This window comes from Cyprinus carpio, chromosome B2 (genome assembly GCF_018340385.1).
Source record: "Cyprinus carpio isolate SPL01 chromosome B2, ASM1834038v1, whole genome shotgun sequence".
NCBI classification, from domain to species: domain Eukaryota; kingdom Metazoa; phylum Chordata; class Actinopteri; order Cypriniformes; family Cyprinidae; genus Cyprinus; species Cyprinus carpio.
This window is the reverse complement of record NC_056598.1, coordinates 5945178-6156792: the sequence shown is the minus strand read 5'-3', so window position 1 is coordinate 6156792 and position 211615 is coordinate 5945178. Positions and strand designations below refer to the sequence as shown.

At 39.6% G+C, this 211615-nt stretch overlaps 1 protein-coding gene and 1 long non-coding RNA gene across 3 annotated transcripts; one reads left to right on the top strand and one right to left on the bottom strand.

Annotated features, from left to right (window-relative positions):
• Window positions 1-80756: 80756 nt before the first annotated feature.
• On the bottom strand, window positions 80757-189204 carry LOC109063045 (fibroblast growth factor 12-like). Of its 2 annotated transcripts, XM_042717858.1 has the most exons (5): window positions 188756-189203; window positions 188190-188623; window positions 187233-187280; window positions 182797-182907; window positions 80759-81231 (listed from the first exon to the last, which is right to left on the bottom strand). In XM_042717858.1, the coding sequence occupies exons 2-5, from the start codon at window positions 188383-188385 to the stop codon at window positions 81017-81019; spliced, it is 570 nt and encodes a 189-aa protein (XP_042573792.1). In that variant the 5' UTR covers window positions 188386-188623; window positions 188756-189203; the 3' UTR covers window positions 80759-81016. The 2 variants fall into 2 exon arrangements, with proteins under 2 accessions (XP_042573793.1, XP_042573792.1); XM_042717859.1 differs by lacking the exon at window positions 187233-187280 and having other exon boundaries at window positions 80757-81231; window positions 188756-189204.
• Window positions 114932-118268, top strand: LOC122136156. The gene is made up of 3 exons (XR_006153961.1): window positions 114932-116821; window positions 116901-117090; window positions 117907-118268. It is a non-coding gene; the product is annotated as an uncharacterized LOC122136156 (long non-coding RNA).
• Window positions 189205-211615: the final 22411 nt, after the last annotated feature.

Here is a 211615-nt window from a genome sequence, read left to right as displayed (position 1 = left end):
AAGGGGGGCCCCAAAAATTTTTGTTTTTTGGGCCCAAAAGGTCTTTGAGGGGGATTTCAAAACTGAAAAACCCGTTTAAAAAAAGCGATTTCTTTTTCATTGGGGGGGGGGGGGGCTTTTTGGGGGGGGGGCAGAAAGGTTTAAATCCCTCTTTTCATATGGCATTTTTTGGGGTATAAACTTAAAATTTTAAAAGGGAGTTGCCTCTTTTTTTAAAAAAAAATTTTAAAAAATTTTATAAATTCAATGTTGTTGAAGGTATTTTTTTTTTAAAATTTTTGGGAAAACTAATAAAAAAAAAATCAAAAAAAAATTAATTTTAAAAAAAATTAAAAAAATTTTTGGGTTATTTTTTTTTTTTCCAAAATTTTTTTGATTAAAAATAAATTCCCCCAAAAATTTAACTTTTTTTTAAAATTTGAAACCATTTTTTTTTTTTTTCAAAAAAATGAGTAGACATATTTTATTTTAAAATTTTAAGGTTTTAATTTTTTGGGAATACAATGCACAACAGACAAAAACTTTGGAGGGGGGGGAAAATTTTTAAATAATTATATTTTTAAATTATTTTTTTTGGTTTCAAGAAAACCAGGCAAAAATTTTCTGAGAGGGGGTTTGCCTTAAAACTAAATTCAAATTTCCGGGTTTTAAGGTCTGTTTTCCCCTTAAGATTTTTCAAAAGAAAAGGAAAATTTTGAAAAGGTATTCAAAATTTTAACGGGCAGGGTTTATATTTTTACAAATTTTTCTATTACTATCGTTCATTTTCTTTATTCAAAACAAGCAGGTTTTTTAAAAGACATTTTAAAATTTAAAAATTTATTTTAAACAATTTTTTGGCCAAAAAGCCAGGCGATCCTTAAAAAAAAACAAAAAAAAAAATTTTTTTTCCCAAAACAAAAGGGGAAGAACGCGCCTTTAAGAGAAAAAACCCCTTCCAGTTACATAATGCTTTCTTCTGATTGTTCGTTTAAAAAAGACATTTAAAAGCTTCTGTAGATATATTTCTCATGAGTGAGACACCACAATTTTAAATTTAAACCATCATCAGAAAAAATTAAAAGTGTCTAGAGGGGCCTCCCTTTAGCATGGCATTAAAAATTTTCGCACAAAACTTGATATGAAAAATAATTCCATTTTGATAGCATTAAAAAGGGAAATTTCCCCAAAAATAAAACCAAACAAGATTTTAAAAAGATAAAAAAAAAAGAATAAATCGGCCGTCACTCAGATCCCCGCGCCGCGAAAATCTTGCACACAGACTTTTTTACACCCTGCATTTAAATGGGGCTGAAATTTTTTTTTTTACTTAAATTATATGAAAGCAAGTAAAGAGGCCCCTTTTAAAAAAATCAATAAAGTTGTCATTTAATGAACTTTTTTACATCATGTGTATTTTGGATTATATAGAAACTTGTTTTTAATCGTGAGGACGTTTTTTAATCAGCCCTTTTTTAGAATTTCATGATTTGCTAAATGTCGGTTTTAATTTTTCGTTTCTTGTTTTAATTAGGCAAATAAGGGGGAACAAAATTATACGTGCCTCACTTTTACTAAAAAAAAAAAAATAATTTATAAAATACGAAAACAATTTCTTAATCAGTAAAAAAAATATTTTTTCCCAAAAAGTTGTCTGTAAAAAATAGGGGACGGGAAACAAATAAAAAAATGCTTTTGTTTTTTTAAAGGAATTTAAAATATAAATTAAAATATGGCCTAATATAGGGAATATGAATTTGCATTTTAACCATCCTAGCTAAATTTAAATAGCTACCACTTTAATTCTGACAAAGTAAACCAAAATTTTCTTTTTTTGAATAATCACATAATTATTTATAAAAATATACTGCCCCCTTTATGTTAAAATCAAAAATATGGTGTAAAAGGTAGCTTAAAAAAATGTAACCAGGCTCGCCAGGCTTGAATTTACCCCTTTTGTTCGTTTAAGAAATGCCAACTTATAAGTACCAAACTTTCTCTGTGAATTTTAAATATTTAACTACAGTTTTTTTTTCTTTAATTTCCCCTACTGCAGCCGCAATGGAACACATCACGAGGCAAAACTGAGTCATTTGTGAAAAGTGCTTTGATGCGCTTTTTTGATAATTTGTGATTAAAGGGCGCCATCACGGTAAAAAGCTGCAAATGCACTTCAGACCCGCGGCGGAGGTACAGCGCGGTAGAAGCAACGTTTTGGGGGCCCACCTCTGTATTGATATCTAAGCTTTTATCTATTTTGTTAATCGGTTCTTTATTTCTGGGACAATTAAGGGTTTAGCCTGCTTAGCTAGCCTTAGGTTGCTCTGTAAAAAAATACTGGCCTCTTCGTTGGGGGCTTTAAAAGTATTCCACTTGGAACTTGCACTCTTTAAAGGCCTTCTATAGTCGTGTTTTTATGTATTCCTATCAAATTTTACCCTCTCCGGTTTTCCTCTTAAAACTTTGTAAAATTTTGGCCCGGGAAATTTTAAATTAACTTTCTTTTTAATTAGTTTGTGCTCCGTGTTTTTAATGTCCGGGACAGACTCTCCTCATAACCTGCTTTAAAGTTAACAAAATCTTTGTGAAAGGGCTTTTTTTAGCTTTCGGATTCAAAGCTAAATTTTAATCGTTTTAAGGACATTGTTAAATTTATGCATTTTATCCTTCTGAAAAGGGTTCACTCAGGGGTTCCCGGTTTAAAATGGAGTTAAAAGCTTTGGGGAATTCCATGGTTTCGATGCAGAGTTTTGGCCCCCAAAAACCCTTCTTTTTCACAGGTTTTTGGACTGGCCTTAGAACCAGGTTCTATCAATGATGTATATGGTCACTTCCTTGAGTTCTAGGTAATTTTGGTCATTTTTAAAAGCCCAGGGAAACCGAAGTCGTGCACTTTATTTCGGTGGTGAGTTTCCACTGAAGGGAATATTCAATAGAGGGAAGGGTTTTTTTTGTTTCGCCCCGGTCAGTTTTTCATTATCGCAAATAATGGCTGGAGGGGCATTTAAGGATATTTGCCCATGCCTTTCCAAACTGAAAACTTAAAAAAGAATGCCATCCAAAGGGGGGAAAAATGTTAAATTTTTGATTAAGGATCAAAGACGATTTTTTTTTCTTTTTCATTTGTTATTTGCACAGATTGTTTACATAAATACTCCTGGCGCAAGTAAGTAAATTTTTGTTTTACCGGATAATTAAAACGAGGCTTTTTTTGGTTTACCGGGGTTTTGTTGCCTTCAATTACAGGACTTTTGGGCCTTTTTGCATAACTCTGCAGGGGGGTCATCGGTAGTTTGTCCTTAAAAAACCTAGTATAAAAAAAAGTAGCTTTTTAAAATTTTTTAAATAAGAAGTCAAGTTGTTTTCATAGGTAAACGGGGGACTCAAGCTTCCCGGGGGTTTTTATTAACACAAAGTTCCTTTTGCCCCTCTTAAAGTTCTTTGCAAAGCAATTTTGTTGAATTGTAATTTTTAATACTGCTAAAAAAACCTTTTTATTCAGAAACAGAGGAATATTTAAAAATGTCCCACCTAAATGTATTTGTTTTTCTTCTATTAAAGTTAAAATGTTTTTATAATGAAAATTTTTATGGTTACTGAACTTTTTTTTTTTTTTTTTTGCCGTAAATGCCTGATGCTATCGGGGCGAAAAAACTATAAAAAAAACAAATTTTTGTCTTACTTTTTAAAGTTTGGCCTATTGGGGCCCTTCACACAGCTAAGGTAATTTAATATTTACAAACTAGGTGGTGACATTTCCCACAGCTCCCATGTCCTTTAAATCAGGGTTTTTTTCTCATAAAATGGCCTTGTGGTCATTCCCAAAAAGGGTTTTTCACACACATTTTAAAAATTTTTGTTGCTATCAGCGTATTAATGCGTGTTTTTAAGAAAATAAAGAAATACTGGGGGTGGTGTCCACTAAAATTACCTACCTTTCCCCCCCTCTGAGGCTTCCTTCATGGCCTTAGCCTATACCCTTAGGGCCTTTGTGGGTTTTTTCCCCGGGCCTATCGGGGGCTTTCTCTGCGGTTTGGGGAAAATATCTCAGGAACAGGGTGTTAGTTTTCCTTTTAGCGAGATCCAGCTCTATTTTTTTTCGCGGCCCGGGCGAAACCCCATACCTTTTTGAAAAAAACAAATGCATGTCAATAAAAAAAAACGGGTGGGGGTAATTTCTTACTGCAAAATTCGAAAAAAAGGGGTGTTAATTATGGACCTAAAAGTCTGCATTAATAACCTAAAACACGTCAAGACTTGATGGCTGCTCTGTCAATTTTTTCGGCACAGTTAGGAATGGGTGTGTTTTTTGTAGCAATTTTTCCCTTTAAAAACCCACATTTCTACATTTGAAACTGCTTTTTTCCACTCAAAAATATATCAAATTCGCCAGCCTCGGTCAAATGCAAAAATTTTAAACCAGCTTTTATGACCTCAGGTTAGCTTTTGTATGCTCTATTGTGTGGTTTTTTGTCCTTGTAAAAAACTCCAGTTAGCCCCAAAAATGCAGCACCTAGAGTTTTTAAACCCGGGAAATTGATAATTAGCCCTCCTGTCACACGCACGGCTCCCTTTCAAAAATCATAAGTTTTTTAAATTTTTCTTTTTATTTTAAAAGCCCTGAGGGTTTTAGCACCTCAGTATTGAACGAGTGTTACTTTATAGTCCCCCAAACCTGCATTTTAAAAAACTCTTCATTTGATAACCTAGAAATCAAAATAAACGGGGGCGGCAGATCCTTCTCCTATTTATCCCCAAAAATCGGGAATAACCTCCCTAAATTGTTCGGGAGGCAGACACCTTTTGCGTTTAAATCAAATTTAAAAACCCTCTCTTTAACCGGGCTTCAAAAACATAATACACTTCTAATACCAAAATCCTTTAAGGATTTTTAGGCGCATTAAATTAGGTAAACCAAAACCGGGAACATTCCCAACACCCATGTATTGTAATCGTGAAGAAGGGCTTTAGCCCTACGTCTGTTTCCCTCTTTTTCCGGCACCGTACCACCAATCCAGCCCCGTATGAAATCGGTCCTGCAGTCAACCGGATCCAGTATGTTCCTGCCCGATGGGGGATCCCCACCTATGGGCCCTCTACAGCCCTAAAAACAGGGGAGACCAGGACAAAGAGCCCCAGACAACCCCCATGTAAGACCTTTTCTAGACACCAGGACAGACCAATAAAAAACGATATTCTTTGCCAATCTGACTTTGCTGCAGCGTAATTGACTCGGGTTTTCGCTGGCCAAGGCAAGGGGCCCCCCGACTGACCCCGGTTTCTCCAAGGGGTTTTTTCTCCATTTGTCATTGAGGGGTTTTTTGGTTTCCTTTGCCGTGTGCCTCTGGCTTCTTATTTGGGGGGCACTTCTTTCACGATATCTTTGATTGTTTTCAAATTTTTGCACAGAACTTTTTAAACTAAACTGAGCTCATGATACATCATAAATTCAATGATAAAGCCTTTTAACTGTCATTTTGCATTATTGACACCCTTTTTCCAAATTTAAATGTTTTTCAGTTGCTTTGACGCAATTTTTTTTTGTTTAAAGCGCTATATAAAAAAAGGGACTTGATTGCGGGGGTTCGCCCATCAGTCCTTTTAAAAGCTGGGCTGTCTTTTTCTAAAACCCCCGGCCACAAATCCCTTTAAAACTTGAGTAAAAACATCAGATTAAAGCTTTTGGGGAAGATGGCATCCCTGCATTTGAATCCACATTAGACCTGAACCACAAACTCTCAAGAATATAAAAGTGCCCCAAAGGGAAACTTATGAAATTTAATGGTGGGGGACAATCCCTCTTATTTACTCCCAACAGCCTCTGATTTACGTGGTTAAAATTGGGCCCTTTCTTTCTGTGGCCTTTTTTTCGGGCCCCTGTTTGGGGCCCTTTCCCCCTCTGCCCTTCCGTGGGTTTCCCCACCTTGGCTAATACTGGCCTTCCCTCTCTGTGTATACTGAGGAATTTTCTACCCCCTCTTGGTTTTCACTAGGGCCCTTTTGGATCTCCATCGGGCCCTAGAAAAGCATTTTCTCTGGGGCCCTTCGGGTTTTTCTTTAGGTCCGGGGGGGTTCCCATGGGGCCCCACCCTCAGCCTCAGACATTCCCAGGGACCTTTGGGGCAAAAACGTTGTCATATGGGAAATTTCGTAGTGTTGAAGTCGTCTCGGTTTGGGTTTAAAATTTCACAGGTCTAGGAGACCTGTTACATGTTCGTGGAAAAAAGTTTTACCGGGTCCAAACCCCCCTTAAAAAAAGGCCCCCGTGTTTAAAACTGTGGGGTTATCGGGACATAAACGCGGTTTTTAAAAGTAGTGAATAAAGTTCACGGCATAAACTTTATGAAGTTTTCACCCAAAATCATTGTGGGACTTTCCACGCCCCCGAAACTGACTATAACAAAAAAGAACGTGATTGGTTTTTTGGCATTTGGTCAACTTTTCCTGGGGGGGGCCTCACCAATGAAAGTTTCCCGAATTCCAGACCCTTTATTGAAGTCTGGCTACGGGGAAAACGTGGCAAATCTCATTATGGCCTATTGGCCTCTTCATGTCTGGCCTATCTGGGCCCTATCCCGCCTTTGTGCTCTATCTGGCCTTCCGGCTCTATCAATATCCCGGCCTTTTTTGGGCCCCTTTTCCGCGGCCCATCGTGGCCCCTATCTAGCCTATTTTGGCCTACTGGGCCATCGTTCTCATAATATCCGCATTTTTTTGGCCTCTATGACACCCGGCCCATGGTGGGCCCCGACATGTCTGGTATTTTAAATCTTTACACTTTAAATTTGACTATATTTTTCCTTTTCTAGGATTGAAGAAGTACTTATTGGGGGGTAGTTGGTGGTCTTCGGCAGGAAAAGCTGGGTTACAACGTCTGATTCAAACTACGAGGGGGCCCACCCAAAAAAAATTTGTTCTTTTGTATTGGTTTTTTTAAAAAAATTTTGCATTTTATCTTTTCCCCCCTGAGCATTTGGGGGATACAGAACGTCATTAAAGGGGGGCCCCGGGGAATATGAGGGGGGTCGGGTTTTTTAAACTTATACACGGGTTCCCCCCTCCGTATTTAGGGGGGTTTCCACTGCCGCGGAGCGGGCCCCCGGGGCGATCCTCCCTGTTCGGTGCATGCAAGACGTTTCCACACCCGAATCTATTTCTGTGTGCTGCCGGTGAATTAAAGGACAGGCGACAGTGAAAGGTTCGGGTCAAAAGAAAACAGATTGCAAAGAAAAAAATAATAATCTCACCATAAAGCGTTTTTAAAAAAAAAAAAAATCCAAAAAAAATAAATTTTTTTATAATTTTTAAAATTTTTTTTTTAATAAAAAAAAAATAAAATTTTTTAAAAAAAAAAAAAAAAAAAAAAAAAAATAAAAAAAAAAAATAAAAAAAAAAAAATAAATTAAAAAAAAAATAAAAAAAAAATAAAAATAAAACAAAAACAAAAAAAAAAACAAAAAAAAAAACAAAAAAAAAAAAAAATTGAATAAAAAAAAAAATAAAAAAAAAAAAAAAAGTAAAAAAAAAAAAAATAAAAAAATAAACCCGGAATATAAAATAAAAAATTTTAAAAAAAAAATAAAATTTTAAAAAAAATTTAACCCAAAAAAAAAAAAAAAAAACCCCAAAAAAACCCAAAAAAAAAAAGGGGGGGGAAAAAAAAAATTTTACAAAATTTTTTAAAAAAAATAAAAAAATTAAACAAATATTTTTTTTAAAAATAAAAAATTGAAAAAATAAAAAAATTTTTAAAAAAATTAATTTTTCCCAAAATAAAAAAAAAAAATTATGGAGGGAAAACCCCCCAAGCTTTTTTTTTAAACGGGGTACGGGGTCTTTTTTTTTAAAGGGGGGGGTAAGCGGGGAAAAAAAAAATTTTTAACCGGAATTTGAAAGACCCAAAAACTTCTATTTTTTCTGAAATAAATTTCCTAATTCAAAATTTGTTTTTGGCCAACACCCGGAGCATTCCAAGTTTCCCGGGGGAGGAAGGGGGACATTTTTTAAATGGAGGAAAACAAAAAAACCCCTTTAAAATGAACCCCCAATAAAAATTTGAACAGGGGGGGGGTTTTTTTTAAATTGGGGAAAAGGTTTTTTCACCCCAAAAAACCGCCCCTTTTTTATCCCCCCTTTTTTAGCCCCCCCTTAATTAAATACCCCCGAAAAAAATTTAACCACCCTTTCAGAACAGCAGTAATGCCCCGGGCGGGGCCGTAAAAAAACACAGTGTACCACTCTAAAAAGCGGGGTTTTGGGTTTTGATTGAAAACAAGTCTCATAAAATGTAAAAAGTTCTCCCCAAAGACAATAAATTTTCAGGGGAGTCAAGTGACCCAGGCGCCTTTGGTTGTTTTTTCGGAAAAAGTTTCACCTGCCTGGGAAAGGGGTTTTTTGATCCCTCAAAAAATTTTCCCTCCTTTTAATTTTTTAAGGATTTATTTTATAATGTTTTAGGGTTTATTTTTTATTTGACTCCGTTTAAAAAAACAAAAAATATAAAATTTCAGCCAGTTTGAAAAATGCCGCGGTAGTTCCGTGAAAAAAACCTTTTCAAAAAACGTGACGATGCAGTAAAAAGGCGTGGCCCTGCGGCGGGGGAAAGGGATTTTGGTTGGGGGACCCCACGTATACAGTTTCAAATGCCCATTTGGGGGTTTTTTTACATTCAGCAGTTTACTCGGTGCTCAGTTACGTGTTTAAACTGGAAGATGAAGCCCCCGGAACGAACCCCCGTGAATTTTTTCGGTTTTGACAAAAAGCTCAAATACGAAAAGGAAAGTAAAAAAACACGGCTGCATCAACAAATTCGTTTATACACCTTTGCATTTGTTTTAAAAATCGGGTAAATTTTTTTGGGTTTGGGTTTTTGGGTGGGGGTATTTCCAAAATGAGAGCATTAAACCCTTCAACTCCCCGTTTTTTTTTTAATTTGAACAGGCATAATACCTAAGTACCAACCACAAAAAAAAATGTGTTGCAAAAATGTATTTATAGGCACAATTTCCATGAGCCTGGGTTGCATTAATTTAAAAATACATGCATTTGAAGTATAAAAGAGTTTCGGTTACCGCTGTATTGTCAATAGGGCCAGGAAACGTGATAAAAGGGGAATACTCCCTTTCAAGATAGACCCCAAAACCCCCCACAGTGGCGGGCGGGGCAAAAAATCGCCCCGGCCTGTTCCACACCGCCCCCATTACCCACCACAAAACCCCCCCGGACAGGGCATTCATACTTACTTTGTGTACGAGGGGGAAAAATAAAAGCCTCCATATTTAACAGATATTTAAAAATTTAAAGTTTGGTCTGGCAAACAATGCTTTTTATTTTTAAAAACACACTTTATAAAAAAATTTCACATACGTAAAAACAAAAAAAAAAGAATTTTGCATCTGCTTATCCATTTGTCTGCTGTTACTCATTCTTTACGCATGGTGCCCCCCCAGTTCCTGGGGGAAACACCCCCTCAAAATTTAGCTCCCAACCCCGATCAAACATGGTTAACCACAATTAAGATCACGGGGGCACTTGTAATTACAGGCGTGTGTTAAAGCTGGGGTTTGGGAAAGAATTTTTGGTAGGTAACTCCGGAAAAAGTTAGGCACCACTGCTCTACATTGTTGTTCTTTTGTTTTCCTGTTGGTCTTTGGATTTTCCCACCTTAACACCTCCTCCCTGTCTCTACTAACCTACCATGATCCTTCCTCACACACTGGTATTGGTAGACTAGGGGTCCTGGCTGTACTGATTTTAGCAACCCTATAAATGAAACATATGGCGTAAACATTACAGCAAAATATTTTCTCACGTGCTCTCAGATTGGAATACACATGAATACATCAAAAATATTAAACGGGAAAAAATATAAAAGCAAAAAATATAAATGTCAGCGGTGTGTGTGTGTGGTTACCAAAAAATTTTTACGTTTTTTTTTTTAATACAATTTAAATTAAAAAGTTAAATTTGAGCCACATTTTTAAGAAAGGGGGCATTTGTTCTGGTTTGGGCCTCTCATGCTTTTTCCCTACTCCGTCTGGGGTTCGCAAAATTGTTTGAATAATAACACACAATTCAGACAAGGGAAACATACTAAGCCTGGTTTAATCCTCTAACTTTTGCTAGGGTATGTTCCACCCCCACCTAAGGTTAATTCATACTGTAATTTATTCTTATGCGGTATTTAGTGTTTTATTTAATATAAATATCTAAAAACAAAGAAGTTTCCCCCAAATGTCTATAGTACTATGGCTATTGCTATGGTTTTTGATTTTAAAATATTTCAATTAGCCTATACTGTGGTTCCCCCAAAACCCCAAATTTTCGCTGATATTTCAAAAGCAATTCTTAAAAGGGCAACACTTGTAGCCAAAAATAAGAAGCAAGCCCTTTTTTAAATATATGGAGTTTTTACCCAAGCTTAAAATATTTAATACAATGTAGGTACTGCAAAAACAAAAAACAAACAAAAAAAGCAACAAAACAAAAACACAAAAAAAAAACACTGGAGCTAACTGGGAGAATATTGTGAAAATGACTTTTGCTAGCTCTATTTTCTGTTTTTTTTCTTACCCCCCGCGGGACACGTCCTCCGCGAGCACCCAATTTAAAAATTTTTGAAAAAAGTTTTGTTAATTTTTCCTTAAATTTAAAACCTTTTTTTTTTGGTTTTCGAAAGGGTTTCCCCGCCCCGCCTTTTTTTTTCTTTTTTTTTTTTCGTCCATTAGTAGCTTTTACTGACTTTTTTTTTTGCTTTTTCGGAAATTTTTCTAGTGTTGCACTCTCTGTGATGTACTTGATTTTTTACTGAAATCCGACCCTCTTTTCGGTTCAGTCGGCCCATCTGGGGCCTGCCGCCATTGTGACTGGGCCAAATGCTTTCCATGTTTATTTTATTTTAAACCCTTAGAGCAAACATGCAAGCCATACCTTTAAAATCTGAATTGATTAGTTGGGCTGAAAAATTTTGGAAAAAACTTTTTTTTTTTTTTTTTAAAAATTGCGTATTTAATATGAATTTTTTAACCTTTTGGGCTTTATTATTTAAAAAAGACAAACTAAAAAACTTTTTATTTTGTGAGACAAGGGTGAGCAGTTGATCCATTGCAGCAGTTTATTGATACCCGAACCAAACAATAACAGCGACAAAACCAGGCAGGCATCAAGGGAACTCAGGCAGATTTTTGAGAATCAGATAGTAAAAACAGAGGGGGGAGCAAAAAAATAATAAAAAGGATTTAGAGATAAAATACTATGTGCGACTAGACCGGGAGCAAGCAATCTTCATAAAAACCCGAGGGGGCGTCCCTATAAGGGGGAAACAAGGGGCAGGGGAGAACTAATTGTAATCAAAATAATAGGAGGGTTGACGGGGGGATTTCAAGAGGGAAAACGGGGAAAGAAGTCCTAATATTCCAAGGGGTCTGATGCAGCCCCCGGGGGGCGTAGCAGCCCCTCCCATGACAAGCCCCTCCCCCGCGGCGCTCCGGAAGGGGACCCGAAGTCGGCGGGGGTCTTCCTCTGAACGGGGGGCACTCAGGATGGTCACAGGAAGCGGTAAGCAGAGAGGGATCCAGATGCCTGAACCGACCCCGGACGTTCCTAGGACCGACCCCCCCATCAATGGGTCTTAGAGCCCCGCCCCACGTCAGAGTCCGTACCTCCGCACCCATAGGCCCCCTCCCGTCAACCTCATAGGAAAAGGTTTCCCCCCTTTTTCCTCCTCCCCTGGGGGGGGGGAGGGGTCTGAAAAGGAAAATGAAAGGTGTAGATTTTGTAAAGAAAGGGAAAAGGCCCAAACCCAAAAAGAGAGGGGGGGCTGGCGCAGAAATTTTAAAGGACCAATGAAGCGGGGGGATTTTTCTTGCGGGTAGTTTTTAGACGGAAAACTCGGGGTAAAACCACCCCATGTCCGGGGCCGTACCGGGTCCCCCCCCGTTCCTCCCTCCGCATAGTGGGGTGATATTGGTGGGGTCGTGTAAAACACGAGCGGCATTCATAGCCCCCACGCGACGAAGCCAGAATCTACCGCAGGGAGATCTAGGGCCGCCTGCCCAGGGAAAAAGCGGGGGCTGAAACCCAGGGCACACTGGAAAGGGTTTTAGTCCATGGCGGGTTAACCGGAATTTGACGTATTCGCCCTACAAGGTAAGCTCCATTCCTGCTGATTTTTTGGCAGTAGGTCCGAGGGAAACGTTAATCCTGTTCAACCCCTCAACCTCCCTTGGCCTGAGGATGGTATCCCGAGGGGAGGCTAACTTAATACTGAGTTTTTTGGCAAAATTTCCCCCACCATGAGAAAAAACTGAGGCCTTGGTCTTACAAAGTCCTAGGAAGGGAAAAAAACCGAAAACATGATTGAGGAGGCCCGGCGGTTGTAGGGGTGTGGGAAGCCAAAAAGGGATAACGGCTGACTTTGAAAACCGGTCAAAATTTCGAGAGGATGGGGTGAAACCCCGGGCCCGGGGAAAATCCGTAACAAAAATCCACAGCGATGTGGGACCAAGGGCGCGTGGGACCGCAGTGGGGTAGAGACAGCGGGTTTTCCCGGGTTGGAAGATTTTGACATTTTTACGGGTTGGAACCCGGGTTGAAAAAAACTTGATCACTTCAGCCCAAAGGGGGAATCCACCAAAACGATTGGGACAAACTGAGTGGTGGCTGTGATACCGGGTGCCCCGCCGGGGAGTACAATGAACCCTTTCGGAGGACCGGTCGCGGAGCTGGGAGGAAAAAAGAGGCGGTCCCCGGGAAACACTCCGGTGGTGCTGGAGGCCCCTTTTGGCTGACTGCAAAAATCTTTGATGATACCCACTGCACTGCGAAACCTTAAAAGAGGAGGGCAAAGGGGGGGGGACTGGTTCTGATCGGGGTTGAGGGAAAAGGGGTGCTGTGGTGAATCTCCCTTTAGTTTTTTAAAACGCTCCGTGAAATTTACGAAGCCCCGCTAAATTTTCCCCTCCCCCTTTGGGAGGAAAAAGGGGAAGGACCAAAATCATGCTGAAATTTCGAAAAAACCCTGCGAAAAAAATTTGGGCGAACCCAGGAACTTTTGTAGCCCCTTTCCACTTTTTGGTTTGGGCCAGTTAACCACCGTTTGTACCTTGTTGTCACCATCCCACTCCGTCGCACTATGATGTAACCCAGAAACAGATCCGAGTCTGATGAAACTCGCATTTCTGTATTTTAAAGGCATACCAACTGGTCCCTCGATAAAACGTTTTAAAACCCCTTTCCCCCTGAACTGCGTTTAAAGGGTTTTTTGAATAAATCAGGATGTCGCCCAATGTTACATTACCTCCGTTTGAGCTGTCTCTAAAAAAAGATTTTCATTGAAAAACCTTGAAAACGGTTTACTTTGGGGGGGCCCGAACGGCACGACCCAATTGTAAGGGCCCCAGGGCCATTTTTAAAAACGCCGTTTTCCATTCTTTCAACCTTCCCGAATTCGAAAAAGGGTTTGTATAAATTTCTGGGCCGAGTTTTGTGAATAGCGACCCCTTGGGGACTTTCCCAGGGCAGGGGGCCCAAAGGGGCAGCGGGTAGGTATTTACAGTTTTTTCTCTTGAACCCCCCATGTCTATGCACGGGCCGGAGACCCCCATCCTTCTTTTTAACAAAAAAGAAACCGCGGAACAGGAAGTTGAAAGGGGGGAAAAACCCTTTGCAGCTGCTCATCAATATACAAATTCATGGCGTCCGGGCTCAGGGTGAGATCCCCCGGCCAAAGGGATTTTAAGGGGGAGGCTTTTACGCTCGCTGAAAGCCTGGCAAAACATTGGGAAACCCCCGGGGAAATTTTCCCCAGATTTAAAGTCCAGGGGGGCTTGGGAAATCGTTTTTGACCCGGGGCGGGGACATGCTCCATTCGACAAAACAAAACCACTGGATAACCCCTCCCGACCAGGAAAATTTTCGGTTTTGGGCTCTCCAGCCAAGGAAACCCCAGAATCATGATAAGTGGCGAATGAATAATGTAAACTGGGTTTGGCCCTTTTTATGGTTTCGGGGCCCATCTGAGAGTGAGAGGGGGCGTTTGTACTGCCGCTCCCCCGTCCCCCGGGGGACCGCCAATGCTGTACTGTCACATGGGTTCACAGATTTGGGGAGAATACTTGGTTTTTGGGAAAAAATTTCATCCCAAAGAAATTTCCAGCAGCCCCCCAGTCGATAAAAACCCTCGATTTTACAACCTCCCCATTAAAAAACAGCGAAAAATCCACAGTGGGAAAAATTTAGAAAAGATAAAAGGGAACTCACCCAGCGGGGGTTTTTTGAAGTGGGGGTTTTACTGGCAGGAAGCCCTCAAATTACCGGCCCACCGCCGTACATGCCCAAATGATTTTGCCCTTTTCCTCCCCCCGCGTTCAGCCCGGAGAGGGGTGATCCGTCTGCATGGGGTTTAGCCCCCTTTAAAATTGCCCCCCGGGTTGAAACTCGACTGGGCCTATGGGGAAAGCGGCGAGCCCGGATGAATGATCGAGCCGGAGGCAACCCATGATCTGACTAAGGGGCCCTTTTCCCTCAAACACGACAAGCCGTTCTCCCTGGGGGCCCCTGCATTCAGACCCTTCCGATACCTAGTTTTTTGGGGGGCCTCCCCCCCCCCGGTTTTAGCTTTCGGGGAAGGAAAAGGGGGTAATCCGCTTTCAGTGGAATTTCCCCTTTACGCAAGGCGAGCCCCGGGTTTCCCGGATCCCCTTTTCCCCCCCGCTGGGGCTCAAACACCCCCTTAACAAAGGGGGACAAATGCATCATAAGTATGGACGGGACGGGCCTCCTGAAACCAAAAGTGCCATTTCCGACTCCAGCGCTTTTTCCCTAAGCGGGGGCAGATGAGGAAATGCACCCCCCCATCGTGCGATGTTCCCCGGACCGGGTGGCTGAGATAAAGCTCTCAAAGCAACAAAAAGCCTTGCCAAATGGAGTGACTGCATATTTTTCAGGTAGGGGTAATCTTGGAAAGATTTTAGGTCGTACCCAACCGGGAGCGGGGGGACCGGTACAGTTGGGGACTTGGGGCCCGGGCGCTGCCATCTGCCCGGGCAATGCCCCCGAACTACCCTACATTTTTGCTGTTGGGGAGGTAGTTTAACCAGCCTTCCCCTGTTGAAGCGAGCACCGAAGCCTGGGGAAAAGGAAAACCTCCCCTTTGGGGAGGCGATGAACTCGCTGGATCTTGGGTTGGTGAATATTCTGTGAGGGCAAGGCTGATCCGTTAGATCCATCTTCAGCTTTATTGATACACTTCCAAACAGATAACAGCAAAATAAAACCCCAAGGGAGGCAAACAAAAAGGGGAAATCAGGCAGAAATTTTTTTAGAGAAATCAAAATTTAAAAAAGAGGGGGAAAAAAAATAAAAGAACAGGATTCAAGTTAAAACTACTTTGCGACATAGGGCCGGGAAACAAAGCCCAACTTCCCCCAAAAAAAACCAAGAGGGGGGGGATCCCCCTATAAAGGGGGAAGACCAAGGTTGGGAGGTGATGTACTAATTTTTACAAAATAACTAAGGGAAAAGGGGGTTTTTTTTCGGGATGATTTCACAGAGAACCCAGGGAAATTAAATCCTTATTTTAGGGGAAGGGGTCCCGATGCAGCCAGAGGGGGTGTAGCAACCGTCCCATGAACCCGTATTACCCCAAAACAATATTAGATAGATTAAACAGAAAATTTTTTTTGGGGGGAGGGCCCGACCCGTGTTTCGATGAAATTTGGTGAGGGATGAATTGATAGGGAAAGACATTTATTTAAAAAACTACAACCCGTAGTAATTGACTTTTTTTTGAACTTCCACCTTGTAAGCATGGAATAAATTTTGACCCCATAAAGCACTACCCTAACCGGTGAAACATTAATATACAATTTACACAAACCCAAAGGAAAAATTTCAGAAAAATAAAAAAAAATCTTTCTTTCCCCCACCCACTTTAGGTAATCAAAGTCACTGTAATAACTAAGTAGACCCTTTTTAACTAAACTTTTTAAAAACTGTATTTTAAATTTAACCAGTGGTTTTTCAAAATTTTTGGGGCCCAAAAAATTTTACCAAAAATTTTGAAAAATCAATTGCTTTTTAAATTTTAAAAAAACCCACCGAGACAAAGGGACCTGCCTCCCTTTGAAAAATTGAAAAATACCCTAGAAAGAATAACTGTTTTTATTATTTTTTCCTCCTATTTTTTTTTTATTTATTTTTTTTTCAGTGCCACTAAGGGGTTTTGGGCACACCAGGCTTTGCTCCTCACCCAACACGAAAACCCATGTCTACAGTGGCAAAATACAGGAAAACCCTCAATGACCTGTCTACACTGATACAGCGGGGGTTTACAAAAACCCAAAATTAACTGATCCTTGTTTTATTTATGAAAACAAAATTAAAATTTTTTCAACAGCCCTTTTGTTGCCGAGGCAAAATATGGGCCCCGGCATATTTTTTTTGCATTTAGCTTTTTAATGATTACATTTTTGCCTGAGTGTTTTGCGAACCCCCCATCTAAAGGGTTTTTTCTTTCCCCTTTTACAAACCACCCATCTCCCTTCTAATTACTCCCCTTTTGGGTCTGTCCCGGTTTTTTTTTCTTTTTCTCTGATGGGGCCCCCAAATTTGAGAACCCTGTTAGAAACTTGAAAAAAATAAAACCCTTAAAAAAATAACGGATTAATATTTATATATATATTTTTATATATAATAAAACCCCTATTTTATCCGGGTAAATTTTTTTAAGGTTGAATTCTTCAGTAATGAAAAGCAAAACCCAACACTGTTACGCTTTAAATAATTTCATGTGCCGTTTTGAAGTATTTTTCCCTATTTAAAATAGGGTTCAAACATTTCCCCTTGGGCCCGTGGGCCCGGTTTTCCATTTTTCACAATAAAACCTGCCGGAAAACCCGCCCTTTTTAATTTGGGGGTTTCCCCTTTTGTAGGGGGGGGGCCGCGGCTTGGGAACACGTAGCGTGCCAACTGGGGGCTTCCTCTGAAAACTGCTTAGGGTGTGTTTTGCCCTTTAAGCAGTAAAGTTTTGACTGATCGGGGCATGTCACAAAGTACTGTGAAGCTATAAAGGTCAGTGTCCTTTCCCTTTTCTTTCTTTTTTCCCTACTTTGATGTCAAAACCCCCCCGATCGTCAAAGTCCAGCGAACACCCTTTTTTATCTCGGGGTCACCTTTCCAAGTATAATCGCACCCCCTGCGTTGAAAAACTTTTTTTTTTTGTTCATTCGCGATTTATCGCAAATGCAATTAATCGTTCGCCCCAATTCGATACATTTTTAAAAAAATATTCATACTTAATCGAACCCCGGGCCCCTCAGAATCTCCAAGAAAAACTGTTCTACTTAAAAGACTATAGATAGTTTTTGGCTTAGCTTTAAAAGGGGGCATATGATGTGATTTCAAGTTTTTCTTTTCCTTTTTGGAGTGTTCCCCAAACTCTTTGGGGCATAAAGAAGACGTTAAAATTGCAAATCTCAAAACCCAAAAAAGAAAATTCTTTATAAAAGTTAAGCTCTTTCCCTTCCCCTTTCCCAAAACCATGGAAACTCCCCCCATTCTACTCTGATTTGGGAAGATTTGCATAACCCCCCAATGTTTCCCCGCAAGATTGTACCAAGAAGGCCCTAACCTTTGATTTTCGCTGTTTCCGCCCAAAAAACGTTTTTATAGTAAAAGATTTGCCATGAAAGATTCAAAAAAAATTTTTAAACAGTGTAAGCAGCGGTTCTCAATTTCCCGCCCTCTACCCCCTTTCCCTGCCATTTTGTATGTTTCTCTTTTCGGTTTCCCCCGCCTTTGTTCTATTCGAACGTAATTTCCCTGCAGAGTAGACATCACAGAATATTCTGCCATGATTCCAGTTCGAAGCGAATGTATATGTTCCATTCAAAGTGCATTGAAGTGTGCAAGACGTGAATTTAAATTGTACTTATTTACAGAGGTATATGATGTCACACTTGTCCGTGTGTGAAGATGCGCAAATCCGTGAATGAATGTTCCGAAGTGAGGTAAACGTCAACAGATTTCCCCTGCTCAGGGAGAAGGAAGCAATGCACACTTTGTAGGGACCATGTCAATGGGAACAAAGTTCATGCACAGAGCTCACTTCTAACGAGCTGATTATCTGAATTAGGTGTGTTAACAAAGAAAGACATGAAAAATATGCATAGCCGGGGGGCGCGAGGACTGGAATTGAGAACCACTGGTGTAGAGTAGCGCTTGTTGTTTGTCGTTTCTCCGATCACAAATGCAGAGATGGTTTTGTTTATGCAGCGCAATCCAACACAGCGCGTTAAAACACAGTATAAGTCATTATAGCCCGTAAATATGTCCCCACTGGATGCAACAAATGGCTTGTTTGTAATGGGTTTTATTGTTATTGTCTTGTCACACCGGTGTTCTGATTGGGACATGCATCACAGTATGGCAAGGGGCGTAACATTTCCGTCACACACTTGAGGCATTCGGCCAATCACAAAGCACTGGATAGCTGGCCAATCAGAGCACACCTCGCTTTTAAGTACGATGAGCTTTGTAAAAAACAACGCATTTCAAAAAGGTGGGATAGAGAGGAGAAACAATAATGTACAGTATGTGGAAAGTAATGGTTTTTTTTAACCTTAAACCGCATAAACACATTTCATTACACCAAATACCCAAATTAATGTTCTTTTTAGCAACATCATATGATCCCTTTAATCCTCATTAAACAGCTAATCCAGCGTCTTCAGGTCTTCAACATTGCTAGGAACTCATTGGGCCTCCAGGAGCAGGATTAGACACCACTGCTGTATGAGCCTGTTTTAAGGTGCTAAAAAATAATTAAAAAAATTGTAGATTATATTTACTAAAAGGTTTGACTATCCAAGCCTCACATCAGTGAGAGTCAGTGTGGAGTAACCAGATTTATCTTAACTAGGGATACACCAACATCATTTTTTAAAGACTGAGTACAAGAACTGATATATTTGGGGAAGTCATGGCCTAGTGGTTAGAGCCTTTGACTCCTAACCCTAAGGTGTTGTGGGTTCGAGTTTGGTCCTGCAATCACCACGCGATGTGCCCTTGAGCAAGGCACCGACCCCCAACTGCTCCAGGGCACTCCAGCATAAATGGCTGTCCACTTGCTCCGGTGTGTGTTCACCAGGTGGTGTGTGTGTTTCACTGCTGTGTGTGCACTTTGGATGGGTTAAATGCAGAGCACAATTCGGAGTATGGGGTCCCATACTGGCTGTAGGATCACTTCACTTTCACTTTCAAATTTTTTGGTACCGCCAATATGACTGGACCTTACCTGGCTTTTTGTATGTGGCAGTTGTCCAACTACAACACATTGAGACTAATGTATTTGAAGGGTTTGTCTAAACAATGCACAGTGGTCTCTTCAAGGTATGCTTTCCAGCTACTGGTATATAACAGCAGTTGTTGGAGTTCTGTTCTCAGATGCAGATACATCTGCAATGTCTTCAAAAAAAAAACACTGTCCAGAATGTGGTGTCGGAGCTGGTCAATGTGAGACCTTTAAAAACCTGGTTTCTCCATGCTCCTCAGATATTTTATGCAGCTCCCATTATCAATATTTCTTTGAGCTGCCTAGCACTCCAACATTTAATTATATATATATATATATATATATATATATATATAATATATATATACAGGTCTTTTATTGTTTTAAATACTGATGATTTTGGCATACAGCTCATGAAAACCCAAAATTCCTATCTCAAAGAAATTAGCATATTTCATCCGACCAATAAAAGAAAAGTGTTTTTAATACAAAAAAAGTCAACCTTTCAAATAATTATGTTCAGTTATGCACTCAATACCTGGTCGGGAATCCTTTTGCAGAAATGACTGCTTCCAATTGCGGCGTGGCATGGAGGCATCAGCCTGTTGGCACTGCTGAGTGTTTTATGGAGGCCCAGGATGCTTCGATAGCGCCTTAAGCTCAGCCAGAGTGTTGGGTCTTGTGTCTCCTCAACTTCTCTTGCACATACCCACAGATTCTCTAAATGTGGTTCAGGTCAGGAGAGGTGGCCAAGGGCCAGGCAGCCATGAGCACAGGTATATAACACATGGTCAAGTAAACCTATTTAACCAGTGGTTTTGGGCACTGTGAGCAGGTGCCAGGTCGTGCGTGAAAAAACGAAATCTTCATCATCTCCATAAAGCTTTTCCAGCAGAATGTGGAAGCATGAAGTGCTTGTGGGTTGTGGTGTGGTTGGTTGGAGGGGGTGGTCTCCAAAATCTCCTGATAGCGTATGCCTGCAGAGTGCGCGCTTTGACCGTTGATAAACACAGTGAACCAAAACACCAGCATGCTTGACAATGGCACAAACCGGCCCGCAGCCCTATGCACTGACTTTGTGGTACTTGACCCACTGTGGACTTCAGGCATTTTGGCATTTCCTCTCACCCATCTCTTCCTCCAACTCACATGGCACCTTGATTGCCGAATGACATGCAAAATTGGCTTTCCAATCCAAAAAAATACTTTGGACCACTTGAGCAACAGTCCCATGCTGCTGCGTCCTCTGGAGCCATTTCCTCACAACACCCGCTTTCCTGTAAGGCACGGTGGCTCTGGATGTTTACTCCAGACTCAGTCCACTGCTTCCCGCAGGTCCCCCAAGGTCTTGAATCTTTCTCTCCACAATCTTCTCAAGGGTCCGGTCACCTCTTCTCGTTGTGTCAGTCATTCTTGTTGGCCATACAACTTTTTCCTTCCCACAGAGCTTCCCCACTGAGGTGCCTTTGATACCGCACTACTGGGGAACAGCCTATTTCAGTCAGAAGTTCTTTCTGTGTCTATACCTTCCTCATCCGGCTTGAGGAGTTTGTAATGATCGGCTTCTGGACAGCATTCAGGTCGGCAGCTTATCCGCATGAAATGCGCCGTTTATGATTAATGAACCAGGGCTAGGGAGTTTTTAAAAGCCTCAGAATCTTTTGCAGGTTGATTTTAATAGTTATTAGTTGATTCAGAGGATTAGGTTATAGCTCGTTTCCGAGGAACCTTTTCATGATATGCGTAATTTTTTTGAGATTTAGGAATTTTGGGTTTTCATGAGGCTGTATGCCTAAATCATCAGGTTTATTAAAACACATAAAAAGACACTTACATATTTCAGTTGGTGTGCAATGAATCTAAATATATATGAAAGTTTAGGTTTTTTATCATTGCAATTATGGAAAAGTAATGAACTTTTTCACAATATGCACATTTTTTGGAGAAGGACCTGTATATAATTCATTATTATTTTTGTATCATTTTTATAACTCTATCTGAGGCTAATGCACTGAAAGAACTTCACAAGCGAAGCCAAGACATTGTACAGATCTTTGTCCAAAAGATTCCACTGGTTTGTCAGTTTGGACTGGCATGGGACCATGTAAAAGTGGCAGCCCCTATAGGAATCTGCCTGTTCCACGCTTCTGTCTGTCTGCACATCTTGTTGGAGCGCTTTTAATTGGTTGAACTGAGACTGTATCTGACGTATTCTATAAATGGAAAGTATGACAGGTTGGAATGTTTGGGTTGGAATGTTGGAAAGGGTCTGAACGGTAGATGTAAACAAGCAGGCCGAATGGCATGGCTGAGGGGACGTAGCGTCTCGATCGGCCCTCTCGGGGAACCCATGGGAACATGTGTAATCTCGCTACATTTCCCCTTCCAAGGGAACTTAATGCCTGTGTCCCTCTTGTGGACACAATGTGGGAAGGACAGAAATCCAAAGTCATGGGCCTAACTGAGCCGAGGTGCATGGCCTTTCACCTGGTGAGAGGTTTTTCACCTGGTGCGATTGCCTACTAACAATCCCAGGGATGGTAAAAGCGAGAGGGACGCTGCTCTGAGCTAGAACACCAGGCTGTCCTCAGCGATGAGCTATATCCGTAAGGGTCCTTATGGAGGGCTTGGTAGACCAAGAATAAGGGGTGAGAAATACATAGCTAGCCTAGATAGCCAGTTAGATGGCCTTCCTACAAAGCTACCCAGACCACACGATGGGGAGGGAGCTACTAATTTACAAAACCTAGCAGGGGAGTTAGCAACTCTCTTAGGCAAGGCTCAAGGAGGCACACTTCTTAAAGCCCCTAAGATAGCAGGAAGCGTGCGCTGAGGCTTAGCAATGTAGGGTATGTCGGGACCCAACCAGAGATAAGGGCTATTACTGGGCGTGCTGCAGAGGCCACCAAGGAGAATTAAACGAGCAACGCGTCAGCGGCCGTGTCGTTAAACCTGTCAAGTTCACACAACTCACCCCCAAGGTGTGTGCACAAGGAGACAGATTGCAAAACTAGACTGTAATTATGAAATTTTGTTTTGTAAACACATGAAATCACATGTAGATCATACAAAATAAGGACCAACGCAATAATAACAGCGTAATAAAATATAACATTATGACATCCTACAAATTTACTAGTGAGGGTTAATTTAAAAGTGGCATTCAACGGCTAGACAGGACATCCTACCAACATCAAAAAAGAAAAAAAAAAAGGCTTGGTTGCAATTTTATGGTTATTAAACAGTTTCATTATGAAACACCATTCAGTTTGCACAATTTCCTTATGCTGTAAATTATTATTAAAGGAGCTTTCATTTCAATCTTCAGGGTAATGAAAATTTTTGAACGAAAAATCCTGATCTTGGCCGATGGCATGCATGTTCATGGATACTACCTGTAATTTGAGTCGGTACAATGACAGACTCACACCAAAAATAAATAAATTAATAAATATGAACAAAAGAAGATGTGAGGAATCAAGGAATTAATGGCCTAAAACTCTGCGACACTGAAAAAACGCCTAGAAATCCTACAAAAAGTTAGGGCTATTACCTAGGAAATGTTTCGATTACATTTAAGGAGGTGTGCCTTAAGGCCATAAAAAAAAAAAAAAAAAAAAACCCCAGAAAGAACAAAGGTGGCTTAATTGTGAGTGTTATGGCTAAGCTAGGCCTATCGCAAACACATACAGTATTTTTTGACACTATAGTCACATTGTCACAATGAAAAAATCTTGAAACTTACTTTTAATAATCTCTGAATGTATTCAGCAGGTAGACCATACTTATTCGTTATCTGGCCTTTTTTTAACACATTTATTTCCGTGTAGAGAGCCCATGACATGCCAAAAATTATTGGACATGAGTTAAAAAATTGGTCACTTTCTATGATTCGTTCCTTGTTTTAATTAAAACGTATTTAAATAATAATTAAATCATATTTTAAAAAACAACAACAACAACACAACAACAATAATAACAATAATACGGTTTCGTATTTTCAATTTTATAATATGAATGTTGTTCAATATAGCCTCCTCAGATAATCACGACTTACTTAAAATAAAATCGCTAGTTAGAAAAACCACTCAAACAGATTACATGTTTAGTTTAAATAGGCCTTAGATAAAGATCCTCATCCCCACTCTCCGCACCTTTATACATTCAGAATACTTATTGCATGACTACGGACAAATTTACAAATCACCATACAATCTCATTGACATAAAAAATTGACCTAAAATTGGAAAAGTGTATATATTTTTTGGTGTTTTAATGTTTATATATTTATAAATATATATTTTTTGTAATTTAAACATTTGGAAAGAATAATAATTTATTTTATCAAGGCTAGGAACACAAATTTACCCTATGAACACTTCTGAAAAGTCATGTGTGTATTGTGTCAGGTATTGTTTTATGGCGACTGTAATAGTGTTCATTTTCGTTAAACAAAGACTATGATGAAAAATGTTCGTTGGCGAGCTTTTTACCCATGACTAAAGGCCGTTTCACACTTGAGCGCAATGCGAAAAAAAAAAAAAGCGAGGAGAATCACAGACGAACGTTGTTTTCACACCAAAGCACGAAACGATTGATCGCCTTCTGCTAATTCCACGCCTGCACGCTAGGTGGTGCCGACCCAGCAATGCATTTTAACTCAGATACGCATCTCATATATGGATTTAACATCGTCCACTGCTCAATATACAGCATTAAATATAGCTAAATAAAGTTTGGTTCTACGCCAGAAACGACAAACTATCTATAATGCTTACAAGAAAACATCTTAAAATATAAAATATAAGTACAGTTAGCATCAAGCCACATTTGAAAATGTATGTGATTATTAATGTGTTTTTGCTAAAAACCCACTATAAACCCACTATAAACCATCATTGAGTGCTTGTAATAACTAACGAATGTGATCTGTAGTTGATTTTGATTCTATAATAGGCAGACATGCACTCTTTGTAGGCTATGTTTAATAACGCCACACTGCTTATTGTCATAAACATCCTTTATTGTTATAAAATTACCATGAGCTGGATACAAAACACATACAGAAAATATATCATCATAATCATATATCTATTTGCTTTCATATTTTCATGTGTAGAGGGAAAATGTTTCACTCGTTTTTTTTTTTTTTTTAAACACTGAAGATCTAGACAGTTAAAAAGTTAATCAATACAGGACAAAGGAAATCAGGAGAACACAGGGCTTAAATGAAAGGAGACAAAAGAGATAATAAACAGGTGGGGAACGAATGAACTAATCAGAACATAGAAAAACTAAGTCACAGACAGGTAGAAACAGAAACACAAATGAAAACTGACTATACATGTTACAGTACACTGCTTGGCCAAAAAAAAAAAAAAAAAAGACAAAAAAAAACATGTTGCCTGTCTGGATTTAAATAAGTAAATACATAAGATTTTGGGATTTATATCATTATTGCAGTATTTTATATGCTTCTGGGCAGTTGTATGTTTCACAACAATTCTTTTAATCCTAAATGATGCATTCTATTTTAGATTTTTATTCTCAAACAACCACGTTGGAAGCCAACCTCATTTCCATATTCCAGGATGACAATCCAAAATTCATCAGGCTCAAATTGTGAAAGGACTGGCTGCCACAGAGTCCTGAACCATAAAGAGGTCATGAACTGAGAATCATGGATGGGGTCCAAAACAGGACAGAAAAGGGACCTATTACTTCTAAATTATGATGACTTTTTTATGTACATTTTTTTAACGTTACAGGTCGACCTCAGAAAACAGTACAAAGCAATGAAAAAAGCAGTTCATGACCCTTTAACCACACTGAAAGTCTTTGGGATGTGCTGCAGTTGACACTGCCTGTCTAAAAAAAAAAAAAAAAAAAATGAGTGTTGCACACTCTTATTTAGTTGGATCGCCTTTAGCTTTGATAACATTTGTGCATTCATTGTTGGCATTGTTTCGACCACCCTAATGCAATGTCACAACATTTATTTCCATCAAGAATTGCCATTCGTCGAGATCTTGTATTGACAATGGGAGTGTCAACAATATTCTGTAAAGTCGATTCCAGCACATCCCAAAGGCTTTCAGTGGGGTTAAGGTCACAACTCTGTTGGTGGCCAGTTGAATGTGTGAAAATGGAGTCCTCAATGCTCCCTGAATCATTCTTTCACAATTTGAGCCTAATGAATCCTGGTCTATTGTCAATCTGAAACGTGGACATGGGATATTACATATATTCCAACATGGTATCAGTTTGCATCAGTTAGGAGTTTGAAATACACATGATACCAAACATACAGTATGCCAGAAACATATTAATCACTGAAAAATTATTAAAATCCTAAAATTTTTTAACTATATTAAATCCAAAACTGGAACAAGGGCGAATAACATGTTCCACTTGTAGCCTGCGTATGTGAGACTTACCCTGTAGCCACATGGAACAAGAAGGTATTTTTGCCCAGTAAATTACAAAGAAAATTGTTGCAATAGTGTTAGTTTTACTTGGCATGAAACACAGATGACCACAGAACTAAATCACCTGCACTTTTTCTATCAAAACAACATACAGTATCAGTTACATTCGGTATTGCACTGAGGTCAAAGTGCTGCATTTTATTTTTGCATGTTATTTTTGTATTTTACTTCCTGGAAATATCTGACAAAAGATAAGCTTTTTCCACTGCACCTCGATGGGCTGCAATGCTATTCAAACTGATTTGTTGCTAAGTAATTTCCATTATGTATCCAGTAATAATAGAATATGTACCCCACCAATACATACAATAGTCTATATGTATACTGTAGATACACTTTTATTACAAAAACATAAGCAGTGTATGATTAAATTGTGCTCCCAAATGTAATTTTGTTGGGTTCCTCATCCACTGTGGGAATTTCAGATGAGGACATCAACAAATCCCACAGTACAACAGAAGGGATTCATCTTTGTCCTCTAACAACACAGGCCCCCACGCCAGAGTCCCCCCACATCATGGCCACCATGCCAGATTCCTCCTATGTCATAGCTGCTCTATACTAGAGTTCTCGTATATCATAGCTGCCACACCAGAGTCATCATGTCTTTGTCAGACCCTGTGACTACAAATTTTAAGACCAGGACACACCAAAACTGAACAATCGACTGCCGCTGAGTGTCTGTTGGGCTAGTTTGTTGGTGTGGATGGCAGTTTGCCCCGATTCAACATATTCAACTTGTTGAATCGGCGTTGGGGCTGTCGCCGCGAATGAGAACTCCGATTTGGATGCTCAGTTTAGTAAACAAGTCAGTGCCCAAGAATTAAAATGTAAGTGATGAAAACCAGTAAGTAAATGAAGGCAGCACAGACAGAGGGCTGTTCTAATGTTACATGATCTTACCCAAGCATTCCAATATGCAAATATTTTCATAACAAGCTGCTTAAAATGAAGAAGAAAAACATAACTGATATTCTAGATGGAAAGCAAGTGCTTGCTTTGTTCACGTTTCGATTATCTGAGTATACGTTGTATATCATTGTTTCGGTTTCTCCTCTTAAATGACGAACATATACTATTGATAGCCTCTGATATAGACAGCTAATTTTTCTCATGCAGACGCAGAACAGTTTGCAGTCAACTGTAGTCTGTGCGGTGTGTTCTAACATAGGGTTTTTATAGTTTTATGAGTCCCGGCCTTTATAGGCCACAAGCCGAGATGCCGCATCCTTAGCCCCAAAGTGGTGGTAAGTCCCAGTGAATACTGCCATCTTGTGTGTTTGGACTGCATACACGTCCCTGCGGCCACTCCTCTTCTGCTACAGCCACAGAAGTCACCTACTGTGCTCTGACACAGCCATGAATGCTGTCCATGCATCCTCTGTCACAGCCAGGAAGGTAATGCATGTTTCTGCTCCGCCATGGTCTCCTGATCCCCAGTGGTCACCTGACCCCTCCCACAGTCTTAACCATGATCAGGTCTGCACGTTTATGAGAATCAACATAAAAAAAAAAAAAAAGTTAAAAAAAATCTTGAATAAAATAAGTTGTGAAAAATCAAGAACAATAGGCTAAAACTGCAACATGAAAAACTAGAAATTGTATAAAAAGTAGGATATTAACTTGGAATGTTTAGATTAAATGTAAGAGGTGTGCATTATGCCATAAAAAAAAATTATTCAAGAGGTAAAATGTAAAAAAACCTCAGAACTCAGCCATATGTGCCACATTTGGCCCGGAAGTGTATGCTATCAGGTTTAAGTTTTGTTGTATTTTGAGTGATGACCAAGCAGATAGCAGCAGACAGCTGAGTTGATCACATCTGATCAATTTAGCCTCCTCAAATCACGACTTGCTTAAAATAAAATCTGCAGAGATATAACATTTCAAGTTGTCACACTACACTGCTGTAAGGAACACGGAGCCGAGGATAATCGAAAGATTCTTTATTAATCCAACACAGGGGTAAATCCAACATGGAGAACAGGAGGAAGACACGTACTTGACTGGAAGCACGGACAAAACTGAACTGAAAAGCACATGGGTTATAAAGGCAGGATAATGAGGAAACACAGGTTTAGGGAATCAATTAATAATCGACCTAAACAAGGTCAGGAAAACAGACCAAATAAGGAAAAACAGGAACTGACACACATGACAACAGGTCCAATCCTGACATTTCGTCCCCCTCCCGGAAGGTGCATCCTCTCACTGTAGGCAACAACAGGAGGAGGCATAGGTAGAAGCTTGGGAGAAGGCTGAGGTGGAGGATGGACCCCCGGGAAGGGGCTGGCAGACAGAGACGACAGAGGGAGGAGCCAGGGAGGAGAGGACGTAGGGAGGAGCCAGGAGGAGCTTGGAGCAGGAGGAGCCCAGCAGGACCCAGGCCACAGCTATAATGATGGGGCAAGGTGGAGCTGACGGTGGGAGGAGCCATGGAGGAGGAATGGCCACCGACTCCAGGGGATTGACCAACGGCGGCGGAGCAGGAGCCCGAGGCGGAGACGGAGATTCAACAAGCCAGGGGGATGCTGAGGATCCGGATAGCCAGGGTGGAGCCGAGGGCTTTGGCGACCGAGGCGGAGGTGGAGATCCAGAGATCCATGGCAGAGCAAGAGCAAGTGAGGACCAAGAGGAGCTGGCGGGAGGAAGGAGCCCGGTGGAGCTGATGGATCGATGGTTGACGTTGGAGGCGAGGGATCTAGGAGCTGAGGTGGAGCTGCTGACTATGGGCTGAGGAGGAGTCTGGGCCTCGGAGGCTGGAGGTGAGGGAGACTCAGACCATGGCATAGCTGGAGGATGGCAGTCCCATGGGGCTCACACTGCATAGATGGAGGGTGTAGGGTGAGCAGAGGGGCTGCCAGATGACAGCAGTGGAGGAGGCAAGAGTGGGTGGGAGGGCAGGCACTTGGGAGCAGCGGCCAGTGGAGGGCACATTCTAGGAACTGGCACTGGAGGACACATTCTAGGAGAAGGCACTGGAGGACACATTCTAGGAGAAGGCACTGGAGGACACATTCTAGGAGAAGGCACTGGAGGTTCAGAAGCCCCCTCAGGGCTGGACGAGGAAACCAAGGACGAAGGAGGGCTGGATGGGACCAGCGAAGACGAAAGAGAGAGGAGAGGGGGCAGTTCAATCTCCAGTTCCGATTCCCAATCAATAAGATCCTCCTCCTCATTTTGACTCTTTTGGTGTTCCATATTTTTGCTGACCCTCAGCCACTGTGCATTGGGGCGGTGCTCCTCTCCACACTCACACTGTCCACGGCTTGCTCCCTTGCGGTGGGCACTGTAGCTGGCTCTTGCACCTGGTCTGATGGGTTAGGCTCTGGCTCTCCATCATCGGTGGGCACAGGCATTCGCTCTGCACATCTGGCCCATTCTCTATGGGGCAGATGGTAAGGGGCAACCCGTTTCTCACCAGAGTCCACTCCATGAAGGCAGTGAATTCCTCCTGAGGACCATTTTCGGACGACAACACTCTGCTTGCATCATAGAAAGCACAGAGCGCATTGTCCATGTAGCTGGTGATGTGAACTAACAACAGAACCTGTCTGGTACGGTCCCCAAGAGATCGTCCTTCCTGCTTCAGGACGGATGGGATCCATAAACACAACTGAAAGAAAAAGGACTGCAGAAAACCAGAAAACAAACAGAGGGTTAGACACACAATTTACACTGTTTCTGAAACGACATGGGTTATAAAGGCAGGATAATGAGGAAAACACAGGTGTGGGGAAATCAATTAATAATCAACCTAAACAAGGAAAGGAAACAGACCAAATAAGGAAAAACAGGAACTGACACACAGGTCCAATCCTGACAAAAGCATATTAAAATATTATTTTAAACATTTAAATTGCGCTGTTAGTCATATATCTAAGCGTTTGTGTGGAGAGTGGAAGCTGAAGCACGCTTAATGCACAGAGGCGCCAGCACAATCACTTCATTTTGTTCTTCATAACAGTGGAAACAACTTGAAGTATGGCTTAAGTTTTGCTCATACAGATAAGACTAATATTTCATTCGGAACTGTAAATGGTGTACCCTTATTTTTGTGTGCACTCACAATATCAACAAAACGCTGTGCATTTGTAAAAGTCGTAGTTATCATCACAGCAAAAATGTGTTTTTGTTCCATTAATAATTTTTATGTGAGGTGGAAAAATAAATAGTGCTATTATCATCGGTGCTATAGTCAGTTTTGCTGTAGGCTGTTCATCAAAAGCAGCATCAAAAAGCAGCGTGCTCACTGGCAGTCCAGTTCATTATGAAAGAAAAAAAAATAATAATTTATATATTAGGCCTAAGATCAGCATTTGAACACTATAACACACAATAAATATCTACATGATGACACTGCAATTTTTATTATTGCAAAGTGAGATGAATGAAGAGGTTTATCAAGTTAAAAAAAAAGAAATAAAAAATAACCAGAAAAATCATTAAAAAAATTTTCAAATACCTTATTTCACTTTAAATTACAAAAAAACTTATTAAATTATAAAATTTCATAAAAAAAAAACAATAAATAAAATGATTAATACAGATGTGTGTATTCTGCAGTTGGCTGGTTTATGTTACACCATTTGAAATAAAGGTGTGAATCTCTTGCTCTTTCATATGGAGATCTGGGAAGGCGAATATCATAGTTAGCTTCAGTACTCAGAAAAGCAAAAGTGGGATTGCTAAAGGAAAGAAATTGTCTGGAACTGGAGTGTATATAAATGAACATTTTAACTAAAAGAATGCTGATATAGCATGACAAGCGTGTATTCTCAGATGACAAAACAAAATATATGCAACCTGGACAATTAATTGCAAAGATATGATTCGCCAAATTGGTCCTCCAGAATCCGCCAAAGTCATATGGATAAAAGAGCTCCAGTACTTGGACCCATACAGGAATTAAAACTCAAAACGAACTAGGAAAGAGACGACGTGGAACATGACCAAGTCGAAACATCTAACAGCACAGCGATGAATAATATATGCAACATGAACGTGAAATGCTTTGAGTTTACTGATCACAAAAATTATGATATGGAAAATGAAATATATCCAGAGAACCACTTTTATACAACGATAATTGCCACTGTGAGTATTATACGAACGACCAATTCAAATCAAGTGTAAGAATGAACAATGCTCTAACAATATTACACTTCAACAGTCGAAGCCTGTATACCAACTTTGAAGAAATTAAGGACTATTTAAGACAGTTTCAAAAACTTTCACATTATTGCCTTATCAGAGACTTGGCTAAATGTGAATAGAGAATGTGACACCAAACTTGAAGGGTATGACTTTGTTTAATGTGAATAGAACTAAAAAAAAAGGAGGTGGTGTAGCTTTATATGTAAGTAGTGGGCTTAACTGTGAATTATTAAAAAAAAAGGGAAAAAAAAAGATAATATGATGGAATGTGTTACAGTGGAAATAATGGTTAAAAAATCGCAAAAGATCCTGGTAAGCTGCATATATAGGGCTCCTGGGTCATGTATTGACACATTTAACAACATAATAATGGAAATGTTTGATATGTCAAAGATAACTTTTGTTTGTGGAGATTTTAACATTGACCTACTGAATGTGTACAATATACAAAAGCATAGAGACTTTATAGATACTATGTTTAGTTTACAGTAGGTCTTTTTCCCACTATCATAAATCCATCAAGAATTACAGCCAATAGTTATACATTAATCAACAATATTTTAACAGTTGACAGCAGAATAGAAACTGGCCTCCTTATAAATGATATAAGTGATCATTTACCTGTCTTTATTACACTGAAACATTTTTTTCAGAATCAAGGTACAAAGAAACAAGGAGATTATAGTCTAAAACAACTCAAAACCGCAGCATCCATAAAAGCCTTTAGACAAGAATTAAATATACAGACCTGGAATGAAGTCTACTTAAAGGGATAGTTCACCCAAAAATCAAAATTATGTCATTAATGACTCACCCTCATGTCGTTCCAAACCCGTGAGACCTCCGTTCATCTTCGGAACACAGTATAAGATATTTTAGATTTAGTCCGAGAGCTTTCTGTCCCTCCATTGAGAATGTATGTACGGTATACTGTCCACGTCCAGAAAGGTAATAAAAACATCTTCAAAGTAGTCCATGTGACATCATAGGGTCCGTTAGAATTTTTTTGAAGCATCGAAAATACATTTTGGTCCAAAAATATCAAAAACTACGACTTTATTCAGCATTGACTTCTCTCCCGGGGTCTGTTAGGAGCGCGTTCACAACACTGCAGTTTAGTGATATCCGGTTCACGAACGAATCACTCGATGTAACCGGATCTTCTTGAACCAGTTCACCAAAGCTGTTAAAAAAAGCTCTAAAATGTCCGTTTCTCCACTTTTACCATCTGGTGGTATTTTAATGTTTGCACTTGTTGCATTTACAGTTAAAGCAAAAACACTGATGAAAGTCCATTTGAATGTCAGCAATGTTTTATCGGCTAGGGTGTTGTGCCAAGGCACTCATTGCCGCCAGGATTTGCATCCCCTGGCCGCGAGAGCACGCAGAGAAGCGGAGTTTAAATGCTGCACTACGAATTCACCTCTTAAATGGAACAAATAGCGACGTGGAAGGGTTTTCCATAGTAATAAGGGACTAATTTATCTAAATAAATATGTTTATTTGTCTGTTACATTAAGGCGACGTGTGAATTGTTTAATGCGTCGTTTAATATTGTGGATTAATTGACAGTGTTTTCCAAAGTTCCATATTGCCATGCACGTTAGCTACATAGGCCGACTGATACAGGGGTTTTCCTACATTTTTTCGCGGCCGCCATAGCAAAAAAATTTGTCCCTCCATTTGATCGGTGAATGACTGGGCGAATATAAAAACGAGCAGAGAGAGAGAGAGCCACGCGCGCACTCTCGCCGTCTTCAAACAGCACTAGCGCTCGCGCATATTAATCAAAATCAATTGAAACACGATAGTAAAGGGTTAACAGAGAGATAAATGCTATCTTTCAAAGAGTTTACTTATCAAATTGAAGGCTACTAGAAGAACAGATGGTAAAATCAGCCACATTAATACCAGCTTCACCAAACTATATGATCCTCCAGTGCAATTGTACTCTAGAGTTTGTCATTCCCAATCCCCTGTAATCATAGCTGAAAACTAAAATGCTTTTTTTTATTTTCTATTTTTTTATAGAAATAATGGAGTGTTCAGAAAGAACTAAAAGGAGGAAAATATCAGCGAAAGTGGAGGAACATTTGCGTCTCCTTGAAAAGGAGTCTATGATTGATGATTTGTTGGCACATGATTCTGAAAAGGAATACCCACTGGATGATTTGTTAGAGCATAGTGAAAGCGAAGATTCCACGGACACTTTCTACGATCCTTGTGATCAGAACTGTTTTGAGAATTCATCAAATGATTTAGAAGATGAAAATTCCTCAGATTCTTTTTATGATTTTAACATTTCCTCATTTGATGATTTGGATTCTGAAAACCGGGTGCCAGGTGATATGCCTGGTTGTGATAGTGACTGTGATTTGCATGGAGATGTATGTTCTGACTTGGAAGATGATAATGATGATGATTCGCATGGGCTTGCAGAGTGGGCTGCAGAATTCAACATACCACAAACAGCGCTGTCTGCACTTCTTAAAATCCTAAGGAGAAAGGGTCTTGATATCCCAATGGATGGCAGAACTCTTATGTCAACTGACAGATCTTGCAGTGTGGCGAATATGGCTGGGGGGTCCTACTACCACTTTGGAATCGAAAATGCTCTCATAGCTGAACTAACATCTTTAGGACATTTAGCAAATGTGACTGATACTCTCACACTTCGAATTAACATCGATGGATTTCCCTTATTCCGTAGCTCCAGTATGAGTCTGTGGCCTATTCTGGGTATGATTAAGGAAATTCCAGAGTGTAGTGTCTTTGTAATTGGAATGTACTCTGGTGCGTCCAAACCCGCAAATGTGCAAGAGTATTTACAAGAATTCATTGTAGATATGAAAGCCGTTTCTCAGAGTGGTATTGTGTACAATGGTGTACATTTCAGGGTACCATTACCCGATGCTTTTATTTGTGATGCACCTGCTCGTGCCTTTCTTAAATGCTCCAAAGGCCATACGGGCTATTATGGGTGTGAGAGGTGCACTCAAAAAGGCCAGTACATTAATGGGAAGGTGGCTTATCCTGAAATATCAGCAGAGCTCAGGACAGATGAGCAATTGAGGCAAGGCTATCAACAGCACCAGCTGTCAGCCTCTCCCCCTAAATGATCTGGTATAGGTTTAGTTACCAGTTTTGTGTTAGATTATATGCACCTTGTCTGCTTGGGGGCAATGCGTAAGTTAATATTTCTTTGGTTGAAGGGGCTGCTGAAATGCAGGCAATCTATGAAGTTTTTTGTTGTAATGTCAGCATATATGGTTTCTATCAGGCAATATTTACCTAGCAATTTTGCAAGGAAACCACGATCCTTGTTTGAATTCAGCACATGGAAAGCTACAGAGCTTCGGCAATTTTTACTTTACACTGGGCCTGTTGTTCTCCTCAATAATATACCCAGTATAATGTACAGAAACTTTTTACTTCTATCGGTATCTATGAGAATTCTTCTGACTCCTGCCTTATGTTCTCCTGACAATTGTGACTATGCTGAGGAGATTTTGAAACTCTTTGTAACAGATTTTGCTGCAATTTATGGCGCTGAATTTGTCAGCTATAACATGCATTCATTGATCCACCTAGCTCAAGATGCACGAAAATTCGGCCCGTTAGATAGTGTTTCAGCTTTTCCCTTTGAGACATTTTTAGGTAAACTGAAAAAAAAACTTGTCCGTCGGCCTCAAAACCCTGTCCAACAACTCGTCAGGCGAATCCATGAGAAGCAGAAAGTGGCAAGCCAAAAGACCACATCAGTTTTCAGCCCACTTAAACAGCTCCACTTTTCTGGACCATTGATTAATTCAATTGCAACATGGGAACAATACAGGAGTTACAATGATGGACAGACACTGATCTCCTCCTCTCGTGGCGATGACTGTTTTTCTGTAGGGGGAAGGATTCTTATTGTGCGGAACATTTTGTCACATTCTGGAACTGTTAAAGTCCTGTGTAATTTCTTTGAAACTGCCAAATCCTTTTTCACCTATCCAATGGACTCATCATGTCTTGGAATTCTTTTTGTTTTTAATTTATCTGAAGACTTGCAGCTGTTACCTGTGGAGGAGTTAAAAAACAAAATGGTGTTATTGCCACTCAAGACTGGATACGTGGCATTGCCACTCCTGCACTAGTGTGCTATTTATTATTATTATTTTTTATTGTTTGTTTTAATTTTTTTTTGTATGTATTTGTTTTTCTTTAAGCATGTTACCTTTCGCGATAGTTGAATTTATAAATAGTGGAGGATTGGCAGTTATACCAACCAAGTGGTTTATCGGGCCTGAGGAGGATGAATGCTACTGGCCACCAGCAAGGATGAACATGGCAAAGGCGGTCATAGAGCAACAGGACCCTCACACTGACTGGGCGACATACAAGTTGACTGTCAAGAGAAAAGTCGGTAGGTTGTCCATTTGTATGAGATTATCTGACATGATGAGTTCACTGTTGGTTCGGTTTAAATTAGCTCTGAATGAAACTAATTGCCACTCATTTGTCTGTCTCCCAAAGCAACGTATGAAATTGCCCTGCACAAAATTAGTCGAGTATGAACAGAACACAGATGTACCAACCGAATCTGATTCTACAGAGAATATGGGAAGGGGGAAGCACAAAAAGAGGTGAGGGTATTTGAACTACTACTACTAAATGGATGATGAAAATTTGAATTTCCCAATGACACAGGAAGGACAAGTTTGTGGGAGTTTTGTTAAGTGTACCGTATTTTCCGGACTATAAGTCACACTTTTTTTCATAGTTTGGCTGGTCCTGCGACTTATAGTCAGGTGTGACTTATTTAACAAAATAATTTGACATGAACCAAGAGAAATGACCCAAGAGAAAACATTGCCGTCTACAGCCGCGAGAGGGCGCTCTATGCTGCTCAGTGCTCCTGTAGCATACCCCTGAAAACATTAACTGAAAACAACTGAAAACTGTTAACTGAAATATTAACTTTAAAGACAACTGAAAAAGACTGAATGCAAACAAAATGCCCCCAAAAGAAAATCCTATTCTGCAGATTACAAACTGCAGGTACAGGGAACTACACTTATCTTTTCCACTGGTGGCACTTGTGCTACTAACTTTTTCAGTTACTGGCGCAAAACATGATTTGGTCGCACAAATTATTTATAATAATTACTTGGATAATAATGAAAAAATAATGAAACTGTATTGCATACAGATGTGCTTTGTTTTACTTGCCATCTTTTAAACCACCATGCCTTGTACTATTTCTTACAGTACACACAGTGCATTGCTCCGTCTTGTAGCTGGGGTTAGAGGGGCCCTGGTGCAGGTTGTACCAGTGGGCCCTGTTTAAAATGGTTTAATTTGTACTGTATGTTCATTCTATTGATTTATTTGTGCTATTTACACAATGGTTTACATTTAAGTTTGTTTTTTTGTTAATTTCAAATAGCACTGCATAGTCTTCACTGTAAAATAAAATACACAATCAAACCAAAATGTATTCAGACACCTTCAACATTTCTCACATTATCACAGTTTATTTGCTATAGTTTAGAAATTGGTAATACAACTGTGTCAGAACAAATTCCTCTTGATAATGTCGGATAACTTTGATAAAAAGATATGTAATGGAATCAACCAAAACTTCAGGCAACTGTCAGTATGACAATATTTACACAACTATCAATACTTTGTTGAACAGTTACCAAGCAAGCAGTGCTTAATTTGGTTCAGTCTGTGGTGTGAAAAGGTTGCATAAGCAATTAAAGAAAGAAACACTTAAGCAAAACATGGTCAGGTCCCTAATTTTTTTTTTTTTTATCAATTTCATTGGTAGTCTACAGTATGAAGAATTTTTGGGTATAATATCATCACAGATCCTGTATTTTGCCAAACTCACTTACATAAATGAACTAGTGCCCTGCACCCACTAGTAAAAACAATATAATCAATTCTATCTGATTTTTGGATTGACTTGGATAAATTCTTGTTAAAACCTAGTAATTCAGTCAAGAGCAGTGAGTGATTTACTTTCATTTTCATACATGAAAGACTCTGACAGCAGAGCTAGTAAATTGAGGCGCGGTCACCTTAAGAGACAAACGCATCCATTATAATGATATACACATCGATTTTTTTGCAACTCTTTACTTTCACTTGTAAGACATAACCACAGACTTTTTCAAAACACCACTTTCCAAGACGGGTATTTCGACATATTTTGTATGTATTTGTTGTCGGTACATAAGCAAGAAGACTTTGAGACGCGTCTCTGCATGCTCCCTGAACACCAGAACACCGCGGTGCTGAATTAGCTCTTTCGCTTTCGCTCTTTTTTTTTCTGTTTATTTAAACTGCGATTTGTATTTGTTCCGTTCAGGTGGCAGGAGGCTGCGAACTGTCCTGAAGGAGAGCTCGGTTTCAGTGTTGCGTTTCGCGAGACGCGGCTCTCTCATGCGCACCGAACACAGCGCGAGTAAACCAGCTGCTCAGTTCAGCTTTCCCGCATCGCGGGGCTGAAGCCAACTTATGTTGAATGCTCGGAGCACGTTATAAAACGTATTTCTGTTTTAATAAATGCTCATATTAAATCATAGCATAACACATAAGTAGGTACAAAAACAATCAGTGATACATTTGCGACCCCATAAAAATTTGGGTCGCAATGGCATTTCAAAGGGTCGCATATGCGACCATTTTGGGTCGCAGCAGTGTAGTTCCCTGAGGTAGATAAATATGCAGCCAATCTGATAGGTTACAGGAGCACTGAGCAGCATAGAGCGCCCCGTCTCGCGGCGTGTAGACGGTAAGTTTTTCTCTTGGTTCTTAGTTCTAAATCAATGCAACTTATAGTCCAGTGCGACTTATATATGTTTTTTTCCTCGTCATGAAATATTTTTGGACTGATGCGACTTATACTTAGGTGCGACTAATAGTCCCGAAACATACGGTATTTGGCTCAAAGCTGTCAAAACGAGGGAGGTTAGACAACCGATATACAATTAACCAATAAATAAAATTAAATGTAATCAATTAATAAAAGTAACAATCACATGTTTAGAGGGTTAAAAGAGATGTATACAAATTGATGTGTGCATGCCTGAATGGGGAATGGGGTGTTGGAACAGATGCTAAGGATCAAGTGTGAGTGTCTCTCTTGGTACCCAGAGTGTTGTCATACTGTATATAGATCAGTCATGGAAATTCTCTGGTGGAAATGTGTACGAACCCTGTGTATAGTGGTATCATCTGTTGTCCAAAATGTATATACATTTTTTTTAACCAACTGTTTTTTTTTAAAGTGCTTTAAACTCTTTGATTGTGCTTGTATATTATAAATTTCTAGACGAGTGATTTTGTCCAGTGAGGATGAGGATGATGACAATTGGTCCGGCAGCCAAATCAGGCCTACACCTCCATCCACCCTCAGGTAAATCACCTCCACACTGTAAATTTTTTTTTACCATTTTGGTGATGATCATTTCCTTTGATTGGGTGGTTTTTGATTCTTGGCTTTTTTTTTGTGCGAGTTTGGGGTCTTTGAACAGTGTTTAGCAAAACACATAATTTGTTGCTTAGAAAGAAAGAAACCAAGATGATCAAGTTTCCAGCCTCATAAACTAGAATAAATCACTAATTTTATTTCTGACAAAAAAAGATTAGAACATCTGAACCTGTTTATTCTAATAAGAACTTTGTTTCCGAATAGACACAAATGTTGAATTGCCTCAACTTCAAAAGATTTGTTACAGAATAGTGGCACATCGTCCAGAAAACAAATAATGTCAAGTTGACTCAACTAAACTTTTTTTTTTTTTTTTTGTATCACAGACTTATTTTCAGTTTCGTACTGTTTATTTACAAAAGTTGAGTCAAAAAGAAATAGCTAGATGAAAATTAGTACTAAGATTTTTTTGTTGTTGTTGTTGTACGAGATTTTTACAGTGTTGATTTTTGTACAGTGCATCCACCCTCAGGTCTGTGCTGACACCTCCACTGCCTCCATCACCCTCAGGTCTGTGCTGACACCTACTGCCTCATCCACCCTCAGGTCTGTGGCAGACACCTGCATCGCCTCCATCCACCCTCAGTTCTTCACCATCATCTGCTAGGCCGACACTTCCACCACCTCTGGGTAACCTTAGATGGCCTGATGTTTTCAACCCATCACCACGTCACCATGTCACCAGAAACCTCTCAAAGACAAATCAGGGGCAAAGCATGTTGTTCGCATCTTAACACTGATTGAGGAGATGAAAGAGACACAAAAAAATCCAGGGGAGGATGTTACAAACGCTTCTACAACAGCGTGGCAACATTGGCACCACCTTCTCTTCTACCCCCGAGGGTTTCCCCCTAAAGACAGTTAGGGATGTGGAAATCATGGAAGAAAAACTGGCAAACCCAACTTCCTGTCCGAATGGTTATGTATGTTAAGTCTAGGGGTAGTGCAACTCAATTAAATTTTCTTGGGGGGGCTTGCAGTTGAGGGAATTTGATCTGAAACTTCCCGAGTGTGCTCACACTAGGGGTGGAACGGAACACAGAAGTCACGGTCGGTTTCATACCTTGGTTCAGGCATCACGGTTCCCAGTACGAGTTCGGTACAAGTGGAAGGAAAAGCAAAAAAAAAAAAAATGGCTGTACAGGGCTGTACCAGGCTGTACCACCAAAGTAAAATAATATGTCTTAAAACCTTGTATTTTTTAAATAAGTTTTATTAATAAAGGCATAGAACCAGTTATTTGTAGTGCACTGACAATTTGTGACACGTTTTAAGATTAATTAGTTATTATAAATTAATTTAAAGAGACAAAAAAATACCTTGAGATATGTTTGGTAATGGTAATCTGAATGAATTTAAAATTAATTGGCTATATTTCAGATCAATATATTTGTTTTCCTTCCATTTAATTAACACTAACTTTATTCTCATGTGAATTATAAATACTTTCTTTCTGTATAAAATAATACTAACCATTACAAAACATTTGATTTTATTTTTTTAATCAATGTAGTGATGCCCCTACCATTTCGATTCAATACGAAATACATGTACCGTTCCACGCCCTAGCTCACACCCATGTTCTGGCAGTTCTTTCATGTTGAGTGGTTTACTCCAGTGAGCAATATACTGTAGGATAAATTTGCTTTGTATGCCTTTGGTCCCCTAAGGTTGCAGCTGTGACTGACATGGGGGGGGTGGGGACTGTTGCCGAGGCCACAAATATGTGATGACTTTTCTCCTAGACCCATGGCCTATCCAGGCAGTATAACTTTGTGGGCCAAAATGGGAAGAGAGAGTTCAAGGCTTTTAAAAACATGTACCACTGAAAAGTAATATATGGTAGGTGTGCATGTGGATAATGTTTTAAGTTGTACCCATAATAGAAAGGTGTCACAATACGCTAAACGCTATAAACAGGTCGATTTTTAAATATTGTTGAATATGAAGCGTTTGTTGTACTGACTGAGCAGTGTGGTTCCTCACATGTCTCTCAGTTGCTTAGCTTGTGTGTTCAAGAGAATGTCGTATATTTCTAATCACTAATCTTACTTTATATAGCTCTTTTTTAACATAGTTGTCTTTTACAAGTCCTGGCTGAGAGTTGGTGTTGGACACTCTGAAGTAAGTCACCGTTATATTTGTTTCTTGGAAGGAAGGCTTAAAGAAAAAACGCCATGACCAGCCAAAATCCCGTAAAGATGCGAGGAAGCGCGGTCTCCAAAGTGGCTCATTAGTGTTAGGGACCGGGGGCACCGGGGTAATAGCCAGGACCGACAGGCAACCCCGCAAACAAGGACCCTTCCGGACTTCAGGCTCATTTGAGGTGGGAAAGAACACTCGTTTCGTTTGTGGGACAGTGAGGGCACACACTGTGCAACAGCAATGTTGTCATAAATTTTTACTAAAATTAAATCGTACTTTAATTGTAATTACTGGTATACTTGTTATTGTAACTTGCTGTAACCACAAAGGTTGTTCGGGTCTGTGAGACCCATTTTCAATGTTTGCTAAAAGAAAACGTTACGCTCATTTATTAACTGTGTCCTCCTCCTAAAAGGGCGCCTGCGTGTATTGTCTGTTGTGCGTGAATGTGTTTTTTTTCTGCACCTGCTCTTCACACACCAAAGTTTACAAAATTGGTTACAATTCAAGCACTTTCACCGGATTTTAAATTAAAGTTCTAAGAAGAATGAGCACAATAATGATAAAACACTCTTGTTTCTCATGTTGTTATTTTTATTTTTACTTTTTGTATAATGGATTGGTTCCCAAAATGTTTTCTCACAAAACAACAAAAAAAAAAAAAAAAAAAACGATTCATTCTGCTCATAATTGTTAGCTTCACAGGGGTTTAATGGCAAAATAGACACATAACTTATGTAGTAATACCATTCGTAATATGAGCTTAAAGTAAACATCTGTTAAGTCTTTTTACATACATTGTTATGCTGTTATTGATTCTAAAAGACTAATAAATTGGTGGGTCACCAGACTGCGGGGATATTGGGCTGTGTAACAAACATATTAACATCTTACAATTGTTTAAAAGAACTGTATGGATGACTGATAAAATAAGGAATGAACATTTGCATTTGTTCAAATTCCAATTTCAACAAACAAATGAAGTTGTTAGACCATAGCATAATAATGGTTATCCCCCATATGGGTTATAATTAGCAGGGGACCCATAATCAGCCCACATGGGGCCCAGCTAGTTGGGCCCCAGATGGAGCAACCTGGGTTTGCCCAAGTGGGTTTTTAGCTAGGGCCCCCATGTGACAGCCACAACCTGCAGCCCATCTGGGCTTGCACACATGGGGGGCAACTGGAACCCCCGGACCAACAATAACTGGGCCCCATCTGGGCAGCACAGATGGGGCCACACACTCACCAGCACCATATCAATCCTTATGGGCCCACAAATGGCGCTGTGTTGACAGGGGAACTGAATCGTTTTAAAAAGGTTCGTGTTAACAATAAGCAATTTAATCCACCAAATGACTAAAGCGGGGTAACGTTTTTAAACCTGGGGACATCTCCCTCATGAGTTCAAATAAACCAATATACGGAGTCATTTCATATACGCACCCAGTTACACTGACGGAAACGAGCAGTGATAACCGAACGCAACAGTGACTCGTTCTCGAGTCAAGAAACCGTATGCCTGGGTTTCGGATCCACCGGTAGTGATGGGAAGTTCTGTTCTTCTCCGCGAACCGGTTCTTTCGGACAGTTTGATTCAACTAAACGTGGTGCCGGAAAAACGGTTTCACCAGTTCTTTGTGCGCTAGCACAATAATGACTTCATTGGCGATGATTGCCATTGATTCAAGCATTCGGTTTACCCGCGCTCATAAACATTAGCACAGAATCGGTTCAGAATCAATCACCAAAAAGAACCAGTTCGGTTTCGCTGTGTGTCAGTCTGAAATCACGCATGCGCAGTATCATCAGCTCCTTGGTTCTCGAACCGGACGCGTCCGACAGAAACGGTTCTTGACTCGAGAACGAGTCAATGTTTCGTTCGTGATCTGGCTCGGTTCAGTTCACAGTTGTACTGTTTGAGTAAATTAATTACTCCGGGATATTGGTTTATTGAACTCAGAGGGAGTGTCAGCCATGTTAAAAAAGTTAACAGCTTAAGTCTTTGTGGATTAATGCTTATCGTTGACGCGAACCGTTCAAACGATTCAGTTCGATTGGTGTGAACTGGTTCAAGAAGATCCGGTTACATCGAGTGATTCGTTCGCGAACCGGATATCACTAAACTGCAGTGTTGTGAACGCGCTCCTAACAGACCCGGGAGAGAAGTCACATGCTGAATAAAGTCGTAGTTTTTTGATATTTTTGGACCAAAATGTATTTTCGATGCTTCAAAAAATTTCTAACGGACCCTCTGATTAGTCACATGGACTACTTTTGAAGATGTTTTTATTACCTTTCTGGACGTGGACAGTATACCGTACATACATTCTCAATGGAGGGACAGGAAAGCTCTCGGACTAAATCTAAAAATATCTTTATACTGTGTTCGAAGATGAACGGGCGGTCTCACGGGTTTGGAACGACATGAGGGTGAGTCATTAATGAAATAATTTAGATTTTTGGGGTGAACTATCCCTTTAACTGACGATCCCAAATGAATCTTATGATAAATTTTTGTCTATTTTTACTTATTCAAACAAACATTGTCCTATTAGCGTGCAAAAAAAACAATCAAAGTACAAGCCAAACCATGGATTACTAAAGACTTCAAAATGCATGTAAAAAGAAAAATCTCCATATGTAAACATTTTCTAGAAAGAGAACAAAGGAAGCTGAACTTAAATATAAATTATATAAAAATAAGCTAGTAAATATAATTAAGGAAAACAAAAAAAGGATTATTATAATAAAACTCTTAGAGCAAACATAGAGAAGCATATAAAAGAGACTTGGAAGGTTATTAAATAGTGTAATTAAAGGAAAAGTCAAGAAAAGTGAATATCCAAAGTATTTTACAAACCAATTGACAACCTATTAACCAATCCAAAATGATGTTGCTAAGGAATTTCACCAATTATTTTCGTTAAATGTAGGAGTCAATCTAGCAAAATAATATTGTGCAACCAGAATTAAAAGTAGGTGGGGATGTTGACATTATTAAATAAATACAAGTTTCCAATATTTCTAAAGGCAGTAGCAAAAAAATGAAATAATAAACCTAATTAATACATTTAAAAATAAAAAAATCAACGGATTTAAATGATATAGACATGGTGAGAGCACTAGTTAAGGATGTTATGATATCTGTGGTTAAACCATTAACTCATATCTTTAAACTTATCTTTCCAATATGGTTTTTTTTTAAATCGGAGTATTAACATGAAAATAGCTAAAGTCATTTGCCATCTACAAAAAATGGTGACAGCCATTACTCTCAAAATTATAGACCAATTTCTCTCCTTACCACAATTTTCAAAAATAATAGAAAAATTATTTGGCAATAAGACTAAGCAGTTTCATCAAAAAAACATAAACTAATAAAGGGAACCATCAATATGGTTCCAAGAAAATCGATTCTACAGAAATGGGCGTAATAGGGGGGGAGTGAGTTGAAAACTTGACCTCTGCAATAGAAAATAAGAATTATTCAATTGGGATTTCCATAGACTTGAAAAAAGCATTTGATACTACTGATCATAAAACTCTAGTTAAAAAAACTTGAAATGTATGGTATCAGGGGGGTTGCCCAAAGATGGGATTATTGACTATCTCAGGAATAGATTTTCCAGTTTTGTTCAATTTTACCAATGGAAGGTCTAAGCTACAGAGAGCTACTGTGTGGGTTCCGCAAGGATCAGTCCTCGGGACCTAAGCTATTCTTATTTATAATTAAACGATATTGCTAACGTGTTGACTCGATTAAACTGTGTCTTATTTGCAGATCATACAAAGTTATTTTGTTCAATCAAAATTGGGGAAAGCTTTTGGACACGGTTGGAAGCAGAAAATGAAAACATTAAAAAAACATGGTTTGAAACTCTCACTAAACATAAATAAAACACAAATTTTTTTTATTGGCAATAAACAAATAAATACAAATGTGTAAGATCAGAATTGATAATGTTTGAACTGGAAATGGTAAATGAAATGGAAATGTTTAGGGGTGTATTATTGTCCACAAGATCAGTTGGAAATCTCATATAAACTATATAAAGTCAAAAATATCGAAAACTCTGGGCTATCATGTCTAAAACAAAATACATCCTTGATTCAAAGGCCCTAAATATACTTGTACCAATCTCTAATAGTGCCATACATGACTATTGCGTAGAGATCTGGGGAAAATACAAATAAAACAATAGTAAAACCAATTGTTATTCTGCAAAAACGTGCAATAGGATTATAAATAAAAACTGATTATTATCATCCAACAAACAAGTTATTTATAAATTCCACCTATTAAAATTTACTGACTTAGTGGAATTTAACATAGCTAAAATAATGTTTAAAGTAATAAATAAATATAGTCCCAGATTGGTCCAGACTTGTTTCAGATGAGGAGATATATCATATATGACCTTAGAGGAAACACTTATGTAAACCCTCAAATTAGAACCAAGTTAAACAAAGACAGTTGTGCGGTTCAGGGGGTGTAAAAGCAATGGAATAGTCTTGATGATGACCTGAAACCAAGTAAATCCATTAGAATTTTTAAGAAAATTATTAAAAAAAAAAATATTATCCAATATAAATGCGAATGAATTTAGTCCTTTCTTTTAGTTTTATTGTATGTAAGATGGACTTTGGGTCTGTGTTGTGGTTAAAACAACTAAGGTGTTAAAAGGATCGGCAATAAAGCGTAAGCTTCAGCCGAACACCTTTTCGTCGAAATTTCTTTTCTTTTTTTTTCCCCAATTTGTTTGCTTGTAAATTGTTTTTTACTTTATTTCGAAAGTTGACCGAAATAAACTAATCAATCAATCAATCAATCAATCAATCTGCTGAGTAAAAACTTGCAGAGCAGGTTTAGGCAAAGTGTCTGTTTTAGGACAAATGCCTTGTTTGGTTTGGCTTTTGCGATTTTTGCAATGGCATACAGAGTATTACATACAATATAATATGGATTTGTTTTTTTCTCAGGAGTGATGAGGTGCTTACCTCATGAAAGAGACATATCAAAGAAAACTGGCCTAAGGCAGACGCGCGTCTGCCAGAGAGACAAAAAATTTTGTTCATTTATATGCCCTGCTTATTATATTTCTTCTATTAGAAAATTTAATTCGTTTCAATCGTACGCGGCAACGCCTGTGCAGTCGTTTTCGGCAATACAAATATATTGCAGTAAAAAGAAACTGTCTCCAGACATCATGTAGGCCTAAAATTTTAGTGTCATATGGCCAATTCCTGCTGTGTTACTGACGTGACGTTTGCAGTCAAAATCTGAAATATACATTCTCATCAGAATGTATTCATTACCAATACATTGACCCATCTCTTTATGTTTTTCTAACTCCACAAATAGAATCCCAGACATCAGAAAAGGTATGTGTTTATGAACGAGAAACAAGATTTTTGTGGGAGACAACATATTTGTGAGACTTCTGTGATTTACAAGGACAAACCAGTCGCAACATTTCTGCAGAATGGAGAGGGGTTGACCATTCACAAAACATTATCAATTTTATTTCAATTTCGTTTTTTGTTTCAGAGGAAAAATCAATGTTAAGTCGACATCTCTAAGTTCGGTCCGTCTGAAAGAGCAGAATTTATGCAAACGCGTATTATAAAATGCTTTAAAAACTTTAACAGAGGGTATTTAATAGGGCTGCTCCTCACGTAATGGTTTTTCTAGTTACTAGTAGTATTCACACGCATTAAGTTTACCACAAAGCACAGGCAGCAAAGTAGCCTCATAATTGTGAAAAGAATAACATTTTAATGAATATATACTAAACTTTTTTTGTCGGATGTGCTCTTTGCACTAGAAATTCATGGTGCTGACTCTCAGTAAGCCTACTGGATGCAAGAGACCGAGGATGAACTAAATCAATTCTCTTTCCGGCTCAAGACTGCATAGTTTAAAGTCTTACGGGGGCTGTCAAGTGATATGAACGAATGACTCGATAAACCGGAAGACTCGAGAGATGAACTAATCAATTTTCTTTCCAGCTCAGACTGCATTGACATGAAACAGGGGAACTACTACTACCAGTCCAGAACTATAGAATATGTGCGCATGCGCGATTCTGAACGAAATCACTCCCCGAGATGACGTTCTTCCCGAGTCACATTAATATATTCATTCAAAATGATTGAAATCGGAAACGAAACGACACAAATCACTAGTTCATGGTGAGAAAAGTTTGGAGAATGGTCTTAAAGTAGCTCAGTTTAAATGTATTGTATGAATTGAGGCTTACTGTGGAATAAAACATACGGAGTGTCTATTTACACTTTGTGCAAATAACCCTCTTCCTTATTGGCAGGAATTCTGCTCTGTAACTGTGCGATCAAGCTAGTCAACACTTTCAATAGCAGCCTCAAGTCACAAGCTTCAATAATGCAGATGGTTAAGTATGTGCCATTGGACATTTTGACGCGATCGACCAGGTATCGATCCGCCTTTGCCGATTTTTTTTTCCCCTCCCTTTTGAAAATCTCGTATAGCAATCGATTCTATTTACACTAAGTGAAAAAAAAGCAGCATTTTTAGCAATGTATTTATTATACACTAAGTGCAAACAAGACCTATTTACATATGTTAAATAGCAGGATTTTCTGCTATGTAACTACTTGTTGCAAATAGTGGCAATATCGGCACTTCAGTAATGTAGTACATTATTAAAAACAGTATGCAATAATAATGTATGAGTGTAAATATAATCATTTAATTCAAATTATTGAATGGATGCCACCTTATTGGTACAATAAAGCCCTCCCTACACTCTACCCTAACCTCTACTTTATTTTCACCTTTTTGATTATTTCACTTAATTTTTGAGTGTAAATAAATGCCTTACGATGTGATACGAGATTGGAAAAAGAAGAGAAAATAAATTAGGCAAAATAGGGGGGATTGAACACGGGTCAATCACGTCAAAAAGCCAAAGGTACATGCTTAACCACCCGCACCACGTGGAGTGATCAAGTTCAGTTGTATTAAAGTGTTGAACAACACGTTGGAGAGTGGAGTTACTGCCAATAAGAAGGTTATTTGCACAAAGTATAAACAGACACTCGTTATGTTTATCCACAGTATGTCTTAAAACTATACCTACCTCTTCCAGTTTGTCTGATTTATCGTTTGTGTTTTCTGACTTGTTATTTTGTTTTCGGATTTTGTCGTTGTTGATTTCTGACTTGTTATTTTGTTTTCGGATTTGTCGTTATGTTTTTTATGACTTGTTAATTTTTATTTTTTTTTATTGTTTTTTTTTGTCGTGTTTTCGTGACGTCGTTATAATGTTATTTTGAATTGTTATGTTGTTACAAAATTACCAAACAAGATTGTAATGAAGAAAAAATATGTAGACAAATAAGAAATAATTGATGTAACCTCACAGCACATCTCCTGTGCGTCGCACTCAACAGGTAATGAATAACAAAGTATGTGCGTGACAAAAATGGCATGCTGTTTTTAAAATATAAATTAAAATTGTACTTGTAACAAATATAAAGTAATGTGAGAATATTGACATTTTTGCATATAAATTCCTGTATGTACTCCTAGCTCACTAAAATAGGCTACCACTTTTTAATGCTCCGATAGCAAATTAAAGCCAATTTCTTTTAGGATAAATATAACAAATTATTCATATTTTATAAATAATACTGCACACCTAAATGTTTCAAATCTAAAATATGTTGTAATACTGTGTAGCTTATAAGCACAGGCTAATGGGACTTGACATTTACCCCTGATTGAAGTCGTTCAATAAGAAACACACACTAACTTCAAAAAGTACTACATTTTCATCTCAGTGAATATTAAATATTTTAACTACAAATGTTTTTCTTTCATATTCCACTGCTGCAGGCGTCAAATGTACGATCGTTTGTAAGGCAAGGATAACTTGTGGTTAAAGTGCCACTCCCAGCAGTTAAAAGTTCAAATGAAATTTGCAGGACGTGGCAGCGGCGGCGACCCACGGCGGTAAAAAGTTCATTCTGGTGGCCACCTACTGATACGCATTGATAGAGGAAGAAAAGAGAGGCCAAGGATTCACATCTCCAAGAGACCAGAGATAACGAGGCAGGGGAAACTTCCTCTAGTAATTGCAACCCCTGGAGAAAGCTAAAATGGCCTCTCAGCAGTGATAAAATCGATTCATTAAATTTCTAAGCAAAAAAAAAAGAAAAAAAAAGCCTCTTCTCAATCGGGACATTACCACTTTTGCTTATGAGACTTAAAAGTTGATGACAATGTCACTGGTGGACTCTGTACTTTTTACCTTTTAATTAGCCAGGAAACATTAGGGGCCTTAATGTGTGATGGGGTTTAATGTGTGCATGAACATATTTGCACTCTGAATTGTAGTGGTTGATTCACCGTGTGTGTGCATCAAATTTGTAGTGGGTTTTGTTTTGTTGCTATTAATCTGCCCTTACTTGACTCTTTTTAGACACCCACTCAGGGACAAACCTGGGAACCCACGTCTGTTGTTAGTGTTATGCCCATATTTGGACTGTGCTTCCTCCCCTGCTAATGTGAACTTAATTGGTTATTTAGAATCTCTTCATCATGGCACCTCCTTTGCTGCCCATATTTGGGCGATACTTCCTGTCATTGAGTAACTTCATTATTGCCTTCTGCCTTGCTTGATGATGATTGCAATTAGCGACTAATTGTCTAACAGCTGGCCATGCCGGGGTTGAAGGAGATAAAACTTGGTTTCTTTGGAAAGAGAGAGAGGGGGGGACTTTTTGGGCAACACGAGTACGCAGGAAAGTGTGGGGACGCCGGTGGTGAACTAGAGCAGTTTTGCCTGGGCGGCAGTGAACATTGCGGAAGACGGAAAGTTGCGCTTGTTTTAAAGTTTTTTTCTGTTTCAATATGTTTATATAGTGTTTTTTTTGCAGCGTGGTTCATGGCATAATCTGATTTGTGAACTGGATCAAAATGGCGGGAGAAAGAAACGAGGTATAGGAGTAGTCAGATGACAAATAAAAAGGAGCATTAGAAGAGGAGGAAGACAAGCCGAGAAGGGAGGACAAAAAGATTATGATGGACATGGAATTAAGATCATCATTTAAATTTAGAGTGGGGAATGAAAATTGCATCAGTTAGCCCAATCACTCTTGACAACCTGGATTGAAGAAAGTGATTGGGGGAGAGATCGAAATGGTGAAAGGTGTTACGTGATGGGAGTCTAACCCCAATTGGTGAAATGCAAAAAAGCTGAGCAGAAAAATAAAAACTATGAATTTGCAAAACACTATGTAAAAAAGAAAATAGTGGACGAAAAGAATAATTGGTGAGAAGAGAGGAACTAAGGGAGTGAATAACAGGTAATCCCCATAGAAAGAGAATCTGGAAGAACTAAGAAAAAGTGATTGAAAGGAGGAAGTGAAATCCACAGACGATCCAACTGTGGAGAAAAAAACTGATAGTGAGTCTGTACTGCTACCAGTTTGAAAGATGAGGTGTTCCGTATGAAAGTGATGTAGGATATATGAGCTTTAACGTTAGAGAATATACCTCCTCCCTTAAGATGTCCACAAATGTCAGCGGTATGGACATACTTGCACATGTCATGTAAGGGGGATGGAAGCAGAGATGTGGAAGATGTGGAGGAGATCACGCATGCATGGAGAAGGGGGAGTAAGTTACAATAAAGCGTTGTGAACTGTTGGAGGAAACCCCATACTGCAGCATACAGGGGATGTGAAGTCTGAAACAAGGCATGTAGAAGGTTCAAAAAGTAACAATCAAATCAGAAAATAATCATATCCAGAGGTGCACTCCCCCCCTCGTGAAAATACCTATTGTCAGACCCCCCCGAAACGAGGAATAGGAAGGCATTGCTATGACTAAAGAAGGAACGGGGTCAGGGCAGGAAAACACAGGAAATAGTTACATGGATAGGATAGTGCTGTTCTTAGCATATGTCATAAATTGCTCAGAACAAGCAAAAAACAAAAACAGAAAAATTAAGAAATCATAGTTAAGGCAGCAAGCTAGGTTTCTTAACATGAAAGATTTGTCCTGCGGAAAAGATACCTGCTGATCTAAAACCAGGGAACACAGATACAGCCTTCTCAAAGCATAACTTAATGTTGGTAATCCACATGGAAGGCCAGAAGTTTATTAGCAAATGGATATGAGTTTAAGGGATATATATGATAAATAAGGGAATAAACAGAAAGAAAATCATATGCATTCAGGAAACATGGCGTAAACCTTAATCTGGATTTCATTATTAAAGGATTATAAACCATACGTGAAGATAGAAGAAATGAATTGTGGGGAGGGTGTGCAATATTTCATTAAAGAGGGTTATAGTATATAGGAGGTTAAAAAACAATACAGAGAATTAGAGGTGTGATAGTTATAGACAATATGGAACAAGAAGAAAAAGAATTAAAGTGATTAAACTGTCTATAACCCAATGTAAAAAAACTTAGAGAGAGAGTCAAACTTAGAGATTATACTGGAAGGAGTGGAGAGGGAAAATTATTTGGTGATGGGGATTTTAAAACTCGCATAGTAAGGTATGGGGTTGAAAAAAGAAGATTTGAATGGGATACATTTTAGAAGAGATAATGGATTGAAAAGGAATTAGTATGTCTAATGATGGATCTGGTACAAAGGATACATTCTAAATAAGGGTTGACAGAAACTGCAATAGATCTTACGTTGGTGATCCAGACTTTGGTAGGGTTATTAGTAGTTGGGAAGTAAAGTAAGGAAAGCACAATAGGAGTGATCATTACCCTATATTTACCAGAATAGGAATAGAAAAGGAAAACTGCAATAGAAAAGGAAATGCAAAGAAAGAGAGTAAGCAGGTAGAACCCTTTGAAGATCCAGATTGGAACAAGTTTAGAATATTCTCCAAAGGAAACTTAAAGGAGGTTAGTATTTAATCACGGAATTGAAGATTTGAATGAAGAAAAGAAAGGATAAGGCAGTATATTTTAGGTGCAGCAAAACAGTCGATGTACCAAAAAGAGGGAGGCCAGTAACAGAAAGAAAAGAAAAGTGTTTCGTGGTGGACAGAAAGAATGCACAAAGGTAATTAAAGAAAGGAATAAGACCATTTAAAATCCTGAAAAGAAAACACATAACTTTCAGAATTTAATTGAATATAAGAGGGAGAACAGGCTGTAGTAAGGAAGACAATAAAGGAGCAGTGTTAAGAAAAAACTTCCGGGGGATAGTATTGTGAATCTCTAGGAAAGAAGCACACCATTAGATAGGTATGGGGGTATGATTAAGAGAATGTCAGGGAAATAAAAGAGAGAGTATGGTGTAGCCTATAATGAAAGAAGGAGAGAAAATAATAGTAGGCGAGTAAAGGTTAAAGGCAGAGTTACTTGCCCGAGGACATTGTTTTATAAAATAACATAGTAATGGTAATTGAGTAATGAGGAAAAGATACAGAGGGGAGAATACAATAAAGAGATAGTGTCAAAAAAACGTAAGACAGAATGATGGGGACAACTGAAAGTACCATAAATGTGATGTTTCAACTGGTGTGAATTGAATAATGTCTTTAAAATGACTTGGGAAACAAAACACACGCCAGTTCTTTTTGAATGACAAATATAAGCTTTATTGTATGATAAAAAAAAATTTAAGTTATGAAAGTAAAGAAATCGCTTATTAAAGTTTTAGATAAGGTTTCGGGCAAAAGTGGGGTGTTTGCCAAAAACAAGTGGAAAGGAATCAGTTATTGTCCCCACTATGTAAACCAGGTAAGCGATCCCGCTAGTGTTTGGCAAAGATAGTTCATAGACAGAATTCGCTCGTACGTCACCATGGTGGTGAAAAATTAAAAATTATGGGAAAAACAATGATAAATGGAAAGATTTTAAAGTATTATTGGAGAACAAAGGACAAACTAATAAAAGGATTACCAGCAGCGGGCATTTAGAAGCAGAAAGGGACGACAGAAACAATAGATCCAGCTATAGTTTAGAGAAGTGCAAATTAGAAAAGCCCAAACTTAATAAAGACAGTACTATGTATCGGTATTTTTTGATGTTGTTTGAAAAGGTGCTACCGATATGTTGTGGGAAACAAGGATTAATGATGTAAGATTTTCAGATGGGGATAAGAGGGGAGGAATGTATAGGCTTGATCAAAAACACTTGTTTAGAACCAGCACTAGGTGACGCATTGCAGTAAGAATAGGGACAGAAATAAGTTACCACACAGTATTTAGTGGAAAATAGGAACTCCTTAAGGGAGTATAGTTTGTAGTCCAGTTTTGGTTCTCAATTATGATAAACAAAGTGGTATTAGTCCAGTGGAGACGATCAGTATAAGGTGTTGGATTATTTGCAGATGACGGAGTTATGTGGAGAAAAGGGAAGAAATGTCTGACATATATAGGAGGAAGATGCAAAGAGGCAATTGGAAAAGTAGGAGTGTTGCGGGAAGGGAATGGGGTTTTTAGGTTTTTCTGTGGCAAAGACAAACGTAGTCATGTTTGCACAAAGGAAAACATCAAGAAACAGATTTAACTTAAACTTTATGACACAAAAATCTAGAGAAAAGGGGTAATGTTGGCTAAATATTCTCGGGATATGGTTTGACAAAAAAGCTAAAAATGGAAAAATACATATTGAGAATGTTGTTAAAAATAAATGTAAACAGAATATAAATGTAGTTAAGATGTCTGAGAGGTAGAAGAGTGGGGAGCAAGTAGGGACTTCATTGAAAGCAGTATAAATTGGATTAATTAGGTCAGTTATTGATTATGGATGTACAATTTTACCAGTCTGTATCAAGAACTATTATTAAAAAAAGTTGGATGTGATTCAAAGTCAGGCGTTGAGACTCTGTTGTGGTGCTTTTAAAACAACTCCAGTAGCAGCATTACAAGTAGAGATGAATGAGATGCCTTTGGATATTAGAAGAAATCAGATAGCACTTAACGTTTGGGCAAAAATCTAACAGGGCATAAAGAAAAGTCATCCGACTCAGAAGGGTTACAACCTTGTCAAGAAAAAGAAAGGACGACTGAGTGAAGCTTTGGTTGGGTAATAGGAGATGCATAGTCAATGAGATAGGGATAGGAGGATATATTGATGGTAAGCCCCATTGTGCCTTTATAGCAATGTTCCTCCTTGGCTATTAGGGGGAATTAGAGGGTAGATATGACCATTTTAGAGTTTAAAAAAAACAGAGTAGTATTGACAGGAGTCAAGTTAGTAGATACCTAGGGGAGAAGTATTCCGATGTTTATTTAAGGATATATACAGATGCATCAAAAAACAGATGATAATTCGAGTAGGAGTGGCATGTCATTATACCAGAAATAAATGTTATGCTAAAACAAGATAGTAAATGATAAATTGTCAGTGTTTACAGGAGCAAATGCTGCGCCTATTCTCTTAGCCCTTGAGTGGGTAGAAAATAGTAAAAACAAAGAAAGTGTTGATTGGGTCAGATTCAGCAGTGCATTAAGATAGTTTTAAAGAACATGCAATTGGATGCGAGACAGGATCATTATGTTGGAAAATAGCCTGCAAACTGTTTACAGAATTAAGTAGAGTCCTCTGAGTAGGAGTAATAAGAAAACGTAATATGGATTCCAGGCTCATATATAGGGGGGGTAGACGGAAATGAGTTGGCAGACAAAAAATGCAAAAAAATGCAACCAAAAAAAAACAGAGATAGATATGGTAATAAGTTATAGTAAGGAGGAGGTTAAAAGTATAATCAAAGAAGAAATGAGGAGAAAAGTGGCAGGGAGAGTGGAATATGGAAACAAAAGCGAGAATGTACTACAATGTCCAGAAGAAGGTAGGAGGAAAGAGAGAAAATAATAGGAATAAAAAGGAAGAGGACATTATACCGAGGATGAGATTTGGACATACTGGATTAAATAGTACGCTTAAAATAATAGGGAAACATGAAAATGGGATGTGTGAGGTCTGTAATATTAGTGAAACCATAGAACATGTAATTATTAATTGTGACGGGTATAAGGAGGAAAGGTTGAGGTTGAAAGAAAGGTTAAGTAAAGAAAAAATTAGATTTGAAATGAATGAAATTTTACAACTGAATTCAGGGCATGTGGGGTATACTGCAATATTTGATTATTTGAATAAAACAGGGCTCATTAGAAAGATATGAGTTTAGTTGTCTTAAAATATTAGAGTTAATAATATGTGAATGGTAAGGTATTAAAATTTATATTTTTATTTAGTAGGCTATTTATGTAGTTTATTGGATTTATCTATTTATGTATTTATCTATTTCTTTATTTAAAGAGTAGTGAGTGAAGACTATTAGGATCCACACTCCATTTCAGAAAGTGGCGGTAATGCACACTTAAAAGTTGTTTGCCAACCGCCAATTTAAAAAGAAGAAGAGGAAGAAGAAGGAGGAGAAGAATGAGTGAGGGGAACTTGCCTGGTGGCTGCTGATCTGTTGCCATTGTGTTTAATGCACTCTCCTGCTCTGCAAATGAAGCCTAGTTTCCCAGGCGTCTCTGTTTGAGCACCGGTGTACTGCAGCTGGATTTTATTCAATGCTCACTATTGTTACCTGAAGAGCCATAACTATATTTTACTACCACAGTGTGAATGTGTGTCCCTTTGCTATCTGTGGTGTTGGTGTTCATTGTGGTTGCTTGCTTCTAGCCTCAGCAATACCCATCCTGTGGTTCCAGTGTCTGGCACTGTCCTGAAGACTGTGTGGCTATCTTTGAACTGCACTCAATGCTCGCTATTGTTGCCTGAAGGGCTGTAACTATATATTATTGTATTACAATGTGTGTGTGACCTCTGCTATTTGAGATGCTGGTGGTCATTCTTGGTGCTTTTTTTCTAGCCTCTGGCTTATCCATTTTTGGGGTTCTGGGCCCAGTGCTGCTGTGAAGACTGCCTTGGTTACACCAGAATCTCCCTCAATGCTTGCTGTTTGCTGCCTAGAGTACTGTAACTTTCTCCTGTGGGTCTGACGGCTGCTGTGACCCCCCGGATGTGTCCGCTAGGCTTTTTGAGGGAGGACAGCTGGAGTGAACTACTGAGAAGCCACGCAATCACTGAACCTTAACCTCTCTCTAAAGGGTTTCAGTGACTTGATTTTGGTAAACTTTTCCCTACGTATCAGTATTTTCTATTTAGTGCTTACTGGCCCATTAATAAAGTGTAATTTGTATTCAACCTTGACTGTCTGTTGGGTTTCTGTGGCTGGGACCTGAGTCAATTAATATTTAATGTTGGTCACTAGGTGACAGCCTTTTTTCTGGTGTAATCGGCAGGGTCCCAGCAGCGGAACACAACAGCCATGTCTGACCCTCCTGGTAGTGCAGCTAACCAAGGAGCAGAAGGAAATGTGGCCCATTTGTTAGTACCAGTAGGGTTATGGGGGGGCCATGGGTACCCCGTTTTAGTGGGGAGAGGGGAAAATTTAGCTCATGGAGGTCTCAGGTAGAAGCTTTGCTGAGGACCCAAAGGTTAACCACTTGTAATAGCCAGGCTTATAATAACCCCACCCATGGTTCCACTGGTATGACCCCTTATTTCATCATCTTCGGCCGACATGCACGCCTCCCAGTGGACTGGGTCGTAACCTCATCCCCTCCCATACCAAGATATTCCCTGTTGGATTGGGTGAAGCAACACTACAGAACTCTGACACAAGCCTTCGACATGGTAAATGCTGAGAAGCAGCAACAGAAGGACCAGCAAAGGTACAATCAACGGGCCAAAGTGGATTCGCTTCTGCCAGGGGAACGAGTCCTTCCAAGGAATTTCCGCAGGTGTGCAAAGGGCAAGCTGGCACCGCGTTGGGGTCCGGATCTTTGGGTGGTGGTAGCCCGACCTCGAGCCGATCGACCGGTCTATGTAATTCGTCCAGAAGGTCATGAAGGCCCCACTAAGACCATTCATCGCAATAACCTGCGCTGTTGCCCCGTGAACATGTCAAGAGAGGAGCCTTCAGAAGGGGAACAGTCTACAAGCTGACCACAGGCCATGTCCTGGTATCCGGTCAGTCACTCCACTCGTCCATCAGCACCAGCTCACTGGCCATACTCCTGCCACCACTTCAGTCATACCGAACCCAGAGAGAGATCTGCTGACTGCAGCTAGGAGTAGACCCAACGGCACAGACCCCAAGCCCATTGACAGAAGAACTGACAGATGAATTGGAGCATATAATAGAGCCTGAAACCGTGCCCTGTCCGCCAAGCCTCCCTATAATGAGTCCAACATGTGGGGCAGTAAGTCGGTCACAAAGATATGGGCACATATAGATAGTGGTCGGGACGACCACTGGAAAAGTGGGGGGGAAATGTCACTGGTGGACTTGGTACTTTTTACCTTTTAATTAGCAGAGACATTAGGGCCTTAATGTGTGATGGTGTTTACTGTGTGCATGAACATTTGCACTCTGAATTGTAGTGGTTATTCACCGTGTGTGTGTGCATCAAATTTGTAGTGGGTTTTGTTGTTGCTATTTAATCTGCCCTACTTGACTCTTTTTAGACCCCTGCTCATGGACAAACCTGGCAACCCGCTTCCTGTTTTGTTATGCCCATATTTGGACTGTGCTTCCTCCCCTGCTAATGTGACTTAATTGGTTATTAGAACTCGTCGTCATGCACATCCTTTCTGCCCATATTTGGGCGATACTTCCTGTCATTGAGTAACTTTATTATTGCTTCTGCCTTGTTACTGATGATTGCAATTAGCGACTAATTGTCTAACAGCTGGCCATGCCTGGGTTGAAAGATAAAAACTGGTTCTTTGGAAGAGAGAGGGGGACTTGCCTGGTGGCTGCTGATCTGTTGCCATTGTGTTTAATGCACTCTCCTGCTCTGCAAATGAAGACCAGGCCTCTGTTTGAGCACTGGTGTACTACAGCTGGATTTTATTCAATGCTCACTATTGTTACCTGAAGGGCCGTAACTACAGTCGTGGCCAAAAGTTTTGAGAATTACATAAATATTGGAAATTGGAAAAGTTGCTGCTTAAGTTTTTATAATAGCAATTTGCATATACTCCAGAATGTTATGAAGAGTGATCAGATTAATTGCATAGTCCTTCTTTGCCATGAAAATTAACTTTAATCCCAAAAAAAAACCTTTCCACTGCATTTCATTGCTGTCATTAAATGACCTGCTGAGATCATTTCAGTAATCATCTTGTTAACTCAGGTGAGAATGTTGATGAGCACAAGGCTGGAGATCATTATGTCAGGCTGATTGGGTTAGAAAGACTTGACATGTTAAAAGGAGGGTGATGCTTGAAATCATTGTTCTTCCATTGTTAACCATGGTGACCTGCAAAGAAATGCGTGCAGCCATCATTGGGTTGCATAAAAATGGCTTCACAGGCAAGGATATTGTGGCTACTAAGATTGCACCCTAAATCAACAAATTTAAAGGTTCATCAAGAACTTCAAGGAAAGACGTTCAATTCTTGTAAAGAAGGCTTCAGGGCATCCAAGAAAGTCCAACAAGCGCCAGGATCGTCTCCTAAAGAGGATTCAGCTGCGGGATCGGAGTGCCACCAGTGCAGAGCTTGCTCAGGAATGGCAGCAGGCAGGTGTGAGCGCATCTGAACACACAGTGAGGCCAAGACTTTTGGAAGATGGCCTGGTGTCAAGAAGGGCAGCAAAGAAGCCACTTCTCTCAAAAAAAAACATCAGGGACAGATTGATCTTTCTGCAGAAAGTATAGTGAATGGACTGCTGAGGACTGGGGCAAAGTCATATTCTCCGATGAAGCCCCTTTCCGATTGTTTGGGGCATCTGGAAAAAGGCTTGTCCGGAGAAAAAGTGAGCGCTACCATCAGTCCTGTGTCATCCCAACAGTAAAGCATCCTGACACCATTCATGTGTGGGGCTGCTTCTCATCCAAGGAGTGGGCTCACTCACAATTCAGCCCAAAAAAACCACAGCCATGAATAAAGAATGGTACCAAAAACACCCTCCAACAGCAACTTCTTCCAAACAAATCCATCAACAGTTTGGTGAAGAACAATGCATTTTCCAGCACGATGGAGCACAGTGCCATAAGGCAAAAGTGATAACTAAGTGGCTCGGGGACCAGAATGTTGAAATTTTGGGTCCATGGCCTGGAAACTCCCCAGATCTTAATCCCATTGAGAACTTGTGGTCTATCCTCAAGAGGCGGGTGGACACAACAAAAACCCACTAATTCTGACAACAAACTCCAAGAAGTTATTATGAAAGAATGGGTTGCTATCAGTCAGGACTTGGCCCAGAAGTTGATTGAGTGCATGCCCAGTCGAATTGTAGAGGTCCTAAAAAAAAGAAGGGCTAACACTGCAAATACTGACTCTTAGCATAAATGTCATGTAATTGTCGATAAAAAGCCTTTGAAACGTATGAAGTGCTTGTTATTATATTTCAGTACATCACAGAAACAACTGAAACAAAGATCTAAAAGCAGTTTAGCAGCAAACTTTTTGAAAACTAATATTTATGTAATTCTCAAAACTTTTGTCCACGACTGTATATTTTACTACCACACACTGTGAATGTGTGTCCCTTTGCTATCTGTGGTGTCGGTGTTCATTGTGGTTGCTTGCTTCTAGCCTCAGCTAGTGGCTATCTTTGAACTGCACTCAACGCTCACTATTTTTGCCTGAAGGGCCGTAACTATATTTTATCGTATTAGTGTGTGTGACCTCTACTATTTGAGATGCTGGTGGTCATTCTTGGTGCTTTTTCTAGCCTCTGGCTTATCCATTTTTGGGGTTCTGGGCCCAGTGCTGCTGTAAAGACTGCCTTGGTTACACCGGAATATCCCTCAACGCTTGCTGTTTGCTGCCTAGAGTACCGTAACTTTCTCCTGTGGGTCTGACGACTGCCGTGACCCCCTGGACGTGTCCGCTTGACTGAGGGAGGACAGCTGGAGTGAACTACCAAGAAGCCACGCAATCACTGAACCTTAACCTCTCTCTAAAGGGTTTCAGCCATTTGATTTTAGTAAACTTTTTCCTACGTATCAGTATTTTCTATTTAGTGCTTACTGGCCCATTAATAAAGTGTAATTTGTATTCAGCCTTGAGTGTCTGTTGGGTTACTGTGGCTGGGACCTGAGTCAATTGATATTTAACGTTGGTCACTAGGTGACAGTCTGCCAAGTTGTTAGTGGGGAATAAAGAACATTAACCTTCACATACGTCATAGTATAACATGTTCAAACACATGCTTTAAACAGAGATGAACAACTATAAGGATTTAAATGTCACAAAATAATCTTTAACAAATAATTTCCATGCACCATAATCTTAAATCCTATGAGAATCCATTTTATCCAACATCATTATAACTGCGCAAATCAGCAAAAGGAAACTAACCATGCAAGAAAGTGGTCAGACTGAATAAACTCATCAGAGGACATGTAAAAATAAATTATATCTTGTTTTAAATACAAGACAGCATCCTGGGTATACTGCTAGTGTGGAAGTAGTGTTGTTTTTGTCACACCCTTTCAAAATTATACTCATAGTATACTCTTTGTGAAAATCTCACATTATATTTTATAATATTTTAATCAACTTCAAACACTCATACATATAGTACAAGTACCTAGAAGTATAGATGAAACCAAAATTTTCTTTTAGCCTAACCCATTTCAAACAAGGTTATCTTATTATATTATTGTTACCTTATAGACTCAAGAATACATCCATTCCAGACACGGAAGACTCTCTTATTTGAATTTACATTTATTTTACCAACCAAACTTGTTAGAAGTACACACATAAATTTAAATAAAAAAAAAACAATGATAATAATCTGCTAATTTTTCTCCCAAAGACGAACCCCGGCTGGCTGGCCATCGGTCCCTTTCTCTGTGTCAAGGCTGATTTATACTCAACCCGTCCGCAATTTCGCTTGGGTGAGCGCGGAAAATATGACGTCATTGCGGTGTTGCTGGAAGTTCACTTTGAGTAAACGCGAACTATCCACGTGGCGGAGTGCACGACTTTTTTGAACTTTCCTCATAGCTCCGCATCCGAACATGCACGAGTTCAGGGCAATTCTAGCCGAACATGCATGTCTGTGTCGGCATTTGTGTGAAACAGAAGCAGTTTAATGTTAAGTTCAAACTCCATCAGGTGCTTTCTGACGGAAAATGTTTTTTTTTTGTTTTTTTTTAAATGTTTGCATAGTTTGTCCAAGTCTTCTTATTTGAAGTACGTTTTATTTTTATTGTATAAAATAGAATTAGAATTCATTTAGATATTAATTATACACTATTTGCTTAAAGTTGTCTTGTGTTTGATGTGAAATACAGCCAATAGTTTAAGATTGTTTGTACATAAAGAAATGATTAATTCATCAACTCATTCATCACAAGACTTGTACTGGCCAAACTGGCAAATGACTTCTTCTCACCGGTGATTCCCGACAGTTTTAGAGGACAATTACTCCTCGTCGCGCCCCTGTCGTTTCAAAGAATAGTACAACGGCGAACGCGACAAGTATAAAAGCCTTGTCCTTTTGGGAAGGTGCGCTCGCAGTCAGCAGAGCCAGGCGAAAGTATAAATCCCGCTTAACTCTGTTTGTTGTCGTCTTCTAATGCAGTGAGTGGGGCTTGAGGAAGTGACGCCAGTCGCGTCCTTTTCTATGAGACACAGGAAACAGAAATACTGCAAAATAATAATAATAACAACTAAACGAGACGAAATAACGTTAAAACATTTCGTTTAGTCTCATTTTGGTCAACGAAAATGAACAGACATTTAACCCTCTGGAGTCTTAGGGGTATTTTTGGGGCCTGGAGAAGTTTTGTCATGCCCTGACATTTGTGCTTTTTTCAGTTTCTTATAAATATCTAAATGGCTAAAGTCTAATCTCACTGTAATCAGCACAAACTGGGCTATAATAATATGTGAGCAGCATGTATGTACATGATTGTGTTTTTGAGAAAAAAAATGTTATGCGTGGTTAGTGAAAAACTAAAAATGTTAAATCAATTTTTTTTTCTAAATGATGTTAAAATCATCTTGTTTACTCACTTACAGAAAACAATATATTGATTTAAATTTTCTAAGACACTTTTTGTTGGTAAAAGTCATATGCGAGTAGGCGTCAACTATCATGAATTCACACCTGAGAAGACAAAGGCCTGCATAATGAGCTGCATAATGAGCCATTTAGTCAGCTGTGTCACTGAGAGGGGTGAGTTACAAGAAAGAATGTGAGGACAAAAATAAATGTATATAATTTTATGTTTGTAGTTTATTTAGAATATATTTATTTATCCCACAACATAATTTAATATTCACTTGTGAGTGCAGTTAAACAGTTTATTAGGAACAATCAAAGCTGACTTTCAAACTCCAGTCACACAATCCTTCAGAAATCCTTTTAACAATCTTATTTCCTACAAAAAAAAAAAAAAAACATTTATTGTTATTATTATCATTATTATTATTATTATTATTATTATTATTATTATTATTATTATATTATTAATGTTGAAAAGAGCTGATAATATTTTTTTTCAGGTTTTTTAGGGGGGATAAATTAAAAGAAAAGCATTGTTTATTACATTTGTTACAGTTATATTTATTGGTACATTTATATTATTTACAACAAGCTTTTGAATGGTATAGTAGTGTATATTGTTATTGAAACTTCATAATATTTCACTTTGATTATACATTTAGTCAGGAATTATAGTTTGGAAAAAGTCTTTGGAAAAAGTCTAACTAGTAAAATGTTTACACATTATGTAAAAACTAGTACAAGTATATAAATAAATAAAAAGAGACTTACTCATGTTTATGATCTCTGCTTCATTCTTTTTTTCTGAGGAAATCCAAATCTCTAATCCTCAACCACATCACATCTTTTTGGGGTGAATTATATCTTATTCCTCTCATCGCGAAGCAAACAGTAAAATAAAAAAAAAAACTTGAAGAACAATCTCGCTGCGTTGTCTTCTGTTGTGTGGGCGTATTCAAGCCGCGCGCTTCAGTGAAACATTAGGTCGCATTAGAAGATAATGAAGGGAGACGTGAAAAACGGACATCCCGTTGTTTTCATATGGATTACTTTAACACAGAATATTTGTTTTCGGCAGCACTTGTTTAGTTTAAAAGTAGACATATCAGGCTTTCTATAGATATCTCTCTCATGTCTCTGTGTTGAGTATTCACTGAGTTACAGTTAATTTTAATGACGCGTTTGTAACTGAAGATCAGCGCAGACAAAGGCTGCAGACAGCACTCCTGGTTTGTTATCTTTATTTTATAAATGCACAAAGTTTTGTGGTTATTATGTCTGTATACAAAAAAAAAGTAGACCCTTTACAGATTCGATTGATGTATTGCTCTTATCTGTACGATCAAAACTGAAAGTGTAATTTAAGTTCTTTTCGGGGTTATCAGGAGAAAATACCCCAAAACGCATATACGCGTTAATCGACTTCGGAGGGTAGTTTTTATTTTGTAAACCACATTTAGTCTCGTTTTTATTCATCAATGATATTGCATTATACATTTAATTATAGTCATCGTCACATGACCAGCATTTACGTTGCATCTCATCTCGTTTTCATCACATGATAAAGGTTCGTTGACGACGATATTTAGTCATAATTTTCGTTGACGAAAGCAACACTATGTGGAAGCCACCTGGAACACGATGGGTTAAAAGGCCTTTATTCAAATCTTGTAATCTTATTAATGTTAGGGTTTCTAACAACCTCCAGGACAATCACATCTCATTAAACAAACATATTTACAAGATTACATATTTTATTTATTAAGAATATTATATTTATAGTGCTCCTGTAGCTCAAGTGGGAGAGCATTGCGTTAACAAGCGCAAGGTTGGGGTTTCGATTCCCCGGGAACACATGATAGGTAAAAATTGATAGCCTGAATGCACTGTAAGTCGCTTTGGATAAAAGCGTCTGCTAAATGCATAAATTTAATTTAATTTTAATTTAATTTAATTTATAAGAATATACAAGTATATGTCTGCTGTAAATCTAATTTTAAGAATCAGTGCTCTATTGCAAAACCCAAAGAGCTGCTATGAGACATGAATTTTTTTTTTTGTTTTAAATAAACATTTCACATTGTTCAGAGTAATTAAGAACTGATTATATTACCGTTAGATTAGCAACAAGCTAAAGTCAAACTATCTATATAGAGCTAGAGTTATATCTAGTCAGAACTAATGACAATCCGTCAGAGTTGGTATTGATTTTGATGAAGTACTTCTTTGCCATTAAAAAAAGTGTAGCTTTACAAAATATATGGCTGAGATTCAGCCATTACAGCAGAAAAGGTAGATAGCAATTGCACAAAGTACAAAAAGAATAAAACAGAGCAGAGTGTAAAATGTGTACAATACATCATATCAAAATGCAATATAACATAATAGCATTTAAATGATGAACAATGATGATAAATAAGGGCCAGCTGCTCACTGCTTGGTAACATTCTGTTTGGCTTTTCTTTATTATATAAATCCGAGTCATATCTTTAAATACTATTTTAAATCCAGTCAGTTTAGTTTTCCAAAAAAAAAAAAAAAAAGTTTAAGTTTAATATACAGTTTATACACAATGAAGAGTTCATCATTAGGTTAATAATGGAATTGATTGTTTTTGATGCCATATAGAGGCTTGCAATTGAATTAATCTTGCCAAAAGATCAAACAAAGAATCAAATCCATGCCAACTTACCACATGAAACAAACAAAAAAAAAATAATTGGTAACACTTTACAATACTAGTGCACAAATATGCATCAATTCATGCTTAACTAATCCACAGATAATCACGAGTTAATGTATAACTCAAGAAGCGCTAAACCATTTATTAATGATTACTACACCAGCAACTAATGAACATTCTATATGATTCATGGTTTAATAATAAATAAATAGTTATTAGTAAAATGTGTCATAATATATTCGTTCCCTAGTAACATATTACATTAACTTTTGATGTAAATACATATGTTAATTACCACAGTGGTCAAAGCTATGTACTTCAACTTTCAGTTGTCTGCTTTAATAAATCATTAGCTAATGATTTGCAAAAGTATCATAGAGAGGATTAAGTGCGGCTTGTCTCCAAAAGTTTGATTGATGAGGGTCATAAAAGACATCTGGTTTGTACACCTGTTTGGACCCCCACCCCACCCCCCTCCCTCCCCTCCCTGTACACCCCCGTGTGTGACCTTTTAATGAACCTCAATTTATGATTCGGAGGGAAAAAGTGTTTTTGTGTGTGTGTGTGGTGGGCCATTTGAAAACTGTTCAAAACTATGTGCTTTAAACTTTAAAATGTGAAAAGGTGAAAATGGAATAAGGGAAGTTTTTATTAAGGTTTTACATACACAATGTATTTCAAGAAAAAGGTTAAAACATAGACGTAATAGAAACAGTGTAATGATTGTTTTTTGTACTCGGAAAAGAGTAAAAAAAGGTTCAAGGTATTTAAGAGCTGTTAAAACAATTTTAAAAAGGTGTTAAAGTTTGTTACAAATTAAATAAAAAAGAAAACTAGGTTATTGATTATGTATCTATCTATCTATCTATCTAAAATAAAAACAACACGTGAGAGTCAAACCTTGTAACATTACAATTTAAAAAGATGTTAGAGTTTGTTAGGAGTTAGAAAAGAAAAGAAAAGAAAAGGAAAACTAGGTTACAGAGTTTTATAGCATTTGTATCTTACCTCAAACTAAAACAAAAAAGAAGCGAACGTAAAGCAAACGGTAGTTTTTCAATGTCACAAATCAGGAAAAGAGTAGCGTTTTGTCACGCCGGCAGAAAAAAGTTAAACAAAAGAAATAACACCACACAGCAGAGCTTATCTGTCGAATCAACCTCACGCGCCGCTGTCAAACTCAGAATGAACTCAGGAGAGCTTCGGTCAAGCCACACCTACAGTCCTGCCCCCTCTAACGATAGAGAAGAAATCAGCGTGAAATAAATTTAAATATATGTTAAAAGAATTAAAGTAACGTTTTTAATAAATATACACCATTTCTTAATTGGTGAAAACGTTCTACCTGTTTAAACATTAGACCAATGTTTTTTTCCTTTAAAATGAGGTTAGTCTATACGATTTTTTTTTGTCTAAACAAAAGTTATTGTCGAAAAAAAAAAAAAAAAAGTGTTGTTTGTTTTTATTTTATTTTAATTAACCACTCACACTAATCTAAGTCTAGTCTAAATCTAGACTAAATCCTTCAATATGTCTTTTATTTTGCCAATATTAACTTCTGTAACGCTTGTGAAGTGTTATCTAGCAAATAAAACAGACGTATGTTATTAAAAGCCTGAGGTTTTACAACACGGTACGAAATGAAAATATTTTGTCTCACGTGTTGCATCGAAACGCGTCTGGTGTCTGGGGACTGTGTGATTACTGGTGCGACCATATCAGCGAAAGGTATTTTTAAAAAGACTGTAAAACATCTAAAGGTTTTCGGGGGTTTTGTAACTCATTAGCAAACTAATGAGTTTTGGGGGTTCTGGCCCTGTGGTGCCGAGGGTCAGCTAAAGCTCAGCATTTCGTGCTCACTGATCAAAGGATGACAATTTAAACTTTATGACGTAGAACTGTGAGCGTAAGGTTAGCCAAAAGTGTGACGACAGGTCAAAAGGATGTGAGATGATTGTGACCTATGATTGTTTTTTAACAAGACAGACTGTGGTATAGGAAATTTTGCATAATTTTGTTTATTTCAGTTACATTTATTATTTTATTCACAACTTATTTTTTCAACTCTCAACACAAACATAGGCTATAAATACAAACACACACACACACACACACACACACACACACACATACATATACGTGAATATACAAATAGCATAAACATACACGTAAATATACACAAACATACATATGCAAACACGTGTACAAGCAAACATACAGAATGTGACTTACAAACAATCACACACACACACACACACACACACACACACACTTATGAGACATACCTAATACAAACAGATATCATAGCTTTTGATTTTGGAGTTGTTAAAAATCCATGCGTGCAATCAGTCGAAGCTGCTATATCTACCCCCGTCGAGATGAAAGGTCGTGTCTATGCGCCAGGATATGTGATAAAGGCCAGACGGTCTCTGGCGTAGATCACGACACCCTCAGTTAAGTTGTAAAAGAAAAAAAATAATCTAAAAGATGTGCATCTGTTGTTGCATACGTTATATATGTATTAAAGATTTATGTTATCAGGGTACCCTCTACTGATGGTTATCGGCTTTTACGGTGTTCTCAAGAGCCGCCCACGCAACGAACTCTGTTAAAAACCAAAAGTTTTGTTACGCTCATTACCTGTAAAATCTATCTGCAAGTCGTGCTACGCCGCTATCTACAAGTCGCTGCTATCTCAACAATACACGGAACAATGGCTGACAATTACCAGGGTAAGTGTTTTTCATCTGAGTTATTTAAATATATTTTAACGTGAATATTTGTTTAATGTCTCGTGGTTATAATCTCTAGGCGGTTTTGAGAATCAGGATTTCGACGATGGTTTGGAACAGCTCCTTGAAGAGCTATGTGAGTATTTCCCCCCTTTTATTCTATTAACTATTCAATGTCTAATAATACCACCAATAACTTTGTTGTCATTTTACCCAGTCGATGAGGCAGAGCTATTTGCTTGTGATGATGACGGCGCTGTTAATAACGGTAGATCACATATGCAAACAATCTTTTCTCACCAAGTTAAAAGTGTCAGTTTCACATAAAGTGCTTACCAAAAATAAATAGATAATAATAATGATGTTATATGGTTTTTGTTTTGTTTTTGTTTTGGTAGGTGAGCACGTTGATTCCAGCAGTCACGTGGTAATGTTACCTACAGAGGACGTTTTACAAGAGGTTGTGGTTAGCTCGGACGTCACAAATCCCGCCCCCGTCCCCGTTCCGTCTTCAGAGGAACGGTCTCACATGCCCCCAGACTGTTCAAGTGCTCACATACCAGGTGCTTCCAGGCCGCGTCACTCACAGGGTCAGGGGGTAAAACGTTTGAGGTTACCGGAGCACGAAACGGATGATGCTCCGACCACCAGTCGTTTAAGGACTTCGGAGAATAACGGTATGTATTAAAGCAGAAAACCTTGTTATTACTTTTATGTTATGCCTTTCATTCAATAAATTAATAAACTGTTGTCATTATTTTACAGAACAAGGGTACGACGAAGGCGGCCTAACAGCGTGGACTGATTCGCAGATACATGCGTGGGATCAAGTGTCTTTCAGTGCTTCAGAAAGCGAGGAGGAGGACGAGGAATTACCTCACGAAATTCCTCAGGAATTGTTCCGTGAGCGTGATTTAAACAGAAGGCTAGATTATGATATGCTGCGCCGTGTTAATCGGAACTTTGAGACACTTTTCGACTTGAACGGACAAAATTTATCCTATCGGGAAGCAGAAGACATCGTTGTTAACGCACAAAGTGATGTGGTATCGATTTTGAGAAACATCATATCCTGTCAGCAGCAGAATCCTTACATCACGCGGCCGAATTTTGGAGAAGCTGTCACGAACAGCTGTATGGTGAATTTCGGGAGTTTCAACAGCGCATGAGCAGTGTACCCGCAGAAATCCATCAGGTACAAGTCGAGCAAAATCTCTCTGTTAACGCCCTTACGCTGATTACAGAACGTTTAACCCTCATTCAAAGAATGCTGTCGGATTTGTTTAATCGTATTATAAGAGGTTGATATGTATTGAATTGTTGGTTGTTTTTGTTTTGTTACTGACATCGATTCGTTATTATCATTGGGTATTTCTTACATTTATTATTGTTTGTTATTAACAACGAATCATTATTATCATTAGCTATTTCTTAATTTTATTAATATTGTTTGTTATTCCTTACATTATTGTATGTTATTGTCCCTGCCATTTAGTGTTGTTTTACTTACGGAGAAACGGTGGTTTTGAATTTATATATGTTTCTGTTTTGTTATATCTGGTTATGAACACTGTGAATCGGCGTTGGTGTTTTCAGGAGTGTACACGCTTGTCTTTAAACTTGAAAAAAGGTGTATTTCTGATTTAAAAATAAAAAATAAATAAATAAAAAACAATAATAATTCAAAATGAGCAGTGAAAGATGTCACGATAATTTACACCCCCACACTTCAGAAGATGATCAGAGGTCATCAAGACCCAGATATGATTTTCAAAACAATAGCGAACAGTTATGTGAAATTATTAACAATCATTTACAGATGTTACCGTCTGATCCGCTTAACATGGTGGATAGATTACATGAGCTTATAGATGAACAACACGAATGGTTGGGTGCTGATATAAACAGCGATGAACAGGTCGGCGCAGGGCCGTCTAATAATGAATCCTCAGGTTACGATCCCTCAGCTCCAGATATGGGTCTCAGTCAGGATTGCATAGCTAGACTAGTAAGAGAAGGAGGTCGTGTGGGTGATTTTACGATTGTCCCAAGACCCCGATTTAATGGTTTAGAAATTCGCAGAACTTTAAATTTTCGTGAAATAGTCACAGATGACTATGCTGCCTATAATATCTTTTTGCAGGATATTCTGAATGAGATTGTGGCGTTTTCCAGATTGTTGTCGGGTGAAGATGGTTTTCTGAATATATCTCTGCAAGGTGCAAGTCTCCCCACAGATATTAACGCAGTTCTAACACCTGATAACAATCACGACATTAATGTATTTGTTGACCAAATCGAACGGACAGTTCAAAGCAATACGGATGTGAGTTTTTGATACCGCTTTAGAGTTATGTTTCTCTGTAGCGCGAAACAAACAAGGTGGCGGTGGCGCACGTAGGAAGTTGACCGACCTAGCTCATAATCAGGTCATACAGAAAAACAGAATGCATTTGTTTAGCCCGAAAAATTTCGCAGACAATATGTGTTTTAGTATGTGCATAGCTCACTTTTTAAATCCTCAAAGTCCCGACTACAAATTGATGAGAATAGCCAGAAATATACATACTGCTCTGGGAAACGATCCCCGAGATAAAATTGCATTGCATGATGTTTCTAAATTTGAAGCATTTCTGGGGCTGAAAATAGTTATCTTTCACAGATCGCATTCAGGTAAATTGGAAGTGTATAAAAATACAGATGAGATACATCACAAGACGGTGCATTTGTATTTGCATGAAGATCATTATTATGGTATAAAAAACATGAAAGGTTTCTTAGGCTACTCGTATGTTTGTGAGCACTGCTGTCACGGGTTTAATGATCGTACTTTACATTATTGTAAATTTACATGCAATGTATGCACAAACAATGAGTGCTACACGCATCCTAAGAAATCGGTGCAATGTGACGATTGTTTGAGATATTGTAGATCTGATTTCTGTTATGAAGTGCATAAACAAGCACAAAGTGACGGTTCGAGGTCTCAGTGCGATCTCATAAAATACTGTGACCAAATGTTACAGACAGTACAGAGCAAAATGGTCTGGTGATAAACTATTTACGCACAAATGTGCACCATCGAGATGTGTACATTGCGCTGAAGTTCTGATGGATGAAGGTCACCATTGTTGCTATATTCAGCCTGTCAAGCCTAGCGAACATAGCCAAGACTATGTTTATTTTTTTACTTTGAAACGATGTATGAAAACGGCAGGCATACGGCAAATTATATTTGTGCAGCCACGCAAGCTGGGGATGAATTTACGGCAGAAGGTTGTAGACTGTGTAGATCAGATGGTCAAGCATTTCAGACGAACAAAATTTGAGGGTTTCACATTTATCGCACACAATTCTTCGGGTTTCGACTCTTTTATATTGCTCGAGTATTTCACTAGTCAGGGACTAACGCCAAAAATTATACTCCAAGGCTGTAGACTTGTTTACATGTACGACCAAGTCTTTAAACAGAGATACATTGACAGCTATAGCTTCTTGCCGATGAAACTGTCAAAAATGACGTCTGCTTTAAACCTAAACCACCCAGCGAAAAAGGATTCTTTCCACATCATTTTAATCGCTTGCAGAATGCAGATTATATAGGCCCGTATCCTTAGGAGAATATTATGGATATCAGACGATGTCTGACACTGAACGCGTGAAATTTGATTTGTGGTACGAGAGCGTAGCAGGAGAGGTGTTTGACTTCAAAAAGCAACTAGCCTTGTACTGCAAGAATGACGTTGTTTTGCTACGAGAGGCTTGTATGAAATACAGAAAAGAGTTTATAGAGTGTACAAACGTAGACCCTTTCGGTTGTATAACGTTAGCCGGATGTGCTATGAAAGTGTTCAAAACACTTTTTTTTAACCAAAGACACAATTGCCCTAACGCACAAAAATGCTTACATCAATCAGTACAAATCTTACTCAAACCCCTCCATCCAATGGTTGGAATACATTAAAGCAAGCAGAAATGTCGATGTTCATCACGCATTAAATCATGGCGAAGCCAAATTTGGACCGTATCATGTGGACGGCTATTATGAGACTGATAACGGCGATAGAATAGCTTTGGAGTTTTTAGGGTGTTTCTGGCACGGACATTGCTGCCGTTTTAATCCTAACGAATTGAATCCGGTATCAAAAATACCATTTGGCGTACTCAGAAGACAATCTGACAATAAGATGAAGGTTTTGCGTAATACCTATAATCTCAAAGTGCACAAGATTTGGGAATGTCAGTGGGAGGAAGCTAAACAAAGCAATCCTGATGTCATTGCTTTTATGAGTAATTATAATGCGCCAGCGAGACTGAACCCCGGAGAAGCGCTTTTTGGGGGGAGAACGAATGCCCTCCGCTTGTACCACGAGACCACCATGGGTGAATGCGTGTCATATCTGGATTTCACGTCTCTCTATCCTTACGTACAGTCATGTAAAACTTACCCTATCGGACATCCCGAGATAATTTTAAAAGATTTTGACCCGGTCGAATCGTATTTCGGCCTTATTAAATGCAGCGTACTCCCCCCACGTAAACTACTGCACCTGTTATTGCCTGTCAGATCTTCTCAGGGGAAATTATTATTTGCGCTGTGTCGTACCTGTGCTGAGGCACAGTATCAGGGTCTGTGTCAGCACGGTGACGAAGAAAGAGTCATTTCAGGCGTTTGGACCTCTGTCGAGCTCTCCAGAGCTATTGATAAAGGTTATTCGGTAGTCAGAATTGTGGAAGTCTGGCATTTTCCACAGACATCAGACACTTTATTCAGCGGTTATGTTAAGACGTTTCTCAAATTCAAACAGGAGCTTCAGGTTTCCCGTCGCACGTAGTGACAGACGCTGACAAGGAGTCTTACGTCAGAGGTTATTTTGAGAAGGAGGGAGTTCAGCTTGACGTTGACAAAATCGCCCTCAACCCTGCACGCAGATCTATAAATAAATATTTATTGAATTCGCTTTGGGGTAGGTTTGGACTTAGGTGTAATCAAGCTACAGCGGAGCTTTTAACAGATCCTGAAGATTTTCCCCGCCATATCTTTGGAAATGGCCATATCATTAAACGCTTCTCATTTGTGTCAGACACAGTAGCATTAGTGCAGTGGTGTTGCGCGGACGAAGATCCAGCCCCAGCGCGGGATGTTAATGTGTTTATTGCTGCGTTTACAACCACTTACGGGCGTTTGGAGCTATACAATCTTATGGATCAGTTAGGTCCCCGTGTTTTTTACGTAGATACAGACAGTGTTATCTTTATATCGAAAGATGGAGATTGGACCCCAAAAACAGGTGCATATCTTGGTGAGCTGACGGACGAACTCGACGAAGCAGATTTTATCACGGCTTTCGCATCGACTGGGCCGAAATCTTACAGCTTTAGAACGGCGAAAAATAAAGTCACTCTTAAAGCTAAAGGTGTCACGATGCATTCTACTAATGCAAAGGTTGTCACCTTAGAAAGTATGGCATGTCTGATACAGGGGTATGTAACATCACGTGACACTAGCCACCTGCTCACTCGCACAGAGACCATTGTGCGGAATAAAAAGAAGTTCACACTGCATAATAGAGCAGTATTGAAAAGATTCAAAGTGGTATACGACAAGCGAGTGCTACTACCTGACTACACCACACTTCCTTATGGCTACTAATGTTATTTCTAGCTCACAAAATGTGTATGTTGAAGAGGATTTTGACTTTCGTTTGCAATTCCCATTTTCAACCGTAGTCTCTGGTCCTTCCGGAAGCGGGAAGATGGTCTTTGTAAAAAATTTATTGTGTAATGCACACAAGTTGATCAATGTAAAAATTGACAGTATTGTATTTTTATACAGTTGTTGGCAGCCTTTGTATGACGAACTGTTGTCATTGTATGATATAAAATTTATTGAAGGTATTCCAAACTCTTTAACGGATGAAACTTTATTGCCTCCTAATGTCAACGTATTATTTATCTGTGACGACTTGATGGATTTGGCATTTTCAAACGATGAACTCTCGCGAGCTTTCACACAATATGTTCATCATAAATCATTTTCCATCATATTGATAACCCAGAATCTGTTTTTTCACGGTAAAACCAGCAGGACTATCATGCTCAATACTCACTACCTCGTTTTGTACAAGAGTCCAAGAGACTCGATGCAAATAATGACTTTAGGACGTCAGATTTACCCTGGAAATACAAAATTCTTTATGGAATGTTATAAGGACGCTACCAATCAACCTTTTGGTTTCCTTTTGATTGACTTTAAAGCTAAAACACCCGAGCGTTTTCGCCTCAGATCAGGGTTGTTTTCAGATCAACAGGTGGTGTACGTGCAGAAAAGACTACGGTGAAAACTGTTGCTGAAAATGAGTGATAGGCTCTGTAAAAACTTACCTCTTTTAAAACTGTTATATAAGGCTTCACCGAAGCAACGTCGCGTTATTTTACAGTCTGTGTCAGATCAGCTGATTCTATCCCTGTGTGAGATAGCTCTTAATGTACTCCACGGTAACATACCTCTAAACACCAACCAGCTCCGGAGGTTAAAAAAGAAGAAAGAGGAGATCAAATACACTGCTAATAAAAAGATTAACATCAAAAGAAAAAAGCGGTTGATTAATCAACGAGGCGGTTTACTTGTACCTCTGCTAAGTGTGGCCATACCATTTATCAGTAGTTTAATAACCTCCAGACAGCATTAGAAATGGAATACGCTGAAAAGCTTTACCTAATTCCTCAGAATCAGGTGAATAAATTAAGATCGGGTGGTGTTCGTGAGACAATTCAGCAAACTGTGGAGAACGATTTAGATACAGCTATAAGAAATGTATTGCAGAGGACTGATTTAGATTCACACGGGAAGGCTAAACTTTATTCCAGCATCTTACAGAGGTTTTTAACTATAGTAAAACAAGGTGATTTGGAGAGTAGTACTTTAACTCTAACACTACCGAAACCGGAAACTATTCATGCCGATGCATCTGCTAATGCATCTGTTAGTGCACCTGCTACTGCACCTGCCAATGGGAGAGCCCCATTGTCTGATGAAAGCGAGGATCAGATTGTCAACGAAATCTTAAACAATGTACCACAAAGGAGTTTAAAAAACATCAAACTCATTCTGAATAAAATGTCTAATGCTAAACAAGTGTCTTCATGGACAGCTTCTGGCGAGTTTGTATTTAAAGGGGAATGTAATCGCAGGTTCGCACATGTTGGATTTGGTTAAAAGTATAACAGTGCCTCACACGATCCGCGATGAATACAGACCGCGTGGTTGGAGTGAATTTCTGGATGCTTTTGCAGCTTTAAATATACCATTTTCCACTATCACGAACCCGCAGGTTAAACGTACAGTTGAGACGCTTAAAAGGAAATCGCCTACCCCCTTGAAAAAATGGGGTCGTAAAAAGCACAAAGACTACGTCACAATCTACTAACACTGGCGGCCCGGTGTTTAATTCACCCTCTCTTGATACTAGTGCATGGTTGTCTTTTTAATTTTTTGTAAATATGTTTGAAATAATAATTGTTATGTTACGTGTGAAGTTCTTGATGTTAATAAAAAGAAAGACGGAAAAAGATACCTGGCTATACGTTGTCTTTATTTATACAGTACATCCATATTATTAATACATTCATAATTACATTCATTTATTACACATGAAATAATAGGACGGTTATAGGTGTACTACAGACACCTTTTACAATTTTGTACACACTGAATACAATTAAATGTATCACAGAGAGAAGGTTTCAGTCTCTTTACAAATCGAGCAACCATGTTATCATTTTAATCAGGTCGTCATGGTACAGTTTAACAACATTTTCATAATCATAACCCTTTGACATGTGGTACAGAAAAAACACACAATGTTGTCCGCAAGTATCTGATGTGAAGTCTTGAACCTGTTTGTTAGAGTATTGCACACAGATAGAATTGTTTTTTAAAAAGGTTTGTACGGTCTTTGGAAAACGGGGGTCTTTTGGAGAGCCTCCAAAGGTATCAAAAAAGCAGCCCACACCATCCTTGGTTATGTAAATTGCTAACCAATGCAACCCCGGTTTTGTGGAGGGGTCCGAATTAAAAATAAGCATAGATGGGGTATTCTTTATCGTCACTTTGGGTAGATAATCGCTCGGAAGCACTCCTAAAAAACATGTGTTGTGAGCAATTTTATGCATAACAGACGTTAGTTGAACCGTGTTCATTTTGACCCCCTCTCAGTAATAATCCACTAACACCTGTCTTCGATTGGATATCTCCACAACTGAATCAAAAATCGGCATATACGATAATGGTTATGGATTGTCTGAGAGGTTGTCTGAATCGGGCTTCTAGTCTAATATTTCCCGATCTAATTAGTGAAACATGATTCGAACAATCTTCATCGGGGGCTAAATTAAAGGCGTAGAGCGTGTATCCATTTAGAAAGTCCTGCCGATCTATTGCAAGAGGTTGATTTTTAAGATGTCTTCCGGTAGCTAGCACGAGTTGATAAAAGTCCCTAACGGCTGATCCGCTCTCATATTCCGGCTGAAACGGTTTGGACAGAATCTGGATACCATCTTGATATAAAGCCGGAAACTCCAGGTTAAAATGTTTAAAAGCAAAGGGGTTTTTATCATACGCCCCTGAAAAGGCAGAATTTTCTGTCATTGCTAAAATTATTGATTTTGGTAGTGTCCCGAGAAAAAGATTTTCTTGATTAGACACACGAGATCCAGCGGGGATAGAAAAATTCTTCAGACACACACGGTCTATGGGGTATTTGGCAGTGGTTGATAGAAGCGCCTGCGTGTGTCCCAACCGGATGCCGGGTGAAACAGTAACTTTTTTCACAAAAAGAGATGCTGATACAATATTGAGTTTATAACCAACATCGTCATCTCGCATTAGACAGAACTCATCTTTAGCTCTTGTCATTCTTATTTTTATATCTACACCATTCAACATTAATTTTTTATTGAAAGAAAATATCACTATGAATGGGTGCTAGTAATTCTATCACATTGCTAGCGTTGGTAAATGCAGCTCTCTTCATTAACCCCGTATTTTCTCCCGCGGGGTCAGTAGCATCCATGTGACCCGGTGTATATTTGTAGAACAGACCTGCTGAAAAGACACTTTCGAGTGTATCTTTTCCAAAATTATTCAGAGCTTCGATCAAACACCTGTAGGGGTAGGTACTGGAACTCTGGGTTATCAGACGATCGCCTAGAGAGACATCCACCTGTGAGAATATACACGCTCCTGGATAGTTTATTAAACCAACAGGTGATCCATCTGGTATATTAGAACCATCGGGTCTGGTTATTTTGAGTCTGGTGTATAAAAAGACAGTTGTTAAGGTCCAAATAATCCTCCCCTGTGCCCGCGATAAAAAATTCTAATGGTGATGAATCAGTTATTGCAGATAGAGGTGGTATTTCAACGTAAAGTATTTTTTTTCGATGGACGTCTGTGTCATGGGGATCGTGAATAAATCTAACTCTGATTTAATACACTCCTCGGACATGTTGTGGAATAGAGCCATGTTTAGAAAATAGTGTTCAACGGTCTTTTGGCGCGGACGGTTTTCTTTACACGTTTAGTGCGGGGCCGCTGGGTACGTTTTAGTGACTGTGCGCTTGTTACTGCGACGTTTAGCTTTCTTCTTCACACGGCCACTCCCCCTACATAGTCTCGCTCACACCGGGGGTTTTAAAAGATCCTCGTGACATCACCATTAAGCCATTGCCATTTTGTCCATTATTATTATTGTCGTTATACGATCTTGATAGAGCGCGGGGCACAACATCGCTAGCTATATTTCTAGCAGCTGGTTTTTAGATGTGATTTCGCTATACTAAAACCTCTTTTCAACAGAGGTAGGGCCGTCCTGAAAAGAGATCTAAAAATGCCCCCATACCTGATCCGTACATTACCGGACCGCCAGCGTAACCTGGTAGCCCGTTACCTGCTTGGTTCCGGTAGTATGTGACATATCGTTCGGGGTCCATAGCTGCGTAATAGTTTTGCTAAAACTAAAACTTATTTCACCGGTCTGAAGTGAAGTTTAGCCACAACTTTACCGTAAGTGAAACGCACGTGTTTGTTCTGATCGTCTTTAACCTTGTGCAAATATCTGTAATATTAGATTTATTCACAGGTACGTAAATGCGGCTTGTCGAATCTAACACTGATGCTGTCATTAGATGATCCGTCTATATGTACAGTTCTCAGTAGAGGTACATACGAATCACCTACTGATTGATATTCAATCATATCGCTATATATATACATGCTATAAAAGGCTCCTCTTATGTCAGCTTGGTGCGGTGAATACGTCACGACAGGTGCACCGTCAGAATGATCTCCGTGTTGTTGTTGTTTTAACAGATCCTAGAGACACACCAGACTTTAATCCTAGAATAATAGCCAACTTCCCATAAAATATCAAAGATGTATTCGCCGGTGCTTTTAGAAATATCCTGTTTTTGATGTGTTCAACACAAGAAGCTTTTACATCACTCGCTGTAGCAAAATGATGTATGTTATACTTTTTCAAGAGTTGTTGGAAATGTTTGTTAAAAAACTCTGTGTCTTTATCAGTCTGTAATTTTTGAGGTATACGATCGGTTTCTTTGAGTATAGAGGCGAATGCTTTTCGTAACCTCTACACCTGTCTTATTCTTCAACGCCGTACCCAAGCATACTTGCTAAAAACATCTATGCAAGTCAGTAAAAACTTGATACCGTCGTTTTCTTTCGAATAAGCAGTCATGTCAACCAGATCTGCTTGAAACTGTACATCTTTTCCGTACACTACAACTCTATTCCGTTTGTATTTGATAGGCGCGGTCTTGTGTAATGTATAAGCGTCCTGAGATGATAACCAATCTGATATTTCTTTATCCTTCAGAGTTACCCCATATTCCTGTAGCACACCCCGTTTTAATCGTTCTTTACCTCCCAAAGACCCGGGGTGCGATGGGTCATAGTACACTTTTTTCATTAATTCAGACATCTAACCACTACTACTGTTTACACAAAATAATGACATAGTTATTAGAGTCAAAAGGTTTTTATTTGCAATCGTTGCAGAAGACGCATACACGTTCAATATGATTGGTTGTACATTATCTAATTATACATCATCTAGATATTGAAGGAATTTCACACACATTACAAAATTTTTCTCAATCACACATTCAACTAGTATGTCAATAATTTTATATACATCCATCGGATCGTTTCTTGACAACAACATTACACACACAACGGTTACATAAGTACAGAGACATAAAATGTTACCAATTTTAAGACTTTCTTCACATTCAGGCATAAGTTCAAGAATGTTTTTAACAGTCATGCGAGGATTATACCCGCTTGTGAGGCATTGGGTTGTCATAACACACCAATCCTTCGACATACCCCTCACAACAACCATTTGCTTTTTTAATTTCATTAAACGTTTGTTATCCACATAACATTCACTCTCATCATCTACAAACAAAAACAATAAAAAAGCCATCTCACACTTAACACCCACAATAAACATCAGTATTCCCAGACAGTTTGTGTTGCAGAGGTTACCCATACCCCTGGTTAATCAGAATCAGCAGGTGTACTCTTCTTCCAGTTCTCAACAGCGTTGTAAATGGCCTGCTCGCAGGTTTCATCCACAAGTTTCGTCCGGAGTTCTGCCAGACCTTCCACTATGTACATCTCATCTCTGAGCTCACACAGAACGCCATTGACAACACCCTGAATTCTTTGGTGATGCGGTGTTAAACCAAACAGTTTCAAGGTTTGGGCCAGAATGAGTTTCAGATCAGGTACTACACAATTTATGCGACAGTTGTTCAAAACACCCCAGAAATAGTACGCGGGTGCCTCATAGAGACATGAATGTTGTGTTTGCGAAGGATGATCGACCTGACATCCGTAACAATCTTTCTTCAGCTGTCTGTCAACCAGATGTTCCAGAATTATGGCGACAACGGCTTTAATGATTTTATGCCCGGTCACCCCGATGCAGCCGTCGATGGTGTCTGATACGTCTTCAGAAATTGCGGTGTCAGACGGACCGGCGTGAGGAGGTGGACTGTACTTTGCTAGGAAGGCGAGGTTATGGTATCCGAGCTCTGTACAGAATTTGTTCAGCCAGGCGTCATGGTCCGTCGCTGGCCACGGTGAGGATGCGTTGTCATCGCATACAAAGTGAGGAGCTGTCGAAGTATTTTCTTGGGTCATGTTGGTGGTGATGTCGCCTGAAGTCTATTTCCACAGGGACCCCTGATGTGCATATTTAATGATTATAGAAGGTAGGCGGAGCCACATGAACCCCTCTCCGGCTGGACACACACCATTCAGGGTGAAACAATTTCACTTTTATGTTGTTGTATCTGTCAAAAGCTTCGCACCACTTAAACATTTTGTCTATCTTTCTGAATATTTCCTCTAACGCTGGCACGTCTTTCCACTGAAACAAAAATTTAATGGTATAGTATTTGAGATGATCCTCTTCAGATATTGGCCATGAGCGTTCAGGTAAGTCCGAGATGCGGTCACTACAAAGTATGTATATGTAATCATCGGCATACTTGTTAATGTGATCCCCGAGCACTCTGTAGCGCATTCCTGGAGTGACGCCATTCCATTCCCCTATGAATAGAGGATCATCGCCTCCATCTTTTAGATCACGCCACACGCAATTGTAAAATAAACACCAATCTTTTTTGTTACGGTGAAAAACAGTTCAGGATCCTCGCTTGTGTCATACGTGACCCTTTCATCATTGTCCACAGTGCTCAGTCTGACCTCGCGGTTGGTCTTGTAAAAATCGTAACTGCAAATACGATTACCGGATAGATGAAACTCATACTTAACATTATCCAAAGGTTCGTGGAGGAAATTGGCCAGACACGGTCCATGTTTTATCTTCCTCGGGGCCAGCATAAGATCCCCCATAGCGAACTCAACACTCTTCTCAGGAGTTTTAGGTGATGATGTCGCGGCCATTGTTACAGAATAGTTCGCCAATTTTTCCAATTCACAAAATCTCCGTTTGTATTTTACGTCTAGGTAAGGGTAATTAGCGTAAACAAAACCACCCCGTTTTTAAACACTCGTTACAACCAATTTTGGGGCGAATATCACACCTCCAGGGTTAGAGGGGGGCAGGACTGTAGGCGTGGCTTGACCGAAGCTCTCCTGAGTTCATTCTGAGTTTGACAGCGGCGCGTGAGGTTGATTCGACGGATAAGCTCTGCTGTGTGGTGTTATTTCTTTTGTTTAACTTTTTTCTGCCGGCGTGACAAAACGCTAACTTTTCCTGATTTGTGACATTGTGGTCCAAACAGGTGTACAAACCAGATGTCTTTTATGACCCTCATCAATCAAACTTTTGGAGACAAGCCACACTTAATCCTCTCTTATCATTATATTATGACTTTATTTGTTGATGCACATAGCTATTAACTAATTTTTAAGTAATATATCATTGTGATTATGGATTTAGAATTAGTTCGTTAGTCATGCACCTCAACAAGTAAAGTCATAACATAATTATATCTTTGCAAATCATTAGCTAATGATTAATTAAAGCAGACAACTGGAATGTGAAACGCATTGCTTCGACCCATTGTGGTAATTAGCACATGAATTTACACTATTACTTAATATAATATGTTATTAGGGAATCAATACAATATGACACATTAATTAATCTATGAATCATATAGAATGTCCATTAATTGCTGATGTAATAATAATCAATAAATGATTTAGTTCTTCATGAGTTATATATTAAGTACGTGGAAGTCGGTAACTCACTCCAACACTTTTCCACAAACCTGTTTTTAACTTCTGGCTGAGTGGGGGTAAAAAAAAACATATGTCTGTCAATTCAGCATAGCTGAAGCCCACAGGGAACACAGCCTTACACTGTGCTCTTACACTGTAACCCATGCTATACGAAGCAACTTCTTTGGATTTTACAATGCAAAACTTTAACCACTGAATCAAGATGGTAAAGGCAAGATTTTCTGCAGGAATGCAGTACTTTTCACTTTTTATGCAAATGAGGCTGAGCTCGAAAAATAAACGAGTTCCAAGAAAACAGCATTATGCCACATATACACACACATACATGCAAACTGAGAAAGGAGACTCTTACTGAGCTGTAGAGGAAGCCCTCCGCATTCATGCTGATGTAGAAACCTGCTTTGACTCCCTGAATGGCCACCACCCTTAAGCCGACCGGGATGAGATTGAAAAGAGCTAGGGAAAACAAAGAGTAAACATTACAAAACAATAGGTTTGGCACTGCTTGAACCACACTGGGAAAAGTGATACACTATGAACTAATCTAGCATTTCTGATAGAAACTATGGGATCAATAAAAGGTGTTAACTGGGTTACTGAGTAATGGTGAAGGTAAAGAGTATGGATGAGAGTGGGGTAGGTAATCTGTGCAGTGTTTTACCTAGGCTGTCTTCTAATCAAGGAGAACAGAGATAAAAGATAATATCTATAATTATACATTAATACATACATATTAATATGTCTACAACATACAGTTAGGTCCATATATATTTGGACACAGGCAAAATTTTTATTATTTTAGCTGTAGACCGAAACATATTCAAATTACAGTTATATAATGAATATGTACTTAATGTGCACACTCTGAGCTTTAATTGGAGGGTACTCTCAAAGTTTACAGAATTACAGCTCTTTAATATGTACCTAACCCTTTTTCAAGGGACCATAATTAATTGACTCAAAAGCTGTTTCAATAAAAGGGATACTCCACCCCAAAATGAAAATTTTGTCATTAATCACTTACCCCCATGTCGTTCCAAACCCATAAAAGCTTTGTTCGTCTTCGGAACACAATTTAAGATATTTTGGATGAAAACCAGGAGGCCTGTGACCATTCCATAGACTGCCAAGTAAATAACAGTGTCAAGGTCCATAAAAGGTATGAAAGTCGTCGCCAGAATACACCATCTGCCATCAGACGTGCTATCTGGGTTATATGAATGGGAACACTTTTTGTAAGGATGCGCTGTTTTCTTTCAAATCAAAGCTAAATACACATAAAAACAGTGCATCCTTGTGGTGCGGATGATACAGAAGAGCATACGCAGCATACAGTGATATGGAGAGACACAGAGGAGACTGTTGACAAAGGAATTGTTGAATAAAGTCGTTATTTTTGTTTTCTTCGCTTACAAAAAGTGTTCCCATCGCTATATATAACCAAGATTGCAAATTTTCATTTTGGGGTGGAGTATCCCTTTAACAGGCGTGGGCTATTCCTTCATTATTTCTGCATAATTTAAGCAGGTAAAAGTTCTGGAGTTGATTCTGATAGTGCCATTTGCATTTGGAAGCTGTTGTTGTGAATCCACATCATGTGGTCAAAGGAGATCTCCATGCAAGTGAAACAGACAATTGTAAGGCTTCAAAATCAAAACAAATCCATCAGAGAGACATTAGCAGGGGTCAAATCAACAGTTTGGTACATTCTGAGAGAGAGAGAAAAAACAACGCATTGGTGAGCCCAGAAACATAAAAGGCCCGAATGTCCATGGAGGACAGCAGTGGATAATCGGATGATCCTCTCCATGGTAAAGAAAAACCCTTTCACAACATCCAGCCAAGTGAAGAACACTCTCCAGGTAGCTGTCACTGTTAAAGTCTACAATCAAGAGAAGACTTCACAAGAGCAAATACGGAAGGTTCACCACAAGGTGCAAACAAGGCAGATTTGACTTTGCCCAAAAAAAAAAAAAAAAAAAAAAAAAAAAAAAAATTATAAAAAAGCCAGACCACTTCTGGAAGAGAATTCTTTGGATGGCTGAAATTAAGATCAACCTGTACCGGAATGACAGGAAGAAAAAGTATGGAGAAGGCTTGGAACAGCTCATGATCCAAAGCATACAAGATCATCTGTGAAACATGGAGGAGAAGTGTGATGGCATGAGGACGCATGGCTTCCAGAGACACTGGGTTACTGATGTTTATTGATTACGTGACAGAGGACAGAAGCAGCCGGAGGAATTCTGAAGTGTACACAGATATACTCTCTGCCCTGATTCGGCCAAATACCAATGTACGATGACCCAAAAAACACAGCAAAAGCATTCCAGGAGTTTTTGAAGGTAAAAAGTGGAATATTCTAAAATGGCCAAGTCAATCTCCTGATCTCAACCCAACTGAACATGCATTTCACTTGCTAAAGACAAAACTAAAGGCAGAAAGACCCACAAACAAATAACAACTGAAGTCAGCTGCAGTAAAGGCCTGGCAAAGCACAAAGGAGGAAACCCAGTCTCTGGTGAGGTCCATGATTTCCACACTTAAGGCAGTCATTGCCTGCAAAAGATTTCCAATAAAATATAAAAAATTAACATTTATTTATGATTATATTTATTTGTCCAATTACATTTGAGCCCCTGAAAATGGGGGGACTGTGTATAAAAAATGGTTGTAATTCCTAAGCATTTTGTTATATTTTTGCTTGACTCCTTGAATTATAACAAAATATGCACTTCAATTTCATCTTGTTTGTTTTATTTTAAAACCATTTTTTTAAACAAAAGCCAAAATTATGAAAATTGCATCAGTGTCTAAATATATATAAATCAGTGATGCGCGGGTTGATCCAAAATGAGCGGGTGCCTGCGGTCACCCGCGGTTACGAGTCATCCAAAAATATTTTTAATGATATTCGGGTTGCGCCCGGGGTCGTTTGAAAATAAAGATGCCAATTAAACCTTTGTAATTTATATAGTACTAGACACAATTTTGAAATACATAGGCCTACACTTTATTGGCTGAATAACTGGTGCGAAGATGACACATGAGCTCAGTCTAGTGATGGGAAATTCGGTTCTTTTCCGTGAACAGATTTCTTTCGGACAGTTCGATTCAATAAACCGGTTGAAAAAAAAATTAGGGACACGCCCCCCCCCTAATTCTACGTCCCTGCGCTACGATGAGCATTTACTACTTTTAAAAAATGCTGGTCAGGAAGCGGGTCGGGTACAATATTTTCTTTTTTTGTGGTCCAAATTGCGGGCAGGTTAGTTGAAAACGTTGGTCGGTTGCGGGTTGTTTATACATTGACCCGCGCATCACTGATACCCGGGACCCGCAGGAATAGCAGTAGAGCACCGATGCATGATATCCAGCTGCTGTCAGTCGCTCACCAACAGATGAAGACAAAAGCTACCGGTAGCGCAAGTCATTCATTGATTCATAAAAACTGATTTGAAGGAATGAAGCAAGTGGTAAGTAGAAGTTATGATAATCAGGGCCAGTACATGTATCCAGAAAAGCTGATTGTGTTTACGTTTGTGCAAAGTTTCCGTAACTTTGTATGGCTTGTGTGACGCTGGGTTTTACCCATAGACTGTATAAAAACAGGGTTTACCTCATATGTCACACCAGGATTCCCCAACAACGCATAACGCACCGCAATTAACTAATACAGTGATATAAAAAGACCAAACTCAGTATACACCTTACTGATGATGCAAACTATATACAGGCAAGCAAATGAGTTGAGGAGAACGCAATGTGCTGCCTTTTCTTTATAATCGCCACTTTTCTATTCCCGTTAGTTTTAGGTTCGATATTCGTAGGACATTAGTTCACCCTTGCCACACTGATATTGTCACGAACCGCACACAGACAGGTAGATCCAAATGCAGAATGTTTATTGAGGCAATCCAAAATCAGAAAACATCCAGGCAAAGGTCAACATCCAGGTAATCAGTCCAAAACAAACATAACTCAGGCCAGGAAACACGAACTAGAAGGTGACATACGACAAGGACTCCGTAACAAAGACAGAAACAAACCAGGTATTTATAGACAGGTGATTACAATACTAACGGGGAATTGGCTGAGTGCAATGATTAATGACCAGGGACAGCTGAGTGCAATGAGCAGTGATGAAACAAACAAGACTAAGGGAAATGTAGTTCTGAGGTGGGGTGACGCTAAGGGGAAGTGAGACCTCTAGTGGACACCCAGGGATACACAAACCAGACACTGTGACACTACCCCCCCCTCTAAGGAGCAGCTTCCAGATGCTCCCCAGAACAAAACACCAAAAACAAAACAACGAGACCAGGAGGGAGGTGGATTGGTGGAGGCAGAACAGGGGGAGGGATGGCGGGCCAGGCCCGTGTAGGGGAACTGGGACCGGCAGCGATGGCTCCCCTGGCAGCCAAGGTGGCTCGGTCAGATCAGGGGGCCATGGTGGACCCGAAAGTTCAGGGGACCACAAGGGGCCAGGCAGTTCAGGTGGCCACGGTGGATCAGTCCATTCTCGTTGTGCAGACGGCCAGGGAGGAATTCGCCATTTGAGTGGCCCGAACGGAACCTGCCATTCGGGGAGCCAGTGAGGAGCAGACTGTGGCGATGGCCAGGTCACAGCATTGGACACCGCCTCGGGAACGGCCTTGGACAAGGGCACCGCCTCGGGAACGGCCTTGGACACGGGTATCGCCTCGGGAACGACCTCGGGTTCGGGCACCGCCTCGGGAACGACCTCGGGCACGACCTCGGGCTCGGGCACCGCCTCGGGAGCGGCCTCAGGAACGGCATGGGACAAGGACACCGCCTCGGGAACGGCCCTGGACACGGGCATCGCCTCGGCCTGCGCATCGGGCACCGCCTCGGCCTCCGGAACAGCATCGGGCACCGCCTCGGCGTCCGGAACGGCATTGGGCACCGCCTCGGCCTCCGGAACCGCCTCAGCCTCCGGAACCATCTCGGGCACCGCCTCGGCCTCCGGAACAGCATCGGGCACCGCTTCGGCATCGGGCACCGCCTCGGTCTCCGGAACAACATCGGGCACCGCCTCGGCGTCCGGAACGGCATTGGGCACCGCCTCGGCCTCCGGAACCGCCTCAGCCTCCGGAACCATCTCGGGCACCGCCTCGGCCTCCGGAAACAGCATCGGGCACCGCTTCGGCATCGGGCACCGCCTCGGCATCGGGCACGGCATCGGGCACCGCCTCGACCTCCGGAACAACATCGGGCACACGCCTCGGGCACCGCCTCGGCATCGGGCACCGCCTCGACCTCCGGAACAGCCTCGGGCACCGCCTCGGCATCGGGCACCGCCTCGACCTCCGGAACAGCATCGGTCACTGCCTCGGCATCGGGAACAACATTGGGCACCGCCTCGGCCTCGGGCATCGCCTCGGCCTCCAGAACCACCTCGAGCCCCGCCTCGGGAACCTAGGGCACGTCCACCTGGACGACAGCGGCCTGCTCGGGAACGTCCTCCTGGATGGCAGCGGCCCGCTCGGGAACCCCCTCCGGGCTTTGAGGAAACGGCAGACACGCCTGTCTCCTCCTCCTCCGCCCTCTATGATGGCGAGTCGGTGGCTCCTTGACGGAAGACTCAGGCGTTGAGTCAGCCATCTTGTGCTGTGGCGCTGGGCTGGCGGCCATCTTGTGCTGTGGCAATGGGCTGGCGGCCATCTTGTGCTGTGGCAATGGGCTGGCGGCCATCTTGTGCTGTGGCAATGGGCTGGCGGCCATCTTGTGCTGTGGCAATGGGCTGGCGGCCATCTTGTGCTGTGGCACTGGCTCAGCCGATGTGACGGTAACACCCTTGGGAACATCTAGGATTTTGGACAGCATAGCAAAATAATCCAAAAACGTTTCCGACGCCCTCTTCTCCGCAGACACAGTCTCGGCGGACGTGTGCTTCCTCCCCCTTCTCCGTTCGTGATGGAGAGACGGCGGCTCCGATCCGTCCCTCACGAGCCCAGGGTCGACGGGTGGCCATGGTGGAGAGTGATGCCGGACCTCCTCTCGACCACTCACTCCTCTGCGACCTCCCCGGGTCCCCACGGAAAACAACCAGGCGGGTTCCTTCAAAACTCACTCCCTCTCGATGGCTGGGGAAGAATCCTCAAAAAACATATCGCTGGATCTACGTTTGACGGAGTCCTTCTGTCACGTACCGCACACAGACAGGTAGATCCAAATGCAGTATGTTTATTGAGGCAATCCAAAATCAGAAAACATCCAGGCAAAGGTCAACATCCAGGTAATCAGTCCAAAACAAGAAACATAACTCAGGCCAGGAAACACGAACTAGAAGGTGACATACAACAAGGACTCCGTAACAAAGACAGAAACAAACCAGGTATTTATAGACAGGTGATTACAATACTAACGGGGAATTGGCTGAGTGCAATGATTAATGACCAGGGACAGCTGAGTGCAATGAGCAGTGATGAAACAAACAAGACTAAGGGAAATGTAGTTCTGAGGTGGGGTGACGCTAAGGGGAAGTGAGACCTCTAGTGGACACCCAGGGATACACAAACCAGACACTGTGACACTACCCCCCCTCTAAGGAGCAGCTTCCAGATGCTCCCCAGAACAAAACACCAAAAACAAAACAACGAGACCAGGAGGGAGGTGGACTGGTGGAGGCAGAACAGGAGAAGGGATGGTGGGCCAGGCCCGTGTAGGGGAACTGGGACCGGCAGCGATGGCTCCCCTGGCAGCCAAGGTGGCTCGGTCAGATCAGGGGGCCATGGTGGACCCGAAAGTTCAGGGGACCACAAGGGGCCAGGCAGTTCAGGTGGCCACGGTGGATCAGTCCATTCTCGTTGTGCAGACGGCCAGGGAGGAATTCGCCATTTGAGTGGCCCGAACGGAACCTGCCATTCGGGGAGCCAGTGAGGAGCAGACTGTGGCGATGGCCAGGTCACAGCATTGGACACCGCCTCGGGGAACGGCCTTGGACAAGGGCACCGCCTCGGGAACGGCCTAGGACACGGGTATCGCCTCGGGAACGACCTCGGGTTCGGGCACCGCCTCGGGAACGACCTCGGGCACGACCTCGGGCTCGGGCACCGCCTCGGGAGCGGCCTCAGGAACGGCATGGGACAAGGACACCGCCTCGGGAACGGCCCTGGACACGGGCATCGCCTCGGCCTGCGCATCGGGCACCGCCTCGGCCTCCGGAACGGCATCGGGCCACCGCGCCTCGGCCTCCGGAACCGCATTGGGCACCGCCTCGGCCTCCGGAACCGCCTCAGCCTCCGGAACCATCTCGGGCACCGCCTCGGCCTCCGGAACAGCATCGGGCACCGCTTCGGCATCGGGCACCGCCTCGGTCTCCGGAACAACATCGGGCACCGCCTCGGCGTCCGGAACGGCATTGGGCACCGCCTCGGCCTCCGGAACCGCCTCAGCCTCCGGACAACCATCTCGGGCACCGCCTCGGCCTCCGGAAACAGCATCGGGCACCGCTTCGGCATCGGGCACCGCCTCGGCATCGGGCACGGCATCGGGCACCGCCTCGACCTCCGGAACAACATCGGGCACCGCCTCGGGCACCGCCTCGGCATCGGGCACCGCCTCGACCTCCGGAACAGCCTCGGGCACCGCCTCGGCAGCGGGCACCGCCTCGACCTCCGGAACGGCATCGGGCACCGCCTCGACATCGGGAACAACATCGGACACCGCCTCGGCCTCGGGCACCGCCTCGGCCTCCAGAACCACCTCGAGCCCCGCCTCGGGAACCTCGGGCACGTCCACCTGGACGACAGCGGCCTGCTCGGGAACGTCCTCCTGGATGGCAGCGGCCCGCTCGGGAACCCCCTCCGGGCTTTGAGGAACGGCAGACGCCTGTCTCCTCCTCCTCCGCCCTCTATGATGGCGAGTCGGTGGCTCCTTGACGAAAGACTCAGGCGTTGAGTCAGCCATCTTGTGCTGTGGTGCTGGGCTGGCGGCCATCTTGTGCTGTGGCAATGGGCTGGCGGCCATCTTGTGCTGTGGCAATGGGCTGGCGGCCATCTTGTGCTGTGGCAATGGGCCTGGCGGCCATCTTGTGCTGTGGCAATGGGCTGGCGGCCATCTTGTGCTGTGGCACTGGCTCAGCCGATGTGACGGTAACACCCTTGGGAACATCTAGGATTTTGGACAGCATAGCAAAATAATCCAAAAACGTTTCCGTCGCCCTCTTCTCCGCAGACACAGTCTCGGCGGACGTGTGCTTCCTCCCCCTTCTCCGTTCGTGATGGAGAGACTGACGGCGTCTCCGATCCGTCCCTCACGAGCCCAGGGTCGACGGGTGGCCATGGTGGAGAGCGATGCCGGACCTCCTCTCGACCACTCACTCCTCTGCGACCTCCCCGGGTCCCACGGAAAACAACTAGGCGGGTTCCCTCAAACTCACTCCCTCTCGATGGCTGGGGGAGAATCCTCAAAAAACATATCGCTGGATCTAGGTTTGACGGAGTCCTTCTGTCACGTACCGCACACAGACAGGTAGATCCAAATGCAGTATGTTTATTGAGGCAAATCCAAAATCAGAAAACATCCAGGCAAAGGTCAACATCCAGGTAATCAGTCCAAAACAGAACCATAACTCAGGCCAGGAAACACGAACTAGAAGGTTACATACAACAAGGACTCCGTAACAAAGACAGAAACAAACCAGGTATTTATAGACAGGTGATTACAATACTAACGGGGAATTGGCTGAGTGCAATGATTAATGACCAGGGACAGCTGAGTGCAATGAGCAGTGATGAACACAAACAAGACTAAGGGAAATGTAGTTCTGAGGTGGGGTGAATAAAAAACTAACTCACACCTATAGAGAACACCCACAGTATATGTGGCCTTGAGTTCTCTTCATTATAAAGTCGACAGTCCTACAAATATATCACTACCACGATTAATTTTAACAATATGCAACCCCTTTACATCGACATAAAAATAATTAATTAAACCCGCCTATGTGTATTGTAGCTTCAAATTAAAACAGGAGACAGCTTTGACACGCCATCTAACAAGCCATGCCCAAGGGACCATCTGACAAAATTCCACCCACTGTGTTAAAACGTTCAATGTATTGTAATTAAAGTGACTTTTAACATTTAAAATTACACATTGTCATTGTATTAATCATAGTATAATATGCACAAATATATATATAGCCCTATACACAGTGAACGTGATTTCACCAAGTGCAACATGCTCCTGAATCAACATCTTTGTTGATCCTGGAACAAAACATCCTATCAACCATCAGAATTGATGGATAACTTTTCAGGAAATATCTGTTTTAAGTAGCTTACAATCAGGGTTAGGTGCTTCTACACCCTTGTAATCATCTATCATTTCACACTGATTTTAGGAATAAATTATGGGTCGGGTTAGGTTTAGGGATAGGGATTGGGTTAAAGTCTATATTTTATTGGGCAGTTATGTTTGATCCAGGAACATGTCTTACTTGGCAAAATCATGGCGACCCCCTATACACAAACACAGTACACAATTATGGTCATAAAAGTCCCCAAATTTTTTGTTTTCAAAATGTTGTAGAATGTTCCTAGTGTCCAGATTGACTTACTACATGGTGAGATTTAATGCTGTATTTTGAGACAGTTACTGTAAATCCCATGAAAGGTTTTTTTTTTTTTTTTTTCATGTTCCAAGTATTTAGTACAATGCTAGATACAAGACAACTTACTGCAGTGAGAGATGTTGCCAATAACCTCCCTTACTGTTATGTACAGTACACAATTATTAAAAAATACTGCAAGTCCCAAGAGTTTTTTTTTTTTTTTTTCTCCTGTTTACAAAGGTTGTAGTGTGAAATATCTGTACGTACTGTGCATACAGTAAGGGAGGTAGTCGCGAAAATTCACCTATAGTAATTCATTCTAGCTTTGAACTTGGTTAGAAAAAACTTTAGGTGAATAAGTATATACTGTATGTACTGTAAAGAAGTAGATATTGGCAAAGTTTGTAACTGTAGTCAGTCAGTCGGTCACTTGGAACATACAACATTTGGAAAAGACACACACACAAAAAAAAATCAATTTTGGTGAATTTCTATTTTTGTTTTCTTAAAAATACACTGTACACACTTAGGCAAAGTATTGTCTGATATTGGCAATATATATTTAGTTATGTTTGGGGGGCCCTCTTTACTATACCCTTGTAACATTAATTTGAATGCATTATGTAGATATTGTTTTGTACTGTGTAAACTGGTACTGTGTAAATTTAATGCAAACGCAGTCTAGAAGAATATGCAGCGAAATATCAAACCCAAATCTAAAACACACTTTGTTTTCTATGAGAAAAAGGATTAGGTAAAACTTTGTGGGTTGTGTAATATTGGCTCATCTGCGTTAACTACCCATATTATATTTTTTATTAATTCGATACTGAATCGGAATTTGGTCTATTATTATCACTGTCTTGAGGCAATAAACCATGTTAGTGTTTTCTTTATGGAAAATATTAAAAGTGCAGTTTTGCGCATTGCGTAACTTGCATTCATATTCTGGGCTCATCTGCTTGTATATAGTTTGCATCATTAGTAAGATGTATTCTAAGTTTGGTCTTTAAATAGCTATCCTTGTGTTAGTCCAGTGAGTCACGTGAAGCATTTATTTAACTTACGACGGAAACCTTGGATGTTACATTCATTTTCTACATAACTGTATATAGTTTGCATCACCAGTAAGGTGTATGCTGAGTTTGGTCTTTTTATATCACTGTATTAGTTAATTAAAGAAACTAAACACAAACTTACAAAAACCTTTACCGCAAATATACTAGCCCCCACCAAAAAAAAACAAGCAAAATAAAAACAAACGAAAAAAAACACAAACCTAATATATACTGGCCCTGATTATACATATGTGCCCTGATTATCATAACTTCTACTTACCACTTTGCTCCATTCCCTTCAAAGCAAGTTTTATGAATGAATGAATGACTTGCGCTACCAGTAACTTTTGTCTTCATCAACAGCCGCTTGCGCCATCTGCTGGTGAGCGACTGACAGCAGCTGTAGATTATGCATCAGTGCTCCACTGCTATTCCTGTGGGTCCCGGATGTGCAACGCCAACTTTTCTGGTGAATTTGAACACTGAATTTGTGGAAGCGAATTTGTAAAGTAAAATAAATGGAACCGAAAACAGTTTTGTTTTTCATTTGATATAATCTTGAAAGGGAAAAAGTTAACAAAACATGCATGTTTTAGACTGGACAAATCCCAAATATTATCATACATTCAGTTTGCCTTTGTGATGACGAGGTACTGTAGCTTCTTCAACAAATAACCTTGTGGGGAAAAAATCCTGGATCATTTTCATTGAATTATGAGTTTGTTTGTTTTTCTGCATTCTCTAAGATTGTTTATAGAAATTTGGCAAACATTTTGGCTCATTAAAGCGTAGTAGCATTTCCAGCATTTGGATGCACAACTGGTTGAATCACTGGCACACCTTAGAAGCCAAGAATCATCTTGCACAATTTACCTTCAAGCTACCATTTTGGGAAAATTCATGGATAATACCGTGGATCTTGGGTTTACAAAGCTGACATAGGTTATACATAGACATAAACTCAATTTAATGCTCAAGCAGTCTGTAATTTTATAGATAAGACAAGAAATGTGCATTATCCTAGATAAAAATGGCAACACACTCCTCTTTCCTCTAAATAGTTCTCAAGTGAAGGAATGAGCCCAGTCTGCTGATGCTTGGTATCGTAACTTGAAAAGTTCCATGCCCTTGTCCACTGAGCTGATCTCACTTGATAAATATCTGTGCCTGCTACTCTGTGGCGTAAATTTGCCTAAAAACCATGGATACAACAGTGGGAGGAAAGAGATATGTTCCAACTGCCAACTGCATAAGATTTTTTTTTTTTTTTTTGGTAATGCAGTCACAACTGGATTTAGCTTTGTTTAGTTCAATAAGAGTTTCTCAGATTTTCCTTGTGCTGAGGCTAATTTGAATCTAAAGCTATTAGTTCAATACAACCCATATATATTCCTATAATATAGGAAAACGGCCACATGTCACATATATTAAAAACCTATATCAAAACCTATATTAAAACAAATAAATATTATATATGTTTATATAGGTTATTTCCATGTGGGTGGACTTTTCTTTACTGGAGTGCTGAACCTCAGAGTTCGTGCAAACATCCACATCTCTGTAATCAAATGTGTCCTTAAGTGCTGCTTTTACATCACAGTCAGTTTTTGTTGTGTTTTATTTAGTTATTTGAGAGGAAGGCGCGCAGTATATATTTTACATATTTAGCCGCACAGCAGCCTCAGGTTCTCGACTGTCTTCTTCTTTTGAACTTCTTCTTCTTCCTTCCGTTTTATGGCCGTTCACTCCCTTGCATACATGAATAATGGATCTGAATTGCTGGAAGAAAATACCAAGCTTCAGCTGATGCTGCGTGTTCAGCTCCTCCAGCTTCCACACTGATCTCCTCAACCTCCAGGATGATCAGAGCTACTTGCTCCTTCTCCTCAGGCTCTAGATCCAGTGATCTAGTCCTGTAACTCTAAAAATGTTATCACGTCCTTAAACCTCTGTCTATCACTCAAACCCGTTTCCCAATAAATCCATTATACTCACTGACCTGTTCTTTATATTTTTTAAAAAGCTCACTACGCTATTCTTCATATATACTACACTTAAAAAACACATGTTCTACTGTTATCAACCACACCACATTCATCACACATACCATTTCCATGTTTTCCCATTAATGCCAGAATGTTGATTTTAATCCTGTATTTTTTTGCCCCATCCTTAGTCTAGAGATCATTACTTCTTCTTTTCTATGGCTTCCATAGCACGATTCTTTTTTCCCTACTGAGCTTAACAATACTATAATACCACCTACTGTACTGCTACTTTCCCATCTTTCTGTGTGCCATATTTTTGTTATTTCTCATATTAATTATTGATCTAACTTCATTTCTTCCTAAAGGTATCTTAATATCTATCAAGTCTTTCCTTAACGTTTCTTTTGCTAATTTATCCCGCTATTTCATTTCCTACTATCCCAATATGTGCCGGCACCCAACAAAAGTATACAATTTATAGGGGGACCCCTCTATGTTCAACCTATATAATAATGTAAATAAATTTACTACTAGCAGATCTTCTCTGTCAGTTTTTTGCTGACAATATACTTTTAAGTGCTGATGCAGAATCTGAGCAAATTACAGTTGGCATCCTATTTGTTTTGAGTCCCTCTAACCACTGCAATTCTACTGTTATAAGCATAGTTTAGTTCTGTTAAATATACAGACATTTTATCACTCAAAACCTTAAACTTTATTTTTTGTCTCAAATTTTTGGAATATATCCGTCCTACTCCCACTTTTTGTTCAAATGGGTCCCTTCTTTTGAACTGAATCATTAGAGCTGCAATACAGTCTTTGCGCTACAGCGCCACACTGGTCAAACCACATTATTGCAGGCTCTTACATTAGGGTATATAAGAGATCAAACCACTACTCAAAAACATTTGCCGACAATTTGTTTTTGTGTTCGTCGATAAATGTCGACTTATTGTTTCAGCCCTAGTATAGTATAAACTAAAGTCAATACGTTACAGAAGAGTCATGGCACTATCACATCCTCCCAAGCCGCTCAAAAATCATCTATTAACGGTGCAATATAAACCGATTACACAATACTAGAATGCAAAACAAAAAGCACCCCAAAACAGAAACTCAAAGAGAAAATTAAAGACTTTGACTTAACACAAGGAAAACTTTAGATTTTCCTTACCTGACTGCGTAATTCTTGCTCTGACTGACAGCATTATGTGGCATATATACGCATATATTGCAGCATATATATCTATCATATCACTGTGCATATATGCCTGTGTATATGCAGCTATATGTGCATATAAACTGCATATAGGTTTCATGTATGCGCATATATATTATCATATATGCTGCATATATGCGTGTATATATGCAGCATATATGTTGATATAAACTGCCATATAGCCACCAGGTTTTCATATATGTGCATATATCCTAATATAGGTTCTTTCCACCTGTGGGAAGTAGTCCTACCCTTTTTAACAGTACCTACACTACAATGATACTATTTGCATAAGGCAGCTTATTCTAAAGTTGTATTAATCTAGTACAAAAACTATGACAATCTTAAAAGGAATAATGCTATGCTGATTTTGAAAAACAATGCCTCATCTATACTAATCTCTACCCTTACTGATGCCATTACAAAACATTAGCATTTACATTCCATAACATTTTTTATTTCATTTTATCAATTTATTTTTTTGTATTTTGAAAGTTTAAGTAGGCAATATGACATGCAAAGAGCACAGCCCCCTATTCTGGAAAAGGGGTAGTGGTGAGCAGCAGGTTAATTTGCATTTAAATAGACGTACAACAACAGTGTGTTTTCTGCTTTCACTCAAAATATGCATTTTGCAAACTTCATATCATAATGATCAAGAGGACACCGTGGCGCGAGACTAGGCCATCTGGCGAAGCACCACGAGTTGTCCCCGGTAGGGGCACTGCTACAATTTATATTCAATGGGGCACTGGCCCACTGACCGTAATTGTTTAAAGAATGAATTATAGTAAATGCCCTTGTTAATAGCCTCTTCTCTCTACCATCAGCCCAGATGAAATGAGCCTAGATGCCCGAGGTCCATGAGTACGCTAAAAATTCTAATAATTTTAGCATGCTTTAGTTCAGTTGCACGGCTGTCAGAAGTGCTCATCAATGTCAAACTGTCTTTTTTCAAAACAGTTTGTTATGTAAAAAGTTTGCAACATATGCCCTACCAAACGTTGACTTGTAATGTGGGAGTCATGACACATGGAGTTGGGAATCCAAATGCAAGGCTTTTATTAACAAACATGGACAAAACAGAACCAGGGTTTGAGCACCTGCAAATAGCTAATAATCCAAGGCCAGAGGCAAAAGAGTAATCCAATATACACGACTATGGTCATGGGCAGGCAGCAATCAATCAAAAAGAAAACAGTCCAAGTGTTAAAAAACACAGGTAAACGTTTGAACATGGAAAGGGTAAACACAGAAACTAGGAACAAGGAAATGGTCTATTTCATAATCAGTGCTCACTTCTTCTTCTTCTTTCTATCTTCTTCTTCTTCTTCTTCTAGGATTTTATGGCGGGGGATGGCAAACCAACTTTAAAAGGTCACATTCCCACCACCTACTGAAATGGAACTGGCGTGTGAAGTCGGCATATTGGCAAGAAAGTTTAAGCTAGAGCTACTCTTTAAAAAAAAAAAACAGTCATATATAAGAATATTGACACATAAGGGAGTTTTACATCCCTATTAAACTAACTCCTGTTTCCTTTAAAAAAAATATAAATAACTCATGATAATTCTGATTGTTTTTTGGTACCTTCTCCTAGGTAAACCTGAAGAGGTCAGCTCATGGATTTCTATATTTCTTAAAGCGTGTCTTTAGCTGGGAGCTGCTCTCTTTCATAAGCTTTGCATTCTATAATGCACCTGTTCTACAGTTTCAGCTAAACCCACTTTATCACAATTTCCATCCTCATGTTTACCAATGCTTTTGTAAGCATTGATTTAACTAAACAACAGTCCAATCCGCATTCTTGTGACTAAACGTCCTTCGTTTCCTGTTTCCGAATCTTCTTCTTCTCTGAACCAACATTTTCTTGAATGCAGTAAAAACTGTCTGGACCTTTTGTTCCTTCATTCCATTCCTTCTGCCCAAATTTCCTGTAGTTGTTTTGCTATTATCACTTTAATTTCTGCCTTTTACTTAATGCCACTTCAACGTCAATTTGTGAATGATTAATGCCTGTTTAGCAACAGTATTGTCAGCCTCCTCATTTCCTTTCACACCCATAGGCATGGAACCCATACAGATTACCCAGAATTCCATACTGTCTTTGTTCTTAAGAGTCTGAGATTTCCAATGTATGCTACCCCCACCTTTGATTAACTCCAAAATGGTGCAAAGTTATTTGCCTGAATAAATGACCAAAAAAAAAAAACAAATTTTACAATTTTTTTTTTTTTTTTTTTTTTTGCTGCCAGTTTTCCTTTAGGTCCATGTATTCTAAAATGTCAAAAAAAAAAAAAAAAAAGATCCATACAAAAAAAAAAAAAAGCTCAGATAATCATGTGTCATGTCATTTGAAAGGTCTCATCCAGTAGAATAAATCACCTAGCATAATTGTTTGGGGTTCATAGTGAATAAACCCAGACCCCTATGAAAATAATATATTGGATCATTATTCGACTCTTTAGATCTAAAGATATGCTTATGATGTTATCACACACATAAACCATTAAATTAAGAAAATATGAGGTTTACGTTTTCAATTCATAACTTCCTGAAACATGCAGAGTTGTGAAAAAATGGCACAACATGGTTATTTTCAGAAAATTCTCTCAAGTCAAAATAGCAGCCCAATCATACAATAATCTATCATTTAGATATAAAGATATTCGTCATTGAATTATAACACATAAAATCTCCAATGGGACACGTTGCAATATTCTCATGTTTTTTTTTTTTATACACTTATCATTTCATCGAAACATGCATAGATAATGGAAATGTGGCATGCACCATTAATTTACAGGAGATTCTCACGATTGAAATGAGTCCAAAATAAAAAACAATCCATGCATCTGTTGTGTGTAAATAATACCTAAACCAACCCATGACTGAAGAAAATCGGTTGGAGGGCTCCATTGACCCCATTTTGGCAAGCAGAATGTAAAACCTAGAATATTTTCTGTGTATTTTTTTTTTTTTTTTTTTGAATAATTTAGGTCTCATTTTAAATGCTTTGAAATTCAGCTGTCACTCATGTGCATCATACCCTTTTTTTGAGCACAACTCCTAAACCAGTGCTGCCGAGCTCCGTTCTAAACCTGAGTGGACAATGTCATTTGAAACGATCGGGCTCTGACCTTTGAAGAACTGCATGTGGCCACTTTAAATTAACTTCCTAGGTGCTGAGTTATTTAGTGCGTCACAGGAGTTATTTGACGAATAAATAGAAAAATGATGTTTGCATCATTGTATGAACAATGTTTGGTTGCCTTACTGGTCCTCTTGCTATGTGGAGACACCTTCGAGAATACAGCTCAGAGAGTTTAGGGGTAATATGTCATTTTGAAAGGTCTCATGAGTAGAATTAAAACAAGCCTATAAATTGTTTGGGGCTTAGGATATCAAACGTGGGTGGCCTCAGGACCCTTCCAACCATTCTCCAAAAAATCAATTTTCAAAACTGTAAAGGAGCGAATAGGAAAGGCTACCTTGGTTTCACACCCATGCCCTGTAACTTGATAGGACGTTCATGTCATCACCCACAAAATTGAATTCAACCATATTGAAAGAGCTGTATCCGGACAATCACACCATGGTGGTTCCTTCTTTAGTGACAGCACATAATTTTTATTATTTGTACATAGAAACTGGATATAAAACACCCCCATGGTCCTGTACAAAGGTTTACTAAATAGCTTTGTTTATTCAAATAACTTATGCCGTCCTATGAGCAAATGTGGAAACCAGTCAAAATAATGTGAATGAAATTCAATAGACATAATTAACCTTTTTTAAATGTGTAAAAAATTCTTTTTATTGTTGTGGGTGTCATACTCCGCATTCGCATGATACATAATCAAGAGGGAATGCACAAAATAACAACACAAATAAAGGTTTGTTGTAAAGGTTTACATTTACAGATAATGACAAAAAAGAATGAAAATCTCAAACCACTGTACCATCAGTGGAATTATGACCGCAATCTTCTCTTTAGTGTGTGACTTAACTCGCCCGTTCTTTTTTTTTGGCTTTATCAACTTTGATCCACCCTAGGAAAACCCGGTTAAAAAAAATCTCCGCGTCTTCACGCTCCCAAAACGCCGCTCCGTGTGTGAAAGAAACACAAATATACGATACAAAATGTATGCGTATCCAGCGAAACGCGTCTCCTGTGGGGTGGACTGGGGCCCCTAGTACAACTCTGCTCTGCAGCCTACCGCCCCCCTGGCGAGGACAATCGCTGTGTCTTGAGCTTCTTTGAGCGCACACTTTCGAGATTAACAAAGATGCCATGAGAGCAAAACCGCGGAGAAAATAACGTGGGCATTGCGGTTAATTGGAACCTTAAATTAAAAAGATATAGTCGAAAATTGTACGCTCGCCAAGTTAGCGTAAATTGAGCGCATAGCTACACCAACTTACTGTTTTGTGCCGTGCTTTGTTTTATGTGTCCCCCCACATATTGTAACAGATTGGTCCGTTTAACTGCGATGTTGTTTTGTAAAACTCTTTGGTTTCGTATGCATGTTGGTGTATATGTATTAACGCGTTGTAACATTCTACCTTTACAGGAAGCTGTAAGGCACCTCATAATTTCCGAAAACAAGCCACAAATAATTCAATTCAGTCCAGAAACTAGGGTGAGACTGCTGTTTTCCTTACATGCCCTTATGGGCTTTTGCGTAATAATTTAACATGGAATTAATTGACACAAACAACTCGCTGACCCACACAGGGGGGGGGGGGGGGGAAAAAAAATAAATTCACCTGAGACTCGGCAGTGCTTCCTTAGCTGCTGGGAGGGAATATACCAGGACGTCTTTGCGCCGTTGGGCAATGAGCTTGACTCATGTTTTTTTCTGTAAGTAAGTGTACAATGCTAACTGAACGTGCATTTCTCAACTAAAACAACACATGCTAGTGGGGCATAGAACATCATTTTATTTCAATATTTTGATTTTGGGACAATAACAATGTATTTTGATGTTTGTGCATATTTTCCAGGTGAATAGCAAAATGTCCTGCGGGGTGACTAACATTGATGAATCCATGCAAAAGTAAATATTAGTAAAATAAAGCATATATGTTTGGAGCAGCTAATCAAATGTCGTGGCATTATTTTGTATGTATTTATTTAATGACCTTAAGTTTCAAAATGCTAAAAAAAGTACTACAAATTAATATTCCCTACAGTAAGTCTTCAGTTTTTGAAACACAATGGCTGTTTTCTGCAGTGTTGACCCAAGGGGGGGGGGGGGGGGGGGGGGGGGGGGGGTTGATTTTAGATTTTTGTTACTGGCAGTTACACGGGATGGCCAATATGGTGCCCTTTAATCAAGCCCCTACCAGGAAAATCCCCCAGATTGTTTGATGTGGCTAAGGGAGGGTTAAAAGGTGAGTGTTTTTAATCTCTTATTACATTTGATAAAGTTATTAATTTCTGTCAGCACCAGGAAATGTGTCCCATTTTTGGGATGAAGTCCCCCTGGGGTGTGACTGATCTAACCGGTAGTTTCGAGGAAAAAATAAAAATATTGTAGCATGGTCAAAATGTTGTTGTGTTGTATATAAACAATGTGGCTTAATGCTTAAATGTTGAACTTTATGATTTTTTGAGTTGCGAACTGTTATTGGAATATTCGATTGGGATCTGAAAAGAGGCCTCCGCCCCGTGTGTGTGTAAGGGGAAAACGGAAAGAGGAGGGGGAGAAGAGTGTCCCTCGCTGGTTTCCAGTGCGAGGTTCTCTTGGAACTTCAGGGTTGTGTCCGTCGTTGGGTTGTGTGCACGACAAAAAGCCCAAAATAAACACCCCTATTGTTTCGTAAAATGCTCGTCCTTATCTGCGAACAACTAACAACTGGTGTCAGAGAAGTAAAGAAGCTAAGACAGCGGCGGAAGGGCTGTCGCTGATTGAGTCCTGACTGAGCGGTGAATTATTAAGTCCGAGTAGCTTCTATACGGCCGATGTTGAGGAGTATCATACAGTTTTTCGTATTCAGATGGAGCGGAAGACTACATTCCCATGCTGGATCTGTGCCAGTGGCGATGTTTGGTGTGCGCACAACGGTGATTTCCAATCAGCACATGGCAAAATCAGTGAAAAAGGAACCGTGTGAAGCCGCGGCTGTGAGGGAGAAAGCGAGCTGCCATTACCCGCCGCGTGTCCAATGCCGATTGACGTCATCACGTTGTTGGCACCCGGTGCGTCGATCTCGGGCGAGAGGTGACGGGATTAAGGTAAACACTAATTTCCGGCGCCTGGTGAACTGAATCAGGTTGCTTTGGAATAAAAACACACCAAAATACTCTGGCAGATCGGACTGGGAGGCTTTTCATGCCGCATTTGAGATTATTAGCTAATGCATTTGCTTGGTCAGAGGAACAGAAAGCCCTTCAGCTTGCTCTTTGTCTGACAGATGATGCACTTCCAGGTTTGTTGCTGCTTGACACTAGTGAGAGGGCTGATAATAGTGCATTGGTTGGTGTTTCCGATCTGAACTTCTCCGGTCTGAGTTACACAGCCGTCAGAGGATTCCAGGAGAACCATTACGGGCTCTGGCCAATGATATTGAATCCCTAGCAAAGCGGGCTTATGCACATATTCCACCGTCAGTGCAGAGCGAGCTGGCCCGTGATCAGTTCATTAGAGCTCTTTCTCCAGCAGAGCTGCACATACATACACCGCTTGCACGCCCACGTGATTTGGCAGAGGCCTTGTAGTTGGCACTGGAGAGAGAAATGGCAGTTGAAGTAGCAATGCAAGGGTCAACAATTGGCCCCTCCCCCACCATCAGGGCTGCTGGAGGGGGTGATGTAGCATCTCCAAAACCTGAGTGCCTGAAATGAGATTACAGAGATGATTCGTGGGTTGGCGTTTGCCTCCACCCAATGCGACAGACACAGGCCCGTCTTTTGCTGGGGGTGTGGTCAGCCGGGACATCTGGGTTAAGGAATGCCCTACGTTGACTAAGAATCGGAGGAACAGGAAGGGGGCGCAGTAGGCGGGATGCTGCAGACCCCCAGGCCCATGTCCCGCTCATCACCAGAACAGACAGACTGACCCACAATGAATAATGGAATGAAAGAACATGGGGTGGTGGTGGTGGTGGTGGGCAGAACAGCCATATCAGCTTTTTGCCATATCCCCATTTGCATTGATAGCATTGAATGCACTGCCCTTGTTGACACAGGGTCTACAGTGACTGTGGTTTGTGACCTGAGGTGGTGCCAGATGGAACACAGCTGGAAGACACAGCAGTTCAGCTCCGCACGGTAACTGGTGACCTGGCACCAATGAAAGGGAAGGGGCTGTTAACCCTGACTTTGGGGGGCATGAACATGCAGCATCCAGTGTGGGTGGCTAATGTGCAGGACAGCTGTATCCTGGGATTGGACTTTTTGAGGGATCATGGCTGTCAGTTAGACCTGTCCAAGGCCACGTTAAGTTTTGGCAATGGTCACGTGGTAAAAATGAGGCCACCAGGTAGCGTTTTTTTGTCACAACTGATGGACTTGCGGTTTACACGGGTTTTGGCATGGTCACCTAGATGACGAGGATGACCCCTGCTGCACAGCGCCACCCAGTGCATCCCTGCAGGAGCCCCTGTTACTACACTCCATGGCCTTGGCTCCTGCTATCTGCTTCCTGGGAGAGACGGTGAAACGATGGGAGTGCTGCGAAAGATAATGATAGAGGAAGCCATCAACAGTTGGGTACGCAACAACAGAACATTGTGGGAGCTGTTATTGGAGTTCCGTGACTGTTTTGCCTGTGATGACAGGGACCTGGGTCAAACTTCCCGGTACAACACAATATCGACCACAAGGGGACGCGGCTACCCATACGTGCAGCGACCGATAGACGCATGCCCTTAGGACGGCAGGAGGCAGCAGAGCAGGCCTTGGTGAAGATGCAGCGCGCCGGCATAATAGAACCTTCTGAGAGTCCCTGGGCATCTCCAGTAGTCATGGTCCCGAAGAAAGGGGGAGTGTCACAAAATCCTTAAATAAATCTGAAAAAAGCCCTTTCACGTGCACCCATCCTGGCACCCCCTGACCCCCAACTGCCCTTCGTGTTGGACACAGACGCAAGTGGGAAGTTGGACCAGACGCCGCAAGTGGGTGCAACAATGGAATAGGGCAGTCTTATCCCAGGCGTTGGCCAGATGGAGAGATAATAAAAGCCTAAAACAGAAATATTCTCACAAAACCAGAAAAGATATATGCCATCTCTGCCATCAGGCATTTTAACCCTCTGAAGTCGATTAACGCGTATACGCGTTTTGAGGTATTTTCTCCACCGCTTAAAAGCGTTTTGAGGTATTTTCCTTTCCTGAGAAGCCCGAAACGAACTTTTCTAAATTACACTTTTCAGTTTTTGATCGTACAGATAAGAGCAATACAGTCAATCGAATCTGTAAAGGGTCTCGACTTTTTTTTTTGTATACTGAGACATAATAACAACAAAACTTTGTGCACTTATAGAAAATAAAGATCCACACAAACAAGGAGGGCTGTCTGCAGCCTTTGTCTGCGCTGATCTTCATTTACAAACCGGTGCTCCAAGGGGGGGGGGTAAAAGGACCTGTAGCTCGTGAATACTCAAAACGAAGAGACATGAGAGAGTTATCTATAGAAAGCCTGACATGTCTACTTTTAAACTAAAACAAGTGCTGCCACAAAAACAAATATTCGGTGATAAAGTAATCCATAGAAAACAGACGCGATGTCCGTTTTTCACATCTCCCTTCATTATCTTCTAATGCGACCACGCCCCCCGCGCTGAACGCGCTTATTGAGATGATAATGTTTTCACTGAAGCGTGTGTGGCTGAATACGCCCACACAACAGAAGACAACGCCAGCGAGATTGTTCTTCAGTTTTTTTTTTATTTTACTGTTTTGCTTCGCGATGAGAGGAATATAGACATAATTCACCCCCAAAAAGATGTGATGTGGTTTAGGATTTGAGAGTTTGGATTTCCTCAGAAAAAAGAATGAAGCACTTTATTCAGCAGAGATCACAAACATGAGTACAGTCTCTTTTTTTTTATGTTTATATTATATCCTTGTACTAGTTTCACACATAACGTGTTTAAAAAGACTTTTCCTCTAACTTTAATTCCTGACTAAATGTATAATCAGTGAAATATTTATGAAGTTTCAATAACAATATACACTATCTAGACCCTTCAAAACGCTTGATGTCAAATAATATAATGTCCACTAAATGTAACTGTAACAATGTAACAACAATGCTGTTCTTTTAATTGTATCCCCACCTAAAAAAACCTGAAAAAAATATTCTCAGCTCTTTTCAACATTAAATAATAATAATAATAATAATAGAATAATTGAGAATAATAATAACAATAAATGTTTTTTTTTTGTAGAAAACGCACAGATTGCTACTCAAGGATTTCTGAAGGATTGTGTGACTGGAGTAATGATGCAAAAAATTCAGTTTGAAAGTCAGCTTTGATAGTTCCTAATGAACTGTTTAAACTGCCCTCCCCAAGTGAATATTAAATTATGTTGTGGGATAATTAAATATATTCTAAATAAACTACAAACATAAAATTATATACATTTATTTTGTCCTCACATTCTTTGTCTTCTCAGGTGTGAATTCATGATAGTTGACGCCTACTCGCATATGACACGTTTAACCAACAAAAAAGTGTCTTAGAAAATTTAAAATCAATATATTGTTTTCTGTAAGTGAGTAACCACATGATGACTTTTCACATCAAGTTTAGAAAAAAAAATTCTAGGCTACCAGCTCCAGTTCTCAAAAGTCCCGGGGAACCAATTTTCTGTATGTGTTTGATCTTGGGCCTTATTTCAAGTGATTTAACATTTTTAGGTTTTTCACTAACCACCCATAACATTTTTTTTCTCAAAAACACAATCATGTACATACATGCTGCTCACATATTATAATAGCCCAGTTTGTGCTGATTACAGTGAGAGTAGCCATTTAGATATTTATAAGAAACTGAAAAAAGCACAAATGTCAGGGCATGACAAAACTTCTCCAGGCCCCCAAAAATACCCTTAGACAGAGGGTTAAGTACTACCTGTGTGGTCGGCATGCGGTTAACCCTCAGTATAATAATATTATTTTTGCCTCCACAAGACGGTTAACCCTCTGGAGTCTAAGGGTATTTTTGGGGCCTGGAGAAGTTTTTGTCATGCCCTGACATTTGTGCTGTTTTTTATATCAGTTTAATTACTGTAAATAACATATCTAATGGCTAAGGTCTAATCTCACTGTAATCGCACAAACTAGGCTATAATAATATGTGAGCAGCATGTAATGTACATGATTGTGTTTTTTTGAGAAAAAAAATGTTATGCATGGTTAGTGAAAAACTAAAATGTTACAATCACTTGAAAAAGGCAATAAAACACATACAGAAAATTGGTTCCCAGGAATTTTGAGAACTGGAGCTTGTAGCCTAGAATTTTTTTTTTTCTAAATGATGTGAAAATCATCTTGTTTACACACTACAGAAAACAATATATTGATTTAAATTTTCTAAGAACACTTTTTGTTGGTAAAAATCATATGCGAGTAGCGTCACCTATCATGAAATTCATCACCTGAGAGACAAAGGCCTGCATAATGAGCTGCATAATGAGCCATTCAGTCAGCTGTGTCACTGAGAGGGGATGAGTTTACAAGAAAGTATGTGAGGACAAAATAAATGTATATAATTTTTATGTTTGTAGTTTATTTAGAATATAGTTAATTATCCCACACATAATTTATATTCACTTGTGAGTGCAGTTAAACAGTTTTATTAGGGAAACAATCAAAGCTGACTTTCAACTGAATTTTTTGCATCATTACTCCAGTCACACAATCCTTCAGAAATCCTTTTAACAATCTTATTTTCTACAAAAAACACATTTATTGTTATTATTACCATCATCATGCATTATTATTATTATTATTATTATTATTTAATGTTGAAAAGAGCTGAGAATATTTTTTTTTTAGGTTTTTTAGGGGGGATAAATTGAAAAGAACAGCAATGATTGTTACATTTGTTACAGTTTACATTTATGGACATTTATATTATTTACATCAAGCTTTTGAATGGTATAATAGTAGTGTATATTGTTAAGTGAAACTTCATAATATTTCACTTGATTATACATTTAGTCAGGAATTATAGTTTGGAAAAAGTCTTTGGAAAAAGTCTAACTACTAAAATGTTTACACGTTATGTGAAAACTAGTACAAGTATATAAATAAAAATAAAAAAAGACTTACTCATGTTTATGATCTCTGCTGCATAAAGTGCTTCATTCTTTTTTTCTGAGGAAAATCCAAATCTCAAATCCTCAACCACATCACATCTTTTTGGGGTGAATAATTATGTCTTATTCCTCTCATCGCGAAGCAACAGTAAAATAATAAAAAAACTTGAGAACAGTCTCGCTGCGTTGTCTTCTGTTTGTGTGGGCGTATTCAAAAAGCCGCGCGCTTCAGTGAAACATTTGAATCTCAAAGAGCGCGGCTCGGCGCGGGGCGTGGTCGCATTAGAAGATAATGAAGGGAGACGTGAAAAACGGACCTCGCGTTGTTTTCATATGGATTACTTTTATCACATAATATTTGTTTTCAGCAGCACTTGTTTTAGTTAAAAAGTAGACATGTCAGGCTTTCTATAGATAATCTCTCTCATGTCTCTTCGTTTGAGTATTCACTGAGTTACAGTTCATTTTAATGACGCATTTGTATCTGAAGATCAGCGCAGACAAAGGCTGCAGACAGCACTCCTTGTTTTTTATCTTTATTTTTATAAGTGCACAAAGTTTTGTTGTTATTATGTCTGTATACAAAAAAAAAATAGACCCTTTACAGATTCGATTGATGTACTGCACTTATCGGTACGATCAAAACTGAAAGCGTAATTGAAGTTCTTTTGGGGTTATCAGGAGAAAATACCCCAAAACGCGTATACGCGTTAATCGACTCCAGAGGGTTAAGGAACCAGAGGGCCAGGTGGCTCGTTGGCTGGAGGAATTGCAGAGTTATGAGTTCACTGTAACACATCGTGCTGGGGAACGGCATGGCAATGCCGACGCTCTATCGAGACGGCCATGTAGCATGCAGGAATGCAAGTATTGTGAGCGCAGAGAAGCCAGAGAGCTGGAGCTTAGCCTGAAGGTGGATGGAAGCTGTGGGGCTGAACTGGTCTGCCGGGAGCTACAAGATGTGGATGTCACTCAATAGATGGAGAATCAGAGGCAAGATCCAGACCTGCAGCCGGTGATACTGTGGGTAGAGACACAGCTGCGGCCACCATGGGAGGAGGTAGCGGCCCTCTCCCCATTCATCAAGGGATTGTGGGCCAAGTTCAAATGTCTACGGCTGGTAGAGGGGGTTCTCCAGCGGGCATGGGTGGTGCCAGCAACAGGAGAGAAGAGATGGCAGGTCGTCGTGCCTCGGGACATGAAAGAAGCAGTGTTAAAGGCCATGCATGGCTCTGCTGGATTGGGCCATTTTGGGGTGACAAAGATACTTCGACGTCTATGTCAGGCCTTCTACTGTGGATGGCTGAGGCTGGATGTGGAGGACTTCTGCAGGCGCAGTGATCTTTGTACAGCACGCAAAGGGCCTCAGGGTCAGTCTAGGGCCCAACTATAGCAGTTTCCAGTGGGGGAGCCGATGCAGAGGGTGGGGGTGGACATCATGGGGCCATTTCCTCGCACCAAGATGGGAAATTCGCTTTGACCTCAACGCAATACATTACTAAACGAAATGACCCCATTCCCACTCGCTGCCTGACCAGGAGGCTGAGACTGTTGCCAACGCCTTAGTGGAGGGCATGTTTAGTAGGTTTGGGGCTCCCCAGAGTATCCATAGTGATCAAGGCAGAAACTTTGAGTCCAAGATGTTCTCTTCCATGTGTGAGCATTTGGGGATCAACAAGACCCGCACCACCCCACTCCACCCCCAAAGCGACGGGCTTGTGGAGCGATTCAACAGGACGCTAGCTGAACAGTTGTCCATCTTAACATCCACTCATCAACACGATTGGGACACCCATCTGCCGCTGGTCTTAATGGCATGTCGCTCTCCTATTCAGGACTCTACCTCAGCCCTGCTCATGTTGGGGAGGGAGATTAGGACCCCTGCGGAGTTGGTCTTTGGTCGACCCCCGGATGCTCCACCTGTTCATGCTGGACCCGAATATGCTAGACAGCTCCAGGACCGCTTGGACTCTGCCCATGCATATGCCAGGAGGCAGCTGGTGACTGCAGGTATGCGGCAAAAGAGGGCTTATGACTTGCATGCCCGGGGGCGTGACTTTGGGGTGGGGGAGCTAGTTTGGGTTTACAACCCAGTGAGGAAAAAAGGGAGGGGCCCGAAGCTAGACAGCCACTGGGTGGGACCATGCCCAGTATTGGAAAAGCTGGGGGAGGTTGTGTATCATGTACAGTTGCCTCCTAGGGGGCGAAAAGTGGTACTGCATCGAGATAGGCTGGCTCCTTACCGGGGCGCTGCAACACCGCAGGGCAGCATAGTACTTCTGTCACAAAACGCTGGGACTCCAAGGGGGTCAGAGGGGGTTATCGGCTCAGTTGATATGGCTAGTAGCGGCCAGCAGGTGACATCGCTGTCCAACACCCCTTAGATTGATCGTTTACAGGGTGCAGAGGAATCATTACCGGAAAGCAAAGCACACACACTCCCCAGGGGGCGTCCAAGGAGACAGAGGAGACCCCCAGTCAGAATTAGAGACTTTGTCCTCGGGGTCGAGGACTTCAGTAAGAGGGGGGTAGTGTAGCATGTTCAAAATGTTGTTGTGTTGTAGATAACAATGTGCTTAATGTTAATGTTGCACTTTATTCTTTTTTGAGTTGCAAACTGTTATTGGATGTTCGAGTTGGATCTAAAAAGAGGCTCCGCCCCTGTGTGTTTAAGGGAAAACGGAAAAGAGGAGGGGGAGAAGAGTGCCTCGCTGGTTCAAGTGGGGTTCTCTTGGAAGTCGGGGTGTGTACGGCGTGGGTTGTGGCCGACAACAGCCCAAATAAACACCCCTTGTTCATTAAAATGCCTCGTCCTTGTCTGAGAATGCTACAATATATTTTTTAAAAGAATCATATTCAGGTTTAAAACAATGAACTTATTCAGTTACTGTAAGGCCCAAGGTCAGTCTTCTATAGCAATGACTCAAAATGGCTGCAAAGGTGAAAGAGTCCTGTGGTGTGACAGCCCGTCCTGTAGTGTGACATAATTAAGGCCCCATTTACACTGCATGGTTCAAGTGACCCAATTCCGATTTTTTCCTCTCATGTGGCACAGATCGGATATGACCGGTGAACGTGTAAGCAGGAAAAAAAACGCATGGATTCCGATTTTCTCAGATCGGATTCAGGCCTCATTCATATGTGGTAATAAATCGGAAATGAATCAGATACATGCATTTGCGTGTGCCATGTAAGCAGACAAATCAGATATTCCCCAGTAAATGCGAGTCGTATGTCATAAAAAAAAGTGACGTCAACTGAGATCAAATGACTTATTATAGGCGCGATGGTGGACGAAGGATACACACAGTGGAGCAATGTAGAGGTTTCATGTCTTTTAAGTCCTCTTTTTTTCTCCGCCGTACAAGACCAATGTTTTGCTGATTTTTTTGTTGACTTTTCAAAATATTGTGGAAAGCAAAACACTGTATAATATTATTTGCATCTGCATCCATTGTCTTTCGTGCTGTTTTACTTCCTTTTCCGGGTCAGAACGTCTACGTTTGGTAGTTTCAGCAGTGTATAGTGTAAATGCAAAAATCGGATACGGGTCACTTTTAAAAGATGATGTAAGCGGGTCGGATATAGTAGAAAATCGGATTTGGGCATCAAGACCTGCGGTGTAAATGCAGCCTAAGTCAGATGTCTAGCTAGATTCTCGTCTGTTATGTTTGCAATATTAAACATAAATATAAATATATCTCTGTCTCTCTATATATATTAAACAAATATTGTAAATATTATATATAATATACCTATATTATACATATATTAAACATAAATATATATATCTGTCTTCATTATACATAATATACCTATATTATACATATATTAAACATAAATATATATCTTTCTTCATTTGTTTGTTGTATGTGTATGTTAACAGTCACTGATCATTGTTTTTAAAGTGATTTTTGTCAGTTTTTAGGCATGAGCAAAGAAAGGACAAGGAGGTACTAAAGGTTAGCGCAGGATGAAACCAGGCATGAGGAGATCCTTAGGGAGAGAAGGAGAAAGTAAATAATAGGGATATAGGGAATATAATAGGGAAATTGAGTTGGTGAAACATTCTCTAAGACGTACACTTGTATAGAAAACATGTAACAACTGTCTCTGTTCCATAAACAGATATCAAGAAAAGAAAGCTAAAGGAGAAATTACAACCATGAAATATAACCAGCCTCCCAAAACATAAGCGAGCAAAGCTTCATGAGGAATGGAAGAAGACAAAGGCAAGGAACAGGAAGGAGGAGGATCTGGCAGCCATTTTGGATATTACTCCCCCATCACCCGAAGCACTTGATATGTCACTCTTTTGTTAATGACGACTCCAGAATGTCAAATTTCTCTTGTTCACTGGAATCTGTGTTCAGAGAGCTGAATTGATGATTTTAACTTGCTTTTAATTATTTTAGCATGATTTTAATTACTTTCTCCTGAGAAACAAGATATTTGTTTAGTCTTTTAAGTTAAAAATAGAAATGAATGGTCTTTATGACTGGGTCTAATTTGACACCTCCAAAATGTTTATTATTCAGTATGTCTTGTTCACTATGTTTTTAGTTCAAATTCATACACTAAGTAATAAGATTAATGAAAATGCAACATATCAGTACAATGTTCAAATAGAGATTTCACCATAAATGTTCATACAGTGTCTCATTTCGTCCTGTGGTGTGACGGGATGTCCTGTGGTTTGACATCACTTCAAACACAATGAAACGACTTTTACTATGTTAACTAGCTTAATTATATGCATTTGAAAACATTGCATAATATTACTATAAAAAAACAAACAAACACATTTTCAAATTTTTTTTCTCACTTTACACAATATTTCCACTGGAGTCAGTGGTAAAAGATAGGCACAACCAAAGAATATAATCCAAAAAAAAAAAAAAAACAGCTGTGAAAAAAAAAATATATGCAGAATTTTAATGATCATTCTTTAAGAATACTTGTTAAACTTAAAACATACCTGATTTGTATAAAAAAATAATACAACAATATAATAATATAATAATAACATTTCACACCGCAGGACATATTTTGCCTGGAGCTGTGAGAAAAGCTTAATAAATTACATAATGAGAAAAAAAAATCTGCTAACCTCTAACAGTTAAAAAAAAACAGTATTTGAACTTTACAAATTCATACAATTTTCAAGCAATTTAGAACTTTGTTTTTTAAAAAATGCTGTTTCACCCTTATTTGTCATCTGGCCAGATGCAGACTATGAGTCTATAAAAGGTAATCATATGTTATTGTAATTATTTGCCTTAGTTTGTCCTTATTCTAATTTGAATTGTTTCTGTCACTTATCTGAATAATTTTTTATTCAGCATGTTGCTGGACTTACTATGAAACTGCGGAGGAAATACACTTTGTCTCTGCCAGAAAAGTTACAGATTAGGGACTCCATTAAGGCAGTGGCTAAACTGTCATGACTTCGGTCTGATCAGCAGGATGTTGATGTTGTTGTGTTTTGACAGTTCACCATGTGCTCGTTGTCTTCGTGGTTCCCTCCCCATTGTTATCTTAATTACTACTTCAGCTGCCGTCACACCTGTAACTTGTTAATTCCTTAATTCTCCCTCTTTTTTAGTTCCCCTCATGTGTAGTCTTGTGTCCGGACCATTGTGGTGTTTATGTACTACACTTTGTGACCATCATCTAGTCTTGTCCTGCCGTGGTTGTTTAGGCTCCTGATGCAGTCTTGTGTTTTCAGTTTGTCTTCTCTTCCGTTTGTGCTCAGCCTCTTGTTTCACCAGACTTCTCTGACGTTGTGTCAGTACCGACGCTTGGACTCTGTGAGCTGCTCTCTCTACCCTGACGTTGCGTTGGCTCCGACGCTGGGACTGTGCACTGGTCTTCATTTTCTACTCTGCCTAGTGGAGGGGCTGTAGGCTCATGTTGACTGTTCTCCTCATCCTTCCTCTAGTTTCCGCCACGGCCGAGTGGAGTTGAGATTTAAATAAATTTGAGTTGTACCTGCAAATTGAATCCGTGTGTTTCCCTGACAGAACGGTCGGACCAAAAGATGGATTCAGCAGGAGCAGACCAAGTCAGGACCGCTGTGACACAACAGGGCATTCTCCTTGGCCAGCATTCCTCCCAGTTAACAGCCACCTCCAGGGAAGTTGACCTACTGACAGCCCAGGTAGCTGAACTCAATGTCCGGGTGCAGGAACTCCAGCAGGAGGCCCTGGCCAGCCGATCTGCTTCCTCGGTTATCCGTTCCCCACCTTGGGCCGAGCCAGAACCCCACGCCAACAGTCCTCCTCCCTACGACGGAGATCCGAATTCATGCCGAGCCTTCCTGTCCCAGTGCTCCTTGGTCTTCGCACTCCAGCCCCGCCGTTATGTCACAGAGGAGTCTCAGGTGGCGTTTGTGATCACCCTGCTGAAAGGGAGGGCCCGTGAATGGGCAACTGCTGTGTGGGATGCTTGTGCCCCATTCTGCGCCACGTTTCAGGATTTCCGAGCTGAGATGATTAAGCTGTTTGATCGATCTGCCAACTGTCACGATTCAACCACGCAGCTGTCACGACTGAATCAGAACGGTCGCTCAGTCACAGACTATTCCATCCAGTTTAGAACACTGGCAGCCACCTGCCACTGGAATGAAGCTGCTTTGCGCGCCCGGGAGGGGCTGAAGGATGAGATCCAAGATGAGATTGTTACTCATGAGCTGCCTCATGATTTTGACTCCCTAATGGAACTGGCACTGCACGCAGAGGGGCGTCTTCAGCGTCGCCGTCAGCGGTGGACTGCACGATCCTCCTGGACGTTGGGCGAGGGAGTTTCCAATTCTACCCTCAACGCCTCACCTTCTGTAGTCAACCCGGAGCCCATGCAGGTGGGACACCTTCGTCTCACAGTCAAGGAGAAGCAGGATCGTCTGGTTCGAGGTCTTTGCCTATATTGTGGGAAACCTGGACACAGAGCCATCCGGTGTCCTTTAAAAGCCGGGGCCCATCAGTAAGCCGGGGGATCCTGATGGGCGCTTCTCCGTGTCTCGAGTCCCCCAAGTCTCGTACCCTACTTCCTGTCTCCGTTCAATATAAGGACACCATTCACTCGTGTCCAGCTCTGGTTGATTCAGGAGCTGAGGGAAATTTCTTGGATGTGTCCGTTGCAGCACAGTGGGGCATCCCTGCCCTTCCTCTCCCTTCTCCCATCTCTGTCCGGTCCCTCAATGGCCTTCTCCTCTCCTCCATCACCCACTCCACTCCTTCAGTAAGTCTGGTGGTCTCTGGTAATCACCGTGAGGTAATTGAGCTGTACCTCCTTGACTCCCCAGGTGCTCCTGTTGTCCTGGGTTACCCTTGGTTGGTGCAGCACAACCCTCACGTGGATTGGTCAGGGAACTGTTATCTTGGAGTCAGTCTTGTCTTGCTTCGTGTTTAGGTGCTGCCTCGTCTCCTGTCTCCTTGTCTTCTGTGTTTCAGGTGGAGGCTGCTGATCTCTCCGGAGTCCCGGCGGAGTACCACGATCTTTGCCAAGTCTTCAGTAAGTCCCGGGCCACGTCCTTGCCTCCTCACCGGCCGTACGACTGTGCCATCGATCTCCTCCCAGGCACTTCTCCGCCCCAAGGGGCGTTTGTACTCCCTGTCTGGTCCTGAGAGAGAGGCCATGGACAAATATATTAAGGAATCCTTAAATGCCGGCCTCATCCGTCCCTCTTCCTCACCTGCTGGCGCTTGGTTCTTCTTTGTTAAGAAGGATGGCTCCCTGCGTCCTTGCATTGATTACCGGGGACTTAATGACATCACCGTTAGAAACAGGTATCCTCTGCCTCTGATGTCATCTGCTTTTGAATTATTACAGGGAGCCAAGGTCTTTACTAAATTAGACCTCCGCAATGCCTACCAATTGGTCCGTATCCATGAGGGGGATGAGTGGAAGACAGCCTTCAATACCCCTACGGGACACTTTGAATACTGGGTCTTACCCTTCGGGCTTACCAATGCCCCAGCTGTCTTCCAGACCCTGATCAATATTGTGTTGAGAGACATGGTAAACAGATTTGTCTTTGTGTATCTTGATGATATCCTCATCTTCTCCCTCTCCTTGCAGGAACACACTCAACACGTTCGTCAGGTGCTACAACGGCTGCTGGAGAACCAGCTTTATGTCAAGGCGGAGAAGTGTGTGTTCGACACCAAGTCAGTTTCGTTCTTGGGGCATATTATTTCAGTGGAGGGGGTTAAAGCCTAACCTAATAACCTAAGCCCAATAGCCAAACCCCCAACCCCTGAATCCCTTAAAGCGTTTCATCGGTTTCCCCAACTTCGACAACCACTATAGGCGATTCATCCGGAACTTTAGCCTGGTTGCTGCACCCTTAACAGCACTCACCTCACCCAAGGTACCGTTCAGGTGGAATTCTCAGGCTCAGGAGGCCTTTAATGTTTTTAAGTCCCGTTTCATCTCTGCTCCTGTTCTTATTCTTCCAGATCCTGAACGGCAGTTTATTGTTGAGGTGGATGCCTCGGAGGTCGGGGTAGGTGCGGTTCTGTCCCAGCGGTCCCCCAGAGATGAGAAGGTGCACCCCTGTGCCTTTTTCTCTTACCGCATGAGCCCTGCTGAACGAAATTATGACATAGGTAACAGGGAGCTGCTGGCAGTCAGGCTGGCTCTGGGGGAGTGGCGCCATTGGTTGGAGGGAGCAGCGCAGCCCTTCCTAATCATAAACGCCAGGACCACTGGGCACTCTTCTTTGTTCGGCCAAGAGGATGAATGCTCGCCAGGACCGCTGGGCACTCTTCTTTGGGCGGTTTAACTTCTCCCTCTCGTATCGGCCAGGTTTCAAGAACACCAAGCCTGATGCCCTTTCTTGTCTATTCGAGAGTCCTGTGAGGGATGTGGCTCCTGACACCATTCTCCCCAAGAGGGTGGTGGTGGAATCCCTCTTTTGGGATATTGAGCAGCGAGTGGGGAGGGCTGTGCAGGAGGGGTAGGTCCCAAGGGGGTGTCTGGAGGGTTGGTTGTTTGTGCCAGCTGTGCTGCGTCCTGAGGTCCTAGGTGGGGTCACGAATCCAGAATAGCCTGTCATCCAGGGGTTCGGAGATCACTGGCCGCCATCCATCAGCGATTCTGGTGGCCATCCATGGCCCATGATGTCAGGCAGTTTGTGTTGGCTTGCTCAGTGTGTGCTCAGAATAAGACCTCTAACCAGTCTCCTGTTGGTCTGTTGCAGCCTTTACCCATTCCCTCTCGTCCTTGGTCACACTTGGCCCTTGATTTTGTTTCTGGCCTTCCCCCATCGAGAGGCAACACCGTGATTCTGACGGTGGTGGATCGCTTCTCCAAGGCGGCCCATTTCATTCCATTGCCCAAACTCCCCTCCGCCAAGGAGACCGCACAAGTGGTGGTGGACCATGTCTTCCGGATTCATGGTCTTCCGGTGGATGTGGTCTCCGACAGAGGGCCACAATTTGTCTCCCGGTTTTGGAAAGAGTTCTGAAGACAGATCGGGGCCTCAACGAGTCTGTCTTCAGGCTTTCACCCGCAGACCAATGGGCAGTCCGAGCGAGCCAACCAGGATCTCGAGAGAGCTCTCCGTTGTCTGGCATCACATAGTCCGAGCTCCTGGAGTCAGCAGCTACCGTGGGTTGAATATTCCCACAATTCCCTTCCTGTAGCGTCCACAGGTATGTCTCCCTTTCAATGTTCCATGGGTTATCAACCACCTCTCTTCCCTGCTCAGGAACCCGAAGCTGCGGTCCCGTCTGCCTTGGCCTTCGTCCGTCGGTGTCGCCGCACCTGGAGGAGGGCTAAGGAGGTCTTGGCCCAGGCTTCCAGACGGACCAAAGCAGCGGCTGATCGTCACAGGACTCCTGCTCCTCAGTATGTGTGTGTGGTCAGAAAGTATGGATCTCCACCAAGGACCTGCCTCTCCGGGTGCCTTCTCGTAAGCTGGCACCCAGTTTCATTGGGCCATATCGTATCACCAAGGTTCTAAGTCCAGTGGCAGTGCGGCTCAAGCTTCCTTACATGCTTGGTCGGGTTCACCCTGTCTTCCATGTGTCCAGGGTTAAACCTGTGTTTCGTTCCCCTCTAAATCCTGTTGTTTCTTCCCCGACCCCCCCTCCCCCTCGTATAGTGGATGGTACTCCAGTATATACTGTGAGAAAGATCTTGGATGTTAGACGCCGTGGTCGGGGTTTCCAGTTTCTGGTGGACTGGGAGGGTTACGGTCCGGAGGAGAGGAGTTGGATACCAGGCCGGGACATTCTGGATAAGACTCTTGTCGAGGACTTCCGTCGGCGACGAGGTGACCCTCTCCTTGGTGCGCCAGGTGGCATCCCTGGGGGGGGAGGTACTGTCATGACTTCGGTCTGATCAGCAGGTTGTTGTTGTTGTGTTTTGACAGTTCACCATGTGCTCGTTGTCTTCGTGGTTCCCTCCCCATTGTTATCTTAATTACTACTTCAGCTGCCGTCACACCTGTAACTTGTTAATTCCTTAATTCTCCCTCTTTAAGTTTTCCTCGTGTGTAGTCTTGTGTCCGACCGTTGTGGTGTTTATGTACTACACTTTGTGACCATCATCTAGTCTTGTCCTGCCGTGGTTGTTTAGGCTCCTGATGCAGTCTTGTGTTTTCACTTTGTCTTCTCTTCCGTTTGTGCTCAGCCTCTTGTTTCACCAGACTTCTCTGACGTTGTGTCAGTACCGACGCTTGGACTCTGTGAGCTGCTCTCTCTACCCTGACGTTGCGTTGGCTCCGACGCTGGGACTGTGCACCGGTCTTCATTTTCTACTCTGCCTAGTGGAGGGGCTGTAGGCTCATGTTGACTGTTCTTCTCATCCTTCCTCTAGTTTCCGCCACGGCCGAGTGGAGTTGAGATTTAAATAAATTTGAGTTGTACCTGCAAATTGAATCCGTGTGTTTCCCTGACATAAACTCAGACAAAGGAAAAGACGAGTGAGTGTAGAAATTCATCTCTGTATTAAGTTTGGTACATCTCTGGGTGTTTTTCCAGATTAACTTGTTTGTTTTGCAGTTGCTGGAGTCCAGGTCCAGGGTCATCCAAACAGATGCAATGAGAGACAGCACTGAAAACTGGCAGACAGCAACGCTGGAACTGATGTCTGATGAGGAGGATGCCATTGCCGATGTGGGTTGTGGGATCTCCATCTCACAGGAGCCCACAGTTGTCAGACCTTTGCCACCAACTTCAGCGCAGATGTGAGGTAGATGCGCGCTACGTTCTTGCACACCATCAGCATGTAAGACCTAATGAAACTGAGCCAGAACGACATTCATTTTTGGAACTCTAAAGCCCTATTCGCACGGGATTAGTATTATCTTGGGACCTTGAGTGCTTTTGAAATTACCCCCCCCCCACATCTGAATTTCGTGTGGTGCATTCACACGGTATAAGCAAAGCCTGTGATTTTACTTGAATTTACTGACTTACCTGCCGGATACCCGGATGTCAAGGATTTGAGAGTCCCATTCTATGGTCCGGTTAGATGGATTAAAAAAAAATAAACAAATATAGTCTCGTGTGCTGTGTCATTTACATTTCACCAGTTTAAAATAATATCTCAAGCTTTATGCTTGATTTATTTGTAATAAATTAACTTCAAAACCTTTTCAGCTTTCTCTTTCTGCAAATTGTATGGTGTAGCGATATGACAGCACCCAAAATACTATCAAACACTACAACGCAGCTCCATTCTTCGCGAAATATGAATAAAAAAGCACACAGGAAACAAACCTCGAAAAATTATATACTACCTGCCAAATACTGGCCAAATCACAGAGATGCCGATTCGCACGGGACTGATATTATCACAGGACCTCGGTGTTCAGTGAAAAATGGTACATCATTTGTGGGGGAATTTTTAATTTACAAATTACAGACAGGGCCGATTCGCACGGGATTCAAATTACAGACAACCTCTGCAATTATTACAAATGACTGGAGGTCACTAGGTAATACTAATCCTGTGCGAATAGGGCTTAAGAAACACTGGTTCATTTGTGACCCTATTGCTTCTCAGGTGCTACAGTGATGGCTGCCCACTGCTTCAAGTGTCACTGGATGGCTTAAATGCAGAGGTCACATTCCAAGTATGGGTTACCATACATTGGTCATTGTCACTTTCACTTCACTTTTATATTGTGTTTTAGTATTTAGTGTTTAATATTTTAGCTTTTATAATTTTATAAGTATAATTGCACCTTTTATAATTGCACATTTGTTCTTTTTCTTATTTTCTGTTTGTTTCCTAATTCTTACCTATTTTGCTTTATATATTTATTAAATTAGCACTGTTCCATATTCTGTAACTTTGTTAATATTGCTTTGTGTTTGGTTGCTTTGTTTGTGTGTGGTTTGATTTTAGTTTCGGTACAGTTCCATATTCTAGAACATTTAAAAAATACATATTTTTAATTGCTTTGTTTTGTTTATTAAAAGAAGTTTTACTAAAAAAAAAGTATAGTTTCATGTCCTATTACCTTGTAATATTGCTTTGAGAAGTGTTTGGTTTAATTTTAATTTAAAAAAAAATAAATCTGATTCAATTCTATTCTCATTTTTTGAGGGTGTGGGGGATGTATAGTATGGAGGGGGTTACGGTCTATCTACATAGCTGGCCAGTAACCAATCAAGTCACACAAACCCCTTTCACAGAGACAGCGCTCATTAAGATAATAAATTATATTCGCTTTAATTCTGATTCTGGCAAAATATCAGTTCTGGTACTACTAGACCTTAGTGCTGCGTTTGACACTGTCGATCATAACATACTTCTAGAGAGACTGGAAAACTGGGTCGGGTTTTCTGGGATGGTACTCATTTCTAACTGGGGCACTTATCTGCTCATTTCTAACAATTGGAAATACTCAAACCACTCTCCCCTATGCAGTTATAACTCATTTGAATCTCTGTAACACCGCCTATAAAACTCCAGGTTGTGGTAATTTACCGCCCTCCTGGGCAAATTCTATCCACCTTCCTAGAGGAGCTGGATTGGCTGCTCTCCTCATTCCAGGAGGATGGCAGTCCACTTTTAGTCTTTGACGACTTCAGCATTCATCTGGACAAGCCTTATGCTACATATTTCCATTCAGTCCTTGGTTCATTTGTTCTCAAACAACTTACCACTGCAAGCACGCACAAATCAGGCAACCAGCTTGACTTAATTTACACACGCAATTGCATTGCAGACAACATTCTGGTAAAACCCCTACATATCTCTGATCATTTCTTCATTATATTTAAACTACAATTTGCCACCTGTGTGCCACCAACCCCATACCATTTACTTTTAGATGAAACCTATGCTCTCTTTCCCCCTCCCATCTTTCCTCCGTCGTATCCTCCTCTCTTCCCTCACCTACCCATTTCTCATCTCTGGATGTGAATGCAGCAACTGACACTTTATGCTCTACTTTAAACTCTTGTCTAGATGACATTTGTCCTCTCTCCTCCAGGCCAGCACGGGCTGCCCCTTCTAACCCCTGGTTATTTGATGTTCTTCATGAATATCGGACCAAACTCAGGGCAACAAAGAGAAAATGGTGCAAATCAAAAGATCCGTCAGACCTGAGGATGTATCAGTCTTTGCTTTCATCTTTCTCTGCTGAAGTCCATACTGCCAAATCTTCATACTTCCACAACAAGATCAACAGCGCCCAAGACACATGTAATCTCTTCAAAACATTTAATTCTCTCCTCTGTCCCCCTCCACCACCTCCCACCACTTCTTTTACAGCCGATGATTTCGCCACATTCTTCACAGACAAAACCAGAACAATCAGTAGTCAATTTTCAGCCCAACACACACAGGACCTCAAACCAACCACACCCACCACTAAAACTCCCATCTTCCCCTTCTGTCTCCTCACTGAGGCAGAAGTATCAAAACTTCTCCTCTCCAGCCACCTTACAACATGCCCTCTAGACCCAATCCCCTCACATCTCCTCCAAGCAATCTCTCCTAAACTTTTACCAGCACTCATACACATTATCAACACGTCTCTTCTCACAGGCAACTTCCCCACTGCATTCAAGCAGGCTCGGGTAACCCCACTGCTCAAGAAACCTACATTAAACACTTTACTTACAGAGAGCTACAAACCTGTTTCTCTCCTTCCATACATAGCGAAAACCCTCGAAAGAGTTGTTTTCAACCAGACATTGTTTCTCTCACAGAACAACAAACTGGATGCTAACCAGTCTGGTTTCAGGAGTGGCCATTCAACTGAGATTGCGCTACTGTCTGTCACGGAAGCCCTGCAGATTACAAAAGCTGATTCCAAATCATCAGTTCTTATTCTGCTGGATCTATCTGCTGCTTTTGACACTGTCAATCATCAGATCCTCCTGTCTGCCCTCTTATCACTAGGCATCACAGGGATTCCACTTCGCTTGTTTGAATCCTATCTCACTGGTAGGTCTTTCAGGGTGGCTTGGGGAGGGGAGGTATCCAAAGCACATCAACTTCAGAACACATCACATCGCATCCGTTCTTGGACCCCTCCTCTTCTCCATATACACAACATCACTGGGTCCCATCATACAGGCAACATGGCTTCTCCTACCATTGCTATGCTGATGATACACAGCTCTTTCATTTCAACCAGAAGATCCAACAGTAGCTGCACGGATCTCAGGCTGCCTGGTGGACATCTCGCTATGGATGAAAGAATATCACTTACAGCTCAACCTGGCAAAGACTGAGCTTCTTGTCTTCCCTGCCACTCCAACTCTACAGCATGATTTCTCCATCCAGCTAGGTTCTTCTGCAATTACCCCATCAACTTCAGTCAGAAATCTTGGTGTAACCTTTGATGACCAGCTGACCTTCAAAGATCACATTGCAAGGACTGCTCAATCTTGCAGGTTTCATTGCACAACATCAGAAAGATCAGGCCCTTTCTAACGGAGCATGCGGCACAATTTCTTGTCCAGGCGCTTGTCATTTCTAGGCTGGACTACTGCAATGCTCTTCTGGTTGGACTTCCATCAAGCACAATCAAACCTCTACAAATGATTCAGAATGCAGCGGCACGACTGGTCTTCAACAAGCCCAAAAAGAGCCCATGTTACACCTCTCTTTATCTCCTTGCACTGGCTACCGGTTGGGGCTCGCATCAAGTTCAAGACATTGATGCTTGCATATAGAACAGCCACAGGCTCAGCACCCGTCTACTTCCACTCACTACTATGAATCTACATCCCCTCCAGAAGTCTGAGATCCGCAAGTGAGCGACGCCTCGTGGTACCATCACAGAGAGGCTCAAAATCACTTTTCAGAACATTCTCGTTCACCATTCCTGGCTGGTGGAATGATCTTCCTACCCCTATCCAGAATCTAGAATCCCTGAGAATTTTCAAATGACAGCTGAAAATTCATCTCTTCCGAAGCTACTTGATTTCATCATCATGAAAAAAAAAAAGAATTGTCTTTCTCTTTGTTCATTCCTTCTCTTTCTTGCTTGTACTTATTTGAACAATGTCTAAAATTTGGTATTACAAGCACTTCCTGTGTCTGTTTGCCTCTTTAAGAAGAATGGCTTTATGGGTATCCCCCAATTGTAAGTTGCTTTGGATAAAAGCGTCTGCAAAATGACTAAATGTAAATGTACTCAAACGATTCAGGTCATACTTAGAAGGGAGAGGTTATTATGCTATTATAGGAGAGCATAAGTCAAAGTGGACGTCCATGACATGCGGAGTCCCACAAGTCTCAATTCTTGCACTGCTACTGTTTAGCCTGTATATGCTCCCACGGAGTCAAATAATGAGAAAGAACCAAATTACCTATCATATACCCAGATTTACCTAGCCTTATCCCCAAATGACTACAGCCCCATTGACTTCTTCTGACAATGCACTGATGAAATTAAAACCTGTTAGCCTGCACCCAGATGCCAGCATCCTCAACTCGCCTTGTTTGCACGTGTCAATATTTATGAATAGATTAAATGAAAGGGGAAAATTTAATCTTGACAAACTATATATCATTATAAAGATCTAAGCCTCAAGCATCGACGACAGATCGCTGTTTTTCAATGGAAAGCTTATAAATAATGTATTTGCTAAATTTGTGTAAGCAGTACACATCAAAACATGAAGGATGAAAATGCAGTACATACCAGATTCGTCGTAATTACGAGTCATAAACTAGAGCTGTAGTCAAGTCCAGCTTTGTCGAGTCCAAGTCAAGTCCAAGTCCAAAAGTTTCGAGTCCAAGTCAAGACTGAGTCCAAAGAGGTTCGAGTCCAAGTCAAGTCCAAGTCCAAAAGTTTTGAGTCTAAGTCAAGACCGAGTCCAAATGAGAGAAAAAAAGGATCCTCTTCAAGACCAAATACTTAACTATTGATGATGTATGTGATGCGAGAGACAGCATATTTCCTATTCTAAGAAAATAATTTTACATTATTATTTGTAATGATCAAAAAGCATGTGCAAAGTAACAACTCTGTAGGACAGGGGTCTCCAGACTAGATCCTGGAGGGCCAGTGCCCTGCAGAGTTTAGCTCCAACTGGCCTTAACACTATCTGCATGTTTCTAGTGTGTCTAGTAAGAGCTTGATTAGCTGGTTCATGTGTGTTTAATTAGGGTTGGAGCTAAACTCTAAAGGACACCGGCCCTCTAGGACCCAGTTTGGAGCTGTAGGGTCAAATAATTTTTTATGTACTAACGGACTAGGAATAATTTTGCCTGAATATTCAGCTGAGGCTGGCACAGTCCGGTGTTTGCTAGATAACAGCTGAGTCAAGGGATCAGTGCAATAGTATACACAGACCTCTTAAGTCACGAGTGTGAAGTGAATAAAGAGCGCAAATCAAACACCGCATTAGTGTTTCCTCTCCGTGCATCTCTCAGAAATCAGAGCTTGGCAGGAGTAATATCACCTATAATAATACATCCTACACGTTATATTATTTGTATATATTTAAGAGGCAATAATTTAAACCTTAGGCTACGATATGAAACGAATGAATTAAACAAGCACAGCGCGCTCACCAATCAAACAGCCGCATTGCGCGTCTCAATCTCTCAAAAACAAAAAGTTCTCTCTCAAAAGTAGGCTAATAATCAGCGTAGATACGGATACATTTTCTACTTGCCCTACATGTTTGCATCTTTATCTTTTGCTGGTTTGCGCGGCACACGCACATTTGTTAGGTGAAGTTCACTTAACATTAAGACTCGCTAAAAGAGTTCTGCGTAATGAAAATGTGCGCATTTAACATAACAAGTCCATTAAAAAAAAAAACAAAACATTTTAAAACAAAACTGCTTGCATGATAAATATTATTTTAGAAATTAATAATTATTTTAGTTTAACACGACATACTTGTTCAGTGATAACTATGAAAAAAAAAAGATAAAAAGTCATAACGGTCTTGTCAAATAACTGTAGGACTTTGTATCCGGATGCAGATACGAAAAATGTTGTGATTGTTACAGATAAAAATACTGGCTGATACATGAAAATTTAAACATGTAATGTCATAATTATAAAGTTTTGCAAATTTACATATGTAATTGTTGCATAAGGCTATAAATTAATAAGCGTTTATTGATAAAAAAAAAAAAACTATTTAATGTGTTTTCATTTACAATAGCATGAACCACGAGTAGTAACTCAAGTTTTTTATAAATAAAAAATCGACTAGTAGAAATCAGTAGTCTTGCAACCCCTATACTGTACAACATTAATAAGTATTTCATTATTGGTAAGTTTAAGGCTACCTAGGTGCAGACGTAAATAAAACACAATCTAACAGGTAGAAAATTAAATTAGAAACATCTAAACTTTTCAGAACACAGCAAGTGCGCCGCTGGTCATGCACATCCTTTTCTGTAACAAAATTGAAAGCTAAGCCAAGATGGAGAAACAGCTGATCATAGATGTACAAGGATAGCCATTTTTAAAATGAATTTATTAGCAGAGCTACTGCAAGGGATTTTAAGTGCTGGAAATCCATTTATTTTTTGCTGAAACTTCTGCGTTTTCATGGAGAGCAGGTAATGGTTTCATAGCAGCAGCAGACGCCACTGGAGCGCAAGCATAGAGCGCAGGCTACAGAGTGCTTTGGAAAAAAGAAGAAAGCGGTGCACCTAGCATTTTCCACATGTTTTCAGTCGCGACATGCAAATGTGGTTTTGTTTTGAAGGAGAATATTTTTTATTTTTTTTGCTGGACTCGGTCGAGACCAACGAGAACATTTGGCGAGTCCAATGACCAAGTCCGAGACAAGTCCGAGTGCAAACACCAACGAGTCCGAGACAAGTCCGAGACGATAGAAAAATGTCTCGAGTCCGGACTCGAGTACTACAGCCCTATCATAAACACATCCACAGCTGTAAATGCCGGTTTAGTTAGAAAGGTAAGGGTCCATTAAACGACATCTCATGGAGCACATTTAGTGCAACGAAGCAATAATATGGATGATAATTCCTTTGTTTATGTTTCAGTTCTTCAGGGACAGAATTGTTTGTGTCCGTTATGGAATAACTCACGCTCAGAAACTGCGTCTGGTAATAAAAAAACGGCATGGTTTTGGAGCGTACAGTGTCACAAACAGAATGAGATGATCCACTTAAAAAAAAGTAAAAGGCGGAAGATTGTTTATTTGAATTCTGGCGCTCTCTCGTGACGGCTCGTGACGCATGTCTGACGCACCTGTCATCTGATGGAGGCGGAACTTAACGATCGCCTTTTTCTTTGTTTTTTTTATTTTTCAACATTTTTTATATATGTGTGAGTGTGTTTTATGTTGAATGTGCCTGTATCTGCATGATAACCATCTGTTTGAGTGCAAATCAGCTTGCTATTACTGTGTAATCACGGCTATCAATGGGAACGGCATCTATATGAATAGAGTGCGATTTATTGACTTTATGTCGCATTTGTATTATTACCATCTCTATAACTGGCCAACAGCACATCAGCACGTATTTTCATTGTAATTCATTGTAAATGCTGCATTTCTAGTAGTCTCAGGATGTTCTGTAATTGGCATACAAAGTTAAATCTTTTTTATTTTTCTTATTTTTCTTACTCAAATTATTCTTATTGTATTTTCCTAGTGCTCAAATAAATCACTTATTTGATGTCTAAGTTTCTGTCTAGTGTTTTATAATTGAAAAAAAAATATGCAGTGGTATGTTCAGTGACTAAAATAGTTTGTAGAACCCTTCAATACAGTTAAAGGTAATGGTAAATATTTTTTATATTTGTGGGGGTGGGGGCTAGACATAGTCTCAGAAAAATGGTTGCAGGAATCTCATTTTTCATGGTATCTCCTTCAGATTTGAAATAGAAACTCATGAGACATGTGACTTTCAACCCATTACTTTTCTAGATTGCTCCAGGACTGATTTCATGTATTTTATATACAGGATTCTGACTAGAACCAGAAAATCTGAGCATATCACACCAGTCTTTAGGTCCTTACACTGGCTTCCAGTTACATTTAGGATTGATAAAAAAAAAAAAAAAAAAACATTTACTCGTTTATAAATCACTCAATGACCTAGGACCTAAATACACTGCAGATATGCTCACTGAGCAAAGACCACTCAGATCATTAGGATCAAGTCAGTTAGAAATACCAAGGGTTCACACAAAACAAGGGGAGTCTGCTTTTAGCTATTATGCCGCCCGCCCGCAGTTGGAATCGACTTCCAAAAGAGATCAAATGTGCTAAAACATTAGCCACATTTAAATCCAGACTCAAAACTCATCTGTTTAACATTTCTTCTACAAAATTATCACTTTTCTAAATAAAAACTCATTACACTAAAATTCATCAATAATCATAAATATATATATATATATATACATTCATTTTAAATATATATATATATATATATACATATATATATATATATATATATATATATATATATATATATATATATATATTAATAATTTTAGAATATTTTAAATTCCTTGTTTTATTGTTGTGATTATTATTTTATTTATTTATTTATTTTGATTATTTTAATTCCTTTTATGTAAAGCATGTTGAATTACCATTGTGTATGAAATGTGCCATATAAATAAACTTGCCTTGCCTTGCTAAAACTGCTCCTGCTCCTGGCTTCCCCTTGGTTCCTCCCACCCTCCACTCCTCCATGGACTTATTAGGTGCGTTCTACTTCATGCAGCGCTGTGCAGACCGATCATGACTTGAAGCAGTACATGTCGGTTAGAAATTTTGTCCGACTCGAACCGGCGCCGACACCATGTCACTGTCATGTGTGGTATCAAAGTAAAGCAATAGCGTTTCGAGAGCAGCCAGCTGACTTTGCTGGTGCAGCATTTTCAGATCAACTGCAGGAGCACTGATGATGACACAGCTGTTTCACGACTCCAAGGAGGCCGTCCACAAACTCTGCCCGTCCTGTCATGGCCACGGAGGCCATCTACGAACTCTCTGCCCATCCTGTCATGGCCAAGGAGGTCGTCCACAAACTCACTGTCTGCCCTGTCACGGCCACAAATGCCGTTCACGAACTCACTGTCTGTCCTGCCACGGAGGCCGTTCACGGACTCACTGTCTGTCCTGTCATGACCAAGTGGTCTGTCCTTGTGTCTGCTCCACCATGGCCTCCTGCTCTGCGGGCACCACCTAGCCACCCCGCTCTGCCTGCCCCGTCAGGGCTCGCCGCTAGGCCTGCTCCGCCATGGCTCCATACTGCTCTGGAACTGCTCCACGGCCCAGGTCCCCCTCTATTCCATGGTCTGTCACTGCTCCACGGCCCAGGTCCCTCTTTGCTCCATTTTCTGTTCCTCCTCCATTCCACTACCCTCCTAAACATTTTCCTTCCTGAGCAGTTACTCACTTAAAGGTGAGGAGGTGTTTCGGTTCTTCCTGGAATAAAATGGCTGAGCAAAAGGGCGTGTATTGACACCTTGACAGGATCAATGTTTGTTTGATCTATATGGTATATGTTAATACCTAGACACCAACAGTGTGGCTACCGACTGGTCTACATCTAGCCCTAAGCAAGGAGGTTGTCTAGGCCTCTGGCTTCCGTGTTTGTGTTTTAGGTCAACACCTTTGGTGGATTGGTTTCTAGACACCAGAACCCAAAGCTTCTCCCCTGTCTGTTTTCCTCCTGTGATGTAGTCTGTGTCCAATATAATGTTTTAGTATGTTTGTTAATGGGAATGTGATTTGTTTTAGGTTGGAGGATATCCAGACACGTGACGATCTCAAACCTCTAAACGATTCGGTTCTACTTGATAGGCTCAACATTGATAGCTAAGCCATCACTGATTTGATTGTTTGCAACAATACTGGAATGCTCTGGCAATACAAATGTACAACATATTTTTCATGTCAATAAAGCACCTAAAAATTTAAAACTGAAAAATATAATTAAAGAGTTCACCAAGAACATTACCCATCACACTTTTTATATGCTTCTGAAAAGGTGTTATGTTTGGCCATGTTCTTTCTACCTCATCTGTATGTGTGTATGCTAACACCTCTGTAGGATCAGTACAACATAATCTGTAGATTGAATAGATAAACTTATGAGGAGTCTTAAGTTAAAAATGAAAACAAATTTTAAATAAGTTCCAATATTTTAAATAAAACCTGCTTATGAAGAATCAACGAATCAACACTTTAGCTAATTCTTTGGGCTCTCTCTCTCTTTCTCTCTCTCTCTCTCTCTCTCTCTCTCTCTCTCTCTCTCTCTCTCTCTCTCACACACACACACACACACACACACACACATACACACACACACACTCGTTGGATTTCTATGTTTTATGGGACATCCCATAGACGTAATGGTTTTTTCAGAGGTGGAAAGAGTACAAAAATATTCTACTCAAGTAAAAGTACCATTACATTAATGAAATTTTACTTAAGTACAAGTAAAAGTACCAGTCTAAAAATATACTCAAGTAAAAGTAAAAAGTAGCTCATTTAAAATTTACTCAGAGTAAAAATTTACTTAGTTACATTTTAACAGTGGGAGGGAGGCAAAAATGGGACAGGCCAAGGGTGTCAAACTCAGTTCCTGGAGGGCCACAGTCCTGCACAGTTTAGATGTAACCTTAATTAAACAAACCTGATCCAGCTAATCTAATCATTTAGGCTTATTTGAAAACTACATGGTATGTGTGCTGGAGCAGGGATAGAACTAAACCTTGCAGGGCTACGGCCCTCCAGGAACTGAGTTTGACACCCCTGGGATAGGCCTATTAATCTCAAACTAGTTGTTTTTTAATTAAAGGAATCAGTTATTTAGAATAATAAGACATTTGGGCTGTTACCAGGCAAAGCAGTATCAACAAAGTCATCTTTTCAATGCAGAGGAAATGCAGAAGCTTCATTGGAAGTGGCATTTAGATGTATTTACACACTGTTTAGTGCAGGACAAGAATGCATTTAACCTGCGGTTACAAATGCATGAATAATGTTTTGATATACAAGACAAAAAATGTTGAATACTCATTTGAAATAAGAAATTATAAAAACAAACAATAAAAAAAAATAAAAAAAAACAAACAAACAAAAAAAAGATACTTTAAATGTGAAATTAAAAAGGCCAGTATGTGTCAGCAAGTCACTTAATAAGTGAGTCATTGCGACTGAACCGAATCATTTAAACAGTTGATTAATTCAGGAACGAAACACTGTCATGTTGCTCAGAGACACAAAACTGTGCTTTGGTGGCTGTGTTTGGAATTATTATTAGAATTATTTTTTTGTTGTTTACTGGCCTGTTGTAAATATATATATATATATATATATATATATATATATATATATATATATATATAAATATATATATATATATATAATCATGATGAATGTTTTTTGGAGGGAAAAGACGGCATTCTTTTGTGTGATTTTGATTTACTTTATGAAATGAAATAAAATATGTAAATTTTCTGCCCCTATATCTTCAATTTTGTGATCATTTTAAATCACACAGTGAAAGAAGGCACTCTAAATGCGCGCGCACATCATTAAAACAATTATGACATTATCGCAGACGATATATATCGCACACTCCGCACCACTGTCTTTTTGGCTAATTTGTGCAAAACCTCTTGCTAAAATGTCAAAGCTTCATTTTAACCACCAATGTAACGATGCAATTATTTAGCTTACCTCTACATGCTTGCGAAGGGTTGATGTCTTGTTGAGATTTTATAAGCTGCTAGTTTGGTCTCCCTAGGCAAGCACATCTTACACTGCGTAACAGAGCATAAATATGGCCAGGGGTTCACTTCATTTCCTTCGAGTTCAACTTCAGAATATGACGGGTTTCGTTTTCAGCGGTGTCTCCACCACTAACGCCTGTTTTGTCCATCTGCATCTTTCTTGTGATTTTAGCGCCAGTTTGCTCTCCTGCCCATTATTTACTGACGTAGTTTCCAGGGAACGATTTATTTTTTTTCACTCAGTAATTAATGTGTTTTAAAATGTATAAAAAAAAGTACAATACTTCAAACAAAATATACTTAAGTAAAAGTAAAATTACAGATTTTAAAAATTACTTTAAAAAGTAGAAGTACACAAAAAAGCTACTCAATTACAGTAACGCGAGTACATGTAATTCGTTACTTTCCACCTCTGGGTTTTTTTATACTGTATAAATTATATTTTCAATCACCAAACACCAACCTTACACATAAACCTACCCCTGACAGAAAACTTTGTTCATTTTAAGATTTTCAAAAATACTTCATTCTGTATGATTTATAAGCTTGTTTCTTCACGGGATATACCCGATACACACACACACACGCTCAATCTGAGTACAGGTCCTTCTCAAAAAATTAGCATATTGTGAAAAAGTTCATTATTTTCCATAATGTAATGATAAAAATTAAACTTTCATATATTTTAGATTCATTGCACACCAACTGAAATACAACAGGTCTTTTTCAGGTCTTTTATTGTTTTAATACTGATGATTTTGGCATACAGCTCATGAAAACCCAAAATTCCTATCTCAAAAAATTAGCATATTTCATCCGACCAATAAAAGAAAAGTGTTTTTAATACGAAAAAAGTCAACCTTCAAATAATTATGTTCAGTAATGCACCTCAATACTTGGTCGGGAATCCTTTTGCAGAAATGACTGCTTCAATGCGGCGTGGCATGGAGGCAATCAGCCTGTGGCACTGCTGAGGTGTTATGGAGGCCCAGGATGCTTCGATAGCGGCCTTAAGCTCATCCAGAGTGTTGGGTCTTGCGTCTCTCAACTTTCTCTTCACAATATCCCACAGATTCTCTATGGGGTTCAGGTCAGGAGAGTTGGCAGGCCAATTGAGCACAGTAATACCATGGTCAGTAAACCATTTACCAGTGGTTTTGGCACTGTGAGCAGGTGCCAGGTCATGCTGAAAAAACAAAATCTTCATCTCCATAAAGCTTTTCAGCAGATGGAAGCATGAAGTGCTCCAAAATCTCCTGATAGCTAGCTGCATTGACCCTGCCCTTGATAAAACACAGTGGACCAACACCAGCAGCTGACATGGCACCCCAGACCATCACTGACTGTGGGTACTTGACACTGGACTTCAGGCATTTTGGCATTTCCTTCTCCCCAGTCTTCCTCCAGACTCTGGCACCTTGATTTCCGAATGACATGCAAAATTTGCTTTCATCCGAAAAAAGTACTTTGGACCACTGAGCAACAGTCCAGTGCTGCTTCTCTGTAGCCCAGGTCAGGCGCTTCTGCCGCTGTTTCTGGTTCAAAAGCACACGCCTGTGCACGGTGGCTCTGGATGTTTCTACTCCAGACTCAGTCCACTGCTTCCGCAGGGTCCCCCAAGGTCTGGAATCGGTCCTTCTCCACAATCTTCCTCAGGGTCCGGTCACCTCTTCTCGTTGTGCAGCGTTTTTTGCCACACTTTTTCCTTCCCACATACTTCCCACTGAGGTGCCTTGATACAGCACTCTGGGAACAGCCTATTCGTTCAGAAATCTCTTTCTATGTCTTACCCTCTCGCTTGAGGGTGTCAATGATGGCCTTCTGGACAGCAGTCTTACCCATGATTGCGGTTTTGAGTAATGAACCAGGCTGGGAGTTTTTAAAAAGCCTCAGGAATCTTTTGCAGATGTTTAGAGTTAATTAGTTGATTCAGATGATTAGGTTAATAGCTCGGTTTAGAGAACCTTTTCATGATATGCTAATTTTTTGAGATAGGAATTTTGGGTTTTCATGAGCTGTATGCCAAAATCATCAGTATTAAAACAATAAAACACCCTGAAATATTTCAGTTGGTGTGCAATGAATCTAAAATATATGAAAGTTTATTTTTTATCATTACATTATGGAAAATAATGAACTTTTTCACAATATGCTATTTTTTTGAGAAGGACCTGTATACTAAATTTAAAGTATGAGCAAAATAATATTCGTTTTTTTTACTTTTTTTTTGTCTCTCTCTCTCTCTATATATATATAGAGGCCTATATATTTTTTCACAAAAAAATAATAAATAAAAAAACTGCTGCATGTTATCGCCAAAACGGAAATGAATTTATTTACTGATATTTTAATTTTACTGCATGCGATCTACAACGACATGAAATATGATAGGCTAGTCTACTGATTTTTTAGCCTACTCATTTTATGCCTGTTTAAGAAAAACCGCAAAGGTAACATGTTTTCATTTGCTATTACAGCAACAGCAGCAGTAGCTAGGCTATATCTTGTAGAGACTGCTGTAAAATAAAGAAAATCAGGATGTGCTTTCTGCCATCTCGGTCTACATGAACTTCTTTCTGAAACATCAGAAATGAACCAGCCTCATGCATCACAGACCAACCATGTATATAAAAGGACATGTCTACTTTTAAAATAAGCATTTTAAATAGAAAAATAACAATAATAATTTTATGTTTAGGCTTATGTAATTCATATGAAACCAACAAGAGGTTTTTCCCGTCTGAACTCATTATCTGTAATGTTCTCACACCATCACTCTATTCATATGGTCATCTACGGAATTCGTAAATTCAGTTCATAATTCCAAAGTAGGCTATAGCCTATAATTTAAATAATTATTATAGTATTTTATTATAAATATTATTATAAATATAGCCTATTTATGTGGGGTTGGGTTTTTCCCACGAAACTGTGTTATGATGTAAAAAAAAAAAAAAATGAGAAGGCTAAAAATTAGTAGTATCATATTTTATTCCATGTTGTTGATCACAGGCTAAAGAAAAATTCAAATGGAGTTGTATTGGTTATGAACAGGGCCGGATTAACGTGGGTGCTATTGATGCTGCAGCATTAGGCCCAGACCCAGATGAAAATGGACGAGAATTTTCCGGAAGCTGAACAGTTTTCCTTTGCTATAACCTCAAAATAATTCTTATAATGAAATTTGGAGTCCGACTTTCGGACGCATAAACAGTGTTACTTATTATACAGATGCTATTATTCTATATTTTTTTGCACCGTGATGTTACTGACGTTACTAGGGATGTTAATTTCATTATTTTTTTTCCTAACCGACTGATTATTTACCGTTAACCGACAAGATTATTTTAAATTAGAATTGAATTAAATTAGAAAGGTATCTGTGACCCATTAAAAATACTAACAGAAAAAAAATAAAGTTAGGATATATATAGGCCTATATAAATATAACGAATAAATAGGCCTACACCAGAAATATATTTTTACTAAATCATAAATTAAGAAAATGAAAGAAAAACTGTGCAACGAGTAGCTGAGTTTCGGTTAATTTTTTTGCTTTTCTTTAGGCTTATTTTACAAAATCACAGAGATTTGTTTTTATTGCAAATGTACACAAATAAAGGCAAACCTTTTACAATTCGGATTATATTTATGACTAAAAGGAGTTCTAAAAAATCAAGTGATTGCAGCCGTGCAGCATGCACACACACAGTTGACAATGCAGCCTGTTTATCATAATAAAATACAGTCAGTCTTAAATGAAGGAAAAAAACACACACACACACACACACACACACACACACACACACATACTGCTCAGTTTAAATACTAAAATCTGTTCCATTAAGTGTTATCACCATACAGCCGTGATGTTAGGCCTATGCAAAACATTTAGTTTTACATGGATATCGGAACGTGAGTGAAGTACATCATAAATAATAATTTGGCATTCAAATACATCGCAAATACGGATGTAGTTTCGTTTTAGCCTAAATGAATGTTTTTGGCTTGTCGTTAATATTGCTATAGCTTCTTATATTTTTAATTCTTGTTCTTTTCTAAATACTGTTAATTGAAAGGATTTGTTGTGGAGTGAGGGGAACTAAATAGCCTAGCTATGTTTACATTGTTTATTAGCCTATTGTAAACATTTTGTGTCTGCATTAGGTCTATTTCTGAATTAAATAATAATCTTTTTATACGCGTAGCGTATTTTAACCATTCAGGAAACCTTTTTAAACCGTTTAATTGATTATTAATCAGTCAAAATTAGCTGATACAGTCTGCTGCATTTATTCACACTCAGAAACCGGTGACTGTGAACGAATCAGCAGAGCTGGTACAAGCTTTCATCATCGTTGAATCGTTCTCAGACATTTCCAAACATCAAAATTGGGTTGTGCATCTATCTGTGCATGATGGTGTCCAATGCCTCCGGTGAGCGATGTAGAGTTAAGTGGGACTAACTTAACTAATAAACACAAAGATACATGTCCAAAGTGTGCTCTCTAAGCATGACTTTATTGAAGTACCTGGTTTACCACTTCCCCCACCTAACCACAATGGGGCAACGTCACATCATGTGTCCTATAAAATCCCTTAACACTACATCCCCCTTTCTAAGATCAGTTGTACTGATATATAACTCAAGATTACACGTACCCCTCTGTACTGTAACAGACTATATCAAAAGTTAACTGTTCCCAATTCAAACTGTTGCACTTTGCATAAGGCAACATAACCCATTGTCTTTTTCTCAAATAAACCTGTAGAACTGTAAATCAAATGGTATCTTAAGAACAATAAGCAAGTGAACATTAACTGAAAATCTGAACTAAGAAGGTGGGGTAGACTGCACAATCCTTCTACTGAGTGTGGGGGTTTATTCTGCCCCGTAGAAATCACTCAGTCTCACCAGGGGTACCCGCTATTTAGCCACAAAATCCTTCAGGTTCCCCTGGAGGTCGTCTCTCTCTTGCAGGGTAACGTGCCAGAGGCTCAGGACTGCATGGTTGAACTGGGCCCTGCTCTGCATGATCTGACCTCACTGGCTGACCAGTAGATTGCTCTGGCTCTGGTAGGATGGTCTGCACTGCTGGCAACACTGGCGTAGAGACGAGGTGGTTTCGGTTTCGGCGCAGGTTCCCTCTGGGAGTATCAATGACGTATGACCTTGGTGCTTCCGCCTGTTTTATCACTGTCCCCTTCTTCTTTGTGTCCTTTACACAGACATGGTCGCCTGGTGTCAGTCTTGTGAGATGTTGAGCTCTGTGTCTTTTGTTGAAGTTCCAGCTCAATCTCAGTCTCTTTTTCCGTTCCTCCTCTTTGAATTTGGTTATGTCAGTCCAGCCTGGGTCGAGAGATGACAGAGTGACCGGAACTGTTGTTCTGAGCTGCCGGCCCATTGACAGCTGTGCTGGACTGTACCCGTTGGCGAGTGGTGTGGCTCTGTAAGCCATGAGTGACAGATATGGGTCTTTTTCTTTCTGGAGGAGGCCTTTAACTGTCCGCACAGCTCGCTCTGCCTCTCCATTGCTCTGAGCGTATCTGGGGCTGGAGGTTGTGTGTGTGAACCCCCACTGTGTTGCGAACTGAGTGAAGCATTCAGACGAGAACTGGGGTCCATTATCTGTCATAACCTCAGACGGTATGCCATGCCTGGCGAAGATAGACTTGCAGTGTTCCACTACTGCTAATGAGGTTGTAGATGTGAGTTTAGCTACCTCAATGAAACGGGAAAAGTAGTCTACCACCAGTAGATACTGGTTTTCATTCCACTGAAACAAGTCAGCACCCACCTTTGCCCATGGTCTATCAGGGAATTCTGTAGGCAGCAGTGGCTCTTTGGGGTTGATTCTTTCTTTTGCACATGTGTCACAGCCCTCGACCACTTTCTGAAGCTGTGTACACAGTCCCGGCCACCAGACAGATTGCTTGGCTCTTTCATGACACTTTGCTATACCTTGGTATCCTGCGTGCAGTTTCTGAAGGATGTCTCTCTGTAGCAGCTTGGGAATAACTAGTCTACATCCTTTCAGTAATAAGCCGTTCTCCACTGATAGCTCTTCCACAACATGTGCGTACGATAGGTAAGCTCTGTCTATTGTGGATCTGTCTGGCCAGCCCTCAGTACAGTACCTTTTCACTTGGCTCAGTATTTCATCACAATCTTGATGTTCCCTTATTTCTTGTAGCCTCTTTTCTGTAGCTGAGAGGGTTGACATGATCATGTTTACATACAGGTTGACTTCCTCTTCCTGCTCCGGCTGCCCTCTGTCTCACAACGGCGCCCTAGATAGCACGTCCGCCGTGGCCAACTTCTTGCCGACCACATGGGAGATGGAGAAACTGAAAGCCATCAATCTCATTCTGAGTCTCTGAATGCGTGGCGGGAGCTCATCCAGGCTCCTGGAGCCTAGTAACGGAACCAGAGGCTTGTGGTCCGTCTCAACGTGGAATGTGATGCCCACCAGGAAGTCTGAGAAACGCTCGCATGCCCATGTGATTGCCAAAGCCTCTTTCTCAATCTGTGTGTACCTTTTCTCAGTGTCTGTGAGTGCTCTGGAGCTATACGCAACTGGCTTGAGGTGGCCATCCTCCTGTCTCTGGAGTAGCACAGCTCCCAGTCCAAATGATGATGCATCAGCTGAGACGACCGTCTCCGCTTTTGCACTGTAGAGCGCCAGCCCAGGTGGCGTGCTCAGATCCTCTTTGATGCAGTTGAATGCTCTTTGTTGATCATGCCCCCACTGAAACACGTTTTGCTTCTTTAACAGGTCCCGGAGTGGCTGTGTCTTTTCTGCCAGATGAGGTAAGTATTTTCCCGGGTGATTCACCATCCCGAGGAATCGTCTCACTCTGCTCGCGTCCTCAGACTCCTCCATGTCGGTCACTTCCTTCACTTTGTTAGAATCTGCTCTCACGCCGGCTGCATCTATGATCTGTCCGAGAAATTTGACATGGCCTTTTGAGAATTCACATTTCTCACCTCTCAGCATGACGCCTGCCTCCTGCAGCCTCCCCAGCACCGCAAGCAGTCGTGTGTCGTGCTGGGTCTGTGTGTCTCCGTACACGAGCACGTCGTCCATTTGGCACAGGACACCATCGAGTCCCTCCAGTATCTGAGACATTCTCTTCTGGTAGTGTTCAGGTGCTGAGGATATGCCGAAGCAGAGGCGGTTAAAGCAAAACCTCCCAAAGGGAGTGAGGAACGTTGTGAGGAAAGCGGACTCCTTGGCAAGGGGAATTTGCCAAAACCCTGAGTTTACATCAATTTTTGAGAATACTTTGACGCCCTCTAGCTGTCCAAGTGTGTGTTCGACTGATGGGAGCATATGTCTCTCCCTCTTGTCTGACTCGTTCAATTTGGTCAGATCCACCCAAATGCTCACCTCATCTTTGCCTGGTTTTGGGACAGTGACCATACCGGCGTACCAGTCTGTGGGTTGTTCAACCCTTGAGATCACCTCTATCTCTTCCATGTGCGGGATTCGTCGTGAGGTTGATATGGAGAATGGTTTGGTGTCTGCTTTAAGCTCTATCTTGTATTCACCCTCCATCTTGCCTAGCCCTTTGAACATTGTGGGGAACTGCTCCTTGACTCTCTCGACTGAATCCAGTGCCACTGTGTCTACTCTAGCCACTAGCCCTAATGCCTGGATAGCTGGACGTCCCAGTAGGCTAAACTTCAGACCCGGGACTACATACACTTCCTGTGTGGTGCTTTTACTGTCTGTTCCTATAGTGGCTTGGAACTTCCCCTTCACCGTGATGGGTGTCAGACCTGGACCCTGCAGCACTTTCTTTGCTCTCTCTAGCTCTAGAAACTGCCCTTTCTGAAATACATCTTCAGATAGCACTGTTACATCTATACATCTATATCTATTTTGAATAAAGCTGTGTGCTCATTCACTTTAATGTTGATTAGCCATGGTTCATCATCTGAACTGACTGTGCCTAGGAAAGCTATTTCCTCCTCATCTGACTCTGCTGTGTTAAATTCGTTGAGAGCCCCTGACCTGCACACTTTTGCGTAGTGACCCTTTTTCTGACACCGGTTACATGCTACTTCTCTAGCTGGGCACTGATTTTTGCTTTGTGCTGGCGTTCTACCACACCACATGCATCGTGTCTGGTTACCTGGCTGTGTCTGATAACTGCTTTAATCATTTGTTCCAGCCTGCATTTTCTGCTGTCTTCCTTTGCCTTTGTCAGATTTGTGTCTTGTTTGAATGCTGTCCACGTCTGTGGACTCTGCCTTAAAGTTACTCTTCAACAGATCCTGTTGTTTTTTCACACTTTTGCTGTGACGCACGCGCGTCACCGCTCTCTCCAGCATTAGCTCCGAGTCCAGCTGCAGTTGCTCCGACAGCTTTTTATCGCGCAAGCCTACAACAAGTCTGTCACGGACCATTTCGTCGTGCAGCTGTCCATAGCCGCAGTGCTCTGACAAGCAGTGGAGTGCGGTGATAAAACTGTCCACAGTCTCTCCTTGTTCCTGCTGTCTCTGGTTGAATTTGGCTCGCTCAAAAATAACATTTCTCCTCACTACGAAATGTCCCTCAAGCTTCTCTTTGACAGTGTTGTACAAGCTTGCCTCCTCCTCCGTCATACGAAGTGAAGTCACGATATCTTCTGCCTCGTCCCCCATAGTACAGATTAAAGTGTTCACCTGGTTTTCATCAGGCTGTAGCTCTAGACCCGATGCAATCCAGAATCTCTCAAACCGTCGAATCCACTTGGGCCACTCTTCTGGCTTTGTGAAGTCAAACTTGGGTGGTGGGGGAATCTGGAATCGCTCCATTTTCTTTCCTTCTCGTCCGCCGCGAACGTTAACTACGAGTCACGTTAGTTTTGCAAGCTAGCTAAACTTCAGACTTACTAACTAAAGTTAACGTGAGTTCTCTCCAGTTAAATCGGCAAAACCACATCTCATGTTTACCCGACTCGAGAAACTGAAGTCTTCTGACACCATGTAGAGTTAAGTGGGACTAACTTAACTAATAAACACAGAGATACATGTCCAACGTGTGCTCTCTAAGCATGACTTAAAGTGCTTGGTTTACCACTTTCCCCACCTAACCACAAGGGGGCAACGTCACATCATGTGTCCTATAAAATCCCTTAACACTACAAGTGTAGCTTCTCAAAGTTGGGAATAGTCAAAGGAGAGCTGCAGTCCTCATTGGGGCAGGAAAGGTTAAGCTTATGAGCATTGAGCATGAGCTGCTGCGCAGCCTTGACTTCACTGAAACGATTGAAGAATTTGCGCTTGCTAAGGCTCGAAAAACAGCAATAGGCTGTAAGTAAGCAGTTACAGTAGTACAGTAGTACAGTAGTAAGAGTTACAATATGCTTAGGATAAGTTTATCTGGTTTAGATTTAGTTTCATTTTTCAGACAATTGCTATTGAATGTTGATATTACATAGCTTGATGTTAATCTAGAGTTATTTCAATAATAAGTCATTTCTATTATTCATGTTCAATAAAAGCTGGCTGGTTGCGTCACTTCTTGGTCGGTCTGAGTGCGTGTGTATGTTGAGTGTCGAACGCACATGCACCAATGCCGAGAAAAAATAGGCCCTTTTTGCGCTGCAGCATCATACCCAATTTGGTCTTAATCCGGCCCTGGTTATGAATAAAGTAATTTCTGTTTTGTCAGGAACATGCAGCAGCTGTGAAAATATAAGATTATTTTATTTATTTTTATTATTATTAGCTATTATTTTATCTTGTAAGCACCGCTAGCAAATAATCTACAGGATTAACAACCCGATCTCACAGCAATTCGTACATATATTACGAGGTAGCTAATTTGTACGAATTCGTATGACCACACTCGTTTTGCCAAATCGTACGTATTTTACGAGTTGCACAATTCGTATGAATTGGTACGGAATGACCTACACCTAACCCCGCCCCTAAACCTAACCGACACTGGGGTTTAGACAAATCGTATAAAATCGTACAAGTGATGACGTACAAATTCATATGAATTAGCCACCTCGTAAAATACATACGAATTGGTCGTGAGATAGCGTTGCGTTGGGATTAATCAACTCTGCCGCTTCTCTCCTGTTGAAAATTAACTGAGCTCACGGTTGCCATGTATCAGTGCAGTACAGAAGGGATGAAAGGGGCGTTTCACCGCCGCCCACACATTCAAACAAATATTAAAGCATAATCTAATTTTTTACCCAAAAACAAAAATATGAAAAATCCAGCTAAAATTTTGTTTTTTTGTTTTGTTTAAGCTGCTACACCGACAAGCGGCAACCACGAGCTCAGTTCATTTTCAACAGGAGAGAAGCGGCAGACGAGCCGAGTTGATTAATCCTGCGGATTCTTTGCTAGCGGTGCTTACAAGATAAAATAATAATAATAATAATAATAATAATAATAATAATAATAATAATAAATAAAATTATATAAAACAATTTCACGGCTGCTGCATGTTATTGACAAAACAGACTTGACAACTTTATTCATAACCAATAAAACGCCATTTGAATTTTACTTAAGGCTGTGATCTACAATGACATGGAATAAAATATGATACTACAAAATTTTTGCCTACTTATTTTATTCTAGGCCTTTCAGAAAAAAATTTGTGGGAAAAACATGTATGATAAAATACTATAATAATTATTTATAATAAATTTTTACTTAAGTTTTCACCATAATTAGTCTACTTGAATTGTTTTTTAATTATAGGCTATAGCCTACTTAGAATTATGAACTGAATTCACGAATTCCGTAGATGACCATGTGATTAGAGTGATGGTGTGACAACATTACAGATAATGAGTTCAGATGGGAAACACTGCACCTCTCGTTGGTTTCATATGAATTACATAGGCCTAAACATAAAATTATTATATATTTTTTTCTATTTAAATTGCTTATTTTAAAAGTAGACATGTCCTTTTATAGACATGGTTGGTCTGTGATGCATGAGCCTGGTTCATTTCTGTAAATTTCATTTCATTTCATTTCATTCAGAAAGAAGTTCATGTAGACCGAGATGGGAGAAAGCACATCCTGTTGAGTTTTGTAACGTTTTCATGTTGTTGAGGGTGTCTTACGACCAAAACTGACGGAGCTGAAGCTCTTTTCTCTGTTATCGGGATGGAGAGTGTGGATCGGCATCCGCCGATCGGAAAAGTGCAGCAGACTCTACAAGATATGGCTTCAGTTGCTGTTGTTTGTAATGTCTGTGGCATCCTTGACTTCTAATGTCTAACTTTAAGTGTAATAGATGGGTTTGTATTAAGTGAAACAGTCATAACAGAAGATGGCAAGACTCATTTTCAAGTTGAGCTAGGGGCTATTATGTGTCTTTGTGACACAGGTAAACAGCATCATAGACAGACCAGAAAAAGCTCTAAAGTGCATCACAATCTCGGTTTAAATACTCTCTTGACATTCATGTAATTATCTTATACTGTATTTGTTCATATTTTCCTGTGAACACTCGCAGGCATGTTTGACCAAACTCTGAGAATAGTCTTCATCTAAAAACTGTACAAAAACAATGAAAACGATACACAGCTAGTGGGGCAGACAATCAAAACCAACATTAAGGCTTTCACAATAGTTTAGAAGAGAAGATTTCAGTATTAGTTATTTGTTATACTGATACATATTTCTGTTGTGCAAACATATTTCCTGTAAAAAAGAGTATGTCTTTAACCTTTTTCAAGGGCTTGTAGTGTAATGTTATGCTTCTTAACTGTAATCACATTACAACAAGGTGACATAGTCCCTCTAGCAAATTCGCCAAAAGTGGACAAAACAGAAATATCTTAGCACTCTGTAGATGCTTCTGACCGAAGTGGGGTACACAAAGGCCTACTCTTTAATGTACAAGTGGAAATGTTGAAAGAAACGTGTACGACAAATAAAATTTGAACGTCGTCATCAGCTATATGAACAAGAGCTCTAGATGTAGTGGCATTATTTTTATGCTGTAGTTGTTCATAAATTCCTATGAACATGCACTGCATGTTTGATTACAATCAGAAAGAACTCATCACCTGAAAACTATGCAAAAACAAAATGTAAACAGACTCATCGATTATCTCTGGTGGAAAAAAGATAAGTCTTAAAACTATACAGCCAAACAAACGATACATGAATGGTCATCTGCTATCTGAACAAGATGACTAAATCTAGTGGAGTAATAAAAATATCATTAACAAATCTGCATTTAAAGACTTTCACAATTGTTTATGGAACAGATTTTCTGAATTCTAATTGCATTATAAGCATTTATTTTCTGGCTTGACTTTCTTAGTGATTTGGTCTCTTGAATGCACGAAAGGTTATGGATGAAATGTATCCATACTCTTTACAAGAGCGCAGAAACTTTAACATGCTCAAACTTTAATGAATATGCGGCTTTCAGTGCGATAGTTTGATTTGTTTCAGTTGTAATAGTTTTAAGGGGGAAACAGCTAGACTTAATTTTTGTATTGATGCTTCATGTGATCGCACTTTGTGGACAGACACAAATTTGCACTAAAAGAAATATCTCAAAGAGAAAAACTGTAACTTCATTTCTTAATTTTCATTTATTCCTATTATGATGACAGCTCACAAAGAGATGTCTTCACTTAAAAACATACACAGTCCAACAAACAAATTGTGAACGGCCATCCAAAATCTTGATATGGCTAAATCTAGTGATGTAAGAAAAATGTCATTTACAAAACATTGTGATTCTTAGATGTGACACATCCTTGACACAATCTGTTGGCATGCAAAAATAGTCATAAATGTTTTAGCACAGCTATTTACACACATAGTATGAGAACTTTATATTGTGTGACTTGAATAGAAAATTCATTAACAGTTTATCAGGGTCAAAAGGAAATGATGATAATAGTTGAAACATCCTTAGCTTGTACATTTCTTTCATGTTGAAAATCACAGCTGCTGGTGCTTTAATTTTTTAGTAAACCATTTAATGTTACATGATACCTACAAAATAGTTAAATAGTCAAAATGTACAACTCTTGTGTTCTAGGCGAGAAATTTACACCAATAAAGGTGTCATAAACTTTCAAAAAAAAGTTTATAAAAGTTCAATCATTTAAAAAGTTTTCTGATGTAAAAATTGTGTGTTTGTCAAACACATCCAAAGAGTTTTCTACTCACATGAGAAAAGCACTTGGGTGCATAAATGATCTAAAGAAACAATGCTGGTCATCCGGTTATATAAAAAAAAAAAAAAAGAAGAAGAAAGACAATAGACAGTGTGCCTTGCTTTAGTGACACACAATGTGTTTAACCTTTTAAACATGTTTAAAATTGTAGGTGTAATTATTTTACTGAGTTAAAGCAAAATGTATATTTGTTCTTTTACAGTACACATACTTTCTACAGGCTAGATTAAAATGAAAACATTTCTTAACAACAAAAAGTAAAAATTAAAAACAACAAATACGATTTTGCTCATACTTAAAATTTAGTTTACTCAGATGTGTTTGTGTGTGTGTGTGTGTGTGCGCGCGTGTGTGTGCTCGTGTGTGCTCGTGTGTTTGTGTGTGGTTCAGGTATACCCTACGTTATGGGGGACAATGATGGCAATATCCAAAATCCTTGTCCTTGTGGATTTTTGTTGTCCCCGTGAGAAAACAAGCTTATAAATCATACAGAATTAAGTTTTTTGAAAATCTTAAAATTAACAAAGTTTTCTGTAAGGGGTAGGTTTATGTGTAAGGTTGGTGTAGGGTGATGGAAAATACAGTTTGTACAGTATAAAAACCATTACGTCTATGGAATGTCCCATAAAACATGGAAACCCAATGTGTGTATGTATGCGTGTGTGTGTGTGTGAGAGAGAGAGAGAGAGACAGAGAGAGAGAGCCCAAAGAATGAGCCAAAGTGTTGATTCATTGTCTAAAGCAGGGCTTATTTAAAATGTTGGGGCTTATTTAAAATTTGTTTGTCTTGTCACTAGGGCTGGGGGATATATCGCATGTGATTGTCACGCGCATTTCGTCAGTAAAGTCGGTTTCCTGATTACCGCTAAATCGTCATCACCTGCTTTCAAATGGAGCGACATTTAATAGACAGAGCCGTAGATCACTGACAAGCTACGCAATATCGTGTTCATTATCGCAGATGAAGCGCCTTCGATAACGAACGCGATATTGCGTATCTTGTCAGTGATCTACGGCTCTGTCTATTAAATGTGTATGAGTAATTGATGACAGAATTTTCATTTTTGGGTGAACTATCCCTTTAAGAGAGTCACTCGTGTGCACATCAAACATAGAGCAACAGCAGAAAACTGAGAGAGATCCTGCATCTCAATGTGCCTACTTATACTATGCCCTTAAAGTATGTACTCTTTTGGTGAAGAAAAAGTACACACTTTTGAGTGTGTAGTAGAAGAGTAGGCAAGCTTTGGGACATACTATCACGTCACACAACTGTGTCTTAAAGGGCCGCTCCATCGCACCTGTTACACTCACCCTGTCACTGTAAACTGGCCTGTCAATCATCTCGTCACAGTTAACATCCTCCACATTTCATTTAATTTAACTTCCTACCGTGCTGGATAGAAAAGAAGTAGCTTGTTGATCTGCCAGTCGCGGTCTTTCATGCAGAGAACTCTAGCTCATATTTTCTGCATAATGATGCATTTAAAAGTTAACGACCAAATGGATGTTTATATAAGTTCACATTGCTGTTGCAGATGAAATATAACACTGATAACAATAAACAAATATTTTTTACCAGGTTAAATGTTGATTATTAGTTACTCAAACCCCTTTTTGTAAGCATCTCTACCTAACCGTAGATTGCACGCATCTGCCACAACGCGTTTTATTCGTGTTTGTAATTCTGGACCGAATCCTTCGCCAAAGCGCAATGGATTGTGGGCAATTTTAGCCATTAGAGTGTGCATTGATCCACACTTCAAAAATCAACCTCAAATTGTAGACCATCCGGGGACTTTTGGCATACTCTTTTCAACATACTATGCTTTGGGACACACTTATTCTAATCTCACATACTATTTAGGATGGATAGTATGAACACTGAGACACAGGGAGAGACACAGCAGAAGAATAAAAGAGATTAACAAGTGAACTAAGTAATTACTTGATTTTAACTCATAAAAGAGAGGGAGGATAATACTTATCTGGTCGGGGACCGAAAGGAAATGTAATTGAGTGAGAAACAGCAGTTTTGGCGAGTTTTAACTCGTTATGTTGTATTTCACTGATGATCAATTACGTTTCATAATAACAAAGAAAAGCTAACGGTAAATAGCGTAAGCCATAAAATACACTATTTAATGGGTAATTTTAACATGGTGTGAGTATCTATTGTGCATTGTGTGAATAGTTGAAAGTTATTGAATAAAAGATTAAGCTCAAAGTGACAGCTGAGTTAAATGTACAATGTATCTGTGATGCTACAGCTCAAAAGGGAAATGTATATAAATAATTATGATTAATTACAATTATTTATATGAGTTGCCAGTAGTAACTGTACCAGAATTAAATTACCATCAACTAATCTTTTCGTCCAGCGAACATTTAGTGTAATTTCATATCAACTCTAAGAAAGGCAGGGGCAGATTTAGTGAATTGGGGGCCCTATACATTTGCACACATTTACCTACAGTAGATCAACCTTGAGGTTCCTTTTTTGTCATGATGCCTGCTTCTGCACAATGTTTCCACATTGTTGTGTCCAATGTTTTTTACATTTTTTTATTTACATGTTATTATGGGATTCTTTCATTTACATTTACATTTGCATTTATTCATTTAGCAGACACTTTTATTATTTCATGTTGTAGACCATGAAATAGCAATTTATTTACTATTGAGATAAAAAAAAACAAGTATTGAGATAAAAAAAATAAATAAATTATAAAATGATAAACCTCACAATTGAATCTTTAAAACCATTTTTTAAGAAAAGGGATGAGTCAGAAGTATAAATTATTACATTATTTAAAACCGATTTATGTAGCTGAATTTTCGCATTGGTCTGAACAAAAACTGCAGACTGAATTATTGAAAATGCACATTCATTTTCTGCCAGTAAGGGAGCGTCTTGCAAAGTCAGAAATATAGTTATTTCTCTGGTAACGGCTGTAAACAAAGCAGCTCTCAGCTCATAAATTATACTTTATCAGGTAAAAGGAAACTGATATTGAAACTTTTCTGAAGACAATCGGTTCCCTTCAGAGGTTCATTCGTATAAAAAATTAGTGAGAATTAGAAAAGTAAAAAAAAAATATAGCCTATATTGATGAGAAAGTCCACTGATGAGTTACCAGCGTAAGCCTACTATTACTATTGCCTCTCTGTGGCACATACTGTATTTTGATGCAGCTAAATTCTCAAAACTGTTTTCAGACAACGGGATGAATATGAAATAATGACTGAAACACGACCCATTAAGACATAACCAGCTCTCCCTTCCAAGATGTTAATCTGCACAAAAATCCTGATTTATAATCGTGCCGTCGCCTGATAAAATCAAATAGGCTACACATAAGATAAAGACAATAGCTGTGCTGTGATTTCGGCTATACTTGCATGTAAAACTAGAGAAGCAACATATGTTTTTTTTTAACTGAAAGTGCAGCTCCTTTCAACCACTCGCTGAACAGAGTGGATTCAGAGAGAGAGGTGTGTGCATGTGCTGGGAAAGAGAGACCTTGCGGCAGTCAGCTTCAGATGCATAATATTTTCATTTGCTACAAGCAGGATACACAAGAAGCATGTTTAACTCGGACACACAGACGGTTGTCGTGGTAATAAACAATGTTAACAGCAACTGTTCGCGTGTCCGCACTTAATGCGCATCTCCTATATGAAAAGCATTTTAGGGGGCCCAAGGCAGTCACCTACCTTTGCCTAATGGGTAAGTCCGCCCCTGAAGAAAGGATATTTTCGTGGCCACAGAAAACAACCTTCTTACAGTAGCCTAATAATGCATTAGAGCATGTAGCAAGGATCAAAATAGTAAAGGGACAATTAATTTTGCAAGGCAGAATCAGAAACTCATGTAATTTGTGCACAAGAGTTTTATTAACTAAACACTAACACAAACTAGTCTAACAAACAAACAAACGAACAATCACTCATACAAGGGAAAGGGCAAATGAGATTTGATGGATGATACCATCAGGAAAACCAGAGAATGAAGCAATGAAAAGAGTCAATTAACCACCTTAGTAAAACAATCAGCGTGTTTTATAACTGGGTCTATAACTTATACTAAACCTCGGTTTCGTTTAGATAAATGTAAAATACTTGCATTGCCTTAGCCTGGAATGAGCATCAGGATGCAGCCTCGGATGAAAGTTTTGATGGTTTGGAGGTTCGGTGGTTTAGGAGTCACGATCACCTTCTTCTGGGTTTGAAAAGTGATGAATGTTCTGACTCGATGGTGTTGGGAGTTTCTTCCCAGTGGGAAGTGAAAAAGAGCTAAGAGAGACATCGGCTTAGATCCTAGGATCTTTGGTGAATGGAAAGTCAAGGCACGAGGCCTGGTACAAACTAAGGGTGTCCTTATTAGGATTCTAGCTCACATCCTCATCTTCTCAGCATCTAACAGAACCTCAGACTGAAGGCGAGTCACTAGTGTGAGGTCTTTAAGGTCTGAGAAGATTCACGCCTCTCAGGATGGGCTTGTCCAATGAGAAAGGCTGAAATTCCAAGCGGGAGGTTGGAAATACTGGAGAGTTTTACGGCCCTTTGTCTTAGAGCAAAGTAATTTGTATATGGAACTCAATTGCATCTTGATGCAAAATTACTAAAGATTCTTAAAATGCTAATATATTGCCTATGTACCAACATATAATATACACTCTCATTTAGATCATCAGAAGACGAATTCATAGATACTAAATATGGTAAGATTACATATAGGTAAGATTACATGATTGAGTGGTTGTATCATAAGCATGCATAAAACAGTATGCAATACAAAAGACAATATACAAGAACAGTAACAACATACACAATGACCTGAAGTATATGTGTGTTCATAATAAGGTTGGTTTTCCTATGAATTAATTAGAGAAGAGTCCATTTTGCTGTGCATTATGTGTCTTTCCTATGGGAAATGTTGAGAGTTCTCCCTCTCACTACATGCCATTTGGTCATAAAGGTCTATCTGATCTGTCTGAGGGGTCCTGGTTACCATGGTAACCAGGAGCCTGGTGTCGTTCCCAGATATGTTGGCACCCAGTATGTTTACTGAGTGAGGGGTATGTGATTATTTGTTAATCTAATGAATAATTGATTTGTTAAATCAAATGAAAAATGGTGTGTCTAATAGGTCCAGATGCTACAAATATCCCCCCTTTCGAACGTTGTTGTCCATAGAGTAGACAACAACGAGTGACGTCAAAGGTGCAGAACAATCGGGGACACACCTGCCACTCATGGCTGGGAGACAGTGGTGGCTCTCTGGCTGTTAGTGCCTCCAGGAGTGGTTGTGGTGCTGTGGTGGATGCTGTCAGGTCGTGTGCTGTAGTGATGTAGGCTGTAGCAAGGTGCGGGTCCTCAAGCTTATGCAGCAGGTGTCGAGGCTGTGTCACCTGTCATCCTGAAGTGAGTTGGTCTGGGAAAGATGGTTGTTTTGGGTGTTGTTAACACTGACTTGCAGTTAATGCTGCGGCAGTGGTACACGTGGCGATAATATCCATTCTGGTTGTCCACCTACTGTACATGAGGTCAAACTATTACTCAAAGCACTGATGGTTCACAGGTTTGGTCACTATGAAGGTATCAAATTAAACAAAACTGAAATAAAATCAGAAAGAGACAGAGGGGAAAGGAAGGGCTTTCCTTATTTAGTTTAAGCTAGGAGATATGACAAAGCAGTTATCACTTCTTCAAAGGAATGCATCATGGTCATAAAACCTAGGGAGACTGTTCATCAAACACCTCAAGGTAATAAACAGAAACAAAAGGAAGTGTCTGCTAGTCTGCTCAGGGGCCTGGTGTAAGGATGGTAATAGAAGAGACAGAAATAAGGCTACTAAAACCTGTACAGCTCATTAAGGGGACAAGCGTTGCTAGAACTGCTCTTAACCTATACCGAGAGGGAAGATGGTGATGGTCAAATAACTAAAATAAAGTAAAGGTAAAATGAAAATTCCCTAATAGCTTTTGATAACTAAAAGGAATAATAAATATAAACAAATTGATTTAATTAAATCTCAGATTTAAATAAAAACTGAACCTGTACATTCAAGCTAAAAAGTAAATGAATTAAATGAAATCAAAGAGAGGTAGAATAAAGTCAAAATAAAAATAACACAAATAGAACCAACGTATGTGAGGAGGGGCCAACCTGAATCTAAACAGAAGGTGATAGCAAAAACGGGAAGTGAAGAGTTAGGGAGAGAGAGAGAGGGGAGTGGCTACAGTTAACAGTTGAGGTAAAGGGCTTAGTTTAAATGCCTGTGCGGCTGCTAAGAGAGTAAGCTTTGGCTAAACTCAGCTGTTTGTTTAGACAAGGGTCTGTGACGTGTTATCAGATTGGACCGGAGGAGGCTGCTCTCCACTTCTGGGGGCAGATGCTGCTATAAGAGACTGATGCAAGCTTACAACACACGCAAGTGGAGCAGAACTTGTGCTGCTGTAAACATGCATGGGAAACTCATGCGGTGCTTAACAGTCAGTACAACTTGATTCACAAATCAAAACAGCACATTCCGCTTATCTGAGATTTCCTTGTCAGAGAAGACTTTGAATGCGATTTTCATGTGCATCTCGTCAGTAAAGCCACTCCTGTGATTAGGAGTTAATCTCCAGCACTTGTGTTCAGATCACAGTATGTGAGCGAAGTGGAGCGGCAACAATTTCCCCTCCGCGCTCTGAGCATTTAATAATCACTCCGCTCCCAGTAAATGTAAATGCCGCTCCAGGAGCATTTACTACACAGAGCCGTAGTTCACTGACAAGCTACACAAAATCACGATCAAAATCAGAAATGAATCGCCAGCGATTTTAAACACAATTTTGTGTAGCTTGTCAGTGAACTACGGCTCTGTGTATTTACTGGGAGCGGAGTGATTATTAAATGCTCAGAGCGCGGTGTAGCATTTGGACCAATTAGACACACAACTATTTGTTATATTTAACAAATAATATCTAACGCCCCTCATCTAACCATAGGGTTTATGGACCCTTCCCCCTGAAATGCAACTAACATCTCAAAAAGGCAGAACACCACCTCCCCACCCCCACTCGAAGTTCCATTTACAAATTACAATGCTCTCAGTCAAAGCTCAAACGGCTCACACACAGTTCCGCCCAGTTCTACTACTTCTGCTAAGTCTTCTGTGTCCGTGTGGAGAGCCTGAGCTGGTGCATGTGTGCCCGGTGGGCCCCAACACATAGCTTAGGCAGTCTGTGGATCTGTTAGATCCGGTGGATAAGGATAGAAAGAAAATGAGGATGTGAGCTAGAAACTCTTCTGCAACCCTTAAGTCTGCGCCAGGCCTTCGGCCTCGACTTTCCATTCACCAAGATCCTCTGACTCGAATTGGTCTTTCTCATCAACTCACTTCAGCAGAGACCAACTGGAGCCCCAAAGTGCATTAGGACTCTTTTTCAAACAGGAAAGATGTGCAAGTATCAAACTTAGTCTTATTAATTGATACATTAAGTACAGTAGGTGGCCATCCAGAATGCTGGTTCTACCGCCGCGGCGTCTGCAAAGTACATTTGCAGCTTTTGACCGCTGAGTGGCGCTTTAATCACAAGTTTTCAAACAAGCGCATCAAAGCACATTTTCGCGAATAGACGTTGTTATATTTGACTGCATTCGGGGAAAATGAAAGGAAAACACTTTAGGCTAGTTAAAATATTTAATATTCATAGATGAAAGTTTAGTCCTTATGAAGATATGTGCGTTTATTAGACCGAATTGAAGCATGATAAATGTCAAGTCTATGAGCCTGTGCTTATATTTTCTCTACACCATATTTTAGATTTGACACATTTAAATAGTGTGCAGTATTATTTATATAATATGAATTGTCTGTTATATTATTCAAAAGAAATTGTGGTTTACTTTGCATCGGAGCATTAAGAGTGGTAGCCTATTGTGAGCTAGGCTTGCCTGTTTTATAAATTATTTTCTTTATTTTAGTAAAACGTGAGGGTTATAATTTCGCTCCCATTATTTAGGCCTAATTAAAACAAGAAACGAATAAATTAAACCTGCACGATTTAGCTAAATTAATTGACAACTTCAGTGGAGTTTAAATGGAGTCTTCTTTACTTGCTTTCATATAATTTAAGTAAAGTAAAAATAAATAAATAAATGAAATAAATAAATTGCAGCTGCATTTAAATGCAGGTTTGTACAATATTCTGTAAAATGTAAGAGTGCAAGATTTGCTCGGCGCGCATGATGCTGAGTGCACGTGCAGCATTTATTTTTATTTGTCTACATTTTATCTTCATTACAAATCTTGTTTGGTTTTATTTTGGATAATTGCACGTAAAAAAAAATATTTACTTTGTAATGCATATGCAAAATGTCAATTATTATTCATATTCAAGTGTTTGTGCGAAAATTATTAAAGCGCTTGACAGGGAGGCGCCCTCTCGATCACGTGATTTTTTCCCTAATAATGAAATAACTGAAAATCTGGGTGTCTCACATACATGAGAAATATATCTAGAGAAAGCTTGAAATGTCTTTTAAACGAATCAATTCAAAACGAAAGCATTATGTAATCTGAGAAGGTTTCATTTCTCTCTAAAGTCGCGTTCATGTGGAGAGAGCCAGCACTGTGAATTTCATCTTGGCAGCCGACAAGAAAACATTTGTTTATTAATAAATAATTAAAATGTCTCCTTTTTTTCACAATTATTAGGCTACTTCTGCCTGTGCTTTGTGGCAAACTTAATGCATGTTCTTGAGCGCGGAATATATTAAGGCTCATTATGGATTATAGATGTAAATTTAATATAAACCTGCGATTAGTTGAATAATGACAAATGACCGACTAGTAACTAGAAAAATCTTACGTGGGAAGCAGATCTATTAAATACCCTCTAGACATCTCTGTTAAAGTTTTTAAAGCATTTTATACGCGTTTGTATAAATTCTTCTTTCAGAACGGTCTGTAATGGAGAGATGCCTTAACAATGATTTTCCCTCTGAAACACAAAAACGAAATTTTTAATAAAATTGATATTTTATGTTTTGAGAATGGCCAACCCTTCTCTGCCGATATTGTGCTTCTGGTTTGTGCATTTTAAATCACATAAAGTCTACAAAATATAATGTCTCCCAAAACTCTGGTGTTTTTTTGTCACCTATAAAACATATTCATAGACGGATACTTTACTGATGTCTGGACTCTGTTTGGGATTTAGAAAAACTTAAAGAGATGGTTTAATATAGGCCTATTGTTTATGAATAGGCTACATTCTGTGAAAATTTATATTTCACACTCTAAAAAAATATTGTATGGACACAACAAAATAAAACCACAGACGCTCCACTCAGGGCTCGTAGATGTGATTGGGCTCAACCCTCCCCCGCGTGTCTGAGACACGCTGCCGAGCAGAGTATGAGAGGAGCAGAGTGATTCTGACTGAAGAGGAGCGGATTTTTTAAAAGTCGGAGCGTCTGGTTTTCACTCGCTCCAGCACCGCTCCATCACGAATACAATTCATGAATGCCCATAATATAACTGCATATTTATTAAGAATTCACATGATAAACATATTTAGCTATAGCTTGATACACCAGAGTCGGGCGTCAGAGCAGATCTACTGGAGGGGCATTGGATCATCGGCGGGGGGGGCACTGTCGTTTTGATAAATATTTTTTGACGCATGTGCAACATCATAGTAGCATGGAAATCCAGACCTAAATCTGAAAGATCTATATAGAATGACAATGAACGATTTAGACTTGGGTTTTTATCTAGAAGAGGAACAGAAGACCAGCGCTGAAATTTGTTGTTTTGCCGACCGGGATACGGCAAGAGTCAGTTAGCTCCAATGATTTATATAGAATGACATTCTACCCTAGAATGTTAGCTCCAATGATCTATCTATATAGAATTGTGACGAGTGGGGCGGGGCCGAGAGCCGTGGGAACGGAGCGAGGCCGGTGGAGTGATTGGGAAAAATGAGTGACACCTGCTCCACTCACAGGTCTCGAGTCCCACGGAGGAGATTGGGAGGATACAAAAGAGGAGCGACGACAGTGAAGGACGAGAGAGGACCAGGCCTTGGCTTTATTTTGTGTTGGTTTTTGTTTGTGCGTGGCAGTCCACCGTGAGGGGCTGTCGCGCTGTTTTATCTTTATTTGGTTTTTAAAGTTTTTATTAAATGTTCGCCGGTTTCCCCTCCATCCTTCTTCCCGTGACTATGGAGTTTTTTATTATTACAAGAATGTCATTAAATAATTTTTTATTTTTATTTTTACCTGTCTTGATTCCTAATACACAACAGATGACGATTGTTAGTTAAAGCGTTCAGAATACGATTCCATATAAGGTTAGTATAGCCTAGTCAGCACTTTGCGAATGGGGGACAGCGACTCAAGTAGCACGTAGCCTATTCTCGAGTTCTACGAGTTCAGTAGCCTACATTTTTGGGAAACGCGCGAGAGGCATTGCGGCTAATGTTTGTAGCCTAAACAAACAGAACAGGACAGAAAAATAATAATATAAATATAATATAGGCTAAATAAAAAACCATAAAATAGGCCTACAATAAATAGCAATTTATTTTTTATACTTAAATAATTAACAAATTACGACGACAAAAATAAAACACTGAATCAGTTTTGAAGCTTTGTTGAAAAACCGGCAAAAAAATGTCCCCATCAGACAAAGTTTTTTCGTATAGATGTTTCGGAAAACTTAAGGCTTTTTTCTTCATAAAACGAGTTGGACATCATCACACAAATGTCTGCGTATTAAATCTTTTGGCGGTTGTCCGGAGCTAGCATTTTGCAGAAGAAGCGCCAGCTCGGCTCTCATAGACCGTGGTACTGGTGGTCGTGGCTGGAGTATCTAAGTCTGCTGATTGACGAGTCTGCGGAGGTCTAAACCATTTTCCTAAATCCATTTTTTTTTTTTTTTTTTTTTTTTTAAATTAGCTGCTAACAACTGTCTATAAGATATAGACGGACAAACTGTTCTTCAACTTGAAATGGATTTTTGCGCGCGTGCTGCAAATCAAATGTAACAAGTTTACTCGGCGACCAATAAGCATTTCACCATGACGAAGCCTAGTAAAGTGCATGAACAACCCAAATTATGCATTTTCCCCATTCTTTTTTATTTTATTTTATTTAAGTTAAGTTTGAACATTTAATATTAAGATAATAACTAAAAGGGATATTTTTTTTTGGGGGGGGGGGGGCACGCCATGGCCTGTAGGAGGGGGCATCAATGACCGCTTAGGGGGGGCACGGGCCCTAGAATGCCCCACCACAGCGCCGGCGCTGCTAATAGCTTTTGATACACATAATCTCTCCGATCAGAAGACAATAATGACGGCAATAGTCGAGCGTTACAGGCTAGTTCTCAAGGAGTTTGTTTTTATTTTACTGATTATTTTCGGGTTAAAGCGTGATTTAAACAGATACAGCACATTCACACGTAATCGCTGTCGCAATAATGCATTCAAACAAACGGAGCGGAGTGATTATTAAATGCTCGGAGCACGGAGGGGAAATTGTATGATTGCATGATGGGCTAGTATTAAAAAATAAATAAATAAATAAAATAAAGGTCTTTCCAGCATTAAGGTAATAACGTTAATGCTTTTTATTAATCATCTTGTCTCAGTTATAAATTTGACTGGTAAATGATAAAGAATTATATTAAAACATGTCTTGAATAATTTCTTTGTCATTTGAATATGATTTTTAAGTAGGGAGGCAAAAAAAATTGATTTAAATCGTAAAACGGATTTTTTTGTGAAAAAAAATGGGGATTTTTTTTTAGGTCATAAGGCCTATCGCCCAGCTCTAATGCAACAGTTTGCATCTTTTTATTTTATTTATTTATTTATTAATTATTTATTTATTTATTTATTTTTTAGTTAAGGCACTTCCTCTGAAATTAAGTTATAATTACTAATAAACGTTATTGCGCTATACAGTAGTCAACATTTGAAGTGGATCAAACCTTTCTTTAAAGTTGTCCTAAAACCTGTTCTGCAAGTTTGATACCCTCATAAGGCACTGTCCATATGAAAGAGCAAGAAATTCACACCTTTATCTCGACCCCCACAAGCTATACAGAACTACCCCCAGCCCCCTCCAGCTGAACTGAACTCGTCTGTTTGTTGGCTGTGAGGAACTGTGTGTTCTCATGTTACTGGGTTGAAACATGCCTGCACTCACAGCAGCCCTACTCTTTTTATTCATTATTTTCTCTCAGCCCATATTATTATTTTCACTAGACCAAAATAATAACAAATTATCAATTGATAATTAATCATTATTTTAGCGAAAATCATTGTTATTTGTGAACGTAGGCGTTTGATGCAGGCTTTAAGACCAAGCTTTGAATCCTCCGTCAGCTGCTGCAGCTTCACAGCGAGCGTCTCGCACTCACTGACTCAGCTTCACAGTCCGCGGTTTGATTTTACTAAATCAGTTTGAGCAAATACAACTTACTGATCATGAGCCCAACATTTAGCAAGACAGGAAAACATTCAGTCTACCTGAAGGAAGACGTATTTCATTGAGCTAATGCTGTTAAATAGAGATTTAAAAAAAAAAAAAAAAAACCTAGTGTAGGGTATCCTTAAACTTGGATCTCATTATATTGAAGTAAAAATCCAAACACCAGAAGCAACCTATACACTCTCAGTGTTCTTTCATTGAAAAGTATGCATTTATTTATTCACAGGCTATTTGTTTGAAATAATATTTTAGTTGAAAACTTTAAGTGCCATTGTTTAAAAAAATGCATCATAGAAATGTTTCATAGACCTTCATTTGTCATACTTTAAAATCCCATGCCATTTGTAATTTCACTGTATTTTCACCTCCTAAATTACTACCCCAATTCTATAATGGTAAAATTTATTCAGGCCGATCGTGTTTTTTATGACATTATTTATTTTTATTTTTAGAATAATTGTATCCTACATAAATGGGTGAATCAAAACAAATATAACTTTTTAACTGCAGGCGGATATAGGCCTATATTATTGTACATTACAAATATTTGGATCGTCCCTAATTCTGTCCCTTATTTTATTAAAGAATAAATACTTATTTTCTTCAAGAATAAACATTATAAATAAATAATAAAAGAAAGAACCTCTATTAGCCCTTATTTGTAGGTTGTAGGAGATATGCGAGCGATTAATAGATTTAAAAAAGAAAAAAGTGGGTGCTTAGTTTCGGAAAATGAATACAGCTCGTAAAAAATGCTATGATGAAAAAAAAGTCATGCTAACTTATTAATTCATAGAAATAATTTAAGCAATTAAAACCTTTTTTATACTAGATTCAACTTGAATTTCAATACTATTAAACTGACTTTAAAATCTCAAGGAGTTTATAAGTTGAAACGGTAAAATGTCACAGTGCATGTTAAATAGTCTAAATGAACTCGTGTCTTATCTGAAGACCTTGATTGCATGTTAGCATAAAACTTACAATATATTTTGATTTTTTTTCTTTTTCTTTCTTTTTTTTTTTTAATGAACAATTCCTGTATAAAATGTGACAGCAACCTTTATATCAAACATTTTGAAATTGTCCACAGCTGAACAACGCGAGAGGTAGATTGAACGCGCGGAGTGAATGTGATGCACAAAGTAATTTTTCAGATGCAATGGAAAAATAAAATGAAAGAAACAACACTGGATAAAAACATACACGAAAACACGCTAAAAAATAAATGAAGTTTGTGAGAGTTTCATTTTATTACATTCAGAAATAATAACGGCAGGCCTAATAATGCATAATATCTAATGGATAAATATAATTGCAGTATATAATAATATAGGCTTATAAACAAACAAAAAAATAAATAAATAATAATAATTAGAAAATAATTTAAAGCGATACATAGGGTAAGGTAAGGTTGGGCTTATCTCTGTCATTCGGGAGAAATCCAAACATGTTGCCCATTTGAAGCTAAACTCTTATTTATTAGGTAAAACAGGCTTTGGATTTCACACGTGTTTCAGTATCGATGGAAAAAAAAAATCATAATGAGCAAAAATATGCAAAAGTGGCCCGCTGCTCGCGCCGCATGGCTTTATAAGTTGAAACGGTAAAATGTCACAGTGCATGTTAAATAGTCTAAATGAACTCGTGTCTTATATTGTATCTGAAGACCTTGATTGCATGTTAGCATAAAACTTACAATATATTTTGATTTTTTTTCTTTTTCTTTCTTTTTTTTTTTTAATGAACAATTCCTGTATAAAATGTGACAGCAACCTTTATATCAAACATTTTGAAATTGTCCACAGCTGAACAACGCGAGAGGTAGATTGAACGCGCGGAGTGAATGTGATGCACAAAGTAATTTTCAGATGCAATGGAAAAATAAAGCTGGATAAAAACATACACGAAAACACGCTAAAAAATAAATGAAGTTTGTGAGAGTTGCATTTTATTACATTCAGAAATAATAACGGCAGGCCTAATAATGCTAGGCTAATGTACCAACAGGATATTTTTAGTTCCCTTCACTTTACAACAAATCCTTTAAATTCAAATTTATAATTTAAATTTATCAGAACAGAACAAGAATTACAAATATATAATTCTAATGGATAAATATAATTGCAGTATATAATAATATAGGCTTATAAACAAACAAAAAAATAAATAAATAATAATAATTAGAAAATAATTTAAAGCGATACATAGGGTAAGGTAAGGTTGGGCTTATCTCTGTCATTCGGGAGAAATCCAAACATGTTGCCCATTTGAAGCTAAACTCTTATTTATTAGGTAAAACAGGCTTTGGATTTCACACGTGTTTCAGTATCGATGGAAAAAAAAAATCATAATGAGCAAAAATATGCCAAAGTGGCCCGCTGCTCGCGCCGCATGGCTCGTTGAACAACTGCTGTTTCCAAGGAATATGTGCGCTTGAGGCACCAGCGCGATCAAAGTCACAATTCACAATTTTTGGTCACACAGTAAAGGCATAATTCAAAAATGCAAAGTGTTAGCAATTTGAAAAGTCAAGAATAATAACAGAGTGAATAAGAATTATTTGTAAATGCTGGACCGTTCTCATTTCGCTCTGCAAATGGAACCTGAAGATTATTATAATTTTTTTATTTATTTATTTTTTTAACCAAGAATAAACCAAAATGAAAACATTTAGCTTTTAATCCGTATATACATACATACATATATATATATATATATATATATATATATATATATATATATATATATATATATATATATATATATATATATATGTATGTATGTATGTAATGACTGTTTAATAACAATAGCATGCATAAGAGCCCTTGTGTAAATGTCTTTCTTTAAATTTTTGATGAGTAGACTGTAGCCTAAAGACTATCCTATTTTTTTAATGGCTTTTAAGGATGTTATAATGTATATTATAATGTTATTGTTGTTTAACATCTTCCTTTCATTTTAAAATTACATTCAGTTCGCAATCCGTCCCTTTGCACCACCTGGCGGTAGTATAGCGAATGATTTTAACATGCGACTGACTTGTAATTAACGCAGCGGCAGTATTACTCATTTTGGTTGTCTACCTACTGTATCATTTGCACCTTTAACAAAGGTGTGTTTGAACTAGAAACTGATTTTTCCTTCAGGCCGTAGATCTGCTGAATATCAAATTGTATAATAGCTTCATGTTTTTATTTCTCTTCTCTTTACCGCTTTAGCTTTAATCCTCTTTCCTATACCCACTTTATGTGTGTGTGTACGTTAGACTAGTTTATGTTTTTATGTAGTTAATAAAGTCTTACTTGTATCACACTTGAGGTTGTTCATTGTTTGCTCATAACTGGAGTCCCTAATCATGCAGATTTTAGCTACATGCACTGAGTAGTATTGTACAGCAAGACAGTTGTTTTCCTTAAACAGGAAAGTAACGTTCTTAGAATTGACAAACAGTTGACACTGAAATTGTCTAGTTATGATTAATTATTCATATTCCCCATTTGAGCTGATTCGCTACAGCGGAGGGGAAATTGTTGCTGCTCCACTCCACTCACATACTCTGATCTGAACGCACGTGCACGAGATTACCTATGTCATGAATCAGACCTCTGTTGCTCTCTCCGATGGCCACCTAGGGCACCCTCACCTGAGTATTAACCTTCACCCCGGACTAAATTTCCCAGAACCCCGTACTGGACTGATTACCTGCACAGGTGTTGCTCATCACTGGCCTATTTAACCAGCGTTCACACTCACACTTTGTTTCGCCCTGGCTGACATTACTTAGCGTTTTCCCCACCATTCTGAGTTCATTCCATGTATGACCCTTGACTGTTTGACTTCTCTGATTCTCTGCTGCCTACTCTTGTGATCTTGTCTTCTGGAACTTTGATTGTTTGCTTGTTGCCCTGACTCTTGCCTGGTATAGTTTCTGCCTCTGTCTTGCCTCTGACATTCCTGCCGTTGTTGTTTGACCATTGCCTGTTGTTGACCTTGCTTTATAATAAAGTGCTGCAAATGGATCCACATGGTTCTGACCGATCATTACAGAAGACTTCACCACCCCAGGATCCAGCGGCAGTCTATCAACTATCCTCTGAGGTCTCAGCCCAAGCTAACATGTACGCATCTCACCAACAGCAACTGCAATGCCTCACGGAGGAACTGGTGAGAACATTGCAATCCATGCAACTGGTCGTGCCGTCATCGAGCCCACCAATGCCTGAGCCTCTACCAACTAATGCATTAGCTAGCCCACACACTGCAAACCCTCAACTCTCCTTACCAGCGAGGTTTGATGGTACTCCAGATAAGTGTAAAGGCTTCCTCTTACAATGTTCCCTGTTTATGGATTAACAACCATTGTTATATCCCACAGACAAGTCGCATGGCTTTCATCTGTTCCCTGCTGACTGGAAGGGTGTTGGACTGGGCTATGGCTGTTTGGGAGGCCTGTCATTTCCTTCCTTCAAAGAACTCCTTCATCAGTTTCAAGAGGTATTCGAGCACTCGGCCTGTGGCAAAGAGGCTGGCGAACAGTTGCTCACACCTCGTCAGGGCAGAGATATCACAGCGGATTACTCTCTCACCTTCCACACGCTCGCAGCCCAAACCGGTTGGGATACCGGCCCCCTGAAGCTGCTTTACAGCAAGGGCTTATCTGCTGAATTACAGTCATAACTGGCCTGCCGCGATGAGGGAAACACACTGGAACAGTTCATCAGTCTCTCAATCCACCATTGACAACCTACTATGCTCATGACGCTCCTCACGACAGTCACATGCTCTTTCACCCGTCTCCGCAGCCATGCCAGACCCTGAACCCATGCACATTGGAGTCACTCATCTATCATCGGAGGAAAGAGAGCGCAGGATAAGGAATCATCTATGTCTTTACTGCGGGTTGCCAATGTAACTGTTGAGACGAGGGCTTTAGTAGACTCTGGGGCGGTGGGAAATTTTATTGATATCAGTTTTGCCAACACTCATAACCTTCCTCTTCCATGTGAATCCCAACTGGCAGTGGCAGCGCTAGATGGACACCCTCTGGGCACAGGACTGATCAAATTCAGAACCCAAGAACTCACACTAAAGACTGGCTCCCTACACACTCTTTGCCATCGACTCACCACAGAACCCAGTTATCCTCGGACTACCCTGGCTGGAGAAACGCAACCCCCGGATTTCCTGGACCACTAAACAGATTCAACAATGGTCAGAACCCTGTCAAAAGGAATGCCTGCAGTTCCAACCCTGTGTTGAAGAAACTCCGTTCCTTCCTCACATTCGGAAGACTCGACCATATCAGATCTCCCTGTCGAATACCAAGATCTCACAGAGGCATTCAACAAGTCAAAGACTTCTCAACTCCCACCACATCAGTCCAGTGAATGCACTATCGACCAGCTTCCTGGAGCGATGCCTACGAAAGGTAGAGTGTTTCCCCTATCACAACCAGGGTCTGAGGCAATGAGGGCATACATCGAGGAGGAACTGGCTAAGGACTTCATTAGACCATCCACCTCTCCAGCATCAGCAGGATTTTTTTTTTGTGAAAAAGGATGGAGGCCTGTGGCCCTGCATTGATTACTGAAGTCTCAATGATGTCACAGTCAAGTTTCAAAATTCACTGCCACTGGTTCCATCTGCCCTGGAGCAACTGCGTTCTAAGTATTTCACCAAGCTCGATCTCCGCAGTGCCTACAATCTGATCTGTATCCGGGAGGGAGATGAGTGGAAGACAGCCTTCTCAACCACATCCGGGCACTAAGAATACCGGGTTATGCTGTTCGGGCTTTCCAACAGTCCGTCTGTCTTCCAAGCCTACATCAACAACGTGTTCCGTGATATGCTCAATCACTGGGTCATTGTCTACTTTGACGACATACTCATCTACTCTGATTCCCTGGAGATGCACGTTCAACACGTTCGAGCAGCCCTGCAACGTCTAATTGATCACCAGCTGTATGCAAAAAGTGAGAAATGTGAGTTCCATCAAACACAAGTGTCCTTCCTGGGCTACATCATCAGCGCTGAGGGAGTCACCATGGACGATAACAAGGTTCAGTCTTTAGTTAACTGGCCACAACCAAAGACTGTAAAGGAATTGCAAAGTTTCCTGGGCTTTGCCAATTTCTACAGGCGCTTTATACGAAACTTAAGCATCATAGCGGCTCCGCTTACTTCACTGCTCAGGGGAGGGAGACAACACCTAGACTGGTCACCATCAGATCAAAACGCTTTCCAACAGCTCAAGGATCGCTTTACTACAGCACCCATCCTTCATCATCCAGATCCCGACCTTGAATACATGGTAGAGGTTGATGCATCCAACACTAGGATTAGAGCCATCTTGTCACAACGTCAGGGCAATCCTCCCAAGCTATTCCCCTGTGCCTATTAATCACGCATACTGAACGCAGCTGAAAGAAACTATGACGTGGGTGATCGAGAGTTGCTGGCTATGAAGGCGGCCTTTGAGAAATGAAGGCATTGGCTAGAGGGCAGTAAAGTTCCTTTCCTGGTACTCACCGATCACTGCAACCTGGAGTATTTTCGCTCAGCCAAACGACTTAACCAAGGCAAGCCCGATGGTCACTATTCTTTTCAAGGTTCGAACTTTAACCCTCTGGGGTCGACTAACGTGAAAACGGATTTTGTGACATATTCTCCTGATAAGACCGAAAATAACTTAAATTACACTTTCAGTTTTGATCGCACAGATAAGACCAATACATCAATTGAATCTGTAAAGGGTCTACTTTTATTTGTATACACACATAATAACAATACAACTTTGTGCATTTATAAAATAAAGAAAACAAACAGAGTGCACTGTCTGCCACCTTGGTTCTGCGTGATCGTCATTTAGAAACACGTCATTAAAATGAACTGTAACTCAGCAAATACTCAACACAGAGACATGAGAGATAGATCTATAGAAAGCTTTCTGTAACTTGTCTACATTTAAACTGAGCAAGTCTTATCGAAAACAAATATTCTGTAATAAAGTAATCCATAATTTTTTTTTTTTTTTTATGTTCTAACGTATAACATAGGCAGCAATAAGATATAAAAGTAATATGAGGTATGTGCCTGGTATGTGATGTTCATTTATATATTTCAACATGACACAACACCAGTCAAAACTTTTGAACAGTAAGATGTTTAATGTTTTTGTAAAGAATTCTCTTCTGCTGACCAAGCCTGCATTTTTTTGATCCAAAATACAGAAAGTTGCATTTGCTAAAGCAGTAATATTGTGAAATATTTTTACTATTTTAAATAACTGCTTTCTATTTGAATATATTTTAAAATGTTATTTATTCTGTGATCAAAGCTAAATTTTCAGCATCATTACTCCAGTCTTATGCCAAGTGTAACAATATACACTATACCATTCAAAAGCTAGGAGTCAGTATATATAGAAATTACAACTTTTATTTAGCACACAAGTGATGATAAATATAATAATCATGTTACAAACGATGCTGTTCTTTCAATTAATCAAAATAATAATAATAATAAATGTTTTTTTGAGTAGCAAATCCGAATATTAGAATGATCTCTGAAGGATCTGGAGTAATGATGCTAAAAATTCAACTTTGAAAGTCAGCATTGATTGTTACTAATAAACTGTTTAACTGCATATACAAGTGAATCTCAAGTTATTTTGTGGGATAATTAAATAAATTCTAAATAAACTACAAACATAAAAATGTATACATTTAATTTGTCCTCCCATTCTTAATTGTAACTCTTCCCTCTTGATCACACACCTGGCTGAACGGCTCATTATGCAGCTCATTATGCGGGCCTTTGTCTTCTCAGGTGTGAATCACACAAATATTCAAGTCAATCACGCCTACTCGCATATGCCCTTCCGAAACAAAAAGTGTCTCAGAAAATTTAAATCAATCTATTGTTTTCTGTGAGTGAGTAAACAAGATGATTTTCACATAACTTTGAAGCAAAAATTCTAGGCTACAAGGTCCATGTTTGACAGTCTTGTGAACAAATGATTTTAAGGTGTTTGATGACCTTATTATAGTGACTTCAAAATTTTATTTTTTTCACTAATCACGCATAAACATACATGCTATTTACATATTATTGTAGCCCAGTTTGTACTGATTACAGTGTTATAACAGTTAAAGTCACCTACCGACCAGGGTCCAAGAACTGTAAAGCGGATGCATTATCCCGATTGCACGACTCGTCACCTACTCTGAGAAGCACAGATGAAACCGTTATCACGCCAACTCTGACTGTAGCACCAGTTCAATGGGACACTATCACTGAGATCACTGAAGCTCAGGTCAATGATCCACCACCGTCGAACTGCCCCAACGACCGAACTTACATGCCAGCTGATCTTCGACAACGGGTGTTGCATCTGGTACACAATTCCCCCAGCTCAGGACACCCCGGGATCACAGCTTCAATCCAGCTGGTGTCCGAGTGCTTCTGGTGGTCATCCCTACTGCAGGATACCATCAAATTTGCTCAACAATGCCCGGTCTGTAACATGTCCAAATCCTTTCACCAACGTCCTGCAGGTTTATTACAACCCCTTCCCGTTTCTCAACGCCCATGGTCTCATGTCGCAATTGACTTTGTTACTGATCTCCCCAACTCCAGAAATCAAACCACAATTCTTAGGCCTCGTTTACACTGCCAGTTAAATGTGATGCAATTCCGATTATTTGCTCATATGTGAAACAGATCGGATCTGTTCTATGACAGTGTAAACAGGAAAAAAGCGCATGCATTCGGATATTTCAAGATCGGTTTCAGGCCTCATTCACATGTGAAGATAAATCGGATATAAATCAGATATGTGCCAATGCGACTGTCATGTACACAGGCAGATTGGATTTTCTGAGGCATTGCATTCTGTACGTCATTAAAACTGCAACAATTTGGTACTTCTCCGTGGTTTAATGACATCATATGTGACCTGTGCAGGCAAAATGAGTGTAAATTTGCACATGCTGTTTTGAGCTACAGGCAAAAAAAAAGGGAAAAATGCTCCAAGTAGTAATTCAACATCTAAAATTATCTTTATTTGTACATTTTCTGAGAGGATTAACGTTACAGTAGCTACCTTTTCTCTGCTCGCGCTGACTGTAATCCGAAGTGCATGCATATAACGGCGCTTCTGACGTCTGTATCATTATCATAATTTTAATTTAACAACAAAAGAAAAGAGGGAATCACTCACTGCACTTCATTGAACTGCTTTTGTAGTTTGAATAATCAATTTATTTGTAAAGAACACACTTAAGTTATTTTTACATTTGATTATTTGTTTTTCATAAATAATTACATAAATGCTTTAGTTTAGATATAAAATGATAAAGGTAATGCATTATTTGTTTCTTTCTAGGCTATTTGTTCTACTGTTTTTTTTTGCGTATTTTCTTGGTTATAATAGCAAAGATAAAATTAAAAAATCTGTATTGTGATTATAAATATAATAGTAATTAATAAGAAAAGACATTTTTTGTTTGATTCCAGTCTTTTAATGGAGAATTTCTTTTTTTAAATTTTTTTTATTGCTCATTGTGACTCGTTTTGTCAGCACAGGTCACAGTATTCTCATGAGGAAGTGTAATGAGAAAGTTGTTGTCATTGTAAATGACAACAATGCATGCGCGATGTTTCAAGTGGTATAGCTAGTGTAAACACATGAATATGGGTATGTGTTACAATTGAAAGAACGTGTAAAAGGACAGCCAAAAAAATTGGATATAGGCAACAAATCAGAATTGGGCATCAAGACCTGCAGTGTAAACGAGGCCTTAGTCATCGACAGATTCTCCAAAGCCTGTCGACTCATACCCTTACCCAAACTGCCTACTGATTTCGAAACCGCCAAAGTCCTGTTGGGACAGATCTTTCGTTTCTATGGCCTCCCCGAAGATATAGTTTCCGACAAGGCCCCCAATTCACCTTTTGAATCTGGAAAGCTTTCTGCCAGAAACTCAACATCAGTCTCACTTCTGGCTACCATCCACAGTCCAATGGCCAAGTTGAAAGGCTCAACCAAGAAATTACCCGGTTCCTTCACTCATACTGCCACCAGAATCAGAATGACTGGAGTCGGTTCCTGTTATGGGCAGAGTATGCGCAAAACTCTTCCCACAAGCCATCTACCGGCCTCACTCCGTTCCAGTGTGTTCTCTTCTTCCAGCTCCCTCTATTTCTCTGGTTGGGAGAACCCTCCGAACTCCCTGCTGTCAACGACTGGCTAAGGAGAAGCGAGAACACGTGGAATGCAGCTCACGTCCACCTACAAAGAGCAGTGCACCGAACCAGGGAACAAGCCAATCGTCGGAGAAGGGAGGGGCCTGAATGTACTCCTGGACAATGGGTCTGGCTATCCACCAGGGATCTGCGACTTCGACTACCCAGCAAAAAATTTAGTCCCAGGTATGTGGGTCAATTTAAAATTCTAAGGCTGATTATTCCAGTGTCATATCGTTTAGCTTTACCTGCAAATTACCGTATCTCACCCACTTTCCATGTCTCCTTGCTCAAGCCCGCCGGTGGACCCGGAGGAGAGAGGGACCAGGACGAGGTTGCAGACGAGAGTACTCCTCCCCTAACCGTGGACGGCGAGGAGGCGTACCAGGTCAGAGATATTCTGGATTCCCAACGCAGAGGACGAGTGCTGCAGTATCTGGTAGACTGGGAAGGAAATGGCCCAGAGGAAAGGTCCTGGATGAACGCCCATGATATCCTGGATCCCACACTCACCCTTGAGATTCATCAAGCTCATCCAAATTGACCCCCACCTCGTCCCCGTGGAAGGCCACGGCATCGGTCTGCCCCTCACAGAGGAGGGGCTCTGTCATGAATCAGACATCTGTGTCTCTCTCCGATGACCACCGGAGCGCACCCTCACCTGAGTATTAACCTTCCCCCCGGACTCCATTTTCCAGAACCCCCTACTGGACTGATTACCTGCACAGGTGTTGCTCATGTTGCCTATTTAACCAGCACTCTTGTTGTCAGTCTTGTTTTGCCCTGGCTGACATTTCTGAGCATTTTCCCCACCATTCTGAGTTGATTCCGTGTATGACCCTGGACTGTTTGACTTCTCTGATTCTCTTCTGCCTATATCTTGCCTTCTGGAACTTTGATTGTTTGCTTGTTGTCCTGACTCCTGCCTGGTATAGTTTCTGCCTCTGTCTTGCCTTTGATATTCCTGCCATTGTTGTTTGGCCATTGCCTGTTGTTGACATTGCTTTACAATAAAGTGCTGCAAATGGATCCACATGCTTCTGACCGATCATTACAACCTACTTATCACAGGAGCGGCTTTACTGATGAGATGTGCATGAAAATTGCATTTGATTTATTTTTTTATTTTTTTGCCCACCCCTACTTACACATTTAAAGCTGAAATGGGGATTTCTTCACCCAAAATCAGATTATTTTATTCTGGTGTCATTTATACGGCTGCTAATCTGAGATTTCTTCGTCAGAGAAGCCTTCACTCTGCTAACAACAGAAAATAGGATTTCTTCACTAATATCAGGTTAGTTCCTTATCTTACGATTTAAACATGCATTATAGCATTGATAAACTTTATACTGCTCGTAAGGTGCATTCAAGCTATAGTCTATCTGAATTTATCAGAAACTGCATGTGTAAGACGTTAATAAAATTTAGGAGACAAACAAACAATATATTTATATGAGCTGCCAGTAGTAACTGTAGCAGAATTAAATTGGCGTCAATTAATCTGTTCGTCCAGCGAACATTTAGCGTAATTTCATATCAACTCTAAGAAAGGATATTTTCGTGACCACAGAAAACAGCCTTCTTACAGTAGCCTAATAATGCATCAGAGCATGCAGCAAGGATCAAAATCATAAAGAGACAATTAATTTGCAAGGCAGAATCAGAAACTCGTATAATTTGTGCACAAGAGTTTTATTAACTAAACACTAACTCAAACTAATCTAACAAACAAACAATCACTCATACGGGGAAAGGGCAAATGAGATTTGATGGATGATACCATCAATAAAACCAGAGAATGAAGCTATGAAAAGAGACAGTTAACCACCTGAGTAAAACCATCAGCACTGTTTATAATGGGGTCTATAGCTTATACTAAACCTCGGTTTTGTTTAATTAAATATACGATACTTGCATTGCCTCAGCCTGGAACGAGCGTCAGGATGCAGTCTCGGATGCAAGTCTTGATGGTTTGGAGGTTCGGTGGTGTAAGAGTCGCGATCACCTTCAGACATCAGCTAAGATCCTAGGATCTTTGGTGAATGGAAAGTGAAGGCACGAGGCCTGACACAAACTTAGGGTGTCCTTAGAAGCGTTCTAGCTCACATCCTCATCTTCTCAGAATCTAACAGAACAGCAGACTGAAGGTGGGTCAGTGATTTGAGGCCTTTAAGATCTGAGAAGATTCACACTTCTCAGGATGGGCTTGTCCAATGAGAAATGCTGAAATTCCAAGCGGGAGGTTGAAAATACTGGAGAGTTTTACGGCCCTTTGTCTTAGAGCATGGTAATTTGCATATGGAACTCGACTGCATGTTGATGAAAAATTATTAAAGATTCTTGGTACACTAATATATTGCCTATGTACCAACATATAATATACACTCTGGCTTAGATCATCAGAAGACCAATTCATAGATACTAAACATGGTAAGATTACGTATAGGTAAGATTACATGAACGAGTGGTTGCATCATAAGCATGCACAAAACCATATACAATACAAAAAACAATATACAAGAACAGTAACAACATACACAATGACCTGAAGTATATGTGTTTTCCTTTGAATTAATTAGAGAAGAGTCCATTTTGCAGTGCATTATGTGTCTTTCCTATGGAAAATGTAGTTAGAAGGAGAATTCTCAACATGCCATTAGGTCGTAAAGGTCTATCTAATCTGTCTGAGAGGTCCTGGTTGCCATGGTAACCTGAAGCCTAGTGTCGTTCCCAGACATGCTTGCACCCAGTATGTTTATTGGGTGAGGGGTCTCTGATTATTTGTTAATCTAATGAATAATTGATTTGTTAAATAAAATGAAAAATGGTGTGTCTGATTGTTCCAGACGCTACAAAGTGTTTGAAATCTTAATGGTTGAAAATTATATCGATACAATAACACAATCCCTTATGACCTATCGTGTAGGTCAGGTTTTAAGGTCCGACTGGATTTCAGAATTTCCAAACAAAGCTCCTCTGTGGTGTATGAGGAGAGGACGCAGGAAATTGACAATTTAGATGGCGAGCCAACCCAGAATGCAACTTTGATCTTCATTCAACTTCGTTACATCTGCAACAAGACCTGTTACATGCTCTGGATTCGTCGGTAAACTCAGTGATAAGAGTTCTTGGATCCGTTTTTTTTTTTTTTTTTTTTTTTTTTTTTTTTTTTCACTGAACAGGACATCAACCTCTCTTCTATTTCCTCCCCCATCCCCCTCTGGGAAATGTAGGTGAAAAGGAAACAACATTTCCTTACTTTAGCAAAGGAAAACCAGTCTCCTCTTGGCTTATATCGAAATCCTCCAACATTTTCCTTAATAAATCCTCGTTTTGTGCTTCTAATTCATGAACAGAGTTTTGTTTTGTTCTCTCTCTGCACTCGTCACTAATCAAGCAATGCCGACGTGCTACGTCATCCACCGGAGTGGATGCTATTCGTACCTGCACATGTTCAAGTTGGTTAAGTAGGCTTTGTTAAAGCAAGAGTCTTCATGCAAATATCCTTTATCCTCTTTGAATACAAACTAACTGAAATTTCCAGACATGAAAACGTTTTTCCCAGCAGTGTCTCATCCCGCGTTTGAGAAGAATAATTGTATATGGGTGTTATTTGCGCACGCACCAGCAGGTGGCTCACGTGAGTCAACGTGTCAACAGAACCAGGAACTATGATGAATCAGCGCTACATATATCATTGTCAAAATACTAAATTAAATTAAATACTATTAAATTAAACAAATATAATCCTGATAGTATTCCCACTTTTTAAAAAAAAATAAAACCCAAATATTAATACACTACCCAACCATGTAACTTAAAAAAAATACATTTACCATATTAATTTATACTAATTACATAACACCATTACATGAAATCCTTAAAACCACTAAAATGCTTATAGCCTACAAGATTAATATATACAAGATATATAAACTGGCTGAAATGTTTTGAAATTACTTGTACCCTACCTGATTGAAAAAAATCCAGTCTTTCACTTTGTCGGTGTCAATTTGATTCTTGTTAAAGATTTAAATACCATGCGCCAAGATGCTTCTTTGTCGGTCACAGACTATAGAAAGTGAAACTTAAATCTATAGGGGTGGTTGAATTCATGCACGTTAAAATATCTATTTAAAGCTTCTTTCTTTTCAGATTCTTATTTACCACATTATCTTAATAGGCTGTATATTAACTCACACAGAAAAAATGTAATAACACCTCAAATAAAACAATATAACAACACATATAGCCAAGCATCGATTAGCTCCTCCTAGCAAAGCATCGATTCATCGACTATTCGGGGTCACCCCTATATTTATATAATTTCATATAGTTAAAGGCACAATATGTAAATTTTCACAGCTGAAGGGCGTGTATTCAAAATAAACAAAGACGAGGTAGCATAGTTTGATGACGCCATGCCTGAGTGTGGAATCATCTGAGTTTTCGTCTTCATCCCCACAGCCGATGCAATTCTGTTACGGCTCTATGTCATGAAGTAACACATTTGGGGGCAGCTGTGGCCTAATGGTTAGAGATTTGGACTTGTAACCAGAAGGTCACAGGTTCGAGTCTTGGTGCTGGCAGGAGTTGTAGGTGGGAGGGAGTGAATGAACAGCGCTCTCTTCCACCCTCAATACCCATGGCTGAAGTGCCCTTGAGCAAGGCACTGAACCCCCAGTTGCTCCCCGGGCGCTGGATATAGCTGCCCACTGCTCCGGGTGTGTGTTCACGGTGTGTTCACTTCTCACTGCTGTGTGTGTGCACTTGGATGGGTTAAATGCAGAGCACCAATTTCGAGTATGGGTTACCATACTTGACAAATGTCACGACTTTCATTTTCACTTTCATTTGCATAATGTTCGCCCACGTTTTAGGTCACCAACTTGCCTGCCCACAAACACAGTAAAATTTCTATGTAGTTAACATCATTTCGAGAAGACGCTGTATCCTACACTGTGAAAGTAAATTTGTTTGATCACATCTCATAATTACCACAAATTTGTTAACACTTGACATTTACCACTGAGAAATGTCCTGCTCCGGTCGTGCTTGTGAATCAGTCTCTTGTCTAGTCTCGTTTCATCATCAGACTCCGGCACGAGTTGGTAAGCTACAATCCATACAATCTTTTCTATGTACAGTAAGAGGGTTCTAGGGCTGTCATTCTGTCAAGGCAACTGGCGTTTCGTTTCCGACATACGCTGTACACGGTAGACCAATCCAGAGCCGTAGAGACATCTTTCTATGGCTCTGGACCAATCCAAAAGGATTTTGCCATCTGACCAATCACAGCAGTGAGGGCTCACAGAAAGGAGGGGTTTAGAGATACTGATTCTTTGAACTGCTTCGCACAAATCATTAATGAATCATTTAGAAATGAGGTAAAATTAAATCTATTTTCTAAACTAACATATTTTTTAAACTTGCATTCATGTAAACCTGTTTTAGGAGACTCATAACACAATATTAGCAACCTTAAAAATGGCATAATAGGGGCACTTTAATATTAAGAACTTGCATTTTAGACACCATATTGCCTATTTTTGATCTATTTCACCAACAGAAATAATTCCAAACAGCCACAGGCTAGCACTGTTTTGCGTCTCTGAGCAACGTCAGGGACGGACTGGAAGTAAAAAACGGCCCTGGATTTTCTCCCAAATAGGCCCACCACAACTACAAACAGCCGCTACTATCTCACAATATTACAGCAATCAATGTATTGCATTTATGGCAAATAACATCACAAAACCCATGGTGACCCTGCTGAAAAAAACAAAACAAAAAACAATAGAAACCGTCACAGAAATTCGAATGGTTTCCACTACAAATGCCATTACAATCATTACAAACAATCAACTTTTAATCATTAAAACCATTAAATAATGGTTTCCTGTAGTGTGCTTTGGGACATGTTCCATTAGGATTTAGTGGTTTTAACAATAATAATATTTAACAACAATAATAGGCAACCAATTACTAGTAGAGACCAATAGGTCCATAACAATTTCCATTAACAATGCAATTTCTATTACAACCAGTAAAACCATTACAAATTCTAATGATGGTTTCTATTGTTGTTGTTGTTTTTTTTCAGCAGGGAATTTAAATAAACAGCAGTTCTGAGGCACTCACAAGGAATATAAGTTAAAAAGCCTTTATTTAAACTTGGCTATCCATATAAAACATGCCAACATGTTTCGGCCACTGTGGCCTTCTTCAGGGCAAATTCAAAATGGCAGTCTCTAGACTGCATGCTACATATCTGCATGTGGTCACATGACCTAGAAGCACAGGTGTTCATCTGCACAGGTATCACCTGACAAAGAGCAATTACAACAAGTTACTTTAGATAAGACAAGTCACATATTCAATATTTAACCAGTTCCCACATCAAGATAGTTTAAAATATCAACATAAATAGATACATCTAGGAAGAGGTTGCTTTGTATAAGACAAGTTTCAGAAAAAAGTTACATTGTTAAAAAGATATCATTTCATTTCATGTTCTAATAAATATGTGCAGTCTCAGAATTTAAATAATTTCACAGTTTCTATGTTTAACCACTTTCCACATCAAGATACAGTTTGAAATATCAATATAGATAGATACATATAGCAAAATATTGACATGTGCATATAGTCAGTTACAAAAAAGGAGAAAAATCCAATTCCAAGTTTAGACCAGGGTATTGATTAGCTTTTAAAGTATAAATCCAAAAGGATTCTCTTTGTAAAAGTTTTTTTAAGTCTATCTCCCCCTCTTGGTGATAATATAACATGTTCTATCCCAAAGATTTTTAGAGTATCGCTACTTCCATGGTTCGCCTCTTTATAATGTAGAGCCATAGGGTATTATTGGTTACTTGTTCTTATAGCATATTTGTGCTCTGCTAATCTTTCTTTAAGCTTACGCTTGGTTCTACCAATATAAAAACAGCCACAAGGACATTCTAGTCTATAGACAACAAATGAGGTATTACAATTAATAAATGAGTATATACTGTATTCACGATTTGATGTCACATCTATAAAAGTATTGGTCTTGACCATATTGTTACAGTGATTACAGTTTCCACACTTATAGTTACCTCTTTTTGTGCCAAGCCAAGTTTTATTCTGTACAGGAGGCATATAGCTTTTCACAAGACTATCTTTTAAAGTAGGAGCTCGTTTAAAAGTGATAGTAGGTACCTCCGGCAGTGCATCTCTTAAGATGGTATCACTTTTTATTATGTCCCAATTCTTCTTGATTATTTGCTTTATCTTATTGGCTTTACTACTGTATTGTGTAACAAAATAAACTTGGTTTGGCACTTGCTGTTGCCTCTGTTTTTGAACCAACAGCTGTTCTCTACTAATTTCTTTAACTCTACTATAGGCTTTATCTAAGGTCTTGTGTTTATATCCTCTTTTCTTAAACCTTTGAATCATGTCTTGAGCATTTTTATCAAAAACGTCTTCATATGCGTTTAATCCTTTGAAAATGGCCAAAAGGGATATTCTCTATTAACCAAGGTGGGTGGTAGCTTTCTGCCCTCAGAATAAAATTCCTACCATAACTTTTCCTAAACAAAGAAACCTCCAACTAAACTTATCCATCTTTTGATATCTCCAGATCTAGGAAATGGATATTTGTTAATGAGAACTCTAGACTCATCTTAAAATTAGGATTAGTGTTATTAAGATATGCATGAAACTGTAGCAGCTCTTGTTGTGACCCAGACCATATAAGAAGAATGTCGTCAATATACCTTCCCCACCATACAATCTTATTAACATATTCATTTAGACTCAAATAGACAAATGTTTCCTCCCAAAGACCCATAAACAAATTTGAATAATTTGGTGCAAAACAAGCTCCCATTGCTGTACCTTTTATCTGCTTAAAGAATTTATTTTGGAATAAGAAAACATTGTTAGTTAGTGTCCAATCTGTTAATTTTAAGATAAACTCTGCTGGGGGCATCTGTTCTGGTGGTCTCTTCTCCAAATAATGTGACAGTGCCTTTAATCTTTCTTTGTGATCAATGTTTGTATATAGTGACTCAACGTCCATTGTCACTAGAAAGGCAGTCCCAATATTTTTGATTTCTTTGATCTTAACACAAATGTGCTGTCTTGGATAGAGGGCAAGTCTATTACAAATTGCTTAATATGAAAATCAACAAACTTGGATGCCGGTTCAGTCACTGACCCATTGCCACTTATGATTGGCCTTCCTGGTGGGTTCTCCAAGTTCTTGTGTATTTTTCGGAAGCATGTAAAAAGAAGCAATTCTAGGGCATTTACTTTGTAGGAAATCATGTTCTTTTTTAGAAATCCAGTCTTCACTTTTTGCATGTTTAAGCATCTCCTCTAGTTCACTCTAAATTTGCTCTATCGGATTAAATGATAAAGGCTGATAGTACTCACGGTTATCCAGTTGACGCATGCCCTCGGTGATATACTGGTCTCTGCCCCACACTACCACTGCTCTTCCTTTGTCTGCTCTTTTTATGATGATTTCGTTGTTAGTTGACAGACATTTTAATGCTTCTTTTTCATCCTTTGACAGGTTGTGATTCTGTTGAGTTTTTTTTACCAGGTGCAAAGAGTTTATGGATAGCCAAGTTTAAATAAAGGCTTTTTAACTTATATTCCTTGTGAGTGCCTCAGAACTGCTGTTTATTTGGGAAACATTTTGGATCTCCTAGCTGAAGAGCACCAAAGGAATACACCTTTCAATACCCAAGTAGCACTCCTAGTAACTCGTTTGTGGATCTAAGTAGAAGGATTTTGAGGGATCGTCCTTAACAGGAGTAGCTCCGTTCTGTGAACGTCGGGACCTGTTTGTACTCTTCACCCTGAAAAATGGCAACTGGACCTTTTTCCTACTCCAAAGAAGAGGGTGAGAATATCATTGTTTCAGAGACATTGTTTGACCAGATAGATACAGAGACTTCAGATGCAAAGAAAATATTTCTAGATCTTAAGAAACTTTCAGAAAAAGATTTGAAATTACAGATGCATATGACTACATTATCAGATTACTGGAGAGAAAAAATGATCCCAAGAGGATTGAGGATTAAGAAATTTCCATCGTTTGGCTTTGGTGACATAGAGTTTAAGAATAAATGGGAAGCTATTTTGAATAAGTGTTCCTTAGACCTTATGCTACTGCTGATTGAAGAAGCTAAGAAACAGAAATGTGCAACAGAGAATGAAATAACTTCAATTAAAAAAGAGATTTCTACAAAATATAAAGATCAGGAACTCCCTTTTGAAAAAGAGATTAAAGAAGGACTAGATAAATTACAGCGACACATCAAACAAGAGAAACTAGCTAAATTCAAGAGAGACCAATCAGACTATAAGGGAGAGAAAGTCTACACGTGGAGGCAAGGACGTAATCAAAATGCACAGATACAAAGGATAGGAACTGTATTGTTTCAACTGCCAAGTAGTGATGATGACCACTCTGCAAATGAAAGCCTTCCTCCTGTGGATTTTTTAGGCACCAGACCCAAAAAAGACAACAGAATACTAAGACGAAAAGGCATAAGACCAGACGAGGACGAAGACGAGGCAGTCCACCCAAAAGGCAGGAACATGAGGAAGAAAAACAAGAAGTAATTAATATCTCTGGTATATCACTTTCAAATAGCCAGATTTCAGTTCTATCAAAAGGTCTTTCCTTTGCACCTACAAACCCAACTAAGGAGTTTCAAACTAAAGTTGACTAATTTAAATTTTACCGCAACCTTCAGCTAAAAGTGTGGCATTATACCAACTATAGTGAAACAGCTGCTCACTCCCAAGAGACATACTTTAGGCCCAAGTCAGCCTTTATGCCTTACATAAACAACTCGATCTTGAATACTTTTTCTACAAAAGTTACATATGAAGTGAATAAACTCTTTGCACCTGGTAAAAAAACTCAACAGAATCACAACCTGTCAAAGGATGAAAAAGAAGCATTAAAATGTCTGTCAAGTAACAACAAAATCATCATAAAAAGAGCAGAAAAAAGGAGGAGCAGTGGTAGTGTGGGGCAGAGACCAGTATATCACTGAGGCCATGCGTCAACTGGATAACCGTGAGTACTATCAGCCTTTATCATTTAATCCGATAGAACAAATTAAGAGTGAACTAGAGGAGATGCTTAAACATGCAAAAAGTGAAGACTGGATTTCTAAAAAAGAACATGATTTCCTACAAAGTAAATGCCCTAGAATTTCTTCTTTTTACATGCTTCCGAAAATACACAAGAACTTGGAGAACCCACCAGGAAGGCCAATCATAAGTGGCAATGGGTCAGTGACTGAACCGGCATCCAAGTTTGTTGATTTTCATATTAAGCAATTTGTAATAGACTTGCCCTCCTTTATCCAAGATAGCACATTTGTGTTAAACAAGATCAAAGAAATGAAAAATATTGGTACTGCCTTTCTAGTGACAATGGACGTTGAGTCACTATATACGAACATTGATCACAAAGAAGGATTAAAGGCACTGTCACATTATTTGGAGAAGAGACCACCAGAACAGATGCCCCCAGCAGAGTTTATCTTAAAATTAACAGAATGGACACTAACTAACAATGTTTTCTTATTCCAAAATAAATTCTTTAAGCAGATAAAAGGTACAGCAATGGGAGCTTGTTTTGCACCAAATTATTCAAATTTGTTTATGGGTCTTTGGGAGGAAACATTTGTCTATTCGAGCCTAAATGAATATGTTAATAAGATTGTATGGTGGGGAAGGTATATTGACGACATTCTTCTTATATGGTCTGGGTCACAACAAGAGCTGCTACAGTTTCATGCATATCTTAATAACACTAATCCTAATTTAAAGCTGAGTCTAGAGTTCTCATTAACAAATATCCATTTCCTAGATCTGGAGATATCAAAATATGACAAAGGTGAATTGCACACGTCCGTGTTTAGAAAACCCACTGATCGGAATGCTATACTGAGGGCAGAAAGCTACCACCCACCTTGGTTAATAGAGAATATCCCTTTTGGCCAGTTTCAAAGGATTAAACGCATATGTGACTCTAAAGACGTTTTTGATAAAAATGCTCAAGACATGATTCAAAGGTTTAAGAAAAGAGGATATAAACACAAGACCTTAGATAAAGCCTATAGTAGAGTTAAAGAAATTAGTAGAGAACAGCTGTTGGTTCAAAAACAGAGGCAACAGCAAGTGCCAAACCAAGTTTATTTTGTTACACAATACAGAAGTCAAGCCAATAAGATAAAGCAAATAATCAAGAAGAATTGGGACATAATAAAAAGTGATACCATCTTAAGAGATGCACTGCCGGAGGTACCTACTATCACTTTTAAACGAGCTCCTACTTTAAAAGATAGTCTTGTGAAAAGCTATATGCCTCCTGTACAGAATAAAACTTGGCCAGGCACAAAGAGAGGTAACTATAAGTGTGGAAACTGTAATCACTGTAACAATATGGTCAAGACCAATACTTTTATAGATGTGACATCAAATCGTGAATACAGTATATACTCATTTATTAATTGTAATACCTCATTTGTTGTCTATAGACTAGAATGTCCTTGTGGCTGTTTTTATATTGGAAGAACCAAGCGTAAGCTTAAAGAAAGATTAGCAGAGCACAAATATGCTATAAGAACAAGTAACCACCAATACCCTATGGCTCTAGATTATAAAGAGGCGAACCACGGAATTAGCGATACTCTAAAAATCTTTGGGGTAGAACATGTTAAAATATCACCAAGAGGGGGAGATAGACTCAAAAAACTTTTACAAAGAGAATCCTTTTGGATTTATACTTTAAAAGCTAATCAATACCCTGGTCTAAATTTGGAATTGGATTTTTCTCCTTTTTTGTAACTGACTATATGCACATGTCAATAATTTGCTATATGTATCTATCTATATTGATATTTCAAACTGTATCTTGATGTGGAAAGTGGTTAAACATAGAAACTGTGAAATTATTTAAATTCTGAGACTGCACATATTTATTAGAGCATGAAATGAAATTATATCTTTTTCACAATGTAACTTTTTTCTGTAACTTGTCTTATACAAAGCAACCTCTTCCTAGATGTATCTATTTATGTTGATATTTTAAACTATCTTGATGTGGGAACTGGTTAAATATTGAATATGTGACTTGTCTTATCTAAAGTAACTTGTTGTAATTGCTCTTTGTCAGGTGATACCTGTGCAGATGAACACCTGTGCTTCTAGGTCATGCAGATATATAGCATGCAGTCTAGAGACTGCCATATTGAATTTGCCCTGAAGAAGGCCACAGATGCCGAAACATGTTGGCATGTTTTTAATGGATAGCCAAGTTTAAATAAAGGCTTTTTAACTTATATTCCTTGTGAGTGCCTCAGAACTGCTGTTTATTTGGGAAACATTTTGGATCTCCTAGCTGAAGAGCACCAAAGGAATACCCCTTTCAATACCCAAGTAGCACTCCTAGTAACTCGTTTGTGGATCTAAGTAGAGGGAATTTAAATACTTGAAATCTACATAAAAAGAGCAGAAAGCAAAAATGTATATGACATAATAATAAACATAAAATGAAGAGTTTGGTTTCAAAACGCAATAAACCCCTTTTTTTTTTTTTTTTTTTTTTTTTTATGAGTTTCCGCCAAAATCAGTATTGTATCTGGTCGGTATTGAAAAGACCATTTTTAATTTTACACAAAATGCGATATCTGTCGAGTTATTCTGTCATGTTTTCTCCCTTTTTTTCCAAACCGTGACAAAAACGCCAGTCTCCTTTCTTTGCAAAATGCGAAATATCCGCTCAACCAATCACAGCGCAGCATTCCATGCACTGTAAACAGTAACAACCAGTCACAGCGCACCATTCCACGCACTCTAGACAGTAATGGTGGTGCTCTGAATACACCCGGCATCCTAGTTTTTCTCCTCTACTTTGTACTTTGTGATCAATAAACAAGGGCTGCATTAAAAAATCGCATGTGATTGTCAAGCATATCTCGTCAGTAAAGCCGGTGTTCTGTCGATTTGTCCTACCCTGTCAGATTTTGCTACCTCCCATTAAAACAGTGGGTAGTACAATTTGACAACGAAAAATGCTACCTGTAAAGTTATGGTTTATTAACATCTACACCTCCCACAACCCTAAACCTACCCTTACAGTAATGCAAATACAGTAATTAAGAGTTATATTTGCGGTTGTAGCTAGAAGGGATACAGCTACAGGAAACCAACAATAAATAATTTTTTCTACCTATTAGATTGTGTTTTATTAAAGTCTACACCTACCCCAACCCTAAACTTCCCTTACATTAATGCAGATACATTAAATGTTGTTCAGCATGAGAAAAAGAACGCAATATTGATGTGCGCATGCGACCCTGGTAGGAAAATTTATGGGTAGGATAAACTGTAAGGACACCGGTTCTTTGATAAATCTCCATTGCATGCTTTCAGATGGAGCGGCATTTAATACACAGAGCTGTACATCACAGACAAGTTATGCAACAATGAGTTCATAAGTGTAAGTGTTTTTATTAATGCCATTAATGTTTTTGTTAATACAGCGTATAGCACTAGTCAACTGAATGTAACATGGCAAAGATGAATGCACTTTTAGTAGCTAGTTGAATGTAAGGGAAATATCATTTTGGAATTTCTGTGGTTTAAGTTCATGTATGTTCATGATTAAATTTTCTTTTATTGTTGTAATTAATTTATAGCATTAACAAGATGACATGTTGAATTCATTTTGGGAGCGATGACTGATTGAATATATTTTCAGTCCAGTGTCTGTATATTAGATAGTATTGACCAAGCCTGTCATATGTGAATCAACTTACTATGTTGTGTATTTTCAACAGTTTCAATATGAAAAATAACTTTTATATTGATTCAATGAAAAAAAAAAAAAAAAAAAACGTAATCCCATAGGAAAAATGTATTGCTCAGTGGTTGCTTTTCCTAAGCTCAGGAGACTTAAATGAGATTCTCATATATCTCTCATTTTAGTATCAACAGAATTTCAGATGTTTCTACTAAAATTCCTTAGGAGAAATGAAAGTAGACATAAATGAGAAATGAGAAATACTTGAGAAAAAAAGAGTTAAAACAGAGAATATGGTGAAAGAAGCATAGAATATATAGAATATTTATTGTCTTGCTGCAATCTCTATCAAGACTCCATTATAGGAATGTTTTATTGCTCAGTGGTTGCTCTTTCTAGCCTCAGGAGACTTGATTGTGATTCATGTATTTCTCATTTTAGTCTCAACAGTATCTCAGATGTTTCTCCTAAAAATCGTTAGGAGAAATAATAGTAGACACAACTGAGACACGAGAAAGTTCTGAAAGAAAGGAATCCAAAATGGCAATGGGAGAGAAACGTGTGAAAAACATGGGAGATCTGTTGCTTTTTTTATTGCAATGGGGTTTTTAACCTTTAATGGTCAGGACAGTAGAAGTAGAGACAGGAAACAACTGGATAGGTGAGAATTGAACAGGAGCAGCAAAGTACCTTTAGCTGGGATTCGAACACGTTGTCTGTGGTGCAGTTGCGCCTTCATGTTAGTGTGCTGCCCACAAGGCATTGGCTCTGACAGAGGTTACTCTATGCTCAGTATATTAAGGGGTGATTCTCTTATGTGTCTCATTGAGATCAGCTGTCTTAAGATGTCTTCAGTTTTATTTTAGGAGAAAGGATAAACTTTTACTAATATTGTAAATACTAAAACTATCATTTAAATAGCATTAAACATTTCAGAATATCAAGGGTTACTAGTTTAAATGTTTAAATTTATCTTCAATGTCCAGCATTGTATACACCAAATTTTCCAAACACACTAGAAAAGACTTACAAGTGCAAGATGTTTACTATAAGAGCAATACCTTTTTTTTTAAACAAATGTAACACTAGTGTCCCAGGTTTTTTTTTTATTATTATTATTTATTAATTTATTTTATTTTTATTTATTTATTTTTTTGCTTTTGCTTTGTTTAGTATTAAAATTTTGTCTTGTACATTTTTGCATGTATATAAATATAGGTTATGGTTTCCTCTGTTAAGTCACTGTGCAATAAAACACTCTCTACATAAAACAACTTCAAATATGACAATGCATGTATTGTCTTTGATTGAAATAGTGTAGATAAATGACATTGAAGCTAACCAGGGGGAAGAAAAATAAAATAAAAAGAGATCTCTTTACCATTTCAAATAGACAGAAAATGAGGTTACCTTAAGATTGAATGGAAATTTTGCTTGAGTCTCCTACTTCTCAAACTTTTCTCCTGAGACAAAAAACTTGAACAGTCTCGCAATGGTCTTCTTTAAAGCTTTAGAAGAGATCTCAACAACTTTACACACTGTGCTCAGATATTTTTCCTTAGCTAGACTCTGGATCTCTCACATTTGTCTCCTCAAAAGTTTAGATGAGATCTCAACAATATCACACACTGTGCTCAGATATTTCCCCTTAGCTAGAGAGTTTGGATCTCTCACATTTGTCTGATCAAAAGTTTAGTTGAGGTCTCAACATTACACACTGTGCTCAGATTTTTCTTCTACACTAAAGACTCGAGAGCTCTCACATTTGTCTCCTCTGAATTTCAGAATTGATCTCAGTAACTTTACAAAGTGTGCACCAAGTCAAATGCCTCAATGTGAGCTCAAACATTTCTTCCATATAATATGTATTAATAATCAAATTAGTCAATTAATAATCAAGACTGAGTCATAAGCCATTTATGTGCCTTTCAGCAAAGAAAGCTCCAGGGTAACATTTTCTGTAGATCAGTTTTGATTAAGGCATCCGGTACATTACTATATCCAACAATAAATTATGTGCTTAAGTACATAAACATAGCCTTTAACTCTGAATTTATGATTTTCCCCCATTTATTTAGTGCCTTTCAAGTACTTGACTTGATGCACACTTTGTAGAGTTGTTGAGATCTCTTCTAAAGCATTATAGGAGACAAATATGAGACCCCCACATTATTCAGCTAAACAGAAAAATCTAAGCACAGTGTGTGATGTTCTTGAGATCTCTAATCTAAACTTTTGAGGAGACAAATCTGAGTGATCCAGAGTCTCAAGCTAAGGAGAAATATCTGAGCACAGTGTGTGATGTTGTTGAGATCTCTTCTGAAGCTTTAAAAGAGACAAATGTGAAAGATCCAGAGTCTCTAGCTAAGGAGAAACATCAGAGCACAGTGTGTGATATTGTTGATCTATTCTAAAGCTTTAAAAGAGACAAATGTGAGAGATCCAAAGACTCTAGCTAAGGAGAAATATCGGAGCACAGTGTGTGATGTTGTTGAAATCTCTTTTAAAGATTTAAAAGAGACCATTATGAGAGTGTTCGAGTTTTTGTCTCAGGAGACAAGTTTGAGAAGCAGGAGACTCAAGCAAAAATCTCCATTCGATCTTAAAGTAACCTCAATACTAAATAGGACAAACATTTGATATTTTAAAGATTTCTCACTCTCTATTAATCCTTCGTATGGGATGGATTTATTGCATTTTGAGAAAAAAAAAATAACATTTTATAATATATCTTTGAAAATCAAAATCTGGATTTGAATTTTTAATGTTATTATAACCTAAAGATGTTATGTGAGAGTATGAAACAGAAAATAGTGGTTTTCAAATTGCCACTTCCTTTGTAAAAGAAAAACACATTTTTATTCAAATTGATCAAAATGGATTTATTGCATTTTGGAACCAAACTCTTCAAATATAGAAACCTGAATCTACAGAATTCTTCAATTTGAGTATTCATACAGTGTGTGTGTATGTGTCATCTTAATCGTGGCAATCACCTTATAGGCTACTTCATTTACTCTATTTTCTAACTCAATATCTCTCAAGTGTAACCCATTGTAGAATCGCTGTTGTCTCTTTATGAATGAATGGAATATTCATGTCAGACAATGTCAAGTGATAAATAGTAGTGGACGCTCAGACTAGGGGTTCTCCCCAACGTCCAGATGGCCAGTCCAACCCTGAGCAACATGATGTGTATTGTTCCTGAATGACTTACCCATTTAAATGATTCGGTTCAATCGCAGTGACTCGCTTATTAACATTGACTTAACAGTGTCAATGCCACCTACTGGTGGTTTTAATTTTACTTAAAGTAATTAAAAAAAAAAAATTCAAATATCAGTATTCAACATTTTATGTATCAAAACATTATTTATTCATTTGTAACTGCAGGTTAAAGCATTCCATGTCCCTCAGAGCTGCATTAAGTGGATAAATGTATTTATTCCACTTCAGATGCAGCTTCTGTTTCCTCTGCATTGCAAATATTAATTTTGTTGATACTGATTTCACTTTATTATTTTGTTTATTATTTTATTCAAAAAGAAAAATCTAACTAAATAAACTAAATGTGACATGCTCACAAAATCTACAACATATACTCTATAAACTCTTTACTACAATAAATAATTATATTTATAACTCAATTTAAATTTCTCTCTCTCTCTCTCTCTCTCTCTCTCTCTCTCTCTCTCTCTCTCTCGCTTTCATTCTCTCTCTCTCTCTCTCTCTGGGCAAGTAAATTTTAAGCTTCGAAAGGAAAATGACAAATGTACTTGCCCAAAGGACAACCACATGAGAATGCTTAATGTCAAGCCCTGCTTTTAAAGATTGTGCTGAAGGATTGTACAGAAACAGACTTTCATAAATAAACCAACCCTGAAGATTGTTCACTGAGGTAAAAATATGACACCAAGCCCCAGTCTCCCCTATATGCAATTAGTGTGGTACAATGAACTCTGCTTTGCGTGCACATTTGCAGTTCCAATCACTCACTGTAGTCGCTGTTCTCATCCTTGATGCCATCGATGGTTCCATCTGGCTGCATCTGCAGGTAAAAACCCTGCTGGCTGAACAGTCGTGTCACAATGCCTTTCAGCTGCGGCTCTGGAAAATAAACACACAGCCCCACCCCAAACCACATTTTTATCAGAATTCACCCCAACAAATTTTTTCAGCATGTGAACAAAAGGTTAAAGAAATAAATTATTTTAAATAAGTTCTTATCCAGTGATGGCAGTGAATGTACTTGTGAATGGCTATGTTGATAAAACTATGCATATTTGCTCTCATTATGGACACCTGGAGTTTAGAAGACCAGCTGTAACCATAACATGTGTTTTCTGGTGGAGTGGTGACCTGTACAAACAGTTACAATAAAGTTTAAAGATAGGCCTGAGAGGTGAGGAGTGAAGAGGCCACATGGATGATCTGGCATACAGCAAAGTCCCACAGCTTTCAATACCAGAGCTCAGAAGATTTGTGAATGTCCATGATGGTCATGATCAGCTATTCATCTAGGACCCCATCTATCCATTGCAGATCTCTGACAGGCTGGAAGGACCATCAATCACATAAACGAGCCTACTAAACCACATCCAGAATCCACACCTCTATTTAAAAAAAAAAAAAAAAAAAAAAAAAAAAAAAAAAAAAAAACTGCCCTAGGGGACCCCGTAGGAAATGACTCTAACCTGGGGAGAAGGTTTTGGGTTAAATACATGTATGTTAGTCAGTGTGTGCTAAATCTCTTGTAAACATGTCCAGGTCATATTTCCCCTGAAGCAAAAACAAAAACTAACAAACAATATTGTCATTACAAATTCTTATTCCTAGTGCATCTGGGGTCTTTTTTAGCCTTTTTAATGTAAATCCAAATATTATATTTGTAATAAAGTAATTTTTTCCTTTTTTTTTTTTTAAAAAGAGTACAACAAATTATCATTATAATATACAGTCGTGGCCAAAAGTTTTGGCAGTGACATAAATTTTGTGTTTTGCAAAGTTTGCTGCTTCAGTATTTGTAGATTATTTTTCCACGTTTCTATGGTATACTGAAAAACAATAAGAAGAATAGCACACACACACACACATATACACATATACATATATACATATATACATACATATATATATATATCCACATACATAAATACATACATACATATAATATATATATATATATACATATATATATATATATATATATATATACAGACAGACAGACAGACAGACAGACCAAAAGACAGTATTTACAGTGTTGACCCTTGTTCTTCATAACCTCTGCAATTCGTTCTGGCATGCTGGATATTAGATTCTGGTCCAAATCCTGAATGATGGTGATCCATTCTTGCCTTATTAGTTCTCGGAGTTGTTCACATTTTGTGGGCATCTGCTTGTCCACTTGCATTTTGAGGACTGACCACAGGTTCTCTATGGGATTGAGATCCGGTCAGTTGCCTGGTCACAGAACAAAAATTTCAATGTAATGATTTTTGAGCCATTTCTTATCACTCTTGCTTTGTGACATGGTGCTCCATCATGCTTGAAAATGCACAGATCCTCACCAAATTGCTCATGGATCGTTGGAAGAAGTCGCTCTTGCAGGACGTTTTGATACCATTCTTTATTTCTGGCAGTGTTTTTGGGCAACACTCCCTTGGTTGAAAAGCAACCCCACACATGGATGGTCTCAGGATGTTTCACTGTTGGCATAAGACAGGACTCATGGTAGTGTTCACCTTTTCTTCTCTGAACAATCGATTTTCCAGATGTCCCAAACAGTCAGAAGGGAGCTTCATCAGAGAAAATAACTTTGCACCAGACTTCTGCTGTCCAATCCTTGTACTTCCTGCAGAATTTCAGTCTGTCCTTGACGTTTTTCTTGGAGAGAAGTGGCTTCTTTGCTGCCCTTCTTGACACCAGGCTGTTGTCCAAAAGTCTTGGCCTCACTGTGCGTGCAGATGCTCTCACACCAACCTGCTGCCATTCCTAAGCAAGCTCTGCACTAGTGGTGACATGATTCCGTAGCTGACTCCTCAGGAGGAGACAGTCAATGATTGGAAGACAATGACTGGAAGTGCTTCTTCCCTCCTTTTATAGCAATCAGTCTCTTACAATCGAATTAGTATGATAGTGATTTTACCTGACTAGTATTCATTCACACTTTCAAGTGTGCTGCTAATATGATTATTCAATGATTAGACAAAATACGTACCAATAAGTCAGCGGTTCTCAATTCCAGTCCTCGCGTCCCCCAGCTCTGCATATTTTGCATGTCTCTCTTTGTTAACACACCTGATTCAGATAATCAGCTCGTTAGAAGTGAGCTCCGTGCATGAATTGTGTTCCCATTGACATAGTCCTTACACAGTGTTCATTGCTTCCTATTCCCTAAGCAGGGGAAATCTGTTGAAGTTTACCTCACTTTGGAGCATTCATTCATGGATTTGCGCTGCGCAACGTCTTCACACAAGGACAAGTGTGACATCATATACATCTGTAAATAAATAAAATTAAAATTCATGTCTCGTCTCGTCTCACTTCACTTAAATGCACTTTGAATGGAACATATACATTAGCTTCGAACTGGAATCGTAGCGGAATATCCTGGGATGTCCAGTTCGCAGGGCACTTACGTTCGAATACAACAAACGTCTGAAGCCATAAGAGAAACATACACAATGTGCAGAGCAGGGGGCGTGGGGACTGGAATTGAGAACTGCTGCAATAAGTACATATCACTGCAGTTTCCAAAATAAATGAACACTAGAGACAGTAAAACTCAGACACTTTTTATTCTTTTTCACACAAATTTACAGAGTTTCAATTAATAAAGCATAATTTTTGCACAATTACTTGAAGAATATCATGTTATGACTTCAAAACAATATTAATATGCTATGATATTTGAAAACTGATGTTTTTGAATGTTAGCATCGCACATATCCAGCTTCATATTTTTGGGTTTTCATAGGCTGTAGGTTTGTTTGGTAGCTCACGGAGTAAGGAGATGTACTTTCAAGGTGAGGAGCTCTGGTTTGAATCCTGTGTAACCATGGTTCGACAAAGCAGTTCAAATCTGCAAATAAGTTAGTTCAAATGGCATGGCTGCACCAACAAATGCATTTTTTTACATCAGTTTAGCATTTGTTAACAATATTGGGTAGGTTAAGGGTTGGGTTTTGTGCAGGTCATATTTCCAACATGATAAACCATTACATTTTAGCAACAGTCCCCGGATATTTGAATTCTGAACCGCCGTAATACGTACCAGAAGCAACATAATAAAATCACATGAATACGTACCCATTTCAACGTAATAAAAATGTGCCAGAGTTCACAAATTGAACCAGTGTTTTAGCGCCACTCAGTGGACATTTCTCTTTGAAACTGCAACGAACGTGCGGTAAGGTAAGTAAAAACGGTGTTGCACAAAAAGTGCACAGAGGTACGTATTTTTATGAGACCAGGTTGGAATTAACACCACAACAGCTTAAGCAGCAAACTTTGCAAAACACAAAATTTATGTCACTGTAATAATTGATTATAGTCGATTAAATAGTATGATATAGTAGATGACAGTAATGAGGATGCTTTTTACATTAAAAAAAAAAAGAATTGTTATTATGAAAATAATGTCACAATACAAAAAAATAAAAATAAAAAATTCCTAAAATGGGATTCAGTGTCTTTGTGTAAAATAATGTTTCTGTTTTAACTGGATTTTGGGGGTGAAATATGACCCCGACATATTCCTCACATGTTTGTGAGTTTGTGAGATTAATGTACATGCATGTCTCTACTCATATAGGAATGTATGAACTCACATGTGGATTTGAGCATGTGTTCACTTGGATGTACAGTATACATGAGATCATGCATGTCATATTTGCATCAACACTTTGCATACTTTCCCCTTGCAAATATATTCAGTTGAACCATACATATTCCATATTGCCAAATTTCATGAACAAAAATGGTTACAATCGGGTGTGCTGATAAATGATTTCATGATCATGAAATGGTGAATGGTATCCTCGACTAATTAAGTCACCACAACTGACAGAAGAAACATGACACATCAGCAGCACAGAGCATACACAAGTCTCACTGCACGGAAACAGACAGAGAGGACAGAGCACACATACTGTAATGATGGGGTCAGAAACATTATAAGTAGAGACCAAAAAGGGAATCAGAGGGGAGTAAAGAAGAACAAAAGAAAAACGGTGGAAGCGACAGAGAGGAAAAGACAAACTGTACATAAAAATAACACAAAGACAGAGAGATAGAACAATAGTCAGAAGCATACTACAAGGACAAGGCAGACATTGGCGACTGCCGTTAGACAGGAGCTAGCCCCCCCATGAGCACGAAATGGGGTGGGTAACTGGAAGACACAGCACAAGGATGGAGGCTGAGCTACTGACCTAGCCTGACGCCCTTACGGGACACCTGTGGAGGTTTCGAGGGTGCATCTACGGGGGAGAAGGAAAAACAACATTTTTACAGACAAATCCTACAGCAACAGCCATCCAATAACTGATCATATGTTGGGAAGAGGGGATGTGCTTGTTCTACATCATGAGAAGGTGTTTTGAAGGAGGTAGAGAGGACAGCTTTGTATTTTTTTTTACATTTCACATGCTTCGTGCCATTTTATGTGAGCTGAAAAAGGACAATAGCGTGGTTCATTGGGCAGTGATACCATGCCCTTCAATAAAACAAGTGTCCAGTTCCTCCCTATACTGCAGTAAAGCAGTCCCTATTGGAAAATCCAGCTTAAGCGGGTAGCTGTGGTTTCTAGCTGGTCTAAGATGAGTATTAATAGGTGTAAAAACCAGCTTGAACAGCTTAAGCTGGTATGACCAGCTGGTCACTTGTTTGTTGCTGGTTCATGATCGTTCTGTCACATTTGAAAACAGCGTCCAGATTAAACTGGATCTTCTATCAGGCAAACATTTACCATTAAACATTTCATCTAAGAATGCCCTGGTCCACTGCAGTGCCACTGGATTCTGGCTATTACTGGATTGCATTGTTGCACTATAAACATAAGGTTTATTTTCTTCTTTTTCTTCTTTTAACAATCACACAGCCTCTGATCAAAATGTCAGAATGCCAGCCACTGAATTCACTGATAACAGTAATAATAACATTAATAAAACATATCAGATATATCAACATAAAACGACTATGCAGTCAGATTGTTAGGATGGCAAATCGGTTGGTGAATAGCAATAGAATAGTGAACTATGAAACAGGTGGGATTTTTGAGGGGAGGCATAGATAAACAGTGGAGGATATATGTTCCTTCAGAGGAGCTGTACACTGCAGCAGAGGCTTCGTGTGGGGGGCTGCTGTCTTAAAAAGCATCCAGCACTGACCTGGTCGCCGGCGAACAGGTCTTTTCTTGCCGCTGCAGAAGCGGACTTTACTGAAGACCCCCAGGAAATGTCGCTCGCAGATAGAGCGGGGGTCTTTGCTGGGACTGGGGCGACGTTTGGAGGCAGATACCCGGTCGCTGTTGGATTCCCGCGCCTGGCGTTTTTGTCGGATCAGAGAACTGGCGATCGCGGCCATCTCGAGTATTCAGTTCAGCTGTTTGACGGTTGCAGCTGTTAACGCGATAACTGGGAATAATAGATAAACAAGACTGGATTGTCTGCGCAAAATTAGCCAGATATCATTCCAACTCCTTGCGAAAAATCCAGAGGATCCTGTGAACTAAGACTGAAATCTCATCCCCTTCTCAGACGATATAACCAGACGGCTGTGAGTTTCCCACACGATTACATAAAGCATATTTTCCGTTCTCCATCTTAGAAGCAAAAAATAAATAAATAAATAATAATAATAATAATAAATAATAATAATAATAATAATAATAATAATAACAATGATATTAAAAAACAATAATTAAAAAAACGCGTCTAAATTGAACATGGGTAACCTGTCACGCAGGTAGGCTATTCCAGGTGCCGAAGACAGCAGACACGTAATTCCTCTTTCAAGCGACTGCTACATGATCCACATGTCTAGTTCATTCCAGATAACTTTGCATGAATCCACATAATAAATGGAGCCCATGACACAAGAACACTCAGGCTCTATAGGCGCATATGAGTGGCGCGCACACAACTTCACGGAATATCTGGCATCTCCAAATTATTTTACAGCTCTTCATAGTTCTTCTGGCAGAATTCATTGCATTGCTCTTCACGTAGAAATTTCTTATTTTGTTCAAAACGAGTTGCAATTTAAATAGGTGTCTAGCACAGCGAGAACACTGCGAATCCTGGCGAAGCCGTTAAAGTGAACGTTTTAAAATCGAGATTAGTGCTGCCTCTTTCACACTGACACTGAGTCAGTGAATGGGGTGTGATAATCTTTCTCTCTCTTTCTCTCTCTCTCTACGCAATTATACGTGATTGAGGTTTGGATGAGGAAATCGCAGGTGTAAATGGGAGCAGAAGGAGTTAGAAAATTATATATATATATATATATCGTATATATATATATATATATATATATATATATTATATATATATATATATATGGGGAGAGGGAAGTATTGTCCAACAGATATGGTCACATCTGGCTCATTATATATGTGAATGTAACAAATACAGTAACAGAGAATGAATCTCAGTTCAAATTCTGTTGTTTTTGCGTCTCCTCGTCATCTATCAGGTTAATTTATTAATTGTCTGCCCATCTGTTTACTACTCACTAATGCACCCTAATGATACTGATCACCTTCTGTTTGTCACTGTATTGTTCAGTGTATTTAGTGCAAATGTGGCAGCCTATAATATTAAGGTCTGTCTGACACAATCAATTAACCACCCACTCTGCAATTACTTTTTTATATGTCATTTTTACCAATTAACAAAAAACTGAATTTTAGAAACTGAAGTAAATTTCCAAACTGCTATTCCATCTGACAGGACTGTGTGTTTTAACTAATTAATAATAATAATAATAATAATAATAATAATATATATATATATATATATATATATATATATATATATATATATATATATATATATCTATATATATATATATATATATAGACACACACACACAAACATTGTTGACTAAGTATAACTATTGTAAGAGAGACTGTAGAATGCTGCTTTTGCATCAGAACTGAGATAACCCTTTTAAGTATCACTGATATTTTAACAAGATAATAGAGATATAGAAATGTGTTTAGATTATAGTGCCACAGAATTCTAATAACAGGTTTACACTGCTACATAAATGTATTGTTCTACTTTAGTAATTAATGCATTAACACAATACCTCCCCTTTAGAGATACAGATTTAACTATCACAGAACACCACAGTGCTGCATTTATGTCATGCACTGTTCCTTACTAAAGTGCTAAGCTCTTCAGCACTGGGTTTCAGAGGGTATTTATGGAGGGGCAAACAGAGATGGAAGGGTTGGGGGGGGGGGCCTGGGGGATGGGGTTGTGTACTCATTTGGGGGTAAACAATGGTTTCTGACACTGTAGTGGATAGATTACGTGGCTCTGACACAAAAAGCCTCTTGCCTTGTGCAAAATAGCAGCATTAACTATTTAGTCTGGGAATGCGCTCTTTCACCCTATTCCAAATTTAATGTGAGGCTAGGATTTCACTTCCAGCCATCTCCTTGCATCAACATGGACTTAGTACAATGCCTTTTAAGAATAGCGGCACTTCAGTGCTCTTCTTGTTAAAGGAACTTGGTCTGAATTAACAATCTTCCAAATACTACGGAGAATCTGTTAACAAAATTATAAGATGGGAAAGCTAAGACTTTTGTAATATAAATTATCATAAATTACTGAAATTGTTAAATGTAATGGAAGAAAGGCAAGGATGAGAAAATATACAATGGTATTGTAATATATATTAGATACAAGTATTTCTATTTCAGAGGTCTGAACGAATGACACAAAGCATTTTGTTTTCATTAATCTCTAACACAAAAGCAGCTCTTGAGACAGAATGGTACATGATAGTTGTCACAATACATCCTGTTTTGTATTACCTCATTTTTGAGAGAGGATGAGGTCCTTATGCAATTGACTGAATTCATTACGATTGATGAATCTGATTGTAGTGTTTACATGAACACTAAATAAAGTGATCAGGTTGATGTGTGCATTTATATGTCACAAGCTTCAAATCGGAATAGATTTTGGCATGCGCACACTGCTCAAATAGTGAAAGTAAAAAGTGAAAATGACATAAATAATATAGAGTTTCTCACTGTTTGCACATAATAACCACTCTCCTACACGGTTTCTTTATTTGTTTTTAACAGCAGAAGTAATATTTACCCGTTTATGGATAAATATACATATAAATCGTTGTGCTGTGCTGCTCATATTTCTAACACAAAAAAAAGCCCCTCTCTGCGCCCAAAACGGGTTGCCTGTGGATGAGTATCCAAAACAAGGTTGTCCTGCTCCACTGCACAGTTGCCGAGTGAAAGGAGAGTTTTATAATGACAGGACACGCATTTATGCAACACTTTATTCAAAAGGAAGAGCCACTCGTTCTGTGCATCATACGTCATTACGGTATTTCTGCATCATTGCACATGCGCAGTCCTTTCAGTTTCATGATTCAATCCGATCGAGTGTTTACATGCAAGCTCAATTGTATTAGAAGAGGAACCAACCCCTTCAATCCGATCAAAATTTCATTTGGATCGAGCTCAATCGGATCGATTAAGGTGTTTATATTAATGTTTTTCAATCCGATTGAGCCATCAATCCGATTACAAACGGATTATTTGAGTCAGTGCCGGCCCTACCTATTAAGCGATATAAGCGGCTGCATAGGGCCCCCGTGTCCACCAGGGGGCCCCGTGTCAGGAGTTCAAACACCAATCACAGGAGTAAGGCGAGATGATGGTGGAGATGGCAACAGCAGAGCAGAGCTGAAGAGTTCTCTGAAGTTGTACTCCCATAGGAATTAATTAAAAACGTTTGTGGACACGCACTTTCAGTGTCTGACAAATCGTGTTGAATGCAATGCGCGCTCAGCAATTCTGATCCCAATTGCGACATCGAAAGCGAAACTAAAAAGGATGCATGCGCGCATTCAAACGCAATTTCAATACCAGCAGTTTGAGAGCGGGTCCCTGATGCATGAAAAGTAGGCTGCATACAATATCTAGGCTGTAATAAGTATACACACTATAATAGGATGTGTAGTTATAACCATCTCCTAGCTTTGTATCATGCTTGAAGAAAATTGTGGTTTCTGTTTGCGCTTTGATTTGAATATTGAGAGAATAGCCTACTTGGATTATGGTTGCACTTAATAATAACTGTTCATCATACAAAAGAGAAGGCAGTCAGTTCAATATTTGTGGCAAAATATTTGACAGTACTTGAGTATTGTTGTTACGGTACAGATGGGTCGGAGACAGAAGATCACAGATAAGGTGGTATTTATTGACATAAGCAGAGCAGGTATGGGAAACAGTGGTATAGCAGTGATTGCAGAGAGTGAGTAAACTGAATACTGTCCTTGTGATGATTTAGGGTGAAGGTCCAGGAAGTAGCAGAGGAGTGGAGACGTAGAGGGCTGGAGACACACAAACACACACACTCACGATCGACACAGGAGGTAACTGGGAATCACTGGAGACAGGTAAGTATAGCAATGGAAGTCCTTGAAGTCGGCAGGTAGGTAATCCTAGTTGCGAACGAGACCGGACAGTGACTGTGTGCGTGTGAGTGTCTTTTAAGTGCTGGTAGATGAGGTGTGTGTGATCAGTACTCAGGTGAGGGAGTGCACTGTGATTGGATGGGGTTGGAGCCTGGCATGTCTGTGACACTACCCCCCCCTCCCACAGCCCGGTCCTGAGTGCCGAGGACCCCGGCGTCGTGGTGGTATTCCTCTTCCTCGAGGGGCAGGTCTGTCGGGATGAGTTGCATGGAAGGTGTCCAGTAAATTCAGGTCGAGTATGTCGTTGCGTGGAACCCAGGAACGTTACTCAGGACCATAACCTTCCCAGTCCACAAGGTACTCGAGTTGGCCACCACGGCGCCGGGAATCTAGGATTTCTCAAACCTCGTAAGCCGCTCCGTTGTCCAGGATGAGTGAAAGGGGGGCTTCAGCTGCGGCTATGCCAGGTTCTGTGGAGAGAGGAACAGAAGGATGGTGAGGCTTCAGGAGTGACATGGAATGTGGGGTGAATGCGATATTCAGTTGGGAGTTGAAGCCTGTAAGTGACCGGGTTGATCTGCTCCATGATGGTGAATGGGCCAATGAACCTGGGACTCAGCTTACGGCATGGGAGACGCAGGCAGATGTCCCTGGTTGACAGCCAGACCTTCTGTCCTAGTTGGTATGTTGGAGCTTCAGAGCGGCGAAGGTCAGCTGTCATTCTGCGTCTCTGTAGGGCCCGTTGTAACTGGTGGTGGGCTGAGTTCCAGACCCTCTCGTTCTCTCGGAACCAGTAGTCGACTGCTGGTACGTCCGAGGGCTCTCCAGACCAGGGGAATAGTGGAGGTTGATAGCCGAGTACGCACTGGAACGGGGTGAGTCCGGTAGATGGTTGTCGCAGGGAGTTTTGTGCGTACTCGGCCCACCCTAGGAACTGGTTCCAAGAGTCCTGGTGGCCGAACTCTTGGATCTACCTTTCCATCTGCCCGTTCGACTGCGGATGGTATCCCGATGATAGGCTGACGGCCACACCTAGGAGTGAATGAAAGGCTTTCCAGACCCGAGAGATGAATTGAGGTCCTCTGTCTGATACGATATCTTCGGGGATGCCAAAGTACCGGAAGATGTGATTGAACATGAGTTCAGCGGTTTCCATGGCAGTCGGTAGTCCCTTGAGAGGAATTAAACGGCAGGATGTAGAGAATCTATCCACTACCACAAATATACAGGTACAGTTACCTGACATGGGAAGGTCGGTTACAAAATCTACCCCTAGGTGTGACCATGGTCGGTTGGGAACGGGCAGAGGTAGGAGCTTGCCAGATGGTAGATGACGTGGGCGCATTCCTTACATCCTTGCACATATCTTCTGACCTCGGATGCCATGTTGGGCCACCAAAAGCGTTCTTTTAGCAACGAGAGGGTTTCATTGACCCCCGGGTGGCCAGTGCCTAGTGAGGTGTGAGCAGCGTGGATGAGTGGAGTGCGCCGTGTCCTGTGGATATACTGCTTGTCAGGTGGGCAACACGGCGGAGTATTGGCTGAGGCATTGGAGGAGGGTATGTCTCCATGGACCAGGTAATCGGGCTGACCAACAGTCTTTCAGGGAGTATGGATTCAGGTTCTTCAGAGTTTTCTTCAGGTGTGTAACAACGGGAGAGGGCGTCTGCCTTGACGTTCTTGGATCCAGGTCAATAGGAAATGATAAAGTGGAAACAGGTAAAGAATAAAGCCCACCGGGCTTGTCGTGGATTGAGTCTCTTGGCCATTTTCAGGTATTCCAGGTTTTTATGGTCCGTGAGTACCTGGAATGGATGTCTTGCTCCCTCCAACCAATGCCTCCACTCCTTGAGCACTAGCTTGATAGCCAGAAGTTTGCGGTTGCCGATGTCGTAATTCACCTCCGCCGGGTTGAGCTTGCGGGAGAAGGCACATGGATGGAGTCTGCTGGGATTCCCTTGCTGCTGCGAGAGCACCGCTCCTACTCCGGTGGTGGAGGCATCCACTTCCACGATGAAAGGTTTGTCTGGGTCAGGGTGAACCAGGAGATAAGCGGTAGTGAAGGCTTCTTTGAGGGTGGCGAAGGCCTCCGTGGCCGATGGGGTCCAGGACAGAGACTTGGGCTTATTCCGGAGAAGGCTTGTAAGTGGACTGGTGATGGAGCTATAATTCTGCATGAAGCGGCGGTAGAAATTGGAGAAGCTGAGGAAATTTTGGAGTTCTTTGATGGTTGTAGGGGTTGGCCAGTTCCTGATGGCATCCACCTTCCCCTCGTCCATCCGGATGCCACTGCTGTCGATGTTATATCCAAGGAACTGCACTGAGGGCTGATGGAAGGAGCACTTTTCCACTTTCAGGTAGAGTTGGTACTCCCTCAGGCGTTTCAGGACCTCCGCAACGTGGTGACGATGTTCGGTCAAGCTCTGGGAGTAAATCAGGATATCATCTATGTAGACCAGGATGAATTTGTGGAGAAACTCCCGGAGCACCTCATGGATGAGGGGGCGTTGACCAGGCCATACGGCATCATGAGGTACTCGTAGTGTCCAGTGGGTGTGATGAAAGCTGTCTTCCACTCGTCCCCCTCACGTATCCGGATGAGGTTGTACACGCTGTGGAAGTCCAACTAGGTGAAGACAGTGACACCACAAAGGTGTTCCAGGGCTGCTGGGACGAGAGGAAGGGGATATCTGAATTTGACGGTGATTTGGTTGAGGGCTCGGTAGTCAATACATGGCCAGAAGCCTCCGTCCATTTTTCTCCATGAAGAAGAAGCTCGAAGCAGCAGGGGAAGTGGTTGGACGGATGTAGCCTTGAGCCAGAGCCTCCTCGATGTACTCCTCCATGGCCTTCTCCTCCAGGATGGAAAGGGGATAGATCCTTCCCCTTGGCACTGACTCACCCGGTAGCAGATCAATGGCGCAGTCCCATGGCCAATGTGGAGGCAGCTTGGAGGCTCTTTTGGGGCAGAAAACATCACTGAAGGGGGCGTAACACAACGGTATGTCCACAGATCGTTTCTCCATCGGACTTTCTATGGAGGTCGCACAGACAGAGAGTGGTTTAGGGAGATGAGAGGATGGAACAGGAACCTCGGGAAAACAGTCCATGAAATAGGTTTTGCCCCACTTCAGGATTTCGCCAGTCTTCCAGGATAGGACTGGATTATGCTGCTCCAACCACGGGCACCCTAGGACCACGTCAGCGGTGGATTCCTCCAGAACCAGCAGATGGATCTTTTCTTTGTGAAGAATGCCAATTTGCAGTTGAAGTGGCCCGACACTACGGCGAACCCGTCTCCTGCTCAGCAGCCTTCTCCTATTGAGTGGATCTGGTAGGAGGATTGCGTGGCCGTGGTCGGGAGGTGGAACTGACGGCAGAGATGAAGTTGCCGGCTGACCCAGAATCGAGGAGTGCATTGACTGGAATAGAAATATCAGCAGCAGTAAGAGTCACAATAGAGGTGAGTGGTTTCATCTGATTTATGGTAGGGAAGATGGCACTCACCAGAGAACGAGGAGGGTGTATGGGGCATGTGGAGAGGATATGCCCCGGAGATCCGCAGTATAAACACAGATTCTGGGTCAGCCTTCTCTGCCGTTCAGCCCCAGTCAGGCGGGTAGAGTCCATTTGCATGGGTTCGTGGGCTGGTTCTGGAGGGCTGATGGGTTCTGGTCGGCAGAGGGAGAGGTTGTGTTGAGGCTGGCCCTGGTGCTCTTCGAGACACGTCTGCATACAAGTGGCGAAGCGTATGGAGAGTTGGATGAAACATTCAAGCCCGATGGTATCCTCTTATGCAACGAGATGCAACCGCACTCGGGGATCCAATCCTTGCCGATATGTAGTTAGCAGAGCTTGTTCATTCCACCCACTTGTGGCCGCGAGAGTTCTAAACTGGAGAGCATAATCATTTACAGACATCTTGTCTTGTTTTAAATTGTATAGTTTCCTCACCGATGGATGAATCCCAGGTAGGTTTACAGAAAACTTCCCTGAAGTGGTCAACAAGGCTGGTATATGACTGGATGACAGGATTATTCTGGGTCCAAATAGAATTGGAAACAGTGGTATAGCAGTGATTGCAGAGAGCGAGTAAACTAAATACTGTACTTGTGATGATTTAGGGTGAAGGTCCAGGAAGTAGCAGAGGAGTGGAGACGTAGAGGGCTGGAGACACACACTCACGATCGACACAGGAGGTAACTGGGAATCACTGGAGACAGGTAAGTATCGCAATGGAAGTCCTTGAAGTCAGCAGGTAGGTAATCCTAGTTGCGAACGAGACCGGACAGTGACTGTGTGCGTGTGAGTGTGAGTGTCTTTTAAGTGCTGGTAGATGAGGTGCTGACGAGGGGCAGGTGTGTGATCAGTACTCGGATGAGGGAGTGCGCTGTGATTGGATGGGGTTGGAGCCTGGCATGTCTGTGACAATTATCTGTTATTGCATATTATAATTCATACTCAAAAAGCAGAACTGAGATGGCATTTATTGCAAGATTTCAAATGCAACTGCAGACTATTTTTCCACGCATGTTTTTCATCAGTTAAGATTTCTTAAAATAGTGTAAAACTCTTGTCTAGTCTCCTTCTTGTGAACACTGTCTCATGTCTGGTCTCAGTTTTTTGCCTTCACTTTGATGTTGCTTAAATCTGTTTCAACATGTTTACACTTATATTTGATTATTTTTGCATTTTAATCTGGCCTGTCATGCCAGCCCAGAAAATTAATTATTCTTCTATTATTATTATTACTATTATTAGTATTATTTTTTTCTCAATTGTAATTTTAATAATCAGGGGTTTTTGCTTTAAGCATTAATCTCACTAAATTTTGGTACATTTCCCTTAAGCAATCATTAAACTCTTTAATTTTACATTTCAAACTCTTTAGTTTTAAAAGTTTGGATAAATGGTTTGTTGACATGACATGGCATTTTCACTGTCACAAGATAAAAAATAATAATAATAATAATAATAATAATAATAATTAATATTGTCATCATTTAAAGTTTATTTGTCTTATATGGAGCCATTGTTATAAAAACTTTATTATTGTTGTTGTTGTTGTGATTTTACATGTTTGAGCTAAATATCAAAATTGTCCAATGGTGTGACTGTCTTAAGGATGTTCAATAAATTTCAACTTTTATAAATTAAAAAGAAAAGCATACAATTGTTAATAAACACCTCAGACATAATTGTACAAGTGTCTATTTTAGTAATTGCAATCATTTTTTCATCCATATATTTCTAAAAGCATATGAACTTGATACATCCCGTCACTGAAACTTTGTCCTCTGGTGTGACACCATATCCTGTTTTTAAACTCCATGGACAACTTTAATTAGTTGAAAGGCCAGAATAGTGTTTTACAAAAAAAAAAAAAAAAAAAAAAATAAATATATTGAGTACAACAAATTGATAAAACCTTACAATTATGTTTCAGTGTATGATGTGTACATTAGGATGGGATGCGGGTATTTAGATGAAACTGTAGGTATGGGGGCCCCTTTTGGAAATCTGCTTAGGGCCCCCCAAAACACTAGGGCCTGCACTGATTTGGGTGCATGTAAACGTAGCCAGTGACAATCACACATTTGCCAAGCAATAACTACCCCACCCCCAGTGATTTCGGCCTCTGCCCCTCAAAATGAAAGTGAATGTCCCTGATAGCAAGTGCCTTTGCAACAAACATTTAATTTCTAGTTTGCAGTATTTCTGTTTCATGACAAATGTAGTAATGTTACATTAGCACAAAGCTCAGGCCAAAACCAAGGTTCAGAGGACACTAATGTTATAAAAATGTTTTAAATTTCTTCCAGCTAAACATAGTGAATGAGTCAAGAAATGTAGTAAATTTGAGATTATGAATTCACCATGTGAAAATATACAAAGTCTGAATTTAATATAGAATTGAAGCACACCAACTACAGAGACTGAACCTGAGATATAACTGACCACAACATTGAATAAACAGAGAATCACTTATGTAAGTATAGGCATAAAGTCCAATACAGGTATGGAAAGCCTTGCATCACCGAAACTATTTCACATTTAAACCAAGAAGACATTTCAAAGAAATATTGCCCCCTAGTGTTCACAGTATAGGAATGCACAAAGGCCCCTCTCATCAACCTGTCAGCTTTGTGTGTGTGTGTGTGTGTGTGTGTGTGTGTGTGTGTGTGTGTGTGTGTGTGTGTGTGTGTGTGTGTGTGTGTGTGTGATAAGAGTGTGTTGCATTATGCACCTCCATCAGCTGAACCAGCACTAGGGGTTTACACTATCAAATCATGTTATTGCTAATGTTTCTATGCCCACTGCATGATGCAAAGGGCATATAGATCAACTATTTTACTATGGTAAAATGTTTAAACAGCATTACTCTAGTATATACTTTTTATTGCATGTTCACAATAATGTCCTATGCAAAAGTTCCATTATTTGCCAGATATGGTACATTTATTTTGAATCCTCCCATGACACTTAAGCAAATTCAACCGAGGAGTGACTGCTCATTACATATAGCATATATGGTGATTTGTTCATAATGTCTCCTGAGCATGCTCCTGAGAACTCCTGTCCTGGTTTCAAAACCCAATTTAGTCATGGGGCCATATCCAATCAAAACCTGAGGAGTGAAGCATCCCTGTAATAGAGCACAAAGTGATTCATCAGCACATTTTCATCATGCCACTGGCTAAGTAGAAGGTGAACCCTGAATATGCTGTATGTGTCACAGCAGCCATCAATTAAACACAACGGCAGTGTACTTATTTGTATTTCTGTGTTGTAGGATTGAAGTAAATGTGGTGCAGTAAGAGATGGCTGGATGCTGCACAAAGAAAATGGAATATATGGTTGTAAGGAGTGAAAGTATTTCCTCATTAAATTATTTTCTCATGAATCCAAAACATCAGGAACTCACACAAAACAGATGCCGTGCAGCAAAACAATAAAACTAATCTTGGGCCTGTTTCAATAAGGAGGTTCAACCAACTCAGAGTTGAAACTCAAACTCTTAGTTGACTTACCCTGAGATGGGAAACTCTGAGTTTTCGGTTTTAGAACAGCTAAATTGTGTTAGTTCAGTCGACACTGAGTAGGCTACAACCATAAAAAATAACGATCAACATAACTATGAAAATACAATACAAATGTAACTCTAAAATTAACACTCACCATGGCAACAGCAAGAACAAAAAGACGTCTGCATACTTCTGAGTCAATAAATAACTTTAATTGTTAATCACTGTTATAATATCAGAGGCAAAACTAAATTATTTAACTAAATTTCATTTTCATGGTATCCCAGGGCAAAAAAACAAAACAAAACAAAAAACAAAATAAGAACGTAGCAGCATCTAAAAATGAATTATAAAAACACAATTCAATCAATGTAAAGCTGCAAGCATAAAAGTTTCATGGGTGTAAGCTACATGAGTTTACAAACATTTGACATATTAAATATCATTCAGTGTCTATTTCAATGCGCAGCAGGTTTTTCCACAAAATTTAATGCTCTTTTCACATAGGCTTATTAAATATTCCCTAATAAAACCTGTTACATTTCTTAAATACAGTAATGAAATTAACAACTGACTTGTACTCAGTCGACGGCAAGAAGGCAGAGGCTTGCAAAATGGGGGGAGAACCTGCACCAGTACCACTGACGGATGAAGAGGAGATGGTCAAGTAGAAGAATTTTAAAATCCAAAAAGAAAAAAGAATAACTAAAGCTTTTATTTTTTTTTTTCTAGAAAATAAAGATGACCAAAATAAATTGTAAATCATTTAACAGCTGTGGTGGTGGGTACGGCATATATCTCGTACTACCCCTCCATCTGGCATCCTTCCATTCCATACAGTAATCTGATTCATTTTCAGAAGGTGCGATGATGGAAATATGTGTGTCATCAAGGCATCCAACCACACTGGAAATCCAGAAGAAAATTCTAATTATTGGGTTACTTACAGAGGTTGCAGCAAGATGTTATCAAGTGAACTTCATTTATCAGATTAGCTTCATTTAAACCGATTTCTACAACACTTACCTACAGTCCAGTAAAACTCCTCTTTGACAGATTTGTGCCCAGGAAAAAAACTCAGAAAGAGCGTGAGAGCGACCTACACTTTCCTTATCAGTCTGCATACAGTGGCCTTACTTATGTTCTCTGCATCTCTAATGTTTTAAAGAAAACTACCATTTAAAATGCTACTGCGTGAATATGGCAAAAAAAAAAAAAAAAAAAAATACGAATCAATTCAACCACCCTGCATAAGCACGGGATCCTGTAGCCTATAAGAGAAGATGACACTTTTTGTCACTTTGACCATGCTGCATAATGAAAATATGCGCAATGAATGAATACATGCACTGCAAAAAATGTTTTTTGTTTTTTTTGTAAAACACTATTCTGGCCCTTCAACTAATTAAAGTTGTTGATAGAGATTAAAAACAGGATATGGTGTCACACCAGAGGACAAAGTTTTCAGTGACATGATGTATCAAAATGATTGCCAATAACTAAAATAGACACTTGTAAAATTATGTCTGAGGTATTTATTAACAATTGTATGCTTTTATTTCTAATTTATAAAAGTTGAAATTTATTGAACATCCTTGAGACAGTCACACCATAGGACAATTTTGAGATTTAGCTCAAACATATAAAATCACAACAACAGCAATAATAATTATATTAACAAACTAAGTTTGTATAACAATGGGTCCATGTAAGAAAGAAATTTTAAATGATGACAATATTAATCATTATTATTATTATTATTATTATTATTATTATTATTATTATTATTATTATTACTATTATTATTATCTCGTGTGACAGTAAAAATGCCATGTCATGTCAACTAACCATTTATCCAAACTTTTAAAACTAAAGAGTTTAAAATGTAAAATTAAAGAGTTTAACGGTTGCTTAAGGGAAATGTATCAAAATTAGTGAGATTATTGCTTAAAGCAAAAACACCTGATTATTAAAATTACATTAGAGAACAGAATAATAATAATAATAGTAATAATAATAATAATAATAATAATAGAAGAATAATTAATGGGCTGGCATGACAGGCCAGATTAAAATGCAAAAATAATCAAATATAAGTCTAAACATGTTGAAACAGATTCAAGCAACATCAAAGTGAAGGCAAAAATCTGAGACCAGACATGAGACAGGGTTCACAAGAAGGAGACTAGACAAGATTTTTACACTATTTTAAGACATCTTAACTGATGAAAAACATGCATGGAAAAATAGTCTGCAGTTGCATTTGAAATCTTGCAATAAATGCCATCTCGGTTCTGATTTCTGAGTATGAATTATAATATGCAATAACAGACAATACTCAAGCAATGTCAAATATTTTGCCACAAATATTGAACTGACTGCCTTCTCTTTTGTATGATTTTTATGAACAGTTATTATTAAGTGCAACCATAATCCAAGTAGGCTGTTCTCTCAATATTCAAATCAAAGCGCAAACAGAAACCACAATTTTCTTCAAGCATGATACAGAGCTAGGAGATGGTTATAACTACACATCCTATTATAGTGTGCATACTTATTACAGCTTAGATATTGTATGCAGCCTAATTTTCATGCATCAGGGAGCCGCAGCCGCTCTCAAACTGCTGGTATTGAAATTGCGTTTGAATGCGCGCATACATACTTTTTAGTTTCGCTTTCGAATTCGCGATCGGGACCGGGATTGCTGAGCGCGCATTGCATTCTACACGATTTGTCAGACACTTACAGTACGTGTCCACGAACATTTTTAATTAATTCATACGGAAGTACAGCTTCAGAGAACTCTCCAGCTCAGCTCTGCTGTTGCCATCTCCACCATCATCTCGCCTTACTCCTGTGATTGCTGTCTGAACTCCTGACATGGGGCCCCCTGGTGGCCATGGGGGCCCTATGCAGCCGCTTATATTGCTTAATAGGTAGGGCCGGCACTGATTGTTATATTTGATTTATTCTGATCTCTCCTGAAATCATTATTTTAGTAGATTATAGCGTAGTCTTGTGTTTCCGCAAATCTGCATCCAGGATAGATCATACTAAAGTACTAATGAATGAAGCAGGGGCTCATCATTAGAAACAAAAAAATACACATTTTGTTATTTGCTAACAGGGTGCAGCATATTTAAGGGTATTATAATCACCCTGTATCCTCTGAGTAAGATCAGATCTGGCGAATTTATGTCTGCGTTCACTGTTGGCCGAGTGAATTGCTAAGTGATATCAGGTCCTTGATGAACAAATAACTGAAAGTATGGGATTTCCAGAATAATCAAATGTCTACATTAATATACAATCGATATCTGTGATCAGCTTTTAATTAGAAATATTGCCTTAATTTTTTAATGATCACTTGAAATTGGAGTCAGATTGAACGTGGAGATAGACTAAATTGAAACTAAACCCTGACAAATTCAGAGGCATAAGTAAAAGACCGAACATGCATTAAACCTTCGACCAGGCTGCTGGATTCCGCTTTTTGGGCCAAACGGGTGGATTCTTACATGGTACAGTCAAGAAGTTGACAAACACATGCTAAATCTTAGATTCAAAATCAAGTATTTAAACCTGAAAACTTTAGGATTTGGAAAAATGTCAAACAAACCATATGATGTAAAATGGATAATAAATATTTAAGATTCTGCACTCTTCCTTCCTAGGTCACACAAATGGTTCTGATTTTCACAGAAGCACACATTTTTTTTAATATATATAAATATTTTTAATCATGCTAGCATAAAATGATCATGTTTTACACAAACATGGATTAATTTAAACAAACTGCATTCTATAGTTTAAAAAATGCAAAACAGGAGCACTTCACCAGAGGTACATTTAGTAACAGTACATTTAACGGTATATTAACTTGATTACTGTACTTTTTGAGTATCTGTATTTTACTTGAATATTATTTTCTTCTAGAAACTTATGACTTTAAGTTTACCACATTTGAAAGAGAAATATTGTACTTTTCACTCCTCTACATTTCTATCAATGTCCTTGAAGTAGAACATTGTTACTATGCAGCAGCTTTGACAGTCAGTTTTTTTTTTCTTCTCTAAAATGTGTCTTATAGGGTTACATGAAGTGATTTTCCAGCATTTTTTGAACACTGACCAGTTGCAAATGTGATATTTATTTACAACAACTCAATAATGAGAAGTTAATATTGTAGTAACTGATTTTGTTAAACTGTGTCAACAAAAATATACTTTTGCATCTACTAACAAAGCACAATGGGTGTTTGACTTAAAGACATGTTTGTTTTGATGTCAAATAAATCTTGCTGTTTTGCTTTTTTGTTAAAGCATTGTTGATGTTGTAGAGTTGTGAAACGGGGGAAGTCGTTGCCTAGTGGTTAGAGAGTTTGACTCCTAACCCTAAGGTTGTGGGCTCGAGTCTTGGGCCGACAATACCACGACTGAGGTGCCCTTGAGCAAGGCAACTAACCCCCAACTGCTCCCCGGGCGCCGCAGTATAAATGGCTGCCCACTGCTCCGGTTGTGTGTTCACGGTGTGTGTGTGCACTTTGGATGGGTTAAATGCAGAGCATGAATTCTGAGTATTGGTCAGCATACTTGGCTGTATGTCACTTCACTCACTTTCACTTTTCGCTTCACTTCTCACTTAAAGCAGGTTTGATTTTCTTTTTCTTCTTCTTTTTTTTTCTTATTAGTCTGTATTTTCAGCAATTTCACTGTCCACTCAGTTCAAATGTGGATGAATGGCTACACATAGATGTGTGCACACACTGTCAGAGCTATGTGATCACTATCATGCTGCTTTTGTGGGGCTGGGTAGAGGTGTTATTTTTATTTTATTAATTTTTTTTTTCATAGGTTTTTAACACTCTAAAAGCTTTTTATTCCTAAGGTAATACAAGTTAGTCTGTGTATCCAGTAAGCATAATGTATTGTAAGTTGCTTCAGAGGTATTTAAAGTATTACATACAGTAGAACAATAAAACAGTGCATTGACATAAAAAAGTTTATTTTTGGAGCATAAATACTTGATAAAGCAAGTACTTCTGTGCTTTTATTTAAGTAAAAATCTGTCTTTACAACTTTCACTTGTAATGGAGCAATATTTGACCAGCAGTATCTGTACTTTCACTCAAGTAATGGAGTTTTGTACTTTGTCCACCTCTGACTGTCACTCTATCTGAGACTTTTGGAACTTAAAAGACAAACAAACGGGGGCAAAGTGGCATTCCATATACTGGGCATTTTGAAATTCATGCATCTAATGAATGAACAACACCTAAAACTAATTATACCATCAATGTATATTCAATTTAACTATATCTGTCAAAATATGTAGTTAGTTCTGGTATAGGCTGTTGTTGTTGTTGTTGTTGTTTGTTTGTTTGTTTTAACAGTTAATATATTTGCTTTTGAGACTTAAATTCTGTTTTGTGTGATTATTAAGGACAACAGTCAATAAGGCAATGATTTATACACGTTTTATAGGACAAGGGCCCCTGACTGGACAAAATGATGGAGAAGAGACATGATGTAACATATTTTAGAAAACTTAGTGTTGCATAGGCTTAACATATTACAACGTATATAGAACATACCAAAATACATTGCAAAGACTTGTGTAATAGACCTTTTTCTTGAGTAAATGATGAGCGCCGCCTTTACGAATTCTAACTTCCGTTTGGATGCTTTTCTATTCCAGTCTCCATAGGAACCCATTCAAATAGTGCCCATCTGTTTTTAATGTAGCTAACATTTGCAGCTTTGTGTCATCTACACACTTATTAAACTTTGAGGAGTGAGGCACTGACAAATGACGGTCATTGTGACACTGTAAAGTGATGGCGCTATGGAGCCATGTTCTTTTTAAAAACATTTTAATATGTTTAACATTAGATTATCAGCTCAGAATATAAACTTATTTGACTAGAAACACTGGAGACCAGAAATGCAAAGCATCTTTCTAGTTAAGAGTCACTTACAGAATAGCATTCTTGTACATTACATTGTTAATCATAATTTTATCTAAAACATTTAGTTTAACTTGAATACATTTACTTTAGTTTGGTTGTAGTTAATATAATATCGAATTTTAAACAAATATTTATATTTTTTCAATAAATAATTGCTTGTGAGGAAAATTGCTACATAATTTTATTATATTTCATATTTACACTGAGTTCAATGTTTCTGTTTTCTGTGCACTTTGATATACAACCCATTCAAAGCAGTAGAAATCAATGTAAGAGATTGTATGTGTTGCAACATAGTTGAATAGAACTGATCTTCTGTGCCACGCTATCTCACGACCAATTCGTACGTATTTTATGAGGTGGCTAATTCGTACGATTTTATACGAATTGTCTAAACCCCAGTGTCGGGTAGGTTTAGGGGCGGGGTTAGGTCATTTATACAAATTCATACGAATTGTGCAACTCGTTAAATATGTACCAATTGGCAAAAATCATATGAATCGATTGAATTGCCATGATATCGGGGTGCCTGTGCTCAATTAAGTTGCCTTCAAAATAATGGATAAAAAGAAATGGTGTATAGGCCAGCAGAGGCTTAATGAAGGTGAAGCCTAATGAAGTGACAGATTATATAGCTGCAGCATAAGAGTATTGCACACTCTGTTACTGCATGCATTTGTAAATGTTGTATATGTGTGGAAATAATGTTTAATTAAACATTATTCATTTTTATTTATTATTTACAGGCAGTTCTTTTTTTATCTGTACCTGTACATAATAAGGATGTTTAACAATCCTCATGTAGGTTTTTTTTCTTGGTCTTTTTATTTATTTATTTATTTATTTATTTATTTTTGTGGAATACACTGAGAGATGTTGGCCAAGATGACAGCCTCTGTCACCACGCACTTTCAATGGTACTCCATACAATGAAAGTGAATGTAAAAACTGAGACTGAGGGTATCATCTTCTTCCATGAAGAGAGGTTTATAATAAAATTAGTGTGTAAATCATAACATAATTTCCTCTCTTTTCTTTAAGATGTTTCTGAACAAGAGTATGGATGCCTTTAAAGATCTTGAGTTGTGTAAATACTATAATTGTCTGATTAGTATAGTATATATCTTCTATGTAAATATAGAATAGAATATATCTTCAGAGTAGTAAATATATTCTGAATTACAAATGCACTTAAGAAATGCTCTCATGAAAGTTATTATAATAGACACACATTACGATATGATTACAAGGACGGGCCTTCTGATGGTCAGAAATGTGCAGTGAGAAGCACAAGCTACTCTGGAGGAGGCGAGTGTCAGTTGTAGTAGAGTTGGGAGCGATGCGGAACTGAGTTGTTGTCCAGGGTGCTGAATGGCGTGCAGAAGTTCCCTGTCCTGGAGGACACTCCAGCTTTTTTTCCGGCGCCTGTTTTAGAAAGCTTATCTCACCTCAACTGAGCTCGGGACTTGTATGTCTGCCGTAGCTTCGCAGACCGCATTTGCTGCATATGCATCAATAGTTTCCTACATTCACCCTGCATTATTCGTTCCTGGTACCAATAAGAAATGTCCTTGACACGGATTTCGGCACTAAACTGCTGGGACTGCAGCAGCGGTCGTGTTCATGACCATTATGGAGATGTATTTCGTGTGATATTATGTGAGATGGAATGACATGAGTGGTGGCAAGAAGTCGCATGAGCCCTCACAAACAAGTTAACACAAATGCGTTGGAGTGGGAGCGCATAGTACCGCAGACGCGGAAGATGCGCTCACCAGCGCCAGCGGCCAATGAGAGCGTTTTTCATCGCTCAACGGAGAGCATGCACAGCTAAATGTCTCACCGCTGGTGGTTGTAGTCGGCTCCGATCGTTGTCCACAGAGACACTGCAGCATATGCCCTCCTTTCTTCAGGAAAAGCCTCAGAATCCTCATTGATTTGAGTTGGTGTGGATCCCTCGTCAATCCACGCAAACGAGCACAGGATCACAACAGAGAGTGACTGTAGTGTGAACCCCACGAGTAGCTATACAGTGCAGCTTCTGTGTTCGGAGCATCAAAAATAGCAAAGGGCAAATGAAGAGAGCCTCGAGTGAGGCATCTCGAGTGCATCTTGCTACTTGTCTTCCAGTAGCAGACTAAGTAGCTACTCGTCTTAGCGTAGTTAGCCACAGATGCAGGCTGCGCAAGGACATTAGAGTAATTTGCAGATGCCTCGGTCTTTACTAGCAGACGTGAAATAAGTGCCCCATGCACGCTGAAGTTCAACTGCAGGGATGAATGACAAGACGGCCGCTGATGAGGTAATGCGCGCAATGTATTTTGGCGACACGGGGTAACCGGCGGCTTAAATAGTTAAAACGCCAATTGTTTCGTGTCCATAGGGAGCCAAAAAGAGGCGTAGAGCCTACGTCAGGTGCAGTCTACATTTAGACATATATATATAGCGCATGGTCAAGAAGTTTCGCACCTGCCTTGAGCTAGTCCGAACGCTAGAGGACGCTGCAGGTCAACACTTTCACTTGACAGACGGGGATGTAACTGAATAGTTTAGTTGAATTACCAAAGCAAGGAGAACTGTTCATCAAATATTCACCATGGTAATTTTGCAAATTCATAACACAGTCCCTTGCAGATGGTAGGCCTAACCCATACAGTTTTAAAAAATAGTTCTTCAGTCTTGAAACTGGAATCTTGCAGAAGATGGTCAGATTGTACTTTTGTAATGTACCAACCAATCTGAACAATTAAAACCTGTTTGTTATTGTAAAATGTACTGGCTACACAAACACAAAACACCATATGGATAACACGCAAGACATTAAAATTATGTGATAAAGATGAACTAAACAACATAAATGGCATATAAAAACATTACACGTTTTTAAAAATGCTTAGACATGGTACTTGACTTGAGTACTTAAGGTACTCGAGGCCCACCTAGTGAAACCATTGACTAATATTCCTAATCTTTAGACCAAGTCTGCAAAACTACAAGCACATTATATGCTTTGAACTCAGTTTGCTGTTGTAAAACATGCAAAACTCTAAACACAGTTCTCCACATTACACACATCATTCAAAACTAACAGCTCTTTTGTTTCATTTGGGAAACACTGACATTTAAATTCCACACTCATTTACTGATGACCTACACACAGTGATCATGTGTGAAAACACTTATACATAATTTATTCACTTAGTAATCAAAACATTTTTTAAGAAAGATGATTTTTACCCCCTTGCATTTCTGTTTACATTGTATCTATATTGTATAAAGCACTTTAAAAATAAAGTTGACATTCTGACTTATATGCATATGCAGTGTGTGTGTAATGCAAGTGTAAGTGCTTTATACAATATTGATTGTTTCACAGCAGCTTCACAATAGTATCAAATTCACATTCTGCTGTAAAGCAGTTCTGACAAGTCGATAGTGTAATTCTAAAGCTCAAGTCAGTTCAGTATTTATTCAGTTCAGTTGCATAACTGTAAAAATCATCAGTTGTACATACTGTGGCGAGGTGAGGAACTACACGACAACCGATAGACAGAGAAAATCCCCGAAGGGTGGATTTATTGAAAACTTTGTGCTCTGAGTGAAGACGGTGCTCTCCGTAGTGCTCCAACTCCCTCGTGCTCTCTGTGCCTTGAGTGGTGGATCCCGTGCTGTGCTCTCCTGGTTGGGGCTGACGGTCACACGCTGCTCTCTACAACGGAGGTGGAAAGAGTTAGTGTCTGCGTCGGGAGACATTGCTCCCCATACTGCTTTCCTTCCCGGCTTAAGTAGATGCCGCTTAACGAGCTGCAGGTGCGGCCGCTCAGCCCGTGACGAGCTAGTGCCGGTGATTCCACTGTGTTGCCAGGGCGACGCTGACGAGCGCTCGGGACACACGTCACAATACATACTGAATCTAAAAAAGCCTATAAAACATCATAGATGGATCATACTGATGTCTGGACTCTGTTTGGGATTTAGAAAAACATAAAGAGATGCTTCAATATATTGGTTATGAAAAGGCTACATTCTGTGAGAATTTATATTTCATAGTCTAAAAAAATATTGTTTAGACGAAGCAAAATAAAATTAACGCAACAGTTTGCGAATTTATTTATTTCTTTTTTTGAGTTAAGGCAACTTCCTCTGAAGTTATAAAAACTAATAAACTATATTGCGCTATACATTAGTCAACATTTGAAGTGGATCAAAACCTTTCTTCAAAGTTGCCCTAAAACCAAAACGACGAGTTCTATCTAAACCTGTTCTGCAAGTTTGATACCCTCATAAGACACTGTCCATATGAAAGACCAAGAGATTCACACATTTATATCAACCCCCACAATCTATACAGAACTACCCCCAACCCCCTCCAGCTGAACTGAACTCGGTCTGTTTTTTGGCTGTGAGGAACGGTGTGTTGTCATGTTACTGAGTTGAAACATGCCTGCACTCACAGCAGCCCTACTCTTTTTATTCATTATTTTCCCGCAGCCCATATTATTGTTTTCACAAGACCATAATAATAACAAATTATCAATTGATAATTAATCATTATTTTTACGAAAATCATTGTTATTTGTGAACGTAGCGTTTGCGGAAGGCTTTAAGACCAAGCGGAGTCATCAGCTGCTCTCGCTTCACAGCGCGCGGGACTCGCGCTAATTGCACCCAGCTTCAAAGTCCGCACGTTTTGATTTAACTAAATCAGTTTGAGCGAATACAACTTACTGATCATGAGCCCAACATTAAGCAAGGCAGGAAAACATTCAGTCTGCCTGGAGGAAGATGTATTTCATTGTAAGTTAATGCTGTTAAATAGAGAGTTAAATAGAGAGAGAGAGAGAAAAAAAAAAAAAACCCTTGTTGGCTATTCCTAAACTTGGAGCTCATTATTGAAGTACAAATCCAAACACCAGAAGCAAACTCTCAGTGTTCTTTCATTGAAAAGTATGCATTTTGTTTATTCACAGGCTATATGGTTGAAATAATATTTTAGTTCAAAACTTTAAGTGCCATTGTTTAAAAAAAAATTATTTATTGGCTAACGTTTCATAGACCTTCAGTTGTTATGCTTTAAAATCCCATAACATTTGTAATTTCACAGTATTTTCACATCCTAAATCACTAACCTTTAAAGTCACAATTCTATAATGGTAAAATTTACTCAGGCCGATGGCACTTTCAATTACATTATGCTTTTTTTTTTTTTTAGAATAATTGTAGCTTACATAAATAGGTGAAGCAAAACAAATATGAATAATGGTTGGATTGTCCCTTATTTTTTCCCTTATTTTCTTAAAGAATAAACACTTATTTTCTACAAGAATAAACATGATAACATATTATTAATTCATAGAAATAATTTAAGCAATTAAAACCTGATAACATATTATTAATTCATATAAATAATTTAAGCATTTAAAACCTTTTTTTAAAAACTTGAACTTCAATACTATTAAACTGAATTTAAAATCTCAAGGAGTTTATAAGTTAAAAAGGGTAAAATGTCACAGTGCATGTTAAATAGCCTAAATGAACTTTTGTTAACAATATAATTAGAACTAACAATATAATTCGATTTTTTATTTTTTTTTAAATGAACAATTCCTGTATAAAATGGGACAGCAACCTTTATATCAAACATTTTGAAATCGTCCACAGCTGAGCAACACGCGAGGCAGGTTGAGCATGCAAAGTGAATGTGCTGCACAAAGTCATTTTCAGATGCAATGAAAATAAAAAAAATAAAAAACCCTGGATAGCCTAGATTAGGCCCAGACTCTGTTCCTAAGTATATAATAATTATAATTACCCCACAGTAACAAATTTTAACCGATTAATCACCTATTTTCGTTTGCTGCATGTTATTTTATTTTATTTATTTATTTATTTATTTATTTTTAAAAACAGGCTAAAAAATAAATTACGTTTGTGAGAGGAAAAAAAATATACAAGTCATGTATAAGTTGCATTTTATTACATTCAGAAATAATAACGGCTGGCCTAATAATGTTCCAACAGGATATTTTTAGTTCTCTTCACTTTACAACAAATCCTTTAAATGTAACAAATTTATCAGAACAGAACAATAATTGAAATGAAAACAACTAGGTTTGGTTTACGGGGTTAAGTGGAAATT

Bases quoted from the DNA above. Each gene is read 5' to 3' on its own strand.
- LOC109063045 (XM_042717858.1), bottom strand. From the start codon at position 188,385: ATGGCCGCGATCGCCAGTTCTCTGATCCGACAAAAACGCCAGGCGCGG. The intron at 187,281-188,189 runs GTCAGTGCTGGA...TCTCCCCCGTAG, and splicing joins ACCTGTTCGCCGGCGACCAG to ATGCACCCTCGAAACCTCCA. The intron at 81,232-182,796 runs GTGAGTGATTGG...TGTTTTCCCTAG, and splicing joins GGATGAGAACAGCGACTACA to CTCTTTTCAATCTCATCCCG.